At 45.5% G+C, this 223,237-nt stretch overlaps 3 protein-coding genes across 9 annotated transcripts; 1 reads left to right on the top strand and 2 right to left on the bottom strand.

Moving 5' to 3' along the window:
* Positions 1–480: 480 nt before the first annotated feature.
* On the top strand, positions 481–15,751 carry LOC140389728 (phospholipid scramblase family member 5). 5 transcript variants are annotated; one of them, XM_072474184.1, is made up of 7 exons: positions 487–1,007; positions 5,551–5,625; positions 6,619–6,811; positions 7,820–7,931; positions 12,958–13,048; positions 15,473–15,531; positions 15,618–15,751. In XM_072474184.1, the coding sequence occupies exons 1-7, from the start codon at positions 590–592 to the stop codon at positions 15,642–15,644; spliced, it is 975 nt and encodes a 324-aa protein (XP_072330285.1). In that variant the 5' UTR covers positions 487–589; the 3' UTR covers positions 15,645–15,751. The 5 variants fall into 5 exon arrangements, with proteins under 5 accessions (XP_072330286.1, XP_072330283.1, XP_072330282.1 ...); XM_072474183.1 differs by having other exon boundaries at positions 491–1,007; positions 12,958–13,057; XM_072474182.1 differs by lacking the exon at positions 15,618–15,751 and having other exon boundaries at positions 483–1,007; positions 15,473–15,589.
* eif4e2 (eukaryotic translation initiation factor 4E family member 2) lies at positions 13,918–140,759 on the bottom strand. Of its 2 annotated transcripts, XM_072474187.1 has the most exons (8): positions 140,593–140,759; positions 131,175–131,289; positions 126,369–126,503; positions 119,074–119,178; positions 95,487–95,639; positions 82,857–82,993; positions 38,548–38,621; positions 13,918–15,701 (listed from the first exon to the last, which is right to left on the bottom strand). In XM_072474187.1, exons 1-7 carry the CDS (start codon positions 140,610–140,612, stop codon positions 38,582–38,584), a joined length of 705 nt encoding a protein of 234 aa, XP_072330288.1. In that variant the 5' UTR covers positions 140,613–140,759; the 3' UTR covers positions 13,918–15,701; positions 38,548–38,581. The 2 variants fall into 2 exon arrangements, with proteins under 2 accessions (XP_072330288.1, XP_072330287.1); XM_072474186.1 differs by lacking the exon at positions 13,918–15,701 and having other exon boundaries at positions 37,424–38,621.
* Positions 140,760–168,825: 28,066 nt separating this feature from the next.
* On the bottom strand, positions 168,826–214,787 carry capn10 (calpain 10). 2 transcript variants are annotated; one of them, XM_072474189.1, is made up of 14 exons: positions 214,262–214,787; positions 213,275–213,494; positions 208,121–208,252; positions 205,720–205,907; positions 204,207–204,424; positions 203,974–204,115; positions 201,020–201,186; positions 198,418–198,713; positions 197,542–197,744; positions 196,823–197,075; positions 193,013–193,209; positions 187,747–187,843; positions 187,087–187,132; positions 168,826–170,584 (listed from the first exon to the last, which is right to left on the bottom strand). In XM_072474189.1, the coding sequence occupies exons 2-13, from the start codon at positions 213,413–213,415 to the stop codon at positions 187,091–187,093; spliced, it is 2,076 nt and encodes a 691-aa protein (XP_072330290.1). In that variant the 5' UTR covers positions 213,416–213,494; positions 214,262–214,787; the 3' UTR covers positions 168,826–170,584; positions 187,087–187,090. The 2 variants fall into 2 exon arrangements, with proteins under 2 accessions (XP_072330290.1, XP_072330291.1); XM_072474190.1 differs by lacking the exon at positions 187,747–187,843 and having other exon boundaries at positions 214,262–214,781.
* Between the last annotated feature and the right edge of the window lie 8,450 nt (positions 214,788–223,237).

Genomic DNA, 223,237 nt, shown 5'->3' on the forward strand with positions numbered 1-223,237 from the left:
GAAAACCTCAACCATACCTCAATTCTGATCCTCACAGAGTCCATATAAACAGTGGAGTTGAAATAGACAAATGTGGATTGCTATCATGTCCAGTTGAAATAGACAAATATGGATTGCTATCATGTCCAAGTGCTCCAATTGGTTGGGAATCCCAGAAGTCAGTTGCAAGTGCATTGGTTGTGTTACTGGTTTGTGTGACGAACTGTATGAATATAAAAGGAAACACAAAATAGATATGTTCCATCAGCCAAGTTTTCAAAAAATGTTGCTCTCAGTATTTGACTCTCAATTGTTCAACAATTAAGTGTGTAAACTTATTTTACCTCCCAGTCTTGTGAGATTGAACTGGATTTCATGGGAATGTTTTCTCTGTCCGAAATTTATTCTAATGTATTCAGTGTTCTCCTGCTTTTCTTAGAGGCTTTGTGAGCGATGCTGTTGCCCTCCCGAGAAAGGATTCTACTTTTTGCCTGAGTGAATCTTTTATTAAAAAAAACAATGAAAATCCGGTGTGTTGTGATGGTAACTCTGGTAATCTGATAGTGAGTTAGAGAGCATTCTTTAAACAAGTGTGAAGGAACAGACAGAAATGTCTGCAGTAACCACACAACCTATCCCTTTTGGACTTTTAGAAAGGGAAAAACACATTGAAAATGTGTTAGGTAGTTTGAAAGAAAAGAAGAATAAAGGAACTGAAGAACCAGTGGATAATACGGTACTTTCAGGTGCTACATGGTCGCACTTAGACTCTATTAGGATCAATTCAAAAAAATTGAAAGACCTGGAGGAGAAAGCAGCTGATGGAGATTTTGAGAAAGTAAAAGAAGACAGTTCTTTCGGGATTCCATCTAACAATTCCCAGAAAGAAGAATGGATAGAGACTGGTTTTCACACCCCTTCCCTCCATATGGACGCAAGAGGACAAGGGACAATGCAGGAACTCCCTGGATTGCAACCACTCCACAAGCTCAATCAGCTATGTATCACTGCAAAGGCTGGGCAACAAGGTGTGTAAGTAATTTTCTTATATCAGCTGATTTGTGCAGCATGCATATATAAAGAATGTACAGTGTTCAGATAGTTGTAAACCACAGGGAAATGGAAAACTGAATTACAAATTGTATTTTAGTTTCAGAAATCATATCAGGTTTTATAAAATGTAGTATACTCAAATTAAGCATATACTTATTAATGATTTATATTTATATTGCACCTTGTGTACAAAAGAAAAACACATGCCAAGCTGTAGTAGCAGAGTTAGGAAAGATTGCAGTAAGCATAGATGAAGAAGCAAAAATAGTGCAATGCTTTATTTAGTAGTGTTCAAAGAAAGGCAGCTCTTGAACATGGGTTGAGATAACAAGAGAGAGGGATTTGAAAAATAAGAGTAGAGCAAATGAATGGAAGGATCGTAATGTTCTCTACGTTCATGGATGGTGACGTCTTTGTGGTTGAATCAATTAGAGAACATACAGCTTTGTTAAAGAACAAAATTAGTTATTAACTAACTAAACACTATAAAGGTTTCTATAATGTGAATGATAAGTACAGTTGGATGCTATGGCTAAATACAGATAATTATGATTAACTATTATTAATAACTATTGACTAAGCAAACTATTGACTATTGTTTCGGAAAGCAGAAGCACAAAGGGACTTGGGAGTCCTTGTTCATGATTCTTTTAAGGTTAATGTGCAGGTTCAGTTGGCAGTTAAGAAGGCAAATGCAATGTTAGCATTCATATCCAGAGGGCTAGAATACAAGACCAGGGATGTACTTCTGAGGCTGTATAGGGCTCTGGTCAGACACCATTTGGAGTATTGTGAGAGTTTTGGGCCCCGTATCTAAGGAAGAAAGTGCTGGCCTTGGAAAGGGTCCAGAGGAGGTTCACAAGAATGATCCCTGGAATGAAGAACTTGTCGTATGAGGAAAGTTTGAGATCTCTGGGTCTGTACTCGTTGGAGTTTAGAAGGATGAGGGGGGATCTTATTGAAACTTCCAAGATACTGCGAGGCCTTGATAGAGTAGACGTGGAGAGGATGTTTCCACTTGTAGGAAAAACTAGAACCAGAGGACGCCATCTCAGACTAAAGGGACGATCCTTTAAAACATAGATAAGGAGAACTTTCTTCAGCCAGAGGGTGGTGAATCTGTGGAACTCTTTGAAGGCTGTGGAGGCCAATTCACTGAGTGTCTTTAAGACAGAGATAGTTCTTGATTAATAAGTGGATCAGGGATTATGGGGAGAAGGCAGGAGAATGGGGATGAGAAAATATCAGCCATGTTTGAATGGCAGAGCAGACTTGATGGGCCGAGTGGCCTAATTGTGCTCCTATGTCTTATGGTCTAAGCAGCTACCCGATATGCGACTGGACGTTACGCCTGCTATCCACGTTCTGCTGCACACCTCGTGTGTTGCAGTAACGTTCTCCTGTCGTCACACTACCTTGTGGTCAGATGCTAGAACCTGTCTGTGTTCCAGGAACGTTCTCCTGTTGTCGCACCACCTAGTAGTCGGATGCTAGAATCTCAGTCTATCTTTACTTACAGTTTGGTTATTAAATTATACACAAACTATATTCTACGTGTCATTACAAGGCTCTTCCCTGATCTCATCCCTAACCTCTAATAACTGCAAGTAGCGCATAGACTTATTTGCCATCAAGATGGACATCTGTTCAGCTTCTTTTGCTGTTTCCCTCTCTTCCTACCAAGCCAAACCTCCCTTGCCCTCATGCCCCACTCTATACTATTATGTGGGGATAATAAATAGTTTTAAGATGTGACTGAGCATATTCCATGAGTAGAAAAATGCATAGTGAAAGGGCAATGGGTGACACTGAGCAATTGGAAATGCAAAATGTTTTGGGGAAGTGAACACTTGGAGCATTGGTGTAAAACAGAAAATAGTTAGAAAATTATAAAAAAGTATGGGCTTTTGCTTGCGATGGATAGCTTAAGAGGTCACAATATATATTTGAAGCAGATTATATAAAGTTTATTTTTGGGTGATTGTTTTATATCACACTTATTAGAGTCATTTTTCACAGTAATTCGATAGATGTACTGTACTTGGATTTCCAAAAGGCATTTGATGTCATGTTAAAGGTTATTGCAGAAGATACATGTTCATGGTGTAGGGAGTAATATATTAGCCTCGAGAGAAGATTGGTTGGATGGCAGAAAAGAGAGCATGCACAAATTGGTCTTTGTCTGATTGGCAAATGTGACATGGAGTCCTCAGGGGCTGTGCTGGGGCCTCAACTTTTGACAATTTACATCAGTGTCTTAGATGAGGGGAGCAAAGGCATAATAGCTAAATTTGCAGGCGACACAAAGGTAGGCAGGAATGTATATTGTGAAGAAGACAGAAGGAAGTGCAGGGAGATCTAGATGTTCATGTGCATGAGCCACAAAAAGTTAGCATACAGGTACAGCATGTAATCAAGAAGGCCAATGGAATCCATAGAATCCCAACAGTGCAGAAGGAGGTTATTTGGTACATCGAGTCTGCACCGTCACTCTAAAACAGAACCCTATAGGCCCTCTTCCTCGTCCTATCCCCGTAATCCCATGCATTGAGTATGGCCAATCCACTTAACCTGCACATCTTTGGACATGAAGGTGCAATTTAGCGTGTCCAATCCAGCTAACCTGAACATCTTTGGACATGGGAGGAAACCTGAACAACTGGAGGAAACCCACACAGGCACAGGGAAAACATGCAAAATCCAGTCACCCAAGGCTGAAATTGTACCCGGGCCCCTGGTGCTGTAGTAGTAGTGCTAACCACAGTGACACTGCTGCAGTGCTATCTTTTATTATGAGAGGAATTGAACATAAAAGAAAGGATGTTATGCTTCAATTATACAGGGCATTGGTGAGACCACATTTCGAACATTTTATGCAGTTTTGATTTTCTTATTTAAAAAGAATGTAAATGCACCGGAGGCAGTTCGGAGCTTTATGAAATTGATACCTGGAATGAGTGGGTTGTGCTACAGGGATGGGTTGGACAGGCTGGGCTTGTTTCTGCTGGAGTTTAGAAGACTGTGGAGTGACTTAATTGAAATATATAAGGTCCTGAGTGGTCTTGACAATGTGAACATGGAAAGGATATTTCCTCTTGTGTGCGAGTCCAGATCTAGCGAGCACTGTTTTAAAATTATGGAGGGCAGCACGGTGGCCTAGTGGTTAGCACAGCCGCCTCACGGCGCTGAGGTCCCAGGTTCAATCCCGGCTCTGGGTCACTGTCCGTGTGGAGTTTGCACATTCTCCCCGTGACTGCGTGGATTTCGCCCCCACAACCCAAAAATGTGCAGAGTCGGTGGATTGGCCACACTAAATTGGCCCTTAATTGGAAAAAATAATTGGGTAATCTAAATTTTTTTTTTAAATTATGGGTCAGAGATTAAGACAATTTTTTTCTCTCTCAGAGGGTTATGCCAATTTGGAACTCTTTGCCTCAGAAGGCAGTGAAGTGGGATTACTGAATATTTTTAAGGCAGAGGTGGATAGATTCTTGTTGGACAAGGGAATTAAAGGTTATCGGAGGTAGATGGGAATGTGGAACTTGAAATACAAATAGAGCAGCCATGATCTTATTGAATGGGGGAGCAGGCTCGAGGCCAAATGGCCTACTTCTGCTCCCATTTTATATGTTTGTAATAACACCATTATGAAATGTTATTATGTTACTGGGCTAGTAATAGAGTCATGAGCCAATAATCCAAATAACTCAATTTGAATTCCTATCATGAATGACAATGAAAAAATTTGAATTCCATTTAAATAAACTGGAAATTAAAAGTTCATATCAATTGATATTGCCTGATTGCTGTAAAACCCCAATTTGTTCACCAATGCTCTTTGGGGGAAGGAAATCTACTAATCTCCTTACCAAATCTGCCCCTTATGTAACTCCAGTGCTGCACCACTGTGGCCGATTCTTCCCTCTTGAAATAGCCTGACAAGTTACTTCTGTTGCTTTAAACTAGAAGGTTCAAGAAAAAGGACCATCACCACTATTATGTCAACAAAGGGAAGACAATAAAGGTCAGCATTGTGCAAGTTGTGAATGAGTAGAACAAGATGACAAACTTAAAGAATTTGCAGTGCAGAAGGAGGCCATTAGGCCCATCGAGTCGGCAGCGGCCCTTGGAAAGAGCACCCCACTTAAGCCCACCCCATTCCCATAACCCAGTAACCCCACCTAACCTTTTTTTGGACATTAAGGAAAATTTATCATTGTCAATCGACCTAACCTACACATCTTTGGACTGTGGGAGGAAACCGGAGCACCCGGAGGAAACCCACGCAGTCACGGGGAGAACGTGCAGACGCCGCAGACAGTGACCAAGCCGGGAATCGAACCAGGGATCCTGGAGCTGTGAAGCAACTGTGCTAACCACTGTGCTACCATGCTGCCCTTTCATTACAGCGTTTGATAATTTTTTCACAACAAATGTCATTATAATGTATAATTTCAGAGAATATTTAGTCTCAAAGGCATTTGCTGATAGGCTATCGTTGTTTTGTTTCTATTTTAGGGCTTACCTGTGATCCTGGCAGAACGTACATTATCACCTCTCAAAAAGGTGAACAACTGTACACGGCAATAGAAGGTAATATTTTGGGTGACAGAACAATGAAAAAGACAAAGTATTACAGTTGAAAAGGAACTGTATGAATGAAGAAATTGAAATCAATCAACAGAAGTTATTCAGAAAAAGGTGCAGATGTATGATGAGGTACATTCCATACCCTAAATGGAAAAAAAAACAATTTTGGGAGGTTGGGCAGCACGGTTGCACAGTAGAGCAACACGGTGGTTAGCACAGTTGCTTCACAGCTCCAGGGTCCCAGGTTCAATTCCCGGCTTGCGTCACTTCGGAGTCTGTACATTCTCCCCGTGTCTGTGTGGGTTTCCTCCCACAGTCCAAAGATGTGCAGGTTAGGTGAATTAGCCATGCTAAATTGCACTGAGTGTCCAAAAAGGGGAGGTGGGGTTCTCTTTCCAAGACCAGTGCAGACTCGATGGGCCGAATGGCCTCCTTCTGCACTGTAAATTAATAATAATCGCTTATTGTCACAAGTAGGCTTCAATGAAGTTACTGTGAAAAGCCCCTAGTCGCCACATTCCGGCGCCTGTTCGGGGAGGCCGGTACGGGAATCGAACCCGCGCTGCGGGCATTGTTCTGCATTTCAAGCCAGCTATTTAGCGCACTGTGCTAAACCAGCCCCAGATTCTATGATTCTAGAATGACAACAACATTTGCAACCTTTCATTTACAGGACACAAAACTGCTTCTCTTGCTTGCCATTTTGGGAATGGTGGGGGGGGGGGATGTTTGTCTCCCATGCATCGGTCTGCTCTTGTAAGTGAGCCTTACTTCTTGTAGCATACTCCAAACCACAATGAGAAGCTGAAGCAGTGTGTGCTTTCTGAACCGTATTGTAGAATTCTGGGAATGCTTTAGTTAACAGTGAACTCTGGGAAAAAGAAAGCAAAGTCGCAAGAGACTTTTCATTTGAAACCTCGAGAAAATATTAATAGAATATTTTAAAAGAACATTTCACCCCTTTATGAATTTGCGTCTGTTTTATTTCTTCTTCAGATACTTCCTGCCTGTGTTTGAACTTGTGTGGTGCAGCCCGGTCCTGTTGTATAAAGATCTACAACTTGCAATCAGAAGAGGTACTGCACTTTGCCAGACCCTTCAGGATAGATGCCTGTTGTTTTGGATGCTGCCTAATGGAGATATATGTGTTCAATGCCCAGAAGGAACAAATTGGCACAATTAGGCAGAGGTAAATCCAATTATGTTTTGTTCCCATTTATTTAGACCAGTATAGGGGAAATTGTTTGCAGCAATATGTCTTAAAATAATAATCTTAATAATCTTTATTGTCACAAGTAGGCTTACATTAACACTGCAATGAAGTTACTGTGAAAATCCTCAAGTCACCACACTCCAGCGCCCGTTCAGAGAATTCAGAATGTCCAATTCACTTAACAAGCACGTCTTTCGGGATTTTTTTTGTGGGAGGAAACCAGAGTGCCCGGAGGAAACCCATGCAGACACAGGGAGAACATGCAGACTTCACACAGACAGTGACCCAAGTGGGAATCGAACCCAGGCCCCTGGCGCTGTGAAGCAACAGTGCTAACCACTGTGCTACCATACCACCCCACGTTTTACCTGATCATATCTGACCCCAGGATGAGCTTCCAACCACATATATATCCATTCCAAGTCAGCCAGTTTCCAGCTCCATAACAATGCTAGACCCTGCCCGTCTTAGCTCAGATGCCGCTGAAACCTTCATCCATACCTTTATTAGAATTGAGTATTCCACTGCACCCATGTGCTACCCTCTGTAAGCCCGAGGTCATCCAAAGCTCGATTGTCTATGTCCTAACACACCAAGTCTTGATCACCCATCACTCCTGTGCTTGCTGACCTACTTTGGCTCCCTTTTTTCCCTCCATGGCCTTGCCCCCCCCCCCATCTTTGTAGTCTCCTCCAACTCTACAATCCTCCAAGATATCTATGTTCTCCCAAATCTGGTCTTTTGAGCATCTCCAACAGTAAGGGATTGATGTGAGATGCATTTGGACTGACTCAACCAGTCATGAGTGGCTGTAAAGCTATTATGCAAGAATGTTTATTAATTGATAGTGGTTCAAAGGAAGGAGTGGAGATAAACTAGTATTGAAACAGCTTTACTTTGGTGTCCATCAATACACATCGAGAATGCTGAACCAGGCAACCAAGCAATTAAAGTGACTGTGTCCCTTTGTGTCTCTGGCTGCAGATGGAGTATGTTCACCCCATTGCTGGAAATCTGTGACATGAATGGGCATGGCATTATGAAAATTCACGGCTCTTGTTGTCCTTGCCGCTGTTATTCGGATCAGGAACTTAAGGTATAAAATATTCAATATAATTTAGCTGATGCTCGTTGTTGCATCATTCAAAATTAAATTAAATAAAAAGTCACTCAGGTTGGGGGAATTTTTATTACATTAATGAATTCAATGACCATCCCTCCATCCTAAGCCTTATAAGGTCAGAAATAGGCTGTTGATTGCAGTGTTCAGTTCTACTCAGCTTCTCAGACAATGAAGCAGTTTGTGCCTGCATACAGCAAGGCCCGGACAACATTCAGGCTTGATCTGATGTGGCAGAAATTGTATTTGGCACTTAATTGCAATTAAATGACCGTTTCCAACAAAAGCCACTTTACCTCTATTTTCATCAGCGTTAACATTGCCAATTCCCCCACCATTGTTATGACCAGCCCCAACTGAGCTTCCCCAAATGTTGTTGATCTGGGTGAGACACCTCAATTTGTCATCGTCTGGCTGGGATACACCCACAATTGTTACAAACCCGGGTTAGGAGGGATGACTGGCTCCACGTCTTCATTCAACTCACCCTTTGCTGGTTCCATTTCCCTGGAGTACCTTTTCCAGACCCAATATAGCTAGATTTTAAAAGGAGCCAATTTAACCAGGCTTGCTTGTGTACCATTTATTAACTACTAAAAAGGTACAGCAACATTTTTTTTTAAATAAACATTTTAGAGGTATTTCTTTGGCATTGTAACAGCAACAAAATCAACAATGTATATAACAAGGAAAATATTAACATAGTGCAAATACCGCCTCCCACTCCCACAGGTCCTACCATTGTTTACCCCCCTCCCCCCTTATGCTGACGATTAGTTCTCTGCGGGGAAGTCGACGAATGGTTGCTAGCTCCGGGCGAACCCTAACAGAGACCCTCTCATGGCAAACTTAATTTTCTCCAGGCAGAGGAAGCCAGCCATGTCCGAAAGCCAGGTCTCTGATTTCAGGGGCTTTGAGTCCCTCCATGCTAGTAGTATGCGCCTCCGGGCTACCAGAGAAGCGAAGGCCAGAACATCTGCCTCTTTCTCCTCCTGGATTCCCGGACCTGCGACACCCCAAAAATCGCCACCTCTGGACTCATTGCCACGCTCGTATTTAATACCGTGGACATGGCGTCAGCAAACCCCTGCCAAAATCCCTTGTTTTGGACATGCCCAGAACATATGGACATGGTTTGCTGGCCCCTCCGCACACCTATCCTCCACCCCGAAGAATCTGCTCATCCGGGCCCGGTGAACGACCTTAAATTGGATCAGGCTGAGCTTCGCGTCCCCAACGCGTCCGCCCAGAGGCCCTCCTCTATTTCTCCCCCCATTTTTGCTTCAGCTCCTCGGTCTGTGTCTCCTCCGAAAAGGTACAGCAAAATGGTAAAACACATGCAGCTACATTCATACAGATTAGAAGAATCGAGTCCAATAGTAATCCAACTATAAATGAAATGTTATACGGAACAGTCCTGGAGTTGAGAGTAGATGATGAACGCTGTGGCCGTTTAATTCCAGAGTTGAATTCTGCAGGCGAATAGTTGATTTTCTTCAGTTCAAATGTCTGTGGTTTGGTGGAGATATTTCAGTTGTTTTTCCCAGCTGCGAACCCTTTTTGCTGGCTGGTTGACTCCCACAGTCAGAGAGCGTTTTTATGATGGACCTGTAAAAAGGTGGCTATTTTTGCAGTGATCCTGCTTCAGGTACTATATCACACACCTTCAGTGTGGAAAACCTCCAGCTGCATTTCCTCACAGCGCACACATACAGACTGACAGAGCAAACGCATCAGGCTGGTAGCAAACAGGCTTTTATATGTATATATCAAGAGGGCCGGAATACACTTGTCTTGTCTAGGCAATTATACCATCGAGATGGGATGGTACTCATGTTCCTTTGTCTTCACCAGAGAGGGTGATCAGTCTTTGAATGCCTTAGAAGTACCTTGTCTGGAAACACAGGAAGAGATCCCATTAGAGAAAGTAGTCTTACAACACCAGGTTAAAGTCCAACAGGTTTGTTTCAAACACTAGTTTTCGGAGCACTGCTCCTTCCTCAGGTGAATGAAGAGGTATGTTCCAGAAACATATATATAGACAAATTCAAAGATGCAAGACAATGCTTAGAATACGAGCATTTGTAGTTAATTAAGTGTTTACATATCCAGAGATAGGGGTAACCCCAGGTTAAAGAGGTGAGAATTGTCTCAAGCCAGGACAGTTGGTAGGATTTCGCAAGCCCAGGCCAGATGGTGGGGGGGGTGAATGTAATGCGACATGAATCCCAGGTCCCGGTTGAGGCCGCACTCATGTGTGCGGAACTTGGCTATAAGTTTCTGCTCGGCGATTCTGCGTTGTCGCGCGTCCTGAAGGCCGCCTTGGAGAACGCTTACCCGGAGATCAGAGGCTGAATGCCCTTGACTGCTGAAGTGTTCCCTGACTGGAAGGGAACATTCCTGCTTGGTGATTGTCACGCGATGTCCGTTCATTCGTTGTCGCAGCGTTTGCATGGTCTCGCCAATGTACCAGGCTTCGGGACATCCTTTCCTGCAGCGTATGAGGTAGACAATGTTGGCCGAGTCGCATGAGTATGTACCGCGTACCTGGTGGGTGGTGTTCTCACGTGTAATGGTGGTATCCATGTCAATGATCTAACACGTCTTGCAGAGATTGCCATGGCAGGGTTGTGTGGTCGCTGTTCTGAAGGCAGCGACCACTTATAGCCATACCTCTTCATTCACCTGAGGAAGGAGCAGTGCTCCGAAAGCTAGTGTTTGAAACAAACCTGTTGGACTTTAACCTGATATTGTAAGACTTCTTACTGTGCTCACTCCAGTCCAACGCCGGCATCTCCACACCATTAGAGAAACACCCTGCAGCCAATCCTGTCAGTAGCTAATTGCACATTCTCGAGCACCCAATGGGTTGTGTCTATTTTAAAATATAAAACTCAGATCTTTTAAACTCCAATATTTCTGTGTATAATTCCATGTTTTTTTACTCCATCATCATGGCAACATCAACATCCTGGGGATCAAAAGGATCAACCAGTATCTAAAATAGATCAGCATATAAACACTATGGATACTAAAATGGGTCATAAACAGGTATTCTGTGAGTGACCCACTTCCTGATTCCCCAAAAGCCTTCCCACCATCTACAAGTCATAATACAGATGTGTGATGGAATACCATCGGCATGTCTGGATGAGTGTAGCTCCAACAACAATCAAGACAAAGCATCACACTTGATTCGCACCTCGGCCACCACCTTAACAATCACATCCTCAACCCCACGAGTGCATTATGGCTGCCACATGTACCATCCACAAAATGCACTGCAGCAATTTGCCACGGATTCTTTGAAGCACTTCCCAAAACCACAACCTCTGCTGGCTCGAGGGACAAGGGTAGCAGGTGCATGGGAACTTGTTGCAAGTTCCCCTCCAAGTCGCACAGCATCCTGACTTGGAACTATATCGCCATTCCTTCATGGGTGCTGGATCTAAATCCCGGAGCTCCCAACCTAAGCACTGTGTGTGTACCCTCATCACACGGACTGCAGTAACTGAAGGCCATGAAGATTTTTTTTCAAATGTGAGGGAAAATAGGAATGTAATTAACATCACCTTCGCAAAGGCAATAAATTCAGGCCTGGCTTGCAATGCTCCAATCCTATGAACAAACAAAAAAGGAAAAACATTCTGGTTTGTGCTCTGGTTGACTTTGATTTAGTGCTGACCAACAAATAGCCAACTAATTTCAGTTAGTCAGTGTACCCTCCAAGCAACTATTGTCCATAGTCAGGCTGCTCTAGACTGGCTCTGATCCTAGTCAGAAATCATAATTCCAACCAGAATAAATTATCCTTCTCTCGGGCCACACAAAGTTCCTCCACTTCAATAAGTAAGATCTAACGTATGTCACTATTGTTAAAGAAATTGAATGCTTTAATAGATGATGGGTGCACGGTAGCACAGTGGTTAGCACTGTTGCTTCACAGCTCCAGGGTCCCAGGTTCGATTCCCGGCTTGGGTCACTGTCTGTGCGGAGTCTGCACGTTCTCCCCGTGTCTGCGTGGGTTTCCTCCGGGTGCTCCGGTTTCCTCCCACAGCCCAAAGATGTGCAGGTTAGGTGGATTGGCCATGATAAATTGCCCTTAAGTTTCCAAAATGGTGAGATAGGGTTACTGAGTCAGGGTGGGAGGTGTGGGTTTAAGTAGGGTGCTCTTTACCAGGGCCGGTGCAGACTTGATGGGCCGAATGGCCTCCTTCTGCACTGCAGATTCTATGATTCTATGACTGGGAAGAGTTGATGGGACAAAATATGCAATACATGTTTACCTTGCTTCCCTCTTGATGGTGTGAACATCTGGATTGCGTTCATCCTAACTATTTTCAATACTTTCCATGGATTCCGGTGAGCCTGTGGACTGACTCAAAGCCCGCGAATACAACAACACAATCTTTTAATGTTTTGAATAATCAGGTAATGATGATGGCAATTTCCAAATAAAGTGAGGTAACTTTAAAAGATGTCGAGAAGCAGTGAAAAGCTGGTGATTATCTAATGAAGCAATATACCAATCACTCATTATCTACACATTTTTCAAAGATTGCTTTTGGTGAACTCGCTCATGAAGATTTTTTTTCATATGTGAGGGAAAATAGGAATGTAATTAACTCACCTTCGGTAATCAATCCAAAAGGAGCATGAAGATTGTTGGAGCTCGAGACATTTGAATTAAAAGCAGAGCTTCTGTTCTTTGCGTTAATTTTGGGGGGAATTTTGGCACGTAACAATTTTACATTTGCAACAGACTTGCCAGCTTGTTAGCAGCTAAAATCAGAGATAACATAGAACATAAAACATGCAGTGCAGAAGGGGGCCATTCGGCCCATCACTAGATACTATAAAATTTAAAAATGGTCACAGGTTTTACACAGTTTACCAAAATCTTGTGAAGCAATGTGTTGCAATTTTATGTCTGTTAGACAGCCTCTGTGGTGTTGATAATACTGCTTCCATTCATAAACAATACATGTCTATAACATTACAGATTACATCCAAGATTGGGAATCATTTAGGATTGATCTGGAAGCGGTGGCAAGGCTACAATTCAGAACACAACATGGATCATGAATACTTTGGTGTGGACTGTAAGAACATTTAATAAAGAGCAGTTAACGAAAGTTGAAATATTTATCGATCAAACTCACGGAACAACATGTGGTCTGATGCTTCACCTTGTGTTTCACACAGTAATACTCAATAAAAATGGAATATAAACACTTGCAAAAACTCATGGCAATGTTGCATAACATACAGCAGAAATATTCCTTTACAACCAGCATGCTATTTCCATACCTGGTTGAACACTGGATGTGGTAACATTGGCCTTAATAATGCAATTATTAAGAAGTGCCAGTATTCCTATTTTGGACAATTAATATTGTGCCTTTTTGTGAGTGCTTTTACCATATATAAGCCAATATAAACCTTAATACAATAGCGAAATACTGCAGATGCTGGAAATCTGAAATAAAAACTAAAAATGCTGGAAAAACTCAGCAGGTCCAACAGCATCTGTGGAGAGAGAAACTGCATTAATGTTTCAAGCTGATGATCCTTCATTTTCTATTTTTATTCAAATCTTGTTAGTGTCATTTTTCACGAGTCTATTTCGCTCTAGCATTTCTAGGGCAGAACTTTGTCTGCAAGAATATATTGTAAAAGCAGGCACACACTACCTACAATTTCCCATCTACCTGTTCTATTGGGTAGACAATAGTGGATAGTGCGTGTGTAATTTGCAGGTTTATCTTTCTGGCATGCAGGGCTCTCTGCCAGGAATGCTGAAGCCAAAACGCAGTCAGGTTTGGTTCAGGTAAGAGCTTTGGAAGGGTATAATATGCATCATTCATGTTATCCTTTACGGTTAGAAAGGTTAGATGCACAAGAAACCTTTCGCCTTTGGTAAGTCATGTGTTAAAGACAAAAGATGCAAGTATAGCAAAAGTATATTTTAATGTCCTGATGTGAAGGACCTTTATTATTCCACAACACTGATATGCATACTGAAATAATATTTACAAACCTATAATTTACAATTCAAAAAGTTGCAATACCAAATAGAATGAATATTTACTGTAAATGTATATGACCAACTGTTTTATGTAGAATGTCAGTGCAAATTAAATACTCTTATTTTGCCACACAGAACCGAACACAGTTCTTATGGACTAGGATATTTACAAGAATTGTACTAGGGATAAAGGACTTCAATTCTGTGAAGAGATTAAAGAAGCTAGGATGTTCTACTACCAAGCAGTGACGGTTTAGGGGAGATTTGATAGAAGTGTTTGAAATTTTGGAAAGGTTTGGATTAAATAATGGGCTGGCAGTCAGAGAAGACACAGATTTAAGAATATTGTGAATAAGTAAGAGGGGTGAGGAAACCTTTTATTATTTTAATGCACAACCATTCAGAATTATCTGGAATGCACTACCTGAAGGGGCAGTGAAGGTAGATGTGACAGCAATATTCAAATGAAAATTGGGTAAATACTTGAAAAGGAAAAACTTGCAGACTACGGGGTGAGAGCAAGCTGGATAATAACAAACTTTACTGTATTTGGATAGCTCCTTCAAAGAGTTGACACAAGGACAACCAGTCTAATGGTCTTATTATGATTTAGAAGCACTTCCATCTCGTATATCACAACAATTTTCAATCATTTTTCATTGTGGAATCTTCACAAAGTGATTAACAAATACATATTGATATTGAGAAATTTTCAGAATGGACATAATTGGCAAAGTCATTTCAGCATTAGTGTGAGGTATTACATTTTGATAAGAAAAAGAAGGTGGTCATATATTACTTTGAAAATAGGGAACTAACTCAGATAGGGGATATATCTGGGAGCACAAATATAAAAACCTATAAGTAGCGATGCAGATTAATAAGGCAGATTTTAAAAAAGCAAATTAAACTCCAGAGTTTATTTCCGTAGGCACAGAATGGAAAAAATAGTGAAGTTATGCTAAATGGGTGTCAAATCTTAAGTTAGATTATGCTGTGAGTGCTGTGTACAGTTGTGATCATATTATAAATATATCATAGCGGCATTGGAAAAGGTGTAAAATATATCGCCAAGAATGAGAGCAGAGCTGCGAGCTTATCTTTCAGGAATTGATGAATAGACTAGGTTATCTTCTTGAAAACAGAAGGCTGAGAGGTAACCTCAGAGATCTTTACCATTCTGAAAAGTGTTTTAAGAGACCATCAATATATAAGATAGTCACTGTGAGCATAGGTTGATTGGTAAGAATGTGGATCTTATTTCCATAAGGAATAGTTGAGGCAGATAGTAGATATATTTAAGCGGAAGCTACATGTGCATATGACAAAGGGAATAGAAGACTAAAGGGTGGAAAGTGGTTCACGTAGAGCACAAATAGGCTGCTTTTATTTGTGCTGTATATTGTATGAGATATATTGAGACATTGCCTTGTGATATTTGACTGAAAACTGATCCTTGTGTATTTACTTGCTTTATTTTTAAATGCAGTTCCAAACAACATGGATCCAAATGAAAAGGTGCTTTTGCTGGCTGCTGCCTTCTTACTTGTAAGTTGTAAATCTGATCAAAATTTACTTCAGTGTTAAAGTTAGTTTATCCTCCCCATACAAATAATCATTGTTTTGTTTTACAGAATTACATGTTCTTTGAAATGAGCTGAACTCCAAGATTCCTTCCATTTCCACCATCAAGGTTGCTCGACAAAATAGTTGAAATGCTGCGGAAGTGTAAAATAATGAAAATAAATTATGCTTCAGTTAATGTAAATGTACCTGTGTGGCTTGAAACAATTGGCTTGGAGCAAATTATTTATCTGAAAAGATTTTATATTACTTTGATGAGAATACTTTTTTTTTCAATGAAAATACAAGCGAAGCTTCAACATTATGTACAACATCAATTGTATAGGGTATTATTCTGGGATAAATTAAAATATCCTAAACATTATTGAATTAATCGGAAATACAGAAGAATGGAAGAAACAGAAAGTGTAGCCATATGGCAGGTCTGCCATTCAAGATTACTATGGTAGATCTTCTACATCAACTCCATTTTTCCTCCCTATCTTCTTGATTTCCTTACCACCAACAACCTATCGAACACAGATTTACTTTAGATTGTGTTATGGGCCAGGGTTTAGAGAACCCCAAAGTGTATCATGGAGTTCACCTGACCCACAACTTTTAATAGATTGTGGTACGGGGAACACACGGACCACTCTACAGGTGTGGTACAGCAGAAATGGAAAAGTATTTTGTAAAGCAAAACAATGTTCATTCTATGAACTCAAGTTAACCTTTTTAAAACAGTGAACATCTTAGCAACCATTAATTCAAATACATCCCACAAAGACAACAACACTAAGTAATCCTTTAAGCTTTCCTTTTTAACATCCATACGACATAAAAACAAAACCTTTATCAGAAGCACATCAGGTTAAAGTCACTATTGAATGCAAGAAGTATTACGGGTAAGGCAGATGAACTTAGAGCTTGGATTAGTACTTGGAACTATGGTGTTGTTGCCATTACAGAGACCTGGTTGGGGGAAGGGCAGGATTGGCAGCTAAACGTTCCAGGATTTAGATGTTTCAGGCGGGATAGAGGGGGATGTAAAAGGGGTGGCGGAGTTGCGCTACTGGTTAGGGAGAATATCACAGCTGTACTGCGGGAGGACACCTCAGAGGGCAGTGAGGCTATATGGGTAGAGATCAGGAATAAGAAGGGTGCAGTCACAATGTTGGGGGTTTACTACAGGCCTCCCAACAGCCAGCGGGAGATAGAGGAGCAGATAGGTAGACAGATTTTGGAAAAGAGTAAAAGCAACAGGGTTGTGGTGATGGGAGACTTCAACTTCCCCAATATTGACTGGGACTCACTTAGTGCCAGGGGCTTAGACGGGGCGGAGTTTGTAAGGAGCATCCAGGAGGGCTTCTTAAAACAATATGTAGACAGTCCAACTAGGGAAGGGGCGGTACTGGACCTGGTATTGGGGAATGAGCCCGGCCAGGTGGTAGATGTTTCAGTAGGGGAGCATTTCGGGAACAGTGACCACAATTCAGTAAATTTTAAAGTGCTGGTGGACAAGGATAAGAGTGGTCCTAGGATGAATGTGCTAAATTGGGGGAAGGCTAATTATAACAATATTAGGCAGGAACTGAAGAACGTAGATTGGGGGCGGATGTTTGAGGGCAAATCAACATCTGACATGTGGGTGGCTTTCAAGTGTCAGTTGAAAGGAATTCAGGACCGGCATGTTCCTGTGAGGAAGAAGGATAAATACGGCAATTTTCGGGAACATTGGATAATGAGAGATATTGTAGGCCTCGTCAAAAAGAAAAAGGAGGCATTTGTCAGGGCTAAAAGGCTGGGAACAGACGAAGCCTGTGTGGAATATAAGGAAAGTAGGAAGGAACTTAAGCAAGCAGTCAGGAGGACTAGAAGGGGTCACGAAAAGTCATTGGCAAATAGGGTTAAGGAAAATCCCAAGGCTTTTTACACATACATAAAAAGCAAGAGGGTAGCCAGGGAAAGGGTTGGCCCACTGAAGGATAGGCAAAGGAACCTGTGTGTGGAGCCAGAGGAAATGGGCGAGGTACTAAATGAATACTTTACATCAGTATTCACCAAAGAGAAGGAATTGGTAGATGTTGAGTCTGGAGAAGGATGTGTAGATAGCCTGGGTCACATTGAGATCCAAAAAGACGAGGTGTTGGGTGTCTTAAAAAATATTAAGGTCGATAAGTCCCCAGGGCCTGATGGGGTCTACCCCAGAATACTGAAGGAGGCTGGAGAGGAAATTGCTGAGGCCTTGACAGAAATCTTTGGATCCTCACTGTCTTCAGGTGATGTCCCGGAGGACTGGAGAATAGCCAATGTTGTTCCTCTGTTTAAGAAGGGTAGCAAGGATAATCCAGGGAATTACAGGCCGGTGAGCCTTACTTCAGTGGTAGGGAAATTACTGGAGAGAATTCTTCGAGACAGGATCTACTCCCATTTGGAAGCAAATGGACGTATTAGTGGGAGGCAGCATGGTTTTGTGAAGGGGAGGTCGTGTCTCACTAACTTGATAAGAGTTTTTCGAGGAGGTCACTAAGATAATTGATGCAGGTAGGGCAGTGGATGTTGTCTATATGAACTTCAGTAAGGCCTTTGACAAGGTCCCTCATGGTAGACTAGTACAAAAGGTGAAGTCACACGGGATCAGGGGTGAGCTGGCAAGGTGGATACAGAACTGGCTAGGTCATAGAAGGCAGAGAGTAGCAATGGAAGGATGCTTTTCTAATTGGAGGGCTGTGACCAGTGGTGTTCCACAGGGATCAGTGCTGGGACCTTTGCTGTTTGTAGTATATATAAATGATTTGGAAGAAAATGTAACTGGTCTGATTAGTAAGTTTGCAGACGACACAAAGGTTGGTGGAATTGCGGATAGCGATGAGGACCGTCAGAGGATACAGCAGGATTTAGATTGTTTGGAGACTTGGGCGGAGAGATGGCAGATGGAGTTTAATCCGGACAAATGTGAGGTAATGCATTTTGGAAGGTCTAATGCAGGTAGGGAATATACAGTGAATTGTAGAACCCTCAAGAGTATTGAAAGTCAAAGAGATCTAGGAGTACAGGTCCACAGGTCACTGAAAGAGGCAACACAGGTGGAGAAGGTAGTCAAGAAGGTATACGGCATGCTTGCCTTCATTGGCCGGGGCATTGAGTATAAGAATTGGCAAGTCATGTTGCAGCTGTATAGAACCTTAGTTAGGCCACACTTGGAGTAGTGTTCAATTCTGGTCGCCACACTACCAGAAGGATGTGGAGGCTTTAGAGAGGGTGCAGAAGAGATTTACCAGAATGTTGCCTGGTATGGAGGGCATTAGCTATGAGGAGCGGTTGAATAAACTCGGTTTGTTCTCACTGGAACGAAGGAGGTTGAGGGGCGACCTGATAGAGGTCTACAAAATTATGAGGGGCATAGACAGAGTGGATAGTCAGAGGCTTTTCCCCGTGGTAGAGGTGTCAATTACTAGGGGGCATAGGTTTAAGGTGAGTGGGGCAAGGTTTAGAGTAGATGTACGAGGCAAGTTTTTTACGCAGAGGGTAGTGGGTGCCTGAACTCGCTACCGGAGGAGGTGGTGGAAGCAGGGACGATAGTGACATTTAAGGGGCATCTTGACAAATACATGAATAGGATGGGAATAGAGGGATATGGACCCAGGAAGTGTAGGAGATTGTAGTTTAGTCGGGCAGCATGGTCGGCACGGGCTTGGAGGGCCGAAGGGCCTGTTCCTGTGCTGTACACATCTTTGTTCTTTGTAATCATTTATAGTTCTGAATTCACCAAATGATCAAGAGATAGTCTTTTGATGGCAGAGAGAACAGCAGTACACCTGCTTGGTCTGACTTCAGCTCCAACACTGAAAACAAAACTAAAACACACCCTGCAGCCTGCTCAAAAATGAAAGTAAAAAGCTGACAGCTCCACCCACTCTCTGACATCACTGCAGTAGTAAACACCCATTTCTTAAAGGTACTCTCGCGACAGATATTTATATACACACCCATTTCTTAAAGGTACTCTCACATGACACATCCCCCCAAGAAAAAGAAAATAAACCATCAACTACCAGATGGTTTCATTTTTCACCATTTCACTATCCTTTAAGAAATGCACACAGCAAATATACTTTTTCGTATCAAAAAACACGCAAACAGGTAGAATAATATAGTCCATTTTTTCCCCGTTTTTCTTCCTCCAACTGAAATCCTTCTCAATTGACAGTCTCTTTGAACAGGAAGGTCTCTGTACGATCCGTCCATTTCTCTACGCCTCGGCATTTCTCTTTAAAGTCAGATACTTTAGTTCAATCTGATCACAGAGTCCCTTGTAATTCTCCAACACAGGTGCATTGGTTATCACAGTTTTCAGGCAGTCAAATGCCTGTTGAAAGTCCACTGTCCATTGAAATTTTTGACGTTTCTTCAGCAAGTCCATCAGTGGAGCAATCACACTACAAAACTTGTGCACAAATTTTCGATCAACTCCACTCATGCCAAGAAATCGCATTATTTCCCTTTGTCTTGAGGTTATCGGAAACTCCCCAAGGAAAGTAACTTGGGCTTTTCCAAATTCACTTTTGGCTAGGTTTATCACCAAACCCGCCTCCTGAAGTCGATCGAATAACTTCATCAGATGTTTTAAATGTTCTTTCCATGTCTGGCTGAAAATTACTAGATTGTCGATGTATACCGCACAATTGGGTAATCCTGAAACGGCTTTGTTAGTCAACCGCTGAAAGGTGGCTGGGGCGTTTTACATGCCAACTGGCATAACTTTGAATTGGCATATAACATCTAGAGTCACAAAAGCTGAAATCTCCGTCGCCCTTTAGGATAACGGTACCTGCCAGTAACCTTTAAGTACATACAGTTTGGAAACAAAAGCTGATTGTCCCACTTTCTCAATGCACTCCTCCAAACGCGGGATAGGATAAGAGTCCGTTCTTGTAACTGCATTAACCTTTCTATAGTCCACACACAGCCATTGGGTACCGTCTGGTTTTGGTACCATCACTATGGGTGAGCTCCATTGGCTGCAACCCACTTCAATTATGCCATTTTTAAGCATTCTCTCAATCTCTTTGTTAACCTGTGCCAATTTTAAAGGGTTAAGTCTTTATGGATATTGTTTGATTGGAACAGCATTTCCCACATCTACATCATGTATAGCCATTTTATTACTTCCAAATTTATCTCCACAAACTTGCCCATGTGGTATCAATAACTCTTTCAAGTCAGTTTGTTTTTCCTCTGGAACGTAACTCAACAATTTGTCCCAATTTTTAAGAACATCCTCGTTTTCCAATTTAACTTGAGGTATGTCAAATTCACAGTCATCTGGATTTGGTTCCGTCACTTGGAGTTAGAATCATTAAAACCTCCTCCTTTTTCTCTCCTTCCCTTTCAAAGTACCTTTTAAGCATATTAACATGACACAGTCGATGAGTTTTCCTTCTATCTGGTGTTTTTACCACATAATTCACCTCACTTAATTTCCTTTCAATCTGATAAGGTCCACAAAACCTTGCTTTTAAAGGTTCACCTACCATTGGTAACAATAGTAAAACTTTATCTCCACTGGCAAAACTACAAACTTTGGATTTCTTGTCTGCTACCCGTTTCATCACATTTTGTGCAACTATTAAATGTTGTCTAGCCAATTCACCTGCTCTATTTAATCGTTCCCTAAAATTTGACGCGTAATCCAATAATGTAAGTTCTGATTTCTCACTCACCAATTTTTCCTTAATCAATTTAAGTGGTCCTCTTATCTCATGACCAAAAATTAGTTCAAAAGGACTAAATTTGGTTGACTCATTAGGTGCATCCCTAATTGCAAACAGTACGAATGGAATTCCTTTATCCCAATCCTCTGGATAATCTTGACAATAAGCCCTCAACATTGTCTTTAATGTCTGATGCCACCTTTCCAACGCTCCCTGCGATTCTGGATGGTATGTAGTTCATTTAAATTGTTTTATTCCTAAGCTATCCATAACTTCTTTGAATAACCTGGAGGTAAAATTTGATCCTTGATCCGATTGTATTTCTGTGGGTAGTCCATATCTAGTAAAGAATTTAAGTAATTCCTCCACAATCTTTTTAGCTGTAATATTACGTACTGGAATGGTCTCTGGAAACCTAGTAGACACATCCAATATCGTCAAAAGATATTGATTCCCACTTTTTGTTTTAGGAAGCGGTGCTACGCAATCAATTAGGACCCTTGTAAAAGGTTCCTCAAATGCTGGAATGGGCATTAATGGCGCTGGTTTGATCAATGCTTGAGGTTTCCCTATCACTTGACATGTGTGACATGATTGACAAAATTTAACTACATCTTTATGTAGTCCATGCCAATAAAAAATTTTTTGTATTTTAGTTTGAGTTTTCCTTATTCCCAAATGACCTCCCACTGGTACCTCATGTGCAACTCGCAACCCCTCCTTTCTATACCCTACCGGCAATACTACTTGATGAACCACTGCCCACTTTTCATAAGCCTGCATATGTAAAGGTCTCCATTTTCTCATCAAGACATCACTTTTACGGTAATAATACTCTGGTATACTCTCAGATTCCTCTTACGTGTATGCTTTCTGATACATCCGTTTTATTTCTACATCTTTTTGTTGTAACTCCACCAATTTTCCTGAACTAAAAATATCCGCCTCATCCTCCACCTGTTCTTGTTCTTTTTCAACCATCTGATCAAAAATTGTTTCTGATAATTGCACTTCAACTTCATCTTCACTCTTTGATTTCTCCTCATCTTAACTTGTGACTTTGCGACCTTGTTACTACACAATCCGGAAAACTCCCAGGATATTCGTCCTTCCGAATTTCAGTTGTCTGATTTTCCACCACAGTAAGCATCACTCCCAACTGCGATCCAGCTATATCATTACCCAAGATAAACTGTATTCCTGGACAAGATGGTTTCTCTATTACTCCTACTACCACTTCACCACTCTTTACTGGACTTTCCAACCTCACCTTATATAATGGAACACTACTCCTCTCACCTGAATTCCACATATTACCACCTTTTCTGGCAACATTCTTCCCAAACTACATAACTCCTCATCTCTTACCATTAAAGATTGACTAGCTCCCGTATCTCTTAAAATTGTGACTTCTTTACCTGCCCCTCCTGATACACATGAGTAAACTTACCCACACAAAGAAATTCTTTAAAGAGATCTGGCACCTTCTTATCAATCACCTCTTGATCAGGCTGTACAATCTTTTGCACCTCCTTCGCTTCACTTGGGCTTTCCTTTAGCACTTCAACAAACCCTACTGTCTTATCTTGTTTTACTACATCAGCCTTTCCAGTGCTTTTCTTCAACCACCAACACTGTGACTTTACATGGCCTAGTTTATTACAGTGAATACATTTGAAGCTTTTCATTTCTTTTCCACCCTCCTGGATTTATTTTTTTAAATCTGAGGTACACTCTCCTTATTATCTCCCATCAGATCACCTTTACCGTTACCACTTGAGTATTTCTCATGTCCCCAGTTTCTATCCCTCACAGGCCGAAATTGATGTCGGAAACCAAGCTTTGATTTATGAACTAATTCATAATCATCTGCCATTCCTGCTGCTATTCTCGCAGTTTTAACCCTCTGCTCTTCCACACGAGTTCTCACTACATCAGGAATTGAATTTTTAAACTCCTCCAAAAGTATAATTTCTCTGAGAGCTTCATACGTTTGGTCTATTTTCAAAGCCCTTAACCACCTACCAAAATTACTCTGTTTGAGCCTTTCAAACTCCATGTATGTTTGACCAAATTCTTTCCTTAAATTTCTAAACCTTTGTCTGTAAGCTTCAGGCACTAATTCATATGCACCTAAGATGGATTTTTTCACCTCCTCATACGTGCCAGATACCCTACCACCAGCTTTGTTTGAATCAGTAATATCCACATGTCCTGTGGCCATTTCAATTGCTGAGCTACCTTCTCAAATGAAATGAAAAAGGCTTCTACCTCCTTCTCGTCAAACCTTGGCAATGCTTGGACATATTTAAATAGATTCCCACCAAGACTTTGATTTTGACGCTCTTTCTCACTATCCTCATCACTATCCTCCAACTGTACGTTTCCCTTTACGTCTGCCAATTTTAACGGACTGTCATGTTTCATGGCCATTTTCTGAAGTTCAAACTTTCCCTCTTTATCTTTTTCCCTGATCTGTATCTCCCTTTCTCTTTCTTTTTGTTCTGCAAAGGCTATTCTTTCTGTTTTCTTTTCTTCTCTCTCATCCTCTTTCTCTTTCCTCTCTCTCTCTTTCTTTTTCCCCTCTCTCTTTCTTTTCCCTCTCTCTCTCTTATTTAAGCTGCTTTAATTCTTTCTCATGTCCCATTTGTTTAATTTGCAACTCAATTTTTGCCATTTCCAATGAGTCAAACTGTATCTCAGGCAACTTTAAATGCTTAGCCACCACCATAATTACCTTATCTTTTCACATTTTGTCAGGTAATGTTAACTGCAATGTTTTTGCCAAATCTAAGTCTGCTTTTAGTCTCTGTCCGTAAGGTACTGCGTGTGACCGTCTCCACCCCCAAAAACCTCAGAGCCTCTGAAAGAGCCATTTTCCACAACACACTCCCTACTTAAAACTAAAATACCACACCTGAAAAGCACCCACAATATGCTCACCCCTCACTGTCTTTAAGTTAACTAAGCCAATCCAATAGTTAGACCTTTAACCCCCACGAGCCCCCAATTTGTTATGGGCCAGGGTTTAGAGAACCCCAAAGTGTATCATGGAGTTCACCTGACCCACAACCTTTACTAGATTGTGGTATGGGGAACACACGGCCCACTCTACAGGTGTGGTACAGCAGAAATGGAAAAGTATCTGGGTGGGTTTCCTCCGTGTGCTCCGGTTTCCTTCCACAGTCCAAAGACGTGCAGGTTAGGTGGATTGACCATGATAAATTGCCCTTAGTGACCAAAAAGGTTAGGAGGGATTATTGGGTTACGGGCATAGGGTGGAAGTGAGGGCTTAAGTGGGTCGGTGCAGACTCGATGGGCGAATGGCCTCCTTCAGCACTATGTTCTATTGGAAGGTAGCAAATGGAACACTGAATAAATGAGGCAGAAAGAAAACAGGAAACTACAGGCCAGTTAACCTGCCATCAGTTGTCGGCAGAATACATAAATCCATTATTAAAGAAGTGCTAACAGGACACTTAAAAAATTATATAATTAGGCAGAGCCACCATGGTTTTATGCTAGGGAAATTATGTTTGATAAATCTAGTAACAGCTTTTTTATAATAATAATAATCTTTGTCACCCCGGAGTGCAGGGACTCACCCACATGGCGTACACACAGTTGGCAGCCATGTTGGGTACTCCCTGGGCAAAGGGGAACCCCGGATTGCGGGAACCCGACCCAATAATAATAATCTTGATTAATAATCTTTATTATTGTTACAAGGAGGCTTACATTAACACTGCAATGAAGTTACTGTGAAAATCGCCTAAGTCGCCATACTCTGTCGCCTGTTCGGGTACACAGAGGGAGAATTCAGAATGTCCAATTCACCTAACAAGCATGTCTTTCAGGACTTGTGGGAGGAAACCGGAGCACCTGGAGGAAACCCACGCAGACACAGGGAGACCGTGCAGACTCCGCATAGACAGTGACCCAAGCTGGGAATCGAACCTGGGACCCTGGTGCTGTAAAGTAACAATGCTAACCACTGTGCTGCCCAAAGGATGCAGCCCACAGCATAGATAATGGGCGGAATTCAATAAAAAAATTTCTAAGTTCATTTGTCTTTCAGGGAGTTTCCCGCCGGTTCACACTTTTTTGGGTCCTGGAGAGTTTCTCATCGATTTAACCCACACTTAGAATTTTCTTCCGCACTGGGGAGCTGGACTCCGATCGGACCGCCATTTTGAAAGGGTGCCCCAATCTCTAAGTGAGCTTGTGAGTCCCCCACATCCTCTACCCATGGTAAATGTCACCCCCACACACATGGGCACTACCTCACACTCCCCGCAAGTGAGACCCCCCTCTTCAATCCCCCGCTCAAGCCCCCTTAGAGCACCCACTCCACTACAGGACCCACCTTCATACCCCCAAATTCCCAGAGGACACTACTTCCCTGCCCCCCTCTACCCTTCAACTTCCCCTTCACTATCCCCAGGGCCCTGAACCTACACAGTGCCACCCTGGCACTGCCATCCTGGCACCAAGGCAGTGCTCCTGCCAGCTTGGCAGTGCCTGGGTGGCAGTGCCATGATGACCATGTTCCAGAGGGAAGAGCCAGGGAACTATCCAGCACTATCCCTTACCACCCAGGGGCATCCAATGGCCTGGAGACCCCCCCGGCTGCTGTTCCACCTGGTCCATGTTCTTGTGGACCAGTAATGTTTGGCGACCAGCTGCAGCCTCCAAGGAGGCCGGTGGATCGAGGGAGGCCAGTAGATCCCGGGTAGGTAGGCCTCAAATAGGTTTGTGACCTACTTTAGCGAGCGCCATTTGGTTCTGCTCAGTTCCGATTCCGATGCCTTTTGGAACTTGGGTGTATCCCATGAGGCGCAAAGACTGTCGGGAGGCCTCTCCTGGGATTCACAGATCGCGTTATGCTCTTGCTCGAGGGCAACGCGGCCACTGGATCGCACCAGGAAACCAGTGGATGTAGTGCTGTTGGACTTTCAAAAGGCATTTGGTAAGGTGCCACACAAATGGTAAGGAGGGTTCATGGGGTTGGAGGTAATATGGATAGTGAATCAATAAACTGACAGAAAACAGACAGCAGGATTAAACAGGTCATTTTGAGTAGGCAGGCTGTTACTAGTAGTGTACTGCAAGGATCTTTGCTAGGACCTCAGCTACATAAAATCTCAATGTGATACTGTATTGTGGTTTTCTCAGTTGGTAAATTGTTTTTCAGCATCCTCAGGCCAGGCTGACCCAAGAATAGCAAGTGCTACTCACTGGTCCATACCAATCTTGATTTGGGGGCTGCATTAGATGGTGCCAGATCAACTATTTTATAACACACCCTGCCTGATTTTTGTTCCACTGAAGGATAATCTAATGGATGTATAAGGGGCAACCAGTCCAAGACTATATCTGTTTCGGGGAAACACCAAGGTTGAAAGGTTCCACCCAATGTATATAGCGGAATTATTTATTTGTGCACTTTGAAAAATGAAATTAAAAAAATGAAAATCGCTTATTGTCACAAGTAGGCTTCAAATGAAGTTACTGTGAAAAGCCCCTAGTCGCCACATTCCGGCGCCTGTTCGGGGAGGCTGGTACGGGAACTGAACCGTGCTGCTGGCCTGCCTTGCTTTAAAAGCCAGCGATTTAGCCCAGTGAGCTAAACCAGCCTCTTTAGCTAGCTTTTGACTGTTTATGTAATATTGATTTTATTTCTGCAGATTTCCAAATTCTAAATCAAAGACACAAGAATAGTGTGTTGAGGTTCACAACAATGGTCCAGATCGTCAGAAATTATATACCCTCCAAGATGCGCTTCAGGACCCTATGGAAGTTCTGACACACCAACTCCATGGAAATTGCCTCGGAAGTTTGAACTTCATATGGGCAATTCCTTTGTTCTTCTTGAGTTTTCGAAAAAGCCTCCAACTCTGAGTTAGAGTGGGAGACTTTGGACAGTTCCAACTTACTTACCTGGGTAGTTGACCCAGGAAATATTAATGTTCGGAAATAGAAATAATTTAAGTAATTTGTATCTGTTTTTGTATGTTAGATACAAGGAATAGGTTTAAGCTTAATTCAGACTTCGGTGTTTGTGTGCTAAGGAGGGGTTAAGTTTAGCTTCATGTTAGACGAAGGTGCCTGCATGTCTGTAGTTTAGTTTCACTTTAAATTTTGTTTGCATTGTAATTGAGTGAGGAAGTAAAGCTAATACTTATGAGCCTTAGCCAGTCCGTAAGGTCAGCTTTGCCAGAACCCCAGAATGTAGCAGGAGGAACCCTACAGGAAATGAAAACAGCCATATTAGATGCCATCGGGTATAACAAAGGAGATCCAGTTGAGGGTTTAAATCACTGCAGGCAAAAGAAGGGAGAACACCTGACCACGTTTGCTGGTCGTCTATGGATTCATTTCATGGCAGTCTACGAACAATTGAACCGCGCACACCTAAATGAGGAGGATACCACTAGATGGTCCCGCACCTTAGTCTCGCATGTCACAGATGAAGGTCAAAAGGCTTGTGTAAACTACGACCCCGCAGACCACACACACAATGAAGTTTGGGTACTTAAACGACTTTCTAGAGCATGGGAACAAACCCTACACCGACGGACAGATCATGACGATATAGAAGCAAACATGAACCCAGTTAGGACTAGCCAGGACGCAGCATGGATAACCGAGGGTAGACACGAGGGACAGCACCCCAGAGCACAGGCATCACAAGGCTGTTACAATTGTGGCCTTGTAGGACATTACGCCCGCGATTGCCGACAAAACCCCCTGAACCATCAACGATACTAACAACCAAACCCCTCACCTAGGAACAATGTTAGGCCCATGCATAATGTTAGCACCCGTTCAGACGACTTAACGTTTAACTCCATAGATTGACGGTGTTCGGACTCCCCAACTTGGGTCTGTGACACTCGCTAGGACAAATCAGGCAGACCAGTAGTTACAGGCACAGTCCGGGGACATACAGTCGATTTTCTTTGGAAACAGAAGGATTCCGCACCACTTTGAACTCCTCCACCATGTTTCAACAGGACAAATGGCCCACCACAGACACCATCACCGAGTGGATTCACAGGCCACATACAACAAGGATATATCACAGCTCCCGTACCCATCCAGATAGGGAACATTAGCACCAAACACCACGTTGTTTTAGATGACTTACCCCAAATCGCAGAGCACATTTTAGGCATTGATTTTATAAGCTCCCATAACCTTTTGTTTGACCCAGTAAACAAATGTGTCTGGCGAATGGCTAAAACAGCTAGGGCTCCCGCTATGCTCACAGTAAGGGATTATGAAAACAGGATTTGCTCAGTAGGGGACTATTGGTTTAATCCGCAATTAGTGCAGACCAGACGATTAGAGAGGTCTTCATAAATCACAAAGCTTCGTTCGCCCAACACAAACCAGATTGTGGGAAGATCCCAGGTACAGTGAAGATTTCAGTTCCCAATCCAAAGCCACAAAAGCAATACGGTTTCCCACAGCAAGCCGAGGCTGTGGTTTTGAAGGTTATTAACAGTTTGTTAGACCCGTAGCTTCCACAAATAATGCCCCAATTTGGCCCGTAAAAAAGCCCAATGGTTCATGGCGACTAACGATCGACTACCGAGAACGTAATAAGGTAACCCCTTTACCAGCCCCCACTGTTGCCACGAGTCCTGCGACCATGCTCAAACAGGGAGTACAGGCAAAGTATTTCACAGTGCTGGACATCAGCAATGGCTTCTGGTCCATCCCATTAAGACAGGACCTGCCAGTATAAATTCGCATTTCAAGGACAGCAGTACATGTGGACATGCCTCCCACAAGGATTCTATAACTCCCCCATTTTCCACCGACAATTGGCCAACGGACTTTCTAAATTTTCCGGACCTGAATGCCTAATACAATATGTAGATGATCTGCTCTTGCAAACGGACACAAAAGAGGAATACGTAGAGTCTTATCTGAATTACTAGGCCTCCTGCAATCAATCGGATGTAAGGTAAACCCCAAAAAGGCCCAGATTTTAAAGGAAAAGGTTCTTTATTTAGACACCATCATCACCCACGGAAAGAGAGAAATTGAGCAAAAAGGGATCGCATCCTTCGTTAAATTGCCCCTGCCCCAAAATGTCACTGCACTCCGGTCATTCCTAGGTTTGGTAGGATATTACAGAAATTATATAGATGGTTTTGCCACCAAAGCAGCCGCACTCTCAGAACTCCTTAAAACGAACGCCCCATGGGAATGGCTTCCGCAGCACACAGACGCCATTGACGATTTAAAACGCACCCTAGGCACAGCCCCCGCTTTACACGTTCCAGGCCCAGACTTGCCCTATGCCATAGAAGTAGCAACCAACGACCAAACCCTATCAGCAGTACTCCTGCAAGAATGACACTATCACTTAGGACCCGTAGCCTATGCTTCAAGTGTATTAGACCCCGTAGAGCAAGGATTCTCAGCCTGCGAACGGCACTTGCTTGTAGTCTTTTGGGCAGTACAGTACTTTGCGTACATCACAGGCCTCAACCCAGTCACGATTTTGACTGAGCACACCCCCACGCAACTATTACTAGACTGTAGATTAAAGGACGGTTCAGTCAGCCAAATCAGAGCAGCTCGCTGGACACTACTATTACAAGGCAGGGACATTACGGTAAAACGCACCAAAACCCACACATTTCTGGCTGATAATCTCCAATATGCAGGGACCCCACAAGTGCCAGATCATAGCAGCCCAACTCCACACAGGACCCTTTATCCCAAAGTCATTACACCCACAAGCAGGAGTAAGGCACAGGATTCCCAAATCACAGGGGATACTTTAAAATTTATGTAGACGGTTCTTCCACAATCGAAAATGGAGTTAGAATTACTGGTTGTGGAATTTACATGGAAGACGCGCAGGGACGCCCACTAGAAGATATCTCTTTAAAATTGACCGGCCATCTAGGTTCACAAGCAGCAGAACTCGCAGCCATAGCCTATGTAATTCAGCACCCCAACTCTTTTCCAACTCCCGCAGACATACACTCTGACAGCCTGTATGTGTGCAACAGTTTAACAGAATTACTGCCCCTGTGGGAATCTCGAGGTTTTGTTTCAGCTGATGGAAAACCCCTACCCTCTGCCCCGTTGTTAAAGCACATTCTCCAGACAGCCTCAGATCGCACGTAAGGTATCATTAAAGTAAGAATCCATCATCGCTCCTCCCCACCTGGGAATGTAAAGGCAGACGCCTTAGCTAAAGCAGGATCACACCATGGTCACTTCTGGCAGGCACCCGAAAGTGAACCGATACACTCAGTCCAGGTTTCCCAGACCAATATTGAGGATCTATCTCAAGCCCAAAAAGCAGACACCCTCAAACAGGTTTTAGACGGCATCTTCCCAGCCCCCTATCATAAATGGAAGGACGCACTGACTGTACAGGACGGTATAATTTTTTAAAACAGAATTTATGTGTCCCCACCCAGGACACAAACCAGCTCATTTACCAATTTCATGACGGACACGGACATCAGGGGATAGACAATACCATTGCCCATTTAAGGCCTTTGAGTTGGTGGCCCGAGTTAAAAAGCGATGTAACCCATTATGTCGAGAATTGCCTTATCTGTGCTCAGAACAATCCTGAACGTTACTCAAAGAAAGGACAATTACATCGTGCCCAACCTGTGAATGGTCCTTGGACAAATTTGCAAATCAATTACATTGGCCCCCTTCCCCCTTGCAGAAACGGTTTCAAGTGCGTGCTGGTTGCAATTGACACCTTTACTAAAGGGTTGAAGCATTTCTCTCACAGACAAACACAGCAAAGGCCACCGCTAAGATTTTGACCCAACAGATATTCACACGCTGGGGTCTCCCCCGCAGTATTGAGTTAGACCAAGGTTCCCACTTCACCGGCAGAGTCATGCAAAATGTTTTAACAATTTTTGGGATCAGGCAGAAATTCCATATAGCATATCACCCCAAATCCAGTGGCATTGTCGAGAGATTGAATCGGACTTTAAAGGCGACCATTAGGAAGATGGTGCAACAGAACAATACCACGTGAGACACAGTCCTCCCATTTACTCTCATGTTTATTCGGAACACTGTTTCCAGTTCCACAGGTTTCACCCCCCACACTCTCATGACCGGACGGCCCATGAAGGATATTGAACATTTATTAGGTCTCGATCTGGCAAGCCCTACAGTAACCGCCTTCACTCACGCGAAAGCAGCCAACAGGTTACAGATACCATTAAAGCGGCACAACTCGCTGCAGCTGTCCAATTAGGTGCTAGAAGGAAGCAGAATAAAGACTGCTTTGACAAAACTGTCCACCCTGTAGAGTAGTCGGTCAGCAAGTAATGGTTTCACTTTACAACCCCAGTTCTTTCCTCTCCCCCAAATGTGCAGGACCCTACTCCATTTCGGGCAAAGTGAGCCCCTCCGTGTACAAGATAACGTACCCCAACGGTAAAACTGGTTGGTTCCACATCAACCAACTCAGTCTACGGATCACAATGTAGCCACTCCCACCACATCTCTCTGGCAATAGGAGGCGATTACGCCCCGCCCATTGGCAACCTAGTCCAACCGCTACGCCAACCCTCCCCCAGCCATGCCGGCATTTATCCCTTGTCCATGCCCACAGGTACGGACTTTCACCTTGAACTTGACTCTGATGACAGCGAGAGCCTCCCGGATTTGATTACTATCCCTGAACACTGGCGCGATCGCACTGCGATCTCGCTGCCCCCAGTCACCCCAGCCCCCGGAACCACGACTTAGCCATCTTTGATCCCATATATGTCCTCCCCCAGCCACCGCCACATCCACCGCCCGACCACAGTAACTTGCCCTCCACTCCCACCACCCCTACCCCTCGCAACAAACAAGCTCCTCTTCGGCACCGCGACAACTCTTGCAGACTAGTAAGGCATGACGATTCGGACCATCCGACGGCCCACGCGGCCAAGGCACAGAAACGGCAAACACGAGTCTGGCAACCGGGAAATGGTGATGATTCAGATACTGACTCTCGTTTCGGTAATGCTTTTACAACACTGTTTGGCACAGAACCCTGAGGTGTCCAGATGATCAGAAAGAGACACTGCCTAAGTATGAAGGTGTCCAAAGTTCTGATGGAGCCTGCCCGCCTTTTTCCTCCTTCTTCTACCACCACATGGTTTTAATTCATGTCGCCCGACACAAAATTACTCTTCTGATTCGAGGGTATGAAACCCAATGTCAGTTAAAGGCACACATTTGTTGAGAAACAGATCACTGTTCTCCCAGTCTTTATGACAAGTTTCCACACAACTACAAGCTCTTTCCGTCCACCCAGGTAGGGAATAACGGCACTAATCATCGCCCTACCCGGGGATTCCACCCATTCTTCTCCCGCAGCGGCCCACACACACCTCATGTTCCCTTCACTTCATACGGTCTGGAATGGTTCTCTACACTCTGCATTGCCTTTGGCAGGCCTTAGTTTCACCTTCTCTACTCTCTCTTTGGTTGTGGTATAACAAATGTATTTTGCAACATTCCATACGCTCACCCCTTCTTTCCTTCACCTCCCACGACCCCCTAGTTGTTCCCCACATGCTATTTACACATATGACACAATTGGTTGCTGATCACTGCTGCTATACACGCTGCTACACGCGAACTGCCTCCGAGTCCTGGGACGAAAATCTATAAAAGTGGCCACCCTGAAATTCGGCTGGTTAAGATAAGCCTCAACCACCACTGGTTGCAAGTAAAGAAAAGACTGGTCGAAGAAATTGTCCGACCACTCCCCGCATCGACCACAAGCTGCGAGAGTCTCTGTACTTTAAAAATTTGCATTTCTTGTCTCTCCAAAATGGTATTTCAAAGAAAAAAAAAATGAGGGAGTCACACATGGTGACAATCAAAATGGATAATTGGAGTAAGGAGAGAAAGACTAATAAAACGAGATATTAACCAAAGATAATAACAGATACTATGCTTGCACCCCCAGGATTACATGGAAAACAGAAAACACAGGATGAAGCAAGGACTGCTGACATGCATTTGGATCATCGCTGGACTTTTGCAACTGCGCGCGCAACGAACCTTTGTAACAAACCCTACACCTGCCCCGAACACTACCACACAACAGGCCGCCACCAGCCCAGACACTACACCACAAATAAAGGCAGAGATCGAAACCCCCACCTGGTGCGAAAACATTGCCAAATGGAACCTCCTTTCATACATAGTAGAGGCCCTTCTAGTAATTGCAATAATCCAGTGTCATTCAGACACTCCGACTCCGTAAATGGCGAGCAAAAGCCTCCTGCTCCCCGGTATATACAGTCCGAGCCCCCTTCTTTGGTATTCAACAAAACGAACTCATGTAACAATCGCTGCTAAAATATAAACCATGTACCTCTTTAACTTTATTAGGATTAAGTAGAAATGTGATGCTGCTGTTTTAAATTTTGTACTCAATATAAGTTCTTTCATATTCACCAGCAGCGTGAGAGTAGCTTAGATAGCGTTAGCTAGAGATCAACTGTGCGGATAAATTAAATGTTTTAGAGTGACCTAAATTATCGTAACCGTTAGAGATGATTTAATTTATGAATGTATTAATGAAATATTAGGTAAACGTCCATAAGATAGAGTAGAGTAGAACCTTGCCTTGACCAAGGGTGACCGGTCCACCGAGGAAGAACAGAGATCAATAGTGTGATCCACCACGCTTCGCGTTCAGGGTCAAAAGGACGGAATGTAGCCATCTAAGATAGCCACCTGCAAAGGACCATTGGGAATTATGGCCAACCCAGGACTCAGACAGATTCGGAGCCTATGTGTATCTAAAACACAGGTAACCAGGCCTGATCGAAACCCCCGCTCGTTTGCATTTTAACGGCCCATTTTCCCAGGACAATAGAACTCCAATCAAGCAACCAGTTCAGCCACAGACTGATCGGCACCACTCCCTTTACTCAGAAAGCACAACTGCCAAGGTCAATAACCGCTAAGGACCCGCCCAGCTACCAAGGCACCCGCCCCTTTATTGGCCGAAATTGAAGAGAGGGATCAAAGCCCTGTCGAACTATTGGGTCCAAGGTTAAGGACCGCCCCAAAGAGCGCAAAATCCCAGAGGGATAAAAGAGGACACAGCCATGTGTTCTGGCTCGTTTGGATCCGGCCTGTGCCAACCCAATTGCAGCAGGAACAGCAGCTAAGTTCAAGACCAACGATCGCTACCTGACGGATGAGCCCAGCAGAGACAGAGTCACTTTTTTCAAACCAGCCAAGTGAAATCCAGATAAAGGCCTTATCCATTTGCACAGTGCCAGTTGCCCTGGAGTTAAGTATAGGTTATTGTAGCTGATAGGTGTAGTTTAACTCGTAGTAGATATTGTGTTTGCATGTTGAGATAACTTTTGTGTATGTAAATAAACCATCTTTTGAACTAACTAACTGGTTGTGTGGTCAATTGATCGATATAAGGGAAGGCTTGTGGTTCACTAAGATAAATAGAAATAACCACAGTATTGGTGACACTGTTGGGACCGAAACAGAGCAACAAAGGTACAGTGCACTGAAGTTAGAAGAGCAGAAAGGGGTTCCCAGTTAAAGACAGAGCTCTGCAAGGTGCAGACCTGGAAACATCAGCTAGTGAGAAGCCAGATATCTGATGTAATCCTAAGGTTTGTGATGCCTTTACACAGCCTGTGAGGCAGTAGTCTTCTGTTGGCTTGGATGGGTATCTGAGAGATTGTGTGGAAGCTTGAATGCACATGATAGTCCAGGGCAGAGGAATACTGAAAAGAGGTTGAAATCTGGATAAAATCTTGGTAAAGGCATCAGAGATGAAGCGTTGTGAGAGACGATTCCAAAGTCTGTCCTTAGAGCGTGGAGTTTGGAAAGTCAAGAGTTCCAATGAGACCAGTTGGCTCAGTGTGACAGGCATCTGAGAAATCCACTAAAGTTGTTTTGGGTGGCATCTGCCACTTGGTTTCAGTGCCTGACTACATTTCGCCTATTGGTTTATATGCACTGTATACGTACTGAGAATATGGAGTACAAAATATATTTTGTAACTTGTGCCATCATTATAAATATGTTTATATCTATAAAGGTATAACCAGGATGAAGAAGTAGTACATTATAGTTAATCTTTCCTTGTTCAATAAATGTTTTATTCTTTTGTTAAAAGTTTATCGGCATTCCTGTGACTTCATTCAGGTCTCTAAATAAAAAAATAAAAGTTATAATCTACCGAGCTAGTATCGTAACATTAAAAAGAAAAATCCTACTCTTAACTCCTGGGTAATAATGCCTTCAGCTAGTATCCACAGCAATACAATTCCCCCCTGCCACCAATGGTTTTCTGTCCGATCAATGCCAGACATAGGGTTCACACTCTGATCAGAAGTTTTGGGCCAAACTATAATTGAGCTTTTGAGGGATGTCTTTTGTTGCTTTAAAAAATGACTATTAGCGATAAAGCGTTTTGTGCTGCAATAGACATCATAATTTGATGCAATCCAGAGTAGTGCTCTGGGGACCCAGGTTCAAATCCCGCCACAGCAGATGGTGGAATTTGAATTCAATAATATATGTGGAACTAAAAGTCTAATGATGACCATGAAACCATTGTCAATTGTCTTAAAACCCATCTGGTTCACTAATGTCCTTCAGGGAAGGAAATCTGTCACCCTTACCTAGTCTGGTCTATACGTAGCTCCAGACCCACAGCAATGTGGTCGACTCTTAACTGACCCCTCAAGGGTAATTAGGGATGGGCAATACTGTTTTACTCCATTCCCTTTGCAATAACGGCAAACATTTCACATGCCTTCCTAATCACTTGCTGTACCTGCATACTAACCTTTTGTGATTCATGTACAAGGGCACCCGGAATCCTCTGCACTATACCATTCCGTCCTCTCCACCACATTTTATTCTTCCCGCCAACCTTTTATTTTCCCACATTACAATGCTCACTCATTAACCCATCAGCTTGCAGACTCTTGGTATCCTCTTCACAACTTGCTTTCCTATCTATCTTTGTATTAGCAGCAAATTTGGTTACAATAGTCAGTCACTTCATCCAAGCAATTAATAACTGTAAATAGTCGAGGCCAGAGTACTAATTGGTCCCTGTGGCACTCCTCCAGTTACAATTTGCCAACCTAAACATGATCCATTTATCCCAACTCGTTTCCTAAATGAACCAATCCTCTACCCGTATCCCCAACACCAGAAGCTCTTATTTTGTGTCGTAATCTTTTCATGTGGCACCTTATTAAATGCCTTTTGGAAATCCAAATACACATCTACTGATTCCCCTTTATCCACCCTGCTTGTTACATCCTTAAAGAACTCCAATAAATTTGTCAAACACAATTTACCTTTCACAAAACCATAATGACTCTCCTTGATTGTACTATGATTTTCTAAATGTCTTGTTGCTACTTCCTTAATAATGGATTCTAGCATTTTCCCAATGACAAATGTTAGACTAACTGGCCTATAGTTTCCTTTGTCTCCCTCGTTACTTGAATAGTGGTGTTACAGTTGCAGTTTTCTAACCTCCTGCGACATTTCTAGAATCTAGGGAATTTTGGAAGATTACAACCAATGCATCCACCATCTCTGCAATGAATTCCTTCAAGACCCGAGGATGCAGGCCACCCAGTCATGGGGATTTCGTCCGACTAGTTTTCCTAACACTTTTTCTTCTAGTGATCATGATTTTTTAAAAGTTTGTTATTCCCTTGCTTTTGCCTCCACTTCTCTACTATTCTTGGGATCATGATTTTTTTTAACGTGAAGCCAGGTACAAAATACTTGTTCAAAGTCTACCATTTCCTTGTTTCCCATTATTAATTCCCCAGCCTAACTCTCCAAGGGACCAATGTTCATTTTGTACACTTGCAGAAGCGTTTATTATCTGTTTTTAATATTCCTTGCTAGCTTTCACTCATACTTCAATTTCTCCCTTTTAGGTTAAGTCATCCTTAACTGGTTCCTAAATATTCCCAACCTCAGGCCTACCACTAATCTTTGCGACATTGTACATCTTTGGATATCATCCTTACCAAGATTTTAAAACACACTATACCCTGATTATCATCTCCAATAAGCAATGGGCTATGGCAAACACAAGGGAGACAGCCAGATTAAATACACAACACATTAAATGCTTTCAGTCATAAAGTGCTCTTTATTTGAAAATAGCACCAAACGGACAAATCATGTGAAGTTTTGCTTCTGATTCAAACCTTTACATCTTCAAATAAAATTGTTTTCCCAAATGTAGCATTTATTTATAAAAGCAAAAGATCAAACAGGCTGAACAAAAAGGTAAAAGGAAGTAGTGAAAATAAATTAGGAAGATGAGAAAATATGAAAATGCCATGAGTCAAGTAGAAACCAATAATTTATATACACAGCAAGATGACTCATTGGGTAATATTTAATGGAGACAATTGGGATCTCACCCACTAGCTTAAGAGCTGGAAAGAGACCTTCGTCACCTCTCTTAAAGAGGTCCACCAAATTAAGTGCCACTCACGAAGTTAACTGGAGAGTGATGGGCCTTTCCCAGAATCATGGACCCTGGGACAGGAATCCAGCTGGCCGAAGCTGCTGGCCAATATTGAATAGAAGTGCAACTGGGGAGGTGGTGGCTGCTGCGGGTACAACATCCACCTGAGGCCTAGGATTGTCACTGGATCCCAGGTCATAGGTGAGTGATGGCAGGATGGGGGTGTGAGGTCGTGGATGAGGAGAGTCAGCAGCAAGGGCTGGGCAATGGTTCTCAGCAGACCCAACCCTTCCTGATCCTGGGTCCCTCGATGAGACTCCAAATGTATCTGAACAAGGGATTGACCTACCTGCCTCCCTGCGTACCCGAGCCTGCAAGCGATTGCAGACACGTTTGCTTGTCGTGGTCTCCTTTGGTGAGCCACCCACCATCCCGCCTCATTAAATGCCTCCCACCACCAAAGGTATTAAATTCCACCTATGACTTTTATCCACTCTATGATACTTATGTACCCATGAAATACAAACATTTACAATATTCACAAATTTCAAAACAAACGTAACAATTGTTTAGAAATAGGAGATATGAGCATCAGAGACTCAACTTGACTTAAAAAAAATAAAAAAGAAAGTTTGATTCGATCATAACAATAATTGACCAATGGCAGAATAATTCTTCCCTGAAATAATAATGTCCCAATTGGGATTGACAATGAACATGATCCCTTTCCAAAAATTCTTTTTCAATGAGGGTGTTCCTCTAAAATGAAGCAGAGCATACCTTTTAACTAAACAAATGGAGTGTAATGAAGATCTCATAACGTGATTTTCGTATTTCGAAAGCTTGAATTGTCTCTGTGAAAGAAGATTAGAGAATATATTATGGTGTGCATTTAATAACATTAGGTTGAAACTACTGGCGGGATCTTCCGGCCTTCCAGTCCTGCCGACGGTGTGCCTCCACTGCGGGTTTCCCGGCTGCCTGGGGTGGATTCAATGGGAAATCACACTGATAGCAGCGGGATCAGAAGAACCCGCTGCTGGCCAATGGCTGGCCACCTCCCACCGCCAAGAAACACACCGTGGGGAGGCCAGAGAATCTCGCGCCATATCTCTGCACATAATTTCAGTTGGTGGAAATAAGTTACAAATATTACGGCATTTATTATACCCCATGTAAAAAAGTAAACCAATTCAATCTCTGCTAAATGTATTGTTAATAGTTTCCAGAACACTATGCAACTAACTTTATTCCATGAAATGAACATTATAATTACTTTATTTCAAAGATGTTGTGAACTAAGAAATGCACAGTACTGTGTTGAATTTTATTCACCATTTTATACTCTGCATTGCAAATTGAGTGAACTTCATTATTATGGACATTATACAATTGTACTATAGTTTTTGTAAGAAAAACTTATATCCATCAATCAGCTTTACACTTGACGGGTACTGTTCGCAACAAATTACAATCATGTGTTTTCTACGTTAAGACTGGAAGAATCAGATAGAATTAAGTCCAATATAAAGTGAGTTCCAATTAGCCAAGTGTTTCAGCAATACTTAAGGAATATAAAGTAACCCCCTTTAGAATTATCTTCCTTACGATTTCCATATAATCTATCCTTCACATACTACTGAACCGAGCCAGAGCAATATAATCTGCCCCACTGTATGGCAACCCAGTTCTATTTTAACAGAAATAGTGGAGTCAGTGCGAACAAAATTTTATCTCAAGATAAAAAGTCCAAATTGCCCCAAACAGCATGAAAGGAAGGACAATGTACGTGCAGGATAAATTGCATGGAAAGAAAGCGGAAGACCATATCCTAAAAAGGGAAGTAATCTTTCCTACTTTCTAATTCACTTACACTCCACAAACTGCATGAATCATTTGTTTATTGAAATCACCTTTGATCCATTGTTGGTAGGGCAGGTTGAGGGGGTGGTTAATAACACAAATCACCCTGGGCTTCATCAACATAGCCATAGAGTACAAAAGCCAAGGACATTATGTTAAATCTGTATAGGACATGGTTCGAACTCAATTGAAGTATAGCGTCCAGCTTTGGGCACCAGTTTTTAGAAGGGATGTGAAGCTACTGGAGAGGGTGCACAAAGGATTCACAATGGTTCCTGGGATGAGGAACTGCAGTTATGTAGAAAGATTGGAAATGCTATCCTTGGAGGAGATTTGATAGAGGTATTCAAAATCATGAGGGGTACGGACAGTAGAGATAGGGAGAAACTGTTCTTATTGGTTGATGGATCGAGAACCAAAAGGCACAGATGATAATTGGCAAAAGCAATGGCGATAAGGATAAACATTTTCATGCAAACCTGCAATGTTCTGCATGAGACTGGTAGAAGCAGGGCCAATTAAAGCTTTCCAAAGGGAATTGAATCATTATCTGAAAAAAAAAGGGGGGTGGTACTGGCATGAACCAAGTTGCTCCGTCAGATGGCCAGTACTGACTCGATTGACTTCCTTCTGTACTGGAACCATTCTTCGAACGTACCCTCTTCAGAACACTGATTTAAGTAGTAATTTGAGAGAGGATACAGAAGTTGCTCCAAGTAGTTATGAATATAAGTCAATGAAGCATGATTTTAAAACGTAGGTCCCAAGTACAATAAGTTTTTATTTTACTTGGATTACTGACATGATATAAGAAATATGTTCCACTACCCTCATCACAATATTTTTTTGGCCATCAGTAACAGTTTCAGCCAATAATAACAAAGCAATTATTTCAAAAAATGTCACTTGTATGTCTGTAGTGTACATGACGATTAAAAAAAACGCAATAAAATTCACATCAAGCCATCAGAGAAATGTATTCGTGGAATAAATTAAACTCTTGAAATAATTAAACAGAAATATTTGCAAGGACAAATTAAACTCAATGCCATAAATTGACAATGAACACAGGTAGAAAGTTCATTTACTTACCATGCAAAAGAAGGGACAGGAGATAATAGAAAATAAATTTGAGGTCCAAGGAGAACATACAGGGTGCTGCTGCTCTGTTTCTCTGTTTCTAAATAAGGCGGTCAATGTGGTCTCCTTCCTTAATCCTAATTATGTTTGCTTTAGAGTCGCCAGGTATCTCGCGATACCGCCACAAGGTTCAAACCCGAATACTGATCAAAGAGCCAATACACCAGTTAGTTAGTTCAAAGTCAATACTATTTATTTACACACACAGTAAGATCTACACATGCACAAAGTACTACAAACTAAACTATTTCTAACGCTAATGCCTATACTTAGCTTCGGGTGCCCACTCAGTCAGAGGAACAATGGCCGTTGTTCGGATCTGAGGCTGTTGGGTTCGAAGGTATACAAGAGAACAGCTAAGGTCGTCCGTCAGGTAGTGAGCGTTGACCTTGGACTTACTTGCTTCTGGTGCAGCTGGTGGGCGGGTCTCTCCGCTTTGAGAGCCGAGTCCAAGAGAGCGATTCTCTCTCGGGGTTTTTTTCTTATGCCCGGAGGGGCTTCGCGCGCTTTTGGGCGGGCCTTAAACTTGGCCCCAATTAATTGGGCCGCTTCTCGATCACTGGTATTGATCTTGACCAATAAAGGGGTGGATGCCCTGATGGCTGGGCGTGTCTTAGGCCGTTGGCCTTGCTTTGTTTGCGCTTTCGGTTTGGGGTACTGGCGCCGGGATGTCTGGAGCTGTATCGGTTGCTTGAGTATCTTTCCTTTGTTCCCAGAGATGGGCCATCAATATGTTAATTGACCTACAGTTTCAGTCCCGTCTGGGAGCTGCCTTCCCAATACGCATACAGGCTATGTGCCTGCTTGCTTTCCTAACATTGTCCATTACATTCATTGCGAGCATCCATTTTGTATTCTGGAAGTGGCCATCCCAGATGGCTACAGTGCAAAAGAGCTGCAGTAAATTGTCTTGGCCCATAACTTCCAAGTTCTGGGATATCATAGCGGGGGTAACCCAAAGATGTGCTGGTACTCTGGATGGAAATTGTCCCATTGGGCAAACGCAGCATGGGTTCATAAAGGGCAGGTCGTGCCTAACTAATTTAGTGGAATTTTTTGAGGACATTACCAGTGCGGGGAGCCAATGGATGTGGTATATCTGGATTTCCAGAAAGCCTTTGACAAGGTGCCACACAAAAGGTTGCTGCATAAGATAAAGATGCATGGCATTAAGGGTAAAGTAGTAGCATGGATAGAGGATTGGTTAATTAATAGAAAGAAAAGAGTGGGGATTAATGGGTGTTTCTCTGGTTGGCAATCAGTAGCTAGTGGTGTCCCTCAGGGATCAGTGTTGGGCCCACAACTGTTCACAATTTACATAGATGATTTGGAGTTGGGGACCAAGGGCAATGTGTCCAAGTTTGCAGACGACACTAAGATAAGTGGTAAAGCAAAAAGTGCAGAGGATACTGGAAGTCTTCAGAGGGATTTGGATAGGCTAAGTGAATGGGCTAGGGTCTGGCAGATGGAATACAATGTTGACAAATGTGAGGTTATCCATTTTGGTAGGAATAACAGCAAAAGGGATTATTATTTAAATGATAAAATATTAAAACATGCTGCTGTGCAGAGAGACCTGGGTGTGCTAGTGCATGAGTCACAAAACGTTGGTTTACAGGTGCAACAGGTGATTAAGAAGACAAATGGAATTTTGTCCTTCATTGCTAGAGGGATGGAGTTTAAGACTAGGGAGGTTATGCTGCAATTGTATAAGGTGTTAGTGAGGCCACACCTGGAGTATTGTGTTCAGTTTTAAGACCATAAGACATAGGAGTGGAAGTAAGGCCATTTGGCCCATCGAGTCCACTCCGCCATTCAATCATGGCTGATTTCAACTCCATTTACCCGCTCTCTCTCCATAGCCCTTAATTCCTCGAGAAATCAAGAATTTATCAACTTCTGTCTTAAAGACACTCAACGTCCCGGCCTCCACCGCCCTCTGTGGCAATGAATTCCACAGACCCACCACTCTCTGGCTGAAGAAATTTCTCCACATCTCTGTTCTAAAGTGACTCCCTTTTATTCTAAGGCTGTGCCCCCGGGTCCTAGTCTCCCCTGCTAATGGAAACAACTTCCCTACATCCACCCTATCTAAGCCATTCATTATCTTGTAAGTTTCTATTAGAACTCCCCTCAACCTCCTAAACTCCAATGAATATAATCCCAGGATCCTCAGACGTTCATCGTATGTTAGGCCTACCATTCCTGGGATCATCCGTGTGAATCTCCGCTGGACCCGCTCCAGTGCCAGTATGTCCTTCCTGAGGTGTGGGGCCCAAAATTGCTCACAGTATTCTAAATGGGGCCTAACTAATGCTTTATAAAGCTTCAGAAGTACATCCCTGCTTTTATATTCCAAGCCTCTTGAGATGAATGACAACATTGCATTTGCTTTCTTAATTACGGACTCAACCTGCAAGTTTACCTTTAGAGAATCCTGGACTAGGACTCCCAAGTCCCTTTGCGTGTTTTGGTCTCCTTACTTGAGAAAGGACGTACTGGCACTGGAGGGTGTGCAGAGGAGATTCACTAAGTTAATCCCAGAGCTGAAGGGGTTGGATTACGAGGAGAGGTTGAGTAGACTGGGACTGCACTCGTTGGAATTTAGAAGGATGTGGGGGGATCTTATAGAAACATATAAAATTATGAAGCGAATAGATAGGATTGATGCGGGCAGGTTGTTTCCACTGGCGGGTGAAAGCAGAACTAGGGGGCATAGCCTCAAAATAAGGGGAAGTAGATTTAGGACTGAGTTCAGGAGGAACTTCTTCACCCAAAGGGTTGTGAATCTATGGAATTCCTTGCCCAGTGAAGCAGTAGAGGCTCCTTCATTAAATGTTTTTAAGATAAAGATAGATAGTCTTTTGAAGAATAAAGGGATTAAGGGTTATGGTGTTCGGGCCGGAAAGTGGAGCTGAGTTCACAAAAGATCAGCCATGATCTCATTGAATGGTGGAGTAGGCTCGAGGGGCCAGATGGCCTACTCCTGCTTCTAGTTTTTATGTTCTTATGTACTCCAGCTATAAATCCCTCACGTTAGAATCAATTATCAAGGATGTAATATCATGACATTTGGAAAGCCAAAACACTATCCATCAGAGTCAGCATTGTTTTATGACGGGCAAATCATGTTTGACTAATTTTCTAGAGTTCTTTGAAGATATAACAAGCAAAGTGGATAATGGGGATCCTGTAGATGTAGTATATCTGGACTTCCGGAAGGCATTTCCTAAGGTGCCGCACAGAAGATTAATTCACAAGGGATTAGACGTAATTTATTAGCTTGGATAGAAGACTGGCTGACAGACAGGAGACAGAGAGTTGGAATAAATGGGTCTTTGTCTGGATGGCAAAATGTAACTAGTGGGGTTCCACAAGGTTCAGTCCTTGGGCCCCAGCTATTTACAATCTATATTAACGACTTGGATACAGGGGTCGAAGGTTCTGTAGCCAAATTCGCAGATGACACAAAAATAGGTGGGACAGTAAGTTGCAATGAGGAAATAAGGATCTTACAAATGGATATAGATAGGTTAGGAGAGTGGGCCAAAATGTGGCAGATGGAGTTTAACGTGGATAAGTGTGAGGTCATGCATTTTGGACGAAACAAATGGAAAGGCAACTTATTATCGAAATGGGGAGAGACTTTGGGGTGCTCTGGTGCAGAGGGATCTGGGTGTCCTCGTGCCTGAGTCACAGAAAACGAGCATGCAGGTGCAGCAGATAAGGAAAGCAAATGGAACGTTGTCATTTAGAGCAAAAGGAATTGAGAATAATGGTAAGGAAGTGTTATTGATACAAGGCATTGGTAAGACCGCACCTGGAGTATTGTGCATGGTTTGTGTCCCCTCATTGAAGGAAAGATGTAGTGACATTGGAGGAGGTTCACTACATTGATTCCAGAGATGAGGGGTTTCTCGAATGAGGAGAGATTGAACAGTTTAGGCCTATATTCTCTGGAGTTTAGAAGAATGAGGGGAGACCTAATTGAGGTCAACAGGATGATAAAAGGTATGGATAAAGTAGACGTCGAGCAGATGCTTCCTCTTGGAGGGCATTGTAAAACGAGGTCATAATCTTAGAATAAGAGGTAGCAAATTTAAAACAGAGTTGAGGAAAAACTACATCTCCCAAAGGTTGTGAATCTGTGGAATTCGCTACCCCAGAGTGTGGTGGATGCAGGAGTGAGTAAATTTGAGGAGTTAAGACAGATTTTTAATTTGTAATGGGTTGAAGGGTTATGGAGAACGGGCAGGACAGTGGAATTGAGACCATGATGGTATCAGCCATGATCACATTGAAGGTGTTTAGGCTTGGGAAGCTAAATTGCTTACTCCTGCTCCTGGGAAGGAGGTGCTCTGGTAGATTTTGAAATCCAGCACTTGGTTTGTCGGTAACAGATGAGGAACATATCAGCCATGATAGAATGGCGAAGCAGACTCAATAGACCGAATGGCCTAATTCTGCTCCTTTATCTTATGAACTTATAATATCTCATTCAACAAGGATGAAAGTAAAACAGAGAATGAGCCCTGGTATTTTACAAGCACGAGCCTTTTTGAGCAAACAAAGTGTTGTTCTTTGGGGACATAAGAATAATTTATTACTAGAAGCAAAAGACGTGCAGTCTTTAAACTCAAGGGACGGTTCCCAAAATAAATTTCAACCTGGTCAAAATAACTTGAACAAAAAAAACTGCAAACAAGTTAGTTAGAAATCAAATCATAAAGCAATTCATAATTCTAAAGCACTATCACCTTTTTCTGGTTGAACAGCGAGACGCTGTTGCCGAAAACAAGAGAAAAAGAATGCAGGTGAAGATCATACCTCAGCATTTTACACTGAGACATTGCATGGTTTATCCAAATCTCAAAATGGATAATCAATCTGACAATTTATTCCTGTTGGGTGACAGACTTGATGCAATGATATGTGGAAGATAAAAGAATTAGGATATGTTGTTAATAATTGATAGCACATGATATATTCAATTCTGGAAAGCTCAATGCGAGTAAAAGCAGATTTTTTTTCTCTCTCAAGTTATTACGGATAGCTTTGATGGGCTGATTGATTGCAAGGTGAAACCACCTGAACATATTACTCTGCTGTGGCTTTAGGAAAGCCGGAACTGTAAAATATAGCAATTTGGTTCTCTGACTTCCATTGGTCAAAGGTGGGAATGCATTCTGATAAATTTAAGACTGTTCAAAAATTGGATATGAACTGATGAGGGTCAAGCTGGAGTTTACACTGTGACCCTCTAATCAAAGGGCAGCAGTTAAAAAATATACATTGGTTTGTTTGGTTATTCCAACAAATGTAAGGCATTTATCAGATCGAATGACTTAATGCAATCTCAAAGGGGGCTAGGGTAATAGATAAAGGACTGTAGTTGAGCAGTCAAGTAAATTAATTGAATTTAAATAAATCCTATCCTCAATTCTAACCTCGACTGAATTATATAGCAAGGATATTGTTGTATTTTCATGTAGAATAGCTGAAACAAATTACTGGTTTTGGTGATCATTTACCAGTATTTAAATGATTCTAAGACACACACAACTCCAGATATTTATGCTGGGCAGTCACGCAAAACTACATAATACCACACAGTATGAGATGACTTTTAGAAAATAAAGGAGCACTAAATAAATGCACAGAATAAACATTGTTTTCTTTGTGAATAACTAAAATAATTGCAATATTTTAAAATAAGAGCTGAAGATAGGTATGTCATTAAATTTCGAGGCATTAGAACTTTGCAAATTCTTTCATTGTGCTCTGCAGTAGATTATCCAACTGGAAAATATAATGGGGACAACTATTCACGATGCGCTAAACTGCAGACCCAGGAAACTATCCTCTCGCTATTGGCATCAGTCCCATTGCTTTTGCTCTGCTGAGAATCCTAACACAAGTAACACATGTAAAGTGTCAGGATAAACAGTTTCATTTTTCTGCACAACTGCCTAACTTGATAAAGAACAGATGGTTCATTGCAGGGCCTGTTTTCGGTGTTCTTATAAAATAAAATTTGCAACATTTAAATGATTTTTTAAAAATACCATAATAAAACCTGCAATTCCAAAATAGAATGAAATGGAAATGTTTTATGTTTCTCAAATAGAAAGGTAGTTAAATATTTATGATCAAACACAATCCCACTGATCCAACTCTACCATATGAATTCCAGGTAGAATCACAAACAAATCATGGGATGTGTCATGTTGGGTGCTCTGCTACACAGACGAACCAACACGATTGTGGATGGTACAACTCAATTTTATTACTAACAATATTTACAATGGTAAACTGGTTACTGTGGTTCGTTCATTACCCTTGAATCTGTGGACCTATCCCTAACACTATCTTGGAGTGGCACTCAGCACATGGTGGATGTCTGAGTGGCTTGCTGTGAGCTCTGTGCCCTGAGCTGTCTCCTGCTGGAATGAGCGGGAAGTGTCGTGTTCCCCGTTTTATAGTGTGTATGCTCTTGCCTGTGGTGTTGTGTGTGTATTGATTGGTCCGTTGATCTGACCATCAGTATGTATGCATGTTTGCACCATGATGTTTACCTGAATATCATGACATCCCTTTTTTTACAAGAACATGTGCCTATGTGGTTATAAATAGATATGTGTACTGAGTGCAGCTGAATGTGTGTGTGTGCAATATCCTACAGCATGTACATGAGGCTAAACTATATACATGGGGCGATGTCAGGTGCAACAGAGCAACGAGGTTGTACCATAAACAAAACACGTGGAAATGTTAAACGTCAAAACGAACTCCTGTAATGACAAGGAAAAAGAGAAACATATTAACACAGTGGTATGATACATCAGTGAGCTCAATGTTCAAACAGGCTCATAAGTCCAGCCTAGTAGGTGGGCGACGAATTTGGGTTGACCGCTTCAAGGGTAGGCCAGGATTCACCGGCTGAGGAATGGGCCTGGCCACGGGCGACGATGGAATGGGCATGGTGGCAGGAAGCTCCATGAAGTCGACATCAGGAACAACAGAAGGGCGTGGCACCGGTGTAAGTTTCCGTAGCGAGCGTGGAAGCAGGCGAAGAGCCCGGTGATTGTGCCTGCGAATGGAGCCATCAGGCATGCGAACCAGGAACGAGTGGGGAGCCACGCGTCGGAGAACTTCGGCAGGTGCTGACCAGCCACCTTCTGGTAGGTGGATGCAGACATCGTCACCAGGCGCCAGGGCGGGAAGATCAGTTGCCCGTGTGTCATGTGCCACCTTCTGGCGAACGCGCTGTTGCATTCTGTGCAGTACTGGAGCATGGTTGGTTGTGGGGACCAGAATGGATGGCACAGTGGTCCTGAGGGCGCGGCCCATCAACAGCTGGGCTGGTGAGAGGCCAGTGGCTAGTGGGGCCGAGCGATAGGCTAGCAGGGCTAAGCAGAAATCTGATCCGGCAGCAGCAGCCTTGCAGAGGAGCCGCTTGACGATGTGAACGCCCTTCTCCGCCTTTCCATTGGACTGGGGATGCAGAGGGCTGGAAGTCACGTGTGTGAAGCCATACGAAGCAGCAAAGGAAGACCATTCGTGGCTGACAAAACAGGGCCCATTGTCCGGCATGACAGGAATCGGAATGCCGTGGCGAGCGAAGGTGTCTTTGCAGGCCCTTATGACAGTGGACGATGTCAAATCGTGCATGCGTATGACCTCTGGATAGTTTGAAAAGTAATCTATGACGATTACATAGTCCCTGCCAAGCGCGTGAAAAAGGTCCATACCCACCTTCACCCAGGGGGACGTCACCAGCTCATGGGGCTGAAGCGTCTCAGGAGGTTGCGCCGGCTAAAGCTTTTGGCAGGTGGGGCAGTTGAGCACCATATTGGCAATGTCATCACTGATGCCCGGCCAGTATACCGCCTCTCGGGCCCTCCGTCTGCACTTCTCGACCCCCAGATGGCCTTCGTGTAGTTGGTCGAGTACCAGCTTGTGCATGCTGTGTGGAATCACAATCCGGTCCAGCTTTAGGAGTACACCATCAATGACGGCCAAGTCGTCCCGGACATTGTAGAACTGCGGGCACTGTCCTTTGAGCCACCCTCCCGTCATGTGGCGCATCACACGTTGTAGAAGAGGGTCAACCGCAGTCTCCCGGCAAATACTGGCCAGACTGGAGTCATCGGCTGGCAGAATTGCCGATGTGAAGGCCACCTGCGCTTCGAACTGACAGACGAACCCCTCCGAGTCGGGCGGTGTGCTCACTGCTCGAGATAAGGCATCCGCAATGATAAGGTCCTTTCCCGGGGTGTAGACCAGTTGGAAGTCATACCTCCTGAGTTTGAGTAGGATGCGCTGGAGGCGAGAGGTCATCTCGTTCAGGTCCTTGTGTATGATGCTGACCAGGGGACGATGGTCAGTCTCAACGGTAAACTGGGGGAGACCATACACGTAGTCATGGAACTTGTCTATTCCGGTTACCAAACCCAGGCACTCCTTTTCGATCTGCGCGTAGCGCTGTTCTGTGGGGGTCATGGCCGCGAGGCATAGGCGACCGGGGCCCATGACGCAGTGTCATCCCGCTGTAGGAGTACCGCCCCAATGCCGGACTGTCTGGCATCAGTCGAAATTTTAGTGTCACGAGATGTGTCGAAAGACAACCGGGCTGTAGTGAGCTTAATTTTGAGCTCCTCCCATTCCTTCTGGTGTGCGGGCAGCCACTGGAACTCTGTGGACTTCTTGACTAGGTGGCGAAGAGCCGTCGTGTGGGAGGCAAGGTTGGGAATGAACTTCCCCAGGAAGTTGACCATGCCTAGGAAGCGTAGCACTGCTTTCTTGTCTGCCGGCTGCGGCATGGCTGTAATGGCGCTCACCTTGTCTGCATCCGGACGGACCCCTGACCGGGATATGTGGTCCCCCAGAAACTTCAGCTCAGTTTGGCCGAAAGAACACTTGGCTCAGTTGAGGTGCAGGCCATTTTCCCGTATCCACGCAAAGACGCGCTGGAGACTATTGATGTGCTCCTGTGGTGTGGTGGACCAGATGATGACGTCGTCAACGTAGACGCGCACCCCTTCGATGCTCTCCATCATCTGCTCCATGATCCTGTGAAAGACCTTGGATGCCGAGATGATGCCAAACGGCATTCTGTTATAGCAGAACCTGCCGAAAGGAGTGTTGAAGGTGCACAGCTTCCTGCTGGACTGGTCCAGTTGGATCTGCCAAAAACCCTTTGAGGCATCCAGCTTTGTAAAGATTTTAGCCCGGGCCATTTCGCTCGTGATCTCTTCCCATTTGGGTATGGGGTAGTGTTCCCTCATTATGTTGTTGTTCAGGTCTTTCGGGTCAATGCAGATCCGGAGTTCCCCAGAGGGCTTAACACACACCATGGAGCTGACCCATGGCGTGGGCTCTGTGACCCGGGATAGCACCCCTTGGCCCTGGAGATCCTGCAGCTGCTGCTTGAGGCGGCCTTTGACTGGCGCTGGGACCCTGCGAGATGCGTGAATGACCGGGGTGGCGTCCGGTTTGAGCCGTATTCTGTAGGTATAGGGCAGTTTGCCCATGCCCTCGAATGCCTCCTGGTTGTGGGCGAGGAGCGATTGAAGCTGTGCCCTAAATTCTGCATCCGGGAAGTCTGATGTGCCTTCTGGAGACAGAGCGTGGACCCGCTGCACGAGGTGGAGAACCTTGCATGCCTGTGCGCCTAGCAGGGAGTCCTTTGATGATCCGACTATTTCGAAGGACAGTGTGGCCGTGTATGTGTTGTGTGTCACCTGGAGCTGGCAAGATCCCATGGCTGGGATAACGTTTCCATTGTAGACGACCATCTTGCAACGGGATGGCCGAATTGGTGGTCTGACCTTCAAGGCCTAAAAGGCTGACCATGCTATTAAGTTGGCGGAGGCACCAGTGTTCAGACAGAATGTTATCGGTGATCGGTTGACCGTTAGGGTGGCACACCATTCATCCCCCGGATTGACGCTGTTCACTGGCATCGACTGGTGGGTCCTGCCTGGAGACATCCGGTTCCTATCAATGACTGCAACACGGAAGGCGTCCCGGTTGTCTGTGTCACTGGTTTGGATGTCGTCTGGGCACGACTCGTAGTACGGAGGCTGAATGGTCCGCACGTCCCTGCGAGGTTGTCGGAATTGGGGAGCATTGGCAGGTTGAGCTGCTCGACAGCAGGCAGCGTAGTGGCCCATCTTGCCACAGCGGAGGCATTGTCGTTTTTTTGCCGCACATTGCCACTTTAAATGTGTGGGTCCGCAGTTGCCGCACGTCGTGGCGCTCGTTGTGCCACCGCGCATGCGCAGTTCGGTCTTGCGTCGAGCGCGCCTGCGCATCACGTCCCTCTGCGTCAACGTCTTTTTTGGCGCGCACAAACACGGGAGGCCGCGAAAAGCGCGTGAAATGGCTGCCCTCGTCCGGGCCGTGAGGGACTCAATCGCCTGGACCCCTTCGGCCTTGTAGGACGCCTGCCTTGCCGATCCGGCCGCGTAGGACCCCTGCCACACCGATTTGGCCGCTTGAAATTGGGAGTAGCAGCTGGTCGTGTTTTCATGAAGGACACAGGCTTCGATTGCGGAGGCTAGGGTGAGGCCTTTAATTTTGAGGAGCTGCTGGCGTAGGGTGCCCGAGGTGACCCCAAAAAACAATCTGGTCCCAAATCATTGAATCGGAGGCGGTGTTGTAACCGCAGGACTGCGCGAGGATACGGAGGTGCGTAAGGAAAGATTGAAAGGGCTCATCCTTACCTTGCAGGCGCTGCTGGAAGAGATACTCTCAAAACTCTCATTTACCTCGACGCTGAAGTGTTGCTCGAGTTTGAGAAGGACCGTCTTGTACTTGGTCTTGTCCTCACCTTCCGCGAACACCAGGGAGTTGTAGACATGGATGGCGTGTTGCCCTGCCATGGAGAGGAGGAGAGCGATTTTTCTGGTGTCCGAAGCGCTCTCCCTTTCGGTGGCTTCCAGGAAGAATTGAGGTTTCCAGCGATTTGTAATGTCTGCGGCGTGCTGGCGGTGTCCATGGCGCAGGATGGCGGATTCCTGAGGATTCGTAGGTAGGTCTCACAGTTACCGGGTTCCAATCCTGGTACTATGTCGTGTTGGGTGCTCTGCTACATAGACGAACCAACAAGGTTGTGGATGGTACAACTCAGTTTTATTACTAACAATATTTACAATGGTAAACTGGTTACTGTGGTTCGTTCATTACCCTTGAATCTGTGGACCTATCCCTAACACTATCTTGGAGTGGCACTCAGCACATGGTGGATGTCTGAGTGGCTTGCTGTGAGCTCTGTGCCCTGAGCTGTCTCCTGCTGGAATGAGTGGGAAGTGTCGTGTTCCCCGTTTTATAGTGTGTATGCTCTTGCCTGTGATTGACTGTGGTGTTGTGTGTACACTGATTGGTCCGTTGATCTGTCCATCAGTATGTATGCATGTTTGCACCATGATGTTTACCTGAATATCATGACAGGATGGTTACAACACAGAATGCCGCCATTAATCCAGTGTGGCTCTCTGCAAGAAAAATACAGCTAGAACAAGGGTGCGATCTTCCAGCCTCGTTACACTCACGCTCAAGCATAACGAGGCCGGTGAATAGCGGGAGACACCAAAAACGGGAACCGCGCCAGGTGGCAAACAATTTGCGATGTAACCAGCCAGCTCCCGTAGGCAAATTCGGAATTTGGCTGTAGCGTGCCGAGAAACCAATTATCACCACTTAAGCCCCATTTCCATACAATTAACGAGAGCCACCCATCATCCAACGGCCTACCATCATTCACCAGCCTTCCCAACAAGTGCTCACGCTGGCGCCGATTAGTACTCCTTTTTAAAAACGTGAACCTGACGGAAGGGCTTCTGTGTGGAGCCGAGGTGAGTAACAATCTTTGCTCACAGGTAAAGAGAACAGTGGCGCTGGGCTTTCCACCTCAGTGCTTGGCGGTGGTGGGGGACCCTCCGCAGGGGCGGCCACCATGGGGAAGGAGGGGCAATCGCTTGCGGCACCACCATGCCAACCCTTGGATCCCAACCCCATTCCGGGGGCAACCCTGTCCCTGCTCGGTTGCCCAACCGATCACCCACAAACCCCACCGACTGCTGAGGCCTCTGGCTGCATGGTTGAAGGCAATCACTATTGGGAATTGGCAATCGTGGTTAAGTGAGCACTTGACACGTGCCAAGTGGGTTCCAGTGGGTAGGCTGGCCATGTAGCATGTGGGAGTCATTGCCTAGCATTCCGATCGCACATTGATGCTTGGACACTGTGTGGGAGTCAACACCACACACGCAGCAGCAGGATCCGAACACCCAGGGGATGGGACACTGTGCTCAGGACACGACCACGGCTGGAGGGTGGATGCCACGGGGAGGAGGGTTGTCTGAAGAGACAAGCAAAGGGTCCGGGGGGGGTCAGTCCGCAGCGTGGAAGAAAGTGACAGAGGCATCATAATGTTGGTGCAAAGAATTGTTTAATGTGCTGTACAATACCCCATTTACAATAGCCCCACCCACCTCACCCTCTCCCTAAACCTTTCCCTCTACCTTGTGCCCTCAGTGATGCTCAACGTGCCTGGGCCTCCTAGCTCTACCACTACGCCTTGGTGTTTCCCCAGGATGCACATTTGAGGTGGAGGCTGCCAGCTGCTTACCTCATCCAGTGCCTTTGATGCCTCTGGCGGGCATCCTCTTGAGACTCTGGGTGCCGCCCTGTCCCGTGTGCTGACCCTGCGACACGGCCTCATCAGAGCGGTCGAACCCGGGAGTGCTAGTGTCCACCGTCGCCGGTCCATGGGAAGGGTCCGGGTTGGCCCCCTCCTCCTGGTTGGTGCCCATAGGGCCCTGGGGTTCACCTTTGGACGGAGGGGCAGCTGGTCTGGGCCCCGGCTGCCCCTGCATCATCTGGCTCTGCCAGCCCTGGTGATTCCCCATAGTCTGCATCATCGTGTGAACTCCCTCGGCGATGCCCCTCAGTGACTGGGATACATCCCCCAGTGACCGGGCCATGCTCTGCAGTACCTCAATTATGCCCACCTGCGACTGGGACAAGCTCCACAGCACCTCGGCCATTCCCATCTGAGAGCGGTACATGTCCCGCAGAACCCCATCAAGGTTGGCCTAGTACTGGGTGACATCCCCCAATGCGGCAGACATACTGCTGAGACCCTAAGCCATGGCTGTCACCGACTGCGCAACGCCTTGAACATATTCGCTCATGGACGTCATGGACCAGGCTCTCCACTGCAGTCGCCACCCTAGCAGTGTTGGCCTCCGTGCCACTCATTACCGGCGCCATCTCCTGCGCCTGTAGCCTCTAGGATTCCTCCAATCGGCTATGGATCTGCTATATGCTGACATCTCCCTCTGAACGGTTAGATTGGTCCCAATCGTCCCCATCAGCCCCGGGTAACTCTGTTCCAGAGGCTCAGCATCAGGCTGGGACCCAGCTGGATCCAGGGATCCAGCAGACCTCCAACTGCTGTCTTGCCTGGGATTTCCTGCCTCCACTTGATGAAATGAAAAAAACGAAATGAAATGAAAATCGCTTATTGTCACAAGTAGGCTTCAAATGAAGTTACTGTGAAAAGCCCCTAGTCGCCACATTCCGGCGCCTGTCCAGGGAGGCTGGTACGGGAATTGAACCATGCTGCTGGCCTGCCTTGGTCTGCTTTAAAGGCTAGCTCTTTAGCCCTGTGCTAAACCAGCCCCTGGTGTGCTAAACCAGCCCCTGGTAATGTACATCAGCATCTGTGTGGTGCTCACCAGATTGTGCCCCTGAAGCCTGACCACGAACATTTCCCCCCCGAAATGAGTCTATCTGCGCTGGTGGAGGGTGGGGATGATAGCTGTGCCGCAACTATAACAATTGCACCCTCGGAGCTCTCCTCCGAGGTGTTCTCCCCGGAGACCGGGGGGGGGGGGGGGGGGGGGGGGGGGGGGGGGGGGGGGTACGGGAGGCGTTGAGGGCGGTGATCAGGGGCGAGCTAATCTCCATCAGGGCTCATAGGGAGAAGACAGAGGGCAGGGAAAGGGAGAAGTTAGTGAGGGAGATTTTGCGAGTGGACAGGAGATACGCAGAGGCCCCGGAGGAAAGATTACTTGGGGAAAGGCGACGGCTCCAGACGGAGTTTGACCTGTTGACCACGGGGAAGGCGGAGGCACAGTGGAGGAAGGCGCAGGGGGCGACCTATGAGTACGGGGAAAAGGCCAGTCGGATGCTGGCACACCAGCTCCATAAGAGGGCGGCAGCGAGGGAAATAGGGGGAGTCAAAGATGGTGGGGGAGCCATGGCCCAGAGTGCAACGGAAATAAACAAGGTATTCAAGACCTTCTATGAAGAGCTGTACAGATCCCAGCCCCCAGGGGGGGGGGGAAGAGGGGATGGGAAGATTCCTGGACCAACTGCGGTTCCCGAGGGTGGAGGAGCAAGAGGTGGCTGGTTTTGGGGCACCAATCGGGTTGGAGGAGCTGAGTAAGGATTTGGGGAGCATGCAGGCGGGGAAGGCCCCGGGGCCGGACGGGTTCCCGGTGGAGTTCTATAGAAGGTATGCGGACCTGTTGGCCCCGCTACTAGTGAGGACCTTTAACGAGGCAAGAGAGGAGGGGACTCTGCCCCCGACAATGTCGGAGGCGACAATTTCGTTGATTCTGAAGCGAGACAAGGACCCACAGCAATGTGGATCGTACAGGCCGATTTCGCTCCTTAATGTTTGTCTAATAGCTAAGCTATTGGCAAAAGTGCTGGCCACGAGGATTGAGGACTGTGTCTCGGGGGTGATACATGAGGACCAGACGGGATTTGTAAAGGGCAGGCAATTAAATACGAATGTGCGGCGGCTCTTAAACGTGATAATGATGCCATCGGAGGAGGGAGAGGCGGAGATAGTGGCAGCCATGGACGCGGAAAAGGCCTTTGACCGAGTTGAGTGGGAGTACCTCTGGGAGGTGTTGCGTAGGTTTGGGTTCGGGGGAGGGTTTATTAGCTGGGTTAAGCTCCTTTACAGCGCCCCGGTGGCAAGTGTGGTGACGAACCGGCGGAGGTCGGAGTACTTTCGGCTGTACCGAGGAACGAGGCAGGGGTGCCCTCTGTCCCCCCTGTTGTTTGCATTGGCGATCAAACCCTTGGCCATATCACTGAGGGAGTCTAATAAATGGAGGGGGGGTGGTCCGCGGGGGAGAAGAGCATCGGGTGTCACTATACGCGGACGACCTGCTGCTGTACGTGGCGGACCCAATGGAGGGGATGGTGGAGGTCATGCAGACTTTGAGGGAGATTGGGGAGTTCGCGGGCTATAAGCTCAATGTAGGGAAGAGCGAGCTTTTTGTACTACAGGCAGGGGACCAAGAAAGAGGGATAGGGGACCTACCGCTGAGGAGGGCGGAGGGGAGTTTTCGGTATCTAGGGATCCAGATAGCCAGGAGCTGGGGGGCCCTACACAAACTGAATCTGACGCGGTTGGTGGACCAAATGGAGGTGGACTTCAAAAGATGGGACATGTTGCCGCTCTCGTTGGCGGGTAGAGTGCAGTCGGTAAAAATGGTGGTCCTTCCGAGGTTTTTGTTTGTGTTCCAGTGCCTCCTCATCGTGATCACCAAAGGCTTTTTCAAGAGAGTAGGTAGGAGTATTATGGGGTTTGTGTGGGTGAATAAGACCCCGAGGGTAAGGAGAGGGTTCCTGGAGCGCAGTAGGGACCGAGGAGGGCTGGCGCTGCCAAACCTAGGGAGCTACTACTGGGCAGCAAACGTGGCGATGATCCGTAAGTGGGTTATGGAGGGCGAGGAGGCGGCATGGAAGAGGATGGAGATGGCGTCCTGCAAAGGAACGAGCTTGGGGGCGCTGGTGACGGCACCGTTGCCGCTCTCGCCATCAAAGTACACCACGAGCCCGGTGGTGGCGGCAACGTTAAGGATCTGGGGCCAGTGGAGACAGCATAGGGGTGCAGTGGGAGCCTCGGTGTGGTCCCCGATCAGGGGTAACCACCGGTTTGTCCCGGGGAAGATGGACGGGGGGTTACAGGGCTGGCACCGGGCGGGGATTAGAACAGGGGACCTGTTCATCGACGGGACATTTGCGAGCCTAGGGGCACTGGAGGAGACGTTTGAGCTACCCCCGGGAAATGCATTCAGATATATGCAGGTGAGGACTTTTGTGAGGAGACAGGTCAGGGAATTCCAGCTGCTCCTGACACAGGAAATTCAAGACAGGGTGATCTCGGGTGTATGGGTCGGGGAGGGCAAGGTTTCGGCAATACACCAAGAGATGAAAGAAGAGGGGGAAGCGCTAGCAGAAGAGTTGAAGGGTAAATGGGAGGAGGAGCTGGGGGAGGAGATCGAGGAAGGTTTGTGGGTTGATGCCCTGGGTAGGGTCAATTCCTCCTCCTCATGTGCCAGGCTCAGCCTGATATAATTTAAGGTGGTTCACAGAGCGCACTTGACGGGGGCGAGGTTGAGTAGGTTCTTTGGGGTAGAGGACAGATGTGGAAGGTGTTCAGGGAGTCCGGCGAAGCATGTCCATATGTTTTGGTCATGCCCGGCACTGGAGGGGTTCTGGAGAGGAGTGGCGGGAGCAATATCTCAGGTGGTGAAAGTCCGGGTCAAGCCAAGCTGGGGGCTAGCAATATTTGGAGTAGTGGGCGAGCCGGGAGTGCAGGAGGCGAAAGAGGCCAGCATTCTGGCCTTTGCGTCCCTGGTAGCCCGGCGAAGGATCTTGCTAATGTGGAAGGAGGCGAAGCCCCCTAGCGTGGAGGCCTGGACAAACGACATGGCTGGGTTCATAAAGTTGGAAAGGAATAAGTTTGCCTTAAGGGGGTCTGCGCAGGGGTTCTACAGGCGGTGGCAACCGTTCCTGGACTACCTCGCGGAGCGTTAGAGGAAGGTCGGTCAGCAGCAGCAGCAACCCTGGCCCGGGGGGGGGGGGGGGGGGGGGGGGGGGGGACGACGACACGGGACGGGACGAGAGATTGCTTGAGGGGACGGACGAGTGGGGGATAGCATGGAGGGTGGGGGAAACTGGCACGAACGGGCGAGAGCCAGTGTATAAAGCTCTGTAAATATATCATCTTACCATGTACATATCTTGCTAAGGCGATTTTGTGCTATTTTGTTACGGGGGAGGGGGTTTATTGCTTGTAAGGGGGGAAAATTGGTTTGTTTTGTTAAAAAACTTTAATAAATATTTTTTTAAAAAAAAGTAAATGACACTCAACCATATTAAGTATTACTTAGAGATGACCAGGGCCTTGAATGTAGTCCTATAGAGCGCATTCCGAGACACACTCACTACACATACACACACCATTTAATAAGATCATATCTGATCTAACACTCGCCAAGCCCACTTTTCTGCTTTATCTCAGTACCCTTAATTCTCCTACTGATTAAACACAGCTTCCTGGGCTAAAGAATTCTAAAGATACACCACTCTTTGGAAAAATTCTTCCTCAAATCCATCTTAAATGAGCTCCCCCTCATTCTGCGACTATGCCCTCTGGTCCTACACTCTCCCATGAGTCATAGATGTTTACAGCAAGGCAACAGGCCCTTCGGCCCAGCTTGTCCATGCCACCCAGTTTCTATCACTAAGCTAGTCCCCCTTGCCCTCGTTTGGCCCATATCCCTCTATACCCACCCTGCCCATGTAACTGTCTAACTGTATTTTTAAAGGAAATATTTGTACCCGCCTCTACCACTGCCTCTGCCAGCTCGTTCCAGATGCTCACCACCCTGTGTGTGAAAAAAATTCCCTTCTGGTCTCTTTTGTATCTCTCCCCTCTCACCTTAAATCCATGTCCTCTAGTTCTATACATTCGTCAACCTTTGGGAAAAGATGTTGCCTATCCAACTTATCTATGCTCCACATTATTTTATAGACCTTCATAAGATCACCCCTAAGCCTTCTAAGTTCCAGGAAAAAAAGTCCCAGCCTATCCAGCTTCGCCTTCTAACTCAGACCATCAAGTCCTGGTATTATCCTCGTAAAATATCCTCCCTACAATAGGGTGACCAGAGCTGCACACAGTATTCCATGTGTGGTCTTTCCAATGCCTTCTACAACTTCAACAAGACATCCAACTCCTGTATTCAATATTGTGACCAATAAAACCTAGCATGCTGAATGCCTTCTTCACCCTGTCCACCTGCGACTCCACCTTCAAGGATCTATGAACCTGTACCCCTAGATCGCTTTGTCCTGTAACTCTCCCCAACTCTCTACCATTAACTGAGTAGGTCCTGTGTTGATTTGATCTACCAAAATGCATCACCTTATATTTATCCAAATTAAACATCCTCCCAACAGTTGCCCTGCCTAACCGCCCTAAGAATCTTTTTTTTAAAAGTAGGTTTACTAAATATTTACACAATAATTAACACAAACGAGAACACAAGAATGCAAAAACAATTACAAGCAAATATGAAAGTTAAAGAAAAATTAACTTAAAACTGTAATTAAGCTAAACCCCCTAACAGCTGATGGCATCTAGATCCTTAAAAAGGAAATAAATGGTTGCCATCTTAGACAGAACCTCTCCACTGATATCCTGATAGGGAATTTGATTTTCTCCAAGTGCAGGAATGACAATAAGTCACACAACTAAGCAGAGACACTGGGCGGTGTGGGAGACCGCCAACCAAGCAATATTCATCTCCGGGCTATCAGTGAGGCAAAGGCAACAACATTGGCCTTAAACCCAGACTGAATCACCGGTGAATCCGACACCCCAAATATGGAAACCAGCAGACATGGGTCTAAATCCAAATGGAGTATCTCCAAAATGGTACTAAAGAAGGAAGCCCAGAAGCCTACGAGTTTGGGGCAGGTCCAGAACATATGCATGTGGCAAGCCGGACCAAGAAAACAGTGATCACACCTATCCTCAGTATTTGGGAAAAACCCGCTTATCCTTGCCCTAGTCAAATGCACCCTGTGTAACACCTTAAACTGAATTAGGCTCAACCTGGCGCATGAGGACGTGGAATTGACCCTGTGAAGGGCCGTCCTCCAAACCTCACTAGTAAGTGTAGGGCCCAATTCACTTTTCCATTTCGCCCTCACCCCATTTAACAAGGAGAGATCCAACGAGAGAATATGACCATGTAGGACCGAAATAGCCCCTTCGCCATGACGAGACAAGGAAAGAATCCTCTTCGGCAAGGAAGAAGGTGGCGCCGAATGAAAGGATGGAAAAGCCATATGTGAGAAGTCACAAACTTGAAAATAATAAAAAAGGCTGGAGTTGGGTAGCTGAAATTTGTCAGCCAACTCCCCAAAACCTGCAAATCTCCCCATCATGAACAAGTTCCCCAAAATGCTCCAGATGCTTCACTTTCCAAGATTTAAATGTTGGGTCCAAACCAGAAGGTAGAAAAAGGTAACTGTTACAAATAGGGGTTAGCGAAGACGGGGAAAGGAGCATGAGGTGTTGTTGAAACGATTTCTAAATCTCAAGAGGGGAGACCACCACCGTGTTTGATGAAAATCCAGTGGGAGAAAAAGGCAATAGTGCAGAGACTATGGCAAGGAGAGTAGAAGTAGAGCAGGAGCGAGCCTCCATTTGTCCCCAAATAGAATCAGGGTCACTGTCCTACAACAAAATATTTTGGATGTTAGCAGCCCAGTTATATAAACAAATTGGGGAGGACCAGACTATCCCTTTGGGAGCAGAATGCTACAGATTCTGGGATTCTTACCCACCCAAATAAAAGCAGATATCAATTTGTTAACCTTGATTAAAAAAAGGATTTGGGCAACAAAATGGGAAGACATTGAAAGAAAAAGAAAAACCTTGGCAGTATGTACATTTTAATTGTTTGAATCCTACCCGTCAAGGATAGAGGAAGGTTGTTCCACCTATGTAAGTCTATTTTAACACTATTAATTTGGCTTGAGTAATTGAACTTATGAAGTGAGGCCCATGGGCCACCAGGACCTCCAGATAATGAAGGTTTGTATTAGAGAGGCGGAAAGGTAACATCCCCAAATGGCCTCACCTTCCATGGCCGGTGAAGCAGGAAACATTCATTATTGCCTAGATTCAATTGATACCCAGAGCCGAAAGTGAAGCAACTTCATTGTGTCGTCGATGGAGGGAATTAGGTCCGTAATATATAGAAGTAGGTCATCTGCATAGAGAGATACCCAATGCTCCACCCCATCTCGAGTAATACCCCTCCATTAACTAGAGGACCTCACCACATTAGAGAGCAGCTCTATAGCCAAGGCGGACAGAAGTGGAGAGAGTAAGCAGCCCATCTCTAGTGCCCCTATTCAAGGGAAAGGTAACTTGAGTACAGAGTGTTGGTATTAACACTGGCCGTAAGGGCATTATATAAAAAGCAAATCCAAGAAGCAAATTTATGGTTAAATCCAAATCTCCCGAGAATCTCAAATAAAAATTCCCAAACCACTATCAAATGCCTTTCACCATCAAAAGATATACTGCAGGTTCGGGAACTGGGGAGGGGGAAAGGATGGCATTTAGACAGTGCCGTATATTGGCTGACAACTGTCAGCCCTTCATGATGCCTGTTTGATCCTCCAAAATTATATGAAGGAGGCAAGGCTCCAACTGGAGCGCCAGAACCTTAGCAAGCAGTTTGACATCTGCATTCAAAAGTGAGATGGGTCGGTATGAACTGCACTCCTTCGGGTCCTTGTCCCTCTTAAGGAGCAAAGGAATAGAGACTTACGCGAGGGTCGGAGATAATGATTCCTGGGATAGGGATTCATTGAACATGTCCAATAATAAAGGTGCGAGCTGTTCTGAGAACTTCTTGTAAAATTTGTTTGGAAAGCCATCCCAGCCAGGGGCCTTGTCAGGCTGCATCAGCCCAATACAGTTTAAAATCTCATCGGGCCGTAACGGGGAGTCCAACTCATAGCACATATCCACCTTGACAGTTGGGACGGGTATACTGTCCAGAAAGTTAGACATGACCTATTTATCTGCAGGGGTCCCTGATTTATAAAGATTACAGTAATAGGATTGAAAAGCCACATTGACCTGAAGAGGGGCAGAAATTAGGTTCTCCCTGTGTGTGCGTGGGTTTCGTCCGGGTGCTCCGGTTTCCTCCCACAGTCCAAAGATGTGCAGGTTAGGTGGATTGGCCATGCTAAATTGCCCTTAGTATCCAAAATTGCCCTTAGTGTTGGGTGGGGTTGCTGGGTTATGGGGATTGGGTGGAGGTGTGGGCTTGGGTAGGGTGCTCTTTGCAAGAGCCGGTGCAGACTCGATGGGCTGAATGGCCTCCCTCTGCACTGTAAACTCTATGATTCTATGATTCAGACAGCGACCCAGGGCAGGGATCGAACCTGGGTCCTCAGTGCCATAGGCAGCAGTGCTAACCACTGCGCCACCGTGCCGCCCCTTCCAAATGCTATTTGCTTCTTAATAATAAATTCTAATATTTTTCCAATAACTGAAGTTAGACTAACTGGCCTATAATTTCCTACATTTTGCCTCCTTCCCTTTTTGGACAAAGATACCACATTAGAAGTGTTCCAATCCTTTGGCAGTTCAAGAATTCAAGGAATTTTGGTAAACGGCTACCAATGCATCCATGATCTTTGTAGCTATCGCCTTTAAGATCCTGGAGTGTAAACCATCAGGTTCAACGGACTTGCCAGCCTTTAATTCAATTTATTTACCTAAAACAAATTCTCGGGTGATGTATTTAATTCCTCCCCCGTATTTTTTTTACTATTTCTGAGATGCTTGTGGCATCCTCCAAGAAACCATCCCAAATGCACTCTATGAATTCATTCTCTTTGCTGCCATTTCCAATTTGATTAGCCCAATTTATATGAAAATTAAAGTCGTGCATGATTAATACAATGTTTTTTTTAACATACATTTGTTATTTCTTGATTTAAACTCTTTCCTATAATGTCACTATGCTTTGGGGGACTATACCATACACCTACCAACATCTTCCTTCCTCTGGTATTTGTTATTTCCACCCAAATTGATTCCATGAGCCTAGATCGTCCCTCAGAACTGCACTTATTTCCTCTTATTAGCAGAGCTACCCAACCATCTTTCCGTTTTTCCGTTCCCGCCTGATCTTTCTAAACATCAAATAATCCTGAATATTGATTTCCCAACTTTGATCTCCTTGCAATTAAAGCATTGGCTATCAGATCATATCCATTTAACTCTATTTGTGCCGTCAGTTAATTTACCTTGTTTTTGATGCGACATGCATTAAGATACAGAACACAATTCTACCACTTTTCCTCACACGAAGCGCATCTCAAAGGGCAAATAGAGCCACGGTGTGCTTTTTTGCCTTTTATTTCCATGTCTTCCTCTTTTGCTTTCACTTTTTCTGCCTTTTGTTTCTAATCCAGTTTCTATCTCCTCTAATTCCCTGCTCCCCTTGCTATACTAGTTTAAATCCTCCCCAAAAGCACTATCAAACATTGTTGCAATGATATGGTCCCATTCTTGTTGGGGTGCAACCCATCCAGTTTGTACAGAATCTGTCCCAATGCCTCAGAAATCTGGATCCCATCCTCCTACACCACCTCTCTAGCCACACATTCATCCTACCTATCCTCCCATTCTAGGTTTGTTTTGTGGCCATAGAAACACCTATCTGTTCCCTTTACAATTAAATCTCCCATCATTATAGCCCTACCCCTCCTTTTCCTCTCAGTCAGCGCAGTTGAGCCACCTGTGGTGTCATGGACTTGGCTTTCACCACATTCCCCCGAGAAGTTATTACCCCCAACAGTATACAAAGCAGCATATCTGTTTGAGAGGGGTTTGGCCCCAGGGGACTCCTGCACTATATGCCCAATTCTACTCAGCGTGGCAGTCACCCATTCCCTTTCTGCCTGTGACCACCGCTCTAAATGTGCTAACCATGAAAATCGCAGCCTCACAGATGCTCCAGGCTCTAGCAGCTGCTCCAGTTCGGATGCATGGATTTCCATTAGCTGCAGCTGGCGATGCTTCCTGTACCCCTGTTCATCCTGGACACTGGAAGTGTCCCTGGATTCCAAATTGCACAGGAGGAGCATTCCACATGGCCAAGCTGTCCTGCCATGACTTGCCCTTAGATCACTTCCCTTGCTTCTTCCAGGTTTGAGAAGATTAATAACACTGAGGACCTTGTTCTGCGATTAAATGATAAAACAGATACTCACCAGTTCCTACTTACCAATCAGCAGGTTCCCAGACTGCGTCACTGCAATAGTGACTGCAGGACACTCTTCCTAGAGCCCTCTACTCTGATCCTGACTGCAGCACTCTTCTCAGCGTGCATTACTGCTATGCTGAATGCAATGCAGGGCACTCCTCCCAGTTTGCTTCACTGCAAATCTGACTGCAGGACACTCTTCCCACACTGGACATCAAGTGTTGGTAGATTATCAGATTCCAGGAGGAGAGAGAATAATCTGAGCCACAAACAATTTGGACATTCTTAGTGAACCATGGCAGTCTGTATGTTGAAGGTGCACCCAGAATGCTCAAATAAAAGCAAAATACTGCAGATGCTGGGAAGTTTAAATAAAACCATAAAATGCTGGAAAAACTCAGGTCTGGCAGCATCTGTGGTGAGTGTAACAGAAAATCACAGAATCATTATGGCACATGAGGCTATTTGGCCCATTGTGTCTGTACCAGCTCTCCAAATGAGCATCATGACTTAATGCCATTCCACTGCCTTTTCCCTGTACCTCTGCATGTTGTTTCTATTCAAGTATTCATTTAATGCTCTCTTGAATGTCACGTTTGAAAATGTCTCTACCACACTTCTAGGCAGCACACTCCGGACCCGAACCACTCAATTGTAAGAAAAGGTATTTTATCACATCATATTTACTTCTTCTGCAAATTACTTTAAATCTGTGCCGTCACTCATGAGCGGCAACACCTTCTCCCCAGCTATGTCCAGCCCCCTCATGATTTCTTAGCTTTCTTCTCTCCAAGGAGAATAGTCCCATCATCTCCAATCTAACCTCATAATTGATTTTTTTTCATCCCTGGTACCATTCTTGTAAAGTTCTTCTGTGGTCTCTCCAATGCGCTCACATCCTTCCTGTAGTATGGTGATCAAACTGTACACAATATTCCAGCTGAGGTCTAACTAGTGCCTTGTATGAGTTCAACATAACCACCTTGCTCTTGTACTCTATGCACATATTAATAAAGCCCAGAATACTATATGTTTTATTACCTGTTCTCTCCACCTGCCCTGTCACCTTGAATGATCTATGCACATATACACCCAGGTCCTTCTGCTCCTGCACCATTTTAGAATGTTACCCCTTATTTTATATTGTCGCTCGATGTTCGTCCTACCATAATGCATCACTTCTTCACATTGAAGTTCATCTGCCACCTATCTGCACATTCCACAAACTTGTTTATGTGCTTAAGTACTATACTATCTTCTTCAGTTTACAATACATCGATGTTTTGCATCATCCATAAACTTTGAAAATATCCCCTGTACATAGAGATCCAAATCATTAATATACATATCAGGAAAGGTAAGGGTCCCAATACCGACTGCTAGAACACACTACGACAAACCTTCCTCCAGCCTAACAAATATCCGTTGAACATTACTCTCTGCTTCCTGTTATTCAGCCAATTTTGTAACCACTTTGCTACTGCCCCTTTTAACCCTCGAGCTATAACTTTTCTGACAAATCTGTTGTGTGGCACTCTATCGAATGCCTTTCAAAGTCCAGGTACACCATATCAACAGCATTACCCGCACTAACTGTTTTTGTTACCTCCTCAAAAAAACTCCAGCAAGTAAGTTAAACGCAATTTCCCTTTAGAAATCCATGCTGGCTCTTCCTAAGGACCACACATTTTTCCATGTGGACTGGACACATATTGCTTGTAGAAAATTTTCGGAACACAATCTAGGAACTTTTGCCCCACTCTGCCCTTTACAATACCACTGTCCCAGTCTACATTTGGGTAATTAAAGTCCCCCATTAAAACTACTCTTATGTTTGCAATTCTATAATTTCTCTGCAGATTTGTTCTTCTACACCCTTCATACTAGTTGGCAGTCAATAGACTACACCGAGCAATTTAATTGCACCCTTTCTGTTCCTTAGCTCTAGCCAAATTGATTCTACTCTGGAACCCTTTGGGACATCTTTCTCCAGCACTGCAATGCTCTTCCTAATCAATATCGCCACCACTCCTGATTTCCTACATTTCCTGAAAACCTTGTACCCAGAAATATTCAACACCCAGTCCTGCTGATCCTTGAGCCAGGTCTCAGTTATCGTCACAACATCATATTTCCATGACACAATCTGCGCCTGTAACTCCCCAATTCCATTTACTATACTTTGTGCATTCATACACATGCTCTGCAACCCTGATTTAGACATTTCTTTCTCCCTTACTCTAACTTCACCGATTAACTTATATTCACTATATTAGTGCTTTCCGTCCCTCCCAGTATTTTGTGCCCCCTGGTATTCCTCTCTAATATTTCCTCTTAGTTCCCACACCCCTGCTGAGCTAGTTTAAAGTCCTCCCAACAGCACTAGCAAAAGATCTCACAAGGAACTCAGTCCCAGCTCTGTTCAGATGCAACCCGTTGAGCTTGTACAGGTGCCATCTCCCCCAGAGCCAGTCCAGTATCCCAGGAATCTAAAGCTTTCCCTTCTACACCATCTTCCCAACTATGCATTAATCTGCCTTATGCTCCTATTTGTGTACTCACTTTCATATGGCTTTCGGAGTAATCCAGAGTGACTACATTTAGCTTTTATCTTCTCTTGCAGGCTTGAACATCCTCCGAGGCCCGTGGAGACTTTTTGACCCGATCCGACCTCCACGACCTGGAAGTGGATCGGGCCCAAACCGGAAGTGAAGCCCCGACCTCGATTTGGAGCCGCCCCGTACCTCGGAGTTCCCAACCTGGCCTAACAACCGACGCCAGCCCCGGATCGCCCGGCCCAGTCCCCAGAGCTCCCAACCCAACCCCCGACGACGAGACCTGGCCCAACGCGACCCCGAGAGACCCGCCCAACGACCCGACCCGGAGAGGCCCGCCCAGCAGCCCGACCTACCTGGAGATGAAGAAAGAAAAATCCACGTTGAGGCCCGACCGGGCCTACTTCAAGGCCCGACCCCAGGAGCACCCAGGGAGGGAACAGACCACGGGACTCAGCCGAACCTGCCTCAGGAAGCACCTGCCCACGACCCAGGACCCCCAAAATGGCGGAGACCCCGCGCGAGGACCCAAACACGCTGTGAGGTATTCCCATGTCTGCAGAACGCCGGGAGCCATCCCGATCGTAAACATGGCCCCCTTGCAACCCCTCTACCTCAACCAGCGCCCGGGTACTGCCAGACGCGACCCCGGAAACGTAACCAGCATCCTGTGCCCTGGACCCCGTCAAGCGCAACCACCTACCTTCCACAAGGTCCGACCTCTCCCATCAGATCCCAGGACCATCCAGCCGCAGCCGCCGACTGAGGAAGCGAGGGAAACGCAGCGGTCTGCAGGTTAGACTGAAGCAATGAGGTTTCAAGACCCCTCTCCCCAGCATACTCCCGGCAAAGTCCAAGCAATCGAAAACAAGCTGGATGAACTTAACGCCAGACCTACCTCTCAGAGGGAAGTAAGAGACTGCTATGTGCTCTGTTTCACAGAGACATGGCCTCACCGGACTGTGCCATACAACCTGAAGGCTTCTCAATTCACCGGGCAGACCGCACCGCGTCATCGGGCAAAGTGAAGAGTGGAGGGGTTTCCCTCCTCATCAACTCCTCCTGGTGGTTGGATGTGGCAACCTACTGCTCCCCGGACCTGGAATACCTTACCGTGAAGTGCTGCCCATGCTATCTTCCACGTGAGTTCACTTCAGCCATTATCACAGCGGTCTACATCCCACCCCAGGCAGAAGTGAGGAAGGCCCTGGACGAACTGTACACAGTTATTAACAACTACGAAACAGAACATCCGGAGGCCTTGTTCATCGTGGCCGGAGACTTCAACAAGGCCAACCTCAAAAGTGTACTGCCAAAATTCCACCAGCACATCTCCTGTCCCACCAGGGGCGACAACACTCTTGACCATTGCTACTCAAAAATCAAGGGCAGCCTACCGTTCCATCCCCCAACCGCACTTTGGGAAATCAGACCATAAGACGGTGCTCCTTCTCCAGGCATACAAGCAGAAACTCAAGCGGGAGAATCCAGCTAAGAAGGTTGTGCAGTGCTGGTCCGAGGAAACAGAAGAGCTCTTACGTGACTGCTTAGAGACAGGTCCATATTTAAGAACTCAGCGACCAACTTAAATGAGTATGCCACCACCGCCACAGACTTCATCAGCAAATGTGTGGACAACTGCGTGCCAAAGAAAGCAGTACGTACGTTCCCCAACCGGAAACCATGACTCAATCACAAAATTGACTCCCTACTGAAGGAGATCTGAGGCGTTCAAGTCAGACGACCCTGACCTATACAAGAAATCCAGGTACGACCTCCGAAAAGCCATCCGAGATGCCAAGAGAGAATATCAAACTAAGCTAGAGTCACAGACAGACCCTCGGCGATTGTGGCAAGGACTAAACAACATAACGGGCTACAAAGCGAAGCCGAACAGTATCTCTGGCAGCAGCGCACCCCTCCCCGATGAACCCAATGCATTCTATACATTGAGCAGGTAACCAACAATTCACTGTCGAGTGCCCCAGCAGCCCATAACTCACCCATACCCACCATCACAGCTTCTGAGGTCAGATCGGCCTTCTTGAAAGTGAACCCTCGGAAGGCGACGGGCCCGGACAGGATTCCTGGTCGTGCACTCAGAGCCTGCGTGGACCAGCTGGCAGAGGTATTCGCGGACATCTTTAACCTGTCCCTACTCCACTCCGAAGTCCCCTCCTGCTTCAAGAAGACCACTATTATACCATAACAGGCCAAAGAAGAACCAAGCAACGTGTCTCAATGACTACCGTCCGGTGGCCCTGACTTCAGTCGTAATGAAGTGCTTCGAGAGGTTGATCATGAAGCGCATCACCTCCATACTCCCAGAATGCCTTGATCCACTGTAATTCGAATACCGTCGCAACTGGTCCACAGCACACACCATTTCCCTGGCCCTATACTCATCCCTAGAGCATCTCAACAACAAGGACTCCTACATCAGACTCCTATTTATTGACTACAGCTCCGCCTTCAACACCATAATGCCAACCAAGCTCATATCAAAGCTCCTAAACCTAGGACTTGGCTCCCCACTCTGCAACTGGATCCTCGATTTTCTGACCAACAGACCACAATCAGTAAGAATGAACAACAACAACATCTCCTCCACAATAGTCCTGAATATCGGGGCCCCGCAAGGCTGCGCGCACTTAGCCCCCTACTCTACTCCCTGTAAACACACGACTGCGGGGCAAAATTTGGTTCCAACTCCATCTACAAGTTTGCTGACGATACGACCATAGTGGGCCGGATCTCGAAAAGCGACGAGTCAGAATACAAGTGGGAGATAGAGATCCTAGTGGAGTGGTGCAGCGACAACAATCTCTCCCTCAATGCCCGCAAAACTAAAGAGCTGGTCATTGACTTCAGGAAGCAAAGTACTGTATACACCCCTGTCAGCATCAACAGGGCCGAGGTGGAGATGGTTAGCAGTTTCAAATTCCTAGGGGTGCACATCTCCAAAAATCTGTCCTGGTCCACCCAAGTTGATGCTACCACCAAGAAAGAACAACAGCGCCTATACTTCCTCAGCAAACTAAGGAAATTCGGCATGCCCACATTAACCCTTACCAACTTTTACAGATGCACCATAGAAAGCATCCTATCTGGCTGCATCACAGCCTGGTATGGCAACTGCTCGGCCCAGGACCGCAAGAAACTTCAGAGAGTCGTGAACACCGCCCAGTCCATCACACGAACCTGCCTCCCATCCATTGACTCCATTTACACCTCCCGCTGCCTGGGGAAAGCGGGCTGCATAATCAAAGACCCCTCCCACCTGGCTTACTCACTCTTCCAACTTATTCCATCGGGCAGGAGATACAGAAGTCTGAGAACACGCACGAACAGACTCTTCCCCGCTGTTACCCGACTCCTAAATGACCCTCTCATGGACTGACCTCACTAACACTACACCCTGTATGCTTCATCCGATGCCGGTGCTTATGTAGTTACATTGTATACCCTACAATTTATTCCCTTTTCTTCCCATGTACTTAATGATCTGTTGAGCTGCTCGCAGAAAAATACTTTTCACTGTACCTCGGTACACGTGACAATAAACAAATCCAATCCAATCCAATCCCTAAATTCTGAATACAGGACCCCATCCCCCTTTCTACCCAAGTCATGGGTACCAATGCAGATCATGACTCTGGTTGTTCACCCTCCCTCAGAAGAATATCCTGCAGCCGTTCTGTGCCATCCTTGACCCTGGCACCAGGGAGGCAACATACCATCCTGGAGTCACATCTACAGAAATGCCTGTCTGTTCCCCGAATTAACAAATTTTCTATCACTATTGTTCTTCCGTTCTTTCTCCCCTTCTGTACAGCTGAGTGTTTGTGGGGCCACAAAATGATCAGAGGGATAGATAGGGTGGACAGTGAGAGCCTTCTCCCGCGGATGGAAATGGCTAGCACGAGGGGACATAGCCTTAAACTGAGGGGTAATAGATATAGGACAGAGGTCAGGGGTAGGTTCTTTACGCAAAGGGTAGTGAGGCCGTGGAATGCCCTACCTGCTACAGTAGTGAACTCGCCAACATTGAGGGCATTTAAAAGTTTATTGGATAAACATATGGATGATAATGGTATAGTGTAGGTTAGATGGCTTTTGTTTCGGTGCAACATCGTGGGCCGAAGGGCCTGTACTGCGCTGTATTGTTCTATGTTCTATGTTCTAAACCTGCACTCTTCCGAGGAACCAGCTACCAAAACGGAAAACTGATTTCTAACTGGGACCCCAGGGGACACCTGCACTACCTGCCTAGTTCTCTTGGACTGCCTGGTGGTGACCCATTCCCACTGTCCAGGTCCTTAAGATTCAGTGTGACCACCTCTCTGAACAGGCTAGCCAAGTAGCTCTCAGCCTAGTGGGTGCATCATAGTGACGCCAGCTGCTGCTCGTGCTCGGAAACCCCGAGCTCCAGTTTCTACAGCTGGCAGCACCTCCTGCACATACGGTCGTCTAGGGTACCACTCACATCCGTAACTTCACACGTATTATCGGATACACATTTCACTTGACGGAGCTACCTTGCTATCTGAATTGTCTTAACTTTATTTCTCTTGTGTTAACTCGGTTCTATTTTGGATTACTTGTATTACATTACTGTATTAGCCCTAACCTTCTCGTATTCCAGACACTAGTTTGTCACACACTGCCCCTTACACTGAGCACTTACCGGACACTCAACTTACCAGTTTCCTGTGGCATCATAGTTGTTTTCTTTCCCCACTTCTGCCTCACAGCACCTAAAATACTCACCAAACAACGAGCCTCTTCTCCTGCAACAGGGCAAGATTACTTGCTGAAGGGCGAAAATGTTAGAAAGCAGAAACGAGCACCTCTTTCCCCTCTGCATCAACTTCCCAAATAGTCTCATTCAGGATGAAGTCGCTCTCTGTTCATGCGCCGCTTAAAGTTAATGTTTCAAGTCCATATGATTCTTCTTCAGACTTGAGGGTCACACAGACTCAATTTTTTTAACTCTGTTTCTTTCTTCACAGATGCTGACAGACTTGCTGAGCTTTTCCATCACTTTTATCTCCCAAAATGCTGTCAGATAGGGAGTCAAAGAACAAAGCCAAGCCCGTGCCGACCATGCTGCCCGACTAAACTACAATCTTCCACACTTCCTGGGTCCGTATCCCTCTATTCCCATCCTATTCATGTATTTGTCAAGATGCTCCTTAAATGTCACTATCGTCCCTGCTTCCACCACCTCCTCCGGCAGCGAGTTCCAGGCACCCACTACCCTGTGTAAAAAACTTGCCCCGTACATCTACTCTAAACCTTGCCCCTTAAACCTATGCCGCCAATAATTGACCCCTCTGCCCTGGGGAAAAGCCTCTGACTATCCACTCTGTCTATGCCCCTCATAATTTTGTAGACCTCTATCAGGTCGCCCCTCAACCTCCGTCATTCCAGTGAGAACAAACAGAGTTTATTCAACCGCTCGTCATAGTTAATGCCCTCCATACCAGGCAACATTCTGGTAAATCTCTTCTGCACCTTCTCTAAAGCCTCCACATCTGGTAGTGTGGCGACCAGAATTGAACACTATACTCCAAGTGTGGCGTAACTAAGGTTCTATACAGCTGCAACATGACTTGCCAATTCTTATACTCAATGCCCCGGCCAATGAAGGCAAGCATGCCGTATGCCTTCTTGGCAACCTTCTCCACCTGTGTTGTCCCTTTCAGTGACCTGTGGAGCTGTACACCTAGATCTCTGACTTTCAATACTCTTGAGGGTTCTACCATTCACTGGATATTCCCTACCTGCATTAGACGTTCCAAAATGCATTACCTCACATTTATCCGGATTAAACTCCATCTGCCATCTCTCCGCCCAAGTCTCCAAACAATCTAAATCCTGTTGTATCCTCCGACAGTCCTCATCGCTATCCGCAATTCCACCAACCTTTGTGTCGTCTCCAAACTTACTAATCAGACCAGTTACATTTTCCTCCAAATCAGTTATATATACTACAAACAGCAAAGGTCCAAGCACCGATCCCTGTGGAACACCACTAGTCACAACCCTCCAATTAGAAAAGCATCCTTCCATTGCTACTCTCTGCCTTCTATGACCTAGCCAGTTCTGTATCCACCTTGTCAGCTCACCCCTGATCCCGTGTGACTTCACCTTTAGTACTAGTCTACCATGAGGGACCTTGTCAAAGGCCTTACTGAAGTCCATATAGACAATATCCACTGCCCTACCTGCATCAATCATCTTTGTTCCCTCTTCGAAAAACTCGATCAAGTTAGTGAGACACGACCTCCCCTTCACAAAACCATGCTGCCTCTCACTAATACGTCCATTTGCTCCCAAATGGGAGTAGATCCTGTCTCGAAGAATTCTCTCCAGTAATTTCCCTACCACTGACATAAGGCTCACCGGCCTGTAGTTCCCTGGATTATCCTTGCTACCCTTCTTAAACAGAGGAACAACATTGGCTATTCTCCAGTCCTCCGGGACGTGGTAAGTAGTTTTTATTTATTTTCCCTTAGGTGTTATCATGCGGGGAGCAGAGGTTGCTGAGTGAGTGCTTGCTGAGAAGGGGAGTGAATAACAGGTAAGCTCTTTCTTTCTTTCTTTTTTTTTATCTAGAGGGGATGACAGGGAAGGTAGTGCAATGTTCCTCCTGCAGAATGTTTGAGGTGATGGATGCCGTCAGTGTCCCTGCTGATTTCATCTGTGGGAAGTGCACCCATCTCCAGCTCCTCAGAAACCGCGTTAGGGAACTGGAGCTGGAGTTGGATGAACTTCGGATCATTCGGGAGGCAGAGGTGGTCATAGATAGAAGCGTCAGGGATGTAATTACTCCGAAGAATAAAGATAGATGGGTGGCGGTCAGAGGGGCTGGGAGGAAGCAGTCAGTACAGGGATCCCCTGTGGCCGTTCCCCTTAGTAACAAGTATACCGCTTTGGGTACTGTTGGGGGGACGACTTACCAGGGTTAAGCCATGGGGTACAGGTCTCTGACACAGAGTCTGTCCCTGTTGCTCTGAAGGGAAGGGGGGAGAGGAGTAGAGCATTAGTCATTGGAGACTCCATAGTTAGGGGGATAGATAGGAGATTCTGTGGGAACGAGACTCACAGTTGGTGTGTTGCCTCCCAGGTGCCAGGGTGCGTGATGTCTCAGATCGTGTTTTCGGGATCCTTAAGGGGGAGGGGGAGCAGCCCCAAGTCGTGGTCCACATAGGTATCAACGACATAGGTAGGAAAAGGAATAGGGCTGTAAGGCAGGACTTCAGGGATCTAAGGTGGAAACTTAGACCTAGGACAAACAGAGTTATTATCTCTGGGTTGTTACCTGTGCCACGTGATAGCGAGACGAGGAATAGGGAGAGAGAGGAGTTGAACACGTGGCTACAGGGATGGTGCAGGAGGGAGAGTTTCAGATTTCTGGATAATTGGGGCTCATTCTGGGGCCGGTGGGACCTCTGCAAACGGGATGGTCTACACCTGGACCAGAGGGGTACCAATATTCTGGGGGGGAAATTTGCTAATGCGCTTCGGGAGGGTTTAAACTAGTTCAGCAGGGGCTTGGGAACCTGAATTGTAGCTCCAGTATACAGGAGGTTGAGAGTAGTGAGGTCATGAGTAGGGTTTCAAAGTTGCAGGAGTGTACCGGCAGGCAGGAAGGTGGTTTAAAGTGTGTCTTCTTCAATGCCAGGAGCATCCGGAATAAGGTGGGTGAACTTGCGGCATGGGTTGCTACCTGGGACTTCGATGTTGTGGCCATTTCGGAAACATGGATAGAGCAGGGACAGGAATGGTTGTTTCAGGTGCCGGGATTTAGATATTTCAGTAAGCTCAGGGAAGGTGGTAAAAGAGGGGGAGGGGTGGCATTGTTAGTCAAGGACTGTATTACGGTGGCAGAAAGGACGTTTGATGAGGACTCATTTACTGAGGTAGTATGGGCTGAGGTTAGAAACAGGAAAGGAGAGGTCACCCTGTTAGAGGTTTTCTCTAGGCCGCCGAAAAGTTCCAGGGATGTAGAGGAGAGGATTGCAATGATGATTCTGGATAGGAGCGAAAGCAACAGGGTAGTTGTTATGGGGGACTTTAACTTTCCAAATATTGACTGGAAACGCTATAGTTCGAGTACATTAGATGGGTCCATTTTTGTCCAATGTGTGCAGGAGGGTTTCCTGACATAGTATGTAGATAGGCCAACGAGAGGCAAGGCCATATTGGATTTGGTACTGGGTAATGAACCAGGACAGGTGTTAAGATTTGGAGGTAGGTGAGCACTTTGGTGATAGTGACCACAATTCGATTACGTTTACTTTAGTGATGGAAAGGGATAGGTATGTACCGCAGGGCAAGAGTTATATCTGGGGGAAAGGCAACTATGATGCGATGAGGCAAGACTTAGGATACATCGGATGGAGAGGAAAACTGCAGGGGATGGGCACAATGGAAATGTGGAGCTTGTTCAAGGAACCGCTACTGCGTGTCCTTGATAAGTATGTACCTGTCAGGCAGGGAGAAAGTGGTTGAGTGAGGGAACCGTAGTTTACTAAAGCAGTCAAAACACTTGTCAAGAGGAAGAAGGAGACTTATGTAAAGATGAGACATGAAGGTTCAGTTAGGGCGCTCGATAGTTACAAGTTAGCTAGGAAGGACCTAAAGAGAGAGCTAAGAAGAGCCAGGAGGGGACATGAGAAGTCTTTGGCAGGTAGGATCAAGGATAACCCGAAAGCTTTCTATAGATATGTCAGGAATAAAAGAATGACGAGGGTAAGAGTAGGGCCAGTCAAGGACAGCAGTGGGAAGTTGTGCTTGGAGTCCGAGGACTTAGGAGAGGTGCTAAATGAATATTTTTCATCAGTATTCACGCAGGAAAAAGACAATGTTGTCGAGGAGAATACTGAGATTCAGGCTACTAAACTAGAAGAGCTTGAGGTTCATAAGGAGGTGGTGTTAGCAATTCTGGAAAGTGTGAAAATAGATAAGTCCCCTGGGCCGGATGGGATTTATCCTAGGATTCTCTGGGAAGCTAGGGAGGAGATTGCTGAGCCTTTGGCTTTGATCTTTAAGTCATCTTTGTCTACAGGAATAGTGCCAGAAGACTGGAGGATAGCAAATGCTGTCCCCTTGTTCAAGAAGGGGAGTAGAGATATCCCCGGTAACTATAGACCAGTGAGCCTTACTTCTGTTGTGGGAAAAATCTTGGAAAGGTTTATAAGAGATAGGATGTATAATCATCTGAAAAGGAATAATTTGATTAGAGATAGTCAACGCGGTTTTGTGAAGGGTAGGTCGTGCCTCACAAACCTTATACAGGTCTTTGAGAAGGTGACCAAACAGGTGGATGAGGGTAAAGCAGTTGATGTGGTGTATATGGATTTCAGTAAAGCGTTTGGTAAGGTTCCCCCTGGTATGCTACTGCAGAAAATACAGAGGCATGGGATTCAGGGTGATTTCGCAGTTTGGATCAGAAATTGGCTAGCTGGAAGAAGACAAAGGGTGGTGGTTGATGGGAAATGTTCAGACTGGAGTCCAGTTACTAGTGGTGTACCACAAGGATCTGTTTTGGGGCCACTGCTGTTTGTCATTTTTATAAATGACCTGGAGGAGGGCGTAGAAGGATGGGTGAGTAAATTTGCAGATGACACTAAAGTCGGTGGAGTTGTGGACAGTGTGGAAGGATGTTACAAGTTACAGAGGGACATAGATAAGCTGCAGCACTGGGCTGAGAGGTGGCAAATGGAGTTTAATGCCGAAAAGTGTGAGGTGATTCACTTTGGAAGGAATAACAGGAAGACATAGTACTGGGCTAATGGTAAGATTCTTGGCAGTGTGGATGAGCAGAGAGATCTCGGTGTCCATGTACATAGATCCCTGAAAGTTGCCACCCAGGTTGAGAGGGTTGTTAAGAAGGCGTACGTTGTGTTAGCTTTTATTGGTAGAGGGATCGAGTTTAGGAGCCATGAGGTCATGTTGCAGCTATACAACACTCTGGTGCGGCCGCATTTGGAGTATTGCGTGCAATTCTGGTCGCCGCATTGTAGGAAGGATGTGGAAGCATTGGAAAGGGTGCAGAGGAGATTTACCAGAATGTTGCCTGGTATGGAGGGAAGATCTTATGAGGAAAGGCTGAGGGACTTTAGGCTGTTTTCGTTAAGAAGGTTAAGAGATGACTTAATTGAGGCATACAAGATGATCAGAGGATTGGATAGGGTGGTCAGTGAGAGCCTTTTTCCTCGGATGGTAATGTCTAGCACAAGGGGACATAGCTTTAAATTGAGGGGAGATAGATATAAGACAGATGTCAGAGGTAGGTTCTTTACTCAGAGATAGTAAGGGCGTGGAATGCCCTGCCTACAACAGTAGTGGATTCGCCAACACTAAGGACATTCAAATGATCATTGGATAGAAATATGGACAATAAGGGAATAGTGTAGATGTGCTTTAGAGTGGTTTCACAGATCGGCGCAACATCGGGGGCTGAAGGGCCTGTACTGCGCTGTAATGTTCTATGTTCTATCATCTGAAGATAGTGAGGATGCAAAGATTTCTATCAAGGCCCTCAGCAATTTCCTCTCTAGCCTCCTTCAGTATTCTGGGGTAGATCCCATCCGGCCCTGGGGACTTATCTACCTTAATATTTTTCAAGACGCCCAACACCTCGTCTTTTTGGATCTCAATGTGACCCAGGCTATCTACACACCCTTCTCCAGACTCAACATCTACCAATTCCTTCTCTTTGGTGAATACTGATGCAAAGTATTCATTTAGTACCTCACCCATTTCCTCTGGCTCCACACATAGATTCTCTTGCCCATCCTTCAGTGGGCCAACCCTTTCCCTGGCTACCCTCTTGCTTTTTATGTACGTGCAAAAAGCCTCGGGATTTTCCTTAACCCTATTTGCCAATGACTTTTTGTGACCCTTCTAGCCCTCCTGACTCCTTGCTTAAGTTCTTTCCTACTTTCCGTATATTCCACACAGGCTTAGTCTGTTCCCAGCCTTTTAGCCCTGACAAATGCCTCCTTTTTCTTTTTGACGAGGCCTACAATATCACTCGTTATCCAAGGTTCCTGAAAATTGCCGTGTTTATCCTTCTTCCTCATAGGAACATGCCGGTCCTGAATTCCTTTCAACTGACACTTGAAAGCCTCCCACATGTCAGATGTTGATTTACCCTCAAACATCCGCCCCCAATCTAAGTTCTTCAGTTCCCGCCTAATGTTGTTATAATTAGCCTTCACCCAATTTAGCACATTCACCCTCGGACCACGCTTATCCTTGTCCACCAGCACTTTAAAACTTACTGAATTGTGGTCACTGTTCCCGAAATGCTCCCCTACTGAAACCTCTACCACCTGGCTCATTCCCCGATACCAGGTCCAGTACTGCCCCTTCCCTAGTTTGACTGTCTACATATTGTTTTAAGAAGCCCTCCTGGATGCTCCTTACAAACTCTGCCCCGTCTAAGCCCCTGGCACTAAGTGAGTCCCAGGCAATATTGGGTAAGTTGAAGTCTCCCATCACAACAACCCTGTTGTTTTTACTCTTTTCCAACATCTGTCTACCTATCTGCTCCGCTATCTCCCACTGACTGCTGGGAGGCCTGTAGTAAACCCCCAACATTGTGACTGCATCCTTCTTATTCCTGATCTCTACCCATATAGCCTCACTGCCCTCTGAGGTGCCCTCCCATCGTACAGCTGTGATATTCTCCCTAACCAGTTGCGCAACTCCGCCACCCCTTTTACATCCCCCTCTATCCCGCCTGAAACATCTAAATCCTGGAACGTTCAGCTGCCAATCCTGCCCTTCTCTCAACCAGGTCTCTGTAATGGCAACAACATCATAGTTCCAAGTACTAATCCAAGCTCTAAGTTCATCTGCCTTACCCGTAATATTTCTTGCATTAAAACATATGCACTTCAGGCCACGTGACCCGCTGTGTTCAGCAACTTCTCCCAGTCTGCTCTGCCTCACAGCCATACTGGCCCTATTCCCTAGTTCTCCCTCAATGCTCTCACCTTCTGACCTAATGCTCCCGTGCCCACCCCCCTGCCATACTAGTTTAAACCCTCCCGTGTGACACTAGCAAACCTCGCGGCCAGGATATTTATGCCTCTCCAGTTTAGATGCAACCCGTCCTTCTTATATAGGTCACACCTTCCCCGGAAGAGCTCCCAGTGGTCCAGATAACGGAAACCCTCCCTCCTACACCAACTGTTTAGCCACGTGTTTAGCTGCTCTATCTTCCTATTTCTAGCCTCACTGGCACGTGGCACAGGGAGTAATCCCGAGATTACAACCCTAGAGGTCCTGTCTTTTAACTTTCTGCCTAGCTCCCTGAACTCCTGCTGCAGGACCTCATGCCCCTTCCTGCCTATGTCGTTAGTACCAATATGTACAACGACCTCTGCCTGTTTGCCCTCCCCTTCAGGATGCCCTCTACCCGTGCGGAGACATCCTGGACCCTGGCACCAGGGACGCAACATACCATCCTGGAGTCTCTTTCACGTCCACAGAAGCGCCAATCTGTGCCCCTGACTATAGAGTCCCCTATGACTATTGCTCTTCTGCGCTTTGACCCTCCCTTCTGAACATCAGAGCCAGCCGTGGTGCCACTGCTCTGGCTGCTGCTGTTTTCCCCTGATAGGCTATCCCCCCGACAGTATCCAAAGGGGTATACCTGTTCTAGAGGGGGACAACCACAGGGGATTCCTGCACTGACTGCCTGCCCTTTCTGGTGGTCACCCATTTCTCTGCCTGCACCTTGGGTGTGACCACATTTATATAACTGCTATCTATGACGCTTTCCGCCACCTGCATGCTCCTGAGTGCATCCAACTGCTGCTCCAACCAAACCATGCGGTCTGTGAGGAGCTCCAGTTGGGTGCACTTTCTGCAGATGAAGCCATCCGGGACGCTGGAAGCCTCCCGAACCTGCCACATCTCACAGTCAGAGCACTGCACCCCTATAATTGACATTGCGTCAATTAATTAGTAAATTAAATTTAAAAGTTTTAAAAAAAAGTTACTGTTAACTATATGTTTCCTAGCACTAGTTTTCTACTATAAATGTGAACGCTAAATACAGTATTCTCTGATATCTGGCTTAGATACCCCTCTAAATTATAATTAAGTAATTATGTTTAATTAGTTTACCAATGCTTTTAATTTAGTGTAGATTCCCAACCAGCCAATCAGGTCACAGCTTTTCTGTGATGTCACTTCTGCCCCCCCCCCCCACCCCCACCACACACAATTTGAAAAGGTAATAAAAGTAAAAATGAGTAAAAATCACTTACTTACCTTCCGAGGGTCTCAGATGCTCTCTGGTCTCTCCCTGCAAATTAAAAGTTACAGGCCAGAAGAAAGAGAGAGAACAAAACAGTAGGGAAAAAGCACCTTCTCCCACTCTGCACTGAATTACCTCACAGCACCAAATTACCAAGTTCCAAATTCCCACTCTGGATGTGTCTCACTAAAAAGGCCTCAGGTGACTGACAGATAACTGCCTCTCAGCAATTAGGGTGGGGGCAGCTTCAGCCAATCAGACACTAATCTACACACTGCATTTTTGACTGAAAAACAACAGAATTAGACTTACCACTTACCTTTCCTGATTACCTCACTGCACCAAATTACCAAGTTCCAAATTCCCACTCTGGATGTGTCTCACTCAGGCTGTGTCTCTTTGACCTGCGCAAAGAGTCCATTATTTTGGCCCACTGAAAATGAAGGAGTGGTGATTCACGATGAGGGTAATGATGCTCCAATGTACTTGCTTGCCTCTGGCCACTTTGTGAGATGCCTACTGCCGTTATAGGTTTAGGGGGTGCCTCCTGTAAATAGCATACACTGCAGTCATTGTATGCCAGCTGAAGGAGTAGCTATTGAGACTATTGCAAGAGGTATCAATCTTGCCAATTGCTTGGACTGTGGCTGCACTCTTCCAGCAAAATGTTGCACAGCATGAGAGTAAACTGACACACAAAATAAAATCTCAAGATAAACGTTGTGGGGTTATATGTTCTGTAGATAATCTATTTTGTAGATCTAGAATCCTAAACTATATGTAGTTACTCAAATGTCAGGGTTTGGGACCTCTGGGACCTCATGGAGTAGGTGAAAAAGGTTCTGCACAGAGAGGGAGCCGCTATGGCTTTTAGGACCATGGCATAGATAGAAGTATACTTATTTGAGGCTCTGCAAAGAGATTCTAGGAGATAAATTCTAGAATAAAAATCAATCTTCAGGATAACAGTCGATGGATTAATCTAGAGCGTTATTCTAACCCAGGCAAGGTAAACTGATGTTAGGCACAGATAGATAATTGAGTGGCAGAATAGCCTGAAGGCAAGCCCAATCTGCTGGCCTGCAGCTGTGGTTGTAGGTGGCCTGTAAAGGAGATTCCCCCTCAAAAAGGTACGAAAGTTGTGGCCAGCACCTTTACAGAATAAACCATGATACTCCTCTGCAGGATACAACACATGTTCAATGTACCAATTCAACAACATTACTAAACATAATTGTTTTCAGTGTGGCTAGGTAGCACCATTGCTAACTGAAATGGCTGATTCCGGAGGGTACATCTGCCAGACTGGGCCTGTGGTCGATGGTGAGAGAACCACCAATAAGAAAAAAACAATTTGACCGTGCCCTGATCAATTTCATTATAACAATACATCTGACCATGATAGTATTGCGTGTTACCACCACACAGTCCCTATGGAGGTGGAAGTGCCACCTTCATACTGAGAAAAAAACCTTCATTATGTTGTGTGGCACTACCAATGTGCTAAATGGGATAGATTCAGAATAGGTCTAGCAGTTCAAAACTGGGCATCCATGAAACACTGCAGACCATCAGCAGCAGCATTGTATTTAACCATAATCTGCAACTACATGGCTCGGCATATTCCTCACCCGACCATTATCATCAAGTCAGTGAATCAATCCGTGTTCAATCAGGAGTAAAGAGTATGCCAGGAGCAGCACCCAGCATTCCTTAAAGACGAGGTGTGAACCTAGTGAAACTACAACACATGCTAAACAGCAGAAGCAGCATGCGATGGAGCAAAGCAATTCCACAAACAGCGGAATAGCTCAAAGTTCTGCAGTCCTGCTCCATCAAGTCTTGAATGGGGAAAGAAAGTTAACTGGAGGAGGTAGCTCCACAAATAAGCAGATTAGAGCAAAAGGCAAGGCTGAAACATTTGCAACTATCTTCTGCCACAAGTGCTAAGTGAATGATCCATCTTGGCCTCCTCCTGAGGTCTCCAGCATCACATATGGCAGTCTCCAGCCAATTTGATTCATTCCATGTGATATCAAAAAGCAGCACAAGTCACTGGATACAGCAACGGTCCTGACAAGATCCCAGCTGCAGGACTGGAATGCGCTCCAGTCGAACTAGCTGAGCCACTAGCCAAGTTGTTCCAATATAACTGGCACCAACTCAACAATATAGAAAAATACCAGAGTATCTCCTGTCCACAAAAAGCAGAACTAATCAACCTGGGCAATTAGTGTCCCATCAGTCCACTCTGAATCATCAGCAAAGTGAAGGCGGCATGGTGGCACAGTGGTAGCACTGCTGCCTCACAGCACCAGAGACCCGGGTTCGATTCAGATATCGGTTGACTGTGTGGAGTTTGCATATTTTCCCAGTGTCTGCGTGGGTTTCCTCCGAGTGCTCCGGTTTCCTCCCACAGTCCAAAGATGTACAGGTTAGGTGGATTACTCATGCTAAATTGCCCGTAAGTGGGGATAAGGTGCGGGATTGTGCCTTGGTAGGGTGCTCTTTCAGAGGGTCGATGCAGACTCAATGGGCCAAATGGCCTTCTTCTGTAGGGATTCTATGAAAGGTGTCGTTGACAATATATCTAGCGGCACTTAAACATAAGAACAACAAAAAATAGTAGTAGTTTAATTTAAAGTTCCATGTAAGTCAAGTATATATTTTGCATTTGTAATGTAGTAACAATAAAATCACTAGCACAAAGGTGTTTCCTTCTAATCTTAGTTCACAATAGCGTCTCCCTGTCGGATGTCAGTTTAAAAGTTCTTTGCGAATGAATGCAATTAAAATGAATACCAATTCTTATACCCTCAGATAAAGTACAGTGCGTCTTTCAGACCAGTAACCTGAACCGGATCATAACACAAGAAAGAAAACGCATTAGTTCAGACTGTTTTGAGATTATGGAGTCAATGTTAGAAGAATGATAACAACAATGTCAATTTGATTCATGACACCATCTTCATTTTGGTGTCAGTGACTTTGACAGCATACTCACTTTTCCCTCGTATTTCACTTGACTTATGCAATATTGATTTCAATTTCAATATTTTTAATTCAATACCCAATACAAACAACTTAGGTTAAGCAATTCTGTTAGCTCCTGATTGTACTCACTTAATACTGTCGGTGTGAGTCTTGTATTCCATGATAGTATTTGGTGGTAAGTTTAGGACACGTCGTAATGTGTCTCTTATGCGAGCAGTAGTAGCTTGGTCACTAGCTGTTTTATTCCATATTGAGATAATGTCTTCCTAGTAATAAAGAGAAATCAAAGTGTGTAATCAAATCTGGAGCCTCACGCACTACTTCTTATCACCAAACAGCAGCAATTTGCATTTTAACATAGCAAAACATTCTAAGGCTCGTCACAGGACTATTTGTCACAAAACACAAAAGGAGATATTATGAGAGAGAGAGAATGAATGGCGAGGTCACAGAGCTATTTGAAAACAAGAATGAACATTTTTAAATTGAGGGGTGCTGGACTGGAAACAAATGTGGGACAACGAACACAAGCAATGGGTGACCGAAAAGAAAATGCTGGAAAATCTCAGTTTAAAGGGTCAAATGGACTCGAAACGTCAGCTCTTTTCTCTCCCTACAGATGCTGCCAGACCTGCTGAGATTTTCCAGCATTTTCTCTTCAGTTTCAGATTCCAGCATCCGCAGTAATTTGCTTTTAACAAGCAATGGGCGAATGGTACTTAGTGAAAATTAGGTAATGAGCAGCAGAATTTTGAATGAGCTCAAGTTTACAGAGATGCAAGACGAGAAACCAGCCAGGAGAATACTGCCACTAAAAACTCAGTGCTAGAAAAACTCAGGTCAGGCAGCATCTGTGGAGAGGGAGACAATTTTTTTTAAAGAAATATTTTTATTGAAGGCATTTTTGATATATACAAAACCCAAACCTCAGCAACAGGTAACAAAACTAAATCACCCTCCCCATCTCCTCACACCCTCCCGTCACCACAAACCCGCCGACTTTTCTCCCTTCCCCTCATACCTCCCCAAACACAAAACACCCATAACTCCCCCCCCCACCCCAACTCCCCCAGACTCCTCTCCTGCCCCCTGGCATTCACTGGAAACACCTCGCTTTTCCCCATATTCAATCTATATCCAGATGAAACGACCAAACGCCCCCAGGATCACATGATCCTATCAAAACTCCCCACCAGGTCGAAAATGTACAACAGGAGGTCGTCTGCATACAAAGAGACCCTGTGTTTGACCCCCTCCCCGCTCATCCCCCTCCACCCCATTGATGCCCTAGGCGCCATTGCCAATGGCTCTATCGCCAGAGCAAAAAGCAGCGGTAAGAATGGGCACCCTGACCCCGTCCCCCGGTGAAGCGCAAAGCACTCCGAACTAATCCTATTCATCCGGACACTAGCCAACAGCCGAACCCAATCCACAAACCCTTGCCCAAACTAACCCAACACCTTCAACAGATATGCCCACTCAACCCGGTCAAATGCCTTCTCCGCATCCATTTCTATCACCACGTTTACTTCCTGCCCCTCCGAGGGCGTCATGATAACATTGAACAACCTGCGTACGTTCACCAACAACTGTCGCCCCTTCACTAACCCCTCCTGACACCCGGCATATAACCCTCCAGCTGCGACACCAGCACCTTTGCCAACAACTTTGCATCCACATATAACAGTGAAATCGGAGCTATGACCCACACTGCTCTGGGTCTTTGTCCTTCTTTAAAATTAGTGATATGGGCGACTGCGACAACGTTTGCGGGAGAAGGGGGGGGGGGAAAGAGGCGGAGGCATGGAAAGAGCCCCCCCCTTGCCATTGACTCATTTAACATCCCAACAAGCAGAGACCCCAGCTCCGATCCAACTACTTCTAAACCTCGGCTGGAAGCCCATCTGGACCAACCAACCCCGCCAACAGTGCCTTATCCAGTACAATGAAATCTATCCGAGAGTACGCCCGGTGCACATGTCAAAAGTATGAAAACTTCTGAACCCTTGACCTCCCAAACTGCAATGGGTCCGCCCCTCCCATAACATTCCATGAACCCCATCAACTCTTTCGCCGTAGCCGAAACCTTCAGGGGCCTAAGGCACGACCTGTCTAACCTAGGATTCAGAACCATTTCAAAAACTCCCCCCATAATCAGCCGATGAGTGCTCAGGTCCGGAGGGGCAGGTGCGATACTGCTGACTTCAAACGCCACCCTCTTATTGATCAGCACTGCCACCCCCCTCGTCTTCATATCCAACCCTAAGTGGAACATCTGCCCCACCCACCCCTTCCTCAGCCTCATCGGATCCCCCAGCTTCAGGTGTGGCTCCTGAAGAAACACAATGTCCACCGTCAAACTCTAAATGTGCAAAAACATGCGACCGTTTAACCAGCCCGTTCAGCCCCTGCTCATACCACGTAATCAACCGGGCTGGGGGGCTCCCTGCCTCCATTTCTTGTCAGTCAGCCATATCCCTTTACCCAGCTCCCCCAGGTCCATGCCCTGCTCTCCTCCAGACCCAAGATGTCTGCTGCCATTTGTCCTTAACCAACTGCCCCACACCAGCATTCCTGTCAGCATCTATTCCCACCGCTCTCGCACCCCCCCATAACCAAACAAAAAAATTAACCCATCTCCCCCTACACTCCCATTAACTAGCCAATCAGCTAGAATGGTGGCCCCCGCCTGGGGCCTCTGTCTACCCCCGTTCTCCAAATCCGCCCTTCACCCCTCACACACTTAACCCCAAACAAAAAAGAAAACACACCCCCCCCCTCTCCGCTCCAATTCTCATCAAATTCACAAATCCACCCATCCTGTGAACCCATATTCCTCACATTTACCATCTCCACAGTTCAATGTCCTCATACTCCTCCCAGTCCATGGCTCTCAAACTCACTCGCCTCCTCCGACGTATCAAAATAAAACTCCCAAATCTGATGCGTGACCCATGGACGAGCAGGATACAGCACCTCAAACCTCATCCCCTCCTTGTAGAGGGCAGCCTTGATCCGGTTGTAGCCAGCCAGCCGCTTGGCCAACTCCACATCCAGGTCCTGGTATATTCTCAGCTCCCTCCCCTCCCAGGTGCACTTCTTCGTCTGCCTCGCCCATCTCATGATTTTCTCCAAATGATGCAGCCTCACCACCATTGTGCTCAGCGGCTCCACCACCTTCGGCCTCTCCTCAGTTCCGAGTGCCCAATCCACCTCGAGGGGACGGTCAAAGACCCCCTCCCCCATCAGCTTTTCCAGCATATTTGCCACATATTTAGCGGCCTGCACTCCTTTGAACCGGCAATTCTGCCTCCTGAGGCGATTCTCGAGGACCTCCACCTTCTCCCTCAACCTCTAACAGCTATCCGCCACCAGCAACATCTCCGCATCTGTTGGCGAGGCCAACAGTTCCTTATGCTCCCCCATCAACCCCTCCATCTTCTGGAGTGCCAGGCCCTGCACCTTCAGCCTCTGCTCCACTCTCTCGATAGCCGCCCTAAGTGGCTCCCCCAATTTAGCCAGGTCCTCCGAGACCTCCTTCCTCTGCGGCTGGAACTTGGTTGTTCAAAAAGTTCACGAGCTGCTCTGCAGACCACGGGGCGGGCAACGATGCCCCAGCACCTTCCACTGTCTTTTTCTGTGTCGCACCTCGACATTTCTCGCGGTCAAGCTGCTGCCTCTTATTTGTTACACTGCTCGACTGTTAAGCCATAAACCAGCCCCACCAGAGGAGTATTGCAATTCTACAGTGCTTATGCACTACTTGTCAGCAAACCCCCTCTCAAATCAGGTGGGGGAGGACCAGAAAATTCCACCTCGAGAAGGAGCCACCAATTGAGCGACCACTCACTCCATGGCCACCACCGGAGGTCTCGAAGGAAACAGAGTTAATGCTAAGTTCATTACGACTCTTCTATGGATAATTGCCAAATCTAAACATCATAAAGTCAGCAGCAGGTGAGCTGAAGAACGTGGAGAAAGGATAATATCACAGGGTGGAGGTCGTTTGCTTAGTGATGAAGCAGGTATGGCGTTGGTATTTCATCTCCCGGTAAAATAGAACAGCAAAGTTGAAAACAGTCCGGTTCCATTTAGCTGGATGATTATGATGTTATGGAGTTGACGATTACAGTGTAGAATTTGTGGAATGGACCAACGGCAATGGTTTTAATATTTCCAGTACTTAGCTGGAGGAAATAGTTACTCATTCAACACTGGATATTAGACTAGCAGCGAGATGAATTGTCAGCAACCCACCTCCCAACCACAAATTAACCAGTCGGCGCAGGATTGCAGAGTTAAGGAATGGCGAGGCCACAGAGGTTGGAGCGGGAGGGTCTTCGCCACCTGTTTTCACTTCCAACCCCATCACATTAAATTCCAGCCAAGGAGTGCATTGCATGCATAGCAAATTCAATATATTGTACTTGCATGTTCCAATTTACATAAACAACTGAATATCTGGCAAAACAATCTAAAGAAAACAAAGTGCGTAACACTGACTGTTGTAATCCTCTTTCAGTTACGAAAAATCTAACAATCACCATTTTAAATTTTTGAACAGCTACTAATCAACAATCGCCAGAAAATAAAACAAGTATTCACAATACATTTATTGCATCCACTGAAGATTAGAATTTCCTGCATCAATATTTCTCAACATGGGTCAGATTCTCTCTTTGGTGCTTGGCATTTGAGGTCTCCTCTGTTTCTGAGATAGTAATTCTCAATTCCCTCCTAATTAACACCATTTACCTAGCTCTGCTCATGTGCAAGTCCAGTGCCCTGTACCTCTTTTGGGATATGTGTTTGTGGTATAACAGATTCCCTTACTGTCACTCTCTTGCATGCAACACAGAATCTGGAATTTTATACACTTGACAGCTTAACCCAAGTCAGGCCATCACTGTTATGACCTTGCCAAACCTAAAAAGTAGAGCAAAAAATAGTTGGGTCTATTTTCTGGCAAACAAATCAGTACAGATCAAACTCCTCTGTCCTCAATCCCACTCCTACCCATTTAACTGCAATAGGCTAGACATAACCTTCTGGCTTTAACACTACACCTGCCGATAATGGATATGCCTCATGTCTAGCTACTGCTTAGCATAGATGAGAATTTTCCTGAAAACTACCGGGTATAACCAGTATGTAATGGTCAGAATTTGGGTAGAAGTGAGACAGAAGGGAAGAGGGGAAAGAGAAGCTTGGAGGGGGATAAAAGTGGGTACATTATTAATGGAAAATTAGGCAAGGGAGGAAGGACAACCAGCATGAACTGATTGGAGAATAAAAGAAATACCAGGATTAGCTGAATGAGAAGAGTGCCCAACTAACAGAGAAGAGTGCCAGTATGAAGTAGCACAATATGGAGTTTGGAGGAACAAATATCTATGAAATAATCAGGATTTGGGTTAAATATATAAGTAAATTGTAGAGTATAAAAATATTTAAAATTAACCAAAATATATAATTTCCGTGTAAGCTCAAAATTTATGGAATCAGAATGTTTACAGCAGAGGAGGCTATTCGGTGCTGGCTCTCTGAAGGAGCAATTTACCTTGAGCCACATCCTGGTATTCTCCCCGTGGCACTTCACATTCTTTGACAGATAATTATCTAATTCCCTCTTAAATGCCTTGATTGAACCTGCCTTCACAACACCCTCAAACATGCATTCCAAATCCCAATCACATGCTGCATGAGAAAGCTATTTCTCATGTCTCCATTGCTTCTTTTGCCAATTACCATAAACTGTATCCTTTTGTTCTTCATCCTTCCACAAATGAGAACAGTTTCTCCCCATCTCCTTTGTCCAGACCACTCGGAGTTTTGTATCCCTCTATCAAATCTGCTCTCAATCTTCTCTTCTCCAACCTCCCCAATCTATCTAATTAGCTGAAATTCCTCGTCCCTGTAACCATTCTCTTGAATCTTTTTTGCTCCCTCTCTTATGCTTTCACATTTTTCCTAAAGTGTGGTGTCAGAACTAGACACAATACTCCAGCTGAGGCTGAACCAGTGTTTTATACAAGTTTAACATAGCCTGCCTCCTTGCTTTTGTACTCTATCTCTCCATTAATAAAGCCAACAATGCTGAATGCTTTGTTAACCGCTCTCTGAACCCATCCTGCCACCTTCAATAATTTAAGTACAAACATTCAGGTCTCCCTGCTCCTCCACCTTGCAAGCTTTATATGGTTTCTTTGCGTTCTTCCTACCAACGCAAATTATTCACACTGTTTGTATTAAATTTCATCTGCCACTTGTGTGCCCATTCCACCAACCTGTACATCCTTTTGAAGTTTGTACAAAGGCATTGTATTGTACAAGGTACAATAGACTCAAAACTTTAACTGTTTCTCTCTCCACATATGCTGCCAGACCTGTGTTTATCCAGCCTTTTCTGTTTTTAATTCAGGTTTCCAGCATCTGTGGTATTTTGCTTTAATTACTATCCTCCTCTGTTCATAATGTTTCCAAATTAAGGGCAGCACGGTGGCGCAGTAGTTAGCACTGCTGCCTCACAGCATCAGGGACCCGGGTTTGATTCTGGCCTTGGGTGACCGTGTGGAGTTTGCATGCTCTCCCGATGTCTGCGTGGGTTTCCCCCGGGTGCTCTGGTCTCTTTCCCCCACCCCCCCGCACAGACAGACAGACACACACACACACACACATTCCAAAGATATGCAGGTTAAGTGGATTGACCATGCTAAAATTGCTCCTTACTGCCCGAAGATGTGCAGGTTAGGTGGGATTGCGGGGATGGAGTGAGGCTGGGTGGAATGCTCTTTCGGAGGGTCGGTGCAAACTCGAATGGCCTCTTTCTGCACTGTAGGGATTCTATGAAGTTTTGCACCATCTGCTAATTTTGAAATTGTGTCCTGTACATCAAGGTCGAAGTCATTAATGTACAACAGGAAGAGCACGGTTCATAACGTCAACGCCAGGGTGCAGCACGGTGACACAGTGGTTAGCACTGCTGCCCCACAGTGCCGAGGACCCAGGTCCGAACCCTGCCCCAGGTCACTGTCTGTGTGGAGTTTGCACATTCTCTTTGTGTCTGCGTGGGTCTCACCCCCACAAACCAAAAAGATGCACAGGGCAGGTGAATTGGCCACTCTAAATTGCCCCTTAATTGGAAAAAAAATAATTGGGTACTCTAAATTATAAAATAACATCAACTCCTGGGAAATCCCCGACAAACCTTCCTCTTTCTCAAACATTTATATTAACCTTTTGAGGTTACAATTAACTCAATTTTTCTTCCAAAGAGAAGGAATAGAGTATATGGTAATATCGTAAGTGATAAAACATGTGTAATTACGTGGAGCAGATTTTCCTGTTAGTGTCCTGTAGCGTATTGGAAGGCTTGGACTGGTGCAGAGACAAAATATCGGGCAAGACAGATCACACGTCAATAATGAAACCTACCTCAAATTTGAACTGAGGGGAATGATGGAGGGGTTCTACAATTCATGGATGTTATTCATTATGCACTTTCGAGAATTGGATCACATCGAACATTAGGGGGGGGGGGGGGAGCTGGGAGGGTTTGGGGGAGAGGGGCTGTATGTGTTAATAGTGACTATGGGTGATTCCTGATTCCTTTTTGTCATTTGTTTATGTTATCATGCGGGCCAATGTCTGGGCTTTGGTGGGAGGATGGGATAGTTGTTATTGATATGGGGATTGACATTACATTCGGTACTGATTTTGTTTATTGTTGGGTGTAAATTTGGGAGAAAATGTGAAAAAGGAGAATAAAAATACTTTTTAAAAAAAGAATGAAACCTGTCCAATTTCTGTCCATTTAATGAAGAAAACTAGGGCAGACTCCAATGCACTGATTCTACCAACCCACCCCTATCCCTACATCCATCCCTGGTTGATTTCCCCAAGAGATTCAAGTACAGCAATCAGAAAACCTGGTCCATTGTTTCCACATCGCATAATCATTAATCAAGTTGCTCTTGAATACCAACCATTTTGGGGACCGTGTCAGTTTTTGCTACTTTTCTGGGTGTTTTTGTATAGAGAGTAGCAATGGAAGGGTGCTTTTCTGATTGGAGGGCTGTGACTGGTGGTGTTCCGCAGGGATCAGTGCTGGGACCTTTGCTGTTCGTAGTATATATAAATGATTTGGAGGAAAATGTAACTGGTCTGATTAGTAAGTTTGCAGACGACACAAAGGTTGGTGGAATTGCGGATAGCGATGAGGACTGTCAGAGGATACAGCAGGATTTAGATCGTTTGGAGACTTGGGCGGAGAGATGGCAGATGGAGTTTAATCTGGATAAATGTGAGGTAATGCATTTTGGAATGTTTAAAGCAGGTAGGGAATATACAGTGAATGGCAGATCCCTCAAGAGTATTGACAGTCAGAGAGATCTAGGTGTACAGGTCCACAGGTCACTGAAAGGGGCAACACAGGTGAAGAAGATAGTCAAGAAGGCATACTTGCCTTCATTGGCTGGGGCATTGAGTATAAGAATTGGCAAGTCATGTTGTAGCTGTATAGAACCTTAGTTAGGCCACACTTGGAGTATAGTGTTCAATTCTGGTCTCCACACTACCAGAAGGATGTGGAGGCTTTAGAGAAGGTGCAGAAGAGATTTACCAGGATGTTGCCTGGTATGGAGGGCATTAGCTATGAGGAGAGGTTGAATAAACCTGGTTTGTTCTCACTGGAACGAAGGAGGTTGAGGGGGCGACTTGATAGAGGTCTACAAGATTATGAGGGGCATAGACAGAGTGGATAGTCAGAGACTTCGTCCCAGGGTAGAGGGGTCAATTACTAGGGGGCATAGGTTTAAGGTGCGAGGGGCAAGGTTTAGAGATGTACGAGGTAAGTGTTTTACACAGAGGGTAGTGGGTGCCTGGAACTCGCTGCCGGAGGAGGTGGTTGAAGCAGGGACGATAGTGACATTTAAGGGGCATCTTGACAAATACATGAATAGGATGGGAATAGAGGCATACGGACCCAGGAACTGCAGAAGATTTTAGTTTAGAAGGGCAGCATGGTCGTCACAGGCTTGGAGGGCCGAAGGGCCTGTTCCTGTGCTGTACTTTTCTTTGTTCTTTTGTTTTTTCTGACATGTTCAGCCAGTTTTCTTAATACATCTTCTTCTCTCTGCATTTAAGTACTCGGACACGGTTTGGAGATGGAGCAATACAATGCTTCATTTAGAGATTTATGCAAATTTGTACAATCCAGTTAAGAACCAGTAACTTTCTGCTTAAGGTAGACAATGTTTGAAATCCCAGCCAGCTTTAAACAAAAATAAATGTTACTATACAAAGCCAAAAAAGTAAAACCATTTACAGTATCTACCTTAGAACCAACATGAGGTAAATATTGAAGAGGCGAACTATGGTCGAACACACTGCTGCTCATTAATCAGCAGATACAGCCAAGACTGATCACACAGACTTCTCAGCAACCTACCCAAACATCAGTGGCCATGATAAGTCTCAAAATCTCATTAAATCTCCGTCACCCTCACAAGGGATTTTAACTCAATCCTTTTGAAGATTTAGGTTCTGAATTTCCTCAAAGGCCACTCCTACTCAGGCTGCCTCAATGACTGCTCACCTCTTGATGGTTCAATCCATTCTCCAGTGACTGTATTCCACAGGATTCACAAAGCTGCATCCCCGTTTTTAATTACCAGCACAATTCTAACTCTTTCGCAAACCAGGAGCTTCATTAAGCTGGCATCACCCCAGGTTTCTTCAAACTCCAGTCCCCTGGCTACCTGGAGCTACAAATGCCTTCCAGAGCTTCTCTGAGCCCAAGCTGGCTTGCACGGAACCAGTGACCTTCTTACACTGTCTCAGTTCCCCAAGATGTCACTGAGCCCGAACTGCTTGAAGCCTGCCAACAGCTCCCAACTCTTTCCTGTGAATTTCAAAGCCTATGGAAATCCAAGCTGCAACTAACACCCCGTCTCCCTGGACGTTGAAAAGGCCTTCGACAGAGTCGAATGGAGGTACCTCATTGAGGTACTGGAGCGGTTTGGGATAGAGACGGAGTTTACAATGCCCCCAAGGCGAGCATTTGGACCAACACCACCAGCTGTGAATACAACTGCACAGAGGCACCAGGCAGGGATGCCAGCTGTCTCGCCCTGGTACTTGAACCCCTGACGATCGGGCTGCAAGATGCAAAAGGCTAGAAGGATATCCGAAGAGGAGGCAGAGAGCACAATGTCGCCCAGATGACCTGCTCCTCTACATTTCGGACCCGCGGAACAGCATGATGGAAATCATGAGGCTTCTGGAAGAGTTTGGGGCCTTCTCGGGCTACAAACTCAACTTGGGCAAGAGCGAGATGTTCCCAGTGAACCCAACAAGGGAGGGTCTACCATTCAAACTAGCCCAAAACAAATTCTGCTACCTGGGGATTCAGATAGCCCAAGACTGGACACAGATCCACAAATGGATTTGACCAGTCTGGCGGAGGATGTTAAAAAGGACCTACAGAGATGCGCTGCACTTCCACTTCCCCTAGTAGGGAGGATGCAGATGATCAAGGTGAAATGTACTGCCGAGGTTCCATCTTCCTGTTCAGATCCATAGATACATAGAAGATAGGAGGAGGCCTTTTGGCCCTTCGAGCCTGCTCCGCCATTCATCAAGAGTGGGGTTACTGGGTTATGGGGACAGGGTGGTGTGGGCTTGGGTAGGGTGCTCTTTCCAAGAGCCGGTGCAGACTCGATGGGCTGAATGGCCTCCTTCTGCACTGTAAATTCTATGATTCTCCTATGATTCTCTCCCCACAAATACACAAATAAATTGAAACCAGAGAACTGCCTTAAGCTCCACCCATCTCCATGACATGCAATTTTCCAGGGTTAACCAAATGGTTTTAAACAAATTTAGCTTTAACTCCCACATTACATTTCGCTGGACTGTAATTCTTTACAAGCAGAGTAGACATTACAGTCTCCCTTTCTCCAGCCCTCCAGCAAAGTGAGCCCATCTGGTGTTTTATGGATCCATCTCTTCTAGTCTGACTCTTAAGCAAAAATAGGTAACCTTTTACACTACTCTTTCTCTGAGGTGTTCTGGCATTTTCTAAAGCCCAGCGTTTTAGTTACCTTCACAACAATAATTCTCCCAGAATAAAACATTACCTCTAAAATATTAACATGAAACAGTGTAGCCATCTGGGATGGCCACTTACAACTAGGGACAGAGAAACTCGCAAAGCCTAGCGGGTAAAATGGACGAGGCAAGACTCAGAGCCTGAAATGTATATTTGCAAGCAAGTCCAGAAGCTATCGAAACTCCGTCCAATTAGCATTTTAATGGGGCCGATTAGCATTTGATGGCCCATCTTCACCAAAACAAAGGACTGATACTCGAGCGACTGGTACAGTCCCAGACATTTCGGCCCCACTCCCTGTTCAGGGGAAGCGTAAACAACGGGGTCAGTGGCCACTTGGGACACGCCCAGCCATCCAGACCCCCACCCACTTATTGGTTAGGAATCGAACAGAGTGATCAGGAATCACCCAATTATTTGGGTCCAAACTAAAGGGCCGCCCGAAAGAGCACAAAACCCCCAAGTATAAGAAGAGAGTCCGCCACATGTTCGTCCTCTCTTGGACCTGGCACCCCGGCCACGACCATTTCCAATTGCAGCAACACCAGAAGCAAGTCCAAGTTCAACGCTCGCTACCAGACGGATGAGCCTAGCTGAGCAGCAGTTACTTCTCCAGACTCGATAGATCCAGAATCGGACAGCGGCCACTGTTCCTCTGACCTAAGCCGGGTGCCTGAAGTTAAGTACAGGTTGTCTTAGTCGATAGGTGTAGTTAACTAGTAGTGTTTATGTTGCATGACTAATTGTGTGTAAATAAAGTACCCTTGACCTTGAACAAACTAACTGGTGTTTGGCTCTTTGATCGATAGCCGGTTGAACCTTGTGGTGGTATCATTTGATACTTGGCGACTCTGTGCATTAGAACATAGATACTAAAAGAAAGGAGGACAAACGCACTGATTGCCATAATTGGACAGAGCCACAGGAAAAGGGAAAAGAAAAGGCAACACCAATAATTAGATATTTGTCACAAAGAGAATTGTCATTAAAGCTGCAATGAACTTTAATAATAGATTCATAGAAAGTTTCTGGAACATATTTCCAAGTAAACAGGATTCTCATCTGTTTAGTACCCCACTGGTAAATCCAAATTAAAGTGTCCAAAATTTCTGGATCTTATTAAATCAGGATTTCTAGGATGATAGCCAAAAATAACTTGTTTTTCATTGCAATAACATGGAGTTAGAATCATATGGTTAATTAACATGATGGAAAGTAAAGCACAGGCTGAACTCAACTTTGCAATATATTTTGATGAAATTAGCTTTGCTTTTGAAGTGAGGGTCAACTGGTTAAACAAGTTCCATTTTTGCACTTTAGCACACAAAAAAGGACCAATTAAATTGACCAAACAAATGTTCACTCACTTTAGTGATGAGTCAGTAAATGAGATTAGGTACAATATTAAATTGCTTTTGACCTTGTCACAATATCCTGCCTGCCCTCACTGAGTACTACATTTATCAACATTTATCAAATACAATTATTTTTCACTACAAATTTTCATAAACCTTTCTTGGAGCACAAGCACGTTTTAGTGTAAACAACTGCATTTTTAAAAAAACTGACAATTTCTACTCTGATTAAAATTCTGCTACTGTTCATACAAGCAGATAATTTTCTCCACAAAATTGAAGTGGGTGGTATACCTGAAATCGAACGGAAACAACAGCTCCGCATATCTCCTCTCCAACCATGAACTGCTCACCCAGCATTGCCAAAATCAGATTCTCCCAGCAACGTGATGCTAGTCCTTTCCGCAAACGGATAATCCATTTTCCACCATTCTTATTAGCTTCATCCTGGAAAAGATATGGAAAAAAACTTAATCAAAGGTTAATTTAATGTTCATGCATTTATTTTATCCCTCTTCCACAAAATCTGCTAACTGGGAAGGGATCTGTTGGCTACCGTGACTTCAATAGTCTAAACAGTCACGTCGCAGGAGATTCATTGCAATGAATTGAGTAACATTTCAGCAATGTCCTCATTGATTCCTCAACCTTTCTCACGTCATACTCAAACCAACAATGCCTTTTTCCATTGTTTCAATTGTCACCCAACTTTGTCCTAACTTCACTTTTATAAAGACCAAGTTCATGGTTCATAATATTGTCATGGTAATTTTTAATTCTGGGAAGATTAAGGTTCAGTGCGGAAAATGGGATAAATGCAAATAAAGCAGTTTGAAGACTATTACACTCAAAGGTTGGGGCCATATCGTCTCAAGGCATTAACAGCTAGAAAGGCAAGATCATAAAACTGTATAATTGGAGACGAGGGGTTCCACACAGCTTGCAAACAAATGTAGCCCAGAGAGTTGTTTTGCTTCGTGAGTTAATACTACAATCAATTTAAAAGTATTCAGTGAGCCCTGGAAGGAAATGTCATCATGAGTTGGATGGAGCTGAAGAATGTTCACGGGTTTCAATTTATTTGTGTCTTTGCTGGGGGAGTGCAATTGCTGTAGCAAGAAAAAAGACCATACTGAAAAGATGCTGAAGTGTTTGCTCTTGGTTGGTTCTGAGGTCAGGAGAGGTCCCATGAGCCACTTGACAGCTCTGTGCACTTAAAAAGCAGATGTCCTGGGGAGCTGAGAATGTGGCAAGTGGTCACTGGCTGTGTGCTGGAAAGGGTTGGGGCTCAAAGGCAGCACTGGGATCCATCTATAGCTTGGCGTAGCTGGGGAGATTGGAGCTTAGTGAAATCCAGGAGCACTGGTTGCCCAGTGAAGTTAGCCGGCTATTGGAGAGTTGAAATTGTGTCATTAAATGCAAGCTGCGGACATCCGGTGGCGTTTGCGAGCAGGTCGGCTGCATCGAGAGGAGCTCCCACCGGTGGCCACTATTTGCAGCGCTTTCGGGGGTTTCCCCGATTCTTCGCTCCCGCACCCCCCCCCCCCCCCCCCCCCCCCCCCCCCCCCCCGGCCACCGATTATTGTCGGTCTTTGGGGCCGTCCCGGGCATCAAGCGAGGCCGGTTTGAAAACAGGCGAGGAACCCCGCGCGGGTGTCGGGCGGCTGGTGCTGAGGCGTCAGGCCCAGCGCGCGCAGAGGTCGGAGCAGCGGGGGCGGAGCCAAACGGAGGTCGAGTCGGCAGGCCCGAAGCCAGGGCGCGATGTCGGTGAACAGGGTGTCCCACATTGGGTGGCTCCCGCCTAGAATGCTGTAAGAAGACTGAAATCCGGTCATTGGGAAATTCTGGAGGAATACAAAGAAGAGAAAGAAGTTTTAAAGAAACTTGGTGAAAGTTTTTTTTCTTTTTTTGAAGGAAGAATTTTTTGTTTTTCTATTAAAAAAAGATTGAAGAAGGAAAGGGTGAAAAAAAAGGAAAAATAATAAGTCGCTACAGGATGCGAAAAGCAGCGTCGAAGAAGGGAGGAAACACGGGCTCGCCGTTGAATGAGGGGACCAGCAAAAGTGCTGACAAGATGGCACATGCCGGAGGCCGCATGGTGGGGCCGTACTACTTAAGGTGGAGAAGATGACCGAGGTGATGGCGATGGAGCTGGTAAAACAGTTTGCTAGACACATGGAGGCTTTGAGGAAGATGGCGGTCGCATTGAAGTAATTGGTGGAGGAGGAAATCGCCCCGGTGAGGGTAGCTGTGGCAAAGACATCGGCCCAAGTGAGAGAGCAGGGCGAGAAGATGAAGGAAGTGGAGGAGGCTGTGTCGCAGCACAGCGACCAGTTCACCTCGATGGGGGACGAGCTGCGGAGGGTGGTGGAGGTCAACAGAGGACTCCAAGCAAAGCTCGAGGACTTGGAGAACCGCTCGAGGCAGCACAATCTGAGAATTGTGGGCTTTCCTGAAGGGACAGAGGGCCCAAGGCCAACAGAGTACTTCGCTAAGAAGTTGGCGGAGTTGATGGGGGAGGGTGAGAACCCCTCCCAGTACGAGCTGGACCGAGCACCTCGGTCATTAAGGCCGAAGCCCAAAGTGAATGAGCCGCCAAGAGCAGTAATTATCTGCTTCCATAAGTGCTGCATGAAGGAGAAGGTGTTAAGCTGGGCGAAGCAGGAGCGCGAGGTGCAGGGGGATGGTGCTGGAGTTCGGATCTACCAGGACTTGACGGTGGTGTTGGAAAAAAGACGAGCGGCGTTCGGGCAAATGAAGGTGGCACTGTACAAAAAGGGGGTACGATTTGGTATGGTGAACCCGGCGAAGCGGAGGGTGACGTATGATGCCAAAGACTTTTATTTCGAGACAGCGGAGACGGCTGAGGCGTTCATGAGGGCAGAAGGCTTGGGACAGATGTGAGGAGCGGAGCTGGAAGAGATACTGTGGACTGTGATTGGGGAGCTGGAAAATGTATAAATGCTATAACTTTCTTTTTACTGACGTGTATTGTAATTTACTTCTCTTCACATTGTTACAGAGTTCAAGTTATTGGTTGGGTTGATTGGCGTTCTGTGTTGCGACGGTTATATCTTATTTTAGTGAATTGTATGGGTTGGATTGTTGTTTTTGTTTTTTCTTTCTCTGGGACTGGGTGGGAGGAGATGGTATACCTTGGCGGGGGGAGCCACCAGCGCTAGCTAACTAAAGTTGGCTAGTGAACGGGGGTGAGGTGAGAGGAGGGATGCGGACATTGGAGCCTGGTTAGCAGCTTTCGATGGGCGTACAAGGCGAGCGAGGTGGGGGGGAAGGGATTGATGCTGGGAGATGTTTTTTCGAGAGGAAATGTGGGGGGGGGGGGGGGGTTTGGGGAGGGGGGAGAAGGGGTTCGATGTTAATAATGGATAGGGGCGGGTCAGGCTCATGGGACAGGGCCCAGTGGTATGATGATGGTGGATAAGAAGGGTGGGGGGGTTGGGGAGTAAGAGACCCCCAGTTAGGATAGTCACATGGAACGTGAGGGAGTTAGGAGGTCCGGTCAAGAGGTCAAGGGTGCTTGCGCATCTTAAAAGTTTGAAAGTCGATGTAGCAATGCTGCAGGAGACTCACCTGAGGGTGAAGGACCAGGTGAGACTTAAAAAGGACTGGGTTAGTCAGGTGTTTCACTCTGGGTTTAACGGAAGTGCTCGAGTGGTAGCGGTAATGGTCAGCAAAAGAGTACGCTTCCAAGTGGAGAAGGTGGTGGCAGGTCAGGGGAGTAGATATGTGATTGTGACAGGGGCGCTGGAGGGGAGATTAGTGGCGCTGTTAAGTGTCTACGGTCCCAATTGGGACGATGTGGGATTCGCAAAGAAGGTGTTTGGGGCCATCCCCGACTTGGACACACACGAACTGATAGTGGGGGGGGAGAGACTGTAACTTGGCACAGGAGCCATGGTTGGGCAGGTCACGGCCACGCTCGTTGGTCCCATCAGGGGGGGGCGAAGGCATTGGCTGGGCTAATGGTGGAAATGGGAGAGGTGGGCCCTTGGAGGTTTCTGCATCCGAGGGAACGGGAGTACTCGTTTTTCTCAGCAGTCCATAAGGTATACTCGCGGATTGACTTTTTCGTGGTGGGGAAGGCTTTGCTGGCTGGGGTTAAGGGGTCGGAATACTCTGCAATTGCAGTGCCAGATCATGCTCCTCGTTGGGTGGATATGGTACTGGAGAAGGGGGTAGCGCAGAGGCCGGGGTGGAAATTAGATGTGGGACTTTTGGGGGACCAAGGGTTCGGTGACAAAATTGAAACGGTAATTAAGGAATATGTAGGCTTCAACTGCACGGGTGAGGTGTCGAAGGCAGTTGTCTGGGAGGCTCTAAAGGCGGTGGTGAGGGGTGAGGTCATTTTGTTTAAAGCCAGGGTGGACAATGAGGAGAGCTTGGAGCGGCAGAGGGTAATAGATAAGATGTTGGAGGTAGATAGAAGTTATGCAGAAGATGGGGACCCAGCGAAGCTGGAAAAGAGGAAGGAACTACAGGCGAGCTTTGACCGACTATCTACCAGGAAGGTGGTGCGCCAACTAAGACGAGCAAGGGGTGCAGTTTACAAACATGGAGATATGTTAGCAGGTCAGCTCCGGAGGGAGGCAGCGGTAAGGGGAAATTGTTCAGGTGAGGGATAGGGCAGGGAAGTTGGTGGTGGCTCTGGATCTGATTAACAAGATTTTTGAGGAATTTTATGAGAGGTTGTACAAGTCAGAGCCTCCTGGGGGAGACCGTGAGATGCAGGAATTTCTAGATGGGTTGGAGTACCCAAGGTTAGGGGAGGGAGAACAGGGCTACATTAGAAGGAGCGATAGTGGAGCAGGAGATCAAGGATGCGATTGGGAGGATGCAGTCGGGGAGGTGGCAGGGCCGGATGGGTTTCCGATGGAATATTATAAAAAATTGAAGGATAAGCTGGCACCCCTGATGGTGGGGATGTTTGAAGAGGCGATGAGGGAAGGGGGTGTTGCTGCAAACTTTGGGGTAGGCATCGATTTCCCTGTTGCTAACAAAAGATAAGGATCCGACAGAGTGTGGGTCGTATAGGCCAGTGTTCTTCAAAGTCGGGGGCGCGACCCGCGGGTGGGTGTCCGGGGGGGTCGTGGAGCCGTTGTCCGCGGCGCTCCCGTTTGCGCAAATGCCCGCACAGCAGCCGGCTTTTCATAACGCCGCATGCAAGCGGCAGCGAACATGTTAAAAAAAAAATTTGCCCACATTGTGCATGTGCGCCGATAATCGGGCACGCATGTGCAAAGCGGCCGCTATTTTTTTTAACGGTTGCAGCTTTTTGTTTTACAAGTTCTGTAGTGATTTTTATGCATTTATTCATTTATTTTATTCATTTAATTTTTATTTTTTTTCGTTTATTCTATTCATTTTATTTTTTTTACAAGTTCGGAGGGGTTTTATTCATTTTTTCCATTTATTTTACTCATTTAATTTTTTACAAGTTCGGGGGGGGGGGGGTTTATTTGATAAAATTTTGAAGGAAAAAAATTCAGAACTTTGGACAGATGGAGACTCCATACTTTCCGACACCAGAAGGCTTCACCTTCATCCAACAGGTTCCATTGGAGGAGCGTGTACGAGGGCCAAAGGGACCCAAAACCATTTCCTCCATTATTGTCAGCAGCAAACAAAGCAAGAGAAAATGGTGGGTCGCCAGGTCGGCCGGCGTGGGTCGCGAAGGTCGGCCGGCGTGGGTCACGAAGGTCGGCCGGCGTGGGTCACGAAGGTCGGCCGGCGTGGGTCACGAAGGTCGGCCGGCGTGGGTCACGAAGGTTGGCCGGTTAGTAAAAATGGGTACCCGGAAAAAAAGTTTGAAGAACATTGGTATAGGCCCATATCACTTCTGAATGTGGACGCAAAAGTATTGGTGAAGGTACTGGCGGGTAGGCTGGAGGCGTGCCTCCCGAAGGTGATAGGTGAAGATCAGGCGAGGTTCATGAGAGGGAGTGTTGCATTTTCTTCTTTTACTCTTTTACTCTGTCCTTTCTGTGGCTCTGTTCCAATTATGGCAATCAGTGAGTTTGCCCTTCTTTCTATGTTATCTATATTCTAATGCTTAGAGTCGCTAGGTATCAAATGATACCACCACAAGGTTCAACCGGCTATCGATCAAAGAGCCAAACACCAGTTAGTTAGTTCAAGGTCAAGGGTACTTTACTTACACACAATTAGTCATGCAACATAAACACTACTAGTTAACCACACCTATCGGCTAAGACAACCTGTACTTAACTTCGGGCACCCGGCTTAGGTCAGAGAAATAGTGGCCGCTGTTCGATTCTGGATCTATCGGGTTCGAAGGAGTAACTGCTGCTCAGCTAGGCTCATCCGTCTGGTAGCGAGCGTTGAACTTGGACTTGCTTCTGGTGTTACTGCAATTGGAGATGGCCGTGACCGGGCTACCAGGTCCAAGAGAGGATGAACATGTGGCGAACTCTTCTTCTTATACATGGGGGTTTTCGCACACTTTTGGGCGGTCCTTCAGTTTGGGCCCCACTAATTAGGTGATCCCTGATCACTCTGTTCGATTCCTAACCAATAAGTGGGTAGGGATCTGGATGGTTGGGCGCGTCCCAAGTGGTCACTGACCCCGTTGTTTACGCTTCCCTTGAACAGGGAGTGGCGCCGAAATGTCTGGGACTGTACCGGTCGCTCGAGTACCAGTCCCTTGTTTTGGTGAAGATGGGCCATCAAAGCATAATCGGCCCCATTAAAATGCTAATTGGTCGGAGTTTCGATACCGTCTGTACTTCTTGCTTGCAAATATGCATTTCAGGCTCTGAGCCTGCCTGAGTCTTGACTTGTCAATTTTACCCACTAGGCTTTGCTAGTTTCTCTGTACCTAGTTGTAAGTGGCCATCCCAGATGGCTACACTCCGTTCTCTTGATCCTCAACACGAAGCGTGAAGGATCACAATACTGGGTCTTCTTTGTTCTCTGAAATGCCAGGTACCCTCAACCAAGGACAGGTTCTACCCTACTCTGTCCTATGGGTCAAAACATTTACCCAAATTTCCCTAACACAACACATATCTAAAAATTCCTAAGGGGCCATTTAACATTCAATAAAAAAGGGGAACCTCTAACGGTCTCTGGCTAGACTACACTCATGCTGCTATTTAACAATCAAAGAACTTATCTTACAATACAAAAATCCAATAGCAGCATCACATTTCTTCTGATCACTGACATTCATACACAGAAAAATAAGCTTTATTAACGAAACAAATGCGGAATTTATTAAAGAGAAAGGTTCAGAAAGAGTGTGGGGTTTGCTGGAGTCCGAGGAAAGGGGCTCTAAAGGTGTATACTGGAGGGCGGGAGGCTCACCTTCTCCATTTCCGCAATCCAATTGTCTGGATGACACTGCACAATATGGCTATCACAAGTAAGGCTTCCACCATGTGGGACAGGGAATACCACTTAACAAGATTCTCACACCACATGGGGGTATCGGTGGCTGGGGCTATGTGTGGTGTAGTGTCCGGGCTGGGGGTGTTGTGCTGGGTAGTTGTGTTCGGGGCTTGTGTGGTGATGGAGGTGGAGGTAGGTAACGCACGCAACTGTACTGTTCCAGCGACGATCATGACGTAGATCATCAGTGTGAGCGCTCTCGCAGCCTGTGTTTGATGGGCTGAGTGGGCGGACAATTTCTCCATCCTCTGCGAACTTGTTTTTCCAACCAAGTGATTCTGACATGTAAATAGTATGTGGAGGATAGCAACCGAAGTGTTGCCGGAAAGGGCAAAAGTTGTGGCAAAGTGTATTCTTTAAACCACAGGAAAGAAAAAGAACAGCAAAAGAGTTTCAAAAACAATTCTCTGAATGGGGTGGTGCGTATGATCCGCGGCAGGGCAAGAATGGGTGGAATCCCCGGGTAGGGCGGTGACCAGTGCCATTACTCCGCTACCCGAGCTTGGCTGACCAAATGTATAGGGGGTCCTCAGGCAGAGCGGGGATAAGTGCCGTTACTCCACTGCCTGAGTGACCTTCCAAGAGCGGTAAGAATTTGTAAATATATGGGCTCCAACTAACTTGTTTCTTTAACTGCCATGTGGCGTCAGAATAGTTATGACTGTATCAAGACAGTGTCCATGCGGCTGACACACAAAATCGTACAAGAGAGAACGTACAACATTTAAAAACAAACTAAACATAAAAGCGGGCAGGTTCCATCAGAGTATAAGACACCGTAAATCTCAATCGATTCCTGACTCTCACCATCTGGGCACCTCAAGCTTCCATTCCGAAAAGGGTTTCAAAGGGGTTACCATGGTGGGAGTCAGACTCGGAGTTGTCACCATCTCCCGGATGCCAAACTTGTTCATGGAGTTTGCGTGCTAATGAGGCGTGTGCCGATGTGGGGTCCATTTCATCATTCCTCGTCAGATGACAGGAATTATCACGGTGCCAGTGTTTCATGTTCCGTAGGACGGTCGCAAGGGGGCTGTCGCTATCGTCGGGTGGTGGGTCGGGTTCCGGTGTGGCCAAATAAATCGTCTCAAAGAGGCTGAGCATATCCTGGTCGGGGTCTCTGGGGCCGTAGTGACTAGGGCCTGGTCTGTGTGTCCATTGTTCGGTGTTCTCAGGGGCTTCAGTTGTGCTGTCGCTAGCAGCCGAATCAAGCGTCAGGGTGAAATTTGATTTTGGGGGCAGGGTCAAGGTCGTGTCTGTGGACGTGCTGGGGGAGGTTGTCATTGGGTTGTCATTGGGCGGGTCCTCATTGTCTGCCATCGCCAATGAGAGGTGGTGCGAGTGGCTGCCCTGCGTTCCATAAACCTTAAGCTGGTTTACATGGAACCATCTGATTTTCCGTTCGGATACGTAATTTTATAAAGTGAGGGGCTTACTTTGTCCGAGATTGAATAGGGTCCTGCAAATTTAAGGGAGAGGAATGACCTGGGGTTGTACAAGGTGATCATTACTTGCTGTCCGACTGTATACTCCGTCGGGTGTACTGTCTTATCAAAGCAGGCCTTACTCTGCTTTTGTTTAGCGCCTAGTCGAACAACTGCAGCGAGCTGTGCTGCTTTAATATTTTCTACCATGTGCTGGACTGCTTTCTCATGGGTCAGGGCGGTGACTGCGGGGCTGGCCAAATCAATCCAAATAAGTATTCGGTATCCTTCATGGGTCGTCCGGTCATGAAGTAATGGGGAGTATGTCCTGTTGAACTCGACACTGTGTTCCTAATAAACATCAGTGTGAATGGGAGCACTGTGTCCCATGTCGTATTATGCTGCTGCACCATTTTTCTAAGTGTGGCCTTTAGTGTTCGATTCATGCGTTCCACAATGCTGCTGGACTGCGGGTGATAGGCAATGTGGAACTTTTGCTTAATACCAAAAATTGTCATAACATTTTTCATAACCCTGCCTGTAAAGTGGGAACCTTGGTCCGACTCAATACTACGGGGGAGTCCCTATCTCGGAAAAATTTCCTCGGTTAAGATCTTTGCCGTGGCCTTGGCTGTATTTGTCCTTGAGCGGAAAGCTTCGACCCATTTCGTAAATGTGTCGATTACTACCAACACATACTTGTATCCATTTCTGCAGGGGGGGGGGGACCAATATAATCTAATTGAAGGTTTGTCCAATGGCCATTTACACGGCGGGTATGGCGTAGCTGGGTTTTTTTCACATACCTATCAGGGTTGTTTTGTGCACAAATCAAGTAGTTTGCAACGTCATGAGATACGTCGGTTTTCAAATCAGGCCACCAGCAGAAGAGTCTGAGGTGGGCAAGGGTGGATTCAATCCTTTGGTGTCCATGTCCGTCATGGAACTTACAAATTAACTCAATCCTGTCCTGGGTGGGGACTACATACATGCCGTCTTTTAAAACAATTCCCTCATGGATCGTTAAGGAATTTTTAAACTTTTCGTAGCTGCCTTTCGCCGTCTGAAGGATATGTTGGAGCAGTGGGGCTGAGGGTAGAGGTTTTCTGTCGGCGGAAATAAATCCTCTAGATTCCCACAGGGGTAGGAATTCTGTTAGGCTGTTGCAGACGTACAAACTGTCTGAATATATGTCGGGAACGAATCGGGGTGCTGGACAATGTAAGCGATGGCTGCCTGCGAACCTAAGTGTCCAGGCAACTTTAAAGCAATTTCTTCTAAAGCACGTCCCTGCGTGTCCTCTACATAAATACCACATGCTGGTATTCTTTTTCCATCAAGGACTGTGGAGGAGCCATCTACATAAATCTTCAATGCTTTGTCTGTGGCTGGGTCGTCTGTGGTCGGATGCCTGTCTTTTTTGGTACTGACTTGGGAACAAAGGGGCCTGTGCTGTGCTTGGGGGCTATGATTTCGCACTCATGTGGGGTTCCTGCATAGTGCAAATTATCAGCCTGAAATGTGTGCGTTTTTGTCCGTTTTACAGTAATGTCGCGTCCTTGTAGGAGTAGGGTCCATCGCGCTGCTCGAATTTGGCTTACTGTGCCGTCTTTTAGTCTGCCGTCCAATAAAAGCTGCGTCGGAGTGTGCTCGGTCAAAATGGTCACTGGGTTGAGACCGGTTATATACGAGAAGTAGTGGGCCGGTGCCTTTCGCAGGCTGAAAATACCTGTTCCACTGGATCTGGAGAGGCTGTTTAGCACAGGGCTAAATCGCTGGCTTTGAAAGCAGACCGAGGCAGGCCAGCAGCACGGTTCAATTCCCGTAACAGCCTCCCCGAACAGGCGCCGGAATGTGGCGACTAGGGGCTTTTCACAGTAACTTCATTTGAAGCCTACTTGTGACAATAAGCGATTTTCATTTCATTTCATTTTATCTAAGACCCGCGAGGCATAGGCTACGGATCCTAGACGATCGTGCCTTTCCTGCAGGAGTACGGCCGAAAGGGTTTGGTCGGTGGTCGCTACCTCTATCGTGTATGGGGAGTGTGGATCTGGGGCTTGCACAGCGGGGCTGTGCTCAGGGCGTGTTTCAATGCATCCATGGCATTCGTGTGCTGTGGAAGCCATTTCGATGGGGCCTGTTTCTTTAGGAGCTCGGAAGGTGGGGCTGCTTTTGTGGCGAATCCGTCTATGTAGTTTCTACAATATCCAACCAGTCCTAAAAATGACCGGAGTGCTGTAACGTTTTGGGGCAAGGGCAATTTGACAATGGAATCTAAGCGTTTGTGTTCTATCGCACACTTCCCATGTGTGATGACCGTACCTAAATATGTGACTTTGTCCTGGAGGATTTGGGATTTCTTGGGGTTAATTTTGCATCCGATTGTTGTGAGTAGTTCTAATAATTCTGAAAGAAGCGAAATGTGCTCCTCCTTGGTGTCAGTCTGTAGGAGCAAGTCGTCCACATACTGAACAAGGCATTCAGGGCAGAAAAATTTAGATAAGCCATTTGCCAAGTGTCTGTGAAAGATTGAGGGGGAGTTCTGGAAGCCTTGTGGAAGACACGTCGACGTGTACTGCTGTCCCTGGAAAGTGAACGCAAATTTATACTGGCATGCTTTGTCCAGTGGTATGGACCAAAAGCCATTGCTGATGTCCAGTACCGTAAAAAATTTTGACTGAAGTCCCTGTCTTAACATGGTCTCGGGACTCGTGGCAACGGTGGGGGCTGCTAGGGGAGTCACTTTATTCAACTCTCTGTAGTCGATTGTCAGTCGCCATGAACCATCAGGTTTTCTTACTGGCCAAATCGGGGCATTGTTCGTCGATGCTACTGGTCAAATCTCTCCTTGATTCAATAAACTTTGCATTACCTTGGCTATCTCTCCCTCGGCTTGCTGGGGGAAGCCGTGCTGTTTCTAGCGTTTAGGATTGGGACCTGTAATGTTTACTATTCCTGGGATTTTGCCGCAGTCGTGCTTGTGCTGGGCAAACGCTGCTTTATGTCTTTTCAATACCTCTCTAACCGCTTTGTCTGAATGGTTTATGGATCAAACCAGTACTCTCCTACTGAGCTGATTCTATGGGCATAATCTCCTACTGTGAGCGTGGCGGGGGCTCGCGCTGCTCTAGCCATTTTCCATATACATCGGTTGACTGGGTCGAATGAAAGGTTGTGTGTACTAATGAAATCTATGTCTAGGATGTGTTCTGCTGCCTGGGGTAAATCTACGAAAACGACCGAATGTATTGTTTGAATATTGCCAATCTGTACGTCCACAGGGGCTGTGATGTGTCCCTGCTGGAGGTGACCTGTAAAGCCACTAAGGGTAATGGTGTCCGTAGTGGGCCATATCTCTTTCTGGTACATGATGGAGGAGTTTAACCTGGTTCGGGACCCTCCTGTGTCCCAAAGGAACTCTACGGGGTGTCCCCGGACTGTGCCTGCAGCTACCGGTCTTCCGGACTTATCCCAAAGGGTATCGCAGATCCAGGTTGGAGAGCCGAACACCGTCAATCGGTGCCATTCATGGCCGAATTATCTGCTCGAGCGCTAACACTGTGGATAGGTCTGGCATTGTTTCGGCGGGGGGGGGGGGTGCTGATTCCTTTGCTGCTTCGAGGGGGCTTGACATTCTCTTGCGTAATGTCCTTTCAGGCCACAATTATAACATTCCTGTGTCTTGGGGTGCTGCGCTGTACCTCTGCCTTCATATACCCATGGGGGTCTTGGTGTGCCCTTACTGGATTCATTGTGGCATCTACTCTCTCCTGCTCTGTCTTTCTATGTACGGACTGTTCCCAAGCTCTCGATAAGAGTTTCAGAACCCAAACTTAATTGTGTGCTGGGTCTGAGGGGTCGTAACTGGCACATGCCTTCTGTGCTGCCTCTGTGGCATGGGATACCAGCGTACGGGTCCATTTGGCCGTATCGTCTGCTGATAACCGGGCGCGGGCTAACTCACCAAATACCGCAGTAAAATGGATCCAAAGGCGTCCAGCGAATGCTGTTGGATGCTCTCCCTTTTTCTGTCAGCACCGGTTGAGTCCTTCTACCAGATCTCCTCTATTATAGCCAATGGCGTCTAAAATGGCTGTTTTCATCTCTTGGAGGCTACCTCCTCCTACATTTTGTGGGTCAGGAAGGGCTGAACTAACTGACGGGTCTAGGCTCATCACTATGAGCTTTACCTCTTCCTGTTCGTCTAAACCGTACGAGGGTCTGTTGCTTTACTAGTTCGAAAAAGTGGTGTGGGTCTGAAGTGGGGTGGAAAGTCTCTATCTTCTCGCGGGCATCTCTTAACTGGGTGATGGTTAATGGGGTGGTGTACACAAAATCGGGTTGGTCTTCCATGGTGACCCTGCGCTGCGTGGTGTTGAGGTTCATTGGGTTGGGTGTTGCCTGTGCAGTCGGTGGTGAGGGTGCTTTTCTTTTCGGGGCCTGGGGGGCTCTATTTTGATTCTCGGTCTCACTTACGTACCGTTGGGCCGTTTCACTGAGTTCCTGCCAATCGGGGCCGTCTTCCTGATCTAGCTGTGAGTCAAAGGTGTCTCTAAACCCATTTTGAACAGATAGCAGGGATTGCAACTTTGCAATTTGCTGCCTGCACTTGTCATGATCCACCAAACTCTTCCTCTGTTCCGTGGTGGAACTGTGGAGTACTCGGATGGCTGCCTTCAAATCATCGCACTGTTTCCTTAACTGTTGTACCTGGTTCTCTGTTTCTTCTCTTACACCAGTTAGTTAGTTCAAGGGTTCTTTATTTACACACAATTAGTCATGCAACATAAACACTACTAGTTAACTACACCTATCGACTAAGACAACCTGTACTTAACTTCGGGCACCCGGCTTAGGTCAGAGAAACAGTGGCCGCTGTTCGATTCTGGATCTATCGGGTACGAAGGAGTAACTGCTGCTCAGCTAGGCTCATCCGTCTGGTAGCGAGCGTTGAACTTGGACTTGCTTCTGGTGTTGCTGCAATTGGAGATGACCGTGACCTGGGTACCAGGTCCAAGAGAGGACAAACATGTGGCGAACTCTTCTTCTTATACTTGGGGGTTTTTGCGCTCTTTTGGGCGGTCCTTCAGTTTGGGCCCCACTAATTGGGTGATCCCTGATCACTCTGTTCGATTCCTAACCAATAAGTGGGTGGGGATATGGATGGCTGGGCGTGTCCCAAGCAGTCACTGACCCCGTTGTTTACGCTTCCCTTGCACAGGGAGTGGCGCCGAAATGTCTGGGACTGTACCGGTCGCTCGAGTACCAGTCCTTTGTTTTGGTGAAGATGGGCCATCAAAGGATAATCGGCCCCATCAAAATGCTAATTGGTTGGAGTTTCGATACCGTCTGGACTTCTTGCTTGCAAATATGCATTTCGGGCTCTGAGACTGCCCGAGTCTTGGCTTGTCCATTTTACCCGCTCGGCTTTGCAAGTTTATCTGTACCTAGTTGTAAGTGGCCATCCCAGATGGCTACAGGAGGCAGGTCTTTTCAAACGTTAGAAGGGTATTGAACGTCGTTGTGGCACCGGCAGAGGGGAAGGAAACAGAGGTGGTTGTGGCATTGAACGCTGAGAAGGCGTTTGACCGGGTAGAATGGGGATACTTGATGGCAGTTCTGGAGCGGTTTGGGATTGGACCAAGATTTGTGAACTGGGTAAAGCTACTATACAAGGAGCCGAGGGCGAGTGTCCGCACAAACAACATCAGCTCGAGATACTTTTCTCTCCACCGTGGGACTAGGCAGGGATGTCCTACCGTCCCCCCTGCTGTTTGCACTCACGATTGAGCCGTTGGCCATTGCATTAAGAAGTTTGGGGGTATGGAAAGGAATAGTGCGGGGGTGGTGGGGGAATAGAGCATAGGGTGCCCTTATATGCCGAGTGTGTCGCGTGTTTGGGTTTTTCTCGGGGTACAAACTAAATCTAGCCAAGAGTGAGTATTTTGTGGTGTATTGGCCGGGGGTGGGGGCAGGGGTGGGGGGCTGCCATTCCATAGGGCAGGGACTCATTTTAGGTACCTGGGGGTGCAGGTTGCCTGGGGGGTGGGCGGGGCTCCGCAGGTGCAACATTTCTAGTTTGGTGGGGAGAGTGAAAGCTGATCTGGCAAGGTGGGATGGTCTCCCTCTGTCACTGGCAGGATGGGTACAGGCGGTTAAAATGAATGTGTTGCCGTGATTTCTGTTTATTTTTCAATGCCTACCGATTTTCCTGCCAAAGGCTTTTTTCAGAGATTGAGGGAAGGATTACTTTGTTCATATGGGGAGGGAAGGTGGCCAGAGTTAGAAAGGTGCTGCTACAGAGGGGAAGCCAGGCAGGGGGTTTGGGTCTTCCGAACCTGATGTATTACTACTGGGTGGCGAATGTGGAGAAGGCGCGGAGCTGGGTCAGAGGGGTTGATTCCCAGTGGGTCAGAATGGAGGAGAGTTTGTGCAGGGGGTCGGGATTGAAAGCACTAGCAACAGTGCCGCTCCCGATGGCCCGGGGAAATACTCAGGGAGTCCGGTAATAATAGCTTAATTGAGAATTTGGAGGCAGTTTCGCCAACACTTCGGGTTGGGGGCAGGGTCAAGGGAAATGCCGATTCGGGGGAACCACAGATTTGAGCCAGGGAGGTGGGATGGAAATTTTCAGAAATGGGAGGAGAAGGAGATTAAGACACTAAAAGATTTGTTTCTTAGGGATCGGTTTGCAGGATTGAAGAAGCTGGAAGTGAAGTATGGGCTGGAACAGGGGGAAATGTTTAGATACATGAAGGTTCAAAATTTTGCCAGAAAGGAGATACAGAGCTTCCCGGGGGAGCTGGCCTCCACCATTGCTGGAGGAGGTGCTGACGACAGGGGGACTGGAGAAGGGGGTAGTGTCAGCGGTTTACGGAGCTATTTTGGAAGAGCCACTGGAAGGGATCAAGGCAAAGTGGGAGGCAGAGTTGGGAGAGGGTATGGAGGAGGGATTCTGGTGTGAGGTGCTCCGGAGAGTGAATGCCTCCACCTCGTGCGTGAGGTTGGGGCTGATACAGCTGAAGGTGATATACAGAGCACACCTCACGAGGACGAGACGATTCTTTGAAGGAGTAGAAGATGTGTGGGAACGTTGCGGGGGGGGGGGGGGGGGGGGGGGGGGGGGGGGGGGCTAACCACGTTCGTATGTTTTGGTCCTGTCCAAAGCTAGAGGATTACTGGAAGGAGGTTTTTAGGGTAATTTCTAAAGTGGCGCACGTTGAACTGGACCCGGGCCCCCGGGAGGCCATATTCAGGGTGTCGGACCAGCCGGGGTTGGAAACAGGTGCGGAGGCAGATGTTGTGGCCTTCGCCTCGTTGATTGCCCGAAGGCGGATCCCGATAGGTTGGAGAGCAACCTCTCCACCCTGTACCCTGGCGTGGCGGGGGGACCTGTTGGAATTCTTGACTCTTGAGAAGGTTAATTTTGAACTGAGGGGAAGGATGGAGGGGTCCTACAATTCATGGGCATTATTCATTGTGCATTTTCAAGAACTGGATAACATCGAATATTAGTTGGGGCGCGTGGGTCGGAGGGTTGGGGGGAGGGGGGCTGTGTGTGTTAATGGCAACTATTGGTGATCCCTAATTCCTTTTTGTCATTTGTTTGTGTGAACATGCGGGCTAATATTTGGGGTTTGGTGGGAGGATGGGATCGTTGTTATTGATATGGGGATTGACATATTTGTTACTGATTATTATTTATTGTTGGTGGGTGTAAATTTGGGAGAAAATGTGAAAAAGGAGAATAAAAAATAATAATTTTTTAAAAATTAAATTCAAGCTGGAGTGCAGACTCAGAAAACAAGAGGAACGGGAGACAAGGTGAAAGCCCTGGGAGGTGTGTAGTCATTGAGATAGTTTGAGTTGGAGAGGCTTGGAGGGAATTCAGAGGCTTCATGCTAACTGTACAACGTAAAGGGGGTGCAGGAGGACAGATCTGAGGTGCTTTGTGCACAAATCTTTGAAGGTGACTGGACAGGTTCATGAAGCATATGTATCCTGGAATAAAGTATAAAATCAGGATGTCGAGGCTAATCTATATAGATTGTGAGTTTGAACCCAAGCTGGGGCAGTGGCTAAATTTCTGGGCACCACTTTAGGAAGCACATGAGACTTTGGTGAGGGTAAGAATGAGATTTACTCGAATGGCTCGAGGGATAAGGGATTAGTTATGTCAACAGACTCGAGTAGCAGGGTTTGTTCTCCTTAGGAGAGAATTATGAGATTTTATAAGAATGCTCAAAATTGAGGGATTTTGATAAAATAAAGAGAAATCAGCATGGGCGGCACAGTGCTTAGCAGTGCAGCCTCACAGCAGCAGGGACCCGGGTTCAGTTCCAGCTTTGGGTGACCGTCTGGGTGGAGTTTGCACATTCTCCCCATGTCTGCATGGGTTTCCTCCGGGTGCTCTGGTTTCCTCCCGCAGTCCAAAGATGTGCAGGTTAGGTGGATTGACCATGTTAAATTGCCCCTTAGTGTCAAAAGATGTGCAGGTGGTGGAGTTGCAGGGATCAGGCAGGGGAGTGGACATGTGCAGTGTGCTCGTTCGGAGGATCGGTGCAGACTTGAGGGGCCGAATGGCTTCCTTCTGTACTGTCGGCATTCTGTTTTAAGAGTCTGTAACCAGATGACACCAGTTGAAAGAGCGGCATCACAGGAAGACCAGCGGAGCTTGGGAAATAAAAAGAGCACGAGAAAGAGAGAGACTGAGCGTAGAGCCAGGAGGATAAAAGAGTACAAGAAAGAGCGAGACTGAGAGCGAAGTGCTAGTTTGGAGCTCCTGAGGTGACATCAGGATACAAGCATGATGCTGGACAACTGGAAGCAGCTGATTGGGCAAGTACAATCTGCTAAGTATTTACTACTATTATCACCTCAGGGGAAATCTGCAACAGTTGGCTCTGTTGCACAGGGGAGGAGTAAAAAGTGTGAGGATGCAATAGTAAGGGGAATAGATAGGTCTTTCTGTGACTGGAAACAAGACTCCATGATGGTATGTTGCCTCCCTGGTGCTAGGGTCAAGGATATTTCAGAGCATTCTGGTGGTCGTGGTACACATCGGTACAAATTACATTGGTTAAAAAATGATGAGGTCCTAAAGTAGAACATAGGGAGTTAGGAAGTTGAAAAGTAGGACCTTAAAGGAAGTGATCGCAGGATTACAACCAGTGTCACATGCTAGTCAGAGCAGAAATCGCAGGATATATTAGATGAATACATGGCTGAAGATATGGTGCGAGGGGGAGTGTTTCAGACATTGGGACTGGTTCTGGGGGACGTGGAATCAGTATAAACTGGACGGGTTACAGCTGTGCAGGACCAGGACTGATGCCCTCAGGGGAGTATTGGCTAGAGTGGTTGGAGAAGGTTTAAACTACATTTTTTTTAAAGTATATATTTTTATTACGTTTTTCACTTTATACAATACAAAATAAGAGTAAGCACAGTTACATACATAAACCCCCCTTCCCTTCTCCCCCTTAACATCTAACGATGATCACATCCTTGAAATAAACAATAAAAGGCTGCCATCTCCGATAGAACCCCCTTGATTGCTCCCCTCACAATGCACTTGACTTTCTCAAGGTTAGGAACTCCATCAGGCCACCCAGAGGCACTGGGTTGGAGATGACTACCTCCACCCCAGCAGTATTCGTCTCCGGGCAATCAGCGACACAAAGGCCAGGACATAGTCGCGCCTCCGCCCATCTGCAGTCCCAGCGAGTCCGACACTCCAAATATAGCGACTAAAGGAAAGGACTCCAGCTCAATCTTCAGAATCACCAAAATGGTGCTAAAGGAGACCCAAACCAATGAGATTGGGACAAGACCAGAACTTGTGCATGTGGTTAGCCAGATCTCTTGAACAGCACTCACACCTGTGCTCCACCCCTGCAAAGAATCACATCCTTCTGGATGGACTTGGTCAGCTGCGCCCTAACTACCATAAACCAAGCCTCGCTCACGAGGACATGTATTCATCTAATACATCCTGCGATTTCTGCTCTGACTAGCATGTGGCACTGGTTGTAACCCTGCGATCACTTCCTGTAAGGTCCTACTTTTCAACTGCGAAGGGCCTCACTCCACACCTCGTCATCTAACATGGGCTCCAACTCCTTTGCCCACCTAGCCTTAACCCCTCCACTATCTGGTAGGTAGTGCCAAGTCCACTGACAAAATCCGTCCATAAATACCAGAAGTGCTCCCCTCCTCGGACTCCGAGGACGAAAGGACCCTCTCCATTAGAGATGCTGGTGCCGCCACGGTGAATGTCGGGAAAATCTGTTTTGCAAAGTTGCGAACTTGAAGATATCTAAATGAGTCTGAACCCGAGAGCCCAAACAATTCCGTCAATTCCTCTGGACTGACAAACTGCTCACTCTTTTCTGCCCCTTCTCTTCCTACCCCCCAAACATGACAACTTATGTTTCAGGCTCGAACAAATGGTTAGCACAGATGGGAGCCAGCTTCAACACAAAACCCAATTTAAAATGTTGTTGAAATTGTCTCCATAATTTCAAATCGGAAGCAACCACTGGATTTGATGAATAATCTGCCGATGAGGACGGGAGCAGGGAGTCATTAATGTACCCAGACCAGACCTCGATTCTATCTCCACCCAGATCACTACACCAACCCAACACCTTCTCTGCATTAGCTGCCTAGTAATAAACTAATCAGGTTCGGCAATGCCAGGCCCCCCAACTGTCTATCTCTTTGAAGGACTACCCTACAAATCCTCAAGTTCTTGCCCACCCATATAAAATCTTCACATCAACTTCTCGACCATCCCAAAAAAGATTTAGCAAGGAAAACAGACAGACACTGGAACAAAAATATTCATCTTGATCAACTGGACCCTGCCCACCAAGGACAGGGGAAGGTTATCGCACCTTTGCAGGTTGGTCTTGGCACTACCTACCAGACTAGTGTACTTCAGTTTACAAAGCTGCGTCCAATCCCGAGCCACTTGGACCATCAGATATCTAAAGCTGGAACCAGCCATGCAAAATAGCACCCCTAGATTGGCTCCCCACTCCCCCCGGAGGGGTGGGGGGGGGTGGGGGGGGGGGGGGGGAATGAATTAATTGCGCAAATAGATGTATACAGATATGATCGTCAGGGTTGCGGAGACATGACTGCAGGGTGACCAAGGTGGATATTGAAGATCCAGGGATGTTCAGTGTTTTAAGGACAGACAAAAAAGAAACAAGGTGGGATGGCATTGCTGGTTAAAGAGAAAATTAAGCAATTGTGGGGAAGGATATTAGCTCTGATGATGTGGAATCTGTATGGGTAGAGGTGAGAAACACCAATGGGACAAAAACCTGATATTGTATAGGCCCCAAACGGTAGTGATGATATTGGGAATGGCATTAAAAAATAAATTAGAGACGCATGCTACAAAGGAATAACTTATGATAATGGGTGATTTTAATCTGCGTATAGATTAGGCAAACCAAATTAGTAACAATGCCGTAGAGGAGGAATTCTTGGAGTGTATATGGGATGGTTTTCTGGACCAATATGCAGCAGCACAATGATTAGCACTGCTGCCTCAGTGTCAGGGACCCGGGTTTGATCCCATCTGTGTGGAGTTTGCACATTTTCCCTGTGTCTGCATAGATTTCCTCCGGGTGCTCCAGCTTCGTCCCACAGTCCAAAGATGTGCAGGTTAGGTGGATTGGTCAAGCTAAATTGCCCCCAAGTGTCAAAAGGTTACGTGGGGTTACGGGGAGTGGGCGGGGCAGTGGGACTGGCTGGGATGCTCTTTCGGAGGGTCGGTGCAGGTTCGATGCGCTGAATGGCCGCCTTCTGCACTGTAGGCATAGTATGAGTCTATGAATATGTTGAGGAACCAACTAGAAAACAGGTCATCCTAAACTGGGTATTGTGTTAGGAGAAAGGAATAATTGGCAATCTAATTGTATGAGGCTCCTTAAGGATGAGTGGGCATAATTTGATAAAATTCTTCATCAAGATGGAGTGTGACGTAGTTGATTCTGAGACTAGTGTCCGAACCTAAATCATGGAAACTACAACGGAATGAGCTGCGAGTTGGCTATAGTGGATTTGGAAACGTTACTTAAAAGGCTGACAGTGGATAAGCAATGGCAAACATTTAAAGTGCACGCTGGGTGAACTGCAACAATTGTTCATCCCTGTCTGGCACAAAAGTAAAACGGGAAAGGTGGCCAAACCATGGCTTACAAGGAGCAATAGAAATAGTATTAGATCCAAGGAAGAAGTATACAAATTGGCCAGAAAGAACAGCAGATCTGAGGATTGCGGGCAGTTTAGAATTCAGCAAAGGGGTTGATGAAGAAGGGGGAAATAGAGTACGAGAGTAAACTTGCGGGCAACTGAAAAACTGACTAAAACTTTAAGTATGTGACGAGAGAAAGATTGGTGAAGACAAATGTAGGTCCCTCACAGTCAGAAACAGGGGAATTTATAATGGGGAACAAAGCAATACTGACCAACTAAATACATACTTTGGTTATGTCTTCACAAAGGAGGACACAAATAACATGCCAGAAGTCTTGGTAAATATTGGGTTTCATGAGAGAGGAACTGAAGGAAATCAGTATTCATAGGAAAATAATGTTGGAGAAATTGATGGGACTGAAAGCCGATAAATCCTCAGGGTTGATAATCTACATCCCAAAGTATTTAAGGAAGTGGCGCTAAAAATAGTGAATGTATTGGTGGTCATCTTCCAAGATTCTGAAAACTCTGGAACAGTTCCTACAGATTGGAGGGTAGGTAATGTAACCCCATTAATTAAAAAGGGGGGTAGAGAGAAAGCAGGGAATTATAGACCAGTCAGCCTGACGTCAGTGGTGAGGAAAATGCTACCATCCATTATAAAAGATTTAATAGCAGAGCACTTGGAAAACAGTGGCAGGATCGGATAGAGTCAGCCTGGAAATCATGCTCAACAAATCTACTGGAATTCTTCGAGAATGTAACTGGTACAGTTGACAAGGAGGAGCCAGTGGATATGGTTTATTTGGACTTACAGAAGACTTACGACAAAGTCCCACATTATAGATTAGCGTGTAAAATTAAAGCACATGGAATTGGGGTAATGTATTGTGATGGATAGAAAACTGGTTAGCAGACAGGAAAGAAAGATTAGGAATAAATGTGTTTTTTTTAGAAATAGCAGGCAGTAAAAAGTAGGGATCAGTGCGAGGACCCTAGCTAGTCACAATATATAGGAATGATTTAGATGAGGGAAACAAATGTATAGATCCAAATTTTCAGTTGGCACAAAATTGGGTGGGAGGGTGAGCTGGGAGGAGGATGCAGAGGTGTTTCAGCGGGATTTGGACAAGTTGAGTGATTGGGCAAATGCATGGCAGTATAATGTGGATAAATGTGAGGTTATCCACTTTGGTAGCAAAAGCAAGATAGATTGAGAGAGGGGAATGTGCAACGAGACCTGGATGTCCTTGGACATCAGTCGCTGAAAGTAAGAATGCAGCCATAGAAGGCAGTAAAGGCAGCAAATGGTATGTTGGCCTTCATAGCAAGAGGATTAGAGTACATCAGAGATGTCTTGCTGCAATTATTCAGGACCTTGGTGAGACCACACGTGGAAAGTGTGTGCAGTTTTGATCTCCTTATCGGAGGAAGGATGTCCTTGCTATAGAGAGAGTGCAACGAAGGTGTACCAGAATTATCACTGAGATGGCAAGACTGACACACGAGGAGAGATTGTGTCGGGTTAGGATTATATTCACTAAAGTTTAGAGGAAGGGGTGGGGGGGCGGAGAGAAGATCTCATAGAAACCTATAAAATTCTGACAGGATAGATTCTGGAAGATTGTCCCGGATGGCGGGAAGTCCAGAACCAGGGGTTACAGTCGAAGGATATGGGGTAAACCATTCGGAAGGAGAAGAGAATAAATTTCTTCAGAGATTGGTGAGCCTGTGGAATTCACTACCATAGAGAGCAGTTGGGTCCAAAGCAGTGTATGTTTTTAATAAAGAATTAGATATAGCTCTTAAGGGATCAAATGATATGGGGAGAAAGCGGGAACAGATTACTGAGTTGGATGATCAGTCATGATCATAATCAATGGTGGAGCAGATTCGAAGGGTCGAATGGCCTACGCCTGCTCCCGTTTTCTATGCTTCTATGTAAATCTAAAATAATTGACAGAAGACCCACAAAGGAAACATGAAGAATCATTTTAAAAATATAAATGCAGTAGGCTGCTCTTGTCTGGAATGCACTGCCTCCAGGGTGGTCAAAGAAGATTCAACAGCAACTTACTAAAGAGAATCTGCTAAAAGGAAAAGCTTGGAGGCGATGGGGGAAGTGCAGGGGAGTGGGACTCTGAGTAGCCGGCACAGGTAAATGGGCCGAATGGCCTCCTTTCACGCTATATGATTCTATGAAAAAGCAAAGACTTGGCACAGATCATCAACTTCATAATCTAGTTCAAGAACATCACCCATTAAAATAAACATGAATTTGTTGAGCTCGGTTCAGAATCACTAATTTTTACAATCCACTGTGTCGACAGTCTTCATTCATGATCAGAGATTTCTCAATCTACATTAGGCATCAGGTGAAGAAAGGATTTTAAAGAGAACACATAGGAGTATGAACCTGGAGTTTTCCCAACAAAAAGCAAATCAAATGTGGAGTTTGTGCATACATTTTTTCCTCAAATTGATAAATTAAGCTCAAATCTAAAACCAATGGTTAAGAATGAAATTTGGCGGACTTGGAATTCAGACAATTTCATTTAGTTTACACAACAGACATTGGATAATTATTTTTACAACCTAAACCTGAATTATGTGGGTTAAAATTGTTCCACTTCTATTAATAACAAAAGCTACTAAACTATTTAAAATAAATGGGCCAAAATTAATTAAAATAGGCATTAACGTGTATATGACAAATTAAGTAAAAACAAAAAAAAACATTTGTGAATGTCGGAGGAGGAAATATCAAGCAAGTCATATTCATTCAATTATATCCTGCAAAGTCAGCTGTTCACCTCCCACATTGGTTTGATGCCATCCTTGAACAGGTGAAAGTCACTGTGTCCTGTGAGGTCACCAGGTCGAACTAAATGGCTATAAAACCTCCAGAACTGTTCAACCTGAAAAGAAAAGGAAAATATGTGTTGTGTAGTCCTAGCAGAGTTGCACTAAATAACTAGAATACCCTGAATGTTTAAAAGTATTGCTGATTAATTCCAGCATTGTATAGGGCACAAAGAATCACAAATTTTAGATATTATTCAATTCAGTTCCAACACTGCGTTGGGAGATCTGGCTAAGATCCTAAATTGAAATTATGATCTCTCTTTAGGTCAGTGAAAGGCAGCCTAGACTAGTTAGTGGGCCACATGAGTGGCTCTCTTTCACCTTAGTGGGCTGCAAGATTGAAATCGGGCTTGTCGGGCCTGTTCACTCACCATGACCCCATGAATACATTGAATACACGCCGAATATTTCATAAATGAGTTATAGAGGGAGGCAGGCGGTGGCATAGTGGTATTGTCACTGGATTAGTAATCCAGCGACCCAGGGAAATGCTCAGACGACCTGGGTTCGAATCCCACCATGGCAGATGGTGAAATTTGAATTCAATAAAAATTTGGAATTAAACATCTAATGATGACCATGAAAACTATTGTCAATTGTCGTAAAAACCCATCTGGGTCACTAATGTCCTTTAGAGAAGGAAATCTGTCGTCCTTACCTAGTCTGGCCTACATGTGACTCCCAACCCACACAGCGATGCCCCCCCACCCCACTGAAATGGCACAGGAACCATAGTGACCAACGTAGTTCAAGGGCAGTTAGGGATGGGTAACAAATGCTGGCCTAGCCAGTGACAAAGAAAATGAATAAAAAAATAATTGAGTTATAGAAAATGCTTAATCATTGATAAATGAATAGAACTTCAAATAGTAAAACCAAAAGAAACATAGACTCTTTGACCTGATGCAGAGGGAGGACACAGATCTCAGTCATTGTGTCCAAGTAGCACGTATTTCACTTGCCCTTGCTTTACGTGTGAATCAGTTTAGTGATACCGGTAGGAAAAAAGCTCCACCACGGAAACCAGTGGAATGTGGCTTGGCAATGATCAATAAAATGTCGTGGACTGCACTCAGAACCCTGATGGGTCCCACGTGACCCCCTGGGCCGCAGGTTGCCCACCATTCCTTTAGTTAGTTATTGGTGGCTTATAAGGACATCGTACAATCCTGGATAAACTGATGATGAGATACTTGCATATGACAATGATAAGATAATTGAGGCTAAGAGGCAAAGAATTAATATTTCAGGTTGATGATCTTTCATCAGAACTGATTAACTGTTCTCGGTTTCATTTTCTACAGATGCTGCCTGATTTGCTAAGTCTTTCCAGCACGTTTTGTTTTCAGTTTAGATTTCTAGTATATATGCAGATTTTGCTTTTGTATGACAGGATTGCTGCAATTCAGTAAGCCAAAATCTCCTCAGCATAAATACTTTCAATAATATAACACTGAATGTCAGTGAGCAACAAACTGGATAACTGGTAGCTAGTGATTAAATATTCACATGGATTCTTTCATTCAGGGCCGAGCTAAATCACACATGACAGCAAACCAATCTTATTCTGTCAGCTAAACACATTTTTGGGTCAATTGCAGATGATCAGTGGAACTGATAGTGATGACTGTTCAGATATAATTGCGCCAGTGATATGGAGCACCCAACAATCAATGCCATCATGACTGCCAATAAATAAAGTATTAAATGAAAAGATCCACATTTGAGTTCACCATATTGGTTCCAAGCTGTAAAACTTTACTCTACAATTCAAATAATGGTTATTAACCATTTTTATAATCATGTGCTCTCAATTCTTCTGTGAAATTACTACCTTGTATAAGCTTTCAGGTTACCTATTACACTCAAATAGCATAATTGTATTATTTCTCTATTAATAATGAAATAGTAGTGCTTTTGAATATAACAATAATGTATATTTTGGGGCAGTTTGAATGGTTTGGTAATTGCCAGACTGGAGTGCACCTAGGAAACTTCCTGGAACAGAAATGGAATGCCAATTTCGCAGCATAGAAGTTGGCTGCCCGACCTGTCCTAGAAGGCAGAGGAAGAGAGAATGAGGGCCAAATAATAGAAAACTCAACCATTAGATGGATTAAATAAATAATACTTGTTTTTAACAAAGTATAATATCAAGCTAATAATTCCAATTACAAAAATGCCAACAGCTACCATCAACACTGGTTTCAGTGCCTTAAAATGCAAGAATCACAAAATGCAAACAATCACCACAATTTATACTGGGAGGAAAAGGTGCTGACTGATTGACAAGTTGACTCTGATTGGTCCAGGTGTTGCCACAGAGAAAGTGATGAGGTACTCTAAACTCCAGCTAATTTGAAAAAGATGCAAAAAGGCCTGAACATATTGCTTTTGCTTGAATACAACAGGTCACTGCCTATGAATATATGTTCCTTTGAGAAAGCATAAATGAGCCACATTACGAGCATCACTGATCATCTTAAAATAGTTATTAGTGTGGCTATTAGCACACTCAGGATTGATCAGCACTGGCTTTGCATTTGGCACAGAAATTCACACATTGTATGATAGGCAGGAAAGAACATATCCTCTGGTTGTTCCTAATAGGCACCAATCTGGTCGGACGTGGTGGTGTCCAAAGACATGGAGAAAGCATTTGATCGGGTGGAGTGGCGGTACTTGTTCAAAGTTTTGGGAAGGTTTGGGCTGAGAGTTGTGGCATGGGTGCGGTTGCTATATGTGGCACCAAGGGCGAGGGTGAGAACGAATGATATGAGCTCATGAAGCTTTGACTTACACAGGGATACGAGGCAGGTGTGCCCGCTGTCGCAGCTGCAGTTTGCGCTGGCCATAGAGCCATTGGTGATGGCTCTCAGGGGGTCGGCAGGGTGGCAGGGGATGATGAAGGGACAGAGGGAGCATTGGGTGTCGCTCTATGCCGATGACCTCTTGCTGTATGTTTCGGATCCGTTGGAGAGTATGGGAAGGAGTATGGGCCTGTTGGAGAGGTTTGGAGGGTTCTCGGGGTACAAGCTGAATGTAGGGAAAAGCGAGGTATTCCCGGTGAATGAGCTGGCACAGCGGGCTAATTTAGGGGGGGGATGCCATTTACGGTAGCGAGGGATAGGTTTAGGTACTTGGGGATTCAGGTAGCGAAGGTTGGATGGGGCTCCATAAGTGGAACTTAACGAAGCTGGTGAAGGAGGCTAGGGAGGATCTTAAGAAGTGGGATACACTGCACTTAACGTTGGCGGGGAGGGTCCAAGTGGTGAAAATGAATATTCTGCCGAGGTTCTTGTTTATCTTTCAGGCTCTCCCGATCTTTATACCAAAGGCCTTTTTTCAGAAAGTGGATACAATCATCTCTGACTCTATATGGGCGGGGAAGGTGACGAGGGTGGGCAGGACCCTGCTACAGAGGCAGCCTCTTGCTTCATTATTTTTGGGCGGCGAATGTGGACAAGGTGACGCGGTGGGAAGGAGAAGGGGTAGAGTGGGTTCGGATGGAGGAGGAATCTTGTAAGGGTGCTAGTTTGAGGGCTATGGTGTCAACAGCATTGCCAATGGCTCCGAGTAGATATTCAGGGAGCCCAGTGGTGCAGTCCACGGTGAAGATATGGAATCAGCTGAGGAGGCATTTTAGGGTGGAAGGGATGTCGGTGCTAACGCCGCTGTGCGAGAATCATGGGTTTGAGCCGGGGGGGGAAGGATAGTGTAGATAGGAGGTGGAGGGAAGTGGGGCTGGTCAAGGTGAGGGATTTGTATTTGGAGGAAGGATTTGCCAGTCTGGAGGAGCTTAGGGAGAGGGTAGAGCTGCCGAGGGGTAGTGAGTTCAGATATCTACAGGTTAGTGACTTTGCACAAAAGGTCTGGAAGGGGTTCGCTAGATTGCCGGGATACACCCTGCTGGAGCGACTGCTGCTTCCGGATGTGGAAGGGGAGGGAAGAATTGGGGATATTTACAAGTGGCTGGGGGAGCAGGGAGGCGAGCGGGTGGTGAAGATCAAGGAGAAATGGGAAGCGGAGTTGGGAATAGAGATCAATTGGGGAGTATGGAGTGAGGTACTGCGAAGGGTAAACGGGACCTCGTCTTGGGCAAGGGTGAGCCTGATACAGTTTAAGGTGATGCACAGGGTGCATATGACTCGGGCGAGAATGAGTCGGTTCTTTCAGGGGGTAGCAGATGCGTCTGAAAGGTGTGGGTGGGGTCCAGCGAATCACGCGCACATGTTTTGGGGTTGCGAAAAATTGGGAAGATTCTGGGCGGGTGTGTTTGCGGTCTTAGCGAGGATAGAGGAGGAGGAAGTGCACCCAGACTCTTTGGTGGCGATATTTGGGGTTTCGGAGAAGCCGGAGCTCATGGAGAGGAGGAAGGCCGATGTCATGGCCTTGGCCTCTCTGATTGCACGGCGACAAATTTTTCTGGAGTGGCAGTCAGCATCGCCATCGGGGGTAGCAGCTTGGTTGGGTGACCTGTATGACTTCCTGCGGCTAGAAAATATAAAGTATGAGTTAAGGGGCTCAGCAGGGGAGTTCGAGAAAAGGTGGGAGATGGTTTGTGACCGGGGAGGGGGGGGTGGAAAGGGAGAAAAATCTGTACAAACTGTATAGCTGATTGTTGGGAAGTATGTTTATTTGCTGTTACCTACTTTGATACAAGTTTGCAATAAAATGCATTTTTTTTTAAAAATAGGCATAGTATAGACTGCACACAACTAGCCTGTGCTTGCAAAATGTCTATTGTTAGAGGTAACTTCATGATTGGACAGGGTTTGCTGATAAATCCTGAGTAGTTTAACAGCTACATTAAAAACCAATTTAAGATAATCAATCAAATTTGTAACATGGCTCATATATGCTCACACCTTTGAATTACCCAGAAGCATGGAGAGCCTATATTTCCCCACACTGCTTTCTCCATGGCAACGCTATCACACGATCTGCCAACCAATATCCTGCAATAAAAATTGCCATTCTTTAAATTTTGGCAACTTTGCACCTGTCCTGATGTGTAAAATGAAAGGTTTCGGCAACATGTCCGTCTTCTCAGCAATATTCAAAATCTGTACTACCAAACAACTAAATGGAACTGGGTTACAATATTTAACAGTGTCGCTTATAAGATAATGAAAATTATATTCAAAGTTAATTATTTATAAGATAATGAAAATTATTTTATGGATTGGCAGTCCATCATGCGGACTCGCCTCCCCTCCATTGATCCTGTCTACACCTCCCACTGCCTTGGGAAAGCCGGCGGAATAATCGAAGACCCCACCCACCTGGGTTCTTCTCTCTTCCAACCTCTTCTGTCGAGCAGAAGATACAAAAGTCTGAGAACATGCATTAACGGATTCAAAAACAGCTTCTTCTCTGCTGTTACCAGACTTCTGAATGACCCTCTTATGGATGAGCTAATCTCTCGATGTATATTCTCTACTGTTGTAGCACTATATTCCGTATGCTTCACCCCGATGTCTATGTCTACTTATTTACATAGGACATACAATAAATGCACAATGTTTTTTTCATGCATGGAACGATCTGCCTGGACTGTACGCAGAGCCATACTTTTCCTCGGTACACGTGACAATAAATCTAAATCAGCCTTCTGTAATTCTATGCAGTAATTCACAACTTTGATAAAATTTCAGGAACAATGTCTTCCGCCGTATTCTTCGACATCAATCCAGCTTCCAATCCATGTAAATGTAAATGTCACCTGTCACAGGTGACCATAGGCTGCTCTCCCCTTTGAGAGTTGACTGGTGGTTATTTAACCTGAGGGTCACCACACCTCAGGCGAGCGGCAAGGCTGAGAAAATGAGGCCTTCATAAGAGACTTAGCGACAAGGAACTGACCCACATTCACTTACATCCCTCTTTCCCTTTTGATCCAATACTAAGGAAAATAATTGTTTATCATTCACAATCAAAGCCAGCCCACAACCCGTCAGGTTTTCATAGGACACAGGACAGGCGGAGTTATCAAACAAGCAAATCAAGCACTGCCATTTAGCCAAATCATGAGGTGCTGATTGTTCACCACCTCACCCATCTACATACTCATTCACTCACTCATCCACTACCCATTCGCTAAAATTCAGACCGGACATTTAAGCTTACCATATGGCAGCTAGTACTGTAAATATCGGGCATGTTCTGTCCTCCCAACTCTACTCCACTCTGATGGACTTCTCAAATGTACTGCACATTTCTGAGGAAGCAGGACTCAGAAGGTACTGGTAGAAATGTGCAGCAGCATCGAGTTTGTGCAATTTTCAAGCAAAGTAGTATTTTGATCATGGCACTACTAGAAAGATCGGACCATGTTTTCTGTCATCAAGGTGGATTTTCAAAGTGCTTACTTTATTGACAAATACTACAGAAATCTAGATAGGATTATCAGCACAGAAGAGATGCAAGTGCAAACAGGTCTTTGACAAGGCTTTTGAGACCTACATTAGAAGGACAAAATGTCTCATTGCTCCTTCCAATTTGACTTGGAACATTCCATTTAAAAGGATAGATGACCTTCATTTAAAATAATAAATAATTAGAAATTACTGGAATCATAAAGGCAAAAGGTGCAGTTTCTTTTTTGATTCTACTCTTACTGTGTTAGGTCAATTCAACTTATTTAGGAAAATTCAATACGAAAAAGCAATTGGTCTGCAAAATTATAAATTAACTGCTACTGAGATTAATTATTATTTAGACTGCATCACAGAGTGATAAAAAGTCAGAGCTGCAGAGGTGTAGAAAGCCATAGGCTGATTGGAATAAAGGCACAGCTTATGTTGCCATAATAGAAACATTTTAACTTTCTAGATAGCACTGCTCACTGAGTAAGCATCTGGCAAGTTCAGTGAAATAATCAATTGTAAAGTATCTACTGGGTCTTCATTTACTTACAATTAACTTATATACCTTTCTAATACCAAAGAACTGCCCAGAGTAACTAACTTGGAGGGAGTGTGCAACATAATGGTACCCAAAAGCAGGTGGAAAAATATCACTGCTCAACTCTCAAGCCAGGTCTTCTGATATCATGCAGAAATAGATTTACTTGCCTATTCTTCTAGCATCCAGCCCCACTCTCTCTTTAAAAAAAAGAATCATCTTAAATTTCTTTGTGCAGTAAACAAGCATAAAGAAAAGCCCAACAACAAAACTCCATCTAACCAAAATACCTGCTATCATAATTACAGACATCACCAATAAAAGTAACAGTGCTTACAGATGCAAATGTCCCAATCTGTTTAACATTCTGTTCATAACTCTGAGAGCTGGTGGGTCGACCTGGTGTACGTCTGGAATACCAGAATGTATAGTTATACTGTAGCGGGTGTTCTCCTGGACCAGGGACCACTGCCTGCAAACAACAAAATATTACTGCAATTATACACAAAAGTTTGAGAAGGAGAGGTCACACTGTTCTTGTTAGATGGGCATTTTTCTTTTAAATTGTACAGTTTGTTGTAATTTGCTGGTCGATAAATGGCAGCTTTAAAAACTGGACCTTTTTTTTTTAACTCCTATTTCATTGATACTTCCTGCAACTTCTGATCCATTTACTCATATTTTGACAATTTACAATTTAAACTGATAGCGAAGGTGCCGCTTGTAGCCAGGAATTCCCATTGATATATTGTGAGCTGCAAAACCCAGAGCTCAGGTACCTGGCAGTAAATTTTTAAACGTTTTGCATTCCAGGTTTTAAAATAGAATAAACTCCATAATTCCTGCAGAATGTTTGAGGTGAGGGACGCCGTCAGTGTCCCTGCTGATTTCATCTGTGGGAAGTGCACCCATCTCCAGCTCCTCAGAAACCGCGTTAGGGAACTGGAGCTGGAGCTGGATGAACTTCGGATCATTCGGGACGCAGAGGTGGTCACAGATGGAAGCTTCAGGGATGTAGTTACTCCGAAGAATGAAGATAGATGGGTGACAGTGAGAGGGGCTGGGAGGAAGCAGTCAGTACAGGGATCCCCTGTGGTCGTTCCCCTTAGTAACAAGTATACCGCTTTGGATACGGACAGACTTACCAGAGGTAAGCCATGGGGTACAGGTCTCTGGCACAGAGTCTGTCCCTGTTGCTCAGAAGGGAAGGGGGGAGAGGAGTAGAGAATTAGTCATTGGAGACTCCATAGTTAGGGGGATAGATAGGAGATTCTGTGGGAAAGAGAGACTCGCGGTTGGTGTTGCCTCCCAGGTGCCAGGGTGCGTGATGTCTCGGATCGTGTTTTCGGGATCCTTAAGGGGGAGGGGGAGCAGCCTCAAGTCGTGGTCCACATAGGTACCAACGACATAGGTAGGAAAGGGGATAGGGATGTAAGGCAGGAATTCAGGGAGCTAGGGTGGAAACTTAGATCTAGGACAAACAGAGTTATTATCTCTGGGTTGTTACCCGTGCCACGTGCTAGCGAGACGAGGAATAGAGAGAGAGAGGAGTTGAACACGTGGCTACAGGGATGGTGCAGGAGGGAGGGTTTCAGATTTCTGGATAATTGGGGCTCATTCTGGGGTCGGTGGGACCTCTACAAACGGGATGGTCTACACCTGGACCAGAGGGGTACCAATATCCTGGGGGGGAAATTTGCTAATGCTCTTCAGGAGGGTTTAAACTAGTTCAGCAGGGGCTTGGGAACCTGAATTGTAGCTCCAGTATACAGGAGGTTGAGAGTAGTGAGGTCATGTGTAAGGTTTCAAAGTTGCAGGAGTGTACCGGCAGGCAGGAAGGTGGTTTAAAGTGTGTCATCTTCAATGCCAGGAGCATCCGGAATAAGGTGGGTGAACTTGCGGCATGGGTTGGTACCTGGGACTTCGATGTTGTGGCCATTTCAGAGACATGGATAGAGCAGGCAGGAATGGTTGTTGCAGGTGCCGAGGTTTAGATATTTCAGTAAGCTCAGGGAAGGTGGTAAAAGAGGGGGATGGGTGGCATTGTTAGTCAAGGACAGTATTACGGTGGCAGAAAGGACGTTTGATGAGGATTCGTCTACTGAGGTAGTATGAGCTGAGGTCAGAAACAGGAAAGGAGAGGTCACCCTGTTAGGGGTTTTCTCTAGGCCTCCGAAAAGTTCCAGAGATGTAGAGGAAAGGATTGCAAAGATGATTCTGGAAAGGAACGAAAGCAACAGGGTAGTTGTTATGGGGGACTTTAACTTTCCAAATATTGACTGGAAACGCTATAGTTCGAGTACATTAGATGGGTCCGTTTTTGTCCAATGTGTGCAGGAGGGTTTCCTGACACAGTATGTAGAAAGGCCAAGGAGAAGCGAGGCCATATTGGATTTGGTACTGGGTAATGAACCAGGACAGGTGTTAGATTTGGAGGTAGGTGAGCACTTTGGAATTGTGACCGCAATTCTATTACGTTTACTTTAGTGATGGAAAGGGATAGGTATATACCGCAGGGCAAGAGTCATATCTGGGGGAAGGGCAATTATGATGCGATGAGGCAAGACTTGGGATGCAGCGGATGGAGAAGAAAACTGCAGGGGATGGGCACAATGGAAATGTGGAGCTTGTTCAAGGAACAGCTACTGCGTGTCCTTGATAAGTATGTACCCAAGAAGAAGCCAGGAGGGGACATGAGAAGTTTTTGGCAGGTAGGATCAAGGATAACCCTAAAGCTTTCTATAGATATGTTGGGAATAAAAGAATGACTAGGGTAAGAGTAGGGCCAGTCAAGGACAGTAGTGGGAAGTTGTGCGTGGAGGCTGAGGAGATAGGAGAGGTGCTAAATGAATATTTTTCGTCAGTATTCACACAGGAAAAAGACAATGTTGTTGAGGAGAATACTGAGATTCAGGCTACTGGACTAGAAGGGCTTGAGGTTCATAAGGAGGAGGTGTTAGCAATTCTGGAAAGTGTGAAAATAGATAAGTCCCCTGGGTCGGATGGGATTTATCCTAGGATTCTCTGGGAAGCTAGGGAGGAGATTGCTGAGCCTTTGGCTTTGATCTTTAAGTCATCTTTGTCTACAGGAATAGTGCCAGAAGACTGGAGGATAGCAAATGTTGTCCCCTTGTTCAAGAAGGGGATTGGAGACAACCCCGGTAACTATAGACCAGTGAGCCTTACTTCTGTTGTGGGCAGAATCTTGGAAAGGTTTATAAGAGATAGGATGTATAATCATCTGGAAAGGAATAATTTGATTAGAGATAATCAACATGGTTTTGTGAAGGGTAGGTTGTGCCTCACAAACCTTATTGAGTTCTTTGAGAAGGTGACCAAACAGGTGGATGAGGGTAAAGCAGTTGATGTGGTGTATATGGATTTCAGTAAAACGTTTGATATGGTTCCCCACAGTAGGCTACTGCAGAAAATACGGAGGCATGGGATTCAGGGTGATTTAGCAGTTTGGATCAGAAATTGGCTAGCTGGAAGAAGACAAAGGGTGGTGGTTGATGGGAAATGTTCAGACTGGAGTCCAGTTACTAGTGGTGTACCACAAGGATCTGCTTTGGGGCCACTGCTGTTTGTCATTTTTATAAATGACCTGGAGGAGGGCATAGAAGGATGGTTGAGTAAATTGCAGATGACACTCAAGTCGGTGGAGTTGTGGACTGTGCGGAAGGATGTTACAAGTTACAGAGGGACATGGATAAACTGCAGCTCTGGGCTGAGAGGTGGCAAATGGAGTTTAATGCCGAAAAGTGTGAGGTGATTCATTTTGGAAGGAATAACAGGAAGACAAGAGTACTGGGTTAATGGTAATATTCTTGGCAGTGTGGATAAGCAGAGAGATCTCGGTGTCCATGTACATAGATCCCTGAAAGTTGCCACCCAGGTTGAGAGGGTTGTTAAGAAGGCGTACGGTGTGTTAGCTTTTATTGGTAGAGGGATTGAGTTTCGGAGCCATGAGGTCATGTTGCAGCTGTACAAAACTCTGGTGCGGCCGCATTTGGAGTATTGCGTGCAATTCTGGTCGTCGCATTATAGGAAGGATGTGGAAGCATTGGAAAGGGTGCAGAGATTTACCAGAATGTTGCCTGGTATGGAGGGAGGATCTTATGAGGAAAGGCTGAGGGACTTGAGGCTGTTTTCATTAGAGAGAAGGTTAAGAGGTGACTTAATTGAGGCATACAAGATGATCAGAGGATTGGATAGGGTGGACAGTGAGAGCCTTTTTCCTCGGATGGTGATGTCTAGCACGAGGGGACATAGCTTTAAATTGAGGGGAGATAGATATAGGACAGATGTCAGAGGTAGGTTCTTTACTCAGAGAGTAGTAAGGGCGTGGAATGCCCTGCCTGCAACAGTAGTGGACTCGCCAACACTAAGGGCATTCAAATGGTCATTGGATAGACATATGGACGATAAGGGAATAGTGTAGATGGGCTTTAGAGTGGTTTCACAGGTCGGCGCAACATCTAGGGCCGAAGGGCCTGTACTGCGCTGTAATGTTCTATGTTCTAGAAGTTTAGAAAACCTAAATGAGCTGGTTTATCAGATTGCTTCGGTACTTTCTAAAACTGGTTTTATCTTACCTGGAATTATGCTCAGCACAGTATCAAGCTCCCTTTTGATAACATTCCCAAAATAACACTACAGAAATCTGAATATGAAATTATATTAATTAGACATCGACATAGAAAGTGATAGTCTAAATGTGTTGGGAGACATTCACCTATTTAATTATTAAAACTTGAGAAAAAAAGGATCTGATCAATTAGTATCAGGCTAGCCACCACTGCATACTTATTTGCATAACATTTCATTCTTTGATTTATACTCAAAATTAACCAATGGATTGCAACTAATATTTCCAATGCAAGGTTTAAATGCCAATTTCTTCACTTCCTGTCTTCTAGCACATTACAGATCATCTTGCTTATCCAGTTAGAACGCATCACCTAACAGCAATTTATCATTCAAATCTTGGGCATCAATACTGCAGTTAATAGCCAAGTAAAACTCTGTATGAACATACACAGATCAGTTGTCCACAGGTTTTTCTTTCACCCAGCAGAGTGAGAATGAGAGCGCTAGCTGTTCCTTCAGCAACATATGGCTGTGTGCGCCTTTATGCTCTCACCTTCCTTTTCGTACTGTTTTGGATCTTCTCTTTGTCTGTTTTTTCCTTCTCGTTCTCTTTCTGTGTGTGGCTATCCTCATTTTGATCCTGGTCTCCACTGTCATCGTCTTTTAAACTGCAAATGAGGAAGCAATTTAACAATTGCCCAGTATGCTTTTAGTGGGTTCTTTAACAATAGCATACAATCAATTGTTGTTGTACAAGATCAGTAATAGTTCTAGCACCAAATTGCATATTTAGTTTTGCTCATGAAATTGCCTGGCATATACTGCTGCAAGCAGAGATCACAAATCCAACATGACCCTGTGTATCTGACAAAAATATCCCACATATGTTCAGCTGTTGAAGCAGTGTGTCAAATTCCAGAGGAGCTGTTGGATCCCTTTTTAGAAAATGATGACAACACAATGGTCAAGGCTCAGCTTGGACTACTTAATTTACGATCAGTATGACTATTCCATAATAAATCCAAATGATGACACTCCTTAGAACCAAATCTCCCCATGATCCATATCTCATCTAACTTCTATGTTCTGTCCAGAGATTTGGTCTTTTTTATTCTTGATAGTGCCGAAGGCGTATAATAATAAGTTTCTCCACTGGTTCTTAACATCAATAAACAACACAGGATAAAATTAATATTCACCAAGACAGACATGCTCCATTAAAGATAACCAATAGAGATTCATAAAAGGTAAATCTACTTGATAACATGATAGAGCTCTTGGAAGGTTGGAATATATTGATAAAGGAAAATAATTGGAAGTTTTTTGAAGAATAAAGGGATTAAGGGTTATGGTGCTCGGGCCGGAAAGTGGAGCTGAGTCCACAAAAGATCAGCCATGATCTCGTTGAATGGCGGAGCAGGCTCGAGGGGCCAGATGGCCTACTCCTGCTCCTAGTTCTTATGTTCTTATATGGATTTTCAAAATGCAAATGATGAGATACTGATCAGGTCTGTAATAAAATGAAGGTAGAAGTATTAAATGGATGAAAAGGAAATTAAAAGACAACACAACAAATAGTTGTTAATGAATGATTTCAGACTTGAAGGGTGCAAACAATGGTGATCCAGGGAGCAGTAGTTAATTATGAGGAGGGCGGTAAAACATTGGTCAGATAGATGACAGATTAATTTTTTAAAATAAATTTAGCGTACCCAATTCATTTTTTCCAATTACGGGCAAATTAGCGTGGCCAATCCACCTATCCTGCACATCTTTGGATTGTGGGGGCAAAACCCACACAAACATGGGGAGAATGTGCAAACTCCACACGGACAGTGACCCAGAGCCGGGATCGAACCTGGGACCTCAGCAATGCTAACCACTGCACCACCGTGCTGCCAAAGACAGATTAAATTTACTGCAGTAATGATGAAATTTACTTCAGCAACTTAGGTGAGTGACTTTGGGAGAAAGATTAAACTTTGAAATGAGATGGGGAACAAATTTTCCGATACACTTTTAAGAATTTGTGCAATGACAACTGATAAAATATATGGATCATAAGTTTGATAAAGAAGTGAGACAGATAAAAAAGGTAATATTTAACTTTCCAATTTATGTTCATCTACAATTAGAATATGGTGTCATGGTTTGGGCACCTTCAATTTTGGAAAAGATGTCAAAATCATGGAGAGGGTTGCAGATAATTCATTATCAAATCAGAGGATTTTGTATGAGGTAAGATTAAACAAACTAAGGCTCCCTTTTTAAAGTGAAGGTTATGAATAGATCCAATGGAGGGAGTGCTCAAAATTAAAAAGGTTTCAATGAAGTAAATTAGAGCCATTAATCAGTGAGCAGCGACTAATCACATAAATTTATGATCACTGCCAAGAGAAGATTTATTTTTAAATACAGAGAGCTGGTAGGACATGGGTTGTGTACCAGAAACAGTGGTAAATGCTGAATGTATAATAGCATGTAAAGGAGATGGATAAATATTTTAAAGAATAATTTAAAAGGAAAATAAGGTGAAATGAACAGCTTTTTCAGATAGCCGTAACACACTCTGTTTCTGATATCCTGATTCTGTGACGAAGTTCAACTGTTAACCATGTATTGTAGTCTTCCCCACAATAATGCATTTACTTACACTTAGAAGGGTATTAGATAAACATATCTTTCTTAACTAAATCTGCTCTCAAAGAATTTTGAAGAAAGTAGAGTATCATGAACAATGAGAATCACCCCTTTGTCTCATTATTGCCTTTCGATGCATTCAGGCAAAAGGCTACAATCCCTGAAACGTGGGAAAAATCGGTTCTTGAACTTGTCTATGCCCTTCTCTAGGAACCTTAACAGGAATTTGATGAATGGAAGAGGATATGCACTCATGATGGGATTACTAACTAATTATTTTAATGCACTGGAATAGTTTTTAAAATACATTTCCATTAAAGTTAGGCCTCGATGATAGGGTTGTTTTCTTCATTTGTATGTAATTTTTTCATGAATGAGCAACGTACCTGAAATTAATTTCAGTATGGACAATAAAGTGAAACTAAAATTGAATTAATGTACCATATTATTAACAGTACTGGCTGCAGAACAGTGAACAAGTAGCAAAATGTCATCCCTGGAGTCCATGCATGCAACCAATAGATAATTTGTGTGGGTGGTTCCATTGGCAACACTCTGCCTAGTAACATAAACAGAGCCTGAAGCATTCATGCTTTCCAGACACAGAAAGAGTGAGCAACACAAGCAATCCATGCAGGTCACTTAAGTGATCTTGTAATCCTTAAGAATCCTCTGACAACTACTGAGGAATGCATATTGCATATATGAACTGTAATTAAAAAATGAAATAACTGGTAGAATTAGCTTCTGTTTGGCCCAAGGATAATCCATCAGTTTCACTGCCTGGATGATAGATCCTAACATTTATTTGTTTTGATACATGGATGAACAGAGTTACAGGATTGCTAATTAACTTTCAACAAAACATTTGTTAAACAGGATTAACTAAAGCTTTACAGATATACACAGCATTGTAAGGAAACACAAGTTACAATTTATCTCATACTTTAATGTTCTCAGTAAGTACACAGTCCATGTAAATCAATAGGTAAAATGTAGTCAGACAAAATACTCTGAAACCAAGTGACAAATGCTACCCAAAACAACTTCTGTGGATTTCTCATCAAATCACTCCAGATGCTTGTCACACTATGAACCAACTGGTTTCACTGGAACTCTTGACTTTCACACGAGGGTTTCCTGCTCTCGAAAACCACACCTTGGACTCTTCTCCCAAACAACACTTTCTCTCCGAGGCCTTCACCAAGGATCCGCATTCAGGATTTCAACCGCTCCTTTCAATACCCCTCCACCCTGGAACACGCTGTACGTTCAAGCTTTCTCCCAATCTCTCAGATACCCAGCCATTCCAACAGAACATCACTCCTTAAAGGCTGTATTAAGGTATCACCAACTTCAGGATCACCAGGGATGTCTGGCTTCTCACTAGTTGATGTCACCAGGTTTGCACTTGAGAATCATGGAATCCCTACTGTGCAGAAAGAGGCCATTCTGCCCATCGAGTCTGCATCGACCCTCAGAAAAAGCACCCTACCTAGGCCCAAACGCCACATTATCCCAATAACCCACCTTGGGCCAATTTAACAGAGCCAATCCACCTAACCTCACATCTTTGGACTGTGGGAGGAAACCAGAGCTGTCGGAGGAAACCCAGGCAGATGTGGGGAGAACATGCAAACTCCACACAGTCACATCGGAATCAAACTCGGGTCCCTGGCGCTGTGAGGCAGCAGTGCTAAACATTGTGCACCTTGCAGTCCTGTCTTTAACTCCCCCCTCCTAACTAAATTTAACAGAACCCTTGATGCACGATCAATTGCTCAAGGACTTGAGTTGGGTACAACTGAGGCTTTATTACTCTAAGATGTGTGGCCTGCCACAGCAGCTGGCGAAATGGCTGCAGCATGGAGGACACACATTTATACTCCGCCTACTGGGTGGAGCCAGCAGCCAGGGACTACCAACGTACCTGTAGTACAGGTCCTACCATACATCACCTAATAGAGGTGCAACAGTGGTTTACCACATTCACCCCCTGTTAAAATGGAGTCCGGCAGGGTTGGAGGAGAACTATGTACATCAAATGGTTTTCTTTTTACATTTACATTTACAATTTTTGATAGAGAGGGAAAAAATGTCTTTTGAAGACCAGTGGACCAGTTAGAGGTTTAACCGGTCCGGGGCCTTGGTGTGCCGCTGGGAGCGATGTAGTGGTGGCGGCGATGCCGATGCTAGTCTGATGTCCGGAGCCTCCGGGAGCGTGCCAAAATCCTCTTCATCCTCGAGCGTGGACAGGGGGAGGACGGATGGTCCTGGGGGGGTTGCTGCTGGGAGCGCCGGGCCGGGAGTGTGTGTGTGTGTGTGAGAGACCTGCTGGTGCCAGGTCCCTGAGGGAGACAGTATCCTGGCAGCCATCGGGGTGTGCCACGTAGGCATACTGGGGGTTTGCATGGAGCAATTGCACCCTTTCCACCAACAGGTCCGCTTGTGGAGTCGGACATGCCTACGGAGCAGGACGGGTCCTGGAGCTGCGAGCCAAGTCGGGAGCGACACCCTGGATGTGGACTTCCTGGGGAAGGCAAAAAGACGTTCATGGGGTGTGTTGTTAGTGGCGGTGCACAGTAGTGACCAAATGGAGTGTAGTGCATCAGGGAGGACCTCCTGCCAGCGTGGGGCCGGGAGGTTCTTGGACCGTAGGGCCAGGAGGTTCTTGGACCGTAGGGCCAGTTGGACGGCCCTCCATACAGTCCCATTCTCCCTCTCTACCGGTCCGTTTCCCCGGGGGTTGTAGCTTGTCGTTCTGCTGGAGGCGATACCCCTGCTGAGCAGGAACTGACGCAGCTCATCACTCATGAAGGAGGATCCCCTGTCACTGTGGATGTAGGCGGGGACACCGAACAGAGCGAAGATTGTGTTGAGGGCTTTGATGACGGTGGCAGACATCATATCGGGACATGGGATGGCGAAGGGGAATCCGGAGTACTCATCAACCACACTGAGAAAATACGTGGTATGGTAGGTGGAGGGGAGGGGCCCTTTGAAATCCACACTGAGGCGCTCAAAGGGGGCGGGAGGCCTTCACCAGGCGCGCACAGTCCGGTCGGTAGAAATGCGGCTTGCACTCCGCACAGACCTGGCAGTCCCTGGTGATTGTCTGTACTTCCTCGATGGACTAGGGCAGATTGCAGGCCTTTATGAAATGGTACAACCGTGTGAGTCCCAGGTGACAAAGACCGTCGTGCAGGGTCTGGAGTCGGTCTACCTGTGCGCTGGCACATGTACCTCGGGATAGGGCGTCTGGGGGCTCATTGAGCTTACCGGGGCGATACAAAATCTCTTAATTGTAGTTGGAGAGCTCGATCCTCCACCTCAAGATCTTATCATTCTTGATCTTGCCCCGCTGTGTGTTATTGAACATGAAGGCTACCGACCATTGGTCAGTGAGGAGAGTGAATCTCCTGCTGGACAGGTAATGCCTCCAATGTCGCACAGCTTCAACGATAGCTTGGGCCTTTTTTTCGACGGACGAGTGCCGAATTTCTGAGGCATGAAGAGTGCGGGAAAAGAATGCCACGGACCTGCCTGCCTGATTGAGGGTGGCGGCTAAGGCGACGTCTGATGCGTCGCTCTCTATTTGAAAGGGCAGTGTCTCGTCTACTGCATGCATCCTGGCCTTGGCGATATCGGCTCTGATACGGGCGAAGGCCTGTTGTGCCTCGGCCGTCAGGGGAAAATGGGTTGACTGGATGAGTGGGCGGGCCTTGTCCGCATAGTTTGGGACCCATTGAGCGTAGTACGAAAAGAACCCCAGGCAGCGTTTGAGGGCCTTGGGGCAATGGGGGAGGGGGAGCTCCATGAGGGGGGCGCATGCGGTCGGGATCGGGCCCCAGAACTCAGTTCTGGACCACATAGCCGAGAGTGGCTAAGCGGGTCGTGCTAAACACGCACTTCTCCTTGTTGTAGGTGAGGTTTAGGAGAGCGGCGGTGCGGAGGAATTTGGCACGGTTGGCGTTGTGGTCCTGATCATGGCTGCAGATGGTGACGTTGTCTAGGTACGGAAAGGTGGCCCACAAGGCATACCGGTCGACCATTCGGTCCATCTCTCTTTGGAAGACCGAGACCCCGTTGGTGACGCCGAAGGGAACCCTGAGGAAGTGAAAGAGGCGGCCGTCTGCCTCGAAGGCAGTGTATGAACGGTCCGATTTACGAATGGGGAGCTGGTGGTAGGCGGATTTGAGGTCTGCCGTTGAGAAGACCCGGTACTGTGCAATCTGATTGACCATATCATATATGCGTGGGAGGGGGTACGTGTCGAGCTGCGTGTACCAATTGATGGTCTGGCTGTTGTCCACGACCATTGTGTGTTTCTCCCCAGTTTTAACTACTACCACTTAGGCTCTCCAGGGGCTGTTGCTGGCCTCGATGATGCCTTCCCGAAGCAGCCGCTGGACCTTGGACCTGTTGAAGGTCCTGTCCTGGGTGCTGTACCGTCTGCTCCTGGTGGCGACAGGTTTGCAATCTGAGGTTAGATTTGCGAAGAGGGAAGGCAGGCGAAGAGGGAAGGCAGATCGACCTTTAGGGTCGCGAGGCCGCACACAGTGAGGGGTGGTTGAGACACGCCGAATTTCAGGGTTAGGCTCTGGCGGTTGCACTGAAGGTCCAGGCCGAGTAGTAGGGCAGCGCAGAGGTTAGGGAGGACGTAGAGGTGGAAGCCGCTGAATTCTATGCCCTGGACCGTGAGTGTGACCGTACAGTACTCCTGGATCGCCACGGAAAGGGTTTCGGAGGCCAGGGAGATTTTTTGGTTGGCGGGGTGTACCGCGAGGGACCAGCCTTACCGTATCCGGGTGGATGAAGCTTTCGGTGCTCCCGGAGTCCAGCAGGCAGGTGTCCGTTGATTTTAACGCTGGTCAATGCGGTGGCCAGGTTGTGCGGACGAGACTGGTTGATGGTTACGGAGGCGAGTCGTGGTCGGTCGTCGCTGGTGTCGGATGATGGGGAGCCCAGGGGGGAAAGGTCCTGGAATGCTGACAGTGCACATGTGCCGTGGGGGAGACAAGATGGCGGCGCCTGAAGATTTTGTGGACAAAATGGCAGCGCCCATGGCGGGGGTTGAACAAGATGGCGGCGCACATGGGCCGCACGTGTTGCTCGGAGGGGCAGATGGCGGCGCCAACTGGCTGCGCTTGGTCAGAGAAGATGATGGGGCGCCCACTGGCTGCTCTTGGTCTGAGGGGGAGACGATGGCGGCGCCCACTGGCCACGCGTGATCCAGGGAGGTGAAGATGGCGGCACCCATTGTCCGTAAATTAGGGAGGTGGGGGCGATCGCGGCGACTGCGCGGGACTGGCACACCGTGGCGAAGTGCCCCTTCTTGCCGCAAGCCTAACAAAGGGCAGCGCGGGCCGGGCAGCGTTGGCGGGGGTGTTTCTGCTGGCCGCAAAAGTAACATCGGGGCCCCCGGGGCTCGCTGGTTGGTGCAAGGCGCAAGCGTATTGGCTGGGTAAGCGGCCGTCTGTGGGGTCCACGATGCGTAGGAGCGGTGGGCCGCGCAGATAGGGGCGTAGGCCTGAATGTTGCGCGAGGCGACCGTCATAGAGAACGCTAGCTTCTTTGTCTCTGCTAGGTCGAGCGTGGCCCCTTCAAATAGTCGCTGGCGTATGAGGTCCGACCCAATCGCCGTAACAAACGCGTCCCGCATAAGGAGATTTGAATGTTCCGTGACCATAACAGCCTGACAGTCACAGTACCGGACGACTGGGATTAGGGCCCGCCAGAAGTCTTCTATGGACTCACTAGAGAGTTGAGAGTGAGTGGTGAGTACGTGCCTGGCGAAGAGCGTGTTCGTCTTTTGAGCGTAATTCTCTTTGAGAAGCGTCATGGCTTCAGTGTAGTTCGGCATGCCCTGGATTAGCGGAAAGACGCTGGAGCTCAACCTTAAGTACAGGATCTGTATCTTCTGAGCCTCCGAGACAGGGCTGGGCGCCGAGTTGATGCACGCCTCGAAACAAGCTAGCCAGTGTTGAAAGTCCTTTTTGGCGTCGCTTGAATGCGGATCCAGCTACAGGCGATCCGGTTTGATACGGAGGTCCATCTTTTGAAAATCTTAGAGCAATAAATTGATGCACAGTCAATTGCACAAAGACTTGAGTTGGGTACAACTGAGGCTTTACTTCTCTAAGATGTGTAGCCTCCCACAGCAGCTGGCGAAATGGCTGCAACATGGAGGACACACATTTATACTCCGCCTACTGGGTGGAGCCAGCAGCCAGGGACTACCAACGTACCTGTAGTACCTGTCCTACCATACATAACCTAATAGAGGTGCAACAGTGGTTTACCACAACCCTGTTACCAGATTTGTTTCCTTGTTCCTTTAACTTCATGCAACTCTCTTTGTCTGGTTTCTGAGAAGATTTGCTTCCTGACCCCCTATATTGTCCTGCCTGTACTGGCAGCTTCTGTAGAAAGCTTCTTGCCTGGTTCCAAACCTAAAACGCAAATGCTTCTGCTTTACAGTGTGAGCCTCTGGTTGCTAAGCAACAGCTTAGTTTTTTAAACACTATAATTGCTTTTACATGGTATAACCGTCATTATAATACAGAGGCAGCGTGAAACTAAAACTACAGACTTGTAGGCACCTTTGTTTAACATGAAGCTAAACTGAAGTTAACAGCCCTTTCTTCGTACACAAAGGCAGAAACACAAATCAAGCTTAAATTTATGCCTTATTACTAATACACACAATATAAATAAAATTATTTAATCTATGCCTATTTCCTAACAATAGAAATACTGGCCAAGCCAGGAACACCTACAAACCATGAAAAAAAACAATTCTAGGCCAGCATTACTGTAGCCTTTTGGATTGCTTTCTGCATCAGCTCATGACATTGCAATGATTAATGTACCTTACTGCTTCTTGCTCAAAGCCCTTTAGAAACAACCCTCTTCGTTTCGACAACACTAGCCCTTAAACACATATTGTCCTTTCAAATTATGAACCGACTGACAAAACAAGAAATCCATATGGGGGTTGAGTTAATTTTAAAATGCTGAAGATGTTGTTAATACATTGCTTTGGGTTTTATCGGTTTGCAAAGGCCGTTTGCTATCTGAGGGGCAGCCTGCCGGTATCGATGGGGTTATTGGAATCGCTAACCGGTGACAACACACAGCAGCAGGCCAGGCAGCGGGAGGCCAGCACCTCCGACAGCCCGGACCCGAGTGTGGCTGCGGCCCTGCGGACGACATTTTTACAGATCTAGAGAGAAAAAACACATCCCGGGAAACAGGCCGCCACCGGTGCCTAAATAAGATGCAATAGAAAGTTTCAATGGGAGAAGAACGGCAGGAAATCAGTGACTCACGCGTCAAACTTGTTGTTCATGCTGTTGGGCACCTGGGCGGGACCTTGATGTCTCTCTGACTCGGGGACACCCCTCACAGCAGCGGCTCCGGCTGCGCGCTCACCTGAGGGGGCGGGGCCGGGCCCTCACATCCGGGAATGCTGCACATCATCGTGTGCGCGCGAGGAGTCGTCACATTCTGTTCAACGGACACTGAGATCGCCGGGGAGGACCGCCATCCTGGGAATACCGGGAGAGGCGGGGCTGGGAGGGCAGCCGAGGAATACCGGGAGAGACAGGGCTGCGCAGGGCCGAGAGGACAGCCTGGGAACACCGGGGGAGGTGGGGCTGGGAGCCCCGCCTGGGAATAGTGGGGGAGGCGGGGCTGGCAGGACCACCTGGGAATACCGGGGGAGGTGGGGCTGAGAGGACCACCTGGGAATACCGGGGGAGGTGGGGCTGAGAGGACCACCTGGGAATACCGGGGTGAAGGAGACTGGGTTTGACTGTGCGGACCACTTGAGAATACCGGGCAGGGGGGGGCTGTGCAGGGGCGGGCCAACCACCTGGGAATACTGGGCGAGGCAAGCTGGTCTAGATCGGGCCTAGCTGGGCTAGGCAAGGCCGGCCGCCTGAAAATACTGGGCGACGGGGGCTGAGCGGGGTTATTGTGGAAGGGGTGCCTGAACTGGGAATACTGGGTGAGGGTGGCGGGAATACCGGCTGAGGAGGGCTGGGAATACCAGGTTAGGAAGGAGCGGGGTGGGAATACCAGGTGAGGAGGTGCTGCTGGGAATATTGGGGGGACAGGGCCAGGAGGGCTACCTGGGAATACTGGGTGAGGGGGTCTGAGAAGGGCCCTGGATATACTGGTTGAGGAGGGTGTGCCAGTCTGGGAATACCAGACGAGGATGGTGAGAGGGCGGGTGGTGGTTCTGGGAATACCATGAGAGGGGACCAGAATCTGAACTGGACTAGCCATGTAAATACTGTGTCTACAATAACAGGTCAGAGGCTAGGAATTCTGCAGCGTAACTCCTTCAGACCCTCCAAACGCCTGTCCACCATCTACAAGGCACATGTCAGGAGAGTGATGGAGTACTCTCCAGTTGCCTGGATGAGTACCGCTACAACAATATTCAAGAAGCTCAACAAAGCAGTTGCTTGATTACTGCCCCTTCCACAAACATGCAATCCCTCCACCACTGACAAACAGTAACAGCTGTGCGTACCATCTACAAGATGCACTGTAGGAACTCACCCAGGCCCATCAGGCAGCACCTTGAAATGAAATGAAAATGGCTTATTGTCACAAGTAGGCTTCAATGAAGTTACTGTGAAAAGCCCCTAGTCGCCACATTCCGGCGCCTGTTCGGGGAGGCTGGTACGGGAATTGAACCATGCTGTTGGTCTGCTTTAAAAGCCAGCGATTTAGCCCAGTGTGCTAAACCAGCCCCTTCCAAATCCATGATCGCTACCATCACCTGTAAGATTCCTTCCAAGTCACTTACCACCCAGACTTGGAAGTATATCACTGCTCCTTCACAGTCACTAGGTCAAAATCTAGGAACTTCCTTCCTAGATTTGTTCAAGAAGGCAGCAGTTCAAGAAGGCAGCCCATTGCCACCTTCTCAAGGGCAATTAGGGATGGGCAATAAATGCTGGCTTAGCCAGTGACGCCCACATCCTGTAAATTATTTTTTAAAAATGATCCATTCAACGTGTATAAATCACCTGGTTTAGCACAGTGGGTTAAATAGCTGGCTTATAAAGCAGACCAAGGCCAGCAGTGCGGGTTCAATTCCCGTACCAACCTCCCCGAATAGGCGCCGGAATGTGGTGACTAGGGGCTTTTCACAGTAACTTCATTTGAAGCTTACTTGTGACAAGCGATTTTCATTTCAAATCACCTGGAAGCTTCTGAACGTCCTCCTAACCACTCACATTCCCATCTAGTCTTGTGTCATCAGAAAAGAACAAAGAAAAATACAGCACAGGAACAGGCCCTTCGGCCCTCCAAGCCTGTGCCGACCATGCTGCCCGACTAAACTAAAATTTGCACTTCCTGGGTCCGTATCCCTCTATTCCCAACCTAATCATGTATTTGTCAAGATACCCCTTGCCCCTCGCACCTTAAACCTATGCCCCCGAGTAATTGACCCCTCTACCCTGGGGAAAAGCCTCTGACTATCCACTCTGTCTATGCCCTCATAATTTTGTAGACCCCTATAAGGTCGCCCCTCAACCTCCGTCGTTCCAGTGAGAAACCGAGTTTATTCAACTGCTCCTCATAGCTAATGCCCTCCATACCAGGCAACATTCTGGTAAATCTTTTCTGCACCCTCTCTAAAGCCTCCAGATCCTTCTGGTAGTGTGGCGACCAGAATTGAACACTATACTCCAAACTTGAAGATATTACATCTGGAGGCCTCCTTCAAATTATTGATAATTATTATTAATAGCTGGGGCACAAGCATGGTACCTCATTAGTCACCGCCTGTCAATCCAAAAAATACCAATTATTCCTACTCTGCTTCTTCTCTGCTAACCAATTCTCAATCCAGAGTAATACGATCCCAGACCAGATCCCAACAGGATACTAGACCGAAACACCAATATTTTAGTTTATTTTGTAAGATTGTGCAGAAAGAATGCTTCGCTCCAGAAAAGTTTGCTTGAAAAAATAGTGCTTGAGTATTTTAAAACAAAACTTTATTATGAATACAATATTAAACTCAAAAGAACCCAAAAAAACAGCTTACAATTACCCCTTAAACACTACTACTTCCACATTAAAGAACAAGAAAAGAAACACACACCTCTCAATCCAGATTAAAATCAGCATGGCATACAGTAATACTTTCTTTCAAAAAAAGTTTGTCTTCTTTCTAGAACTCCTTCTTTAAACAGCTGGTTCACCTGGTGTGTTTCAGCTTCTTTCTTGTTCTCAGACGAAACTGCTCTGCTTTTAAATATTATTACTCTTTTTAGAATTATCCTACTGGGAGAGAAAAGTGCTTTTACTTTTGGCAAAACAAGGGTTGCCAGATCAGACTTCAACACTCATCTCCAAAAGTTTTCTCAAAAATGTCTCTCCGAATCTCTTAGCTCCACCCAGCAATGACATCATTTCCCCAAGCTGAAAAAAATTAACTCTCCAGGGACCTCCCCAGCCAAACCCCATTAGCCCAGGCTGAAAAACACATTCCTTTGGTCAATTTCACCTACTGACTCCTAAAAGCTCCCAGGTCCTGCAAAACAGGATTCTTTTTTTAAAAAACATGACCACTGCAGTCAAACACACTATAACCCCAGGCTTTTAACCCTTAAATTGCCCAGTACTTAGAATCCAATATTCCTAAAATCTTCCAGTCATTGCACCTCCCCCCCTTAGAAAAATAAGCCAGCAATATAAACAGATGGCTTCTTTTTTTGAAAATTTTAACTTTAAACATTTCCTATGATTACACGCAACTTATACTCTAAGATATATCACTTTATATTTTTAAACCGGCAAACATAACCACAAGTAAAGTCCATTTTATTCTTCTCCCACGTCACAAATCGTGATGAAGCATCAGTAATCACATTTTCTCTTCCTGCTACCTGTAGAATTCATAAATTAAATGGTTGTAACAATAAACGCCATTGGAACAGTCTTGCATTTTGATTTTTAAATTTGTCCAATAATTTTATTGGACTATGGTCTTTATCTACAATTGTCTCAGATAAATTGTTACTAATATAAATGTTAAAATGTCGTAATGTGGGACTTCCGGTGACGGGATGTGCTGAGAAGTCGCACATCAGGTGGCTCACCTTCCACGAACCTGAAAAAAAGGATCTTTTCACCCAAATCAGCCCGCTAATACAAAGGATAAAACATCCCCACACCGCAACGAGCAGCAGCATGAAGGGAAAATGCCAAACAATAGCCACTCCAGAGGCCGTGTGGAAAAAGCCAGGAGAAACAAATGGCTGAGGTGCGAAACTCAGGCCAGGCCAGAACGGGAAGGACCGACACACCACACAAGGTGCCCCCCACACCAGGGGATGGGTGGAGGATGTTTCTCTCAAGAGAACTGGGAGAACACAGGGATGAGACAAAAAACAACATTCAAGCTCTGGTCAGAGTGGCGGTCACGGAAGCTCTGGTAACCATGCAGGTGGCCCAAGACAAGGCAGAGAAGCGACTGGAAGCTGAGGAAAACACCACCAAAGAGCTGGAGAAGGCCGCAACAGACCAGGGTGACTGGACCGTCGCCCTAGAAAAAGAAGTAGCAAGGCTGGTCGCGACACGGGAGCCTGAAGGGGAAAATGAACTACCAGGAAAACCGATCAAGGCACCAAAACCTGCGGATTGTGGGCCTTCCAGAGGGGATCGAAGGTAGGAACCCTACAGATTATGTGGCCCAAATACAGAGCAATCTGGTGGGTAGGGTCAGCTTCCCCAACCCACCAGAAATACACAGAGCCCATCGCTTGCTTCGCCCAAAGCTGAGGAGGATGATTGCCAAAATGCACTGGTTCCAAGACTGGGAACAAATCCTGCATTGGGGGCAGCAGACAGCAAATTGTAACTGGGAAGGTCACCAGATTAGGATCTACCAGTACTTTGGGGCTGACCTGCCAATCACCGGGCAGAATTCATTCGGGTGAAGTCTGCCCTGTATGGTGTAAAGTTTGGGATGCTGTACCCAGCCAAACTCAGGGTCACATTCCAAGGTAGGGAGCATGTTTTTCACAGCCCCTGTAGACGCGAACAAGTTTGTCCTGGATAATGAGATCGGGGAACAGCAGCAGGGTCAGTGGTGAAGAGATCATCGGAAGAGATTTTACCTGTTGATTTGCTAATTGTGAACAAGCATGATGAACACTTTGCGCGGGGCTGCACTGCCTTGTTCTGGGGACGAGGGATGAAAGAGAAGAAAGAAAGAGTGAGGGAAACGGCAGGTAGGGAGCTCAGAGAACAGGCAACAAGAGGACACACAACCAACTCTGGGAGGGGGGCCACCACACTAGCGGGAAAGCTAACACCAGGAAGTGTACAGGAAAGTGGCCGCGGCGCATCTCCCCCAAGGGAGAAAGCACCTGGCAAGTGGAGGGCAGACATCAGTAACACGGGGCCGACTAGGGGAAGAAGCAGAGGAGGGAGCGGGGTGGGGGGGAAATCTACAGGGAGAGGGGATTGAAAATACCATAAGGGGTACACCGGATCAAAGAGAGTAAGGGCAGCACGGTAGCATTGTGGATAGCACAAATGCTTCACAGCTCCAGGGTCCCAGGTTCGATTCCGGCTTGGGTCACTGTCTGTGCGGAGTCTGCACATCCTCCCCGTGTATGCGTGGGTTTCCTCCGGGTGCTCCGGTTTCCTCCCACAGTCCAAAGATGTGCGGGTTAGGTGAATTGGCCATGATAAATTGCCTATAGTGTCCAAAATTGCCCTTAGTGTAGGGTGGGGTTACTGGGTTATGGGGATAGGGCGGAGGTGTGGACCTTGGGTAGGGTGCTCTTTCCAAGAGCCGGTGCAGACTCGATGGGCCGAATGGCCTCCTTCTGCACTGTAAATTCTATGATAATCTATGATTAGGCTGGCTGCAACAGGCCACACGTGGTGATTTGACACCGCAAGCAACCACCTCGGTGGGTCCCTGAATAAGGGGCTTTTCACAATAACTTCATTTGAAGCCTACTTGTGACAATAAGCCATTTTCATTTCATTTCATATCACGCGAGGAACTAACAGAAGTTCCAGCTGACAGGGGGGAATGAACTAAGATAAAGGCAGGTCAAAAATGTCTTACATAGGGAAAGGAGGACATACCCACGCCCACCGTAACAATCGTTGTTAGAGGACCTACTGGACACAGACATCCTAGGGAAGGGGAACTGCGGCTGCATGTATGGCGACGACTGGGGAAGGCTAACACACAACTGGAAGAGACAAGAAAAAAGCGGGAGGATTGAGGTTTGAAATAGGGTGGGAAGCGAAGCACTACACAGGGTCAAATCCATTTCCACTTGCACAAGGCTAAGCCTAATGCAGCTGAAAGTGGTACACAGAGCCCAGTTAACCAGAACCCGAATAAACAAGTTCCTCCCGGAGGTGGAGGGCAAATGCCTGGCCAACCACACCCACATGTTCTGGTCTTGCCCCAGACTTGTTGGGTTTTGGACAACCTTCTTTGAGGCAATGTCCAAGGTGTGGGAATGAGGGTGGAACTGTGCCCGAGAGTGGCAGTCTTCAGGGTATCAGAACAGCCAGATCTCTTCATGGGGAGGGGGGAGCCGATGCCCTTGCCTTTGCCCCCCTAATCGCCCGCCGGAGAATCCTGCTTGGCTGGAGGTCTGCAGCACCACCCAAAGCTGCAGACTAGTTGCTCGACCTATCGGAATTTCTCCAGATGGAGAAAGTTAAATTTGTAATCCAGGGGTCTGGAGAGGGCTTCCGCAAAACATGGAAGCCATTCACCCAGTTGTTCCAAGACCTGTTTGTAGTCAACCACCAATAAGCCAGAGGAAAGGAGAGGGTAGCCACGGTTTAACAATGAGAGAGGGGGAGGGGGAGGGGGTGGGGGGGAATCAAGAGGCATGGAACCCAACCATGGCCAACAAATAACAAAATGCACAGTATCACGCCAACCCAACAGGAACAGGATATAACAGCTGATGAGGGAAGAAGGCACGCCAGATGGCCAGAAGGGGAGGGAGTCAGGAAGAAAAGGGGAAGAGTGAAACAGGGGAACCAGCTAGAACTGAACGCCTACTTTAGAACCTAAAAGGAGCAGGTGTAACCCCTGTAAATAATGAAAGATAACTGATGTAAATAACTCAAGACAACCAAGTACACATATTTTTCTCTTATCTTTAATGTAAGTCCACGCTTACCTTTATCCTGTATAACAAAAAATTGTCAATAAAAACATTTTTAAAAGAAATGTTGTAACGCCAATACCAAACTCAATGCCTTCTTCTCGATGGTTGAATATTTTGTTTGGTGAGTTTCCGCAAAACAAAATCCACTAAACCAAAAACACCTATTCAAAGGTGTGGCCCAGCACACTGTATTCTCACTTGACAAAGACTTTGTCCCTATGATTCTGATCCGGTTTTCAGCCAGCAGATTCAAATTCCTTCCGGAAAGCAATTATATCTCCAAAGCCGCCACCAAGGTGATTTTTACTGGAACAGATATTTAAAATGAAAATAGAGAGAGAGACAGGCCAAAACACTTCTTTCCCATGTCTGTAATCCACATCAGCCAAAATGAAAATGAAACTAAACAAAACCTCACACCCACAGCTCAGCTCCACCCACAAATTGACATCACTGAAGCCATGTGATAAGACAAAAACCTTTCTTAAAGGGACACTCACATGACACTACTGCTCTCACCACCAATTCCACATATTGCTACCTTTTCTGGCAATACCCCTTCCAAACTATGGGTGCGATCTACCAGTTGCGTCATGCTTGATTGGAAGCACGACTGGTACATGCCTCCCTCGGGCTTCCCGGCAGCCAGGATGTCTCGTGAGAACAGGATCACGCCTATAATAGGCGTGACCAAGCCACGCTCGCTTATGTCAGTTTTAAACTGATTTCAGTGATCTCACGCTGGATCTACCGGCCTCTGGGATCTACAGGCTTCCCCAGGGAGGCCCCAGCCAGGCGCCATTCAGTATTGGTCCTCATAGCACCAGGGACCCGGGTTCAATTCCAACCTTGAGTGTCAAGTTTGCACATTCTCCCCGTGCCTGCATGGGTTGCCTCTGGGTGCTCCAGTTTCCTCCCACAGTCCTAAAATGTGCATGCTAGGTGGATTGGCCATGCTAGATTTCCCCTAGTGTCCAAAAGGTCAGGGGGGTTACTGGGTTGTGGGGATAGGGTGGTGGCATAGGGACTCTTTCAGAGGTTTGGTGCAGACTCGATGGGCTGCATGGCCTTCTTCTGCACTGTGGTGACCATAGAAAGTCTGTTCGCTTCTGTTGCCCACCGAGGTTGGAGGGTGGGAATAACAGCTGCGCTGCGAATACGGTGGTCTCCTCGGAGCTCCCCTCCAAGGTGTTCTCATGGGAGGCACGGGGGGGGGGGGGAAACGGCCCGGATGGGCCGGCACCATCGGATGGAGATCCTGCGGGAGAATGGACATGTGGTCAATGGGAGGGGTAGGTCATTCTTGGCATTAACAATTCACGTGACAGGTCATCTAGGTGGGGGCCGGTGGATCCTCACCTCTGTGCCGTATGCCAACCTTTCTGTCCTTGGTTATCCCCGTGGGCGTCAGGGCCTGGTCCTCGTAGGGAGTGAGGACTCTGATCTAGGCCCTCTCCTGTCTGTTGTGGGCCAGCTTATCCTGCGGGGACAAAGAAGGAGCATCGGCACGTCATTCACCATCGGGGTGGAGGGGGGGGGGGGGCGGTGGTAGCACTGCTGGACATGGGTGAACCAGGATACAGTATGGTGTTGGATGGGGGCGGCATGTTCGTTGGGGGGTGGGGGAAGGTGGGGGAAGGGGGGGGTGGGGGGTTCAGGCATGGGTGGTGTCATCCCACCTGTGCGGTCCGGTGGAGGCCATTGATCTTTTTATGGCACTGGGTGCCGGCCCTCCTGGTGACGTTCACTGAGCTGACGGTCACTGCCACTTCCTCTCTGGCGGCACTGGCTGCCCTGTGACTGACCCACCGATGATCCAGTGGAACAGGGCAGCCCGTCTGATCTCAACCGCATCCAACAATCTGCCCAGGTCAGCATCCCCGAATCGTGGGACTAATCTCCTCGGTGGCATAGCTGCGAGTTGTGTGGGGTTTGTTCTGCAGGTTTGGTTTAAGTGCTGTTCTGCCTTGTTAGCAGGGTGATGACAGTGCGGTCCCAGTGAATCAGCCGGCGGGACCATCATTTGTGGCGTGGGGCCAATGGGGCCTCATTAAGTGGCCCAATTAACATTTTATAGACCTCGCAAGGCCGAGTGTCGGGAAGATTGCTGCAGTTCCCGCTTGCTACTACACTTAGAAACTTTTCCATTATCTCATGCCCAAAGACTGCTTCCACCATCTTTTGAGGAACAGAGTTCCAAAGACCCACAGAGAACAAAATTGTCCTCATCGCTCTGTTAAATGGGTGTACCCTTATCTTTAAACAATGTTCCCAGTTCTGTCCATTTCAGGTATTTGTCTCGTACTCCTTCTCTGACCTTTTTCCTTCAGTATCTTTCCAGAACACCTTGTATCCTAGTACTCACCCTGCCCTTTTATGGGTCAGATATGTGTCAGCACCACAACATCATATTTGCACATGGATATCTCAGTCTGCAGATCAATCTTATTCACACTCTTGCACATTCACGTACATGCAGAGTAGACTGAATTTAGACTTTATTGCATTCCCGCTTGTTCTGAGTCCACCTAATACCTTACTATTAACTACTCCAGTTTAATCTGTCTCGCCCAATTCTCTGTGCACCTCGATTTATCTCACTGATATTACCTCCTGATTCCCACACCCCCAACAAGTTACTTTAAACACTCCCCAACAATACCAATATGAATATTGGGTCCAGCTCGCTTCAGGTGCAACTCATCTGGAATCTAAAAACTTCCCTCCTGCGTGAAGTCTGCAGCCACACTTTCATCTCTTCTGTTCTTCAATTTCATGCAGTCATGGTACTGACTGGGAGTAATCCAGAGATTACTACTTTTGTGGTCCTGTGTGTTAGTTTCTTTCCTAGCTTTCTAAACTCTATCTCCTTTATATACCATTGGTAACAATATGGACCACAACCATTCACCCATAGGAGGCAGTGGCGTAGTGGTATTGTCACTGGACTAGCAATCCAGAGACCCAGGGTAATCCTCTGGGGACTATGGTTCGAATCCCACCACGGCAGATAGTGAAACTTGAATTCAATAAAATCTGGAATTAAAAAGTCTAATGATGACTAGGAAACTATTGTCGTAAAAACTCGTCTTGTTCACAAATAAAACTGGCCTGGCCTGTATGTGACTCTTAAATGCCCTTAGGGACGCACAAATCCCATGAATGAAAAGAAAGCGCTCTTCATCCTTCACCTTCAAATTGAAAATGCTGGACAAGTTTCAAAGCTTTGACAAAGAGTCATCCAGACTTGAAACGTTAGCTCCCTTCTCTCTCCACAGATTCTCAGATCTGCTGAGATTGTCCAGTATTTTCTGTTTTTGTTTCAGGTTCCAGCAACCACAATAATTTGCTTTTATCTCACTGATAATCCAAGTGCCTGTTACACATTGTCTAAATTCTTCATTATGTTTAATTCCTGAATGTTTACACTGTATTCCTTAACTTTTGAACATTTGTGAATAAATTTCCAATCAAAACACCATTTCAAAATATGTATGAGGGCACATCAGAGTTTTCTGTGATGAATTTCTCTCCCGTTCCCCTCATGCCCTCTCTGAGCTCACCTTGTCCATAAGACCTACCTCCTGCTCCCTCAATCATATTCCTACTAAATTGCTGACTGCTCAACATTCCTGCCACTTCCCGGTCCCCATGTTAACCAATATTGTTAACTGTTTTCTCTGTTATCCCTCTCTCCTTCAAATGCAGCGTTAACCTTCAATGGGGTGGAAGCCATTATCTGCACAATCTCACAGGCAACTGCCTGCCGCCTCAGCTGGTATACTAAAAGGTGACTGGCTTTCTCCCAGTGGTCATAGAATATCCTCCTTGAGCATCACAGCTGGCTCACTATTAAGCTGCCTTACCCGTTGAGAGCAACTCAAATGTTGTCTGCAACCTTTTCCTACTCATCAGCAACTTTGGTGTAGGGGCAAGCGAGTACTGATGATCTACCTCAGGATGGAATCTACCAGCATCTGTCGCTCCACCCTCCCAACCCTTTTCTGGCATGCCATGTAGGAAATTAGCTGCCCCTAATGGCCACCTCAAGTCTCTCCCACAACACGGAAGAAATTAAAAAATGAAATGAAATGAAAACCGCTTATTGTCACAAGTAGGCTTCAAATGAAGTTACTGTGAAAAGCCCCAAGTCGCCACATTCCGGCGCCTGTTCAGGGAGGCTGGTACAGGAATTGAACCGTGCTGCTGGCCTGCCTTGGTCTGCTTTAAAAGCCAGCTATTTAGCCCTGTGCTAAACCAGACCCTAGATGAGATAGATTCACTTTTATTAAACATAATATACTCCCCAATGACAGGATATGTGCTCACAAAATCTTTTTTGCCAACAACGCTGTGTTCAATCTCCATGGTGAGCGTTGAGAGGGACCAGACTCGAATAACAAATCCACAAAATAATAATATTCTTTATTATTGTCACAAGTAGGCTTACATTAACACTGCAATGAAGTTACTGTGAAAATGCTGTGGGACATGGTCTGATACACAATTGCCGAGTACCCTGCCCTCTGTTATTGAAAATATGGAAAGATGTGTCATTTGAAACATGGAAGTCTGGCAATATCTGGTCTGAGAGAAACATGAGAGGATACAGGGAAAGATCCCACAAAGGGTTAACAGCAGCTGCAAAGAGCAGGATTGTAAAATGCATATATCCTTGGTCAAGCAGGCTTAGCAAACAAACAGGATTTTGAATGAAGCCAAAAGCAATGTTTCACACCTTCATTGAAAGTAACTATCTTAGTAAGCAGCTGGAAAGGAAAGGATGAGGTTCAGTTGAATTTGGTGAGAATTCTAGGTGTGAAATTTTGCTAATACCAGGTAAATTAAAGAAAACTGGAGACTACGAGAAACATAATTCAAAGCCAAAATCAAAGTCAAAATTATGAGCTGAGGACACAATTGGAAAATAAAACTATAGAAATGACAGGAACCAAACCAAATTTCACAGCTCTTGAAACCAAAGCATTTTTGAATATCACAAAGGAACTTTGAACATCACAAAGGAAACAATGTAATCAGAGTCCTGAGAGGTGAGGTTATGTCAAAATGAATACTTAGTTGTATTAGAATGTTTAGATCAAAGATACATTTTACAATCAAAGTGAAATAAGAGTTACTTTACAATAAAGTCATAAAAACTTAATAACTGTTAGAAAGAGAATATAAACCCAGAGACTAGAGCAGGAACTACCAGAGCTCAGAGAGAAGCAGAGAGGCGGAGAAGCAGAGAAGGAACAAGCAGCTCAGAGTCAGATTACAGTCAGCTCGGCCATGGGAAAGGGACAGGGCATAGCAGCCGAGCTAAAACAGCTAATACATCTAAGGAAGACCAGAATTTAAAGAGGAGGCAGAGTCAGCTCAGAGATAACCAGCAGAGTCAGCTCTCACAGCTCGGTACATGGGAAAGATAGGACTTGGCAACCGAGCTCACCAGCGAATACATCTAAAGAAGACCAGATTTTAAAAAGAAGATTGAGTGTCAAGTTGAGCCGGAAGGTCCCTTCTACCAACCAGAAGGATCCAGAAGCAAGATCTTTTTCCTTTCTGTAAAGAAAGTAATTGCAGCTTTTAAAAGAAAAAATGCAATAATAAAATAACTTAAAAGTTTTAACCTGAAATAGTGGTTATTCCAAAGTCTACTTTACTTACTTAGCAATGCGGGACCCAGGATCGATGCTACTAAGTGGTAAGTAGATGAAATCTTCAGTGAAGGTATGGGTTACACCGGGGGATAACTTGAAAACATAGTTTGACCTGAATAGCACCCACCGAAGCCTGCATCAGAGTCACGGAGTGAGAATCCCTGTTCACCATTTAGAATGTTGGCTCTTTTTGTTATAGGGGGACTTCTAAGAATAGTGGTGAGTTTTCAACACCACCTCTTCACCCAAGACGAAAAGAAAATCCTTAGCACTCAGATACAAAAACTGCCAACCCCCTCCCCACCCCCAACATGGTTCTGGAGATAGAGTTTAGAGGGCTAGGAAAGAATCTAACACACAAATTTAGTGTGTACCCCACCTCCAAAATTAGCTGTTATGAGTCAAACTCAGGAATAGAAGCCAGTAGCTTGTTAATAGAAGCTGTATCATTCAAATTGGTGCATGCACATTAACTAGAACCACCGAGGTGCCAAAGACCCACTGACATTCAAATGTCTCCCATTCGGGTCCGCCAAGATCTTAGCCGCCAAAAAAGGAATCCTTTTAGTAATCAAAATTGCCGCCCCCGGACCCTACCATTGAAACCTGAGTGGAATACCTGTCCCACCCACCCCTTCCGTAACCCTGACATTCAAATTAATCTCCTGCAGAAACACCACATCCGCATTCAAACTTTTCAGGTGAGCAAATATCCTCAACCTTTTCACTGGGCCATTTAACCCCCTTACATTCCAAGTGACCAGTCAAATTGAGGTCCTTCCCCCCCCCACCCCCCCATACCCTGCCAACTCCCCCCTAACCCCCTCTTCCACTCCCCAACACCCCCACACACCCCAACCCCCTCTTCCACCCCCACCCTCTTGTCAGAGAACCTTATTGGCAAGACGGACAATCACTAATTTAGAACGGCAACCAACAAGATTTAGTGGGCAAAGGCGAATACTTCACATTCCACTAGTCGAGATGCGCCACAACACAGTGTCTTTTTCATCGATCCCAGGACTTCTGGGGTTCTCCCATTTTCTTGGTTCCTTGAATCTGATCTCTTGACTCACGAAATTCTTCAAGATTTTAACTTAGTCAACTTAACCGTAACATACATGCAAAATCCTTTGCCGCTTTAAGACGTCAACTCTAATTTCTGAGTCTGCCGATTTAGGCGCTTCTGGATTCTTGTGGAAATCTCCCAACCTATGGCAGTTGCCTGTTGACCGTCAACGTCCTGTACAAGAGCTAACTTCCTAGTAGATGCGCGACTGCTATCTCCTAACTGCCTGCCCTGATAAGAGCGGCATCAGCAAATGTCCTGAGACAAATGTTATCCCCTGGCAAGTGATTTATTTTTAAATCCTTTTTGAAGGCAGACTTTATACGAGATGAATAATGATTTTCTGTAGGCCCATGATGTAAGTAAAATAGCTAACTTCTAGGCAGTATACCAAATAAATGCCATTCATAAAATGAAAAAGACTTTTCCAGATCGTGTGCTACCAAACTGGTGGTCTCCATAACTGCAACTTCTAACTTTTCCAATGCATTAGTGTGCTCTGCTGCCCATGAAGCCAACACGTGGTCTTCCTTGCCTCTAAGAAACCCATAGAGAGGTTTGACCATCTCTGCAAAATCCGGAATAAAGCTGCACTGGTAACTCATCAGTCGCTAAAATGAACCATGTGCAGACTTGGATGTTGGCAAAGGCAACCACTGAATGGTGTCTACCTTGCGTCTGTCTGGACTTAGACACGTGACGATATCAACACTCCCAGGAAAATGACTTTTTTCTGCAACAGCTAGACCCTCTTGAGAATAACTTTCAAATCTCCCTTCAAAATGAACAACTCATTTAATAATTTAAAATGTTTCTCAGCTGTTTCAGTGGCTAAGACTAGATCATCCACATATTGCAACAAGCTTTTGGCCGTGGAAATTCCTGCCATTCTCTTTTAAGCGCGTTATGAAACCCCCACGGGATCATCGTCCAAATGTGACTGCAAACTTATACTAATATCTTTTTGCTACTCGTGCATTCCATAATCCATTTGCAATATCCAGTGTAGAAAGGGCAATAACATGCCCTGCTTAAGGACTCTATTACCATACGCTGCAGGAAAGGATGTCCCGAAGCGTGGTACATTGGCGAGACCATGCAGACGCTGCGACAATGAATGAACGGACATCACGCGACAATCACCAGGCAGGAATGTTCCCTTCCAGTCGGGGAACACTTCAGCAGTCAAGGGCATTCAGCCTCTGATCTCCGGGTAAGCGTTCTCCAAGGCGGCCTTCAGGACGCGCGACAACGCAGAATCGCCGAGCAGAAGCTTATAGCCAAGTTCCGCACACATGAGTGCGGCCTCAACCGGGACTTGGGATTCATGTTGCACTACATTCATCCCCCACCATCTGGCCTGCGAAATCCTACCAACTGTCCTGGCTTGACACAATTCACACCTCTTTACCCTGAGGTTACCCCATCTCTGGATCTGTAAAGATTTAATCACCTGCTAATGCTCGCATTCCAAGCATTGTCTGGCATCTTTGAATCTGTCTATATATATGTTTCTGGAACATACCTCTTCATTCACCTGAGGAAGGAGCAGCGCTCCGAAAGCTAGTGACATCGAAACAAACCTGTTGGACTTTAACCTGGTGTTGTAAGACTTCTGACTGAGACTTCTTACTGTGCTCTTCCAAAAACAGAATGCTTTCCCTTGGAAGCAGGTGCTGTTTGAGTAAAGAATGATAAGATCCGTTAATTATTTCTTCACCCTACAATTTCCCACAATCGTGCTTACCCCTAGCATAGCAAATGTTCTCTAATTATCTCTTGGGCTCGGTTATCTGAATGGCAAGGAACTTCAAATGCTGATGTCTTTTTAATTGTAAAGACCGAATTAACACTGAACTCTCAACCGGTTGTTACCTTTGTTACAATCAAACCAAACAATAGCTTGATATTGCTTTAACACATTGCTGTCTGGCATTTGTTTTCCATTAACAGTGTTCATAAATACTAGCAATTCAACAGCTGATGAGAACCCTTGTACTTTAAGGAACAAGGCATTTTCTTTATATGCACTTGCTTCTCTATGATTAAACCCATTTAATTTGATCCTGTTACGGTGAAAGTTTGAGCTCTTGCCTGTCAAAAGCATGAGGTGTGGACAATGATAACGGTAAAACCGTTATCAAGAAACATAATTTGAATTTGATTCCACAGAAACTTAGCTAAAATCTCTGGTCAGATATTCGTGTCCTTTTGGAACCTCATTTCCAACCAAGCGAGGTTTGCTTCTAATTTTGCAGCCTGCTGCTTCGAGTCCATCGAGGACTGTGTGGTAACTGCACAGTAACTGCCCCCTTGTGTCAAGATCTGCATTGACATGGCTGTTACCAGTTTTTTTCAATTATTTTATGGAACGAGGGCATCGCAGGCAAGGCCAGCATTTTTGTTGCCCATCCTTAATTCAGTTTGAGGAGGTGGCAGTGAGCTGTCTTCTTGAACTGGCACACATGTAGCTGCTGCTCTTGTCCTTCTAGGTAGTGGAGGTTACAGGTTTGCAAGTTGCTGTCAAAGGAGCCTTGGTGATTTGCTGCAGTGCATCTTGTGGATGGTACACATTGCTGCCACTGCACGTCGATGGTGGAGGGAGTGGAAATTGACAATGGTGGATGGAGTGGTGGATAGGGTGTCAATTAAGTGGGTTGCTTTGTTCTGAATAGGGTCAAGCTTTGAGCGTTTTGGAGCTGCACTCATCCCTCACTGTAAGTGGGGAGGATTCCATCACATTCCTAACTTGTACCTTGTAGATTGGTGGACAGGCTTTGGGGAGTCAAAAGGTGTATTGCTCTCCACAGAACTCCCTCTGACCTGCTCCTATAACCACAGTATTTAAATGACTGGTCCAGTTCAATCTCTGGTTAGTGGTAATCCCCTGATGTTGATCGGAGCATTGGAACATAGGAATTAGGAGCAGAAGTAGGCAATTCAGTCCTTCAAGCCTGCTCCCACATTCAATCAGATCATGGCTGATCTCTTCCTGGTCTCCAATCCACCTCCCCACCTGTGGCCCATATCCCATTAACCTGTTTTTTAAAATCAGAAATATATCTACCTCCTTCTTGAAACCATTGAATGACTCAGATTCCAACAATTTTGGGGCAACAAATTCCTCAAATTCACCACCCTCTGCGAGAAGTAGTTCCTCCTCTCTCAGTTCTAAATCTACCACCTCTTAATCTATTTCCGTGAACTCTCATTCTAGATTGCCCCACAAGGAGGAACATTTGGTCTAGGTTTATTGTATCAATCTCAATTAGTATTTTATACTGCCCGATTACATCCCCTCTCATTATTCAGCTATGGTAATACAATTGATCATCAAGGCAAGTTGTTTGGATTTTCTCTAGTTGGAGATGGTCATTGCCTCGCACTTGTGACAGTTCAGGACATGGCACTTTGTTTCTCAAACTTCTCACTTAAATCAACAATTTCATTAGCCAATTTATTGACTTTTGCTTTAGCGCTTTTGCCTTCAGCACTGGTCACCGACTGTAACACATACAGATCTACTCCCCTTGGGTGATGTCTCCATTTTTACCCGCTTAACGTCTTTACACTCCCTTGCTGTGTCCGGATCGCCTGCAGCTATAAAATGATATCTGATGTCTATCCAAAAATATTTTAACTTCTCTTGCTCCTTCCACAAAAGGTCTTTTAACTATTGCACCTTTCACCTGGATACTGTCTTTTACCATATCTCATGCTCTCTCTGCATGGTCTTCAATTACAAACCATTGAATTGTGCTACTAATAGTGTTGATGTAGCAGGTTGCAGCCGGGTGAGCGAGCTGTGGGATCTGTGATGAGGAAGTGTTTTTAGTGGTGGGATGTTAGTTACGTTCCCACTGCCATAGGGCCTCTACTGTTATTCCTTGGCATGGTGATCTTAGCCACACAGGCTGACATGATGGAGGTGGGTTGCAGGTGGATTGGAAGGTCCTTGGGTAGCGACAGGCTTGAGTTGATGTAAACTTTCTCCAGGAGCTTTCATTTTGCAATCTCCTTCCTTATGTGAGGGGGTGGGATGTTGCTCAGGACTGTTGATGGAGGCCACCCGAGGTGATGCGCATTTGTGTTGAGCTGGGTATCTACAAGACAGGAATGGGATGAATTGTATGATACTGGTGCACGGTACTCTGCAGTCGAATAGACAATGGCAAATACTGAGGTCCTTAATGTTTGAGCATCTGCACCTAATGAAGAGCCAGCAAGTTTGCTCAGTAGGTTGGTTTGCATTTCGATCTTTGCTGTTGTCTGTATTATTTCTTGTGTCTGAATAAAGCTCATAGTCTTACAGTTGAAGTAGATGCTTTATTGTGTGAGTTTGTTCTCTCTCCAGCGTTTATACTATACATTACATCTGAGCTGCCTGTCTGTGTCCTGCTCCCAGCTGCCATTCCTGTGCAGAGTTTCCCTTGGCTTCCTGTTTTGTCTATTACATACATCTCTGGTGCTCCCTTTAGTGGTTACTTAGTTGTAGTGTATTTACATTAACCCCTTGTGTATATACAGTGATGCACAGCACTACATCCCCCTTTTTTTCTTTTTAAATATTTTCTGTTAAAGAAAATTGTACAAGACAGGTAGATAAATGATGATATGTACAAGTTGTGATGATATTGATGACCATACAAAGCCAATTAATATTTATGAGTCCAATCTTAATAAAACATTTATGAATCCAACTTTATGAATTTATTCTGTTGAGATTTCTTTCTTCTGCTGTTGATGTGGTGATGTTGGTATTGTAATTTCTTTGTGACTGTCGTCAGTGTTTAGGTAACCAACAAGTCATCACGAGGTGTTCGAATGGTCGAACCACTGATGTTGACTGACGTGGACTTTTTTCTGTGCTTGTGGTATCAATTTAGTGTGTCATTTGCCTTGAAAGCTGGCGTGTTTGTTTGTTCTGGAGCAAATGTGAATTTGTGAGATTCGTTGTCATGCCATGGTATGTTTGTACTCTTGTCATTGTTTTGGAGTGTGCTGTTGCATTGTCCTTCATGTGCAGAGTTATACCAAGTTGTACAGGTCGTTGTTTCATTGTTGTTGTTTCTGTCATTTCTGTCTTTGTTGTTTTCGTTGTTGGTCTTGTTGTTGTTTTTGTCGTGCTTGTTGTTTCTGTTTTGTTGTTGTTGTTGGTGTTCTTGTTGTTTTTGTCATACTTGTTGTTGCTGGGCTTTGTTGTTTCTTGTTATTTTTGTTGTTGTTCTTGTTGTTTTTGTTGTTGCTGTTGTTGTTCTTCTTTCTGTTGTGCTTCTTGTGGTTTTTGTTGTTCTTGTTGCGCTCAATGACTGTTCCGTGTGGATAATTTGAGTCATTCACAAAGTTAAGTGTCCTTTGTGGTATCTGATGTTTCATTGAGCGTTTCTTCTTGTGGATTGTGAGAATGATCTGATGTTGCATTGATCTTGGTGACATCAGTGGTGGATTTGATTCCCCTTCTTTGATTCCTTGGTTAGAGCAAGTACCTGATCGCATGTGCCCTCACCCTTGCTGAAAGCCAGCTTGTTTAGCTTTCAAGATCTTCTCCACCTCTGGCTCTATCCACTATAAGATGAGATGCTCTAAGACCTTGCAGCATACAGAGAGCAGAGATATTGGTCGGTAGGTGTTTGGGTCTTTGCCTTCTTTTGACAGGCTGATGGTTTGGGATTGTGCCAGGGTTTAGACAGTCTTCCTTCACAGATAACCTTCGTGAAGAATTGAGCCAACCAGCCCATGGGCCAGGGTGTTTGAGGAACTTGAAGAACATTGTCATAGCTGGAAGCCTTGCCTGGCTTGATGTTTTTGTAGCAGGTTGTCCAGCTAAACTGCAGTGAAGGGTTCAGTGCAATATCTGAAATTGTAATGCCTTCAAAAGGCTCACCACTTGGTTTATATTTATTTTTTCACCACTTTCACCAGGATGTATTTCCCATATGGAGACGGGTCGCTACTTCAGGAAACCCTGGTCTCCCTGTGAGGCTGCTTAATCGATTCCTGGAGTGCCCCATATCCATCCTCTAATTCCTATTTGAGACCCTGTTTTCCTTTGTGTAGGTGGCATGCTGGCACAGTGGTTAGCGCTGTTGCCTCACAGTGCCAGGGATTCAGGTTCAATTCTGGCCTTGGGTCACTGTCTGTGTGGAGTTTGTACATTCTCCCCGTGTCACGTGGGTTTCCTCTGGGTGCTCCGGTTTCCTCCTACTGTCCAAAGATGCACAGGTTAGGTAGATTTGCCCTTAGTGTCCAGGGATGTGCAGGTTAAGTTGAGTTATTGGATTGCAGGGATAGGGCAGGAGAGTTGGCGAGGTCGGGACACTCTAATCGCCTCCAGGTTACCGACTAGGGGGCCTGGCCGACGGCACAAACTTCTAATCCCACCCCCAGCAGTTTCTCGTGTTTCCCAAGTGGTGTGGTGCTGTGGTGTTCTGGAACCTCCCCTGCAGGAGTGACAGGCATGGGCTCCATCACCTTCTCCTCCCTCAAGTAGATAAGTGGTGCTATGTACAAGTTATGACGACTTTGATGACTATACAATAGTATACAAGACCAAATAATAGTTGCGATGACTTTGAGGATAAGACAATACAAAATAAAGGTTACAAGTCCAATAGTTCATGAATTTGTATGGTCTGGTATAGAAGTGTCAATGGTGACGTAGTCATTCCCTTGTGAACGCCATCAGTGTCCTGGTGTTTGGTCATCAGGTGTTCAAGTGTTCAAATCACTTCATTCATTGATTTGGACTCTTCCTTTCGATGCTTATGGTAGCAATTCTTGATGGCATCTGTCCTGAAAGCCAGGTTGCCTGTTGGTAGTGTAGCAAATGTGAATTGGTAAGATGCATCGTCCTGCCATGATATGTCATTGTACTGAGCTGAGCAGTAACAGTGTCCCTCATTTGCAGAGTTGTACCATGTCGTACCAGTCGTAGTCCCGTTGTTGTTTTTGTCGGACTTGTTGTCGATGTTGTTGCCTCTGGTACGCTTCTTGTTATTGTCTTTGATGTTGTTGTTGTGTTGGTTGGTTTTGTTGTTGTGTTTGCTGCGCTCAAGGACCACAGTCTGTGGATAATATGAGTCCTTCACACAGTTACTCATGTCAGCGTCCTTTGTGACATCTGCTGTTTCATTGAGCGTGCCATCACTGAGTTCGCGGTGCTCCCCGTCTGGAGTCATGTCCGGCTTACTTGAATCAGCTTTGGCTTGTCGATACTCCGCGTCTGGAGTCGTTTCTGGTTCACCTGTGTCAGCTGAGGTTTCTTGATGCTCCCCGTCCGGAGTAACTTCAGGTTCACTTGAGTCAGCCGAGGTTCCTTGATGCTCCACGCCCGGAGTCATTTCAGGTTCACTTGAATCTTCTGAGGTTTCGTGATGCTCCTCGTCCGGAGTCAAAACGTTCAGGAATGCATTTGCTTGTGGAGAGGCTCGAGCGGATGAGGTTTGAATTAACGTGGTGTCACCAGAGTCACCAGTAGTCTCACTGTGATTGTCAAGTGCCTCTATAAACACTAGCTGAGGTCTGTCACGTTGCACATCTGGTATGGGAAGTAGGATGCCATCGTCACTTGTCGCACATACAGCGGGTCGAGCCTCAGTGTCTTCTTGTCGTTCACTTGAGCTGGGTCTTCTTCTGGTGGCTCAAATAATCTGGGTAGACTGTTATTGTCTTCTTGCTGTGCACTTGAGCGTGGCAGACTATCATAGTCTTCTTGCTGTTCACTGGAGCGTGGTAGACTGTCATAATTTTTCTGATGTTCACTTGAGCGTGGCAGACTTGCATCGTCTGCTGCTGGTTGCTCAGAGGAGGTTGGTAGACCCTCATGGTCTTGTTCATGCAAGGACTGCGCTCTGGAGTCTTGCGTTCCTTCCATCGTGGAGTCTGTCCACGAGCTCGCTGTGGAGGTTTGTGTCACTCCCTCTGTGGAGTCTTGCAGCATTCCTTGTGGAATCGTGCATTGGTCTCGCTGTGGAGACTGTCATCACTTCTTGTTCATGCAAGAAGCAAACTACCCAGCCTTCAGAACAGCAACCACGACACCACACAACCCTGCCATGGCAATCTCTGCAAGACGTGCCAGATCATCGACATGGATACCACCATTACACGTGAGAACACCACCCACCAGGTACGTGGTACATACTCGTGCGACTCAGCCAACGTTGTCTACCTCATACGCTGCAGGAATGGATGTCCCGAAGCGTGGTACATTAGTGAGACCATGCAGACGCTGCGACAACGAATGAACGGACATCGTGCGACAATCACCAGGCAGAAATGTTCCCTTCCAGTCGGGGAACACTTCAGCAGTCAAGGGCATTCAGCCTCTGATCTCCGGGTAAGCGTTCTCCAAGGCGGCCTTCAGGACGCGCGACAACGCAGAATCACCGAGCAGAAGCTTATAGCCAAGTTCCGCACACATGAGTGCGGCCTCAACCGCGACCTGGGATTCATGTCGCATTACATTCACCCCCCACCATCTGGCCTAGGCTTGCAAAATCCTACCAACTGTCCTGGCTTGAGACAATTCACACCTCTTTAACCTGGGGTTACCCCTCTCTCTGGATCTGTAAACACTTAATTAATTGCAAATGCTCAATTTCTAAGCATTGTCTTGCATCTTTGAATTTATCTATATATATGTTTCTGGAACATACCTCTTCATTCACCTGAGGAAGGAGCAGTGCTCCGAAAGCTAGTGTTTGAAACAAACCTGTTGGACTTTAACCTGGTGTTGTAAGACTTCTTACTGTGCCCACCCCAGTCCAACGCCAGCATCTCCACATCATGTTCATGCAAGGACTGCGCTCTGGAGTCTTGCATTGCTTCCATCGTGGAGTCTGTCCACGAGCTCGCTGTGGAGGCTTGCGTCACTGAAGTCACTTTCTGTGTGGAGACGTGCAGTTGTCTCACTGTGGAGTCTTTCTTCGCTTTGTGTGTGGAGGCTGGGACCCTTCGTGGTGCGTGGACCACTCTGTGTGGGGCAGCAGGCCGCTCTCTGTGGACTTGTACCGCTCTCTGTCTCTTCGCGTCAGGCCGCAGCATAATCCTGCACTCACGAGTCGGGATGTCATTTATGCTGGGCTGAAGATCCTCAAATCCGAAGAACACATCCGCGTCTGTGTCGGATTTGTCACTGTGCAACACACCTCGTTGCGGTTCGGATTTGGTAGTGGGGTCGCCATCTCCAAAGATGAAATCATCGTCTGAGTCGTAGGCTTCTAGGACCATATCATCATGTTTTGTGTCAGAGCTGGCATTGGACTCACGATGTTCAAAGAAGAAATCAAGGTCTGAGTCGTAGTCTTCAAGGCGGTGCTCACTGCTTGTTGCAGGGTTCTGCGGAGGTTACTTTCAGCTACTGGTCGAAGTTCAGGCATTGTGCGGTCGTTCCAGGTGAAAGAATCTTGTTTTGAGGCATAACATTTTTTTTTTTCTTGTCTTGGGACATTTCCCCTTTAAGTGGGCATAGTCCGGGGCCTCTGACATCACGAAGCTTGTGACGTAAAGCGTAGGAAGCGATTGTGCATGCGCAGATCGCTGTTCCTTTACTTTGCTCCCTTCTCTCAACTGCGCATGTGCGGCACCTTTTCCAAGATGGCCACCAATCAAAATTGTCGTTCGTTGCTCGCCTCCCTCGGCCTCGTGGTTAGTATTGGCGCCTCTTTTACCGTTTTCTGTTGGTTTCTTCGTGTTTTCCTCGCATTATTGTTCAAACTTGTCCAGGACTGTCTGGAAGTCTCTCTTTTCTTGCCCTCTGGAGTACTTGAAGGTTTTGAAGTATTGTTCTGCATTTGCACCCGCAATTGTGAGCAGAAGCTCTGTCTTTTCAGCATCGGCCACGTCTTGTACAACGAACAAACAAAGAACAAAGAAATGTACAGCACAGGAACAGGCCCTTCGGCCCTCCAAGCCCGTGCCGACCATGCTGCCCGACTAAACTACAATCTTCTACACTTCCTGGGTCCGTATCCCTCTATTCCCATCCTATTCATGTATTTGTCAAGATGCCCCTATAAATGTCACTATCGTCCCTGCTTCCACCACCTCCTCTGGTAGCGAGTTCCAGGCACCCACTACCCTCTGCGTAAAAAACTTGCCTCGTACATCTACTCTAAACCTTGCTCCTCTCACCTTAAACCTATGCCCCCTAGTAATTGACCCCTCTACCCTGGGGAAAAGCCTCTGACTATCCACTCTGTCTATGCCCCTCATAATTTTGTAGACCTCTATCAGGTCGCCCCTCAACCTCCGTCGTTCTAGTGAGAACAAACCGAGTTTATTAAACCGCTCCTCATAGCTAATGCCCTCCATACCAGGCAACATTCTGGTAAATCTCTTCTGCACCCTCTCTAAAGCTTCCAACATCCTTCTGGTAGTGTGGCGACCAGAATTGAACACTATACTCCAAGTGTGGCCTAACTAAGGTTCTATACAGCTGCAACATGACTTGCCAATTCTTATACTCAATGCCCCGGCCAATGAAGGCAAGCATGCCGTATGCCTTCTTGACTACCTTCTCCACCTGTGTTGCCCCTTTCAATGACCTGTGGACCTGTACTCCTGGATCTCTTTGACTTTCAATACTCTTGAGGGTTCTACCATTCACTGTATATTCCCTACCTGCATTAGACCTTCCAAAATGCATTACCTCACATTTGTCCGGATTAAACTCCATCTGCCATCTCTCCGCCCAAGTCTCCAAACAATCTAAATCCTGCTGTATCCTCTGACAGTCCTCATCGCTATCCGCAATTCCACCAACCTTTGTGTCGTCTGCAAACTTACTAATCAGACCAGTTACATTTTCCTCCAAATCATTTATATGTACTACAAAGAGCAGGTTGGCTGCTACCAGGAAGATCTCAAACCTTTGCCTGAATGCACGCCAGTTTGCACTGAGATTGCCGTGGCACATGAGCCACTGTGGAACCAGAATCTCGATCATCTTGCCTGGGTGCTGTTGCTGGTTGTCACGGTTTGCTGAGTTGAAACTATATGGATTAAACAACCACTCCTTGGTACCATGTTTTGTTATGCTCTTGACGTAGCATAAGCTGCTTCCTTGATGTGCACTCTGACAAAGGAAGGTTCAGACTTGGAGATAGCTTTAACACATTTATTAAACTGTTAACGATTCTCCTACTTGGAGTCGACTCGCCTGTTAATCCTGCTATAGCTACTCAGACTAACTAACCAGTCTGCTACAATCCACGTGGTGGGTGTGATGTGTTTCAATCAACCCTGTTTGCACTCACTAAGTGTCTCCACTGGAATGAGACTGAGCATGTGTGCTGTGTCCTTTTATATGGGTTGGTGTAATGCCCCCCTGTGGTAGTGTTACGTCTGGATGTGTCTTGAATCCCCATTGGTCGTGTCCTAGCTTACTGACCTATTGGTTGAATGTCTGTGTCATGATGTCTCTGGTGCTCCCTCTAGTGTTTATCTAGTCTTAGTGTATTTGCATTAACCCCTTGTGTATTTACAGTGATGCATATTACCACAGAGTGAACTAATCCTCGTTCACAGAAATGGATTATCAGTAGATTATTAAAGGAGGAACATGAGAACGGAAGTAGACCATTGAGGCCTTTGAACCTGTTCTGTCATTGAATGGAGAGCATGCCGATGTGCATCTCGACTCCATTCACCTAAATCATCTCCATATCCTAGAGTAGGAGCGGATAATCAGATCTTTGGAAATACGTCTGCTGTAGAACCATATGACAGAACACCAATGATGATGGAGTAAAAGGAATGGCAAGTCCAAATATTGAAGTGATGTACAATGGGAGAAGATAGAAAATTAGAGTGGGATGTTTTATTGAGTGGAGAAGGAAGTTAGTAATGGGACAATGTTTGGCAAGGATGTAAGGGTTGACCTTGAGGGTGTTTTGGTGGTGATAGTGCAAGGATGATACTTTGTAGCACTTTGGGACATTAATCCTAAAAATCTGCTGGCCATTGTCCCAGTAGGGCATTCCAGTGCTGCCCATGCTGTAGGTTGCAGGGTTAGTGTTGGGACACCTAATTGTTTATGCTGGCAAGTTTTGTGTAAAGCTGCAGAAAAGTTTCATGCTCTGGTCAAAATGATATGTCTCTTGTCAGATGAGCCACGTTATCTATTTAAGTGACAGGAAGGAAATTCATTCTCATGTACTTGTCTAGGTCCTCTTAATTTTGATCAATAATACCAGAACTACTCAGTCTGACAAGATGACAACTCTCATTGAATCCCTGATACATGTCTGAATGACTTAATCAGCAATAATTTGATGATGAGAGAGATAGCGGCCGGGATTCACCGAACCTCCGCGCCGCAATCGCTCCCGGCGTGGGGGTGGGGAATGGGGCGCCGGACCCGCGACACCTTCCCGCGATTCTCCGGCGACCGGAGAATCGCCGGCCGTCGACGCGGCGCCGGTCGAGGGCCGTTGAAAGAGGCGATTCTCCGTGGACGACCGGCCAACTTCTCGCCGGCGTGGTTCATGTATGGTTCCATGGCGGGAGCTCGGAGTCACGGCTGCGGTGGCTGTCCCGGTGGGGGGGGGGGGGCGGGAGGATACGTTACCGGGGGGGCCTCCACGACGGCCAGGCCCGCGATCGGGGGCCACCGATCAGCGGGCACCATGATCTTGGGGGGAGGAGGGACCTACTGTGTGGGTCCGTCATGTCACGCGGATCCGCGGCCGGACGTGCAGGGTCCCATATCGGCAGTCAGAGCTGAATGGAGCACTCCGGGGCCCTGCAAGCCCTCTTGAAAATGGAGAATCACCCCGGACTTTCTAGAAAAAAGTCCGGTGTGATTCGCGCCCATTTTCTCGCGGGCGTGGGGACATAGCCCCATTACTGGAGAATCCCGCCCAGGATCATACAAAACAGGCAGGAGGTGTTGCAGTGTTGCTCAGTAACTGAAATCTGAGAAAGACGAGTGTGAATACAGCATGTTTTAAATGTGGTTCGTCTCTCATAAACATCCCAAGAGACATGCCAATCGATATGCCAGCCATCTTCAGTTTCAGCCCATTCTCTGAGCAGGTATATTTGCTTTAAACCAGCAGGGTGCTTCTGCAGGGCACTGATAACATAATTGAAGTCCAACTGCATACCAAGTTGTTGCCCTGTCTCGGGAATCCATTGTGGCTTTCCTGCCAAGCAAAGCTAGCATAAAGAGTCAGGGCCGGAAGTGGTAATTTTAAATACTTTAAAAAAAGAACTTTCCTCCTGGAACCAGGTGTGTCCTCTGCCCAGTCATCCCCCCTTTTCTCATCACGTGACCCTCCTGAGTGCTGAAGGCCGCTTGTTCCCGCCAGGTAAGTCCAGGCCTCTGATTATCTTGCTGACAGAAGTCTTCTGCTAGTCTTAGTTCTCACCCACTGGCAGCTGCTGCTTCCACTGGATAACAATGGAGCACCGACTGGCTGCATTCAAATGAAGCCCGGCAGTTAAAACCTGCAAGGTTCCAGCTTCACATTACTGGCTGGCTGGCAATGTGTTCCACTTCTGCTGGCTTCTCAGTGGAAATTAAAATCAACTTCAAGACGCGAGATTTTCCTATGTATTGTATGACAGCATAAACACAGAAATACTCTTTAGTTTGGTATAATTTCATACAGGAGTCAAAATCATTGTATGGAATATTGGCTTAGGTCTAGAAATCTACTGATTCTGGCCCTCAAATTAGAGATGTCTCTAAATACATTGTTGTTTGGTACCTTTTTCCGACTTAAACTCTCAATTATTTAATTTCTGCTTGGTTCCTGTTGGGAATTTATCAACCGGTTCTTTTGTTTAATCAGGATTCTACAGATTTAGGGTGGCACGGTGCTGCAGTGGTTAGCACGGCTGCCTCATGGTGCCAAGGACCCGGGTTTGATTCCGGCCCCGGGTCACTGTCCGTGTGGAGTTTGCACATTCTCCCCTTGTCTGCATGGATGTCAACCCCACAACCCAAAGATGCACAGGGTAGGTGGATTGGCCGTGCTAAATTGCACCTTAATTGGAAAAAAGGAGAATTGGGTACTTTAAATTTATTTTTAAAAAAGGATTCTAGAGATTTCAAATGTGAGTCCAAATATCTGCAATAGTTGAAATGAAATGAAAATGAAATCAAGTTGGCAGATAGTTGTGGAAAAAAAATAATTTGGCATAGTTAAGAAGCACTTTTTCTATTGAAAATACATGTATTCATTTGTTCTATCACTGTTTAATAAATTTGGCAGTTAAACAGAGCCTGATGTTATTCCACCATCTTATGAAGACAAAAGACATAAGGTACAACTTTACCTAAATATGAGACCATGCAAAAAACTGACTGGGACATAGAGAGCACGTACTCACCAATGAGAGTAGTTTGAAAAATTGACACAAAATAAATCTTGTAGGAGGTAAAAAGAACTCAATATTCAGTCTTAGTTTAAAAGAGCTAGTCTCCACTGCTCACTATTTCAACAGGGCAATATATTTAAGTCATTTTTTGATCTGTTGATAGAAATGAGACATGCAATATGCCATCATTTTGCAAATTACAGTATTTGCAATATCAACATGGGAAGTGCAGATATTAAAAGTATAAGAACATGGTACAGAATGGACTTTGGTTATAACATTCCCTCATTTCTACAGATTTTAACATGAATGAATCAGTTGTAAATTGGGTGAGTAGATTTATTATTCACAAGATAACAAAATGCATTCTAGATCCAGAAGATTGTTAAATGAATATGATCTAATATAAAATTACAGTTATGTGATAAATCTTGACCAATGCATTGCAATACTGATGATTTAGTTTGTTGTTGAATAAAGAGAGGCATTCAGATTTTTACACGGGAATGAATACAACTTTAAATTCACTGAAGTTTGCTGTGTTTTCGGTGTGTAAAATGTATCTTTTCATAACATCCTCTAAGGGGAGACCCTGAACTAAGAGCAAGGAAAAATATTAAGAATTATATGTGAGACTATTGCCTCTATCAGTGTGTTAATCATTAATTAGAATAACAGGAGATAATGTGATTTAGTTTGAAAGTTCTAACATGAACTACCTTTCTACCTTTTCCTTTCATTACAATAAGGGCTCAATATCTTTGCGATATAGTTTCTACAAAATTATTGGAAATGTTATAATGATTCAGGAAAAAATCCCCCCCCCCCCCACACACAATGACAGGGTTTTTCCACTTCCATGCTCGCTGGCCAAAGATTTTCCTCCCATTCACTTTAATAAACGTTTTGTTCTGACAAGTACAGAAAGGTATAACTAAAACCAACAGTTAGTAGTTGTGCAGAGTATCCTGTCCCGGCCAGCATTTTGAATCACTCACTTGTTATTAATAGGCAATTTCGATTTGAAATTTCCAAGTTTCTAATTTAAAGTCTTATTCTGACGGGGTTACTATTCTAGTGTACAACCTGACTTCACAATGATTTAAAGAACACCATAATCTAGCTCATGATCAGCATGTAAAAGCATCAAAATTGTATCGAAGTTGGAACTCCGCACCAATACCAGTGTAGGTTAATGCAAATGACCATATCAAACTTGTACTAGTATAAACAATTTCTTTATTATAGATTTATACTAGATTCAGTAATGTTTGCAAGCACTACGTCTGCACCAGTACAGCTGATATATTATCCAGAAATGTAATATTGTGCAAGAGGTCACATGCCCAATATTCCATGGAACAAACGCAAATATTCTCACTGTATGGTCAATATGGAATTAAAAACGTTACAGCAAATGTTTTGCTGTTGATCTGTGCCTAACCGCAAGTCAGAATTTACTCACTGAGAAAACAAATGCTGAGCTGCTCATTCGCTGCAAGGGACTGCACTCTTTTGGTTAATATTCTACCTTAGTACAGTCCGACGTCAAACAAAGACATCAGTGAACAGCAGCCCAAGTTCCAGTTTTGTTTTCAAAATGATGGAAAAATCCAGCCCATAGGTCACAACATAAGCACAACAGAATCAGACCGTTACAATTCAGTGAACTGTCTAATACGGTGTGTGCTGAACGTACAAACTGAATTTAAATGTCATTCTCATTTGCCTTCAATAACATCAAAGCAGCAGGAGACTGATCGGCTCTTTGTCCATTACTGTGTGCAGAGCTGCTGACTCTTTGAAGTAGCGTCCAGTTCTGAGGCAGCTTTTGTTCTTGCTGCTGCGCATCGAGCACATCACCAGTCGGCTTAAAGCAGAGTTGCTTATTTACTATGACGAGCCCTGTCACATTTTATTAGTGCCAAGAGGGTCGGGCTTTGTGATGTGCAAATTGTACAGAGTGAATGCCTCCAGATTGACTCTCTTCTGATTCGATTTTCTTATTGTTTTCAGGCAGGCGTTTGAAGGATTTTGTGTTGGTGCTCTACCTTTGCATCACTGAGGTATAGGAAGCCTCAAAGAAACAAGAGAAAGTTATTGTTACATATAAACCTAAAAAATATAATTTGTATGTAATTTGTAATCATCTTCAGTAATATTATTGGTTGCTACGGGTTCAGAAAATATTGACTTCAGAGACATTAAACAGGTATGCAAGCAGTAATTCATGAGTAGATGTGTAGATCGTGAATTCTGACCTTTGCCCCTTCCAAAAATGAAGCTAATCCAATGTCATATTACAGTACCACTTCATTTCACAACCTGAATGTTCATTCATATGCAAATGATGGAAAAGAAATGTGCAAAAATACATCACATCAGGAAAAAGTAAGACATAGATGCAATCTTCATTTCTGGTTTGAGAGGTTAGTTTTACTTTGAACGATGCACGTCTCTTCTGCTCATCAGGTTTGTACCAAATTGTGAACTATTGGAAGGCGATGGAATGGATAGGTGTTAGAACTTTGTACAAGCAGAGCAGAGCAAGAAGTAGACTGCTGCTAGAACTGACAGAGGGAAAAGAAAGATAACAAGAGCTCGAAATTTGTCATAAAAACAGCAAAACTATCAGCGTTCTCCATTATAATTGTGTAAAAGTGATCCTGACATTCACACATGCACAGTTAAGCACACAAATTCAACAGTCACAGTCTGTGTTGCCACTACGTCTCTACAGGGTTTGCCATTGCAGTCTTTGCAGTTGCAATCAGCACCAAATCAATTATTTGATTATGAACGTCAACCTTTAACGCACTATTCTCACTGTTAAAACCATGAAAAAGTTATGCCTTGCTGAAAGATGTAACTTATGCCAAGTCACAATCAATCACTCTTGAACAACCTCTCTTGCCCTGGAAAATGAATGTTCATAGTCTGGAGTGTTACTCCCTCCATTCCATGATAAATATTACATAGATTTTTAATTTTAAGTTTTCTTATGAGATTTCAATTTCAGCCTTCGTCACATGTATATTCCCCAATCTTTATTTCACTGTGTGAAATAGTTAAAAAGTGAAGCAATGGGCAACAAATACTGGCCTAGCCAGCACTGACCACATCCCGGGAAGGAATCAATAATTTTTTTAAAAATCAGTGGTCTGAACATCCTGGTTTGCTATTTTTGAGAATTCTTCAATCTGATTGAAGTCATCAAGGTGGCTGGGCAGTTACTGTTCCCGGACACCAGAGATCCCCAGTAGATGGCGCCAGAATGAAAGCGACATTGTAATAGGGGAAATTGATGCCACAAAATGCGCGAAACCTTTGTGAGTAGATTTCTTTGAGGACAGTTGCGAGCAACATCTCTTTACCCCTGGCTGCAAAATCCAGACCAAGGTCTTTTGCTGTTTTATTGCCTGCCTGGTTGTGGCTTTGATTGATCCCATGGCCTACTTCATTAAATTTCTCTGAAGAATTGCTGGCAACACTAAAGTTAATGTGGAAAATACTTTTCCTGCTTCTAAAACCGTTGCAACTTTTAATTCCATTAATCTGCGTCAGTTGGACATCAGCGGGTAGCCACCTGCAAATCTCAATTTTAAGTCGGGCTCTGAAATCTGAATGTAATAAAGGCAAAGTTTTCCATTCATAGTTCATGGCACTGTTTTGTACTGTTCAGTGCAAATTATTACGGGTTCCTCAATCTTTCAAACAATTTAATTGAGAGTGAATCCACACTGTACAAATAAATGAGCTCCTCAGTTATAGCCACAATCGGTCAACTGCGAGTCTGCAAAGTGAATAGCAACAAGCTTGTTCTGTAATATTTTACCCAGTTACAGGAAATATTTTTGTTGACAAACTTCTCAACAACCCCAGGCTGTTTTGCACAACATGATTTCATTTAGCAGCATTGGTTTGACTGACATTAGGGCCACTAGGAAACATATTGCAATGTTAAGCAGTATTTCTGCTACACGACATGTGATCCAAATGCTAAGATCAGGTAAAAGTGGAATTTGCTAATTAGTTGAAAAAGACATTGGCCTAAAACGTACGAGGTGGGGAGTAGCGAATTACAACTTAAGCTGCAAATGCGCCTTTGGACCCCGAGAAGTCCTGACGCGGGAAGTTTAAACTTCCAATTGCTGGTTTTACCCTACCCGGATTGCTGCACAATTCACTCGCTCAGAAGAACTCGGCCTAATCCACGGCAACCAATGCTATTCACACTTACCCATGAGAGGGAGGGGATAATGAGCCTGGTTTGGAGTGAGGGGTAAGCTGGGGCAGAGCATTATTGGGAGCGAGTGGATGAGAGAAGAGCATTGTTGAGGAGTGAGCATTGTCAGGGGGTTGAACAAAGTCGCTGGCAGGGGTGGGAAGTTGCGCAGTGTTGAGGGTGACAACTCAATTTAAAAACAATATTAGTCAATGAACTGAAGACAAACCTCACGGAAGTGTCTTCAGTTTGTGACAAAAAGGAGGCATGGCTTGGTTAGAATTACACTTGCCGCTTGGTCTCCCGACTGCTCATTGCTGAATCTTTGCACGAGCCAAGATTGGAAGGTGCCACGGATCCAGGGTAAAATGTTACGAGGGCAGTTTGAATCACAGTCTGTGGTGGGTACATCCACTTGTCGCTGAACAGAAGATCTGGGCCAATATTTCTTGTAGATAAAGCAGATTGTAAAATAAAGCGATGAACTTGAGTCACAACTAAACTCATAGGACAGCTTTTGTACAAGATCATAACAAGTGAATTGTACAGTGCAAGTTCATGTTTGTTTCTTTCACAAGCAGGTCCCAGCAGGAGTGTTATGTTCAATTCTGGGCTCTACACTCATGTATGGACGTGAACCTTTTGGAGAAGGTGCAGAAGAGATTTACTAAAATGGTTCCGGGGATGAGGGATTTGAGTTATGTGGATAGGCTGGAGAAACTGGAGTTGCTCTCCTTAGATTAGAGGTGGTGAGGTGGAGTTTTGATTAAGGTATTTAAAATCATGAAGCGTTCAGACAGAGTGCATCAAGAGAAACTGTTTCCAATGGTTGAAGGACCAACAGCCATAGCGCACAGACGAAAGGTAATTGGAGAAAGAACCAGAATTGACACAAGGAAAAACATGCTTCGAATATGGAATACACTGACTGATCAATTCTTATATTCAGATGCAACAGTAGCCTTCAAAAGGGAATTGCAGAATTAGATAAAGGAGAAATATTTCAGTGATCATGGGGATAGAGTGGGGTGTGGGACGAACTGGTCTTCAAAAGGGCTGGTGCAGATGCGATGGACCAAATGCCATCCTCCTGTTCTAGATGATTCTATGACTGAATATGTCAAGCCTGGTACTAAATTGACATCAACGTAGCTGAAGGAAAATGATTTGTTAAAAAATGTTGGAAGGACTCTATTGGTACTGTGTGGTCATTTACAAAATAGAGAATAGATCACCATTGCAACAATTCCGAGCTGACTGGACACCATTTGAACACCTGCCTACTTAACCTAGTAACAGTGTTGGCATGGTGAAAACAAGCATCTCTCAATCAATCAAGCTCGTTTTTGATGGGACCAGATGTTGACAAGCCACCACTCCAGAGGTGTAATTCCAGATTTAAAAAGTCTTTGAGGTGGGGCAAAAGTTTGAATAATAGACACTGCTCCATAACAGTGGGGTTAGTCTCCGGGTGCGGCGATGACCAGCTGAGTCGCACGTTTCGGCAGCTCCCGGTGAAACGGACTTTTGGGCTCTTGATAGGAGCCCCAACGGCAATTTTGACGGCTAAAAACACTGTGCGGTAAACCAGAAGGGAATCCCCCCTGGATACGGATGAAAAAAGGAGGAGAGAGTGGCCAGATTGCAGTGGATCCTTTAGAACAGCGGCAAGGAAGGCAAGCAAAAACCAAGATGGCGTCGGAAGGCGGCAGTTTAACATGGGGCCCTGAACAACAAGAGTTCTTGAAATGCTGTGTGGAAGAGCTCAAAAAGGAAATGAAGAAAGAGCTGTTGGCCCCGATACTACAGGCGATCGAAGGGCTAAAGGAGGAACCAAAGACCCAGGAGCGGGAGCTTCGGGTCGTGAAGGCAAAGGCAGCCGAGAATGAGGACGACATACAGGGCCTGGTGGTGAAGACGGAGACGCATGAGGCACATCAGAAACGATGTGTGGAAAGGTTGGAGGCACTGGAGAACAACGCAAGGAGGAACAACCTGAGGATTCTTGGTCTTCCTGAAGGTGCGGAGGGAGCGGACGTCGGGGCATATGTGAGCACGATGCTGCACTCGTTAATGGGAGCGGAGGCCCGGCGGGTCCGTTGGAGGTGGAGGGAGCATACCGAGTGATGGCGCGAGGACCGAGAGCAGGAGAAATTCCCAGAGCCATAGTGGTGAGATTCCTCCGTTTTAAGGACAGAGAAATGGTCCTTAGATGGGCAAAGAAAACTCGGAGCAGTAAATGGGAGAACGCGGTGATCCGCGTTTATCAAGACTGGAGTGCGGAGGTGGCGAGAAGGAGGGCGAGCTTTAATCGGGCCAAGGCGGTGCTTCATAAAAAGAAGATAAAATTTGGAATGCTGCAACCGGCAAGACTGTGGGTCACATATCGAGGGAGGCACCACTACTTTGAGACGGCGGATGAAGCGTGGACTTTTATTGTGGAAGAAAAACTGGAATGAGCGGGTTATTAAAAAGAACGTTTGAACAAAGTGGTGGGGCGAATGTGGGGGGGCGAAGAGGGGGGTTAAAAAGGGGGGAAAGAGGAGTTTTATGTACTAATCCTGCGATGTGGTAACTTTTCTCTCTTCCACAGGTGGTGATGGGGGGGGGGAGGAGGGGAGGTGGAGGAGATGGGGTGTTGGCCATTGGGGGCGGGACCAAGGGAGAAGCGCGGGCTTGGTTCCTGCGCTATGATAATCATGGCGGGAATAGAGAAGCAGGAAGGAGGGGGCGTCGCACGGTGCGAGCCGAGGTCACGGGGGGGAAGCCGAGGTCGGCCAGAGTTTGCTGACTTCTGGGAGCAACATGGGGGGAGTAATTACGCTAGCGGGGGAGGGGGGGGGGGGGGGGGGGAGGGGGGAATTACTGGGTTGCTGCTGCTGGGGAGAGGGGGGAGCTGGTATGGGAGGGGATGGGCGGGGGGCACCGCCTGGGGGAGATACAGCTGCGTGGGAACCGGGTGAGGAGCTGGAAAAAGGGGATGGCTAATCGACAAGGGGGGGGGGGGGGGGTAGGAAGCCCCCTAACCCGGCTGATCACGTGGAACGTGAGAGGGCTGAACGGGCCGATAAAGAGGGCACGGGTACTCGCACACCTTAAGAAACTTAAGGCAGATGTGGTTACGTTACAGGAAACGCACCTGAAACTGATAGACCAGGTTAGGCTACGCAAAGGATGGGTGGGGCAGGTGTTCCATTCGGGGCTAGATGCGAAAAACAGGGGGGTGGCTATATTAGTGGGGAAGCGGGTAATGTTCGAGGCAAAGACTATAGTGGCGGATAACGGGGGCAGATACGTGATGGTGAGTGGCAAACTACAGGGGGAGACGGTGGTTTTGGTAAACGTATATGCCCCGAACTGGGATGATGCCAATTTTATGAGGCGGATGCTAGGACGCATTCCGGACCTAGAGATGGGAAAGCTGATAATGGGGGGAGATTTTAATACGGTGTTGGAACCAGGGCTGGATAGGTCGAAGTCCAGACTGGAAGGAGGCCGGCAGCAGCCAAGGTACTTAAAGATTTTATGGAGCAGATGGGAGGTGTAGACCCATGGAGATTTAGCAGACCTAGGAGTAAGGAGTTCTCGTTTTTCTCCTATGTCCATAAAGTCTACTCGCGAATAGACTTTTTTGTGCTGGGAAGGGCGTTGATCCCGAAGGTGAGGGGAACGGAGTATACGGCTATAGCCATTTCGGATCACGCTCCACACTGGGTAGACTTGGAGATAGGGGAGGAAACAGGAGGGCGCCCACCCTGGAGAATGGACATGGGACTAATGGCAGATGAGGGGGTGTGTCTAAGGGTGAGGGGGTGCATTGAAAAGTACTTGGAACTCAATGATAATGGGGAGGTCCAGGTGGGAGTGGTCTGGGAGGCATTGAAGGCGGTGGTTAGAGGGGAGCTGATATCAATAAGGGCACATAAAGGGAAGCAGGAGAGTAAGGAACGGGAGCGGTTGCTGCAAGAACTTTTCAGGGTGGACAGACAATATGCGGAAGCATCGGAGGAGGGACTGTACAGGGAAAGGCAAAGGCTACATGTAGAATTTGACTTGCTGACTACGGGCACTGCAGAGGCACAATGGAGGAAGGCACAGGGTGTACAGTACGAATATGGGGAGAAGGCGAGCAGGTTGCTGGCACACCAATTGAGGAAAAGGGGAGCAGCGAGGGAAATAGGGGGAGTGAGGGATGAGGAAGGAGAGATGGAGCGGGGAGCGGAGAGAGTGAATGGAGTGTTCAAGACATTTTATAAAAAATTATATGAAGCTCAACCCCCGGATGGGAGGGAGAGAATGATGGGCTTCTTGGATCGGCTGGAATTTCCCAAGGTGGAAGAGCAGGAAAGGGTGGGACTGGGAGCACAGATCGAGGTAGAAGAAGTGGTGAAAGGAATTAGGAGCATGCAGGCGGGAAAGGCCCCGGGACCGGATGGATTCCCAGTCGAATTCTATGGAAAATATGTGGACTTGCTCACCCCCGGTATTGACGAGGACCTTTAATGAGGCAAAGGAAAGGGGACAACTGCCCCCGACTATGTCTGAAGCAACGATATCGCTTCTCTTAAAGAAGGAAAAGGACCCACTACAATGCGGGTCCTATAGACCTATTTCCCTCCTGAATGTAGATGCCAAGATCCTGGCCAAGGTAATGGCAATGAGAATAGAGGAATGTGTCCCGGGGGTGGTCCACGAGGACCAAACTGGGTTTGTGAAAGGGAGACAGCTGAACACGAATATACGGAGGTTGTTAGGGGTAATGATGATGGCCCCACCAGAGGGGGAAACGGAGATAGTAGTGGCGATGGATGCCGAGAAAGCATTTGATAGAGTGGAGTGGGATTATTTGTGGGAGGTGTTGAGGAGATTTGGTTTTGGAGAGGGGTATGTTAGATGGGTGCAGCTGTTGTATAGGGCCCCGATGGCGAGCGTGGTCACGAATGGACGGGGATCTGCATATTTTCGGCTCCATAGAGGGACAAGGCAGGGATGCCCTCTGTCCCCATTATTGTTTGCACTGGCGATTGAGCCCCTGGCGATAGCGTTGAGGGGTTCCAAGAAGTGGAGGGGAGTACTTAGAGGAGGAGAAGAACACCGGGTATCTTTGTATGCGGACGATTTGCTACTATACGTGGCAGACCCGGCGGAGGGGATGCCAGAAATAATGCGGATACTTGGGGAGTTTGGGGATTTTTCAGGGTATAAATTGAACATGGGGAAAAGTGAGTTGTTTGTGGTGCATCCAGGGGAGCAGAGTAGAGAAATAGAGGACCTACCGTTGAGGAAGGTAACAAGGGACTTTTGTTACCTGGGGATCCAGATAGCCAAGAATTGGGGCACATTGCATAGGTTAAATTTAACGCGGTTGGTGGAACAAATGGAGGAGGATTTCAAGAGATGGGATATGGTATCCCTGTCACTGGCAGGGAGGGTGCAGGCGGTGAAGATGGTGGTCCTCCCGAGATTCCTCTTTGTGTTTCAGTGCCTCCCGGTGGTGATCACGAAGGCTTTTTTTAAAAGGATTGAAAAGAGCATCATGGGTTTTGTGTGGGCCGGGAAGACCCCGAGAGTGAGGAAGGGATTCGTACAGCGTAGCAGGGATAGGGGGGGGGGCTGGCACTACCGAGCCTAAGTGAGTATTATTGGGCCGCTAATATTTCAATGGTGAGTAAGTGGATGGGAGAGGAGGAGGGAGCGGCGTGGAAGAGATTAGAGAGGGCGTCCTGTAGGGGGACTAGCCTACAAGCTATGGTGACAGCCCCATTGCCGTTCTCACCGAGGAACTACACCACAAGCCCGGTGGTGGTGGCTACACTGAAGATTTGGGGACAGTGGAGACGGCATAGGGGAAAGACTGGAGCCTTGGGGGGGTCCCCGATAAGAAACAACCATAGGTTTGCCCCGGGGGGAATGGATGGGGGATATGGAATGTGGCAAATAGCAGGAATAACACAACTGAAAGATCTGTTTGTGGATGGGAAGTTCGCGAGTCTGGGAGCGCTGACCGAGAAATATGGGTTGCCCCAAGGGAATGCATTCAGGTATATGCAACTGAGGGCTTTTGCGAGGCAACAGGTGAGGGAATTCCCGCAGCTCCCGACACAAGAGGTGCAGGACAGAGTGATCTCAAAGACATGGGTGGGGGATGGTAAGGTGTCAGATATATATAGGGAAATGAGGGACGAAGGGGAGACTATGGTAGATGAACTAAAAGGGAAATGGGAAGAAGAGCTGGGGGAGGAGATCGAGGAGGGGCTGTGGGCAGATGCCCTAAGCAGGGTAAACTCGTCGTCCTCGTGTGCCAGGCTAAGCCTGATTCAGTTTAAGGTATTGCACAGGGCGCATATGACTGGAGCACGGCTCAGTAAATTTTTTGGGGTGGAAGATAGGTGTGCGAGGTGCTCGAGAAGCCCAGCGAATCATACCCATATGTTTTGGTCATGCCCGGCACTACAGGGGTTTTGGATGGGGGTGACAAAGGTGCTTTCAAAAGTAGTGGGGGTCCGGGTCGAACCAAGCTGGGGGTTGGCTATATTTGGGGTTGCACAAGAGCCGGGAGTGCAGGAGGCGAGAGAGGCCGATGTTTTGGCCTTTTCGTCCCTAGTAGCCCGGCGCAGGATATTGTTAATGTGGAAAGAAGCCAAGCCCCCGGGGGTGGAGACCTGGATAAATGACATGGCAGGGTTTATAAAGCTAGAGCGGATTAAGTTCGTTCTAAGGGGGTCGGCTCAAGGGTTCACCAGGCGGTGGCAACCGTTCGTCGAATTCCTCGCAGAAAGATAGATGGAATGGAAAAAAGAAGGCAGCAGCAGCAGCCCAGGATCGGGGGGGGGAGGGGGGGGGGGGGGAAGAGGAGGAACCAGAAGGACTCTCAGGGTTGTTAATATATACTGTATAATATGTATAGGTCGTTGCGACAGATAATTATATATTGGACTGTTAAATTATATTTTTGGAGAGTGTTACTTGTGACAAGGCAGTTGCCAATTAGGGCTAGTTTTCATTTTTGTTATTTATTATTTATTCATTTTTTGTTTATAAAATAGGTCATTGTTATTTGTGTTGTTATAATATTGTGTAAAGGATGCACAATGTACTGTGTTGGTTGACCAAAAAATTTTCAATAAAATATTTATTAAAAAAAAACAGTGGGGTTAGTCTAAGGTGGAATTTTATAAGTGTGATTTTATTGTTCAAACTGTAAATTCAGATCAGTTTTGTTTAAATTCTGTCAATTTTTCCGGTACATAATTAATGATGATTTTATAATGAAAATAATGGTTTATGCCTAAAGATTCCTCAGGAACAAGAGCCCAATAAGTTAAATATAAAGTCAAACCTTGTGGGGATAAAAAGTTAAATCTTGAAGGGGTAAAACGTCACTTGTCCAAATTTTATATTAAGTGGGTTACACTTTCAAATAACAATGCACTAATTACTAATATTGAACAATGATGCAATTTGAATTCAAAATGTATACAAAAGAATCACGCAAATGAGAGAGTTTCAAAGCATTAGAATGTAATATGGCATTATCAAATTTAGATCATCGCAGGATCACAACTTTAAAATGACCCAGGTTTGTTGGTGTACTGAATTTTACCGGCAGAATCATTGCCGCATTGTACAGCTTCAGCTATCTTATAACAGTGTAGCTCAGCATTTGATCAACTCTGTTGATTATTGCTCTGTAACAAATGTCTCATTATGAATGCCAACTATCTCCCACAACAGGTAATAATCAAAAGGTCATATTTATAAATCAGATCAAGTGCTTGCAAGAGAATTTGAAACTAAAGCAATATTAGTGTTTGTTGTAAGAAAAAGATGTTCCACGGAACTCTTCAGTTTGCCTGTGAAGTTAAAATCCATCACATGATCCCCCTCTGCCTCACTAATCACCACCCCCCCCCCCATGCTATATAAAAGCAAACTACTGCGGATGCTGGAATCTGAAACCAAAAAGGAAATGCTGGAAAATCTCAGCAGGTCTGGCAGCATCTATAGGGAGAGAAAAGAGCTAACGTTTCGAGTCCAGATGACCCTTTGTCAAAGCTTTTTCCCTTTTGTTCTTAACAGCGGGTTCTGTTATATTACGTATAGTAATATCTTGTTACTAATTTGCTTACTGTCAGAATGGTCGTATGCTTGATGTTCAGTAACACTCGAAGTCTTCAAATAAAGCAAATACTGTTTAGTGAGTAACGATTATAAATTAACTGATTTTGTTCACTCTTCTACAAATATAACTGAAGATTAGATAAATAAGATTAAGTATATATATATTGGTTAACTACACCTGCTCACTAAGCTATATCTCTAACTCTCTGTTCACTAGTCACTCGTGATACGAAGAGGCAGGAACCCCCTCTGAGTGTCGCTTATATACATATGTCTGGTGCTGCCATCTAGTGGTTATATAGCACTTACTTACAGATGTTAACCCCTTACATACCTGCAGATATACAGATCACTACAGGTTCCATTAATAATGTTAATTTTTAGATGGTTTTCAGAGTTCTGTTTCTGCTGATGCTATTTTCAGGCTCGATATTTGTTGGCATTGTTGATGAAATGCAAGATTTGTCTTTCTTCATGTTCTGTTTGCTGGTTGATTTATTTTCAATGCTTCTAATATTTTGTTCCTGATTAACCTGAATATAGACTGTGTTCACAGTTCACTGATATTATAGACCAGAGCACTGACATTAAGTTAGGTCTAGCTTCTCATGGAATTGATAATACAGGCCTTTCACTGGCAATTGCACCAACAAACTAACCCAAGAATCATCAAAGTAACTACTGAACATCAGTATATTGAAAAGACCAGCACACCAATGACTTAGGCATGCAGCTGGGTGGAACATGAATAAACAGCTGGATCACACAATGTACTAATGATTCCCATCTTGTGCTGCTTATACCTTTTGCTGGCACGAAACCTTCACTATTAAAACCACTGTAAGAAGTCTTACAACACCAGGTTAAAGTCCAACAGGTTTGTTTTGATGTCACTAGCTTTCGGAGCGCAGCTCCTTCCTCAGGTGAATGAAGAGGTATGTTCCAGAAACATATATATAGACAGATTCAAAGATGCCAGACAATGCTTGGAATGCGAGCATTAGCAGGTGATTAAATCTTTACAGATCCAGAGATGGGGTAACCCCAGGTTAAAGAGGTGTGAATTGTCTCAAGCCAGGACAGTTGGTAGGATTTCGCAGGCCAGATGGTGGGGGCTGAATGTAATGCGACATGAATCCCAGGTCCCGGTTGAGGCTGCACTCATGTGTGCGGAACTTGGCTATAAGCTTCTGCTCGGCGATTCTGCGTTGTCACGCGTCCTGAAGGCCGCCTTGGAGAACGCTTACCCGGAGATCAGAGGCTGAATGCCCTTGACTGCTGAAGTGTTCCCCGACTGGAAGGGAACATTCCTGCCTGGTGATTGTCGCGCGATGTCCGTTCATTCGTTGTCGCAGCGTCTGCATGGTCTCGCCAATGTACCACGTTTCGGGACATCCTTTCCTGCAGCGTATGAGGTAGGCAACGTTGGCCGAGTCGCACGAGTATGTACCGCGTACCTGGTGGGTGGTGTTCACACGTGTAATGGTGGTATCCATGTCGATGATCTGGCACGTCTTGCAGAGATTGCCATGGCAGGGTTGTGTGGTGTCGTGGTCACTGTTCTGAAGGCTGGGTAGTTTGCTGCAAACAATGGTTTGTTTGAAGGCAAGTAGTGGGGGTATGGGGATGACCTTGGCAAGATATTCATCTTCATCAGTGACATGTTGAAGGCTGTGAAGAAGATGTTGTAGTTTCTCCGCTCCGAGAAAGTACTGGACGACGAAGTGTATTCTGTCGGTTGTGTCCCGTGTTTGTCTTCTGAGGAGGTCGGTGCGGTTTTGTGCTGTGGCGCGTTGGAACTGTCGATCGATGAGTCGAGCGCCATATCCCGTTCGTACGAGGGCATCTTTCAACGTCTGTAGATGTCTGTTACGCTCCTCGTGAGCAGATCCTGTGTATACGAAGAGCTTGTCCATAGGGGATGGCTTCTTTAATGTGTTTAGGGTGGAAGCTGGAGAAATGAAGCATCGTGAGGTTATCCGTGGGTTTGCGGTAAAGCGAAGTGCTGAGGTGACCGTCATCGTGTAGTCGTTTCAGTGATTCTTCGCCGTGGGCCAAAAGGAAAAAAATGTCATCAATGTATCTGGTGTATAACATCGGTTGAAGGTTCTGTGCGGTGAGTAGGTCTTGTTCAAACTTGTGCATGAAGATGTTGCCATATTGGGGTGTGAATTTGGTCCCCATGGCTGTTCCGTGCGTCTGGATGAAGAAATTGTTGTCGAAGGTGAAGACGTCGTGATGCAGAATGAAGCGGATGAGTTGCAGAATTGCGTCTGGAGATTGGCAGTTGTCGGTGTTGAATACTGAGGCTGTTGCAGCAATGCTGTCGTCATGGGGGATGCTGGTATAGAGTGCCATATATATGTTCCAGAAACATATATATAGACAGATTCAAAGATGCCAGACAATGCTTGGCAAGCACCTAGGCGTTTGAGTCCCACCGTCACCCTTAGTACCTTCCTTCCTGGTCTGAGGAGGAGATTGCGGAGCATTCCTAGCTATCCATTCTTTACTGTGGCTACCTGCCTTCCTTTCACTTTCCTACTTCCTATCCGTTTCAATATTGTGGGGGTGATTGAACAAAGATTTAAATTTATGGATTAGCTCATAATCATCAGCCATAATTGCTGCTCGTCTATCGGTCATCACGCTTTGGTCTTCAACATGGGTTCTTATCATAGAAGGGAATTAATTCTTAAATTCCTCTAAGTGAATGACCTCTCTCAGAGCCCCTCAGACAGCTGCAACTTCTAATTCTCGTACTCATCTGTCAAAAATTTTCGGCTTAACCCTTTTGAATTTGGCATACATCTGTCCAGCCTGTCATCATAAATTCCGAAAGCTTTGCACCCAGAATAGACTTTTTGTTTTAACCTCGTCATAATTCTTAGACACCTGCTCTGACAGAGAAGCATAAACTCCCCGTGCCCGGCACGTTGAATTACTTTGCATGGGTAATGTTCACTTTTCTTTTGGCCACTCTATTTGCGTTACTATTTTCTCAAATGCCACCCTTCCACTGTTCAGCTGGATGGGACAGCACTCACCTGGTTCTATTTCAACCTATCAAGGTAGCCAGAAAATCAGATACAATGGCGTATTTTTCTGCTTCTGTACCGTTACCTCAGGAATGACCCAAGGATCTATCTTGGTGCATTCCTTTTACCTTCACGTTGACCCTCAACATTTTCTGATTCCACATGTATGCTGATGACACTCAGCTCTATCTCTCAACCTGTCTCAGTCCCTTTACTGCCAATGATTTGTCATGTTGCTTGCCCTACAACCAGAATTGGACAAACATAAATATCCTTCAATTGAATACTGGGAAGACTGAATCCATTGTCTTCGATGCCAGTCACAAATTCTGTTACCTAGCCAACAATTCCATCTGCCTCCCGAGTCGCTCTCGGAGGCTGAAAGAGACCTGGAGTCCTATATGGCTCTAATCTCAGATTCCTTCACCAACACCTTCCACCTCCATAACATTGCCCCTCTCTGTCTGTCTCAGCTGATCAGAAATCATAGAATTCCTACAGTGCAGAAGAAGGCCATTTGGCCCATCGAGTCTGCACCGACCCTCCAAAAGAGCACCCTACCAAGGCCCACTCCATCCCCGTAACCTGCACAAGTAGCAATTTAGCATGGCCAATCCACCTAACCTGCACATATCTGGACTGTGGTAGGAAACCGGAGAACCCGGAGGAAATCCACGCAGACACGGGGAGAATGTGCAAACTCCACGCAGCAGTCACCCAAGACTGGAATTGAACACTGGTCTTTGGTGCCGTGATGCATCAGTGCCAACCACTGTAGTGCTAACTTTCACTGAATCGCCTCACCTATGCTTCTAGATTCAATTATTCAAATACCTCCCAATCTTTACCCTCAGTAAATTTCAGGTCACCCAAAACACTGCTGTCCATTTCCACGTCGCATTCACACATTGTCCTTGTGCTGGCTTCTGGGAAGCAACGCCTAGATATAATAATTCTCATCCTGGTTTTAAAATCCCTCCATGGCTTGTCCTCGGTCGATCTCTGTAACCTCTTCAGACCTGCCAGATTCATAAACTCTCTGCTCCTCCTATTCTGACGTCTTGCCCATCCATTTTACCCGCTCCAATACTGACAACCTTTCAGGCTGCCTAGGCCCTAAGCTCTAGAATTCCCTGTCTAAACCTCTCTGTTCCCCTTTATGACGTTCCTCAAAATCTTAGTCACCTGGGTACTAATATCTCCTTGTGTAGTTTGGTGTCAAATTTTGTTTGATATTCGCTCCTGTGAAGCGTCCCGTCCCGGGATGTTTTACTCGGTTATAGGTACAGTATAAATACAATTTTTTGTTGTTGGTTGTGAAACAGAAATTGGTTCATACCAATGTTAAAGTTTCAATGCAACTGAGACAGTAAGTAACCTCAGCACAATTTCAAGAGATTATTGCAACTAAAACACGTAGCCTTGATTACAGATTGTGGGAGCAATGCATTCCCTATGAGCACAATGGAAACCGTTCTGTGCTGTTTTTTGGCAAAATTCAAAGCTTAGTGATGCTCCTAATCTTGAGCTACAGCGAGCCCTTCTGGTGGAAGCAGATTACTGCCAGCACAGGCAAACACACGGACTTGCATGAAGCGCAATCAAAATCTTTCCTAGCTTTCAATTGTTACACCAGCCACCCACTTCAAAATGACAGGTGTGTGGATTTTCATTTTATAACCACTTTTCTTCAATCCTTCTGTGTTTACTTTGAGGTAAACCACATTATGGAGAGAAAAAAAATCAAAGGCTGATAAATTGGTCAATAATCTATCAAAGTGGTGGGACCTGACCGTGGAACTATAAATTAAGTAAAGTGTGTTATTTGCAGTAACTCTGGGGTCTGTCTGCAGTTGCTGTTCTGCAGCCTTTAATAGTAACAGGAGTTCATGCTACTGAATGCTTTGGTTTATCAAATGATTTCACCACACAAGGGCAGACTGCTTGTGTGGACCAACATGAAGCACATGTTTCTGTGACTGGGTAGAAGTAACTAACCACAGATCTCTATTCTAGCAACTTTCCTTAACCATTGCTATGCCACTGATGACCTACTTTGTTGGACCTCAATTTTACTGCCCGGACTACCAATGAGGAAAAGCACCAACCCGTGGCAAGGCTGTTGGAAGAAAATCACGCCAAAGATTAGCCTGGTCATGTCCATAATGTAATCGGGGCAACCGTTACACTTGCCTTCATTCAAAGCATTACTTCTGAAATTGATTTCAGGGATTTGGATCCAGTTCCAAAAGTAATATCAGGACTGAGTAAGAGCTTTTCTTTAAAAAATAAGTATGCAAGAGATAGATTAGTTAATATTGAACGATGGAGGAGTTAAATTAAAATAATAGGAACCTAATAAAGATAATGTAGAATAAAATAGAATGCAAGAGAAAAAGGAAAGCAGGCAAACAGAAACAAGGACCATGAATTCCCTGGAGTCTTGTATATAATCTGGGAACAAAGGAAACAGAGCAAGTCTTATGGGGCTGGAAAACTAGGGAGCACTCAGAAATACAAGGTCTTCATCCCAGAGAGCTCCAAAGGAAATTTCTGCTGGTGCCTGAGGCAGATGGAATTTCTGTTCATCCCAAAGACCCATGATGGCAAAAGGGTGTGGGGACAATGGATAAGCATCCTCCACCGGAATTCCACTGGCTTTAAGCTCCAGGATATTCAACAATCAGGATGCTGGAAAGAACCAAGTAACTTATTTCCCAGAAGGAGCAGAACTGGGGCCAACCCCGACATACCTTGGTCTGGACATTCAAAAAACTGCCAGAATGGGATTAATTACGAGCAAGCTAAAGAAAACAATATTTTAAAACAGCAAAACCAACTCATCCTGACGAATGGTCTCGCTACATCTTCTTCCCATTCCCTCTAACAGGTACACAGGTTATGCCTGCCAAAGAGATCTGAAATAAATCATTCTACCTTTACCCCAAAATACTCTGGCAGTGTTGTGGGCAAAGGTCAGTGTTAGAGCAAGATTCTTGTACAGTGGCGAAGGACCTTTTGACGCTAAAACAGTTTAATATTGCACAATTAAAACAGCTGCAGACAGGTCGAAATAAACTAATATCCACTGGCAGCTAATGGTTTGTAGGACAGTTTACTATAAATCAATTTAGAACCATTTCCCTGTATGATATACATATCTGTATATTTCAGCATAATTTAAAAAATCTTTACCTCATTAATTGTTTGTCCTAAGTTCTCCCGACACTGGAATGGCTTCCTAAATAGAGCAATAAACATTATTTAATATGGAAGCATCTATTCTTTAATATATCTATTATATACACCAATGATTGGAATAAAGACTTTGCAACAGCACTGATTTTAAATGAACCCGCCTGATTTTACTCTCCGCTGATTAGGTGTAATACAGTCGTGACATTTTGAGATTTGTTGACACTTTTCGAAATAGCATTACGAAAATAACTATCATCAGTAAGAAGAAACTGAATTAGTGGATTGTTGCTCCTTTTCCCTCTATGGGCGCCTTTTGTTACAGAAGCAAAATACTGTGGCTGCCAGAAACATGAAATAAAAGCAGAAAATTTGGAAATATTCAGCAATTCTGGGCAGCACGGTAGCATTGTGGATAGCACAATTGCTTCACAGCTCCAGGGTCCCAGGTTCGATTCCGGCTTGGGTCACTGTCTGTGCGGAGTCTGCACATCCTCCCCGTGTGTGCGTGGGTTTCCTCCGGGTGCTCCGGTTTCCTCCCACAGTCCAAAGATGTGCAAGTTAGGTGGATTGGCCATGATAAGTTGCCCTTAGTGTCCAAAATTGCCCTTAGTGTTGGGTGGGGTTACTGGGTTATGGGGATAGGGTGGAGGTGTTAACCTTGGGTAGGGTGCTCTTTCCAAGAGCTGGTGCAGACTCGATGGGCCGAATGGCCTCCTTCTGCACTGTAAATTCTATGGTATAATTCTGGCAGCATCTGTGGAGGTAGAAACAGAGTTAATGAGCACAATTCAGCGGACTCAATTAAAGTCTGGTTTTGGGCGTGTTTGGCAGGGTGAGACGACTGCATTAACAAGATCATGGCCCATATTCAACGGCACTTAGTGCCAAAAACAAGCCCACACGATATTCTCGACATTACTAGGCTCCTCATAGAAACATAGCAAATAGGAGCAAGAGGAGGCCATTCGGCCCTTCGAGCCTGCTCCATCATTCCTATGATCATGGCTGATCATCCAACTCAATAGCCTAATCCCGCTTTCCCCCATATCCTTTGATTCCCTTCGCCATTCAGTCCCATATCTAATTGCTTCTTGAAAACAGAGTGTTTTGGCCTCAACTACTTCCTGTGGTAACAAATTCCAGTTTCACCACTCTCTGGGTGAAGAGACTTCTCCTCTTCTCTGTCCTAAACGGTCTATCCCGTATCCTCAGACTGTGGCTCCTGGTTTCTGGACACACCCACCATTGGGAGCATCCTTCCTGCATCTACCCTGTCTAGTCCTGTTAGAATGTTATGGGTTTCTATCAGATCTCCCTCATTCTTTTAAAAAAAAATATTTTATTGAAAATTTTTGGCCAACCATCACAGTACATTGTGTATCCTTTACACAGTAATATAACAATATAAATAACAATGGCCAGTTTTATAAACAAGAAATAAATAATATATAAACAAAAACAAAAACAAAACTAAATGGCAACTGCCTTGTCCCAGATAAATATTCTCCAAAAATATGTTTTAACAGTCCAATATACAATTATCTATAACAACAACCTATACATATTATACTTATATATTAACATCCCTGAGAATCCCTCTGGTTCCTCTCTCCCCCCCCGCCCCCCCCCCCCCCCCCGGGTTGCTGCTGCTGTCTTCTTCTTTTCCATTCCCTCTATCTTTCTGTGAGGTATTCGACGAATGGTTGCCACCGCCTGGTGAACCCTTGAGCCGATCCCCTTAGGACGAACTTAATCCGTTCCAGCTTTATAAACCCTGCCATGTCATTTATCCAGGTCTCCACACCCGGGGGCTTGGCTTCCTTCCACATCAACAGTATCCTGCGCCGGGCTACTAGGGACGCAAAGGCCAAAACATCGGCCTCTCTCGCCTCCTGCACTCCCGGCTCTTGTGCAACCCCAAATATAGCCAACCCCCAGCTTGGTTCGACCTGGACCCCCACTACCTTCGAAAGCACCTTTGTCACCCCCACCCAAAACCCCTGTAGTGCCGAACATGACCAGAACATGTGGGTGTGATTCGCTGGGCTTTTCGAGCATCTCGCACACCTATCCTCTACTCCAAAAAATTTGCTAAGCCGTGTTCCAGTCATATGCACCCTGTGTAACACCTTAAATCGTATCAGGCTTAGCCTGGCACACGAGGACGATGAGTTTACCCTACTTAGGGCATCAGCCCACAGCCCCTCCTCAATCTCCTCCCCCAGCTCTTCTTCCCGATCTCCCTCATTCTTTTGAAGTTCAGTGAACATAATCCTAACCGATTCAATCTCTCCTCATACGTCAGTCTCGCCATCCCAGAATTAATCTGGTAAACCTTCACTGCGTCTAGAGCAAGAACATTCTTCCTCAGATGAGCCGACCAAAACTGCACACAATATTCCATGTGTGGCCTCACCAAGGCCCTGTATAATTTCAGGAGACAGGGGGTGGGGGTGCGGGCAGGCCTGCTGTGAAGATTAACATAACAGAGGCTTCACATGTATGGGGTATGATATGTGATTCATGTACGAGGCCATCCAGATCCCTCTGGACTGCAACAATCTCTTCATTTAAATAATATTGAGGGGAGTTTTCCCACCCAAATGGACAACCTCACATTTTTCCCCATGAAATTCCATCTGCCAGATTTTTGCCCACTCACTTAAGTTATCTTTATCCCTTTGCAGACACTTTGCCTCCTCCTCACAACTAGCTTCCCCGTGTATCGTTGTATCATCAGCAGATTTGCTACAATGCACTCTGACCCTTGATACAAGTCATTAATGTAGAATGTAAACAGTTCAGGCCCCAGCACTGATCCTTGTGGCCTTCCTGTAATGGCAAGTTACCAACTTGAAAATGATCATTTTACCCGTTTTCTATAGGTATCTAATCTTCTATCCATGTTCATATATTACCCCACCCCACCCTGCTTGTCGCATACACAAAGGAGCGCTAATTAATTTTATGAGACACAATTTTCCTTATTGATTCGGCTTGGTGTATTATGATTTTCTGAATGTCCTGCTTGCGGTTTCCTTGATAATGTATTCCAGCATTTTCCCCAATGATGGATGTTATGCTAACTGGCCGATAGAAAGTCTCCTTCATTTCTTGAATAGAGGTATTACATTTGTCGTTTCCAATCCACTGGGTCCTTTCCAGAATCATGAACTATCTCTGCAGCCATTTCTTTTAAAATTTGAGGACGCAGGGCATCAGTCCAGGGGACATTTCAATCTTCAGTCCCTTTAGTTTTTCTTTTACTCTTTTTTTTCTAATCATCATGATTATTTTGAGATCCTCCCTGTCTTTTGCCACTCGATTTTCTACTACTCATTAGATGCTTTTTATGTTTTTACCATGAATACAGATACAAAATTCTATTTGAATTCTATTAGAATGCAAATTCTATGATTCTATGAAAATACTTGTTCAAAATCTCTTATTACAATGGGCGAGATTCTCCGACCCCCCGTCGGGTCGGAGAATCACCGGGGGCTGGCGCGAATCCCGCCCCCGCCGGTTGCCGAATTCTCCGACACCGGAGATTTGGCGGGGGCGGAAATCGCGCCGCGCAGGTTGGCGGGCCCCCCCCCCCGCGATTCTCCGGCCCGGATGGGCCGAAGTCCCGCTGCTAGAATGCCTGTCCCGCCGGCGTGGATTAAACCATTTCTCTTACCGGCGGGGCAAGGCAGTGCGGGCGGGCTCCGGGGTCCTGGGGGGGGCGCGGGGCGATCTGGCCCCGGGAGGTGCCCCCACGGTGGCCTGGCCCACGATCGGGGCCCACCGATCCGCGGGCGGGCCTGTCCCATGGGGGCATTCTTTTCCTTCCGCCTTCGCCACGGTCTCCACCATGGCGGAGGCGGAAGAGACTCCCTCCACAGCGCATGCGCGGGGATGCCGTGAGCGGCCGCTAACGCTCCCGCGCATGCGCCGCCCGGAGATGTCATTTCCGCGCCAGCTGGCGGGGCACCAAAGGCCTTTTCCGCCAGCTGGCGGGGCGGAAATCAGTCTGGCGCGGGCCTAGCCCCTCAAGGTTAGGGCTCGGCCCCCCAAGATGCGGAGGATTCCGCACCTTTGGGGCGGCGCGATGCCGGACTGATTAGCGCTGTTTTTGGCACCGGTCGACGCACATCGCGCCGATACCGGAGAATTTCGCCCCTTATTTTCCCATTATTAATTCCCCAGTCTCGTACTCTAATGGACCAATGTTTATTTTTCCTACTTGCTTCCTTTTTATATACTTATAGAGACTCGGACAATCAGTTTTTATATTTCTTGCTAGCTTACTCTCATTCTAATTTCTACATTTCTTTTGGTCATTGTTTGCTGATTTCAAAATTGTTCCAATCTCCCAGCCACTCATCTTCACAGCATGAAATGCCTTTTCCTTCATTTAGCCACACATCGTGCCTCCTTCTCATAAAGTCTTTCTTTCTCAATGGCATATCTTTGTTGAGTTATAAAATATCTCCACACATGCCTGCCACTACTCACCTTTAACCCACTTACCCTGTCTACTGTAGCCTACTCTGTCGTCATAATCTTAATTAAAGGCAATTATAATGGTGAGACTCGAGTTTCAGATCCAAGTTTCTCACCCTCAAACTGAATATGAAATTATATCAAATTATGATCACTCTTTAAGTATCCTTTAATTAATTTGGATGCCTGCCTCAATGTACATCATAGGTCTAAAATAGCCTGTTCCCTGGTTTGTTTCATAACTTATTATTCTTCAACCTTTCCAGACTATACTGTATAAATTCATCCTCAAGCTTACCTTTGCCAATTTGATTTGTCCAATCTATAAAAAGATTAACATCACCCACTATTAATGCAGTACCTTTCTTTTAAGCCTCTGTTATTTCTTGATTTCTGATTTGTCCTGCAGTACTGTTAGGAAGCCGATAAACTATTCCCACCAGTAACTTCTTTTCCTTGCTATTTCTCATCCCCACACAAACTGACTCTGCATCTTGCGAACCCAAACTATTTCTCAATACTGTCCTAATTTCACCATTTATTTTCAAAGCTACTCTATTTACTTTTCCTTTCTTCCTATCCTTCAAATTAGAGGGCAGATAGGCAAGGATAGCATTGCTCTTGATGCCTAGTAGGATCACCCAAAAAATGTATTTATCATATCCGAGGGGTGGCATGGTGGCGCAGTGGTTAGCGCTGCTGCCTGCGGCGCATAGGACCCGGGTTCGATCCCGGCCCCGGGTCACTGTCCGTGTGGACTTTGCACATTCCCTGTGAGTGTCTGCGTGGGTTTCGCCCCCACAACCCAAAGATGGCACACTAAACTGACCCTGAATTGGAAAATAAAATAATTGGGTACTCTAAATTTATTTTTAAAAAGATTTTCTTAACCTACTCACAAATCATAATTGCTAAATGTGTCAAAGCCAAAGAAAATATGAAAATACACCAAGAAATGCAATTGTCACTATCTGAAATGGATCTGGTGTTGCTGAATTTTAATGGTACTTTTCTAACACAATTTATGTTTTTACAGGTTGAGCATCCCTTAACCAAAATATTCCGAACTCAGCACATTTTTGAGCGTGCGCACATGTGCAGTTCTCAACGCGCACCACACACACGCAGATTCCAATGTGCACCACACCTGCGCAGTATATTCCAAAATCCCGAAATCTGATACACACTCAGCCCCAACCATTTTGGATAAGGGACTTTCAGCCTGTAATGTGCATTTTTGATTTAACGTACAATTTATATTGGTACTTTATATTGGTACAAGGTGCTTGGCCACAACTTGTACATCATTTCACACAAAAGTTACCAACAATTTCTATTATATAAATAAATGCTTGATAGAAAAATAAGTTACTGATAACACAAGTCAAGGTCAAAGAATTTGGATCCAATAAAGTCAATGTAATTATTTTCCCACCTGTCAATTTTGATTTCTACAGTGACTGTAAATTGTGCCTCACTATTGGGCAAATATGTAGAAGGGATGACCTCATAATTCCCTGTCGGCAGAGTACAAAGCTGAGTCATTTCCTGTGTGTAGCGATGAGGCACACAGGTCACCACAGGCTCGAGAAGTTGAGGGGATGCTGGATTCAAATTTTCACCATCGCGTACCTGTGTGAAACAAGTAACAACATCTGAAAGATCTATCAGTGGTTAAGTTCAGAAACTAAGAAAGCAATGGCCTCTCAGTACCAGGAACAATAAAGTGATTAATTTCTCCCCGGCTGTGAAGGAGCCATCAATGTGATGGGGATCAGTGGTACACAATTCCGTTTGGAAATAAATGAAATTTTAGGTAAATTATGCAACGTAGTAGTTCTGCTACTAGTTATTATTATGGGTTCTGAAGCTGCTGTATTCGAGTGCAAATGAAACAAAAATAGTCGGAACATTAGGTGTTACACCAAGGATTGGACAATACTACACAATGAGAAAATAGCACAAGGCCACTAACAGGGAAGGACATTTTAATTTGTATGCGGCACAACAATGTTGGGTTGACTCAGTTGCTTATACCTTTGCCTCGGTGTTAGAAAGTTGTGAGCTCAAACTTCACCCTAGGACTTAAGAATATTCCTGAGGCTGAGAATTTTGTTGCAGTAATGATAAACTTGACCACTCGTTAAATTGCTTCAGAGGCAAGCACGACTGAGTGTGAAACGCTGCTTAGTTTGTCCAGCAGTTGCAGACTCTTCTGCAAGGACTCGATTCAAAAGGAATAAACTTAGAGGCTAACACAAGTGCCATCACTATATTCCACGATGATAAAGTGAACAGTTTTGGCAAAGGAGATCAGAGCCAAATAATGCTTGATGTGGTCCAGAGATCTGGCGATGAAAAGCTGAAGTAGTTGCGTGCCAGGTGGTTTCACATTTGGACCTCTCAGGGGAGTTGAGAAGGGGGTTCTTCCAGTGGGAACAACCAGGATGGAAAAAAAGGCTCTAGTAGAAACTAGTGCGTCAAAGTTAGAAGTAAGGGAGTGATTGGACAAATATCAGCTGAAGGACTGCAATTCAATTTAGAATTTTAATTCTCAGGTTCAAATTCTTTCGTGCTTTTTACTCCCTACTTCTGTAAACTAACTCAGTCTTCCAACTCACAGATAACTCTGATCCTCCAAATTCTGACATATTTTGGATCTTCCTCGCCCCTAGCCCCACCATTACTAACCATGTTTTCAGCTGTCCAAAGGCCTGGAATTATCTCTCTCTAAACATTTTAACCTTTCTCTCACCTTTTGACTAACAGGGTTAAGGAAAATCCCAAAGCCTTTTATTCGTATATAAGGAGCAAGAGGGTAACTAGAGAAAGGATTGGCCCACGCAGAGACAAAAGAGGGAATTTATGCGTGGAGTCAGAGGAAATGGGTGAGATTCTTAATGAGTACTTTGCATCGGTATTCACCAAGGAGAGGGACATGGCGGATGTTGAGGCTAGGGATGGATGTTTAAATACTCTAGGTCAAGTCGGCATAAGGAAGGGGGACGTTTTGGGTATTCTAAAAGGCATTAAGGTGGACAAGTCCCCAGGTCTGGATGGCATCTATCCCAGGTTACTGAGGGAAGCGAGGGACGAAATAGCTGGGGCCTTAACAGATATCTTTGCAGCATCCTTGAGCACAGGTGAGGTCCCAGAGGACTGGAGAATTGTTAATGTTGTCCCTTTGTTTAAGAAGGATAGCAGGGATAATCCAGAGAATTATAGACCTGTGAGCTTCACGTTAGTGGTAGGCAAACTGTTGGAGAAGATACTGAGGGTTAGGATCTATTCACATTTGGAAGAAAATAGACTTATCAGTGATAGGCAGCATGGTTTTGTGCAGGGAAGGTCATGTCTTATAAACCTAATAGAATTCTTTGAGGAAGTGACAAAGTTAATTGATGAGGGAAGGGCTGTAGATGTCATATACATGGACTTCAGTAAGGTGTTTGATAAAGTTTCCCATGGCAGGTTGATGGAAAAAGTGAAGTCGTATGGGGTTCAGGGTGTACTAGTTAGATGGATAAAGAATTGGCTGGGCAACAGGAGACAGAGAGTAGTGGTGGAAGGGAGTGTCTCAAAATGGAGAAAGGTGACTAGTGGTGTTCCACAGGGATCCGTGCTCGGACTATTGTTCTTTGTGATATACATAAATGATCTGGACGATGGTATAGGTGGTCTGATTAGCAAGTTTGCAGATGATACTAAGATTGGTGGAGTTGCAGATAGCGAGGAGGACTGTCAGAGAATACAGCAAAATATAGATAGATTGGAGAATTGGGCAGAGAAATGGCAGATGGAGTTCAATCCAGGCAAATGCGAGGTGATGCATTTTGGAAGATCTAATTCAAGAGCGGACTACGGTCAATGGAAGAGTCCTGGGGAAAATTGATGTACAGAGAGATCTGGGAGTTCAGGTCTATAGTCACCTGAAGGTGGCAACGCAGGTCGATAGAGTGGTCAAGAAGGCATACAGCATGCTTGCCTTCATCGGACGGGGTATTGAGTACAAGAGTTGGCAGGTCATGTTACAGTTGTATAGGACTTTGGTTAGGCCACATTTGGAATACTGCGTGCAGTTCTGGTCGCTACATTACCAGAAAGATGTGGATGCTTTAGAGAGGGTGCAGAGGAGGTTCACCAGGATGTTTAATAGAATACCGGTTTAGATAAAGGATCTGGATCGGCGCAGGCTGGGAGGGCCGAAAGGCCTGTTCCTGTGCTGTAATTTTCTTTGTTCTTTTGCTAAAGCCCATTTCTTTGGCCAAGCTTTTAGTCATCCTTCCTAACACACCCTCCTTCAGCTGAGCATTATATTTTGGCTGATTATTCTTTAATTAAATGTTGTGGGAGATTTTTCTATATTATGCTGTATGAATGTTGTTGTTTATGGAGCTAGAAAATTAGTTGTTAATGATAAAACATTAAAAAACCTCTAATTGTGTTCAAAGCAGATGTTAGAAGGTGCCAGAAGTTCACGCTAAATGGGACAAGATAGATCAGAATAAGTACAATGTTCACTATATATACACACACATGCAACGTTTACATTCCGATATATTATAAAAACAGAGCATTGAGATTTATAAATAGGCATTGGTTATTCATTACAAATTAATTAGCATTAAGCAGAATCAATTTTAAAGATTATGGGCGGGATTCTCTGATCCCCCAGCCAATATGTTTCTCGGCGGTGAACCATTCACTGGCAGCGGGGTTCTCTCTTCCCGCCGCTTGTCAATGGGATTTTCCATTAAAGCCACTCCACGCTGCCGGGAAACCTGTGGGCGGGGTGCACTGGCGGCGGGAAAGGAGAATCCCAACGGCTGGAAAATTCTGGCCTATATTTAACTACAATAAAAATTTGGTGATATTGTAATGTATTGCCACACCACAATTAAGCTCAAAAGATGGCAATGTAAATTCAAACTAATCATTAACAATTGTAAATTCAAATGATCAAACATGGTTTGAGAGGTTATTCAACCCCAAAGTTCCCCATTATTGTCTCTTTGTGACATCCCACAGACTTCATTACAGAAATGTTTTCCATATTTCTATTATCCAGCTTATATTCCTGTTGTTAGAAAGGCCATCAGTTAGCACACATGTTTGAACACTTTGTTCACTTCAATTTCAACACAGCCACTTTCAATCCAGGTCAATCAAAAGTGCTTTCAATTTAGATCCAAGGCCATATTTCCGACCAATTGGATTTCCAGTATCATTCAACACATGGGATTACCTGATAAACGTGGAATCCTATTGGCAGAAACTGTCCATCAAAACTTTCCTGGCAGAGTGTGATTCTAATGTTCCCGACACCAGTGTCAGAGAGGATTGAGAATGGCAAATGTGGATTTGTGTCGTATGTTGGGAAGTTCCTGCTTCCACCGGCACTCTTTCCATTGATCCATGAATCTGTGAATTGCACTATCTCCCACTCCCCTTCGGAATTCTCCTCAAACTGGGTAAGTGAATGAGCTGCTTTCACTACACTGAGGGCAGAAAAATATTTAATGAATTTTAGTTTTTGACACCATCATGAAGATTGTCTCATAATACTTGGTGCAAGATATTATTAAGGGGGGGGTAAATTGGAGCAAATACGTATCATATATTAATCTGAGAATTTTTGTTAAAACATTTTTTAAATTACATTTCTTACATAATCCACCATTGGACCATTTAAGCATTCCCTCTCCAGCATAATTTGTCATAGTGAGGGCTGGATCAGATAGCATCTGTTTCTCATTAATTATATTAAATGAAGCTGTTATTATGCTTAATTTATTTTGTATTTCTCATCTCTAATAACAAAATCAATCCCGAAAACCTATTTTGAAAGGTCATTTGGATTCCTTATTTTTGAGTATTTATGTGAATAAAATTTGGCCACAGTGCAAAAAATAATTACTCTACTTCACCTATTTCATATGTTCAAGCCTGGGTCTTTGTTCTTACCTCAATGAAATTTTAGATGTTGAAAAAGCACGTAGCAGAAAATGTCCATCTTCATCTTTCATGAATGTACTGGGGATGACAAGATAGTAGCCAGGTGTTAGATCACAATGTAGTTTCACTTCCCTGTCATACATATGGCACTCTGTTGAAATGGTCGGTGCTTTGGCAACAGTTTTCTGCAAATTAAATCGTTTCTTCTCCACCTAAAATTTCAGAAACAGAAGATGACAAATGGTTGGCTGAAAGGCAAAACACAAACCGAATTATCCATTCTCCTAACTGGAGTTGATTTTACTTTTAGAACAAAGAAAAGTACAGCACAGGAACATGCCCTTCGGCCCTCCAAGCCTACGACGACCATGTTGCCCGTTTAACTTAAAACCTTCTACACTTCTGGGGTCCGTATCCCTCTACTCCCATGTATTTGTCAAGATCCCCCTTAAATGTCGCTATCGGACCTGCATTCACCACCTCCCCCAGCAGTGAGATCCAGGCATCCACTACCCTTTGTGTAAAAAAACATTCCTCGCACATCTCCTCTAAACTATGTCCCTTGCACCTTAAACCCATGTCCCCTAGAAACTGACTCTTCCACCCTGGGAAAAAGCTTTTGTCGGGCTTCAGAAAAATTAATGAAAGATGCTTCTGCTTCATGTCTCTATTCATGATAGTACATTCTACACGTAAACCTCCCAATTTACACCATTATAAGTTTTGAGTCTCGTCTTAGATATTCTCTTACATATAGCGCTATTCATCACCGCCACCACAGTGCAACAAGTAAAAATGAATGAATGACACAAAACCAATGTTTTAGATGTTCTGATACATTACACTTAATTCCTACTTGTGCCGTTTGGTTTGAGCTACAAGTACCTTCCATACATGTAGTCCTATTGCTCGGTATCGTTTCTGATGGAGGCTATCAGTAGTGAGCCATTCTTCATTATTTTGACAAAGCGCAGCTGCATTTTCTGACCAACAAGCGTTGCCATTTCTGATGCTGGAATCATGTCTTTCTTGTAAAATTGCGATAACTACTTCACCTGGATCCAGAATTCTCAGCCAGAATTTGGGGTTGCGACAGAAACTGCTATTGTTACGGCAACCACCTGCAGATTCACCTTTGACCCATTCTCCTGAAAGTTGCAGTGTATGGAATAAACCTTTACCTAAACAAAGAAAGCAAAATTCTGACAACAAACACAGTCACTGCAACAAATAAAGAGAGCCCTCTAATGGTTTTACCAGTCAAATTCATCCTGATCCAACGCATACTTTGCTCAGCATCAGCCACTACTGAGCAGTCGTCACTCACTGAGCACTACCATGAACATTTACAAACTGTACGGTAGTAGCTTCAAAGATAATACCTGACTGATTAGCAAGTGAGCATTTAAAATTTCAGAACACACACACGCTTATACAGAAAAACAGTAGAACTCAAAAGAACTTACATTTTATATTACTATTTCAGTTTACACTGTAATTTAACACAAAAAAATCACTTCCTCAGCATTTCACAAATCACTTCACAACCAATGAAATGCAATCACTTATGTAAGCAACCGCAGGGCAGGCGGACAAAGAAGGAATATGGTATACTGCTTAGCCATTGTTAGCCGAGGCATAGAATTTAAGGACAGGGAGATTATGCTGGAACTGTATAAAACATTGGTTAGGCCACAGCTAGAGTATTGTGCGCAGTTCTGGAATCCACATTATAAGAGGGGTGTGATAGCACTGGAAAGGGTGCAGAGGAGATTTACCCCGATGTCTGGGCTGGAGAGTTTTAGCTATGAAGAGAGATTGGACAGACTGGTTTTTTTTCTTCCTTGGAGCAGAGGAGAATGATAGGAGTCATGATTGAGATGCATAAAATTATGAGGGGCAAAGGTAGATTAGGGTAGCGTGGATTTGAAGAATTTTTCCCCTTGGTGGATGGACCAAAGATCAAGGGCGATAGATTTAAGGTAAGGGGCAGAAGGTTTAGAGGGGATGTGAGGAAAAGCGTTTTCACCCAGAGCAGTCAGAGGTGATGGAAGTCTGGAACTCACTGTGATGGAGGCAGAGACCCTCATATCATTTCAGATGTATTTAGATGTGCACTTGTGGTGCCAAGGCATACAAGGCGATGGGCCAAGTGCTGGAAAATTGGATTATTAATAATCTTTATTGTCACAAGTAGGCTTACATTAACACTGCAATGAAGTTACTGTTTAAAGCCCCTAGTCACACATTCCAGTGCCTGCTAAGGTACACTGAGGAAGAATTCAGAATGTCCAATTCACCTAACATCACGTCTTTCGGGACTTGTGGGAGGAAACTGGAGCACCCAGAGGAAACCCAAGCAGACACGGAGAGAACGTGCAGACTCCGCACAGACAGTGACCCAAGCCAGGAATCGAACCTGGGACCCTGGCGCTGTGAAGCAACAGTTTCTAACCACTGTGCTATAGTGCCGCTCACACAGTTAGGTGGTTGTTTTTGACCGGTGCAGATGCGATGTACCAAAGGGCCTTTTGTGTGGTGTAGACCCACTTATGACATCCGACAATACCATCATCTATGATCAGCTGGAGGGCGGCATGTGGCACAGTGGTTAGCACTGGGACTGCAGCGCTGAGGACCCGGGTTTGAATCCCGGCCCTGGGTCACTGTCCATGTGGAGTTTGCACATTCTCCCCGTGCCTGCGTGGGTCTCACCCCCACAGCCCAAAGTTGTGCAGGTTAGGTGGATTGGCCACGCTAAATTGGAAAAAAATAATTGCACACACTAAATTTATAAAATAAAAATCTATGATCAGTTGGAGGGTGTCCTGGAGTTCCAAACGGGACAATCCTCATGCACACACCTCAAGTTGTGCTGCCTGCACCTCAGAATCCATCAATTAGATGTTTACGATCCTGTACCACTCCATTTTTATCTACAGAATTCCCTATCTCTGTATTTATCAACTGTTTAATGCCATTGCAGCCATTATTCGGCCTTCCCACCACCATTCCCCTGCATTCGCTTACTCAAAACCTATTACATTTCTAACATTTTCCATTTCTAATGAACGGTCACAGATCTAAAACAATAACTCTTTCTCTCTCTCCACAGATGCTACCAGACCTGCTGAGTATTTCCAGGATTTTCTGTTCTTACTTCAGAGTTCCAGCATCCACAGTATTTTGTTTTTTCTATCATGCAGCCCTCACTGTTTTTATCGACAATTGTCTTCTTGAAATTCCTTTTGGTCCCACATGAAGCTATTCACTTTTAAGCAGTTGCATCCCTTTGAATGGTTTTTGCAATCCTTCAAGCATAGGAGCAATACAAGTATTCTCATTACCCCTGCACTATATGAATCCAGACTAGCAGCAAGTTCCCCTGACATAATAAGCCATGATCTGAGGCTAACATAAATCGCGTTGGAAAATATTGTAATGTATTTGCTGTAAAGCTGTCAGCGATTTAAATATCTAAACCTACCTGTTAAAAGACTGACGATGTATCTCTCCATATTTATTGGATAACCCACCGTTACCTCATCAAAATCCTGAAAAAACTCATGCTCCTCCACCCAGAACTCCCCCTCCTCTGCCGTGGACTGCAGTAGCGTAGCGGTGGCAGGATCCAATTTCTTCCAACCGTCACCCCTGTAAAATAAATCACTCATCAAAAATTAGGATCAATTTCAGGGCAGCACGGTGGCGCAGTGGTAACACTGCAGTCTCACGGCGCCGAGGTCCCAGGTTCGATCCCGGCTCTGGGTCACTGTCCGTGTGGAGTTTGCACATTCTCCCCGTGTTTGCGTGGGTTTCGCCCCCACAACCCAAAGATGTGCAAGGTAGGTGGATTGGCCACGCTAAATTGCCCCTTAATTGATAAAATGAATTGGGTACACTAAATTTATTTTAAAAATTAAAAAATTAGGATCAATTTATAATTAATAATTAGCCAATCTCACAAGACCACTGGTAGACTTCTGGTTGAGCAAGATCATGAAGCGGAGGTGGGGATGTGGAATAATTTGGAATGTGGTCGGGGACAAGAGGAGGGGAAAGTGGAGGACGAGAAAAGATGGAAGGAGGTTGAGAGTTGAGATGGGGAGGAAGCTGTTACTTAGTGGTTGCATGTTGAACCTGCTGCTTAGTTAGGGAGATGGTGGAGAGGTGCCATAGGCAAGGGCGGGTAGGAGGTCTGGATGATGTACACTGTGCTTACTGGGTGGGTGAGATAACATGTTGCTGAGTGAAGCGTGGTGGAAAGAATGATCCGTCTGCTGAGTAAAGGGGGGAGGTGTAGTTCCGATAATTAAAATAGTACTGAGGGGTAGGGAAAGGCACTTTGGGCAGATGTTACTTAATGAGGAAGATGGATGGGAAGGGAAATCATGCACTTTCCATTAAGATGACTGAATATAATTAATTGCTAATGTTAATTACTCTGCATATCAGACTGTTAACTTCAAGAAATGTCACTGGTTACCCCAACACAGCTTTTGTCAACTGGGCAAAACAGTTAGAGGGGAAGTGGGACATTGCTCAAGTCATCACACTGAGAATCTCAGACAGAAATCACTTATTGAAAAATCTTCATTCCTATTTTCAGTTCAAACATAAGAGAACAAGCTTTCGTAGAGGACAAAACCAAAACTTTCCTGGAGATAAAACAAAATGTCAGCTGGAGATTCTGAATATTTTTGGAGAGGTTCTGCTGTTGAGACTGGGTACAAACCTGTCAAGCAGCCAAACTGTGTTATTATAGTGTGACAATTTCATACAGGCAAAACACATCAAGAGTGTGGACATGGGAATTTTTGATTCCTATGGGGAAAGAAATGTGATGGAAACAGTACAACAGGAAGCCAAGGAAGACAGGAAATGCTCACAGATCAAACATTTTTCATAAGATACAGATGAACTTGGACCCAATTACACTTTTTCATAGAAGGATAGGGACTGAACCACTAGTTCTTGATTCCAACAAAATAAATAGTTTATTTTGATGTACTCTGTCTAGACTCCTTAATTTGAATACTGCTCTCAAATCGCCTTTTAACCTTCTCCCCTAAAAGGAGAACAATTCAGCTTTTCCAAGCTATCTTTGTTACTGAAGTCCCCTATCCTCGGAACCATTCTTGTAAATCTCCTTCGCACTCGCTTTGAAGTCTTCACATTGTTCCTCAAATGTGGGGCGTCATTCTCCAACCCCCCACCGGGTTGGAGAATGGCCGCTGGCCGCCGTGAATCCCGCCCCCGCCCCCGCCGAAGTCTCCGGTACCGGAGATTGGTCGGGGGCGGGAATCGGACCGCGCCGGTTGGCGGGACCACCCGCTGGATTCTCCGGCCCGGATGGGCCAAAGTCCCGCCCAGAAATTGCCTGTCCCGCCGGCATAAATCAAACCTGGTATTTACCGGCGGGACCAGGCGGCGTGGGCGGGCTCCGGGGTCCTGGGGGGGGGGGGGGGGGGGCGCGGAGCGATCTGACCCCGGGGGGTGCCCCCACAGTGGCCTGGCACGCGATCGGGGCCCACCGATCCGCGGGCGGGCCTGTGCCGTGGGGGCACTCTTTCCCTTCCGCCTCCGCCACGGCCTCCACCATGGCGGAGGCGGAAGAGACTCTCCCCACCGCGCATGCGCGGGAAACTGACAGCGGCCACTGACGCTCCCGCGCATGCGCCGGGAAACTGACAGCGGCCGCTGACGCTCCCGCGCATGCGCCGCATTTCCGCGCCAGCTGGCGGGGCAACAAACGCCATTTCCGCCAGCTGGCGGGGCGGAAATCCCTCCGGCGTCGGCCTGGCCCCTCAATGTTGGGGCTAGGCCGCCAAAGCTGCGGAGTATTCCGCACCTTTGGGCCGGCGCAATGCCCGTCTGATTCGCGCCGTCTTTGGCGCCAGTCGGCGGACATCGCGCCGTTGGGGGAGAATTTCGCCCGTGGTGTCAGAATTGGACAATTATCCAGTTGAGGTTTAACCAGTGTTTTATAAAGGGTCATCATAACCTCCGTGATTTTGGCCTCTACACCTCCTTGGTCTGATTGTGGATAAGGCAAGAAAATGAAGTTGAGGATTGCCACATCAGAGCAGTCATGATCTCATTGAATGGTGGAGCAGGCTCGATGGGCCAAATGGCCTACTTCAGTTCCTATGTCTCATGGTCTTATTTACAAAGACCAGAATCTCTCCATCACTGAGCCCAAACAACAAGTACTTATTTGACAGTAGCCTTTTAACATTTTGGAGATACTGGTCTGATGTCTAATTGTCTAGGTATTGAAAAAAACCTCTGCTAACGTTCCCAAAAAAAGATACCATCAATGCCCTTGGCATCCTGAATTAGTCCTGTGTGGAGGACAATAAAGCGATGTGGAAAGAAACTCAACTGAGTTCATATCATTTGAACTCATTTGATTACATTGATATTAAATAAATGTATTACCCTTCCTGCCAGGAGCCATTCCAACATTGTCTATCCCACATGTTTCTTATCTTCAGCAAATTGACATAATTGTCTTCGAGTCCACTAATTTGCTTCACATCAGTAACACAGAAGGCATGAAATTCTGCACGGTCACTGAAACCTGAAACAAATGGTATAAAATAAAATTGTACACTTAGTTGATCATAATCTATCTTATGGTATTTTCCATATTTTGGAATTATTGACTTCACCTTTAGCCGATCCATGAACAGAGCAACTGATAAAGCTCTTATCATTTAAATCCTTCATTAATTCGAACTGTGATTTTTCAGAAAAGCAGAGGTGAGAATTCCTTTCACGGTTTTGTCGATAACCCTTCAGAGTCCATCTGTCAGCCAGGCCTCCTGTGACATCCACCAGAGCTTCGCAAACTTGTCCAGCCCACAGCTGTTCATAGCAACCATGGAGTCTATGAAAAACATACAAATACATTTAAACGCAATTATCACTAAATACTGCACAATTCAAATTCATCTTGTATCTTGGGTTACTTACATCTAAATACTATAAAATTATAAGCATTAAAATGTTTCCAAAATAGAGGCAATAGGAACACAATTGTCAAATATTTAAAATTTTAAAAAGTCATATAATCAAAATGCGATAACATTTCTGAACTTGTTCTGAAACAATGTAGCAGCGTCTATCTAAACTGTTTTGTCCCTGGATTGTTATCATATAAGTTTAATGAAATGTTCAAATTACTTTCTGCATTCTTGAATGGTGACTAAGAGTGAAACAGTATACTAATTAATGATACCTACCTGATCATGAAATCCCTTAACACAAGGTGTCCTCTACTGCTGATCCTAATGGAATTGACAAGGTAGGCAGGAATTCACCTAACTTGCATAGGGCTGGCAGGCGTAAGCACTACGATTAGTGCATCTTGGCATTTGCCTGCCTTTTGCAGTGAAAAAATCCTAATGCTTGCAACCATTTGAAGAAAGGAATTGCCCAGCCAGAACCACCCCCACCCCTACCTCATCCATGCTCCCTTTGGCTCCATGTGTAAGAAGGTCACTCAAGATTTTATTTTAAAAAATATACTGCGGGATTCTCCATCGGCAGGATCCCCCGCTTCGCCAGCAGCACACTCACACCCGCGGGTTTGGCAACAGTGTGGGGGTGGCCACAATGGGAAACCCTATTGACCGGCTGTGGCAACGGAGAACCTCGTTGCCAGCGGGGGCGCACCGCGCCAGAAAACGGGGCTGGTGGGACGGAAATTCCCACCCATAATCTTTACAGGCTATTTGCAGCAAAGACAACTGCCTCTTTTGTAGAAAATTGGATTCAAATGTCAATGCCATCAATTCAGGATGCCACTCCTTTCATTAGTAATTGTCATTCGCATTAATTTAAAAGAACATCAGGAGGTATAAACAATTTGAAATATCACAGGCGAATACTGACTTCCATAATTTCATGTGTGAAGATTAGAAAAGCACACTAAAATAATAATGTACAATGTAATTTTATTTAACCCGAACATCCAGAGACTAGTTGAAAAAAGGGTTGTTTTTTCTCTCCTTTGCATTAATGCAATGAAGGGAAACAGTACATTGTAACCGTATGCCTGCAGAAAATCCATACAGGAGAGCAAATTGTAATGAAACTGTAAAAGCCTCCAATTCCATGTAAAAAGTGTAAATTCAAATGTCACACTGGAACTTTACAGTTGGATCACAAAAAATTCCTTACTTGGCATATGCCTTTTCCAATAATGGTAACCAAAACACTTCTTCAGAGCGACAACGAGAAAAGCAGAGCCTGCGACCAATACATGGCAACCGATCATCTATTATGACATCAACCCAATGTCCAAACCTCCAAAATCTGCATCTTAAACATCCAGACTGTGTCCACGTATCCTGGCCTGAAGGTATCACCTGGATTAAATATCAAAGGTGTTAAAAGTGTACCATGAATAACAGAAGAGTATGTATTTTGATTACAACTATAACATTACATTATTCCACCTGTAAATTTCCTGATGATGTTCAGTCTCCCCAAACTCCTCACTTTCCTATTAAATGTCTACCTCTCGACTGATAAAGTCTTTGACGTTCTCAATTGTAGTAGTTGTTGCCTTAAAACTACTGGCTAGAAGGAGCCTGGCAGCAAGCATATTGTGCAAAACTAATCCATTGCGCAAAACTAATCCATTGCATGGCATCATAAAGATTCTCCCCAATGATTTAAAAATGAGGAATGTTGCCCACATTCCTCTCGTCTTATTCATAACATTGAAAAGGAACTCCATGTCAAATCAAAAATGTCTACTTCCAAAGTACACCCAACCAACTGTCTGCATGCATACAATAGTATCACAAGAGGTGACTGGGACACAGCATTATTTTGTGGTATTCCGATACCATGGCATCTCCAACTGATATTAAAACTATGCCAGCAGTGTATGAGTCACATGCTATTTCCATGGTATAGCAATTACCTCCTGTAACTACAGTAAATTTAGACTCCTGAAGTTCCAGGATTATTTTTAAAGTATATTACTCATCATCAAAGAGTTACACCCATCCAGTTTTCGTTAGCTGAATTAACTTACGATCTAAATATGGTTATTGCTTTACCTTTATTACATGCCCTTTGTATTTTTTTATTAATATTCTGTGCAACAGCATAAATAGTTAGGAGACCTATGAACTACTCACACAGGCATTTTCTGACCCTTGTTATTTCAATTTCCAAACATATTGTTTGTAATTCTTGCTCTTCCAAAACAAAATTCTTCCTCTCAATTGTTCTTATGAAACCAGGCCTCGAGCCCTCTTCTTTTTCCAATTTGTCTCTATTCACAAAACATATTTAGTTCCCAACATTGGTCACCAGATAACCACATCTCTACAATGACTGAGATCAAACTCATTTATTTCTATTTGTACCATTAATTTGACTACCTTGTTACATATGCATCTTGCATTTAGATAAAGAATCTTTAATATTGTCATTATTCATTGATTTGACTTTATTCACCAATGCACTGCTACTACTAAACATTTTGTCCCTCTGCATTTCTTCAACCAAAACAGCTCACAGCTTGACTTTTTCCTTCACTTTAATCCTTCCAACCCCAATTTCAGTTTAAAGCCCTGTCCACACCCTAGTTATAATTCGCTGGGACAGTGGCCACAGGCCAGTTTAAGTGGAACCTGTCTGAATGGAACAGCTCCATCTTTCCTCACTGCCGGGGCCTGTGCCTTCTGAATCAAAATCTCTGCTGCAGCATCACTTTGAACCATGCATTCAACTCTCTGATAGGTATCATCCTATGCCAATTTTCTCATGGCTCAGATAATAATCCAGAGATTAGTGCCTTTGAGGTTCTGCTTTTTTATTTGTACAGTAACTCCTCAAATTACCTCAGTAGAACTAATTGCTTGTTCTATGTAGTTGTTGCTTCCTCTATGAGGATAACAAGTACATGATTTTCCCCCCTCCCACTCCACCCTCTTTTCCAACCCTGACTCCAGTAGACAACACAAGAAAGCCTAATAGACACTTGTGCATAGCTAAGTCCCACATAGAAATGAGATAAATTCCTGATGATCCAGTCTGGTCCTGGTTCTTGAAGGATCATTATTAGTCAGGACACTGGAAGAATGCCTCTGTGATCACCTCTGAATATGAGGTTGGATTTTTTTTTACATCTGCCCAATAGGGCAGATATTTCATTCAAGAGACCACACGTCCGACCGTATAACATTCCTTCGGTGCTGATATGCTATTGTTGGAAGTCTCCGGACTGGGGTTTGAATCCACAGCATTCTGGAGGCAGAAATCCTACCACTGCACCACATGGGTAACTGGATGAGGAACTAACAGCAGTGGGGTGATGGGTAAGGTCTGCTCCAAATTGCACTAAACCACACAAATGCTTCTTTGCTTGCCATAGTGGAATCTTCACTTCTCCACCGTATTCAAACATTTTGAAAAGGAGAAAGTCCAAACTCAATTAACATTCTGCCTATCAGCACCAATTGTTCTTGGATTCCCAAGGATGAGCCTTTCAAATCGGTACTCTATTCCTAACTCCAGCTGCTTTGCGGCAAGTAAATATTTTGCATTCTTGCCACTGAATTACCTTGTCTAACAGCAATCTGTTTTTACGCAAAGCTTCACAAGCACACAAAAACCAGCAATCTCCCAATAGTCCTTGTTTGATGTATCCATCCTGTGGGTTTTCTGGGAGCAACCGAGGAGAACAGGAAATTTCCTGAAAATTCCAAGCAAAAAACACAGTGAGAGGCCCCCAAACTCTATCTTATACAAGAACATGAAGGAAAATAACCTCTTCAGTTCCCCCTTAAAAATATAGAAGAGAATAATAATCCAAGTTCTAGATTAGAAATTGAAGCTAGTTCACATTTATAACAAGGGTTTACTCTATTCAGTTTTCTCTTTAAATGAAATTATTCTTGCAGATAATTTTATATAAAAATAAAAGAAAGTTTACACAGAGGACAACTCAACCACCATACTTGTGCTATCTCTATGGAAGAGTTATTCAATTATTTCAACCACCCTGCATTTTCCAAATACTTGGCAAATGTTTCCATTTAAAGTAAATCCAATTATCTTTTGAAGGTGACGGCTGAATCATCTTCCACCATCCATTCAGGCAAGCATTCCAAATCATACTAACCTCCCCCACTCGCTTTTAAATCTATATCTTCTTGTCCCTCCAGCCAGTGAAAACAGTTTTATATTACTTACTCAATCTTACTCTATTTTGAAAACCACTCTTAAAATTCCCATAACCTTTCCTGCCCCATGAACAATCTGAGCATATCTCCACATAATTGAGGTTCCTCATTCCTGGTATCATTATGGTAGATTTCCTCTGCATCCGCTCAAAGATCTTGCTTGACATTCTTTCCAAAGTATGGTCCCAGAATTGGACATAATAACACAGCTAAGGCTTAACCAAGATTTACATAAGAACATAAGAACTAGGAGCAGGAGTAGGCCATCTGGCCCCTTGAGCTTACTCCGCCATTCAATGAGATCATGGCTGATCTTTTGTGGACTCAGCTCCACTTTCCGGCCCGAACACCATAACCCTTAATCCCTTTATTCTTCAAAAAACTATCTATCTTTATCTTAAAAACATTTAATGAAGGAGCCTCTACTGCTTCACTGGGCAAGGAATTCCATAGATTCACAACCCTTTGGGTGAAGAAGTTCCTCCTAAACTCAGTCCTAAATCTACTTCCCCTTATTTTGAGGCTATGCCCCCTAGTTCTGCTTTCACCAGCCAGTGGAAACAACCTGCCCGGATCTATCCTATCTATTCCCTTCATAATTTTATATGTTTCGATAAGATCCCCCCTCATCCTTCTAAATTCCAACGAGTACAGTCCCAGCCTACTCAACCTCTCCTCGTAATCCAACCCCTTCAGCTCTGGGATTAACCTAGTGAATCTTCTCTGCACACCCTCCAGTGCCAGTACGTCCTTTCTCAAGTAAGGAGACCAAAACTGAACACAATACTCTAGGTGTGGCCTCATTAACACCGTATACAATTGCAGCATAACCTCCCTAGTCTTAAACTTCATCCCTCTAGCAATGAAGGACAAAATTCCATTTGCCTTCTTAATCACCTGTTGCACCTGTAAACCAACTTTTTGCGACTCATGCACGAGCACATCCAGGTCTCTCTGCACAGCAGCATGTTTTAATATTTTATCATTTAAATAATAATCCCTTTTGCTGTTATTCCTACCAAAATGGATAACCTCACATTTGTCAACATTGTATTCCATCTGCCAGACCCTAGCCCATTCACTTAGCCTATCCAAATCCCTCTGCAGACTTCCAGTATCCTCTGCACTTTTTGCTTTACCACTTATCTCAGTGCCGTCTGCAAACTTCGACACATTGCCCTTGGTCCCCAACTCCAAATCATCTATGTAAATTGTGAACAGTTGTGGGCCCAACACTGATCCCTGAGGGACACCACTAGCTACTGATTGCCAACCAGAGAAACACCCATTAATCCCCACTCTTTTCTTTCTATTAATTAACCAATCCTCTATCCACGCTATTACTTTCCCCTTAATGCCATGCATCTTTATCTTATGCAGCAACCTTTTGTGTGGCACCTAGTCAAGGGCTTTCTGGAAATCCAGACATACCACATCCATTGGCTCCCCGTTATCTACCGCACTGGTAATGTCCTCAAAAAATTCCACTAAATTAGTTAGGCACGACCTGCCCTTTATGAACCCATGCTGCGTCTGCCCAATGGGACAATTTCCATCCAGATGCCTCGCTATTTCTTCCTTGATGATAGATTCCAGCATCTTCCCTACTACCGAAGTTAAGTTCACTGGCCTATAGTTACCCGCTTTCTGCCTACCTCCTTTTTTAAACAGTGGTGTCACGTTTGCTAATTTCCAATCCGCCGGGACCACCCCAGAGTCTAGTGAATTTTGGTAAATTATCACTAGTGCATTTGCAATTTCCCTAGCCATCTCTTTTAGCACTCTGGGATGCATTCCATCAGGGCCAGGAGACCGGTCTACCTTTAGCCCCATTAGTTTGCCCATCACTACCTCCTTCGTGATAACAATCCTCTCAAGGTCCTCACCTGTCTCATAGCCTCATTTCCATCAGTCACTGGCATGTTATTTGTGTCTTGCACTGTGAAGACCGACCCAAAAAACCTGTTCAGTTCCTCAGCCATTTCCTCATCTCCCATTATTAAATCTCCCTTCTCATCCTCTAAAGGACCAATATTTACCTTAGCCACTCTTGTTTTATATATTTGTAGAAATTTTTACTATCTGTTTTTATATTCTGAGCAAATTTAATCTCATAATCTATCTTACTCTTCTTTAAAGCTTTTTTAGTAGCTTTCTGTTGCCCCCTAAAAATTTCCCAGTCCTCTAGTCTCCCACTAACCTTTGCTACTTTGCATGCTTTTTCCTTCAATTTGATACTCTCCCTTATTTCCTTAGATATCCACGGTCGATTTTCCCTCTTGCTACCGTTCTTCCTTTTTGTTGGTATAAACCTTTGCTGAGCACTGTGAAAAATCGCTTGGAAGGTTCTCCACTGTTCCTCAACTGTTTCACCATAAAGTCTTTGCTCCCAGTCTACCTTAGCTAGTTCTTCGCTCATCCCATTGTAATCTCCTTTGTTTCAGCACAAAACACTAGTGTTTGATTTTACCTTCTCACCCTCCATCTGTATTTTAAATTCCACTATATTGTAATCGCTCCTTCCGACAGGATCCCGAACTATGAGATCCTGAATCAATCCTGTCTCATTACACAGGACCAGATCTAGGACCGCTTGTTCCCTCGTAGGTTCCATTACATACTGTTCTAGGAAACTATCGCGGATACATTCTATAAACTCCTCCTCAAGGCTGCCTTGACCGAACTGGTCATGTAATCGACATGTAGATTAAAATCCCCCATGATAACTGCTGTACCATTTCTACATGCATCTGTTATTTCTTTGTTTATTGCCTGCCCCACCATAATGTTACTATTTGGTGGCCTATAGACTACTCCTATCAGTGACTTTTTCGCCTTACTATTTCTGATTTCCACCCAAATGGATTCAACCTTATCCTCCATAGCACCGATGTCATCCCTTACTATTGCTTGGATGTCATCCTTAAATAACAGAGCTACAGCACCTCCCTTACCATCCACTCTGTCCTTCCGATTAGTTTGATACCCTTGGATATTTAACTCCCAGTTGTGACCATCCTTTAACCATGTTTCAGCAATAGCCACTAAATCATAGTCATTCACGATGATTTGCGCCATCAACTCATTTACCTTATTCCGAATACTACGAGCATTCAGGTAAAGAACACTTATGAAAATTGCATCATTTAGCTTATATTATTCTCCTCATTCGTCCTCGCAAAATGCATGGCATTACACTTCTCTGCATTAAATTTCACCTGCCACGTTTCTGCCCATTTCACCAATCTGCACTATCCCCTTTTTGTTTTAGTCTCATTTGTAAATTTTGAAATTATGCCCCCTATGCCAAAGTCCAGATCAGCAATATATTTCAAAAAGACCAGGCGTCCAAATACCGACCACTTAACAGGGAAGGTCACTACTGTATATTGCCCTCCAGCCTGAAAAATCCACTAGACTCCACTACTCTCTAAACATTTGTCTCATAGCCAATTTTGTATCCATGCTCCCACTGCTCTTTTAAGACCGTAAGACATAGGAGCAGAATTCGGCCATTCGGCCCGTCGAGTCTGCTCTGCCATTCAATCATGGCATGAGTATGTTTCTCCTCCCCATTCTCCTGCCTTCCCCCCATAACCCCGATCCCTTATTAATTCAATTTTGCTAACAAATCTATTATGCGGCACTTTATCAAGCACCTTTTAAAAGTCTATTTACGAATTCGCAATTGTATTACCTTTGTCAAGCCTCCATGTTGTCAAAGAACCCAATTAGGTAAATGAGACACAACCAAATCCCATGTTCGTTTATTAAGCTATATTTCTCCTCTATATTTCATGTGAAAATAACGTGGTCCAACGTGAGGTTTTTTAAGACTGACCAGATATGTAGCTTCTCGAGTTTATCCCTCAATTTTTTGAATGGGGTATAGCATTTGCAATCTTCAGATGACACCATTCCCATATCTGAGGAGGATTTGAAGATTGTGGCCAGAGACTCCCTTACTTCCCTTAGCAACTACTTACAACATGAAACATAATTTCAGCAAATTGGGTATTAACACATATCAGATTTTGTACAAACCAGTATGTGCCAGTATTCCTTCGACAATAATTAAAAGTTCAGAGGTCTCTTTAGAATTAGTCATAAAAATTGTCTAATTTAAATGATTTTTCATTTTACATCAGATTTACAGAGCAGTGGCACCACAAGAAACATAATATTTTATCCATTATATTTTTCAGGTCTCTCCACAGTACCTCCCACCTCAAAAAAAAGAGGATTTTGATGAGGCCTCTGCTGATGACATACTGTACTCTAAAGCCCAATAAAATCACCTACAATCTCATGAACTTAGATTTCCACCCCAACCTTGGGAAAAATATTTGATGTGAACAGTATCAAAGATGATACCTGATTTGATATAGTTAATAATGATGAACTAGGTCAAACAGAGTAAATTTAAAAATATACATGAAATAAACAGGCACATGTAACCACATGATAAACCATATATTTAGAGCCTGCGTAAATGCTTGAGATGCTTTCTAGTCAGGCAGTTAGATTCTCACCTGTGGTCGTAGCCATGTAATTTTACCTCTAAGTTTGGCAATGGGTGTAGAATAACTTGAAAAAAGAGATGTGCGAGATGCAGGGAAGTCAGTATCTTCAAATAGTTTCTTCCCTGGGATTTCCATATCCCAAATGGTCATGGTCACAGAAGCCTTCACATATGTCCAAAGAAATCCCAACAGAATGACATTTTAATCTCCATCAGTGTTTTTCTTTAGACTGAGAAATAATTAAAGTAAAGTTATTATAAGGTCGGTGACAAAAACATTAATGTACTTTTCAATTACAGAAGAATGATCATGCAAAAGTCATGCCATCACAATGGTAAAGAGAGTTCACTTAATTCTTAGGGCAACACAGGATAATTACAGATTGGGAAAGCCATTTGGCTCACCTCAGTTCATCCATTCATTGTAAGTAGGATAGTTCTTCAATAATTCGATCACAGGAATGATCTCCACCACTGTGTGGAATATTACATTAAATGTGATGAGCAAAGAGAAAACAGACCGCTAAAAGGGAATAATATCCAGGAAAAAAATAATTCCACTGATACTTGAAGCATAGATTGGAGCGTTTTTCAAATTCGTAATTGATCGACAGCTTGAGATAACATTTATAAATTCAGTATTACAATGTGTGATCTGGCTGTATGTGTGCCTGAGAATATGTTTCATTGTGTATTAATCTTTGTAATACTTGTACGGTACAGTAACTGAGATGCACTTTATCAGACACTATAGCGCTGATTACAAAGAAAAAAAATCTAATTAAGTGCCCTTTATTGGTGGGTGCATGCTTTCGAGGTTGTACAAGGCAGCATTGTGCTATTGGACAAGTATAGTTTGTACTGGTTGTGATTTTTTAATGTTGAATTATTTCTGCTATTGTTTAATGTCACTGAATCCCGCACTCTGTGGATGGGCTACGTTTTTCTCGTGTTTTGTGTCACTGATCGCAGTGAGGAGTGCTAGAGGCTCACTTACCTGCATAGCGCCCCCTCTGCTCGGCTCCCGGCCGGGCTTGCACTCAGCCGAGCGCCGGGGACTGGGGCGGCCCGGAGTTGCTCGCTCACAGCTGGAGTCAGATCTCTCGGTTCGGACAGAACAAGACACAAGCGAGGTTCTAAAATGGAATAGATTTACCCGGAGGAGGGTCTGTCATCCTGACTGAGGAGAGCGGCCAGCAGTCCCAGTGTGGAGCTCGCCCTCAATTCTACTCGCAGCTCACCCGTGTCTGGATGAAGAAGGAACCAAGATGCTGAGGCTCACATCGCTCTCAACACTGACACTGCGGCCAATCGCCCAGGGAGGCAATGAGGAAGGAAGCAAAGATTAGCATTTTTTTAAAGTGCCTCTTATAACCGAAGGTCGCTCAATGCCTGTAATTGCAGCCACTGAAGTACTTTTAGAAATGTAATGTAGGAAGTGCGCCACCCAATCAACATCAGGAAAATATCTCCTCCAGCCCTCCTCACCGTGTTGTTCCCAGTTTGCTGATGCCTAAATTCACTGCCACACGTCCCACAAGGAACACCACCAACTGCTGCAAGTCACTTGGAGACATCTGAAAAGTGCTATATAAACTATATAAAGTGCTATATACATACCTCTTCATTCACCTGAGGAAGGAGCAGCGCTCCGAAAGCTAGTGACATCGAAACAAACCTGTTGGACTTTAACCTGATGTTGTAAGACTTCTTACTGTGCTCACCCCAGTCTAACGCCGGCATCTCCACATCATGCTATATAAATGTAAGACCCCCCCCCCCCCCCCCCACCACCTTTATTACTTGCACACAGCACGTTTCCACAAACATAAATGCGACAACGACCCAAATTGATCAGGGAGGAGAGGGCCTCGGCCGCCAGCTCGGGTTTGCAAGACATGGAAAAAACATTAGGAGTGGCACCAGTGGTGGGCAACCTGCGGCCCATCAGGGTTCTGAGTGCAGCCCACAAGGTGTTTTGAGCGTTGCCCGCAGGGTCACCACATTCCACTGATTTCCATCCGTGTTTTTTTCTCCTACCAGTGCGACTGAAGTGATACACACAAAGCAAAGGGCAAGTGAAGTAAGGGTTGCACACAATATTTTTTTATTAATTAATAAACTTTTGTCATTTTATACAAAAAATCCAAATAACCACAATAAATTAAAGCGGACAGTGACCAGTTCCTTAAAATACAATATAAACGGTTGCCATCTCCAATAGAACCCTTCAATTCACTCCCTTGCGGTGTATTTTACGTTCTCCATCTGCAAAACTGCCATTAAGTCTCCTAACCACGCCAAAGCACTGGGTGGTGTCACCAGCCTCCAACTCATCAGGATTTGCCTCCAAGCAACCACCGAGGTGAAGGCCAGAACATCTGTCCTCACCTGGTCCGCAGCTCCGATACCCCACATATAGCCACTAAAGGTCAGGGCTCCAGGTCAATGTTCAGAATCGCCAGTATGGTGCTGAAAAAAGAAACCTAAAAATCTAAAAAGCTTGTGACAGGACTAGAACATGTGCATGTGCTTTGTGGGCCCTCTCGAGCAGCACTCGCACCTATCCTCAATCCCACAAAGAAACAACTCATTCTGGCTTTAGTGAGCTGGATCAGGCTCAGCCCCACACAGAATGCCGCGGCATTCACCCTGAGAAGGGCCTCACTCCACACCTCCTCCTCCAATATAGGCCTCAGCTCCTCCTCCCATTTGGCCTTCACCCCTTCCACCGAGACCAGATCCTCCCCAAAATTACCCTCTTATTACCCTCTTCAGACCCCACACAGAATAAAGTCCTCTTCAGTAAGGTTGATGGCGACGCCACCAGGAATGTCGGGAACATCCAAACAAAATTTTGTACCTAAATGCATCTGTGTCCGAGAGCCCGACTTTCTCTTTCAACTACTCCAGGTTGAAAAACTGTCCCTCCAGGAATAAATCTCACTCTCTCCAGCCCCTTCCCCTTCCACCCCTCAAATGTGGTATCCGACTTCACCAGCTTGACCAGGTGGTCCCTACCACTGAGGGCCAGCCTTGACACTGACCCCAACTTGAAGTGCTGATGGAGTTGCCTCCATATTTTTGAAGTGAAGACAACCACCAGGTTTGAAGAATACTTTGCCGGAGAAAATGGCAGAGACGCCTTCAGCAGTGCCCCCAAATGAACCTTCGACGTGACTCAGGCTCCACCTGCACCTAGGTAGACTACGGGTCTCCACACCACCCCAACACCTTTTCTGCATTGGTGGCCCAGTAATAAAACATCAAATTTGGTAGCACAAGTTTCAGCAAGACCCCCATCCAAATCCTCGGGGTTTTTTCCCACCCATATGAAACCCAATATAAGCCACTCAATCACCCGAAAAAATGACTTGGGTGAAAATACCAGAAGACACTGAAATAAGAACAAGAATCTTGGCTCATTTTAATGGCTTGAACCCAGCCTGCCAAGGGCAATGGGAAGCTGTCCTACCATTGCCGGTCAGCCTCAACCATACTAATTGTACACAACATTGACTGTGAGCCGTGCATCCAAAGTGTAAATATTTATTCTGTTCTTACCACTTAAACTTGAAGACCGTTCTATTAATATAGGATTAAGAATTTTCTATAACTCATTATGAAATATTCCAAGTGTATTAAATGTATTTAATCTTATTAATGGAGTCATGGTTAGTGATTAAAGTCTGATTTCAATCTCGCAGCCCACTGAGATGAAAGAGGGCCACTCATGCAGCCCACTCACCATCCTAGGTTGCCCATCACTGATTTAGACACTATTTCGGGAATGGTGCAATGCAATAAAATATATATTTACAAAAACACTTATTAATCGAATCCTTTGTCATCAGAGACCTGTTTCACTGAGAACGAGGATCTGTTGTAGAAACAAAGATGAATAAAATGTGCTCTCTCTGCAATCAGCAAAATATGTTCGAGATCACAAAGATCATGGAAAGCCTGGGGATCAGGGAAGGAAGGAAGCCAAAAAGATTTAAAAAGTATGAGGAACCAAAAGCAAAATAGCAAGATCTGAAATAGGAACAGAAAATACTGGAGATATTCAGTATTTCCAGAAGTTTCTGTTTTTATTTAAAGGAAAGAGATGAAGCTGGAAAATACCACGGATGCATGAACATTAGTTGTATGGTATGAAGGTCTGTATTACAATCCTGGACTAGACCCCAACAGTTGCTAGGGTATCAGACAGAAACCCCAATATTTTGTTTAATTTGAAAGACTGCGAAGAAAGGATCCTTCACTCCAGGAATGATTCCACGCACAAATAGGAATATGGTATCTTAAAACAAACTTTATTATGAATTACTAACTTTAATATAATAAAAATATTAGCTTACAATCATCAGTTAATGCTCATAAGTACAATGAAATAATAACCCTTAATGGCTATCTTTATCTCCACTCAAACAACATCCATCTCAGGTCAAAATCCACTTTTAAATACAGTTAGAAGACCCAGGAATACTTGCTTAATAAAGATTTATTGGACATCCTGCTTTGAGAAAGAGATATCCTTCAGGATCCAGCCTGCAGATTATTGCCTGTCTCAAATTACTGTTTAACCTGCCAACCTTTGAGAAACTGCTCCTGTCCTAAGCAAAATTAATTGTTTTGAGAGCAGCTGCTGGTCTGTCCACAGTCAAATCTTTAACTGACTTGATCTTCAACACCTGAGTGGTTCAGCCCCTGGCTCCTCCCATTAACTACATCATCTTGCCAAACTAAACTCAAAGGGCACGATTCACCTGAAAAATTTCCAAGTTCAGTTCAGGTGCGTTTGGCAGGGTATTTCTTGATGGCTGTAGTGCCAAGATTGACCCCACTATTTTTTGACAGCACCGTCTTTTTGGGCCACGGAGAGTTTCTCCCCGCCAAGGCCGCACTTAGAGATTTCCTGCACTGGGGAGTTGAGCTTGCCAGCACAGACCGGCTCCTCACAGATTGGGACGCCATTTTGAAAGGCTGCCCCGATCACTGCACCTTCCCCTTTCAGAAATCTCCCCTTCAGCATCCCAACCTTTTTCTTGCTCCCTCATGCTCCCCCTTTCATGATGCCCCCCCACCCCAAGGCTGCGATCCCTGGCGATGCAAACCTGGCACCCATAGAAGTCAATACCAAAGAATGCAGAGTCAGAGCTAGCAGGGGTGCGCTATAAAAGCTTTGTTTCTGATTTGTTATGTTGTAGGTGTAACATAAGCGGCTTCCTTGTGGTGCACTTGACAAAGGAAGGTTCAGACGTGGAGATAACTTTAACACGTTTATTAAACTATTTACACTTCTATTACTCGGGTTCGACACTACTGCTAATCCTACTATAGCTACCCAGACTGACTAACCAGTTGCCGCAATCCACGTGGTGGATGTAATATTGAATCAACCCTGTGTCTCTACTCACTGACTGTCTCCACTGGAAAGAGGCAGATCATGTGTGTGGTGTCCTTTATATATGGGTTGGTGTAATGCCCTCTTATGGTTGTGTCACCTCTGTGTGTATCGTGAATGTCCATTGGTCGTGCCCCATCTACCTGATCTATTGGTTGAGTGTGTGTGTGTGTGTGATGTCTTTGGTGCTCCCTCTAGTGTCTAGCTAGCCTATATGCATTTACATTGATGCACATCACCACAGTTTCTAGGCCAGAAAGAGTTTTAAAAAGCTTCTAAGTCAGCAGCAGTCAGAAATGCCATTTTTAAACGCAGGACAAATAGCCCAAATCGAGGCCTGAACATGTGGCAGCCAAGCTCACTCTGATTTTAACATTAAAAAATACATATTCAGCAGTTTAAATAGAAACAGCAAATGCCGAGAACCAATAGTTTCACGGCCCCAAAATTTTGAGGTACTGCAGGGAAGACTCAAAAAAAAAGTCAATCCATGGAATCACTGCTAAACATTTAAAATATGGAAATCGTGACTGCCATTACTGCGAGAGCCTGCCGAAACTGACAAACAGGGAAGTCTCTTTGAGAAGAATTTTATGACAGCGCCATCTTCGATTTCCAAACAGCATTTAAAGCTGCACACACTTTTAATTTTAAATGACCATGGATCAAAAATCTACCTTTCCAGGCCAGTTTGGACTCACCCAATGACCTGTCCAGTCATAAAATTAGGAGTGCTGGAAAAAGAGAATCCTTTGATACATGATTGCTGCAGGTCTAGACACAAAGACAGATGCTGAACAGGTTAACACACTGCTTTATTCAGCAGGCCCTACAACTGACGCTATAATAGCTAGACAAGGAATCAATGAATCCTCAACAAAATTTGATGTGTTGCCCTCAAACTAGGGTATCAACTGATGTGGCAGATACAGGATATTTCTTACAAGTCACTCTTTATTAATGTTTAAAGCACTTGACTTCTGGGGCAGGATTCTCCCCTACCCGGCGGGGCGGGGGTCCAGGCGAGACGGAGTGGCGTGAACCACTCCGGCGTCAGGCCGCCCCAAAGGTGCGGAATCCTCCGCACCTTTAGGGGCTAGGCCCGCATCTTTAGGGGCTAGGCCCGCCCCGGAGTGGTTGGCGCCCCACCAGCTGGCGTGGAAGGCCTTTGGCGCAACGCCAGCCGGAGCTGAAGGGTCTCCGCCTTCCGGCGCGAGTCCGCGCATGCGCGGGACATCAGCGGGGGTTCACCTACGCGTCGGCCATGGCAGAGGCTGATGGGTGGCGCGTAGGAAATGAGTGCCCCCACGGCACAGGCCCGCCCGCGAATCGGTGGGCCCCGATCGCGGGCCAGGCCACCGTGGGGGCACCCCCCGGGGCCAGATCGCCCCGTGCCGCCCCCCCCCCCCCAGGACCCCAGAGCCCGCCCTTGCCACCAGGTCCCGCCGGTAAGAGACCTGGTTCAATTTACGCCGGCGGGACTGGCATAGAAGCAGTGGGACATCGGCCCATCGCGGGCCGGAGAATCGCCGGGGGGGGGTCGGAGAATCCCGCCCTGTTTGCGGCCTTGGAGTGAGTGTTCGCACATTTGATAGCTCCCGCTCGTGGCGGTCTTTTTTGGACTTTTCCCCCGATTTTCAAGTGGGAGTGAGACGGAAAAAGATGCAGGAGTGCGAGTAGAGGGGATTGACCCTCTAGTTTATGGAGCTGAGGACCAGAAGTGCCCGAAATAGAAGGAATGAGACAGTCAAAGCGGGTGTGGCGCTGGCAACGAATGTGGAGATGGCGGAGGTGCAGGGAGCGGCCCTGCCGGCTCTAAGGTCGATGGAGCAGCTGGTGAGCTTCTTGAATGAGAAGTCCACCCAGCAACGAAAGGAGAGTCTGGAGGACCTGGCCAAGGTGGTGGACCCAATCAATGCAGTGGTTGACCACGTGGAGACGAGGCTGGCAGCCCAGGGTCAGGCAACCCAGAAGTTGGAGGAGCTGATGGGGGAGCACGACGACCAGCTTGCCTCCATGGCAGCGGGGATGGCGCTAAGGCGGAACCACCAGAAGCGGTTGGAGGAGAAGATGGAGGACTTGGAGAACCGGTCACGCAGGCAGAATATTTGGATCGTGGGTCTGCTGGAGGATGCGCAGGAGCCGATGCTGGCGCATATGAGTGGAAGATGCACGAGAAGCTGCTTGGTGAAGGTATGTTTGGCCGGCCGTTGGAGGTGGACCAAGAGCACAGGGCGTTGATGAGGAGGTCCCAGGGGAATGAGCCGCTGAGGGCGATGGTGGTGCGGCTGCACCGATTCCTTGATAAGGCGCGAATCATGAGGTGGGCCAGGCTGAGGAGGCGCTGCACCTGGGAGGGCAGTGGGATTCACTTGTACCAGGACCTGAGTGCAGAGCTGGCCAAGAAGAGGGCAAGTTTTAAGAAGCTGAAGGTGGCCCTCTACAAGAAGGGGGTGAAGTTTGGACTATTGATCCTGGCGCGTCTATGGGTGACCTATGGGGGCCGGGAGCTGTATTTTGGATCTTCGGAGGAGGCAGCGGAGTTTATGAGAGACAATGGACTGGCAGGAGAAGGTGGACCTTGAACTCTGGTGGAGGAGTTGTGATGCTGCTGTAAAGACTTTTGTTTGGGGCCATTTCTTTTTTCCCCTTGTTTTTGGCTTCAGTTCTGTTTTTTTATTTTGTTTTTTGTCAAGGGAGTTGGTTTCTTTTTTTCTGTTCCTATTGATTGTTTGCACTAATGTTGAGCTTGGGGGGGGGCGGGGGGGGGGGGGGGAAGAGAGAAATCAGTGGGGGGAAGAGAGAAATCAGTGGGGGTAGGATGCTAGGCGCCAGGGGCGGGAGCTGCCAGGCTAGCTGGGCGGGCTACTTCACGGAACAACAGTGGGAGTGAGTTGAAGGTTAGCAAGGGGAGGGGGACCTGGGGGGGGGTGGTATTGCTGCTGACAGGGGTGGGGCATTTAAAATGGAGGAGGAGGAGGGTTGATGACAGTGGGCGCTCGAAGGCGGGCCAAGGGAGGTGCGGGACACAGGCTGGAGGCTGACCCACGAGGGGTTATGGCTGATCAGCGGGGAGAGTGCCCCCCGACCATGCTGGGGGGGTGGTTGCCCCTCGACCAGGCTGGTCACATGGAACGTTCGAGGTTTGAATGGGACAGTCGAGAGGGCCCGTGTGTTTGCACACTTGAGGCGACTGGAGGCGGATGTGGCCATGCTGCTAGAGACATACCTGAAGATGGGGAACCAGATCAAGTCGAGGAAGGGATGGGTTGGCAAGTATTCCACTCAGGATTGGACTTTAAAACAAAGAGGGTTGGCAATTTTGGTCAATAAGCGGGTGGCATTCGAGGTGGGGAATATAGAGGCGGATCTGGGGGTGGGGTGGGGTGGGGAGATAGATATGTCATGGTTAGTGGGAAACTGGAGGGAATGCCGTTAGTATTGGTGAATATTTATGCCCCGAACTGGGACGATGTGGAATCTATGAGGCAAGTGCTGGGGAGGATTCCGGACCTGGATTCTCATCGGCTGATTATGGGGGGGGAAGACTTCAACCTGGATCCAAGACTGGACCGGTTGAGCCCTAGGTCGGGGAAGGTATCAGCTGCGGCGAAGGATCTCCGGGGTTTCATGGAGCACGGGGGGGTGGGGGTCGATCTGTGGAGATTTGTGAGGCCGAGGTGGAAAGAATTTTTATTCTACTCTCATGTGCACAAGGTGTACTCCCGAATAGATTTCTTTGTGCTGGATAAAATGCTGCTGGCAGAGGTGATAGATGCTGAATATTCAGCAATAGTCGTGTTGGACCATGCCCCGCATTGGCTGGACCTGCGAGTGAGCAATTGGGCTTGGGGAGGTAATGGAGGGGCTGGAGGTGATGCAATCGGATAAAGTCCCAGGACCAGATGGATACCCAGTGGAATTTTATCTGAAGTTTTTGGGGGTGCTGGGACCGTTGTTGGCAAGGGCCTTCAACAAAGCAAAGGAGTTGGGAGTGCTCCCTCTGACGTTGTCACGGGCGTCAATCTCTATCATTTTGAAGCGGGACAAAGACCCGGAAAACTACGTTCATATAGACCAATCTCCCTATTGAATGTGGATGTCAAACTGCTGGCAAAGATCGTGGCCACACGATCGTGGATTGTGTCCTAGGGATAATAGGGGAAGATCAGACGGGGTTTATTAAGGGGCGGCACCTGGCGACCAATATTAGGAGGCTCTTGAACGTTATCATGATGCCTACAGAGGGGCGCGAGGTTGAGGTGGTGGTGGCTATGGTTGCAGAGAAGGCTTTGATTGGGTGGAGTGGGGATACTTATGGGAGGTCCTGGGATGGTTTGGGTTTGGGCAGGGATTAGTGGACTGGGTCTGGTTGCTTTATCTTTTTAAAAAATATATTTTATTCAAATTTTTGGCCAAACAAAACAATACAAAGGTTTTCCTTTTTACAACAATAAAACAGTATAAATAACAGTGGCCGTTTTAACAAATAAATAAATATATAAACTAAATGGCAACTGCCATAACAAAAATAATAACTCTCCAAAAATAAAATCAAACAATCCA

This window comes from Scyliorhinus torazame, chromosome 14 (assembly GCF_047496885.1).
Source record: "Scyliorhinus torazame isolate Kashiwa2021f chromosome 14, sScyTor2.1, whole genome shotgun sequence".
In the NCBI taxonomy this organism is placed as follows: domain Eukaryota; kingdom Metazoa; phylum Chordata; class Chondrichthyes; order Carcharhiniformes; family Scyliorhinidae; genus Scyliorhinus; species Scyliorhinus torazame.

Bases quoted from the DNA above. Each gene is read 5' to 3' on its own strand.
- LOC140389728 (XM_072474181.1), top strand. From the start codon at position 590: ATGTCTGCAGTAACCACACAACCTATCCCTTTTGGACTTTTAGAAAGG. The intron at 7,932-12,957 runs GTATAAAATATT...ATAACATTACAG, and splicing joins ATTCGGATCAGGAACTTAAG to ATTACATCCAAGATTGGGAA. The intron at 13,058-15,472 runs GTAAGAACATTT...TTTTAAATGCAG, and splicing joins TGAATACTTTGGTGTGGACT to TTCCAAACAACATGGATCCA.
- capn10 (XM_072474189.1), bottom strand. From the start codon at position 213,415: ATGACCATTTGGGATATGGAAATCCCAGGGAAGAAACTATTTGAAGAT. The intron at 198,714-201,019 runs GTAGGTTTAGAT...TTCTTTGTTTAG, and splicing joins CATCGTCAGTCTTTTAACAG to GTAAAGGTTTATTCCATACA. The intron at 187,844-193,012 runs GTGGGAAAATAA...CTACCTCCACAG, and splicing joins GTAGAAATCAAAATTGACAG to ATGCTGCCAGAATTATACCA.
- eif4e2 (XM_072474187.1), bottom strand. From the start codon at position 140,612: ATGAACAACAAGTTTGACGC. The intron at 95,640-119,073 runs GTGAACAGCTGA...TATCTTTTCCAG, and splicing joins GCATCAAACCAATGTGGGAG to GATGAAGCTAATAAGAATGG. The intron at 38,622-82,856 runs GTGAGTACAATC...CTTCTTTCACAG, and splicing joins ACTCACACCGACAGTATTAA to AGACAATTCAAGCTTTCGAA.